The sequence below is a fragment of the Crocodylus siamensis genome, chromosome 11 (assembly GCF_052110815.1).
Source record: "Crocodylus siamensis isolate JL-2025a chromosome 11, ASM5211081v1, whole genome shotgun sequence".
Classification (NCBI taxonomy): domain Eukaryota; kingdom Metazoa; phylum Chordata; order Crocodylia; family Crocodylidae; genus Crocodylus; species Crocodylus siamensis.
The window spans coordinates 8259341-8537876 of record NC_143405.1 but is presented as its reverse complement, the minus strand read 5'-3'; the positions used below and the strand labels follow the sequence as shown (position 1 = coordinate 8537876).

The following is a 278536-nucleotide window of genomic DNA, read 5'->3' as shown; positions in this document are numbered from 1 at the left end:
AAAAAAGCAAGGAAATCCAGACATGAGGCTTAACAGAGCAGCCAGCCCAAACTCTGGATTTCCTCAGTTTTGTTGGTTCAAGTCGGAACCTTTATTCCCTCTTAATGTTCCATGTGTTTTCTCTCTTCCTTGGGAAAACCATGACATAATGTGTCTAATCGGGCTTTGCAGGTAGAGGAGCTAAACTACAAGGATTTTTGTACCAGATGGGTTGGCATTTAAGTCTGCCCCATAGCTTCAGGCTTTAAAGACTATGTAAGTGCCATGCGGCATAGACTGATGCCTTAGTGCTGGAAAAAGGGAGTCCATAAACTCAAGACGTGTGAAGCAAAATAAGTGATTTTAGTAGAGGTGAGCCAAAGAACCCTTACTAGTAAAAGCTGATGTGGAGATTTACCTGTGCCCCCTATTAGAGAAATCATTTCTTCAGACACCAATGAAGTATGAACAACCCAACAAATCTTCCATCCCTTTGTAATGTGTTGCAGGGAGCAAGAGCTGCATGGTTGTTATATTTGTTGAGAATGTCTTGAAGTTCATTCCTCAGGACGGATCTCTGAGATAAGACAGAAGGATAAAGAATCAGTTTTTCCTGATACAAGTTGGTGTGTGTGTGTGCTTGTAGTGATTACACAAACCCAGCCTACTGCCTTCCAGTAGCTATGACTTTGAAAAGCTCGCCTTTGAAAGAGAATTTACAGTGGCTCTATGCATTAGATGAGGGATTGAGCCTGATCCCAAGCTAGGCTCAAAAGGAGGTTGTTGCGGCTCATGGGTACAAGTTGTGCCTTAAGCCACCTGTGTCCATCCCTGGATAATCTTCACTGATCCCTCTGTTCTCTGTTTCAGTAGTGGGAGATCACTGGAGCATAGGGACAACTTGGTCTCTAACTTCCCATCAGCCGCGTGTCCTTGCTGGTCAGGGGCAGAAGGGGTGGCATGTAGCAGCACTGAAGGGGAAGAATCCCGAAGGGGACTGATTAGACACCTGTAGTGTGTATTGTTCCTGCACCGTTGCACAAAGCCAGCCCAGTTCAGCTGAGGGTCTGACTCTTTATGCTCTGTGCTGGCCCTTGAAATTAAATTAAACATTTGGAAGACAATAAATGTACGAGGCACGTCCCTGTCAAACTAATTGTTAAATTTAATAGGCTGTTTTATCCATAGCTGAACTTCTGATGTTTTATAGGGGTTTGGAGTTGGTGATAACAGAGTAAAAACAGTGAGATTGCATTAAGGCAAATGTATGCTGGAGATTAACGGTGTTTGCAGAAATGGTGCATGTTTGCAGTGTGCCGGAACTCCATGTCACTGTCCTAAAAACATAATATGCCTTGGGTTTGGGTCAGAGGGGAAAAAGCTGGATTTATTTATAGAAAAATATCTTCTCTGGAGATCTGTATGGACCCTAGATAAAATCTGTGCAAGTGGGTAGATGGCACTCCTTTTTTTTAACTGATGATCTCTCACAAAGTAGAACTTCTCTCACGTGGCTGGATATTTGTCACTCAGCTCTCTAGGTTTTCAAGACGTTTCCTTCGTCAAGCTCGGGTAGGAGCAAACTGAGTCTCACTCAATGTTAGCTGTAGCTTTTTCCAGCTCAGTTGGGTTCAGGCCTGAACATGCCATAAATATGTAGAGCGCCCCTGAAGGTTGATCAGATGAATCTGAATGCTTGGCCTGTTCACATTGTGATGACTGTCACTATCTTGTGTTTCTTTTGGATTTGTTGGCAAGTTGACGGGTGGGAAAGGGTCACTGAGATGAAGATGTCTATGTGGAAGCTGGCAGCTGCATCTAAATGTCATACTCCCTGCCTCTCCTCGCTGCAGGTAAAAGCCTTTTGCTTTGAAGGCTGATGTTTTTAAGTACCTGAAAACATTTTCAGTGTTTTTGAGTCAAGAAGTGGCTTCTGCCCTGCAGAGAAGGGGAGTCCTGCAGCGTAGTGAACTTTGCTGCATTAACTTTGGAACAAAAGTTTTTTTTTCACAGCAGCTTTCCCTTGTGCCTGCTGCAGCAAGCCCTAGTTTTATTCAGCATTCTCTTTCCTACCCGTTCTCTCCTGCCAAGGGCCACGTACCAAAGAATTAAGAGGGATTTTTCCATCTTTAACTATCGGAGCATCCAGCCATTTTGGATTTTAATGCATTAATTGGGGATTCGTGCTAAAAGATGATTGTCAGCATAGTTAGTACACTTAATTTGTCATTATGGCTAGGGACAGACATTACACACAAACCGGTTTAAGTGATCAGAAGCTGGTTTAAACCTGTAACAGAACTGACGTTCAGCACACATAAACTACTTTGAAAATGGCTGAAACCAGTTTGAGAGATACCTGGTTGAATGTAGTATCAGACTTAACTGATTTGCGTCAAACCGGTTTATGCAATGTCTGTCCCAGACCCCTTTCTGGTTTAAGGTAAACCAAAGTCCCCCAGCATCCCAGATGCTTTGCAGCCCTGCTCCCTGGCTGGAGCTCTGGCAGAGACTGCAAGTACAGCAGTGTCTGCCTGGCTTCCCCTTGCTGCTCGCCCCCCACTCCCTGCTCAAACAGGGATTACCCCCTCCCCTTGCCCACAGCACAGACCGTAGCAAGCACACAGTATGCTAGCTAATGCTGAGAGGTGTCTGTGCAAGTAAGAGAGGACAGTGTCTGCTTGGGGCTTTTTGGAGCTAATCATCAAGTCAGCTGGACCCTCCATTCCTTCCTTGGAAAAGTTGGTTAAGAAGAGTTTGAACTAATGAGACAGGCTTTTGTTTTCTGATGGGGTGCTAAATGCTATCAACTCCCTATGTAACTCCCCACTGTGTAACTAAATGCTCTGTTATCAACTCCCTGCTGGCTCTATCCCTAATCAGAGCATCCTGCCAGGGCCTGGCCATGCCCCGCTCGGCTCAGCACAGTGGAAGGGAAGGGAGGGCTGCTCTAGTGCCCCCTGGCTTCTAGCCTAAGCCACTGCAGGTATGTGTCTACATTTCTTCAGTTCAAAGGGGATGTCTGGACAGCTACAAACTGGTTCAGCCTAGCCAGGTTAGACTAACCTGCAAAAATTGATTCAGTTCAGGCTCAGGGTTTTTGATTATCTGCCCCTAGCTTATAAATTTGGGTTAACACCTCACTATACATAGGAGGAGGACTTTGGTCCCATGTCTTGTTTCTGGTTTGAAGTCATGTCTGCCTCCGGATGTGGGAAGACAATATTATATGTTCATTTATATGAGGCAAATTACCCTTTGAACTTTCTTAAAAAATAGATTCTTAAAGGTTCCCAAAATAGGTGCACCATAGGGGTCCATCATGTGTCTGGCACATGGCAGCAAAGCATTTTAGTTGACTTTTTTTCTAGAAGACTGCAGAACATGCTTCTCTTCTTGGGAACAGCAGGCAACTCCACTAAGGCTAAAATGTGCTGTTCCTTCGTATTTTTTCTTTATTTTCTGTCTGGGATGTGGGCAGAAAGAATCTACCATCTTGATTCAGAGCAGCAGCCATAAACCTCAGACCACATGTAACATATCTGCCCCATGAATGGGCCTGATTAATGATAGATAGGTAGGGGGAGAAAGAGGGAGAATGGAAAGAATCTTGTCTTTCTCATGAGCTGCTGTTGAGCTTTGAATTTCCAGAGTTGGGCAGTATTGATTACCTTTTTAAGTCAATCTTCCCTTTCTTATTTTTCCTTTGTCTTATTTTCTGTATCATTAAGATCTGTTATGGAAGTACTTCTTGGCTTAGTGCAGCTGGGGAATTATAAACATTGACCCTGCACCTACCACCGCAACTCACCCAGAAAAGAAACTAATTAAAAAATGTTGTCTCTGCTTATGCCGACCTCAGGCCTTTGCTTGTTTTAATAGCGCAGCGTACTGAAAACAATGCGAGGCAGGATCATTGTACTTCTGCAAAAGCTTGCAAATTTAAACCCTTATTTTCCTCCAGTGAGGTTTTATGTAGTGGGGTTTAAATGTATTCATTTGATCTTTTTATCTGGCTGAGAAAGTGAACCGGAGCCTGAACTGCATCCCTTATGCTGACAAACTGAATAGTTTGGGGTATGATGGACGACTTTCCTTCCTCATCACCACCCCTACTAAACAAGTGCCAGGTTGTGAATTTTTGACGGTTGCTTCAACTACTAATAGAGGGCCACTGTTTTTCATTAATTTTGCCTTTTTAGCATAGTCGTGGTAATGTTCCTGCTCACAGTGAAATATTAGTTATGCCCCTACTGCACATTCCCGGCATGAATCCTGTAACATTTTATATTGTTCCCAGTCAACAAAATAAAATGCTGAGATGTTTGGAGGAGACCATAGCTGCAGGCAAGTCTATTTAGCTGTATTTATTTAATTTCTCAAACTAGGAATAATGAATAATTAATTCTTCAGGTGAACTGTGACTTTATCCATAAATCTGCAGGGTCTAAAACAGCATAAATACTGAGATTTTAAAAAAAGCAACCCTGCTGTGATAATATTTTGAAGTCAGAATGGTTATAAACTAACCTGTAAACCATACACCATTCAGTTACCATATTTATTTCAATCTAAGATCACCCTGAATGTAAGATGATCCCCGATAATTTAGATTCTATATATGAAAAATGTATGAATTTGTTATAATTTTTCAGGTACAGAACCTAGGTTTTGGAGGGTTGTCTTGAATTCAGCCCCCCACTGCTACAGCAGGAAAAGCAGTGTGTGTGGGAGTGGGTCAGGTGGCCCCTCCTACTTCTTTCCTCTGCAGCCTTCCTGCCCCCCTCACCCCCAAATTCCCTTCTTCCTTCCCCCTCCCCCCCCCCCGCTTAGACTGACTCCAAGTCTCTGCCTCTTCCCTTCTCCCCTTCCTTCCCATCAGACACTGCTGTGGCTGGAGCAGCCGCCTGTTCCCCCCTTCACTTTGTATGTGTATAAAAGATATGGGGCTCTTCCCCCCCCCCCCCGCCCCCATGCTGATTGGGAGGGAACTTTGCCTTATATTTGAGTAAATATGGTAATTACTTATGTCAGCCTTGAATTTCTGATCAGAAAACATTACCTTGCAAAAGAGTTCCCATAAAATATGATTCCCAGTCCCGTGAAACCTTCTGTCCAGTGATGGTGCTACTCTGCATGAACATAACTGTAACTCTTTTGAGAACTGGAGCCCTGAAGAATAACATCCAAGTAGTGTTTTTTTAACCCAGCAAGCCCCAAATCTTGAAGGACAGCCTGTGTTCGCAGTTCATGTGTGGCATTTTTAAAGATCAGGTAGAAAATGGAATGCGCCACCACTAGAAAAATGTGCATTTAATCCTAATTCTTGTTGGTTTCACTAGGAATATAGTGCATTAATGTGGGAGAGCTAGCTTGAAACGTGGGCAAGCAGTGGACTTGCTGTGGAGGCTGCTGTTAACCTACTGGCACTCTCTCTTCACTGCCTGAAATATCCATGAACATGTTGCAGTTACCTATTCCTGTGTGACTTAATTTACCATTAATTTACCAAGGGGAAAGGAGCTGAACTGCTGCTTGGAGTAGTTGATGATTTGAGGAAGAAATGTGGAAATATGGCCTCTACTTTTATTCTTTGCCTGTGTGTTTTGGGACTGTAAGTGGCAAGACCTACAAACTGGTGGTGAGGCAGAAGGAGCACATGAGAAATGTTCAGCTGGAAGCTGTGCCTCTGAGGGCCCATCTACAGGTTCAAATTAAAGTTGGAGAGAAACCAGCTATAGAGTTGTTACACATTTACAAGCACTAACTTTATAGCTGATTGGTTCTTTTTATAGTTGGATAGTCATTTTTATCAAGTGATAATTACTTTGCCAGTGTGACTGGTCTAAATTTATTGTGTGATTAACCAGTTAATTGTGTGATAATTATTTTGCACTTGTGGCTGGTCTTTGTGTGTGTGGCCGGCCTAAATGTATTGTGTGATGAACCAGTTAATTGTATGATAAAGTAGCAGGGGCCTGAGAGTTCATCAGTCATGCACAGCCTTCTTGAATCTCTGCTGTTCGGACAAGCTGTTGTCTTTGGAGATGCCCAAAGGGATAACTAATGAGTGGCTCCTAATGCTTTAACCGGGGTCTTGTTGTATGTCCAGGGTCTTGTTATGCTGTGTAGACATTTAGATCTGGATACGTCATGAATATGTATGTATTCTTGACTGCTCAAGGTGCCCTTCCTTTTGTCTTGGCTCAGATTTTCTGGGCACGTACAGGATAGTAGCACTGTTGAGCGAACAGCCAAGCTCTCAGCTGGACTTGCTCCCCCCCTTGAGTGTAAGGGCGGGGGGGGGGGGGTTTAACCTTAAGGACAAAGTGAATTTCAGTGAAAGGGGTGGGGAAGGGGAGCTGAACTATTTGAGCCATATTTCTCCATTAGTTTTTTGTCCCAAGGTTTTTGGTGCTGGCTTCAGTCAGCAGCCTTACTGTACATCCTGATGTTCCTCTGCATCTGAAAAGACTCGACTAACGAGAGAGCATGCCTGTTTACAGTTCATTTCCACTGCCCTGGAGATAACTTTGGATAAATATTGGCTCTTCCATGTTCCTCCTAATCCCTGCTGGGTCTAATACTGTGCAGAGGTTCAGAATACTTGTTTTCTTTTCTTTTTCTTCTTCTTCTCCCTTTCCACCCCCTCCTCACATGTAATTTGATCACTCAGGCCTGGTCTTCTGCTTTGGCAGATTTTTCAGCTCTTGGAGTGGAAGAAATTAACTACTTCATTACCAAAGTTGGATTTGCTTGACTAGTTTTCCTGGTTTTGTGTGGATGTGATGAAAATTGCACCAGATGTCATTATTCTTCTTCTATGAAGCCATCACCTTTGAACAGTCCAATTTCAAATTAGTCCCTCTTGGGTGTTTGTTTAAACCCTGGTCTTTCCTTTTCATTTCTTCAAAACAAAAAAACAAAACAAAGCAAAAAGGCTGCCATAGTTGCCAGAATCGAAAAGTTACCGGAAACTTATTTTTCATTTTCTGAATTTATCCAAGTATATGCCTGTCTTTTTAGCCTGTCCTTGTTATCTTAATGTGCACGTTCTTTGATCTGGCTGAAAATATTGCAGTATACCCTCTAATAAGATCTCGCGACAAGAGACAATTGTATGTACTGACCACAAACTTTCAAACTCCTTTTCCCTTCCCCAACATTTCATCTTTCTAGACTGACTAGACAAAGCCCAAGTCAGTATAGCACAGTTGTTTTTCTCTGACTAGATAACTGCTATCTTGATATGAGAAATTCCAACGTTTCCCATTTCTTTCCCTTTTCCCCTATGAATGGTTTAAAATCTTTCAATGGAAGAGACTGAGAAGTCTTTTAGCAAGTAAGCAAAGCTTTATCTGATTTTGGATTTAACCTTGCAAGCTTCAGATGTATAGACTAATGTGCCATCTGTTTTCTTGCTGACAGCGCATCCCCTCATTGTAATTCAGATTATCGTGATGAAGAGTCACCAGCAGAGATTAGTGTAACCCCCACCACCTTGAAAACAAGAATTTTGGCTTATTACTTGAAAGGCATTTCAAATAGCCTAACAACCCATGTCTGTAATCTCTACCATTTGTCAACCGAGCCCTTTAGTTCTAAGGACTATGAATAAGTCATCTATGAAATGAGGGAGGAAAAGCAACAACTGCATAGGGAATATTGCAAACTTTTCTTTGTTCAATCAGGCTGTGACGTGGTTTATTAACATATTTTGCAACCCACAGTTCTTTTCTACCTTATCTTTCTTTTTCATCAGAATGGCACTTGTAAAGCCAGAGTGCAGAAATTGCTGCCCTTTGCTATGTGTGTGCCTGTGTTTGTTAGTCTTTTTGTTAGCATTAAAAAAAAAAGGGGGGGGGCTTTTTACTGTTTTGAAGAAAGTGGATTGTCCCCCCAAACTGCTGAATATCATTCACTCATTGCATCAAGGTATGAAGGCAACTGTAGCATATGAAAATAAGGAATCAAATGCCTTTGACATTAAAAATGGAGTAAAACGGAGGGTATATCTTATCCCCCCCGTGCTTTTTAACATCAGCTTTTCATTCCTGCTTCTTCTTGCATTCAAGGACACCTATGATGGCATTTAGCTTTGCACCAGGCTAGATGGAGGCTTGTTCAACATTGCAAAGTTTAGAGTGAAAACCAAGGTGAAATAAGTGGTTTTGAGAGATCTTCTGTTTGTGGATGATGCAGCTTTGGTTGCCCACAGTGAATCTTCCCTGCAAAATCTCTTGGGCAGATTTTCTGAGTCATGCAAGAGCTTTGGGATGGCAATTAGACTGTGATCATCTACCAAGGCAGTGGAAGAAGCAATACCTGACATCACTCTGGTGGGTAAGTGTCTTGGTATCACTGATTTCATAGACATTCGGGCTGAGAGGGACCCTGAAGGATCGAATCCAGCCCCCTGCCCCAAGGGCAAGAAGTCAGCAGGGATCATAGGATCCCAGCAAGATAAACATCCAGACAGACATGTCTTGAAGGTGTTCTAAGAGGGTGCTTGAACCACCTCCGGCAGCAGTCTATTCCAAACCTCGGGGGCTCGGACAATAAAGAAGTTATTTCTTATTGACAATTTTTGTTACTTGGGTTCTGTGATGAGCAGGAATCTCTACCTTCAGACTCAGCTGACTAACAGAATTGGAGAAGCAGCTAAGAATTTCGCTTTGTTATAGAAACGTGTGTGGAATAACAGCAAACTATCACCTGAGGTGAAGATGCGAATCTGAGACTTGTGTGCTGTCCTCCCTGCTTTTGGTTCAGAAATGTGGACTGCATGGATTGAACAGCTTTCACATGAGATGTCTGCATAAGATACTGAAAATAAAGTGGGAAGACAGAATACCAAACACAGAGGTACTGGAGCGCACAAGACTGACACTCTCAGAAACCACTATCAAGATGAGGAGGTTGCGATGGATCATCCATGGCAAAAGAATGGGAGGAAACCATATCCCCAAGAATTTGCTGAATTTTGTATAGTGAGATTTGAGATGGCTCTAGAAAACGGTGTCACCCTCTATGGTGGTACCACAATGTGTGCAAAAATGTTATGAAGTTGTTCAGTAGGAATGTAGAAAGCTGGGAGGAGCGTGCAGATTCCCATCCGATCCAGAGGAAGCATCTGGCACTGGGTGCAACTCCACATGAAGCGGCTTTGATCCTGAGGATGGAAGCAAAGCAAGAAAGAAGTAAGCAGCGTGCTGTAAACTTGGACTCCAGTTCAGACAACATATGGGTCTGTGCAACTTGTAACAAGCTGTGTCGCTCTCAAATTGGGTTTGCCAGCCCCAAGCAGATTCATCAGACATCTGACCAGACTTCTTACATGTACGCCACGATCCAGAGGATTGACAGCTGCCTACTCATTAGCACCCACAATGCGCTATGTGCTTTCCAGTAGAAAAGAAAGCAGAATTGCTGTCTCATGGATCTTTTGAGCTTCTTGGTGGCAAGAAGCTTCACCTGAGCAGGTGAGAAAAGCACCTAATCTAGGCTAGTGTACCCCCTGTTGCTATTAGTGATTTAGTCGTACACTAGCATGACCAATTTGAACGCAAGCTCAACAAAACCATTTAAAGGCTTAATTTTTATCCTCACCAGGAAAGGAGGAAAGCAAGAATTCTGGCTTGTTACCTGATGGGGATTTTTCAGTTAAACAGCCCATGACTTTATTCCCTCTGGAGTTTTGGCTGGTGAATGCCAGCACAAAACCTGTGTCCCAGGGACACTAGGGGTATCTATACATGTGCTCCAGAGTGGGGACAGGTGCTTTAGTTAGAGCAGTTCTGAGAGCTGCTCTAATTAAAGTACCCGCAGCGTCACGTGTATTCAGCATCCTGTGCTTCAAAATGGCGGCAGGGGCACTTTCACTAAAGCTTGTTTGATGAATTAGTTAAAGCACCCCCCTGCCATTTTGAAACACAGGGATGCTGAATATAAGTGGCACAGAGAGTGCTGGACCATGCTAATCGGCACGGTCAAGCAGACTCGATTAATTAGATAATTAGCACCCATTGGAGCAGAGGTATGTCACTGGAATCCTAGACGTGACTTGAAAGGTACAGTATGCTCGCTGCCTAGGATACAAGACTGTCCCTGCTCAGTCGTTAGATGCATGTCAGGCTTGGACCTGTCTTCAGCTGAATTCACTGGAAGCCATCAGCACTCGGCATCATAGAGGGCGAGGCCCAGACCTTGTTCATCACTTGAACAAACCTGAAAAGGCTATTATGTGGTTTGTACGGGAGAACACCAAAAAAGTAATTTCTGCACCCGTAACTGGTAGCAAGTGGCAGATACTAGCAACAAACTACCTTGTCTGCAACCATAATTGGCTCTTTGTATAGAAATGCAATTGTCAGGTGAGCGGGAAATGTCTGAGCGCTCGGTAAAGCTGACTTTCATCTTGTAACAAGGTGTCACAAGCAGTTACTGAGACTAAAAAGCACCCGAGTCAAGAGACCATCATTTAAATTGAAGAAAGCTTTTAGTGTGGGATACACAAGCTTTAGCCCTACTGATCATGCTGAATCTAGTCTCAGATTTTGCAGTGCTTTCTTTGGCAGAGATAGCTAAAGCTCTTGTTACTTCATATATACAGTGCACTGAAGCTTTATTTTATTGCAAACTGGTTTGAAACTTGGCTTCACAAGACAAAGCATTTTGTGCTGCAAGGGATTCATCATGCCCCAAGTCTGAGCCTATCAACCAGAACTCTTCAATTGCTAGTTCCAAGTACCAACAACCTCAGTGTCTGCCAAAATTTTTTTTAAAAAAGAGACAAATGAAGCTCAAGTCATCAGATGGGGCTGGAGATGATAGTCACTGGAATCAAAATTATCCTGGCTAAAACAGAGTGCTTTGGTCCACAAGAGTTTTCATGGTTTCTCTGGTGTGGGCTGCTTGGGGATTCCTTGTTAGGCAGTGATGTTCTACCATACCTGTCTATATTGTGAAAGCTGTTATGTTGGCAGAGGGCTGACTAACATGCAGTCTGGTTGTGTGAGCTAAAATACAAGTTAGTCTTGCTTACGTGTATGAATAATGTTTGTTTAATCATGGCACAGAGTCCTGTGGGAACCCAACATCAAGAGCAGTTTTGCCCCTGGAGGGGTATAGTAAACTGGGCTGCTTAATAATGCTCTTCCCATTCTGTTGCATGCTGCATCTAAGGGTCACAAAGTGCTTTACAACCAGTAACAAGGCATTGCTTTCTAACACTTCCTAAGGCATTGTATTAGCCCCGCTCCAAGCTGGATATAGAACCTGCTTCTTTCTGACTCTACGTTTGTTTGAACTGCTAGTTTCTACCCCTAATATTTCAACAGGTTCCTCTTCAGTCCAAGGAGGAGAAACCCCACTCTGGGGTTTCAAAAGCTGCCTTTTTCATTTTAGAAGGCTTCTGAAAAACCATCACCTACATTTTAAAATCAGTGAAAAACATGCTGCTTTTAACATGGCACAACAAAATTAGTTCTACCTGTTGTTGTGACAGGATCATTCCAAAATCCATGTTGTACCTGTGGACCCAGATCTTTCTGCTGCTACTGTGCGGTCTGAGCATGTGGACTCTGTAAGCTATGGGATCACTTGGAAGAATCAGTGCCCAAACATGGGGGAACCAAAGGAAGCCAGAAATAAACAGCTGTATGTTATAAAAACTTGGGCATTAAGATGTGTATAAAAGTATCAAGCTTTTTATGTAATATAGCAATTGATTTCAAGGTTGAATTGGTCCCTAAGAGTCCAGAAATAAGCATGCTTCTCTTGACCGGGTTTTGTGTATATACTGTATTTACTTGAATACAAGACGAGTTTTTTTTCTTCGCCCCAGTCAGCATGGGAAGGAAAAGCCCCTTGTCTTACATTTACATACAAGTAAACCACATTAAATGCACTGTGTATCTCTGAATTATTGCTAAAAGCAGCATGTGCTCCATAATGGAAACCAACTATGATATTGATTAAATGCAGCCAACACTAAGCATGACTTATAAACGCAGTTTTTAAAAAAAAATTCGTGTCTCAGGCGAAATTAGCTAAATCATTTCCAAATTTCATCACTGAGCAGAGCTCAGTCATTTCAGGTCCGTGTGGTGTTACCACTGGCAAGTATCTTACCTCCCAGACTCCTCAGCTTGGGGCTTCGGATACTCCCAAATCCATGGCGGGCACCTTGTGTGAGCACTCTGTGTGCAAGCCTGGAGGTCTTAGGGTTTAGATGCCCCTGAGTCTTGCTTGTGCTTAGCCAAAAGACCAAAGGAACAAGCTGGGGAGAAATCCCACATCTCCATAAGATACAGTGCATCACTGAGATCCTTCCATTGGGAGGCTATAATAGACTCTTGTATGGGAGCCTGTGTGCAGTGCAGTGGACAGGTCTCCATCCTCAACTACACAAAGTCATTCAAGGTCAGGGAGAAGGGGATCTCCCTGCCAGGTACAGCAAAACCACCCGGACTGATGCTACTACCTCCACTGTGGTGGTGATCATGGCATCTCCCCTGCCAGGTAAACCCACACAAGAAGTGCCATCTTGCTTGCTCCTAGCCAAAAGGCCAATAAACTATAAGCCAATGACTCTAAACACATTTTAAAACATATTATTAAATTTTGTGTCTCAGGTCAAATTAGCCCAATCCATTCCAAATTCCATCAACTGGGTACAGCTCAGTCATTTGAATCTATGACTATGACACTACCATTGGCAAATATCTTGCCTCCCAGTCTTTTCAGACTTCAGATACTCCCAAATGACTATAAGCACATTTTGAATTTTTTTTTAATGTATTAAAATCAACATCCTCCTCCCACATTAAAAACAGCAGTTTACAGCACTTTATGTTTCTAGCACCACTTTACCTAGCACCTACCCTTTTCCAAGTCATTGTAAGCCCCCTACGTTGCATACATTTTGATGACTTCTTCATTAGCTGAGCTGCACCTTTCTTTCTCATTTCCAATGATTGCTGTTTCTTCTGCAACCTTACATATCTGGCAAATGGGGCCCCAAACTGTTCCCCCAGAATCCCTTTGTCAGCCCTATCTCAACCTGTCTCATATGATTAGTGTGGCCCCACTTTCCATGAGATGATGCCAGCCCAAGTTGCCCTGTGCCTCATCTGCACATACATTTTTGGAACATCCCAAGATTTGTGACAGTTGCAGTCATGAGTGGGGGGCTAATTGGCACATGGATCTGGAGTACTGAATAATGCTGAGCTGGGGTCACCATGGCTTGAAATGCTGTTGACTCTGCTGGGGCCCACCCCAAATGAACCATGCAGCAAACTCATGAGCCTTTTGTCTTTGGACTAATATCGTACATAGGTTGTGCTATATGCAAGTAGGTGCTTGAGTGCTAGTGGGGTGTGTTTATGGAATACACGTGCTAAAACTTGTAGAAGTTTCAAAATAGGTAAAATGCTTCAATTCTGGATGAATTAAATCTATGGGTACCCTATGTGCAATAACTACAGCTGTGTTTGTTTCTTTCAAGGTCATTTTTTTTTTTTTACATTTATTCCTCACTTCCATGTGCTTAGAGAGAGCAGGGCCTGATAGTGCGGAGGAGGAGAAAGGGCTGCAGGGAGAAGTTGGGGGAAACGGAGATCAAAGGGGCTAGCTAACCCCCCCCCCCAATTTATTTTCTCTACTGTCATGGTGGGAGGGGGACAAATGCAAGACAAACCTCCAGTAATTAGGTTCTGTAACTGGAAAATAATATCAACTTTATACATTTTCCATATATGGACTCTATTGGAGGGGTCATCTTATAATCAGGGTCATCTTGTATTCAAGTAGATATCCTATATCTAGGTGAATGATGGTATGGAAAGAGCACGTATGTAACAGCACTTTTGGGGGCTATTGTTTCTATGTCATCCATTATATATAAAGCACAGGGAAATAAAGAAGCTTAGGTCTTTGTAAGCACTTGTGGAAAGTCCAGTTTGCTACGGCAGACACTAGGGAGAATGAGATGAGAGGAAAGATGAAGCTTACAGAGATGGGGTTGCATGGGGCTTGTCTGTTTGAATTAACTGAAGGGTTTGTCTATATGCGGGGGGGGCGGTGATTCCAGATAAACTCTGCATAGGCACTCTTATACCAAAATATGAGTGCTTTTGGGTGTGGATCAGTTTAATTTGGAACAAGAGAGACTCATTCTGCATTAAGTATATCCCCAGAAGGCATGACTGTTATGCTTTAATGTGCACCCAGCTTTAATCTGAATAAATTCCCCTGTGCACGCAAGCCCTAAAGGTGCATTAGCTTAAGCGTCAAACCGGTGAGGATGGAATTGCCTTACTGGCTCTACGGTCTTGAGTACTGAATACACAGTAACAGAAGAGCCTGGAAAGCCACTAGACTGGTTGACCCATAGAATATCCAGACAAATTCATAACTACTGGGTAGACCAGGTCCTTTGAGTTAATGTGATATCTTTGACTATTTAGTCGGTCTAATAAAAGAGATCACATTTACCCAAAGGACTTTTTTCTGCCTATGTCCTTGGACCAACACGACTACAACCAGTACCAACTAACTACTGTGGTGGATGTTATGCATGCACATGCCTACCTAGTCTCAGTTTTTGGATTTTCATCAGCCAGTTTCTTTGGAAGCCTCTTAGAGCCAGGCAGTGGCTAAATCGAGGAAGGGAATTGGGAGAATTTGAAAACTGGCATAAAATTGTTGAGCTTGAACAACTTCAAACAATAAACGTAATCCTTGTTAACTCTGTTGGCGTTCATTGTCTTAACCTTAATCATAATGAGCCTGTTGAGCGTTAACGGGGGCGGTGTGGGTAATTCCACTGGAATGTCACTGGAATTCTGCATTCTTGCAACTGCGGTTGAAAAGGGAGAGGGGAGGAGGGAGACGTTTCATGGCATGGAAAAGTAGTGTAATCAAGTCTAACAACTTAAGACTCAGATCCGCTGTTTTGACACTCCTTCATAACAGTTCCCTAAACACGATACTCTGAGCATCAGCATGTGATGGCTGGGGCCCTCCTGCATCTTGCATAACCCTCGTCCTCCTCATCTCCTGGCTTTACCCTTCTTTTTGAAATCCCGCAGTTGAACTTACCGGCTTTGCCTCAGTTTCCTTTGTCAAATGGGAATAATCATGTTCACCCATTCTCTTTTTTGGGAACGGCTGGGAGATTTTTGGAACGTGGGGGCAAAAACTGAGCCGCTTGCTGGGTTGCTAGGCACGTATCAGATGCATTGTGATGGAATTTGCTTGTGTTATTTGTTGACAGCAATGAGGCTTTTTTATCGTTAGAACATGATGTTACATGCATTCAGTTTTAAATTCACTGCCTAGATCAATATAAAAGCTTGCATGCATTTAAACAGAATCATCATGGACCAAGCTTGGCTCTGGACATGGGGGTCATGCAAGGTTGGAGTATACTGGAGATGTAAAATTTGAGGAGCAGCAAGCCAGAGCTAGGTCTGAGCAGTCAGCAGGAGCAGCATTCAGAGGAGGAGAGGCCACTGGGATTCTCCTAGGTGTTGCCTCCCACAGGTACCAAGAGTACTCAAAAAGCAGAATGACTTCCGGTCTTAGGGGAAGAGCTCTGACATAAGGATATTTATCATGGTCTGAAGTGCATGTCCTCGGGGAATGGTACCCGCTCCTTTCCTGCAGCCCATCAAAGCTTGGGGAATAGCTGTGAGCTTTGCTTTTTTGTACCACAAAGAATAGGATTTGAAGTATTCCCAAAGCCCTGGGTACTGTTCTTTAGAGCCCAAACCGCTGTCTGCTCTCTATCAGGCCATGCACTTTTACCACTGCAAAAGCAGCCTGCATGTCTAGAGTAGCCTGTGATTTCTATGACTCCCCGCTCGCCAGAAAGGAAGAGCGTGTCTCCCGTGGCGGGGAAGCCTCGCTGGGGTTTATCGGCTCTCTGGGAGTGCTGGAGGACGTGCTCCGTCCTGCTGCCATCGGAAGGAGGAGGGTTAAGCTGTGCTGTGGGCGTTCACGAGCCTGTCTGATGTCATGAAGTCAGGCAGCCGGAGCCTGAAGGGGGCCCTTTGTTGGCAGTTCAACTTGAGCAGCCCTGCCTGCACGAAGTGCCTAACGGACTCGGAGGATGAGGGGAGGAACAGGAAAGTTTCGGAGCGGCTGCGGGAAGTAACCACTTCCAACTGCGTTGGGTTTTATTCCCACCCCGCTCTCTCCCGCCAAAAGAGTTAATGAGAAGAGAGCAAGACTCAAGCTGAGTTTTGGGACCAGGCATTATGGACCCCACGGACCACCCACCTCTCCAGCTCATTCTTATGGTCTTAAGAGGGCTGGATTTTTAGACCCCTTAACAAGGAGCACTATATTTTTTTTTATTTTTTTTTTTGCGCACGCGTGTGTGTGTACGCGCGTGAAGCTGAAGGGGGAAGGGAGAAAGCGAACGAACCGAGGCCGAGCTCTAACAAATGAAAATGTTGGAGATCTGCTTGAAATTGGTGGGCTGCAAATCCAAAAAAGGACTTTCCTCTTCCTCCAGCTGCTATTTGGAAGGTAAGTTCAGGGCCGGAGCGGATGGTGGGGGCAGGCTTGGCTCCTTGAGGCCTAACAGCTGGATTCGTGAAGTCTGGAATCTCTTCGCTTAGGCCTCTGCGAAGTTGTGCGGCTGCTTTGCATTGCGAGAGGAGCAGCCAGAAGTGGAGCGGAGAACTTCTCCCCCCTCCCCGATCTTAACTGACGGCTAGAACGGCAAGACTTATTTTTGAAGTTAGCCTAATCCTGTTAGCCTGTGCTCTCCCTTCTGGGACGGAGAGGAGTCCCATGGGCTCTGTGGATCCATGTGTGTTCACAACCAGGTGATTTTCATTAACTACAGTGTACCCAAGGCATGTTGCTCTACCATTTATGGTTGTAGAATTGCAAGGGATCTTACTTCTGATCCAATAAACAAAGGCATTTCTGCAGGCCTTGAATTTAGTTTTGCCCGGAGAAGGATCTCCCTTTATTTTGGAAAGGGGAAAGCATACAGTGAGGAGGGAAGGGAGGGAACTCCAGAAATGAAGGCAGCCATGTGAAGGAGCCCAGCTGCTTGGAAAGTGTCTTGCATTTAATTGATTTCCACAAGAATGGGAAGCACCCAGCAGAACACTTTCTGCATCTGTTTAATGGTATTCTTTTATTTGGTTTTGGCGAGGCTCGGACCTCTTTTGTGTTTGCTTTCTGTGCGGATTCACACAACTGAGTTTTACTGGCAGGAATGCTAGGGGAAAGCAAATATCCAAGCTGTGTGCATGAGTGTTTGTGAGGACTATATTGTGAATTTGTATGCTTGAGGAGTTGGGGTGGATGCCCCTTTGTGATCAGCTCACTGGCCAAGGACTCAAGTGTTCTGGGTTCACGTCGTGCATCTGGCAGTCTCCCGCTGTGACCTCGAAGAAGTTGCATAATCGCCATGTGCTCAGTTTTCCCATCTGTTCAGTAGGCATAATGTTTCCTCTTGCCCAACTTTTCAGCCTTATCTGTTTCAATTGTAAGCTTGTCAGAGCAGGGTATGGTCCTTGTTGTGTGTCTGCTTAGTGACCAATGTGGCGTGTTCCTGATCTTTGGCATCTCTAGGTGCAACTAATATACAAATAATACGCATGCCAGTAGTCCCGTGCTTGCTCATCAAATCAGCGAACACAGATGGAACCATGTGACTTGCAGCTAACTTTGCTGAAGTGTCAGTTATTCCCAAGAGATGTTCCTTATCATTTCCTCATTTACTGTCTTGAAAAACATTAATCCCTCTTAACAGATCAGTCTGAGGAAACCATGATTTCCTTGTAAATATTTTCCTTTTCAAGGGTTTAAATTTGTCAGATACTTGTTTGACCTACTGTTCTCCAGGCCAAGTGGCAGAAGTATTTCTTCTCTTCTTTCTTTCACCATTTCCATTCTAACTCCCTTTCTCATTTCTCACCATGCTATTTAAAATTAAGCATGGCTAGACCTACCCATGAAATAATTCTGTTTAGTGCCTCCTACACGGGAAAAACTGTTGTGCAGAACCACTGATTTTATAAAAAGTTTTAGTACAGTTAAAAAGCTGGGTTCCTATGTTTATGGGGAGACTTTAACCATGCTGGACCCCAGTCATGTTTCAGCTGGATTCTTCCATACAGTTTTTAGTGCCTAGGTAGGACATTTGCATCCATGCTGTAAGATTGTGATATGAGACTGTATCTGGCCTTTGTCTTCCCAGGCCAGGAACACATTTCTCTAATAACATTAGAGCCCCATTGTCTCAGTCCATGCTGCCAAGACCAAATTGTTACAATGGCTCTCTAATACAATAAACCTTAGGGTCTTACTTCAGTTTCTCTAAGATTATTTAAATGCTCATTTCTTGTACTGGGCTCAGGGAATGAGTTTTAAAAGTGTTTTAACACTCCTCCAGCAAGGTGATATCTAGAGCAAACTCATTTCTAGGCTCAGCATGGGACAAAGCCTAAGTCAGCATCCAAAGATCTTGATGGAAACTAATAGATATTGCAACCACAACCTTAATCATTTTTGCCCTCCTGCTGAGACCCGCGGGGCAGAATACACACAACTTCATAGTTGCGGGTACTTGTCCATGTCTCTGGAGAGGTGCACGAAGGATGGAAATATATTGGTGTCTTAAGAGAGAGATCATTCCTGAAGTTCAAGCTGTGATTTGGTGTTTTAGATTTGGTTCACATAACAATTACAGTGGATTAAAAAGGCATTTCTTTCAGAGCTGTTGTAGTTTTCTCTGATGGACTCATTAAAGCACCTGGTAGGTTGCTCCAAACCACAACTTCTGGAGAGACAGGTGGAAACTGTATTACCCAGAGGATGAAGACGGCTATATTTCTCATGGAGAATTCTTACTTTTGATGGAAGCAACAGGTCTTCATCTGAGCCAAGGGTCTAATAAAGCACCTGAGAAAAACAGCCAGGAGAAGAGGTAAACCCAGGTCAGGGTCCACAAAGCATGCTCTTGGCTCCAAGTGAGCTATGTGCCAACCTGTTGTTTCCCTGGTACTTTGCCTTACAATGCCACCAAGGCCTGAATAAATGTTAACTGGACTGTTGTGCTACTTCCTTTTCCACCAGGCTTGCATTGTGCTGTCGTAGCAATGCGCAGTTATAGGGGAGAAAAAGGAGAACACGACTATAACTTGGACCTTCCTTAGCTAGCGTGTGTGAGTGCAGCGGCGATTGGTCACGTGACAAAAGGCCCACTGGTCTCGTGGGGAAAATATCACAGGTAGCTGTGCTGGGAAGTGAATGGGGTGTCTTGACCAGCCTGCACTTCAGCAATACAGTTTGCGCATGTAAGGAACTGTCACTATTTAACAGTTGAGTTGCAGATTAACCTGCCAGTTCTTTTCAACTTCATGGTGAGTCTAAATTCTTATCATCTGGAGTTCCACTTCTGCTCTTTTTAGAAGACTCCCTGGTTAATAATTACATCTGTAATGAGAAAAAGGGTAACACATCATCTGTAGTGCTAATATTACCAACCACCTTCCCTTCTCCCCTCTATATCAGATCCTCTGTTTACCATTGACATTTTTCACTGTTTGCCTTTTTCTTAGGTTGAGCAATACAGATAGGCTGCCCCAGTAACTTTAACTTGCAGTTAGTTTAGTTTCTTTTGAAGAGTTTTTTTTTAAATACGTTAGCATACTGTTGCAATGCTTGGCTTGCACATGACTGGGAAGTGCAACACCACCAAACCTGCATCGATGAGAATTTTGCACAAATTTCTGAAGAGGTTTCATGAATGTGAGAATTACATAAAAGAAACCGTTTAGATACAGCAGTGGTTAGGAGCCATATACTTTCTTCTTTTGGGTGTGTGGTGCCTTGAAGACATAAATGCTGGGTCCCAGAGGGCTGGTCCTACAAGACCTGAAGTTATAGGGAAATTATCTGTTGTTACTGTGTTAGTAGCTAGGAATGAAGGTTGTTATGGGTCCTCTTTGTATGTTTGTGGGTAGATGAAAGGGGTTAGGGTATTGGTGCTTTGCTAAGTTGGCTTGATAGTTTAAGCATGCGCTCTACTGAAGTTGGGACCTATAAGAGTTTCCTTGTTTTTTTAATCAACCTGGTGTTTCTTAAACTGGTTTTCATGCTTGAGATTCCCCATTTGCAATGTAAACTGGGCATTTCTGTTTAAAATAATATTTATCTGTGCGAGTCAAGTGGGGAAAGCCCAAACATTTGTCCTCTGTTCTTCTGGTCCCTTTTCCTTCCCTTGTCTTTGGCAGTCAGCACAATCCCTCGCATGCTTTAAACCAAGAAAGGGAAGAGATGCAGCAAATGCCTGTGCCAATCTGATCTGGAAAGTGGAGTGTGTGCCTGCCCCAAATAAGGGCTGAAATAATCTCACTGCCTTTTTGGGGAGGCTGCACGTTTTAATGCTGAGAAGCAGAAGCCTCACTTAAAAACCTGTAAACAGTTGCAGGAAAGCAGAAAACTGTTTTGTGCCCGCTAGTAAAACCCTTTGTTTTCTGAAGGAACCAAAATGATTTCTAACCTCCCAGCCGTCTGAGCCATATAGATTGTGCTTTTTTTTGGTCAAGTGTCTTGTTACAGCTCCGCTAGATCAGCCCAGGCCGAGGAGCCGCCAGTAGCCACGGCCCATTCTTCGAGAGCTTTCCTGTGCACTTTGGCACATACCAGGCTGGGCTGATATCAGTAGCCTTGACTGACAGAAGTGAGTGGCATGGTGCCAGGCTTCTGCTGGGAGAACTGATCAGGATCTACTCTGCAGGGAATCCGTTTGGAACAAAGGAGGCGTACATAGCCACGGCAGCCCAGGGAGTCTCCTTCCATTTGTTTTACCCAAGCAAGTGATTTTTGGTTGCCAGACAACACTGCACATGCCTGCTCTCTCTCTCCTTTTCTATTCCACCCTAGCCCCTGATCACCCACCCTCTTGCTGCCCATTGTGACTCTTTGCTTCCGGCTCTTGTAATGACCTCTTAGCTAATCAGTGATCACTCGCTGCAGTGCTTTTTACCCACCCTTTATTATAGCCTGGGCTTTGGCTTATGCTTGGTAACATTTGCACACTGGGCTGTAATGATGGAGGTGTTATAATTTCACCAGGAAAGTTACAGCCTCTTCCAACCAGGGGAATTCCTGGTAGTCTGGTTTCTTTTCTGTTGCTCCAGTTAAGTTGCTCCAGCTGTAATTCTGCTTCACTTTTTCAAGTGCTTTCCTGCCTCAGAGCTCTGAGATGGATGAAAATCATTACTCCCGGCTTTATAGATAGAGGAAAGTGTAGCTCAAGCCAAGGCAGGCAAAGTCTTTGGGTAGAGATGCTACCCTTTATTAGAACAACTAAATAGTTGTCAAAAAGTTTTATTTGCAAGCCTTCAGACACACGTGGTTCCTCAGGCAAAAAAAAGACCAATGGTGAGATTTTTTCAGAGGTGCCTGTCCTTTGGAAAAGTCAGTAGACTTATGGAGGGGGAACACTTACTTAACTATCTTTAGAAAAAGTCATCTGTCAAGAACCAGGAATGAAACGCAGGTCATTCCTCTGCCACTGTTTCTCTTTGCATGGATTGAAATATTTGATGGGCAGTAGAAACAGAAGTGATTTTTTTTTTAAATGGTACACAAAGGAGCTGTATACCCAGGATTAATGCAGTGAACTGAAGAACACAACTGCAAGGGTAAATCGCAAGTAAAGCTTCCTGGCAGTGAAGCCAATTAGACCCCAAAATCATCTTGCAGAAGGAAATCCCAGAAGCTGCATCTCTGGGGACATCAAAAGCTAGGCTGGACTGAACACTAAAATGCTCCATAGTACTCATTTGTGCCCTGTTGGAGGGAATACCATAGGTCGGGTGGCTAAGCTGCAATATACATACCACATGTGGCACAGGTAGCTTCTGTGTGGCAAACAGCAGATCAGGGAGGGGACAGGCAGCATAGCAGCAGGTAGAGCAGAAAGCAGAGCAGTAGATCAGGCAAGGGAAGGGGATAGGAGTGGCACTTGGGAAGGTGGCAGGGCTGATCTGTGGCACACCTGCCAGACAAGTGGGTCCCTGCTGGAGTAAACAGCCCAGCTGGGCTCTTTTGTCGCACTGAATGTGCTCATGTTGCCTAGAAAAATATAACCACTGGTGGGAATCCCAGCAGGCTGAACCCACCTGTTGATTTGGGGCTATGGATTTCCTTTCCTGGAACTCATTCCTGCTATTACAGACTGCACTAGGAGGGCTGGCATTGGTGTTTGCTTAGTTTTGTTTTGACATCAAGTGTTAATTGAAATTGTTAAGTGTGTGTGTGGGGGGGGGGGGTGTCAGGAGAAGCAAATGTTTAAAGACTGAAGTGCCTCTGCTTTTGTGTTGCCCCCAGTGATTTCTGCATCTCTCTTTCCCTTTGTGAAAAAGGGCACGTTCAGCCAGTGGAGTTGTGATGGAGCAGTTAAGGACGAGTGTGACTGGGTGGAAGGGGAGCAGTTGACATATTGGAGTGGTGTATTTTGCTGTTCCTCTGTAATTAGGTGACACTTCATACCTGGGCATTTGCCATTGCAGTGATGATATTGGACTGGAATAACCAAAAGTTGGGCAGCGACACAACTTCTGTAGCAAAGAGAAAGGACTTTGCTACTGGAGTTAGGTGAGACAGCTGTAGACTGGCTGACAGGATAGCCTGAGCGTGTTGCGCAGTGGAATGGGGTTCGGAATAAACCTGCCTCTTTTTTGGAAGGATCTCTGTGTGTATGCATGAGTGTGCATGTGAGGGCTGTTCAAAAAGCATCGAGATTGATGCTGTAGGAAACAGAATATTTTATTTACAGGGGTTTTGGCTTAATTTCCTTCGAAGCATGCTCCTTCTGCAGCCACGCGCTTCTCCCAATGTTTCTGCCATTGTGGAAGCACCTCCGATAAGCAATTTGTGGAGGTGCTAAAAGCAGCTCAGTTGCATTTTGTTTTATGGTTTCCACATCACAAAATCTTCTTCCTTTCAGGGTGTTCTTTAGTTGAGGGAAGATATTCACCTGATATGGCCCCATGTGACCCTCAACTAAAGAAAACTTTAGGGTCGCATGGGGCCACATCAGGTGAATATGGAAGCTGCGGCACTTGTGGGATACCGTGTGACTTTTTCTCTTCCCTCGACTAAAGAAAACCTTGAAAGGAAGAAGATTTTGTGATGTGGAAACCATAAAACAAAATGGGACTGGGTCGCTTTTAGCGATTCCACAGATTGCTTATCAGAGGTGCTTCCAACAATGGCAGAAACGTTGGGAGAAGCGTGTGGCTGCAGAAGGAGCATGCTTCGAAGGAGATTAAGCCAAAACCCCTGTAAATAAAATATTCTGTTTCCTACAGCATCAGTCCCGATACTTTTTGAACAGCCCTCGTGTGTGTGTGTGTGTGTGTGTGTGTGTGTGTGTGTGTGTGTGTGTGTGTGTGTGTATATATGTGTGTGTGTGTGTGTATATATGTGTGTGTGTGTGTGTGTATGCGCACACACATTTTTTAAAGATGTGTGTGTGTGTGTGTGTATGCGCACACACATTTTTTAAAGGTGTGTGTGTATATATGTATATATGTGTGTGATATATATACACACACACACACATGCACACATACTATTTTTTAAAGATACATATACACATGCATTCATACATGCGCACGCATTATATTATTATTATTTTTAAAGGATATATATACGCACACATATATATATACCCACACACACACACTTTTTTATTATTATTATTATGTTTTTCAAGATTCTGTCAGGTGTAAGAAATCCCTGGGTGACCACTAAGGGAAAATTGTGATTGAGGCAGTACATATCAAAGAGGCACATGGCGGGGGGGAGTATCTCTCATTCAGCCTGGATGTGTATTATTCTTCCATTTTGCTTGCTTGCAGAGGGAGGGGGACGGGAGCAGGGAGGCTTCAGATCTGACTGATTGTTAAACTCCTTGCCTGTGTGATGTAATCAGTCTGCTCTGTATCCTCAAACCGCTCCTTTAACCACAAACTTTCCCAAAAAAAGGGCTCGCTAAGTTTGGGAGTCCACAGGATGTTTGTTTTGTTGGAAGATGCGAGGTCTTTTCCTCCCCGTGGGACAACCCAGCAGTCAGCCTTGGAAGCTTATTATAATGTCGCGCTTCCCCTGCTGTTTTCCAGCCTCACGCTTTAATTATTAAGGAAATCTCCTCTCTTTGGTCTAGACCGGAATCCTTTGCATCCAGGAATCGTTGTAAACGTGGTCCCCAGGAATGATTCACGGCTCTGTGTAAACAGCAATTAGCAAGGCATTGTTATGCTTACTAGACATTTCAGAGCACAAACGAGAACGAATCCCATGAGAAACTTTTATTAGAAGGAGGCAATGTTTGGTGTTGCATCAAATGCCCGATTCAGAAGGACTAAGGCTGATGAGGTTTACCTCAGTCATTGGGTTGGTCATGGTGGAGATAGATTTTACTGTAGATCCTGCTGTACTTAAGAATCAAGACATCTTTTTCCTGGGTATGGAACAGATAAGAGAGCCCAAGCACCAGTGAGTTGCCTCCCAGGCCTGTGAAAGGAAAAAGCAAAAAAGGAAATAGGAGATGAGAAGAGCTGAGGGCAGAGGTACCCAAAGGGATTCTCAATGCCCTGTAGTTCCCGTTTGACGGTTGTCATCACGGCAGAGGTCAAGCCTTACGGAGAGGGGTCTGCTGGCTATATTGCATTGCATGGAGAGGTGTGATTTGCCCGTCCCCCAGTGAGTGCATCTAGCATTTCCAGCACATGGGAATCCAAGTAAAAAGTGGGTTGTAAGGAAAAAAATGAAGCACTGACTTAAGGGATAGAAAGCCCAGAGCCAACGGGAGTGGAAGATAGACGAGTGAAGGGCAGAATAGCAGGAACTAGAGCTACGAAGACTTTTGCTGCAGCAGAAACACAATCCTGAGTGACTGATGGAAAATTTACCGGTACGGACCCTGTGAGAGAGACTCAGGATAAGCTTATGCGGCAGTGAGCAGCAGAGCATGCATCATCTTGAAACTAAGGAGTTTAGGCCATGCCATTAAGAAGCAGCCAGGGGATGGTGGTATGTGGATGGATGTGCTGGGCACAGAGGGGAGGCTCTTAGCATTTCCAGCTTTATGTGTAATCTCCTTGCTTGTATTTCTGCTGGTCCCTGGGCTTAGGGAAAGCAATCAGTGAAGGTTTGAGGTGTGCCCTGCCGTTTCTCAGGGGCAGCGTTTGCCAAAATGTGTCATTGAGGCAAAGCCAGCCTTTGGCATCCCAGCACCAGCACTTGCGGTTGTGTTCAGCATTCAACACAGACTTGTCTCATGGTCAGAAAGGAAGCGAGGAATTTGGCATCCATATGTCATGAGTCAGTTTCGACATCGGCATGAACCGGGTATGAGGAAGGATTCTGCGGAGCGTGGTGGCTGGGCTCCAGCATCCTGATTCAGGGACAGGCATGAGCAATCCACTGCCAGGCCTTGGTCACACTAATTGGAGGGGAGGCTGCCTTGGATTTCCTGCCTTCCTGTTGAATCAGTCCCCAGTGGGAGGCATTTTCCTTCCTCACTGAGGTGCAGGTCCATCCCACGGCATATACGTACAGTGTTTGGGGGCAGCAGCTCACTCATCCCAGCAGCCCTTCTCCTTGGTGACCTCCAGCTGTTTGCTATCTGCTTTTTTCCAGGTGTTGACCAATCTGATGATTGGTGACGCTTAATCATGGCTGCACCCCCCCGGTTTGATATGGCAATTTAATGGGGTTGATGGGATCAAAGTGGGTTTCAGGGCAAAATGATTGTAGGTTAGTTTTTCCGCAGATGGATTTTCTGTTTCTTAATTAAGCATTCAAATGTGACTCAGCACCAGAAAGGGTGGAGAAATAGTGTTGCAGAGGTGTTTTACTTTTCCACATCACTCTCTATTGTTTGAGTTTTGTTAGTGTTTGTATTTTTCTTTTGTCAAGCCTCGTGTAAGGACTCTTCTCATCTGCTACATAATTATAATTCCCAGCATCAAATATTTGCTGATGAAAAGCAAGCCTAATTATGTGTATAGTTATCGTTGAACTCACTCGCTCCCAGTGATTATAGTAATCCTCTTCATAAATACACACTTGCTGGATCTGTAGCAGTTTGGTGACTTACACCTAATGTATTCCGGGTGTTGAATTTTTCTGAGATTCAGAATCTTTCTGCTGCCAAAGCCCCAAAAGTAAGCCAGTCAGACATGGTAGTGCTGTGATTTTAGCCCCTTTCTGATCCAGTAAGACAACAGTTGCTACAGATGCATTAGTATGTCTGGTTCCCTGCACGCAAAGTTTGAAATCTCTGGTTCACAAATATTGGTTCACTCTGTAAATAAGACCTAGTTTGATTAAAAAATCATGTTTTCATATGTTATGAGTAATTCCCACAACGTGCCTGCTTGCATCTGAGCAATCCCAGCAGATGTCAGCCGAGAACTGTTGCTGAGAAGGGAAGGATCTGGGGTGAGGGGAGGTTGTGGAAAACTTAGATCATAGAGAATTAAAGCTGAAAAGGACCTCGGGAGATCATCCAATCCAACCAGGGATTGAATGTGTGATCTTTATGAGATCTGGACTGACAGACAGGTTCTGCAGAAGAAATGTCACGAATCATTGGTTCCAAGGCAGCATCTTTATGCATCTGCTCCTATCTGGTAGGAAGGTAAATGGGGCATCTCACCCAGGGCTGGGTTAACCTTTTAGTCGGCCCTAGTGAAACAAACTCATGGGCCCCTACTTAATACTGTATATATGTTTTTTCCACTCAATAATTATAATATGTAAAATAAGCGCACCTGGGCCTCTTCTTCACTTAGGGCCCTAGGCCTGTCCCTAATTTGCCTATGCATTAATCCAGCCCTGATCTCACCCTCGGGGTAAAAATTACTAATTCACCAAGTTTTACCTTCCATTTACCTCCAAATAGGAGCGGACACATGAAGTGGGGCAGCTTGAGTGCAGCCTGTCCTTCCCATAACACCATATAATTTGTTCATCTCTCCGTGCCCTCGGAGCACCACACACAGCACAAAGTGGAGACGGGGCAGGTTAGCAGAACCAGGACCTGCTTGTAAATGTGTTTTTCCATTTGGGTCAGAGGCCTGGCATTTTCCCATGATTACTGGGCAGGAGGCTTGCAACAGCGAGTTGAGGACGCTCTGTATGCTTGGACTGACTCCGTATTTCGGTTTTACCTTTACCAAATATCATAACCAGAACGTGCCACATCCTTCAAGCGGCTTTTGTATCTCTTTCTCTGGAGGCAGCTTATGACGTAAGCCCCTTACATATGCACAAGGAGTAAACGAATGCTTTCCGTGTTGCTTTATGTGTTACCAGCCTTGGTGGGGGAAACATGGAACCTGGTCCTTTTTAAGTAAAGTAATGAAGAAGGGGAATTGCTTGCAATTGTTTTGCAATGCAGCAATCTGTGTAACGTCAGGCTCTGTAGGCAGGGCATTTGGTAGTGTTTGTCTTGGGCAGTCTTTGCAACTACTTGGAGTCTTCAGGGATTTAATTTGTAGCGAATTTTGAACAGATTTCCCTTTTGTTCTCTGAAAAGAAAAAGAGATGGCTTCTTTGATGCCTGAACCAAGCTACTGGCAAAGCAGCAAACAGGTACGAGAGCAAGTTTAGCAGGGGGGGAGAGAGAGAATGGAGTGGCTTTCCCACTTCACCGTGTCTTTGGGAGGCAGGGAAGGTACCTGCTACAGGAAAAAATGTGGGAGCCCTGCTGGACAAAGCTTTGGTATGAGTGCGCTCTGCGTACAGCATCAGATTTGAATTAAGGAAGTGTCTAGTTGAGCCCCTCCATCCGTGCACATGAGGACCCCAGATGGCAAAAAATGCCATAACTTAAACACCCATCGTGGGTGGAGAAAGCAGATGGCTTTGATCAGCAAGAATGAACCTGTTTCTTTCCCTCTCTCTTACAGAAGCTCTTCAGAGGCCAGTTGTGTCAGATTTTGAACCCCAAGGTCTGAGCGAAGCAGCCCGCTGGAACTCCAAGGAAAACCTCCTGTCTGGTCCCAGTGAAAATGACCCCAACCTTTTTGTTGCACTGTATGATTTTGTAGCGAGTGGGGACAACACTCTTAGCATAACTAAAGGTAAGAGATCTGCAGGGAGTGGTTTGGGGCACGTGGGGGGAGAACAAATGAGAGAATACTCTTGGGAACAGGTGAGTTGTATCAGTCCATGTGCAAAACCAGGCACGGTCTTTTTGGAGTGGAAATTGTCCTAAAGCAAAGAGAAACCTTTCAGGAGGAAAGACCCTTTTCAGAGAAGCAGTCTGTATCAGGTATGTGTTGGGGGAGTGGGGGGAACTGATACCAAAATCAAGCCAAATAGCGGGAGCAAAGACAAACCCTGGTGGAGCTGTCACAAGCTTTAAAGTGCAGCCTTTCACTGTACAACTGGGTTTCATTACGATGTAGCTCTTCCCTGAAAAATAACTGGATAAAAATAGCTCCTTCTTACTTGCTAGCTCTGTTTCTGGGATGTACTTGAGAGCCATATCTGCTTCCTTGGCTAATTGGAACAAGTTTCTGCTATATTTTCCCCCTCTCTTGTTACAGCCTTGTGGAGCCAGCACAGGTACTTTGCTGGATTCTGTTCGAGCTCGAACATTATCAACAGAAATGTTCACTTCAGGTTTCAGTCCACCAAAAGGCTTAACTTTGAAACCATGTCACCTTGAACATGTGACTAATCCCATTGGTTTTAAAGCTGTTCATGCTTGAAGGCACATGCTGAGCATCTTTGTCAAATTAGTGCATTTGGTCCGATTGCAGAATCTCGGAGAATGTGTGGACCAGACCCTGGCTCGACCATATTCCATATGTAATTATTCTGTTGTTGTCATGCTAAGGTGAAAAGCTCCGTGTGTTGGGCTACAATCATAATGGGGAATGGTGCGAGGCCCAAACGAAGAATGGCCAAGGCTGGGTGCCAAGCAACTACATCACCCCCGTGAACAGCTTGGAGAAGCATTCCTGGTACCACGGCCCTGTGTCACGCAACGCTGCTGAATACCTGCTGAGCAGTGGCATCAATGGCAGCTTCCTGGTGCGTGAGAGTGAGAGCAGCCCAGGACAGAGGTCCATATCACTGAGATACGAGGGAAGGGTGTACCACTACCGGATAAACACTGCATCTGATGGAAAGGTAGGAGTTAAACCTCCCCATGTGCTGTAGAAGGGTTCAGTATTGCTCCCATTGAAGTCTTATGGTAGTTTTGCCATTGAGTTCAGTGAAAACAAAATTGGATTCTAAGCACCAGCCTTCAGCAACTAGACAAAGAGCACTCCAGATATCCCACTAGACAGAGCTGTGGGGAAATAAATGCACACCTCTAGCAAGGTCCTTAAATAAAGGTAGGATGGGTTGCGGGGGAGAAAGCATCTTAAGGCAGAAGATGTTGGGCCACTTAAATTCCTGGCATAACTGCACAAGTGTCTTTGGCCAAGAACTGTGTCAAGTTAAAAAGCACAAAGTTGGGTATTTTTTTCAAGTATTCTCTTTATCTACTAGTAACAGCATGGGAGAGCATGAAGACCAGAATAACTAAAACAGGCATGTAGCATCACCCTTTACTGCTTGTTTGATTTTTGGCTTGGATAATGAAAATGGGAAAAATTGTTTCACTTTCATTTATGGCCAGTTTCTGGTCTCTGTTTCCATCAGGTTCTTGTTCATTGGCACAGGGCCACAATGCATAGCTTGTGGACACTGCAGTGAAAAATGGTGGTTGAAAAGTATAGTTTTTTTCTTTGGTTTTTTTATCTGAATTTCATGGATAGGTTTTTATTGGTGGCAGGGTTTGGAAAAATCTTTTTTATGAGGACACTGAATTTTAGGCCAAATCAGAGCAGGTGGTATCTCTTCCTGTCCAGCACAGATGTTGCAGTGTTGTTCTAGGAGAGCATGGTCAGTGCTGATTTTCATGAAGTCCTTTCTTTTGGCAACCTGGTTGCTTAAAGATCCAGTGCTTTCAAAGAAATGTAGCAGGGTGTTAGTGTCCTTCCTGGGATGGCCAATTTCCCTGTGTCCAGTCAGGTCCAGATTCTGCTCCCAGTGGCATCAGAGGCAAAACCACTGTTTGGATTTCAGTATTACAGAATCGGCTCCTCTAAAAGAAGCTCCCGTAGCACAGGCTGGGTAGCCTAGTGTTATGCTCATAATAGCTTCTCAATTTGTCTAACTCAGCACTGTGGAAAACCATTTTCAGTCGTTGTTGCATCTGAAAGGGGTTTCTAGACAATTAAATGTTACTCGGTAAGGAAAAGGCTTTTTAGCTGTTTTAAGGTAAAGATTTGTATTGAGAGAGATCAGAGCATGTTCTTCAAGGCAGTGCATCCTATATCTGAGGGGTATGGGTCTTGCAGCCTCTTCGTTTTCCCTCTGCCACTTCTTGTGACACAGCTAGGCTCGGTGAGGTTGAGATTAGAAATGTCGGTGGTCTGTGCCGCATACCCAGAAGAGAGCTAAAGGCTGGTGTGGAACATTATTATTCCTTCTACATCTGGTAGTTGACACAGCTTCTTTTCAAACTGGTGCCTGGGGTCATGGTGCTCCCTTGGGAAGATGTTAAGCCAGGTCCTCTGCTGGTTTAAATGGGCATCCTCCCATGACCACTTAACTGCATGGGGTCATGCACCTATGTAAAAACTTGCGTCTGAAAGTGCTCTTTATCCCAGGAAGGAGTCATGCAGAGCTAATGTCTGCAGTTCAGAGCTGTGCTAAGGAAGTTAATGGCTGCTTTTCCCCATGGTTGTTTTAATTGGCATTGCTGAGCATAGATACTGCCATGCAGACTTCATTAAAAGTACCTGAAGCTGACAGCGTTTGAAATATCAAATCCAAGCACCATGATGGGGAAAGGGCAGAGGATGCGATGCCTAGAAGAGAGAGAGCTTGTATCCATGTCCAGCCACGTGAAATTCAGGATGGCGCTGGGCCAGGCAACTTCCAGTCTGAACGGCTGGGTGTCAAGTTGTATTAACCACTGGGCAATAAGTCATCAGTTTAGAAAAAGAAAAGCGAATGGTAAAGCTCTTTCCTTCAGCTCCTTGGGCACCCTGGGCCTTCTCAGCCCCAGCATCTCAGTCTCATTAGTTAGCCCATCTGAGGAATTTAATATCTGCGAGCGCTAGTTAGGATGAATAGCTTTGGTGGGCTCATATGCTGTGACTGAGTGAGCACAGCACCAGGAGAAAGAGGCATTACAAAAATGTGCGGAACAACTGCTGCTTGGCACAGAAATATGCCTTGCATAGCACAGCTTTTTTTCCGAGGAAAATGGAAGGGTGTGGGAAGGGGTCACAGGCAAACAGTGACTTTTTAACTGCAGCTCTATTGAAATCAAACCCGCGGTGGCCCAGTTCAACAGTTTAAACAAATAAGAAATCCTCCAGGAGTTTTCTCTTGACCTCCCACTTCAGTCCGACCACCTCTTCTTTATTTTAAGGAAGGCAGTAAAAGTGTCCCTTCTTGGCTGGCTGGCGCAGGGCAACTAGCCTTCTGGTAAACCACTTCCGTGCTCCAGAGAGCTCGGGTTTCCTGAGTTGATAGTACTTGAGGGCAAGCCTCCTATTCAGTAACCAAACCAAATAAACAGTATTGTCCAGCTGGTTTTAAAATCTTGTCATTCTCAGCAGAAAGGGCCACAGGACAGTTTATCTTTATACAGTCTGTGTCTCTTCCCTCTTGGCATTCCCGTGGGTTGAGGCGACGAAAATCCATTCCTGGATCCTGGATGCTATTTGTGGACTTTTTTTTTTTTTTGGCTTGCGGTAGGTTTTATGTATTTTGATTGAGTGTGTGCAGTTGCGGATGATGAACTGGCTTCAGCACAAAGATACATCAGAGGGCAGCAAGGAGTCAGCCGTGGCCTCTGCTGAGATTTATCCACTCCCAACTCTGCTTTTCCCCAGAAGGTCAAAGAGCCTGTAGCAGAAAAGGGGAAACAACCTGGGGACAGGAAGCTTCAGGCAGGCAGCTGATTTCCACATGCAGCATAGACTGGAGACCCTTGAAGCAGGTGGCCTGAGGGTTTGGTTTTTTCCCCCCTCTCGCCAAGCAGTATGTCATTAGAACAGCTAGTTTTGGTCCCCTTCTGTCCTCACCCTCTTCCCCTTTCTCAGTTTGTCGTCTCACACGAACTAAAATCCATTATGTCTCTACAGGCGCAGTTAGCAGCCCCAGATGGTTCCTGGTGGAATTTGTGCGACAGGAAGGCTGGGTTAACATTTTTCTGAAGGAGGCCTGAGGAATGGCAATGAATGCTTGAGCAGACTGTTTGCACAGCTCATTGCATTGCATAGGTAGCATGCCACTCATAGCTCCTGGTAGTTTCATTCTCTTCTGGTGCACACTAGAACTGCCAGATGCAGACTTGCACACATCATTGCGGTTCTGGTTTCCATTAGCGCTGATCGGAAGCAAGGCTGTCGGGATTGACTGTCAGGGTTTAATCATCGGAAGGGCCTTGTTTGCAAAACGGTAATACAGTGGAATCAGCTCAGCAAATCGGAAGTTTTATGCATGTTAAAACGTGAAGAGATATGAGCACGTCTTAATGGAGGGCAGGGCAGTGCAGGATTCTAACACCATGCGGGGCTACGTTAGTAGGAGCCGTGGCAGCAGATTCCTCTGCTCTAGTTGGCACCGGTGAGGCCGCATCTGGAGTCCTGTGTCCAGTTCTGGGCTTCCCCACTACAGAAAGGATGTGGACAAAGTGGAGAAAGTCCAGAGGGGAGGGCCACAAAAATGGTTCAGGGCCTGGGGCACATGACTTAGGAGGAGAGGTTGAGGGAAATGGGCTTATTTAAGGTGCAGAAGAGAGGATTAAGGGAGTATTTAATAGCAGCCTTCAACTACCTGAAGTGTGGTTACAAAGAGGATGGAGCTGGACTGTTTTCAGTGGTGGCATGACAAGGAGTAATGGTTTCAAGTTGCAGTAAGGGAAGCTTAAGTTAGATGTTAGGAAAAACTTTCTCTTGAAGAGGGTAGTGAAGCACTGGAACAGGTTGTGAGGTTGTAGAATTAGAGGTTTTTGAGACCTGGGTAGACAAAGCCTTGGCCAGGATGGTACAGTTGGGTCGTCCCTGCTTTGAACAGAGGGTTGAACTAGATGTGACCTCCTGTGGTCCCTTCCAGCCCATTTTCTGTGATTCTGTACCTGACTTTGCTGTGTAATTGCTGTGAGGTCTTTAACAAGTCATCTGAGCCTCACTTTGCTGATCTGTAAAGTGGACTTTGTAATCTGCCAGACAGGAATATGGGGGGCGGGGGGGCAGTTCTCATATGGTGCTTTATAATCATAAGACAAAAGACACCATGTGAGTCTAGGTGCCCTGATTTGTTTAGTTTTTAATCCCAAGGGTTCCCAGTGCAGTAGTGATCTTGAACTACAATATAATGTTCTGTGCGTGCTCTTTATATTGTGCCCGTCAGTGCAGCGTCCAAACTGTGAGTGATGGCAGAAGCTTGCTTTTACAGATAACCATCTGTGCAACACAGTGGTTGTGCTAGCTTGGACCAGCAGGTCTAAAAGCTCTAGTCGACCCTGAGGATGCTCCACTAGCAGCTCGCAGAAGATAGTTGGCTCATGTTGTGATGCCTTTCATCTTTTCAGTCGGCTTACTTTCCTGTCTTCTGGAACGTTTTTTTGCAAGTGCCTTCATCTTTTGTACCAAAAAGGGTTTTTACATTGCAGTAGTGAAATGAGATGGAGACAGTTACGTTGGTATGGGAGTTCCTTCATGAGCTTTGCCAAGAACAAAGGAAGGTGAGGGAAGTCAAAAAGCAGGGAATGTGGCTCTCTTGCAGTTCGATGCAGGAATTCCCTGACTGGCTGCATGAGTCAGTGTGTTCTCACCAGAGCATATATATTGTTGTGGCTTTTGTTCAGGGCTTGCAGTCATGCTTGCACCAGTGTGCTGCTCCCACCCTCTTGCCCCTTCAAAGGATGTTATCCTCAGAGGAAATGCTGGTTTTAGCCAGGGATGATGGCCCCACACCAGTGGAGGAGGGTGCTCCTACAGCAGTTATCTTCTAGGCTCCAAATACCGGAGGGATGTTGAGTTTCCTAGAGGTTTTACAGAAGACAGCGCTCTTGTTAGTCAGGGTTTCACTTGAAAAGCGGTAGCCACAAAGGACTTGTAACAGCATAATCGACTGTGACTCACACCACTGCAGAGGCGCAGGTGGTGAGCTGGGGACATCGTTGCAGACCACACATTTTGGTTCTCTGCGGCTTCCTCTGTGCTGTCTGACTGAACTGTATACCTTCCCTGCATGGTGACCGCCAGGCAGACCCTGGGAGGCCTGGAACATGCAACGTCTGCCTGCTGAGACAGACTGTAAGATTTAAACTGCGTTTAATCATCTAAGCACTCTCCTTTTCTGGAGGCTTTTTAAGGCAGGTGCGGGGGGGGGACCTCTCTTGCACTATTAGAGTTCCTCAGTTTGGGCAACTGCTGTCTGGTCTCCTCTCCTTTGTTTCCTCCCACCAAACTGACATGGAGACATGCAGTCATTTCCAGTCCTCATCCCTGCCCCCTTCCTGGGTTCACCGCACCAAATACAAATCTTGCACAGTGGGGTTGCCAGGCTTCAGTCGAGAACTTGTGCTATCTGATTCCCGTCATCTTCCTTGCTTCCTCTATGTCCCCTTGTCTAATAGACATGCTGCCGGTGCTTCTCCTGCTAGCTCATCTGTTCTGTGAGTCAGGCCCATGACAAAGCTGTGGCCTCTAGTTGATAAGTGGGGCCATGCAGTTTTGAGCATGGACCAATACACTGGTGCAATGAAACGCTCTCCTTCTTTACCTTAGAGGTTATCAAGATAATGTTGCTGTACTGTTTCCAGAATCCAGCCCAGCTTGTAGAAAGGTTGGGTTTGATTTTAAACATGGGGAATGTAGAGTGTTTCCAGCATCCAGCCCAACTAGCAGAAGGTTGGGTTTGATTTAAAGATGGGGCATGTAGAGTGTTTTATTGTAGGGTCACTTGAGTGGCATTTTTGAAATGGTACGTGAAGCTTCCTACGAGTAGAAAAAGAAAGATGTGTACGGCATTCTGTGTCAGTGTGGCCCAGCTGCCTCCTGGTCAGTGGTCAGGACTTTACATGTATGTAGCACCTTTTAACCAGGCAGATCTTAAAGCAGCTTGTGCCCATTGCTGGGTTGGAATGGCTCAGGCAGTTTGGCCCTCCCTCACAACACTGCATAACTGCTGGGAGAGCAGTGTCCTCCTGAAACTTCAGGAAGAATTGAGGAAGATGAAATGTCATTAGCGAAGTAGAAATCTGGTCAGGACATGGCCACTCTGCTTCTGAAAAGGGGGCACGGGAATCTTAAAGTGATTGCAAATGGCCAGGGTCTCCTTTGAAAGAGAGCACTTTCTGTACCCCTAGGGTGATTCAAGACTCTTGGCAGCTGTTAGTCCCAGTTCTGGCTGAAGGTTTTGCCTGTTCAGTCTTCTCTACTAAAGGTTTCCTCATCTGTATGTTGGTCATTCTTAGGCTCTGGTTAGCTCTTGAGGGCTAACCATAGAGTCATAGAGAAGTAGGGTTGGAAAGGACCTCAAAGCAAAAGGAGCTGACGTGACTGCAGGCTCCCGGGTGAGCAACATGAAACCTAGGAGCCCTAAAACCCTCCCATAAACCTGGGAAACCAAAAAGCAAAGCCTGCAGGTCACTGGGGTTGTATCAGTATCCAGTGTGCTTTGTGCAAATGACCTCTCTCCTGCTTGCTCCTCAGCTGTACGTCTCATCAGAGAGCCGCTTCAACACTTTGGCAGAGCTGGTCCATCACCATTCGACTGTAGCAGATGGGCTTATCACCACTCTACATTATCCTGCCCCCAAACGCAACAAGCCCACTATTTATGGAGTATCTCCAAACTACGACAAGTGGGAAATCGAGCGAACTGACATCACCATGAAGCACAAACTTGGAGGGGGCCAGTACGGAGAAGTGTATGAAGGAGTCTGGAAGAAGTATAACCTCACTGTGGCTGTGAAGACCCTGAAGGTAAGAACAGATGCCTTAAACATTCCTGTTTACCTTACAATGCTTGGAGCACGGATTTGAGACCGTTCTGTTGCTAGAAGCGATGCTTGGGTTGTGCTTCATCTGTCCCTCAGCTGAGGTTAGATGATACCAGTGAATAGAAATCCTTCTTTTGCATATTGCAGCTGGTCTTGTAACATCTGGGCCTGTGGGTTGACTGCGTTTATTGGTCCTTTCCAGTTGTTTTACCCTTGTGTGAAAGCTGGATGATTTTCATTTTAAAGACTTTGTCCATACAACAGCTATAGTGAACTCGGGGTAGCTGCTTACAATGCGATTCTGACTTGTAGCATACCCAGGATCTTATCATCATATCCAGTAACCCAGATGAAATTTTGGATGTGCGTGTTTTAGTTTCAAATATGAGTTGTTCATATGTGAACAGAACTGGCACAAGTTGTTGAGAAATCTTGTGGGTTGTAACATGGGCAACACAAAAATTGGAGATCGGGCTGAGGCATACTCGAACTCGTAACAGCTATGTTAAATGTAGTAACCACAGGTGGTGTTTGTCCCTAAACGCTGTCCCTAAAGCTTGTGTAGGTGGAAAATGAGTATTTTGTGTAGCTATCCACTGTCAAAAGATTTAGGAGAGGAGGAACGGGTCAGAATTCTGTTTGTGGCTCTACCATTTAGTGTCTCTGCTCCCCTTTCCCCATCTGTTGAAGTGGGGACAGTGGGCCCCACGGACATGGTGATGCCTAATTCATTAACACGGTAAAACTACCCCGAAGTGTTGTAACACCTTCTGTCCATGTTATTTGATTGTTTCATTGTTTGCACGTGCTTGATACCATGTCCTCATTGTTTGAGTTTTGGTGTGATCTGGTGATGCAGAAACAGAACAAATGAAAACTTTTCTCAGGTTGGAAAGTCTGAAAAAGAGACTTTAAAAAAGCAGTGGTTCTCAACTTTTTTTAGACTCGAGGCAAGTTTCAGAAAAAACCAGCTTTTAGTTTTCACGTGTCTTTTGACTACCAAAAAACAATAGAACAGATCTTCTGTGGCAAAGACCCCCACAGGTCAGAATGCTTTGAACACTGGATTCCTGTTTGAAATCTCTGGGTTTCCCTTGTGAATCGTGTTTGCACACTTACCAGTGCTAACATTGCCTGGCACCCTACGACACCCTTGTGAGAATCTCGCAGCACCCTGGTTGAGAATCACTGGCAGAGAGGCTTCATGCCTGAGAACAAAGGGCTCAGACAGTGGGTCTCAACCTCTTCAGACTCATGGCACCCCAGCATAACATTTGTGAATGGAGCAGCCCTCCGTTTTAAACATGAACTCATTTAATACAACACTTGCCTCTTTGCAGAGGGATGTGGGAGCAACCAGGCCAGGACACTCTAAGCCTGCATTTGATCTGCTCATCTCCTTGTACCTGGCAGCACCCATCAAAGGATCTCTCATTGCCCTGGTTGAGACTCATCTGTCTAGAGAAAAGCTGCCATCGCTCATTGCTTGAATCCTGGCTGGTGCTGTGTTTCTGTGTGGTTCCGGTCTGTTTTTCATCTGGGCTTTCAGTTGTGCCCGGCAATTGCTTTTTCAAAGAGCTGCTGGTCCCCAGCAGTTTGATCCAGAAGAGTCTAACATTTTGGATTCCCTTTCTGGTTTATGCATGAGGAGGGCGACACCTAGCGTTAAATGGGATCATAGTTCACTGCGCAGGAAAGTGCAGTGCAAATCTCCTCCCTGTCCTTGAACTCTCCGCCTTGCAGAATGGGGATTAAACTAGCTCAATGAACTGCTTATTTAGAGGAAGAATGAGAGGCCGGTTGTTTTGCTGAAACACTGGGCTTATTGCAGCCCTCTCCAACCTGCTGCCATTGTGACACTTGAGAGAGAAGTGGCATTTTCAAAGTGTTTTTCCTCTCATCCCAAAGAGTTATTGTGCTTCTTTCACCTTGGCTTTGAAAGGCCCCTGTCAACAATGGCACTGAACCCTCTTGCCAAAAACCCGTGTTTGTGCATCAGAAGCAGGTGCCTTGATGTGAGCCATGACTGCTTCGAACATGCCAAATAAAAACTTAAAGAAGCATGACTGAAAATGGTTCATAATGTAATGCGGAGCAGCAGGCTCCACTGGGAAATGTCAGAACGCCCTAAAAGAGACTCCAGAAGTGCCTGGATGTGAAATTATGCACACTAACCCATCCTTAAAAGCCACATTGTAATCCACCATCCTTAAATCCATCAATCTACTGTCTGACAGGTGGGATTATGACGCTCTTCAAAGTTTTGGGTAATATTTTAAAACCACATTTATATTCCAACTACGGCTCAGGAAAACAAGTCCTCAGCGGGTTCTTCAGAGAAACCCAGAGGGCTCATTTTATTTTTCTTTGAGAGAATTTTCTGACACTCTCTTGCTTTTCCTCTCTAGTTCAGATCTGTATATGAGACATAATAATGAAGGCAAGGAAAATGAGCGGGGAACATCTCCTTGGTGCTTCTGATAGCCTGAGTACTTAAGACATTCCTTTTTTGCATCTCCCTAGAACCCAGCTCTCACTCGGTTTCCTTTAAGCAGGCTTGAAGTAGCTCGCAGCTGTCTTTGCAAAGCAGTTTCTGCAGAGAGAAACCAAGGGCCAAAATGAGACTTCTGTGCTTCAGTTGCATTTAACTACACAGCGCTACTTAGCCTGGTGTTTGCAAATCTCCCATTAGACTATTCCAGTGGAAAATCAGCGTACCAAGACCAAACGTGTCAGGTGTGTTTGAGGACATTAAGAGCCCTGATTCTCCAAAGCCAGTGGCATTTTGGAACTGAAAGAAGACTTGCTAGTGGGCTGACTTTTCCAATTTGATATCAGCACGAAAGCCATAAGAGGATCATCGAGTCATTTTGGAAAGATCAAGCTTGCATCCCCAAGCTTTGTTCTTTCTAGCTGTTTCTCAAGCAGTAATTGGACTAAATAGTCAGCACTGCTATTCCTCAAGAAGGGGTCTGCTTATAACAGAAAGCTACTACAGGGTAAAAGGAGGTAGTAGCAGTAGCTGTGCATCTTCTTATGCTGTGATGAGTGGCATCCAAACCACAGAAGTGGCTTAGGTGCAAGCACCTACTCTGGACTCCTTTAAGAGACATTTGGACATTTATCTTGCTGAGATCCTTTGCCCCCAGCTGACTTCCTGCCCTCGGGGCAGGGGGCTGGACTCGATTATCTTCGAGGTCCCTTCCAGCCCTAATGTCTATGAAATCTATGAAATTACCCTTCAGTGAAAGAGGGCTGAAGTCCCCCCTGTCCACCCCTCTTTTTACAGTGAGTTAACTGTTTGTGTGCCCACGCCCACAGGTTGTACTTGTGGCACATCCAAGCTAACATGAGAATTTATTGTTAAGGCCAAGTGAACTTCTTTATTTCCTCCAGTTACATTTTGGTGTTGTCTAATATGACACAGATTGGAGAACATAGAAACATGCGGTATTTTTTAGTTGGGTGCTGGATGGCTCGGGGAGGCGATCGGTGACTGAAGACAAAGCCTCCTAACCTTCCACATCATTAGTCTGAATCCAGAATATAATTGCCATGTGAGGGCTTTTTGATAGCTTACGTGAAATGAGCTGATCATCTCAGCCCAGCTCCTAGTCCAGCTCAGATGTCTAGTCTACGTCCGTCAGTCCTGCTGTAATGACGTCCTTGTTCATGCCGGAGAGGCTGGTGGTCTGAAGTGATCACGCAGCTCCCATCCCCTGAGGTGGTCTCTTCAGGTCCAAGTGGAGACGCAGCAGTGTTGCACGAGGAAAGGATGCCTTTTGCTCTACCTGTGGGTTGCTGTTGGAGGAGATTGAGGGTGGATCAGTCCTGGAGCTCTTATGAACATTAGACTTGCAGACGCACCATTCTTATGGTAATTCTCTGCCTTTGTTTCTGTTCCATTAACCTCTTCATTGAGGGGTAAGAGATTTAACACACAGGACTGATCATAATCTTCTGCACAGAATGAGCCTGGCAGAATTTATAAATTGTCCATTAGATAACTAGGTATTTGGGGTCAGTTTTGAAACCCAGATTATTAACCCAATTTCCTTTGCCAACGGAAATGGTTTAAGGGCCTTGCAGCTGTGTAGTATCGACAAAGAGCATTGAGGAAATTACAGCTGCCAATCAAATTTAATTGGCAAGGAACAGCAAACGATGGTGTGAGGCTGTTTGAATAGGACTACCGCCGCTAAGTGCAGAACGCTGCCAGCCGGGTCCGTGGGAGCAGCCCGGCTTGGTGTTATCAGCCTCACCCAGCAGCAGCAAATCTCTTGCAATCCTGCCTTAAAACATGTCTTCCACGTGGCCTTTCAGCATTAATCCACCAACAAGGGGAATGGTGATGTAGAAAGAAGAGTTACCTTTTAAAAATATATCTGTATTTTTGCACCACTTTAAAACAACCTTCTGGCCATCCGGCACCTGCTTGTTCAGGAAGACTTGTTCCTCTGAGCAGGGACGGCATCTTCCTTAGCCTTGTGCAATGCCCTGCAACATTATGGTACTAAATAAATAATTAGTAGGGACATGTCTGCCCAGAGCTTTTACCTTGCATATTAGACTCTAAGGGCACCTATATACGTGCCGGACATCTGCTCTGACACATGGTAATTGGCACATGTCCAAGCAGACTCAATAAATTGTGGTTGCTGGAGCGTGTTAATTAATGCACTCCAGCTGCCTCTGTGTTGCATCTATTCTGCATCCCCACACTTCAAAATGGCAGTGGGGGCACTTTAACTAAAACTCGTTGAACAAGATTTAATTCAAGCACCCCCACCACCATTTTGAAGTGTGGGATGCTGAATTCATGTAATGCTGCAGGCACTCTAGGAGCCACTCTAATTAAAGCACCCACCTTGACCACAGAGCATGCGTATAGATGCCCTAAAAGCCAGGAACAAACATACAAGCCCTAAAACCTTGACTCTTTGGTCATGGAGTACTTGCCATCTGCAATTGAGTAGCCAGCAGTATGAGTGCTCCCTCTTTCAAATGGTGGATGTGGTGGAGCACAGCAGCTTAAGGCAGCCTCAGATGTTTGCACATATGGATGGTCTTAGCATTTTTCCCCCTTGTCACCATAGCACCATTTCTTCTGTCATGAGAGTGCACAGGTGATGTTTCCCCTCTAAATTCTAGATGATTTTGCAGGAGAGGAGCCCAGGACAGAGGGGGAAATACCTTTGTGTATCCAAAGAAATGGATAGGATAGAAGAATGATAGTGGAGCAGAGAAGCAGACCCTGAAGCTTCCTGGCACTGTGGTGTGGCTGCAGCAGGGAGCAGTGATCCTGGAGCAGTCATGACTTATGCTGTCTGGTTGTGATTACTCTTCAGTCCACATGCTGAGATCTGTTTTCCCTTCGTGCAAATTGTGCTTGCTGAAGTTCTCCTGTTTTGCTGCAGGAGGACACCATGGAGGTGGAGGAATTCTTGAAAGAAGCTGCGGTAATGAAGGAGATCAAGCATCCTAACTTGGTGCAATTATTAGGTAAGTGATAAATACCCAGCAGAAGGATTTAAACTAAACCCCTGTGCAGTGATATGGATGTTTAAGGAGCAGTTAAGCTGCTTACCATCCCAAGCCTTTAGATACAGGCACTTATGCTCTGGCAAAATTCACAATTCCTGAAAGTAGTACATGATTTTTAATGATATATTCTTCCTTGCATTTAAGATGCAATAGCCTAAAGCAGGAAATGTAAAAGAGATTACTAACCAGTTTCTAAGAAACAGTCTCTCTTTCCTATCCTTCACCCCTCTGAGCACACACTTATAAGTTGCCCAGAAGGACAAAATCTGAAGACTTAGGCATCCTGGAAGCAAATTATTGTGTTTTTAATGTTTCCCTCAATAGGGGTGTGTACACGAGAGCCTCCATTCTACATCATCACTGAGTTCATGACATATGGGAACCTGCTTGATTATTTGCGTGAGTGTAACCGGCAGGAGGTGAATGCCGTGGTGCTGCTGTATATGGCCACTCAGATCTCCTCAGCCATGGAGTACCTAGAGAAGAAGAACTTCATACACAGGTAGGAAGGATGCAGAGCACCTTCCCACACTCCTTGAGTTATCATAATGCCTTGCAGAGTACCTCAGTATTGTATCCACATGCGTTACATGTCACAGCTCAACTTCTTGGCATGTCTTGTGCTGCTGTTGAATGTCGTGTGTTAGGTAATACTTTACAGGGGCCAGTCTCGGGACTGCTCTTCAGCTAAGGTGTTTTTTTCTTACTTGCACACATTGTGAAGGTAGGTATTGATGTGCATGAAGAGTAGCATTTAAGTTCTGACCTGCTGATTTAAAAGCAAGCCACTAAAATAAACAGGGCTCTTTATCAAATAGGTTGCCTGTTACTCCTCTGGCATTAATGTTCAGCAATAATGATCTCTTCCTTGAAACGGTTGGCATTGTTATATACATACTAGTAATCACGGTAAAGCCCACCTTCTGCTGCCTTTTCATCGTGCTTTCATTTTCTGTCACCCTAGTTTCATCTGCTCTGGGGATTGTTTTCTTTTATTGCTTGAATTGCATGCATCTGTGTGTTAAACATCTTCAGAGCCTTAAAATCTGGAGGATTTTGACCTTTAAATGTGCAGCAATTATGGCTAGTGCTTTGCATTCTTTGTCTGTGGAAATGACCTCCTAGCAATATAATGACACATCCTAGATGAAGACTTGAGAGTTTTTGCTGGGTTTTCTTTTTTAATACAAGAAGTTCTCTGTGCCACTGCCTGACCTTTCCTATCCAATTAGCCGGAGTATGAAATCTGCCCATCTCCTCATAGAGATGAATGAGGCTCATGTGTAAAACGTAGAGGTTCCTTGTTAAAACATGCATTCCCTATGCTGCACACAAACCTGATTTGAGCTCTCCTGTCAGTCAGGAAAGCTAACTGTGGTGCTATAAAATTGAGCTTTCCCAACCTCTGATATGCCCTGTTGTATCTAGTCACCTCTGCTTGTAGCAAGCAAACGTTCTGAAATGTTCTGCTGAATCTCATTTCTCTGCCGCCTTAAGGACTTCATCTCCCATTACTGGTAATGGCCCAGATAACTAACGTAAATAGAAACTTTTTTTCCTTATAATGTGCCACCCCCACATCCACCAGGGCTGTTATTTCACAAGTGATGTCACAGTGCACGTTCACAGATTCAAATGCTGGGCTGTGACTTCATTTAATGAATTGGGCAGGAGGAGGAATGTGATTATGAGAGGAGTTTTATATATAGAGACACACAACGGTGATCAATACTGAGGAGAGGGGATGTCCAGAAACATTACGCAGTGTTTTAATGGGCCTCTAGTGCAATTTTTCTAAAGTTTGAGCTCTGCAGGAATCTTTTTGAAGAGCCGCTATCAGAGGCAGATCTTGCTGAGATATGAGGTAAATGCCTGTTCTTATTTTGTGGAAGAATCCATTTCTAATTTGATGTGATGTAGTCTGGAAGCTTTATACAAAATGTAACATTAGTAGAAATATTTTCATGTGTCTTATCCTCTTACAAGCACGATGCACTTTGAGAGAGATTACCTGTGAGCTAGTGATGTGGCAGCCAGTCTTCACACAGCCCTTTCTTAATGATAAGTTGGTTGTTGCCCCTTCTTCTGCAAATCCAAGTCTATGTGAAGGTGCGTGCGGGAATATTTTGTAACGCGTGTTTCCAGATCATGATTCCAGCGGTGTGGAAGACCAAAGACAGCTGCTAGTCAACCCAACTGTAATGATCATCTGGAGGTTTAGGTTGGAAAGCCAAATGTGGCTGGATATGATGCTGGCCATATCACCCCTTCAGGGGCTTTTGGCTATGCCTCACAGCCTTAATCGTGCTTGCACAGGTTCATCCACAGCAACTGTTGGGTTTCTCTTTGATCATCCAAACTAGTCAGGGGGGATCAGCAGGCACTGGGAGGAGTCCCTGTTCCCCCGAGCACTGCCAGGAGTGACCAGGAATAACGGTCACAAGCTGGCAGAGGGTAGATTCAGACTAGACATCAGGAGGTGCGACTTCACAGTCAGGGCGGCTAGGATCTGGGACCGACTTCCGAGCGAAGTGGTGCTGGCTCCTACCCTGGGGGTGTTTAAGAGGAGGTTAGATGAACACCTTGCTGGGGTCGTTTGACCCCAGTACTCTTTCCTGCCATGGCAGGGGTCGGACTTAATGATCTGCTCAGGTCCCTTCCGACCCTAGAAACTATGAAACTATGAGGTGCCCCATTCATGATCAAAGTCCATAGGAATAGGAAGTTCAGCCTACTGTGGTGGTGGCAGAGTTGATGGACTTCTTGGGCTTATTTTCAAAATAAAGAAGAGATCTGAGTCCTGAGAAGTGAACTAAATATTTTCTCAGAAATGTAATCCCAGGAAACACATTCATTGTTCATATCTAAGTCACTTGTAGAGCTTCTTGCCCCAAGATACCATTGAGACCACGAACTCTAGCAAGATTGAAAAAATAAAATTATGGGGTCTGAGAAGAGCTTGCAGTATGGTAACAGCATAGATGCAGCATGGAAGAGCTTTAGAAAGAAATAACCTTCCCCACCCCGATATGAAGACTTGAACCAGTTTCCAGCTTCTGAAGGGAAAAAGGAGAACAACTCCTCTGTGGCTGGTTATTTCATAACTAGTTTCACATGATTTGTTGAGTCTTCCTCTGTATCAGCTTGTGCTGGCCACTGTCGTAGCCAAACACCTGGGCTAGATGGACTTGGTGGTCCAATCTGGTACAGCAGTTTGTCTTCATCTCCGTATCGCAAGGAGACGTGAGACTTTCAGCTCATGACTGGGCAGAGATTTTCCTGCTCTTTACAAATAATGCTTTGCACTTGGGATAAAACCTCTTGAATGCAGCATGTGGAAGTGCCCGATTGTGGTATTTGTTGCTTGGTCTGATATGTTTGGAAAAACTAGTGCAGCTATCTTTTAAACATGGTAATCCAGGAGGAAAATTGACTAGAAATGGCATGGGAAGTGACTTAGGGCATTTTGATTGCCTGGCTTGAGTGAAATGTAAAAACAAAAAGGGGAAAATGGTAAGGACCTTTAAACGCTTATTGTTTCAGTAAAACAAGACAAGCTCAGACAGTTTGTCGTTTAAAATGATTTTTATCGTGGCAGTGGCAGCTTTTATTGAAAGTGAGCTTTTTTTCAGAAGGTTTTGATTTCTAATTTTTTCTTTTCAAAAAAGGAGGCTGATGACACCTTCACTAAGTAGTAATGACAACTAATCTGTCCCTCTCTTGTTCAATTTCCCCGGAGAAAATATACGCCGAGCCTCGGGGTCCTTTGGTAACAAATAACGGCTTTTGTTCTGCTTAGTGCGAGATGTTGCAGAGACCTTTCCTGATCTGTACTTTTCTTTTTGCCTGCTGTCGTAGGGATCTTGCTGCCAGAAACTGCCTAGTAGGAGAGAACCACTTGGTGAAGGTGGCAGATTTTGGCCTGAGCAGGCTGATGACCGGAGATACGTACACCGCCCATGCTGGAGCCAAGTTCCCAATCAAGTGGACTGCACCGGAGAGTCTTGCTTACAATAAGTTCTCTATCAAGTCTGATGTCTGGGGTAGGTATTCACCCCATCATTGATGGTGATGGTGATAGCTTTCTTCTTCCTCGTCATCTTTGTTTAGGAATCAGTTTCAAGAAAGAGTTGGTGGTTTTACCACTTCAAGGTGGGACTTTGTCCTTATTTGAATGGAAGACATGAAAGCCTGCCCGCCACAATAACATCCAAATATGAAGTGTTTGCAGGGTCATGTGCGCCTGAGCCAGCCCCAGATCAGTAGTGCCCTAGGAATAGTACCATGGGGCACTGTGCGGTGGAAAATGTACTGGCTTCCTAAGCTACTTCTGGGATGAAAGTGGGAGTCAGGGCTCTTTCACGTGTGTGGGTGCAGGTATCACTATGCAGTTGTAAAATTCCCTGGCTGAGATGAGAAATGAAGGCTGTGGGTAGACTGAACTTGGAGCCATTTTAAAAGGGTGAGGAGGTTGCTACCCAGGAGCATGCACCATTTGTTTGGGTGCAACTGTTATATCTGCCTTCTCCTATAGTGGTATCGGTGAGCCAGTGGCCATAACTTTATCTCTCGATGAAGTGGATCTAAAGGTATTAGAGTTTTGCTCCACTTTAAACTACTACAAGAGCAAGCAGATGTACTTGCAAGTGTGGTTGCTTTGTGTGTCCACACCAAAGAGAACTTGACTGATGGCCCCTGCAAAAGAGCCAAATTCTCTCCATTCTGACTCCCTAAGCTCCCCCTCCTCTTTCAGTCCATCGTCAGGTTTTCTGTTCTCCTTTTCCAGGTTATTGAAAGCTCTGCTTGGAGTAGGACTTGATATTTGGGGCAGTGGGAGTTGCTGAGGGATACAGCTGACAGTTACAGTGATGGTGGAAAAAGTCTCGAGTCTGTGGCGGGTAAAATGGTGCAACTTTCTGTGCAATGTATGTGTTGTTGAATAGCTGTCACAAAGCACCAGGGGTGGTGATGTTCTCCAGTGATGGCTGGGGCATTTTCTGTGTAGTTTTAATTTAATGTATTTGGAGAAGCTATATATTAAAGACATAAGGCTATGTTAATATCTAACCGGATTCTGCATAGCGGGACCAGGGCTTAGGGATTCTGGACTGTGACTCGAGATCAAGCGAGCAGGCCTTCCATGGATGCTTGCTGCTGTGGCTAGGGGTTCAGAAGTTTGCATGCACACACCTCATTGCCTGCAGACAGTATTCAAGCAGATCTGTTTGTGGCCATGTCTAGCATAGATTGCCCTCGGTGGTTACCATGTAAATTGATGTGATTTCATTACTTATGCTGGATTGTAATTGCTTTCTCTTCAGGTTAAAACCAGAGTCCAATGACTGAGCTAATTACATGCTGGTTGTTGCTCTGGTGTTGAGTTTGTTCTTTAGACTTGAGTCCTAGTTTAGTGGCTGACATTCATTTCCAACCCCCCTAAACAGTTATGTGACTCAGATGCCCCATCTATATTGAAGACAGTTGCAAGCAGTGATTATACCTTGTGTTACGGTTTCTAGCGAATCCTAATGCCTCAGCTAGTTGGCAGTCATCACTGTGAAGTCCATCCTGATATTGGAACTGCTGCTTTTCCCCCTGCAGATTGTCATGCTCCAGGAATGCAGGCAACCCAAAGCAACTGAACCATTTGGATATGGGAGTCCTAACAGGAAGGAGGCAGGGGAGATATGAGAGGAGCTGTCAGATTTGCAGGGAGGCTGCTGTACTGCAGAGACGTAGTTTCAGCTAATCCACTGTGAAGTCTCTTAATTGTGCCTTTAACAGGACTTGAAGGATCTCAAGGCATTCGGGTTGGAGACAGCAGATATGCTGAAAATTAGTCTAATTCCACTCTGTCATATCACAGGGGACTTGTCTGCACCGATAAAGAGACTTGTTATGCTATGGCAGCATCCTTGCTACTGTGGAGTGCAAGCCTCCCAGAGAAGGGGGCTTGCTAAGTACAAGGGAAGGTTGATTTTAGCCACCCACCAAAAGCCAACTTGCGGCTTGGGGAAGTACCTCAAGACTAAGCTTTGCGTTTTCTTTATTGCAGCCTTTGGTGTCCTACTGTGGGAAATTGCGACATACGGCATGTCCCCATACCCTGGGATTGACCTCTCTCAGGTGTACGAGCTGTTGGAGAAGGACTATCGCATGGAGCGCCCAGAAGGATGCCCTGAGAAAGTCTATGAACTCATGAGAGCATGTGAGTCTTCACAAACACAGAGACAAGCTGCTGGAGCTCTGCAGAGATGTAGTAGAAGGCCCGGGATGTGGTTACAGGCAGAAGGGGCAGCTTTGTGTGAAGGCGCTTGGCTCCCATGTTAAACTTGGCTCTCCCAAGAGGATGTCAAAGGTCTGAAGTAGCCCGTTCTTGTCACAGAGGCGGGCTTATTCCCTGCTAAGAATGGGAGCTGGGTAGTGTTGGGTCACGTGTCCTGGGGATCTAAAGACAGGATTGTGCACCCACCTTTAGCTGTGGGAGGGGACTAAGCATTGCTCTGCCATTCTGGCTTTTACCATTTCTAGTCTGAAGTTGAAGAGCAGCCACAGCCCCTGTTGGCTTTGCTGGGTGCTGTGGCTGCTTCAAACTAGGCGTCTAGCGTCTGTACTGTAGCTGGCCTCTCATTAAAGCAGGAATCATGGCGTGGGGTTGGCTCCCCAGAAGTGCTGTGCAGCTTAACGAAAGTTTGTGAGGCTGGTTTAGAAGGTTTTGATACCGCTGCTCTTCCAGGCTGGCAGTGGAGCCCTTCAGACAGGCCCTCGTTTGCTGAAATTCACCAGGCGTTTGAGACGATGTTTCAAGAATCCAGCATATCAGACGGTAGGTCCACTTCCCTTTCTGCTGGCACCATGTCTGGAAGAGGAAGTGATAGGACAAAAGCATCATAAATTGTGGCTGTGGGTTTTTCACTGCGGTCATGGAAACCAGATGAATGGAGAAACTCTGTGATTCCTGTGTGGATCCCGGCCACTCAAAGAGGGTGGAACACCTACGCTCCTGGGAAATGAAGTTGCCCTGTAGGAATGAACAGGGGCATTGTCCTTCTTCGCTTCCACCCCATTATGGCTGTGGCCTGCAGGTGGGAAATGCAACTAGGAGCTTCTTGTTTAGCAATTTTCATGACTGTTACCTTCTCCCGGGACCCCCTCTCCTTCCCCACAAATACCCTGGCTGTGGAACTTGTTAAGAATTTCCACGATAAGGTAGTAAGCTTACTCTTAATTTGTGGCTATCTCTGAATGGTCCAACAATGTAGCTTTGCAGTGAAACTTTGTGATTTGTACCTCCCAATGTTTTTTTTAAAAAAAAAAAAAAAAAAGGTAAAAAAGTAGAGGAGACCTGTACATGTACGTGTGCGTACTGCCTAGAGGTCTTCTGGTTGAACAATGTTAAGCACCCCCCATGCCATCAGCCTCTCTCTTTCCCCATTATTCCTTAATAGTTTAATAGTTTTATCTTTTGTCTCTATCCTTCCAGTTTCCCTTCTAAACATCCTTCTCTGTGCCTTCCAGAGGTGGAGAAAGAGCTGGGGAAAAAAGGGATGAGAAGTGTCGTGAGTAACTTTCTGCAGGCTCCAGAACTACCGACCAAAACAAGGACATCCAGGAGGGCAGCTGAAAACAAAGAAGCCAACGAGAGCTTGGAGCCAGCACACCCCAGAAGTCAGGGGGAATGTGGTATGTCACATCTTCAGCCACTCTGCCCTGTGCATGAGGCAGCCTGAGACAGAGAGGATGCCTGAATCCAGAGAGAACCTCGAAGACATGATAGAAACAGGACCAACCCTCCCCCGCAACCTTGTGGATATTTCTGCTGCCATGAGGTGTCCTGGTTTCTCTCTTGATTGAGGAATCCATCGTTGTAGCTCCCAACACTTTTGTAGCTGGATACAGATCGGTGTTAGTACTGGGAGTTGCAGCAGCAAGAGATACAGCCCAGAATGGGAGATATCTATTGAACTGTCACCTGGTTCAAGGACTGATATAGCCCTTATCACTCTCAGAAGTCTGAACTGCCCTAGGAGCTGTTGTATATCCACTGCAGTTGGCAACTTCAGAGCAGTGCCAGAGGACAGAGTGCGTATGTCATGCCCTCGTGATCCTCAGCCATCTGTAGAGCAGGACCCATCAGAGAGCTGGGCTGAGTCCCCTATCCCCACCCCCATGCTGTCCCAGTGCAAGAAAAGTCCCAGCAAAGGGGACTTGCCTCGACTTCCAGTCTCTTGGTGCTGCCAGGGTGGCATAAATAAGCCACCCTGCCTTCTGTCTGAAATAAGCTGGGTAGCGTTCAGAATTGTGTGCGCAGTGCAGCGTCTGATAAGGGAAGGTTTTCCGGCCCCAAATCATACTGAGTGTCTGCTTTGAAACGCTGAAGTGTATTACTTCTGGCAGGTACCAAATATAATTTCAGCAAGGGCCACAGAGGTATTTACAAAATCTACCATGAAATTAAACAACCTCTCAGTCAGATTCTCAAAGCGTGTAGTTTCCATTCGGGGGCTGTTGAAAACAATGATAAAACATTGAGCACAGACACTTAATTTGTACCCAGAATGTTTTAAAATGAAATTTGTTTTTTTTTAAAAAAAAATAATATTGCAGATAAGTTGTTTTTGCCAGCTCTGGCTAAAGGTGCTGATTCTGACTGTAGTGGGCAAAACCCTTAGCAGTGCACTTTCAGATTTAACTGATGGAAAACACTATATGAGAGCAGGAATGTTATTAATCTGTTCATTATGTTTTGTGTACTTGAGGTCCCAGAAATCTTTTGTATGTTGGGTGGATGTGTGTGTGGGTGTGTGTGTGTATGGCATGCATGCACAGTACAGAAGGTTATCACCAGCCCTCCTCTTTGGGGCGGTTTTAGTCCACACGTGGTAGTTTTCTCACCGATACTTTGTCATATCCCAGTCTGGTGAGAGATGACAAAGTGTGTGTGTAGGCATAAGTGAGGTGCATGTATCTTAACAACATCCCAGTAGAGACCTAAAACAATCCTTTGTCTTTTATCCACTTCCAGTTGCTCATGGGTATCCAGGGCAGATGGACTTCCTTCTGAATAGAGCGCGCTTGGTGAGGAGCTCTGAGCTTGTGTCTTGACCACTGAGAGAGGCTTGTCCTTGGCAGGAGATACAAGAGACTTGAACTGGTGTCTGATCCCTACCCTGTCCTTTCAGGAAAAATCTCTTTCCAGATTGTAGGAGGTTGAGCAGAGTTGCTCAGAGTGACTTGTGTCTGCTCTCAGGAAAAGTTTCCCCTCTAAAGATTATTTTAACATTTCTTTTTGGTTGGGCACATACAAACGTATTCAGCTGCATGTGAACAGTCTAAATATGTGTTCGCAAAAGGGTCTGATCTGCTTCCTGGCGGATACTGCATTTCTTCCTGAAATATGCATCTCTGTCTTAAAGAAAAAAAAAAAAGATTATCCCCTTCTCTCAGCTGAGACACCAGTATAGATATTTACCTTTACGTGACTAAAAAGGATCCTTTTCTCTTTCTTTAACCCTGCTTCATCTCCTCTTGCTGCCTGCTCAAGCTGTAAATGTATCTACTGCCCTGCAGGCAGCTCTGTCTCAAATTAGAGAGCTGTTTGAGTGCTCCTGTTGCAGTCCCTGACCTGTGAACAAGACCTCCTGTCATTCAAACGTGGAATCCTTCAGGACTCCCTCTAAATTTATCATAAACCACTGTTCATTTTATAATTTCTCTTATAAGTGGTAAAGGGGTCATTCCATCTTCTTCTCCCAGAGCAATTCCACTGGAGCAGTCCATTATCCCTGCTTTCCTCCATTGTCAAAGACTGCCTGTCTTCATCACGGTGCAGCTCTTCATATTCTGCTGCTGGAGTGATCCTGATTTCTTCTTGTGTCCTAGTTATTTTTGCTCCACCAGAGATTGAAGATGGGAGAGGGGGAGGTTTGTAGTTTAACCAAGCAGGGAGATGAGGAAGTAGGTTAGTGGGGAACTTCTTTGTCCCTTCAGTGAGTGGCTGGGAAGGAGCCAGCAGCAAAAGGACTAACCTGCCCTTGATACTCATTCAGTCTGTGAACCAGCAAAGCTAGAGAGACATCCAGATGTATGTCAGGATTGAGCGTACCTCGGGATTCTGGACCAAATCCAGCCCTGGCCTCGGTGGAGCTGTATCCACTTTGCAGCAGGTCTGAGCGTGGGCCTCTGTTTACAGAGCCGGTGCCTATTAGGCGGTGTCAGAGCACGGCAGTCTCAGAGGAGAACAGATTGTTCTGTTTCGTGAAGCGAAGTGAAGCTCAATAGAATCTTCTCTGTTCCTTGCAGACCATCTGGAGCATGAACCGGCCGTGTCTCCGTTGCTTCCACGGAAGGAAAGAGTCGCCCTGGAGAGCAGTTTAAATGAAGACGAGCGGCTGCTTCCAAAGGACAAAAAGACCAACCTCTTCAGCGCTCTTATCAAGAAGAAGAAGAAGACAGCCCCTACCCCTCCAAAGCGCAGCAGCTCCTTCCGGGAGATAGATGGCCACCCGGACCGCAGGGTAGGGGGTGAGGATGAGAGCAGGGATGCCGGCAACGGGGCTTTCACCACGCTGCCTACGGAAGCTGCCGATCCTTCCAAATTCCAGGGCCCGAGCAATGGGGCTGGGGTCATCAACGGGGCAGTCACGGGGAACTCTGGCTTTTTATCGCCCCACCTGTGGAAAAAGTCCAGCACCATGACCAGCAGCCGAGCAGCTGCTGGTGAAGACGAGAGCAGCTCTAATGCCAGCAAGCGCTTCCTGCGGTCCTGCTCTGCCTCATGCGTGCCCCACGGAGCCAAAGACACTGAGTGGAAGTCGGTGACACTACCCCGGGACCCACAATCCACAGGGCGGCAGTTTGATTCATCCACCTTCGGGGGGCACAAAAGTGAGAAGCCTGCCCTGCCACGGAAGCGGGCAAATGAGAGCAAGGCAGATCTTGCCACCAAGGGGACGGCAACACCCCCACCGCGGCTGCTGAAGAAGAACGAGGAGGCGACCGACGATGTGTTCAAAGACGCCGAGTCAAGCCCTGGATCCAGCCCACCCACGCTGACGCCCAAACTCTTGCGCAGGCAGCCTGCCGGTCCTCTGTCCTCCGGTGTGGCTCATAAGGATGACGGTGTCAAATTGAGTGCCTTAGGTACCCCTACAACAACGGACCAAGGGCCTGCTGTGAAAGTCAGCTCTGCCATGTTTGTGGGTGCTAGCAAGGCTTCCACAGAAGAGCCCAGAATGAGGAGGCTCAAACAGACTTCAGAGAAGGACAAGGGGAAGCTATCAAAACTGAAGCCAGCCCCACCACTTCCGCTGTCTTCATCCTCTGTCGGCAGGCCTGGAAAAGCCTCCCACAGCCCTGGGCACGAAGCAACAGTGGATGCAGTGTCGGGTCCTAAATCCAAACCACTGCCTCAGGTTGCAGACGCTGCCGGCAGCGATGCTGCCAAGCCAAACCAGCCAGGGGAAGGGGGCAAAAAGCCAGGACTCCCCTCCATACCAAAGCCACAGTCCTCCAGCAAGATGCTGACCACAGCAGCCCCAGCCCCCTCTTCCGCAGTCCTTTCAGCCTCAGGTGGCGACCAGCCATCATCCACAGCCTTCATCCCTCTCATCTCCACCAGAGTGTCGCTGCGGAAGACCCGCCAGCCTCCAGAGAGGATCGCTAGTGGCACCATCACCAAGGGAGTGGTATTGGAAAGCACGGAGGCCCTGCGCCTCGCCATCAGCAAGAACTCGGAACAAATGGCAAGCCACAGTGCCGTCCTGGAGGCCGGCAAGAACCTCTACACCTTCTGTGTGAGCTACGTGGACTCCATCCAGCAGATGAGGAACAAGTTTGCTTTCCGGGAGGCCATCAATAAGCTGGAGAACAACCTCCGGGAGCTCCAGATCTGCCCGGCCACAGCTGGCAGCGGCCCGGCAGCCACACAGGACTTTAGCAAGCTTCTCAGCTCGGTGAAAGAAATCAGTGACATTGTTCAGAGGTAGCAGAAGTCAGGTGGCTGCTGCTTGTCATGGGCCAAAGCCAGCCGCAGAGAGAACTGGGAGCACACGTGCAGACTGATAGGGGACCAGGGGCCTTGGGGACAGGGATGAACCCAGACTGTTGAACGCTGCCCTGCTGCCTAAGCCAGGGTGTCCATCAAGATGCACTTTTCCTCCCTTTTCACCCAGGCTCCCTGCGACTCACGTACTCACAATCCTCTCATCTGTGGAGTTCTTGCCTTGTGGACGACAAGGCGAAGTGCCGAGGTCACATCATGCCTTTTCCTTAATATTCTGTTGTTCTGGACAGAGCTTTAAGCTTGAAGCTGGACTGATGGACGTTGATGTTCTGCCCCCCTCCGGGAGGGAGTCCTACTGCCGTGTCATTCCCTCCCCCTGCCCCAGCGTTGTGTTTGAATAGCAATATGCCCGCTGCTTTCCAGGGGGGAGTCACAGCGCACGTCCCCTGCCTGAGTCTGACGCTTCTGTGAGTGACATTAATGTGTCAGATTGGGGCTCAGGGGTGGAGTATCTATGTAACTCGTTCGTGAAATAGGACGCTATGAAAGATGTTTACCAAAATCTTCCCAACGGCTCCATCCGCAGCCCTTAGCTGCCAGCCAACAGATCCACGTTTCTCGTGACTTCTTCACGGTGGAGAGTCCAAATGAATCGCTGGAGGTTTGGATTGTTGCGGATGGTCCCTGTTAATGCTGTGATCCCGTTTGTGAATCTCTCTTTGGTAGCAATAAAAGACAGACAGGGTTTGGGGAGAAAAGAGCAGCTCATGCTCTCCTGATAGTCGACACTTGGGGGAATTGCAGAGTAGTTTGGAGCGCTGAGAGCTGCCGCCTGTCACTGAGCGAGGGATAGGAGGGTTGCAATGGGTGGGGAGGTCGATAAACCCATCCAGAAAGATTCCAGTGTGCCTCCAGCAGTTGTTTCAGCCGAGTTGGTGCATCCCAAGTGGTCTTGAGGAGATGCACCGGCAAAGCTGTTATTTGCCTAAAATTTCCAGCTGCTTCAATGACACAGGAGCAGTGAGCACATAAGGGCTGTATCAGACCCGGCCACCACTCCCCCATGCAGTCCCTGTGAGAAGGAGGGAAGCAGCATGTTGCAAACCCTTCCTTTCAGCATCAACACTGAATCCCACTGAAGTGCTTAGGGTCACCCTTGCCGGTTAGCGTAGGTTGTTCTACTTCCATGGGAAAACTTGATTGCCCCAATGATACTCTGACGGTTCTGGTCAGGATTAAAGGACCTGGGGAGCCTGCAGACGGTTCTTCCCCTGGGTGTATGTCCCCAAGGGAGCTGTGAACATGTGCCTCCAAGGAGCACCTTTCCCAGGTTGCTTTGACCTTCCCAACTAATTCAGCCAACTGGGAACTAACTGCAATGTGCCTGTTAGTAAAAGGACAAGGCTTAGGGCTATTAACAGTGCAATTTAACTCCTTGTAACCGTTCCAAACGAGAGAAGAAAGCAAGCTCCCCATCCCAGGTCCCTTCCTTTTGTGTATCTTTAAACACTAATCGCCTTCCATTTGTATTTTATTTTATTTTTTCCACTTAGGAGCTCTCGGTTTTATATATGATTTCCCATAACGCGTTCTGTTGTGTGTTCACGCCACCTTGCGACCTCACAACCAGCCGCGACTTAACGCACGACAGACGTTTAAACAATAAAAACAAACAAGAACCACATGCCACAGGCTGCCTTTAAAGAAAAAAAAAAAACCACAAGCAAAAAAATCAAAAAACCCCATGCCTTGGACTGTTGTTTCTGAGGTACTGTTTTTACGTTGTTGATAACCTCTTGTGCCACTATATTATACACTTGTATCTTGGTATTACACACTTTTGTAGACTCCTTTTGTCCTTTTTTTACTACGTGTAAATAGCTCTGTCCTTCCTCTTCGTGATACCCAAGGGGCTGTTCCCTTTGGTTTTGGTCCAATACAGATGGTTTCTGTACATGGCTTTTCCCCCTTCCCCCTCACTTTCTCTGTTTTTGGTTTTTTCGGGGGTTATTTTTTATTCTGGTCTCTCCTGCATAGTATATTTAAAAATAAATCATTGTTGAGGAAAACCAGAAGCGCATTTGTGTCTTGCTGAGGGGGTTGTTGGCCCCAGGGGCTTGTCTGGCAGGTGATGTGTGCTCCCGAGAGCGGACTAGAAGCACGTTTGCTCTGCGAGGACTCACGGGGGCCTTCAGTACACTGTGCTGATCATGCCTGGGGGACAGCAAGCTCCTGGGACTGGTGGAGCTGGCTCTCAAATGCATCCAAGAAAAGCAAAAGATGTACAAAAGAAAGACCAACACAGGCCTCGTTTGCAGTTGGAGATGTGCTGTTGACATCCATGAGATCCATACGTGGCCCCGGGCTTTCCTCCATCTGTCATCAATGCATGTTCAGGCTCTGTCCTTGGTTCCTTTGGGCTGGCGAGAGGCTGGCATGCCCGTTCTTTAACCAGACAGCTTGGCTTCTCCCTAGCTGGTTCCTCTTTCTGCCTTTCATGAAGCCCATGTTTGCAAGTCAGGAGGGGCTCTGCCTTCCTCCTGGTCAAATCCCACAGGTCTCTGAGCCCACAGGCCTCATTTCTGAGAAATGGAGACAACGCTGCTCCTAGGAGGGTGCCCGCCTAGTGCTAGCTCGTGTCTCCCTTGGTGCGCATGTGGAAACACCCAAGCCCTTAAAGGTACTTTTGACCCTTGGGGATGTTAGCCATACAGCAGAGCATGAACCAGCCCCTCTGTTGGCTGGCGTGTGCCACTTCCAAGCTTACTTACTGCCCTTGGGCCACTCCAGTGGATTCGCTCCCCCATGCATCAGCGTATCATGGATCCAGCCTACCCTGGTGTGCCATTGTGCACAACTGCAGTCCTCGTCCAGATAGCTAAAGAAACAACACGAAGGGCAAGAGGGGCGCAGAGAGGAGATGTGATGACCCAGACTCACACAACGACCCAGGGATAGAGCTGTGGCTAGAAGAGTCCCCTACATCCCCATGCAGCATCCTGACTACTGGAGGTGCCTATACACAGCGTTCCAGCTATGTGAGGTAAAAGCAAAGTTTGCTGAGCTGCAGGAGCTAATTTGCAGGTGGGTTTGTACCATTAAGTGAGAAGAAATGAGAGAGCGCACAATAGGCAATATTACTTTATTCCTGACAATATTGGTGCCACTTCTACCAGGTCATGAACTAGGTTGCCTCACTAGGGTGGCATCATGCAACAGAAATGTGCGTGAAAGCGCAGGAAGGTGACAGTACTTCTGTGACAATGCCCCTTAAATCAGAATATTTCCCATTGACATTGCCAGCATAAAGACAGATGCATGAACAACCCTAGGTGAGGCACTGTAATTAATGCCTTTGGATCTGCAGAGGCAGAGCAATGCAGACCAGGCAGGAGGTGGGGGATTTTGTCCTGTCTGCGAGTGATATCCTTCCTGGAGATCTCTGTGTCACAGGAGAGCGGTGGTCGGCTGACCCGGTTGGGCAAAGTACCGAGAAGTGCAGGGGCAGGAAGGGGGATTCAGGACTAAATTTAGCCATAGCCAAACACAGTGGGAGTTGATTTAGCAGATCGATGCATTTAACAGTATGATGGTGCCAATTTTCAGGGCTATTGAGCCTGAAAGAATGAGTACTCTGGGGGAAAAAAATTGCTTTGTGTTGTGTTGTGTGTGAAATGGTAATGCTCCCTGTCAGGCTGCCTCCAATGCCAGGCTGTCCTTTGAGCTGCAAGCTCAGCTGAGAAAATTGCTTGTCACAAAGACATGAAGCGTGGTCAGTGTTTTCTCAAGGAAGGATCCACCTACATGGGCTGGGGCAGCCTGACCGGCAGAGAAGCTGCCAAACAAAAGGGTCAGGGAAGGGGAACATGGCTGGCTCCTGGGAGAGGTTGGGCACCAGCTGACAGCGCTGGGAAGTCGGGGGCTGTTTGTTGTCTCTGGCACTTTCCCGTTTAGCAGGAGCCCTCTGATCAAATACTGGGGGAACGTGTTCCTGAGCCTGTCCAGACCTTCGGCTGCCTGGAGGGCCGTCTGAGAAGAATGCACGGTCGGATGCTTGGGACCCCCAGGCCTTCCCCTAGACTTCATCCCCTTGGCTTGGAGGATCTGGGTGTTTGTACGAGCAGGTAGGCTGCTAGTGAGTGAGCTTAAATGCCGTTAGAGCCAGCTGGCCGCCAGTCCTGGTAACTTGGTTGAAGACGTCATTTGCCCTCGCGGCTCTGCAGAGAAGCCCAGCCCATGGCTGCAAGGGCAGTGGGGATGGGAGATCCAGGAATCCCCCACACCCCGGACATGACAACAGCCTTGTGACTTGCTGTGTGCAGGCCCCATTGGGGCTTTCGGTTGCAGCTGCACCCTGGGTGTTTGCACGACTGCCCCTCTGCTCAGCACAGAGTTAAGACATGGTTAGATCCACCCTGCTCTGCAGCCTGTTACTGGGTCTCTCCACAGCATAGGTGGCACCCGGGACAAGTCTGCTGCCAACGTGCATCTGGCACATCTTGGCCAAGGCCACATGGTATAGGCCCCTTCTGCTCCTTAGCTGTTCCCCCCAGGGGCAGAGCATCTGAGGACACCCCGGTTCTGACACGGTTTGATGAGCAATCCCCACAGCACGGCCCCGTGTTCCCATCAGAGGTGAAGCATTGCATTGGGGCAGGGAGCAATGGGGGATCCCCCAGTGAATATGGCATGGTAGGAAACACCCAGATCCACTGAGGGACAAGGTGGGGAGGAAACAGCTACCCAGCTTCCTGGGACTCGCTGACGGGAGAGGAACACGCAGTGCTGAGCAATGCAAGCTGTATGGCAGGGGCTCTGCTCTGCTTCACTCCCACCCCCCACTTCAGCCAGGAGCTGGCAGGACCCCTCCTCTGCGGGATGCCCTGATGAGCTCCCCAGTGCTTTTCTTTGCAGCACCCCTCCAAGGAAATGCTGCCTGCCGTGCTGGCCCTGCCACCCAGCGCTCGGCTTCCTGCTGAACCCAGCAAGGTGGCTGTTGCCTTGTGGCATGAAGTTGGCTGAACCAACCCAAATACTCACGCCGATGGGCTGATTCCAGGTGAGCAGAATCAGAGCTTCCAGCTTTTGCCTTCGAGCAAATTGCAAGGGGTGGCTGAGCCTTATAACCTTGCTATACTCAGACACTGGCATCCAGTCCCTTCCTGGCAGTAGGTCTCAGTCCCCTGCTACAGCCGGGAATAAGAGACCCCCTTGCTCCAGCCCGCTTGACCCACTCCCCTCCTAGAGCAGGGACCACAGCTCAGTGCTGACCACTGGACCCCATGTCCTCTCCCAGCATGCAGCCGATGGGCCAGCTCCAAGCTGAGCATTGTTGTAAAGCTCTCTGTTCCTCACCTTCGTGGGTAAAATTGACCAGCGAATATCGATTGATGATTTGGGGAGGGAGAAACACTGCCATAGCAACGTCGATAAGAGCTCCAGGTCGGAGGCCGGTGCCTGCACGTTCCCTGAAGTCTGTGGGGTGGGATTTGAGAGAGACCAAAGCTGCGATATTTAAATGGATCTGATCCCTGCGCCATTGCCCAGAAATAGCTGCCAGAGTCTGTCGGCCGTGTGAGGCCGGCTCTATTTATACTCGTGATGCTGCCGGAGAGGCAGGAACAGAGGGGAAATGGAGCAGGGAGGAAAATCTCCCTGTTTACGTCTACCCTCGGAGGCACTTTCCAAGCAGTCTTGATCTCCAGCGTGTTCAGCATGTGTTGTGCGTGTGGGTCATAAGAGAGCCAAAGGGCGCTCCCGTTCCTGTCCGCGCAGATGAGGAGTTAGGGCTGCTTCATGTCAGTGCAACGGAGCTAAGAATCTGCCCCGGGCGTGTATCTGCAGCTTTTCCTGCTCCCCACGGTCTTGGGGGCCCCCCCATGCTGGCTTTAAGCAGTCAGCCGGCCTGATGTATACAGCGATATGCCTCTTAGAGCCCCGTTCCCCAGTCTAGCTTGGGCAGGCACTGGTTTGGAGGGGTGTCGCCTGGCACCTGCAGGTAACCATGCTTGTGGCCTGCAGCGGATCGTTAGCTGGTCGCTGTTAGGGAGGAAATGCCTAATGGCATCAATTTGGTCACAGGCCCCCATGCAAGCCTGCGGCTCCCCTCGCCGACCTCCCAGCGCTGTGGCCCTGCTGCCCCAGGCCCGGACCGGCGGCCAAGCCCAGCGCTAGGGCAACACGGGTAAAGAACTGCGGACAGACCCGGGATGGTTTGCAGGCATTGTAATGACACTGAACAGCTCGTCAAGCCCAGGGGATGGCACAGGTGATCGAGGCCCATGCCCCACGGCTGGCAGGGGTGGTGGTTCATCGGGCGCTGCGCTGCATCCCAGGTCGCCTGCAGTTTTGGGCATGGCGGCGGGACTCGGGGAGAGCAGCTGGAGCCCGGCAGGACCCGTTCCTCCTCCACCGCCTTCTGTGGGCTGTCAGCTCCTGGCGGTCCCTGCAGAGCGTCTCAGCACTTGGATTATCCCACCGTGATCACTCAGTCTGCCTCCCCTCTGGCTGCTGAGCTAGCTCAGCCTAGTTTCATGCATGGCATAGCATGGCCCCCGGGGCTGCCAGCACAATGCGTGCCAGGGGAAGGGGAGCCGTGGGGCACCATGCTTGGGTTTGGGAGCCTCCTTTTAGGCCCCCCTGCCTGGGCGCGAGGGGCTGCCACATCCAGAGCAGGCAGGGATGGCATGTGGGACAAAGCTGAAAGGAGCAGAGCGAACCTAGTACTATGAAACATCCCGTCCTCCCCCAGGCCCGGTAGCTGAAGGGGCAAGGAAGGAACAGGGTGGCATGATGGGCTGATTTGGGGTGAGTCCCCCCTCCGGGGGCATCCCGGGACCAGGCAGCCGGTCACCTCCTGCCAAAGCGGAAGCTGAACCCCCCTTTCTTGCGGTTGTAGCCGTTGAGCTCCTCGGCCAGGCTGCCCAGCGTGCCGCTGCGCTTCTCCCCGTCGTCCCGCGGCTGGAAGCGGGCGCCCCGGCCTTCCTCGCCTGGCCTCTCTTGCTGCTGCCCGAAGCCGGCCTGCTCCTGGTCGAAGCCCTGCAGCTCCTTGGCCATGCTGAACAGCGAGCTTAGGTCCTCGGTGCTCCTCTTCCAGGCCACCGCGTCCCCCCAGCCGGGCCCCAGCGGCAGGCCTGGGCCTGGGTCTCCTGGCCCTGTTCGGTCGTCCGGAGGGAAGCAGGTGCCCAGGCTGAGCAGCAGCAGGCAGGACAAGGAGTAAGGTGCCTTCATCTGCGGGGTGGGAACGGAGAAGGGTTACGGGTGTGAGCATCTCCCCAGCAGCCATCGCTCCTGGGTTCAGGGTCATGGCTTTTTCTATTACAGGGGTCCCTGGCACTGCCCGGCACCCCCGGGGCTGGCGGTGGGACCCCAGCTCCGCTCCCAGGCACCACCAGCTCAGCCCAGGGGAGCCGGCAGCACCCGTTCAGCCTCCTGCCCCCATGAGACCTGCTCTCTCTAGGAGCTTTGGCGGGGTAAGGCTGGGCATCACGACCTTGCGGCTACTCGGTCTTTTGCAGCCACAAGCAGCCGCGGGCAGGGCAGGGCGGGCTGACAACGGGTCCTCGAGCAGCGGGCTTCTCTGGGACCGGCGGGGAAGGCAGCTTGCGCTCCGGAGCTGTCCCCAGTGCGCGGCGCTGGCTAATGGATGCTGGAGGAAGGTGGCAGGGGGCTGGAGACCGCGTCCTGTGCAACCAGCTCTGTGGGGGCGACCCCGGGGGGTGCGTGGTCTCTGCACCTCTGCCGAGGCGGCAGGCGCTGGAGGCAAACGGAAACATTTTCCCCGAGCCCTTCAGAGCAAGCCTCTGCACCTGCAGCAGGAGGAAGCTGCGGCCGGCTGGCCGTGGGGCTCCCCAGCCGGGCAGGGCCCTCTGCCTCGTCCTTGCTGCAGGCTCCGCTGTGAAGCTGGAGTCGTGGGGCCGCGGAGGCCGCGCTCCCCGTGCTGCCGCTGGCTGCTCTCCCAGCAGGGTGGTGGTGGACCCGCTGTCTGTGAGCCCCCCCGGCCCCAGCAGCGGCTGATCCCTCCTGTGCTGCAACCTCAGACCGAGGCCCGGAGCTGCCAGCAGGACCCGGGCATCGCTCAGTCCAGCCGGCCGGCCGGAAGCTGGCCAGGCTGGGCAGCACCCCATGGTCCATCCTTGGGTCTCTGCAGCAGACCCAAGGTCCCTGCATGAGGCAGGAGCTGGCACGAGCCTCAGGTTGCCTTTGGCTAGGGGAGGACTGGAGGCCTGAGCCAGTCCAGTGCCACCGCCACGCACTGCCCGCAGCTCCCCCACGGGCTGCAGCGAGGGCCAGGGGCGCCCAGTCCCTCGCAGGGGCTGGCAGGTCAGGGAAGGTGCGTCAACTTACCCTGCTCCTCTTCAGGGCTCCCCCACGTGCCCGCGGCTTCAGCAGCTGGTCTGTGCTGCCCAGCTCGCCCTCCTTTAAATAACAGGCTGCGTTCATCACCACGGCGTCCTCGAGGACGCCGCCAGCGCGGCGGGTTTATTGCCGCACATTCCCGAGGCTGGGATCCCATTGGGAGCGAGGTGGAGATGGCGCTCTCACTATGGCAGCGGGGAGCCGGCTCTAATCAGCCCTGCACACGTGCTTCGTTTGCTGCCCCGTTTGCAGCCAGGCGGGTCCCGCGTTGTGCTAATGACCGGCGGTGAGGCACGGGGGCCAGGGCCGGGGGTGCCTCCTGTCTCGCGAGCTGTGGGCTCGAAGCCCTCCCGTCCCTGTGGGTCCTCTGGATGCGTGGCAGGCCTGGGAGGGGCGCGAGCAAAACAAGCCCACGGAGACGTGCGGAGAGCTAGAAGCCGCGTCGGCTCGTGGCAGAGGGGCCCGTGGCTCAGTGGCCTTGGCTTTCCTGGCAACCCAGCTCTGTCGCTGGGATGGGGAAAGGGAATTGCAGCTGCTGGCTCGGAGATCCTGCCCGGGCTGAGCTCCAGGAGGCAGCATGCAGGTACTGGTTGGTCGAGGCCCTCGATGCCCCTGCAGCTCTCGCAGCAATGCCTTCCCCGCCAGCTTTGCTGGGACTTACCCCGGCCCCAGGCCTCGAGGAAACCCCTCCATCCCTGGGCCGCAGGATCTGGTCCCTCCCCCACGACTTGCCTGGCATGAGTGCCCCCCTCCTCCAGGGCGGGTAGGCAGGAGCAGGGGTGTTGGGACCCATCATATGCAGTGGCCTCTGGTTTCGGTGGGGAATTGCCAGCCCCTGGGGCAGCTCCTCTGTGTCTGGTCCAGTGCTCTGAACCTGGGCTCGGGTGCCCGGGAAGCCCCGGTCTCACTCCTGGCACTGCTACTGGCTCTGTGCAACTGTGGGCAAGTCTCTTAGGTGGTCTGTGCCTCGGTTTCCCCACCTGTAGAAAATGGATACTCGTTCTGGCCTGCCTCGCAGAGTGGAGGGGGAGGCAGGGGCGCGTGGTGTGAAGGCCTCGCACAGGGCGCCTGGGAATGATGGTGAAGCCTGGGTGCGGTGTTTGCACTCGGAGCTGAGCTGCAGAAGCCCAGAGCAGCGGATTGCCGCGGAGCTGCTGTTTCCCACCCGCTGAGGCTCTGCCCCCCTGACACCTGCTCGTGCGGGCAGCCCCTGCGCCTCTTCAGAGACACGAGCCTGTTGGCTTCGCCGCATCGGGGGGAGCTCAAGCTCTCGGGGGGATGGAGGGGTGCCCGGCAGGCCCCCCGCGAGCTCTGCAGCACTCGAGCTTTGTTCACGCTCCGGTCTCAAGGGAGGCACGTGAAGAGCTGCTGTGGCGGGGTGAGCACCTGGGGGCTAGCCGGGATCCGCTGCTAGCTCCAGCCACCACGGGACACAGACCTGCGTGCAGCTTTCCCCGGGCCCGTGGGAAAGGGAGACGGGCAGCTTCTGCAAAGCATTTGCCTCCCAAGCCCCCCCTCTCCTCAGCAGGGTTGCTCCCTGCCAGCAGCAAGCAATGAGTCACATCAAGCTGTTCTGCTCTTGAGAGGCATGTTTTGTTCCCATTGCAGAGAACGGGGAGGAACGGGCCTTGGTCCCCGCTTTGTGCACCGGGCGGGCGTCCTTCACCCCGAGACCTCCCTGCGTGGCAGTGGTGCCGCCTGCGTGCACGGCGCTCGGGGACTGCAGTGCGATGCTGCAGCTGTACCACCGCCCGCCCCTGCAGCACGTGTACCTCCTGAAAGGGTGCACAACTGCCCCCTGGGCCATCGGTTCAAGCCTGCCCCTTCTCCCTTGGCAGAAGATGGCTCCTTTCTAAGACCCCCTATTCCTTCTGGCCATGCCGGTGAAGGAGAAGGGCCTTGAGCTCTCCCCTGCAGACAGGGCCCTGGGCGCTTGCTGGTCCCTGACGTGGGCAAAAGGCAGCCCCTCCCGGTTGCAGAGAGGAGATTCACGTTCCCCGTTGGCCCACATGAGCCAGGAGCTCTGTGGCACGTGGCATGCCACGGCTTCCCCCGCAGCCCAGCCCCCAGCATGGGACCGTGATGAAGGCAGAGGGAGGCTGGGACAAGAGGTACATAACGACGAGTTCCTTTTATTCAAGAGTTCGAAAGTCCACGTGTACAGCTGGCCCAGCGATCACACCCAGCCTCGACAGCGATGCCCTGCTATGCTCCGCAACCCGTCCTGGAGCTCGCGCCCGAGCCTGCCTCAGCCGTGGCCCTGCTCTGCTGCTGCCCACGCACCGCCGGGTGCCTGCAGGACCCTGCCTCGGTGTACCCAGCTTGAAACTGGGTGCGCCAGGAGCCCCGAGACCAAGAGGCCTTGTTCGGCTGGAGAAGGGCCCGAAGCTGGCTGCACTGCAGGTCTGGGAGCCACGCGGCAGGAGGCCAGGTGGGTGCAAAGGGGGTGCGCCGCACAACCCCCACCCTCCCAGCATCGGTGTCGCTGGCTGTGCGTGTCTTGCCCTCCCTTCTCGCCAGGGGCAGGTGTCATAGCAGAGAGGCTTTGCTCTAAGGGACTGCAGACTGACATGCACTCAGAGCTAATCCCTGTAAATCCCGCGTCCTCCGGTGGGGTTAGGCAGCCCTTGCGCCACTTGAAACGAACTCGGGAGTCGGGTGATGTGGGGACAGCTGCAGCCACAAGGCCCTGCCGCCGAGCCCTGCGCCTGCAGCTTTCCCCTTGATCAGCGCCCTGGGAAAGCGGGCTGGGGGGGCACCCCGTCTGCTTGTGTGAGGCTTGCTGCACTGACGGTCTGGCTGGCGCCTGCAGCAATGAGTTCCTTCCATCCTGAAGGCAAGGGCTGTAAAAATTATTCACAATTTGTCCCACTGGAATATAAAAGGCCTGTAACTGGGGACAGGGTCACAGAATTCATCCCCTGGGGCCCAGCCTCCCTGGTAGCTTCGGTGGGGGCATTGGTGCGTCACCCCAACAACTCCAGGATGGGTAAGAAACCCCCAGTTTGGGTCCTTTGCCTCCAGGCCCCCAAGCTGCGCTGCTTTGTGATGCTAACTCAGCTGGCATGTGGCTGTAGGAAGAGGGAGAGGGGCTCATGTAGGGCGGTGGGGAGGGACGGAAGGAGTCGCAGGGCTGCCGTTCGGTTGAGGGGATCGGTCTCCCGAGCAGAGCAGTCAGTGACCCCGGCCAGGCCTCGGTGGCTCGGTTCGGATGGTCAGGCTCAACACAGCAGGGTGGACAAAAACCACAGTAATCACCACTGCAGAAGAGGCCCTGTCCTCTCCTCTCTGCATGTGCTATTTAGGGGCAGTCCCTGGGAAGTAAAACGGTCCCATGGCAGACAGCCTGCTAGCTCCCACATGCTGGGATTTTTATTTTTTTTTTTAAAGGAGACTTTTAAAAGAAAAAACCAAGACTGAGCTGGAGAGAAGCACGTTTCTCCTCTTCCACTGTCGCTATGTGGCAAATCGGGGTTGGCTGGGTTCCCGGCTGTATGATGGGGATGGGACCGCCTGCCTTTTCCCTAGTCTCGGTCTGTTGGGGTGTGGGGGGTGTCACACGCTTGGCAGGGCAGGGACAGTCTCTCTTGCCCTGGGTGCTGTGGTATGGAGCAGGCTGGGGTCTGGGGAGCAGGGGGCACAAGCGGCTTGGGCTGTCCCTGCCACATCAGTCGCCCTCCTCTCCCTCATCACCGCAGCACCCGCTCTGGGCCCTTCCTAGCAGCCCGATGTTCAGAGGGGTGAGAGGAGGGGTCCATGGATGGTCTCTCAAATGCACCCCACAGGCTGGGACCTTGGCGAGCTCCCGACATCTAACCCAAAGCTACATCCTTCCCCTCTCCCTCCCGCACCTAGGTAAGATGAGGGTATCTCCCTCCAAGCGCCTGCAAACCTGTGCTAGCAGTGGTGTCCCGCTGTCCTTGGCAGGCCGGTTTACAAAAGCCTTTTCAGCTGCTGTCTTCCTCCCTGCAGTGCCCTGCCATGCGCCATCCCCTCAGCAGGGGCTGGTCTCCATCGCCGACGTCAGAGCCCACGCCCGGCTCCAGGTTCATCTGCCGGCCTGGCGCTCCTCCACCGGCCAGCACCGGGCAGGAGGGAAGGGATGAGCGCAGCCGGCCTGCGTGATGCAGTGGGTAGCCGGGGCCTGTCCAGGAGTGTTTGGGGCACTGCCCAAAGTCCGAGGGATCTGGGTCCCAGTCTGGCCTTGGAGGGGCAGGGTTGGGGTGACAACAGGAGCGGATCGACCCTTTCACACCCCTCCCAGAGGTGCTAAGTTCTGTGCAAGCAATTCCGGCTTAGACCCAACCTGCATCCTCTTCCCCACGAGCAGATGGGGCTGGCGCTTTCCTGCTCTCAGCGCACCATCCTCAGCATCTCAATCAGCAGTGGCATCACTGCCAGGTTCCCCTCCCCGCCCTTTCCTTGCGAGCCCTGGGGGTTGCGTGGGCATCTACCTGCGGCGCGGCTTCCTGCAGAGCTACCTGCCAAACTGACCCTAGATGCCGAGGGGGCCGGGTAGCAGGAAAGCTGGGCAGAGATCCCGCGGAGGAACATCTGGGCTCCGCGCTGAACAGCTTGCTCTGCTGAATGGCTCTTTGGCAAGGGCCCCGCTGCGCTCGCTGTGACTTCCAGGCGCTGCGTCGTGGATGCCCTCCATCCTCCTGCCTCTCTCTCCTCTGCCGCTGAGCTGGCCTCGCAGGACAGCGGTTCTTGGAGAGCCTCCAGGACAAGCCGCCTGGCTTGGCCAGCTCGGGGCCCCGGCTGGCAGGCGGAGGCGGAGGCACGGTTATCAGCGCCCCACAGATATTAAGACCTGCTCCACGGGACTTTTTTTTTTTTTTTTTTGCAGCACCTTAATGATGTGACAGGCTCTGCCTCTTTGCAGGGGGGCAAGCTGGGGGGTGGCTCCTCTCAGTCAGACATGGCTGTGGGGCCACAGCAGGAGCTGGGCAGTGATGGGCAGTGGCTCAGTCATAGCAGGAGCTCAGGGAAGGTGAGAGCCACCGTGCAGTGAAGGTGTTGTCCCCATGAGGATGAGCTGGAGGTCACCCCATGCCCAGGAGGCTTGGTGGCCAGGAGATGTATCCTCGAGGGCTTCCGCGGCAGCTGGACCGGGCAGCGCCAGCTTCCCCTCGCAAGGGCCCAGGCCACAGATCTCACCCAGCTTTGGCATCAGGGAGCTGGCTGCTGGTGCCAATGCAGCCAGCCTGTCGGAGAGGTGCTGTGGGAGCCAGGGGTTGGGCCTCCGCTTGCTTGGGGTCACAGGCGTGCTGCGGCGTGCCGGAGGCTGGCCCCGAGTGCAGGCTGCGGGTGGGTGAAGAGCGGCCAGTAAATGCACAGGTCGGCCCCAGCTGCCACCCAGCAAGCAGGGGGCCGCATGCTGCATCCCTGCCCAGCTCCCACAGGAGACTGTGCCCATGCAGGGCACGGGGGACGGCAGCCCCGGTGCAGCGGGGCCAGGTGCGGAGCACCGTGCGGGCTCTGCACCGCTGCCTTCCCGCGTGGCATCGGCACGTGGCAGGCCAGTCCGCTGCCCCAGGAGAAGCTGTCTGAGGGCGGTCACGCATGCAGGAGGGTGTCCCCCCTCGGGGGAGCGTGCGCATGTGCAGGGAGCAGCAAGGTCGTCCCATGCCGAAACCTGCCTGTCTTCCGCAGGGAGCTGCCACGCGGCCTCTCCTGAGCTGTCTCACGTGGAAGCGGTCACGCAGCTCGAGGGCGAGGCTAGCCGGACGCTGTCCTGACACGCAGCGCACCCCCGCCGCAGGGGGGACCGGAGCGGGAGGTTACCAGGGTGGGGGGGGTGCTCACCTCGGCAGCCCCCGACTCACGGACAAGACGATACCGAGTGGCGGGGTGGGGGGCGCGGGGGCGGGGGCGGGGGCAGGCGTGGGGTCTCGCCGTCGGGGGCCTGCCATCGGGCTAATTCTCGTCTCTGGCAGGGCGGATCTTCATCTCGGTGAACTTGAGGGAGTACTGCCAGCCCGTCCAAGAGGACCACTCGATGCCGTCTGCGTAGGAGCTGTGGTGCCCCTTGAGGTACTGCCCGTTGAGGTTGGAGGTGTGGCAGTTGCGGTACCACCAAGCGCCGTGGTAGAAAGCCGCGCAGTTGTTCTCCGAGTGGTCGTTGTCCAGGTCTTTGGTGGTGAACCTCATCCCGTTGTGCTTCAGGAAGGAGTCTCCTGCAGGGCAGAGATGGCGGCACCGTTCAGGGAAGTGCCCGCGATGGCCACTGCGCTGCAGGCTGGGTCTGCCCCACGGGACGCCCTGGGGCAGCCTCGCCCCATGCCCTTCCCTGGCCAGGGACGTGGGCGCACCCCGTGCCCAGCGCAGTGCTGATGCCAGGGCCTGTGTCAGTGGAGCAGCGAGGGGCACTCGGTGGTGCCCGGGGGCTTGAAAGTGGGGTGAGCAGCACTAGGCAGCTGGGCTGGCGGGCGTGCGGGGGGCCCGGGTGCTTTGCAACGTCCCCTGGCGCTGCAGCCCGACCTGGGTGCCCTGCCCTGGTCTCCCAGGACTAGGGCTCCCCCCAGCCCTGCCGATGCCCCGCACTCCTGATCGCAGCCCAGCTCCTGCCGCCCTAGCGCTAGGAGCTCTGCTAGGGCTGGGGGAGGCCCAGCTCCGATCCCTGATGTCCGAGGAGCTCGACGCGCCTTACTTTGCACCTGGGTGCGTGGGTGCACAAACATCCCAAGACAAAGCCGGTGCTCGAGCACCGTCGGCCACGGGCTGGCTCTGACCGACACGGCTTGTGCCAGCTTCTTGTGCCCTTTCCAGGGGACCTGCCTGGCAGCCTGACCTGCTGTCCCAGAGTAGTCGGAGACGGTGACGGGGTACCCGTCCTCCTCAGGGTCCACGGAGAAGAGGCCCACGCCGAAGGCGCCATAGCGTGCGTAGGCTGTGCCGTTGTCAAAGTCCTCCAGGTCGATGCGCAGCTCGTAGTTGGCCTGCACCGTCAGGACGTGGAGCCTCTTTAGCCCTGCGGGGCAAAGCCAGAGGTAGAGAGATGGTCACCCTGGCTGAGGCCGAGGCCAAAGCCCTGTTTCTGGAAGCAGGTCCCTCTCGCCCTGGGGCAGCCAGGCATTCGGCTTCACCCTTGAGTAGGTGGGAAGGAGCAAGGAAAGCAAATGCAGCATTGCTCTGTCCCTGGGGGATGTGGGGAAGCCCTGGAGGCCAGTGGCTCATTCCTGATGTGCCCTAATCAAGCCAGTTGTGCACATCGTGAAGTCTGGCTCCGTGGAAGGAACTGATGCCCTAAAACGCACGTGCACGCTTCCCTCCCAGCTCTGGGTGCCTCGGCCCCCTGCCCCAGCAGGCTGTCCCACCTCCCAGGTGCCTGCAGCAAAACCCCTGGTACGCTTCAGTTCAAACCTCTGCTAAAGCGGCGCCTGCCGGTGCCCCGGGTGGACCCCGAAGGACAGGACTCTCGCTGCATCGCAATCCCGGCATGGGGACAGGCCCCTCTCCCCCAGCCACGTGCCGGCACAGGGCTCTCTAGGCTGTTTGACTGCCTCCTAATTAAGAGGGCATTTAATTATATGTCTCGAGAGCTGCTGGTGGAAGTAAGCAGCACATTGAGGGGCAGAGGGGTGGGGGGGTGTCCCCGTTTCGCCCTCCTTCCTTCCCCCATTTGTTCCCTGGGGCTCAAAGGTGCCAGCGCCCACACACCGCCCCCCGGGAACCAACCCCCGTGGCCCAGGGTACAGAGCAGGAGATGTGAACCTGCTGCTCCCCTGGTGCACTGGCCTCAGCCATGGGGCACTGCACGACCCGTTCCCTTCTAAGCAGCCTGGGCATTTCTCTCCCCTTGGGCAGCAGTTCCTACTTGCAGCCTCCACGATGAGCCTTAGACACGCACCAGCCCTGGGAGCAGGCAGGTTCACGCTGGGATCAGCAGTGCCTGCTCCCTGGTGCCAGTGCACCTGGCCCTGGGCTCCTCCGCTTGGGAGCTGGCAGCCCTGCTCGGGGACACGCTGATCAGCCGGCACGCGGGACCTTCCCAACCCAACCCTCTCTGCTGTTGGGCAGCTGAAACCATGACCCCTCTCGCGCCTCGCTGGTCCCTGGGCTCACGGCGAGGCCCGTACCTAGCCAGTGCTCTCCTGTCAGCTTCCCAAATCCATCCCGGTACGCTTCCCATCCGCGGAAGAAGTTCACAGAGCCATCCTCGCGTCGCTGGAAGACCTGGGGAGACGCAACCGCAGCAGAGCCACGTTAGAGCAGGTGGCGCCGCGCTAGAGCAGCAGTCTGCTGGCTTCTCCCTGCTCCGTCGCACTCCAGTGCTAGGGCTTGATTAGCCGTGGGCACGCATTAAGCCCTTTAATGGTGCTGATTACATGGGAACTACGGAGTGTGTCGTGCCGGGGAGGAAAGCCATGCAATCGGAGTCGTTTTCTGCTGGCTCCTGGGAACGGGTGACAAGGCTCAGATAAAAGAATTAACTTGATCCCTTGCTCGGGACCTGCAATAAGACCTGAAGTTTTCCGGGCTTTGGGAAAGGCTTTAGTTAATTTAGACAGGGCGTGGGGTTTGGCAGAACAGCGGTGCTGGCTTGGCTTGCACATCACCAGCAGCAGCTCCGCTCTAAGCCAGTGCCCGTCTCGGGGAGGGGTACGTCATCAGTACCTGTGCTACGATCTGTGTTGCAGGTTAGGTGCTGTACATATGGGTCATAAGAGACCATCCCTGCCGTGGAGAATTTAAGATGTACCTACCTGGGGCGGGGTGAGAGAAGGGGAGTATCATTCCTGGCTTTGTACAGATGGAGCATGGAGGCACTGAAGGACAAGAGGCTTGCTCGAGGTCCCCCAGGCCATTTGTGGCCCCTACCCTGAGCACGTGTGCACCAGGTAAAAGCTGCAAAGCTGTTCTGTCCATCATCACTGAGCACTGGAGACTGGGGTGGTGCAGGTGCTAAGACCCACGGTTGACAGCCCGGAGGCTGCAAGTGTGAGACCACATCAGGAGCGTTTATAATGCGGCTGGTCCGATTCCAGCGAATCTGGGTTCTGCTAAATACCTTGTCATGAGGAAGGAAGGCCAACTATGATAACCGCTTGGCCCTTGGATGACTGGTCTGAAAATACTTCCAGCCTCTCTCTCAGGTACTTATGCAGGCCTCACAGGTCCACCCTAATCTTTTGCATCGATCCTGCAACCCCTGGGAGGCAGAAAAGTGCAGTTATCTCCATCTTGCAGCTGGGAGGGGCAGGCAGGCAGCCTGCACCTGAGCAGGGAGAAGCATCCGACTGTGCTTAGTCCCTTGCTGTTTTGGGGTCCAAAACCCCTTGTCTAATGCTGCCGTCTTGCCTTCAGGCTAGAGCCACTGCCTGACGTGGGCCTTCCCGTGACCACAGCGGGGAACTGTGCCCAGCGGCGCTGCCTCGGGCTTGCATTATTTGGCGCGTTGCTCCATCTGTTTTCTCGTTGCCTGCTCCCAGTTTGATTTATTGACAGGGATCCAGAGCAGGCTGCCTTCTGCCCGGCCACTTGGATGTAATTAAGCTTCCAGCCCCTGATTAATTGCATCAGGCTTGGCCATTGCAGCCAGGCTGGAAAAGACGGAGAGCAGGACGGGCCTGCAGCAGCGACGAGGTCTCACAGCGGGATCGCGGGCCACGGGTGCTCAGCACTCCTGCCGAGCCAGCTCTCTGCGCAGCGATGTCTAGTGGCACCGGGGCTGTGGTCGGTGCTGTGTTTGCTGTCAACCGCGTGAGGGTTTGCTGACTCTGGGAACTCCCAGCTCCTGCACAGCCTGGACATCTGCTGCCTTCGTGCCACCCCTGCCAGTCCCCAGCACAGCCCCATCCCCTGGGCACCTCCAGCGGTGCCCTGGATATACCCAGCGTCCAGCTGGGATCAGCAGCAGGGCACCACCTGGCTCGTGCCAGGGCAGGGGGAGAGGCTGGACGTGACCCATGGCTGGTGCCCCTCTGATCCGTGGTGCGCTTACCTCCCATAATTAGAGCCTTAATAGCTATCCCAGCGCTGAGCTGCGGCTAAGCCCTTTGCAAGGGGCTTTCTTCGGACTTGGCTGGAAGGGGTGAAGCTGATTTTCCTGGATGCCAGCTCCCGCGGGCAGTGTGCAGGGGGAAGGAGGGATGGCGAAGGAGCTCCCTCTTAATCGGCTTTTGCCCGGACATGGTAAACAGGCTGCCTGCCAGCGCGCTGCTCATAGAGGCGTGCAGGGCCTGTCTTCATTAGCCCAGGGCCTGAGGAAGGCTTGCTGATGAGAGAGAAGGCCGGCAGCTTAGCCATGTGCGGGGCTCCCTCGACAGACACGGCTGGGGCAAGCGAGAAACCATCCCTGTTCGGGCTGGAGCGGGGCGTCCCTTGGCACCAGGGACTCGGGGCTCCTGGCTTCTCCTGGCTCTGTCCTGAGTTGCGTGGCCCCCGTGCCCCTCTGTGCGGTGCAGGGCAGGGCACCGCGTCCCTGGGGCAGACACTGGAGCGTGTTCCCATCAGCGCTCAGCTTGCAGGCGGGACCCTGCACAGGGTGGCGATTGCATCCCAGTCGCTTCCCGCATGCTCGGAGGAGTTGATGCTGGGCCTTGGGACGCCTGGGATCGAGTCCTGACTGGTGCCGGAGCTGCAGCGAGGTGCTACGTCTCTACCTCCTGCCTTCCAGGCACGTGTGGCTGCAAAGCTTCATTTGCAAAATGTTTGTGAAGTGCTCTGAGGTGACGGAAGGTGTCACACACGTGTGCAATGTGAGGCTGGGGCATGGACAGAGAGAGCTGCCTGAAGGGGGGAAGAGAAGTGGGCAGGAGGCCTGGTGCGGACAGAAAGACGGGGCAGGAGGAGAGCTCGGTCTGAGGGCCTGGGGGAGAAAGACGGCAGGGGTGGGGAGCCGCTGCCTAGACAGGGAGCAGATCTACCTACGGGGCCAGGGAGCGCAGCAGGGGGTGGCAGGGACATGGTTTTGCCATCATCTCAGCAGCTCCATCACAGTGCTTCTCCTCCTCATAAAATATGAATCTTCCCCTCTTAAGCAAAGAGGATTTCTGCTCCCCTTCCCTTCCCTTTTAAGCCAGGCCTGAAATATTTATCTTCCCCCATTTCAGCCTGGCACTGTTCGCACCTTCCACGTGTCGTGGCCGAGTGACTGGGGCACAAAGCCAGTCCCAGCTCCGCCGGCTGCAGCCAGGGCCAGGCTCTCGAGGCCAAGAGGAGCCCAGCGCTGTATCCCTCCTTGCCCATGCCCTTGGCCACTGCTTGAACTTGGTACGGAGGGGCAAGGGCAAGCGCTGGCTTGCCAGAGGGGTCCCGTGGGGATACGCTGGCGTGACGGAAAGGGGTTCAGTATGGGAGCTCAAGCAGCGAGGACCTTCAGGCTGCCCAGGCTTTGCAAGCCCGGCTGTGTGGAAGAGGCTCTGCCCACGCCAGCCTTGGTTTGCTTTGCTGCAGTCCCACGCTGTCCTGTGGAGCCTGGCGGGCACCAGCTGAGCCCTTCACAGGCTCGGGGTCTCAAGTAAGCATGCCTTGGCGGGCAGCTGCTGCTGGCACGGGTGGGTTTCTCTTCTCCAACTGGCCTCCTTTGAACTGAGCTCTGCTGCGCTGGTGGGAGCATTGCTCTGGCACAGAGCTGGGCAAGCTGGATGGGCTTAAGTGGTCATCTTCAGGGTAGGCGTCTGCGGCACTCGGCTCCGAGATGCGTCCGTGATGGGCGTGTTCATGAAGGGAAGGAAGGTGGCCTCAGAGGTGCAGCCCTGGGATGGGATTCCAGAGACCCCGTTTGAGTTTTCATAGAAATACAGAAAACGGGGGCTGGAAGGGACCCCAGGAGGTCACATCTAGTCCAACCCCCTGCTCCAAGCAGGACCAGCCCCAACTCCATCATCCCAGCCAAGGCTTCATCTACCTGGGTCTTAAACACCTCCGAGGACGGAGATTTCACAACCTCTCTGGGGAGCCAGTTTCAGTGCTTTCTCCTAGTGAGAAAGTTTTTCCTAATATCTACCCCGAACGTCCCCCGCTGCAACTTGAGCCCATTGCTCCTTGTCCTGTCGTCTCCCCCACTGAGGACAGTCCAGCCCCATCCTCTTTGCAGCCGCCTGCAGGGAGGTGAAGGCTGCCATTCAATCCCCCTCGGTCTTCTCTTCTGCAGCCTGAATAAGCCCATTTCCCTCAGCCTCTCCTCACCAGTCACGCGCCCCAGCCCCCGAACCAGTCTTGCTGTCCTCCGCCGGACCCTTTCCAAATTGTCCACATACTTTCTATAGTGGGGGGCCCAAAACTGGACACAGGCCTCACCAGTGCCAATGAAAGGGGACGAATCACTTCCCTGGACCTACTGGCACCACTCCTACCCCTGCGGCCCAGGATGCCGTTAGCCGTCTTGGCGACAAGGGCATGCTGCTGGCTCATATTCAGCTTATTGTGCCCTGCAAGCCCCAGGTCTTTTGCAGAGCTGCTGCCCAGCCCGTCGGTCCGCAGCTCCCGGGTGAGCTGGGCACATACCCTAAGCCCCGTGCCTCGGTGTCTCCAGCTGACGAGCGAAGACAGTGGGAAGTCTCCTCTCTTCCCCTCTCCTCTGGCGCCCGTTCAGCTTGTGAGCGCCGCGCGGCAGAGGCATCGTGCTGTGCTCGGTCCTGTACGGAGGCAGTGGGGGTCTGCGCTGGCTTGGCCCTTTTCTGTCCTACGGTAATGGAGCGCCTTTCTTCACCTGAGAGGCCGGCCGAACGTCAGGGCCTGGCGGGGGCTGCCGGAGGGAGCCGGAGCGTGCGGGGGTGCTTGCAAGGCCATCCTAGTTACCCTGCGGAGAGCACTCGACTTCCTGCTCTCCGGAGCGTGGCAGGAATCGGGCGCCTGTGCTCCGAGGCCCTTTCCCAGCCAGCACGTGGCCCCGAGCGCTCTCCGCTGCGTCAGGGCCACGGTCCCGGCGCCCGCCCTGCGTGCGGCCTTGGGCTCTTCTGCTCCTCCTGCTCCGGCGCGTCCTGCTGCGAACGAATCGTCCTTCAGGAAACAATAGGCAGAGAAACCTCGCCACCCACGCGCGCCTTGCTGGCTCGTGGCCACGGCAGAGGCCTGCGCTTCGCACGCTCCCCGGCCGGCTCCACGAGCCGCGGGAGTTTCTGGCGGGTCTGCCGGAGGCAGCAAGGTGAGCTCCAAGAGCTCGGCTGAGATGGGCCCTTGGACTCAGTCGCTAGCATCTCTCCTTGGAGGAGCCCAGCGCAGCCGCGGACAGCCACGCGCTCCGTGATAGGGGTCCCCCTGCCCGAGAGCAGCTCTTCTCTTCCCGCAGCTCCCGCACCCTCAGTACGTGGCATTCGGTGCGCGTCTTTATCCTCGCTGGCCTAAGGCTTTTGCAACCCGAAAAGCTCCAACAGTTTGAACTTGACACCGCTGCAGTTTGGCCTCTTCTGGCTTGTCTGCTCACATGGCTGGGGTCTCTCATCTTTTGAATCCCATGCTCCCGCCGTGTCCAGAAAGTCTGCTGCAGGATTAAGGGGGGCTGCTGCGTTCCAGGATGCCTGGGTTTGCCCCGTGATGTTTCAGCCCTCAGGCCCTCTCTTTGGGAAGCTTAGTGCCCGTCAGTCAGTTCCCACGCCCTGACGCCCGCTGACAGAGGATGGACCGGGAGCACATCTTCTTGAGACAGTCGCCTCTTCCTGAGCTGCCCAGTCCCCGCTCTACGTCCTAGGGCAGTGTTTGCCATTAGCTCCGCTGTCTGGTCAAGGCAGCAGCATCTAGCCAGATGCATGCGTTTGTGCCTGGGATGCCACAGCACCGCCGTTCTTCCCCGCTCCTGGCCAGGTGTCCCTCAGGCCTCCTGCATCGAAGGAGCTGTCACCGGGATACCGGGCCCGTCCTGACCGTGAACCTCCGTCGATGGAAATAGGCTGTAGCTTTAACCACTCCAGTTCTCTCTAGGACAGAGCTACGAGCCGCCCCGAAGGAGCCCGCTGGCAGAAGTGCAGAGTCCACCACCGCCCGCCCCCCGCGTCGCTTCGGTACAGCCGCGCGCGTCTCCTTGCCAGCGGAAGCTCCCCCTCGCTGACGGGCGCCCGCCGGGAATCGCCTCGTCCTCAAACGCCGCTCTCTCCCGGGGGACATGTCGGCGCGTCGGCCTTCGGCGCGTCGCAGCCCATCTGTCAGCGTATCGGTTCTGGCTGCTGGATGTCACCACGGGGTGACAAAGGGGAGGAGAGCGGCAGGCCGCGTGCAAACTCCACTGCCAGCCGCCGGGCCAGGCGAGAGCCGTCGCTTCTCGTTACCGCAGGCCTCCTCCTCCGGAGAGCCTCTCGCCAGCCTCGGCATCTGCTGCCGCTCGCTTAGCGCCTGCTTGTTGCGATGCAGCGCAGACAAGCAGCCCGGACCCGCTGCGACGGCCGGGGGCTCCTCTGTCGGCAGGACGGGATAAGGATCTGGTCCAGGCAAAATCTGGTGCTGCCCTCCTTTCTCTGTCGAGGCCTGAAGGCTGGGCTATGCCTTCCCCATAGGTTTCCTTGGGCCCAGTGAAACCTCTTCCCTCTTTGCTGCTGGCAGGTGCCGAGGGGGGTGTCTAAGGGGTCAGTGCACCCCAGGGCTACACCAGGGCAGGCCCATGCCCCTTCTGCTGATGTCTATCTGAGCCTGGCCCCCCCATTCCCAGGGATTTCACCGTGCCTGTGACGTACCCAACAGGCAAAGTCCTGCTGTGGCTCAGCCGTGGGGGCCTGCCCCTCCAGCTAGCCCCGGCTGGAGTTGGGAAGGGACCGTCACTAGATGCTCGGGTGGCTCCGTCCAGCCGCCCCCTGAGAAGAGCCCTCGTTTCAGCCAATGCTTTCCTCGGCAGCAGCGTTTGATGGCAGTGCTTCCCTTAACATTTGCCTTGCTGCTAATTACAGACCAAGTGTACCAGGCTTGCTAATCCTTCTGCGGTCCCAGGAGCAGATGAGGATCCCTTGCTCCCTCCTGCACCTGAAATGTGGCCCCGGATCTGGAAAACATGGCCGTTACGCTTGGAGAGAGGACTCCCCCGCGCTGCAGAGACTCTCTCGGGGGTCATTCGGCAGGGTGGCCACAGCTCTTGGGCTCCTCGCTAGCGGCTGCTTTCCTCCTGGGGCTGCGCTGTGATGGAGATTCGGGCTCCCAGCCAGCTCCCCGGAGCACCTCCGGCTTCTGTCTGCTGACTGCCACCTGCACGCTCAGCTCCAGCCCCAAACTGGTTGATGGCCAAATCCCCTGGAGGGTCCTAGTTTGGCATCTGGATGTGACAGTATCCCCAGTCACGCGCCGGTTCAGGGGAGGCTCTTCTCCCCTCCTCCTTCTGTCTTCCAGCGGTGCAGCGGGCAGTTCAGACGGACGGCTGTCTCCGAGCTGCCTGTCACAGGCTTGTAATGCAGCCGGATGACTTTCTTCTGAAGCACCAGCAAAGCTGGGTGACTTGAGCAGGCTGCTAGACATCTCCGTCACCTTAGGGCTGTGATGTCAGGCTGAGTCAAACACTGTCTTGTTCCGCTTATAAATCTACCCACTTTTCCTCTAAAAGACCTAGAAAAATCATGCTTGGCTTATGCGCTGGGGCAGCCTGCGCTCGGGTCCCGACAGCCGTGACTCTGCGTCCGCAGGATTTCTGTTCAGACCGTGACTGTCGCAAGGGCGAAGTTTATTTCAGTGCGAGTCTTATTTTGTACTTGTGTGGTATGTTTAACCCTTTGGCAATAGCAGTTCAAGGTCTTTCTCTGGAGTTAGCAACTTATATTCAAGGGAAAAAATCCTGTTTTTTCCTAAAATGAACTGAAACGTGGGGGTGACACATGCAGGGTGGTGCAATCTGGTAAACTGCCCAGGAGTCTCTGTGTTGCGTGAGCTGGGGACAAGCAGCTTGTCCCCTCTGGGTGCTGTAAATACCCTGTTGTCCTGCCCCAGCTCTCTGGCTGGCCCAATTTCTCAGGCAGGCAGCTGGCTTGCACGCTGCCCTGCGACCCTTTAATTTCCTTCTGGAAGGGCTGTTATTTCCCCAAGCTCCTTCAGCCCTCGCTACAAGTCATCCCTGCCAGCAAGCTCCCAGCTGGCTACAGCTTTCCCAGCCTCTGCCCGGTTCCCTACAACATGGTCTCGTTGCTGGAAGCCAAGTGCCTGGTCACCTCGTTGATCTGTCTTGCCGGTCCAGCCGGCAGGTTTGCCTTGAGGCTGTCCGCCGGGATGCTCAGGTGCCTCATGCCCCGGGGAAGCTCCAGATCTTGCCTCCATTCCTGTCGTGAAGCCTCTCGCCCCTTCTCCAGGTCTTGGTTTTGCTTCTGCATCAGCTCAGACTCTCCTAGGAAACAATCCCCTGGCTCACCCCGGTAGTATCCCGTCACCCTGTGCTGTTGGTGGGAATGGGCGTCCTACAAGCTGTCCCAGTGAAGCAAGGGGCGCATTTGAGACAGCCCTGTTTGCTCACAGAGAAGGTACAAAGACAGCCGGCGGCGAACACCAGGAGCTTGTCTTTGCCTGCTGCTCCAAGCCCTGTGCCTTTCAGCACATGGCCCAACAGCCCTCTCCGCCTCCTGAGGGCCACGTCCCTGGTCCTTGTTCTGATTGTGCCGTAGACTGCCCTACCCTTGCTCCTCTGGTGTAGCTGACCGGTTTCTTGCAGCTGTGCACACCTGCTTGCTGCTGCAGTGCTTCTTGCCGGGCGGATGCGACTGTGCCCGCCAGTGGACTGTAGGTGCGAGGGGGCGGAGGGTTGTTGCAGCAAGGCAGCTTCAGGGCACGATCCTAGCAGCTTTGCCCGTTAAGCCCAGTGGGCAGGAAAGCAGACCCGGCGCCGGGAGACTGCAGAGAATTTGCACACTTTTTAAGAAAGCAGAGAGAAACCTAATTTTCTGGAGGCCTCCTTAGGCATCTACATCTCACTTGCACCATTACTGCTCTGATGAAATGACAGGCAGCGTTAATCAAATGTGGGGAAGTCGCTGGCACAGACAGCGGTATTGAGGTCAGGCCGGCAAATTAATTCCTGCACGGTGCGATTCTTAAAAGCAATTTATTCCGGCCCTATATTGTAGTGAGCATTGGCGCAATTCAACTCTGCGCGCGAAGAACGCTCATTTTCCAGGTCCCGCCTGCACGAGTCTGAGAGGAAGAGGCCAGGTCCTGGGATACTCAGAGTGGTTCTTCAGAGATGGTCCTGGGTGATGGACGTCAGACGACAGAGCCTAAAAGGGCCCTCCATGAACCTGGGGTTTTGTGACCCCCATCCATGCTGTTTCTGCTGCAGGCAGCTGATGCTTGGCCGGCTTTCCTCCTTGCAGAATACAGGCCTGGGGAAGAGGCGCAGTGACTTCCCCAGGGACACAGAGATGGTCAGTGGCAGAGTCAGCAGGAGACGCCAGCCCACACTTGGGCCCCAGTACTGCCTGAATGAGACGCAGCCACCGACGCTGTCTTTATGACGCCAGTGCGACCCACTAGGCTACAGGTCGCCGCCACCCCCTGCATCCGGCACCTGACCCGACACCGAGGAAGGCTGGGGAATCTCGCAGTCTCCGCACGGCCTGCAGACAGCCCCTGCGTCAGCAACGCTGACGGTGCTGTGGGGGCTGCAGAGCCCCACGGCGATGGCAGGGAAGCGACAGGCGTTGCCTTGGGCTCGGGAACGGGGGCTGGTTTCCCCTCCGGCCTTGCCGAGGTCTGGCCCAGGCTCCCCTGGGGGAGGGATGGGGAGGAACGAGCGCCGCGTGCGGGTCTGGTCCCTGTCGGCTCGGAGCCTCCCGCACACCCGGGGTGGCGCTCAGCCAGCCTGAGCCTCCATGTCAGCCTGATTCAGCTGCTGCCACCCACCTCCATGCAAATATCCCCAGAGTCTCACAAGTCATAGCTGGAGAGAGGGGGAGAGAGAGCAAGCGAGCACAGATCCTGAGCCCCCAGGCCCCCAAATTGGCTTGCGGCTCCTACGGACAGGAACAGTTGCTCTGCGCTCTCCCCCGCTGCGAGAGACCAGACGTCCTGAGGAGCCCCTGATGCCAGCAGAGCTCGCGCCCCTCTGCCGGGGGGGATCCAAGCTGAGCTGTGAGACAGGCAGGGAAACTGAGGCACAGCGCTACAGCTCAGCAGCGGGGTCTTGTGTTTGATGGGGAAAGGGTCCCAACTCGTGGGCATTTCCTGATTGAGCCCTGCAGGCACGGTGGGAGGGCGGGTGGAAAGGATGATGCCCCGTGGGCTGGCAGGTTACGAGGAGCCTGGCAGTCCCCTGGTTTTTTGGCCAAGCTGAGCATGCCCAGTGCCTGCTGCTTGCTGAGTTCAGGGACAAAACCTGGCACCCCTGAGGGATCCTGTCTTATCTTGTGGCTGGAGGAGTGCATTCGGGGGCACGTGGCTCAGCCTGCTGCCCCATGAGCTGAGCATGTCCAGTAGGGTCACAAGTGCTCTGAAAATCGGTCTCAAGCCCGCTCTGTGCCTCAGTTTCCCCCTCTGACTCCACAGCACGATGACAGGGCTCTGCTAGGTGAGGCCACGTGAGATGGGCCTGGTACGAGCAGCAAAGCGTCTCAGCCTCCTGAAGGCAAAGCAGCTAAGCTGCTGCCCCCCACCCCTCCATGCTGCTCAAAGCTGCTTACGGGAATCAGATTTGGGGGGTTTATTTGCTCAAGTGCCCAGCTGGAAAAGGGGTTTCTATGGCTCGGATCCAAGGGGGCAGCTCAGCAGCAGAGCCGAGACCCAGAGCCCGCCCTTGGCACGGCCGTAGCCCGCTCCTCCGCTCTGAGACCCCCCCGGCTGCTCTTTCCACCCCCAGCACCTGCACAGCTCATCTCAGAGATCACCGGGTCTTGGCTGCCTGTCTTCAATACCCTTAAGGCTGCCCAGGTAATTCGGCTTCCCGGGCAGGTGTCACATCCCACCTAGTGATCACTCCAGCCATCCCGGCATCGCGGGGCGAGGCAGCCAGGCTGGGCTGAGCCTGACACGTCCTCCCAGGACAGGCCTGGGTGCTTGCTGTGCTGGCCTCCTACTTTACCTCGCAGCAGGGACACAGGCATCCTTGCCTTGCCCCTCTCCCCCCCTGTGTCTCTGCACGTCCCCTCCACGGTCACTGCCTCCCCCAGCTGCCATCACCTCTTCTCTCGCAGAGACGGGAGCAAGTTGCCCGACCCGGCGCCACGCGCCAGGCAGAGCCCAGGAGTCCTGGCTCGCAGGCGCTGACTCTGCCCACTCCTGCTGCCCTTCTTATTCATGCCCAGACAGGTCAGCCTCTGTCCCTGAACCCACGTCGTGTCCTCAGCACCGGCCTTCTCTGACCCACCCAGGGCCACGGTATTTTATCTGTGTTACGGTAACACCCAGAGACCCTGGCGGAGCCGAGGGCCCTGCCGCGCTAGGTGCTGTACAAACGGTGTGAGGCAGGTCCAGCTCCGAGAGCTTCCAAGCTGAGCACTGAAGACAAGGGGTGGCAGGGGAGAAAGGTGCCCCCGTCTTACACACGGGGCAGCAGGTCCAGGGGGGCTGTGTGACTTCCCTGTGATGCTTTACTCCTGTTGTGACACCTGGAGCCGTCCTGCAGACACCCAGCGACAGCCTCGTCCTTTCTGCTGCCTGCCACGCAACCGGTGCTAGTGGCCGCCGCGACGCTGGACCGTTCTCCTCGAGCCAAGAGCAGGTCTGCAATTACCGCAGCCTCGTAAAACAGCGACCGCAGCACTCGCTGGCCTCACGTGGCAGCGAGGGTCGGCTGTGCGCCTCCTCCCACCCCCGCCATAAATCTCCCCCCAGCCCTCCCGGGGCTTCAGAGACCTCTTGATTAAGTGGTTTGCTTTCAGACCAAGACCATAGGTTATGATGACGGTGCTCCCACTGCCCTTGTTTTGGGATTATCCTCAGCCCCACTGAGAGCATAACATGGGGGCATGCAGGGCAGCATTCATGAAGTTTTCAGCCCAGCCTGGCTTGTGCAGAGAGCTGGGTGATGGGGAACATCCTCACTTCAGAGCCCTGTCCTTCCCACGAGTGATACCTATCGGCTTTGCTACTAGGAGCAGTGCTGAAGCCACCCCAGTGACCTCCATCGCTGGTCCAACCCATCTACCTGCTGGCCCCACTGTGCGCCAGCTGAGGACAGAAAACAGCTGTCTCCTTTCCCCCTGGCACAGACCTCGGGGTCTGTACCATGCCCTCACTCCCAGCCCATGGGGAGGGCGCTGCTTGTCAGGGCAGCCCGTGAGGCTGCAAAGCTGTTCCTCAAGCAACTGTGGAAGTGAGAGCTGGAAGGTCCCAGGACAAACCCACGGCTGCAAGACAGGATCACCTGTCTCCACCATCCCGGACTAGTGCTCGTCTAATCTGCACTACGGGAGATGCCCAAGCCTCTGCGGGCAGCCTGCCCCCATGCTTGTTCCCCCACCCAGTTAGACTTGTCTTCCAGGCATCTACCCTGAGTCGCCATTGCCGCAGCGCAAGCCCACGATGTCTTGCCCTGCCCCAGGGGGACAAAAGGAGCTTTCCATTGCCCTCCGCTTAACAACAGCCTCCCCTGTATTTGAAGCCTGCTACCACATCTCCCCACAGCCTTAGACTAAACAATCCTAAGTCGTTCAACCTTTCTTCACACGTCGAGCTTTCTCAGCCTCGTTCTTGTTCCTCTCCTTGAGCCGTCTCTCTGAATTGTCCACATCTCTCTTTAAGCCCGGCACCCAAAAGCGGCCCCGGAGCTCCAGGCGAGGCCTCCCCTCCTGTGATTTGCACATAAAGCGCAGGCTAATGCGTCCCAGCATGCTGCCGGCTTCTCTTGCAGCAGGATTGCATCGCTGACTCAGAATCCGCTTGTGTTGTGATCGAGCCCTTTCCCGTGGCACAGCAACCCAGGCAGGCATTCCCCGCCGCGTATTTGCACATTTGATTGTTCCCTTCTCGAGTGCAGCACTTGTTCTGACTCAGTCTGATTGTCTGTCTATTGCAGACCATTTTCCCAACGTACTGAGGTTGCTTTGAATCCCAATTCTGCCCTGAGAAGTGCCTGCAGCTCCACCCTGCTCGGTGTCATCTGTTGGTTTAATAAGTGCATACCCCATCCCAACGTCCCTGTCATTAATGAGGATACTGAACCATCCCAAGCCTATGCCAGCCCCTAAGGGACCTCCCCCGACGGCCCGCTGCGAGCAGCCGGCTTACCGTCCAGCCGCCTCCGTCCGTCGTCATGTCGCAGTAGACCTGGAAGCCCGAGGGGTAATGGGTGGGGAAGACCGAGTAAATGCCGTCCTCTTGCTGTCCGCTCGTGAAGATGTCAAAGCAGTCCCGGGGCCGGGAGCCTGGAGCACCGCATGGGAGGGAGAAGAGCAAAGCCAAGTTAATTAATTGTTTAAATTAGAGCCGTGCTGCTCGGTTCTGGCCCTCGCCTGCGACGCTTGCTCTAATTGCCTGCTCGCCACCCCCTTGCTCTCTGGCTTTCCCTGCTAGGCGCTGCGCTGAGGTCTCGGTGGCTTCTCGGGGACCCGTCGCAGCAGCGATCAGGCAGCGAGCGGGCGTCCCGGGAGCGGGCCCGTTGGCCTCCCGGCTGCCGCTCCTGCCAGGAGACGGGCTGGCTGCCTCCCGAGCTGGTGCGAGGCGCCAGGGTGCACGTGCCTCGAGAGCTGCGAGACGGCTGCAAAGTGGGGAAGGTCGCCACTTGCCTGGCGCGGCCTCAGTCCTGCTCCGGGGAAGGGCACAGACGTGCCAGGCCCCTTCCCTCCCAGCCCTTCTCCCTCCTGCAGGGTCAGCAGGCCGACTCTCACCATTGGAGCACCCCCGGGGCCGGGCTCCCTTGGCCGGAGCTCGCTGCAAGTCAGCCTTGAGCCGAGGCCTGGCCAGGCCACGATCCTTCTGCAGGGTGTCCAGGACGTCGCTGACCGAGCTCACCAGCTGCGCCATGTTGGTCTGGCTCTCCGAGAGCAGCTGGCGGGGGGACACAAGTGGGTCAGGGGGAGATGCTGGTTCTTGGCTTCCCCCCTCCTGGCACCTGGGAGGCAAGAGCGCTGCGGGCCTCTCCCGGGGGCAGGTGCGGAGCCTGGCTGGCTTAGGTGGGTTGAGTGCCTCTTGCAATGGAGACTGGCTGGTGGGCTGGCACGGGAGAGGCAGCACCTTCCGGCGCTTCCCAGCCGGTGTGGTACCTAGCAAACACCCCCAAGGGCATGCATTACCCCTCCCCTACCTAAACCCTTCCCTCCAGGAGCTGTTCTGCCTGCTTCCAGCAGGACACAGAAAGCCCTCGCCTCATCGCACGGGATTCCTGTGTCACTTTAAAAACACCCGTGACCTAAAAAAAACCGCCCATGACCTAAAGCAGCTGCTCGGCATTGGCTCCGGACTTCCGTGAAGTGACCCAAGCGGAGCAAGCGACTTGGGGTAAGTCTACGTCCCCCGGGCCGCAGCTTGCAGAAACCCGCCAGAGCAAGTGTTGAACCAGCAGCAGGTGCCGAGAGCTCGTTGTTTTTTTTCACCTGTCTCTCCAAGGTGTCTGGCAGATCTCACTCAGTCTGTGCTGTGGCCGCACTCCCGCCAGCACCCATGTACTACTCTGACTGCAGTCACAGCCCCGTCTGGCTCCGGGAGGCGGCGGGAACAGTGCTCCAGGGAGGAATAACCCAGAGGAAATGCCTGCACATTACCAGGCAACCCACCAAATAGGGGGCTCCGGCTGGCGAGGCCGCCAACTGCGGGAGATGGGCCATGCCTGGGGGTGGAAAACCTGGGCCTGATGTTTTGTTGCTTGGTGTGTGCTGCCCTGCATCTAAGTTTCACACCCCCTCCTCCACGCGGGTGATTGTGCCAGCTTGTGATGATGATCTCCATCATCAAAGCACGCGCCAGGTGGGCATGTGCCCAGCATGGCAGGGACCGGAGCCAGCAGGTTGCACCGGGGGGAAGGTAAGCCACCACGAAAGCTTTCCAGGTCTAACCCCGTGCTGCTCTGACTGGGGCTGGGCTCTGAGGGAGCGGGGTCACTGCTTGCTTTAGCTATGTTGGGGCGCCAGGCTCCAAACACGCGTGGGACCCCGCGCAGCCCATGGGAGAGCAGTGTCCTCCCTGCAAAGCTCCACCTAGCACTGGGGTACCGTCCCCTCCTTTGGGAGTCTTGGCTGGCACCAAAGACCGAATGGGCCTGGGGGTGTCTTGCAAAGCCTTTCCTGGATGGTTCAGGTCTCCAGCTGGAGGCTGCACACCTGGAAACTGCGACAACCACCCAGTCCTGCTCACCTGTATCAGCCGCCCCTGCTCGTTCTGCAGGGCGCTGAGCTCCTGCCCCATGGCGCTGTGCCCCTTCCTCAGGCTGTCGCTGTCGGTTCTCAGCTGGGTGGTGTGGGTGAGGAGCTTGGCCACCTCGTCTGCCAGAGAGGCCAGCAGAGCCCTCTCCTGCCCCTTGGACGACTTCATCTCGGCGCTGTGGTCCGTCACAGCTCGCAGCATGGAGGACTGGAGGCCTTCCAGGCGCGTGAGGCTGCTCGCCTGGTCCGGGCAGTTGGGGTCGATGAAGATGTTGATGCGGGAGCTGTCGGCCTTCTCGATGGTGACCAGGGCATTGGCCTCATCGGGGTTGGTGCTGATGATGGGCGGGGATTCGGTGACGGGCGTGTGGTAGTGGTTCATGAAGAGGATGGCGCCGGTCACGGTGACAGCCAGGAGGACGGCCACGGACAGAAGGACCGTGCACAGGATGTAACCGCAGCTCATCCTCTGTGGGCACAGACACAGAGCTGGTCATTCGAGCCTGGGCTAAGCTTCAGGGGCAGCACAACAGTGCAGTGCCTCCTGCCACCCCTGTGGCCCCATCGATACCTTCCTTGCCTGCTCGGTCTACGAAGAAGCCTCCCTAGCCCCTTCCCCCCGATCCCCAACGGCAATCTCTCCCCCGGGAGCGCACCGTGTCTCCGCTCTGAGCTCCTTCCCTCCTGCAGCCCTCGGCCCCATTTCTCCCAGCCCCATCTCAGCTGCTGTCCCCGGACAGCGACGCTCTTCAGTCACCTGGCAATACCAGGCACCCCGTCTCCACCCAGGACCGTCCGCACACAGCACTGGCTCGTGGGGCAGCAGGGAAAAAGGGGCCCTGAGCTGGGCCCACTGCTCTACATCTCCCCTTGGGCAGGTGGCTTTTACTGCCTCTGCTAAAATGACAGCAAAAAACCCTAATCACAGCACGGAAGTGGTCATTAGGCTCCAGCGTTAACACCCACTCAGGCGCTGGGGACAGTCAGAGCTCCCCGCGGGCCGTGTGTCCTCGTGCCCTGAACTCACCAGGCAGCGCTGGACCATGCAGAGGGGAGCAAAGAGAAGCTGAGCACACAGGACTTCTTCCCCGGGGCTCCCAGCCCAGCGTGTAGTCCCCCGGCAAAGGCCTCCATCAGGCCCCTCTCCCCACTGCGCTGCGCCGGTTCCCTTGGCAGCTCCCTCCGGTACCTGTTGAATTAGCCTGCAGGACTCGTCGTCTCTGCAAGCCACTCATGCAGAGAGGTAAAGAGCTTTCCTTTATCTCCAAGCCCAACGCGCTGATCCCGTTAGTGCCAGCTCCCTTCACAGAGGGAGCCGCCTGCGCCCCGCTCTGCGCTGCCCGACACGCGGCTGCATTAGCTCCCCGCTTCCTCGCTGGCTGCCTCCCCTTTTCCTTATACCTGCGGGACCGAGGCTATGATTTTCCTCTGACCCCAGCCACGACTGTCACAAGGAATTGAGGGCTGGGGAAGCATTGCATATTCAAAGTGACAAAGACTACTTTCCCCGGGAACGGCGAGGAAAATTGCTGCATCTGCAAAGATTTCCCCAGCCCTGTCCCCTCCTCTGTACATCTCTCTGGAGTGACACCTTCCTTCAAGCACCCTTCATCCACGCTCCTCCAACTATTTGCATTAAGGTGACTCTGGCTGCGGGCTGGATGAGTCCATGGAAAGCTGCCGCCCCCCCAGCCCCGGTACCTCCAGCCAGAAATAAAACTCTCCCTGGTAGAGACACGCAACAAATCAGGACGGATTTATCCACCGATGGGAAAGCCAAGCAGCAGGCGTGAAAGCCACCCCTGGCGCCCGGCTGTGTGGGCAGGCTGTCCACGGGGACTGCCTTGGAGAAGGCAGACTTCGGCTTGGCGTGCATTACAAAGAAAAATGTCTGAGACAATAAGAGAGGCTTTGAGCTGGGAAACGGGTTACCAAGTTTGCTGTGTGTTTATCACGTGGCTCCATACCTAGGCAGAGCGCCTGGCCGGTAGCATCGCTTTCATCAGCCACAGCCTTGGCTTAGTTTGACCAACTGAGGAGTTTTGTGGGTTACGTGGGATCTGGGACCGTGGCCCAAGGACCGAGCAGATCAGGTGCTCGAGGACCTGCAAGGTTGTCGCCACTAGTTGGATCTTCACAAAAGGGCTGCAACGGAGAGCGTGGAGCCCGGGGGGGGAATCCAGGGGACGAAGACCTCGGCATTCATGGCTAGAGAAGGAAGCGTTTGTTCAGCCTGTTCCAACAAAAGTCGCTATTCAAGTCCAGCTGTGGTCACGACGTCGTCTGGCTGCAAGGGGTGGGGGGGAAGTGAAGGCTGGATGTTTCTCATGTTCAAAGGGAAAGACCAAAGTTGGAGGCAACCTAACGCGGCTCACCTTTATCTGTCCAATTACATGTAAAGCAGAAACTTAATCCTTCCCCTTGCTAGGAGATGATTTAACCCTTTGGTGCCCTAAGCCACAAAAGCCGGAGCAAAAAACCCGCCAACCAAACATGTAAGAACATAGGTAATAGCAGCACTGGAAAGGGCTAAAAATATCCAGTTATCGGTGTTAGGTCTGGGCTAATAACCACCTCGTATGGATCAGCCGGGCTGCTTCCTAAGGAACTGCTGGCAGCTCTCAGTACGAGGCCTGCTGGAAACCCGAGGCGAGGGCTGTGTGAGCAATGCCCGGGGTGAAGGGAGCTGCCCAGGCTCTCGCTACCGGAAGGATCTGAGCGCTGCCTCGGCTGACAGATCACATCCCAGAACGAAAGGAGCCGCGAGAAGAAAGCCGCTCTTCCCGCTCGGGGACTGAGTGCAGCGGGAGGAAGAAGCTGTCTCCCCAAAGGGGAAAACGGAGCAGGGTTTGATCCAAGCGCCTCGTCTCAGCCTCCCAGCTTCCCAGGAGCATGAAAGCAAACGGACAAAACCACCGTTCGCTTGAGGCGAATCTCCGGCAGCGTTTGGCGCGGAGGACCGGCGGAGGGAGCGGCCGCGCTGTGCGCAGAGCTGCCGGGGCGGGGTGCCCCACGGCGCCCCCGACTCGCTCGGGCTCTGCGTGGTGGTCGCGGCACCGGGGGCCGGGAGAGAACGGGCGCGAGGCGACACTCCCGCTTCCCGTCTCGCAGCTCCCTGGCCCACCTCGCCCTCGTGGCAAACCGGGGATCGGGCTGGCGACGGCAGAGAGACTAGCGAGGCCCTCCGCCTCCGGGAACGCAGGAGCCAAGCACCGTGTCTGCCAGCCCCAGGCCTACGGCTCTGCCCAGCAGCTGCGCGCGGGTCGTCTTCCAGCCCCCCGCCGAGCCCGCTCCCGAGCGAGGGGCAGGGGCGTGCTCGTGGACAGCGATGAAGGAAGCAGCCAGAACAAAAGAGATCCTGGCTCACGAGAGCTTTCAGAGTCCCGCCGTGTTTCCCTGACCCGCCGCTGTCGGTCCTGGGATCTGAGGGGACGACCCCTTGAGCTGATCATGCAGGCCATCGACCGAAGCCAACGCAGCGCTGTTGTAGCGCTGATGCCCGCACACCGACACAGTCAGGACGCCACAACGGCTGATTCCTCCGCCGCATACCTGACGGCAACTCCCGCATTTCCATTCCCCTATAAGCACGTCTTGCCTTCTGCGGCCGATGGCCACTGCTGCCCTTCTGCGGGCCTAGGAAGGTGACTTCTGCCGCGGACTGCTGTTCCTTCAAACAGCCGAGCTGGCGACGGGTTGCCCGGGACGTGTGGTGCCATTCCTGCTTGCAGAGGACGCAGCCCGCGGGACCTACCGCTGCTGCGCAAGGATCGCACTCTGGGCGAAGCAGGAGCTTGCTTTTCTCTCCCAAAGGTTCGGTGAAGCCACTTTCCCCCGCAGCAGCTGGCACTGACCGCTGCTGGAGGCAGAGGAGGGCAGGCCGGAGCTGGGCTGGCGATTGCGGGCGTGAAGTGCTTTGAGGTCTCCTGATCAAAGCGAGAGAGAAGAGCTCGGTGGGATCACCACAGCCAATACAAGCGAGGCGAGGTCGGGCTCGAGTGGCTGTGATGATTGTGTATAATCCCTCTCCCTCTCTCCAGCTGCTTCTGTCGGCCCTGTGGGTGCTGGGCACTGCACAAACCCCGCCACAGGCTGAGACACTTGGGCAAATCTCTGCTGAAGTAGAGGAAGGCAGAGGCAGCAGGCGGAGGAGGCAGGGAGGGCACAACAGCAAGTACGACGTGCGTGGCAAGCTGGTGACCAGGCTCTGGAAGCCAGACCGGGGCACATGCCCAATTTCCCTAACTGCACCGCAGCCGGGGCCTCCAATCCCACGCCCGGTGGTTCAAGGGCTCGGTCATCGAAGCAGCCCTGGGTCTGGTGCTCAGTGCTCTCCGCCGCTCTGCCTGGCGAGCCCTGGCGGAGAGTGCACGCGGCAGGCAGGAGCAGCAGGGCCCTAAACCCGCTCTCCCCTTCCAGCCCAGAAGGGCAGGGTGCAGCGCTCGGGCGTCGGGCCCCCCTGGGACAAGCTGTGTCAGGGCAGGGGGCTGTGGCACTGGATGAAGAGTCGGCGGGGCGGGGGGGCGTTGCCCACCACCTACCTCGCTGCGTGGCTCCTCATTTGGCTTGCAAAAAGGGCACCACAGCTGGCACAGGGGCAGAGGCAGGCCCAAATTCGCATTCGGGACCCCTGGTTCTGGGGCACGCGGAGCCCCCCTGAAACAGAGCAGCCCCTCGGGCAGTCCGACACATGAACAGCCCTGGCACACACCGACGGAGGGCAGCGGTGCCCTGCAGAGCGTGCACACAGCGTGGGCCCAAGGGTGGCAGCTGCCCGCCAGGAGGGAGATGGGCCTGTCCCGAGGGCACCCACAGCACGGCCGCTTGCTGGCTGCACTGAGGAGCCAGGAGGGAGGCGGCTGCCCCGCTCGGACCTCCGGGGCAGGCGTTTCGGCAGCCCCCGGGCTGGTGCGGAAGATGCCCCGTAGGGGATCGTCCGTCGCAGCGGGCAGAGCCGCTCCCGCGTTGCCCCCTGTCCGCCCCGCACCAGGGGCTGCCGCATCTTCCCCGCGACCACGCTGCAGCGCGCGCCGCTGGGCTCGGAGACCCCCCGAGCACGGCCAGCCTCGCCTCCGCTGCCCGCCCCAGGCGCTGCCCGCCCTGCCCCGCTCTCCGGCACGGCCGCCCGCGAGGCCAGGGCCCTAACGCCAGCTTGCCTTGCTCAGGGCGCCGCGGCTGCCTGCCTGCGCTCCCCACGGGCATCTCCCGCCTCACTCAGCTGGGCAGGGAGTCCGGGCAAAGACCGGCTTCGCAGGACCTGTCCTGCCACTCTCCCCTCTTGTATTCAGTGGCTGCGAGGCCGCGTTGCACCCCCCTTGCCGACTGCTCCACCTGCCTCCCTCTGCCCCAGCCGTGCCACCGCTGGCCCCGAGCCTCCCCCTTACCTGGCATCGCTGCCCGCCCCCGGCTCTGCCAGGGGTCAGTGCACGGCCCCTCCAGGCCGGACAGGACCTCCCCTCGGCCCCTGCCCCCCGGCTCTGCTCCTCCACCTCTCGGGACGCCCCTGCTTCCCTCCCTCGCCCGCAAGCCCCCGCCGCGCCGCGCCGCTCCCCCGGGGCTGGATACCAGATACCCGGCGCGGGTTAAATAAGCCCCGGGCTGCGGGTTTCAGAGGACTGCCGAGCCGCGCTGGCGGAGTTTCAGCGCAAGCGGGCACTTCACCCCCGGGGCTCTCGCCCGCGCCCGCCCCCGGCACCTGCGCCTTGTCCTGCTGGCCGGGCTCGAGCGGCGCCGCGCCCCGCGCCTTCCAGCGCTCCTTGCCCATGGCCGGCGGGTGCCGCCGCCTGCCCGGCCGAGTGCCGCTGCGCGGGCGCGCTGCGAGCGCGGGGGGCGGGGCCGCGCCGCGGGGAGCGCCGCCCCGCCCGGCCCATTTCACAGACGGGCACCACTGAGGCGCGGGGGGGGCGTTCCCCACACATACACGCAGCCGGGGGAGGGCCGGGCGCATGCCGGGTGCAGGTCGCCCACCCGGACGGGGGAGCCGGCTGCCGGGCGGGCAGGCCCGGCGAGGGGCACGAGCCCCCCCCCCGGCGGGGCACCGGGCCGCGGCAGGCACGGGCGGGTTCACCTCGGACCCAACAGCCCCTCTCCCCCGGGGGCTGCCTTCGTCCCCACCCTGGCGTCTGCGAAGGCAGGTCCGTTCAGTGCCCCCCCCGGACGGGCGCCTGCTCCCTGGCGCTTGGCCGCGGCGGATGTCTTGCCGTTCGCTGCAGGCTGTGCCGGCCTGGTCCCGGCGGGCTGGCGCGGGGCAGCGGGCGGAGGAGCATCACCTTGCAGCAAGCGCTTTGAGACGGGCCCGGGTGGCACTCGTCCCCCTCTGCCCTGCCCAGCGCCCAGCAGCGCTGCTGGAGGAGCATCGCCCGGCCGTGACTGCCTGCGATCAAGGCCCGGCGGCTCCTGGCATGGCAGGGGCCTCAGCCCCGCGCGGCAGGAGGAGGAGAAGGTGATGGGCCAGTCCTTGCGCCCGTCCTGCTCCAGCCCCCTGACCCAGCCGAGACACGGAGAATTGTGCTGTGGTCAGTGGTGGAGGCACCGTTTTTGCCCTATGCTAGAGAAGGGCGGGGGGCTCTGCCCCCCACAGCCTACGGTAACAGGGTCTAGGGCCTGCTACTGCAGCCCTGAAGAGATGGGACCAGCTTCTTACACCAGCTTAAAGGCCTCTGTGCTTGGGAGCTGGCTTTGCGACGGGCCTCCGTGCTGGCATCGATGCTCCTGGGTTGAAAACCCAGCAGCGTAAATCGGAGCTGAGCTCTCTCGAAAATCCTGGACCCTGTCCTCAGGCTCAAGCAGCGTTCGTGCGTCCGGCCGCGCATCTCCCGTGGCCAGCTCCGCCTGCCAGCCCCGCACGGCATCGCGCAGGCAGGTCTCTGTGGAGCTCGCCTCACCCGTGGCACGTCCCCCAGCCTGCCAGTCAGTCAGGCCGCTCTGACCCCGCGGCTGCCGTCTCCACGCAGGCAGCCAGGCTCCGCACGGAAAGCTGTTTCGACTTAACTCCGACAATAAAATTTATCATTAAAAATAAATTTATCTTGGCTTCATGTGGCTGGGAAATCTACAGAGGAGTGATTCAATGGGCTTGTCAGGCCCCGGCGTTAGGCACGCTGAGCTGAACAACTGGATATTCTCCAAGTCCGGCAACTCATTTTCTGCATCTGGAGCCCGGGCCGTACAGCGGGCTGACATTTAATTTAGAATCCAACATACCTTGACATAAACCCATAATACAAGCGCAGGGGTGGGGGTGCTGACGGGGGCGGGGGGTGACTCCAATTGACAGCATGGATTTTTTTTTTCCAGATTTGCTTTGTCAACAGTTGCTGAGTATGACAGGCTGAAAGCCGCAATCGAAGGGGGATTGCAAAGGGAAAATGAGAGTGGGTTGTGCGTGCACACGCTTGGCTGCTTGGAGGGGGGCCGTGCCCAGCGTTGCTCGCCACGTGCCGTGCGCGGGGGGAGCAGCGAGGTGCGGTTGTGGCTGTGGGGAAAGGACTCCCTGAGCGCGGCGGTTTGGATACGGAGGGGGCCGCGGGCTCCGAGTGCGAGTGCCCGGCTGGCCGTGTCTCGTGCTGGGCTGGCGGCGCGGGTGCTTGTGGGGGGAGCTGTATTTCTGGAAGTCCTTAGAGTGACTGGCTTTGTCCGGTGGCTTTGTTGGTTGTGGTTCGTAACCGGAGGAAGGGTCTGTCGTGTGCAGCGCTGTCTGTGCCTTGCTGGTACCCCTCTTCTCATGGTAATGCTGGTGTGCGTGTATTCACACCCAGGGTGTTGTGAGTGCGCACAGACGCCGCTGTGTGTGGAAACAAGGAGGGCGGTGAACTTCCCCTCCGGGGTAAGCAAAAGCCCAGCTAGCACCAAGCTGGCTGAGGTGCCCCTTAGCCTTGGATGCCCTGGAGGGGAGTTGTCCCATCCTCTGCCCCCTTATTGTCCCCTTACGAGCCTCAGAAGCATTCAGGGCTGCCAGGCCCAGCTGCCCTTGCTGGGATGTCTACGCCGAGCCCACAGCCCTGGCTGCGTGCTTGCAGCTGGCAGTGAAGCGGGTAAGGCTGTTTGGGTGACCAAATCTCCCCTCTGCCTCCCTACCCTGGTCTGCGGGCTCTGACCACCTTGGACCCTGGCCCTCAAGCCCTCAGCATCACCACTCTGAAATGACTGTAACTAGTAACCCAAACCCACATTTCTAAGAGCCTGGGGCCCTTTCATGGTGCCTCAGCAAAGCCCTGGCTTGTCGCAACCACTTCAGGTGGGCAGTGCCCAGTCAGCTGCTCCTGCCAGGCCAGTGGGCAGCAGTGGTGCAGCCGGGAGCCCCGGCAGCCAAAGCACCTGCCAGGCTGGGGGCAGCTGTGTGGACTTTCAGCCCCAACAGTGCGGAGGCCTTGGCGCCGCCGGGGCACCAGCTGACTTGTCCTCGTTAGTCAGGCTCCTTGGCAGGCCCGCAGAGACGCTGGCATGGCTCTCGCAGCTGACTCATCCCACCTGGCTGGGAGGCGAGCCCGTGCCACATCACGTCGCGTTACACATCACGGGCCCCGCCTGGATGGACCTGCCAGAGGCGGGCGAGGGAGAGACGTGTTGATGATCTCTCACACCTCTGCCTGGGATTTGGTACAAAGCCCTGGCCTGAAGCAGGGGAGGCAGGGCAGGGGGAACGTGTCTCTGGCTGGCCAGGCCCTTCCTTGCACCCAGGGACTTGGTAGCAAGGTGGCCCAAAGCTGTCGTCTGCTTTGCAGAGGTGCTGAGCACCCACGAGCTCCCTGCAGGCAATGGGAGCTGGGTAGGATCCAGCCCAGAACCGCGGGGCAGAACTGAGCTGCTTCGACACCCCGCAGGTGCGCAGCGAGCAGTGGCCCTAGCAGCCGTGACCCCATGGTCTCCCATGAGCTGCTGCTGCGTGCCATGTCCATGCTGCCCGGGGGCTGGCGGGGAGGGCTCTGGAGCAGAGTCCGGCAGGGAGAAAGGCAAGAGACCGGATGTGGGATCTGGAGAGAGGTTCAAGCCCAAAAAGCCAGCCAGCCCGTGCTCCTAGAGGACCTTCACCGAGCTGGAGATTCCCCCACAGCCCGCCCGCGGCTTGGCCCCTGCCCACGTGAGGGGTGCCAAGCGAGGCCATGGGCTGGCCCTGTAGCGGGGAGCTGTACTGCCCCCCTCGCCCTCCCAGGCTTTAAGCCGTGCACAGCCAGCCCTGTTGCACCGCCGTTCCTCGTGGCTGCATCCATCTGGCCGGCGAGCGGCAACAGGTCTGTGCAGGCTGGGAGGAGCTCAGGAGCCGCGGGCATCCAGGGATGCCGCGGCTCCCTCTTACATGAGGCATCTGCAGCTCTGGTGTCCGCTCTCCAGACACGCTTTTACTGAGGCTTTCTATATTTAGCTTTCTCTCCTCTCCGAAAGCCCCCTCTGGCAGGGAAAGCAGCTGGCCCTGGCAATATTATTAGACCCTTGTACAGCATGAGAGATGTGAGCCCCAGGGGCACGCCGCTTGGCTGCGAAGAAACCCGCCCTGAGTTGTGGTCAGGCCTGCTATGGACTGGGGAGTGGGGAGGGGAGCTGGTTCTCTCGGAGGGTGCTCAGCACCTGTTTCGTGTCAGGGCATCCCAGCCAAGCTGGCGACTGGGTGCTGGGTGCACCCAGCCAGGCTCCTCGCATCTCCTGGGGAACGTCTCCGACTTGGTGGAGGAGGACTGAGGCTGCGGTGCCTTGGCGTGGAGCTCTTTGCATTATCCTGGAGCTGTCTCTGCGAGGCTGGGGCGCTCTGCCCTCTTGTCTCCGAAGCAGAGCACGGCGCTTTTAGGGTAGAAGAGCCGTGGCTGCAGGTTTTTTGTCTCCTCCCCGGTCTAGGCAGCTACCCAGGCAAGTGCGCCAGCGCTCTGAGGGCTGTGCCGGGGAGCAGGCTCTGCCCTTCAGTGCCATGTCTGGAGTCCTGATGGCTGGTATCAAAGTGCCATCTTCCTGGCGGGCACGCAGGTGTGAGGGGAGCGATGGCAGGGGCGCAGCACCTCGCTTCACCCTCTGGAGAAGCCCAGGCTCCGGACTGAGCCCGGGGTGACTGGTGACCTGGGAAAGTGCCTGCTCTGGCCTAGGGCCGTGCGGTTCTCTGCACCATGGCGGGGAGAAAGCCAAGCCAGGGCATTAAATCAAGTCCCCTGTCTGACCTGCTGAGTCTGAGTGGTGGCGAGGGGGCTGTGTGCCAGCCAGCTGGCGAGGTGTGTGCAAGGAGCTGTGCCGTCTGGAGACCCCCTACCTTCTCTGTTACACTGGTGTTTGCCTTGGCTTACTTAGCAAGTGCCTGCCTCTGCCCTGCATACCCTCCCAGCATCTGTCTTTTTGCTCCAACATATGCCCAGGGCCAAATCAACCCAGGTGTCACGCCAGGGGAGGGGATTTGGCCCTAACCCTGGCATCATCAGTAGAAGGAGCCCAGTGAGACCCAAGGAGTTTTCTGCCCTGCTGGCACACAGTGGGGTCCCCCGCTGGCAGGAGTCCCTCCACTGCAGCAAGTTGCTAATAGAGATGCCAAGCCAGGGGGAGGAAGGGGAGACAATAGAGTTGTCTGTGCGCGCTCCCTGAGTAGCAGCGCACGCTTCTCTTGGAAGCCCGCCATTAAAGCCAGCGAGCAGTCACTGCACACACACATCATCAGACATCATAATAATATTAATAATGAAAGGGCAGCTCCTTCAAAGCTCTTAGACCCCCGCGCTCCACAGCTGGGGAGAGTGCAGAATGCAAAGGAGCTGCGTGAGCCTCATGCCAAGCAGACTCCAGGGAAAGCACCGAAAACCCCTTCCATCGGTAGTGGAGAAATTGCATCGTACTACTTAAAGAGGAAGGGAGGAAACGAGCCCCGCTGCCTGGGTCTTTTTCTCCCTGCTCTGGGTCAGCTGCCATGGCCCCGCACGCATTGCCCTGCGGAGGGACAGGCAATCGAAGGCAGCTCGGGGAAGGCCGACGCTTCCTGCTCACATTGCGGGAAGGTGCAGAGGAGACCAGCTGGCCTGCAGTCCCGAATCTCTGCCTGTCAGCTCTGTCTCCTGTCATAGTACAGTGATTCGAGCAGGCAGGTCATGCGTGCTCCTGGGGAAGGCAAGGGGCAGGTGTGGGCAGCCTGCGTGCCCGCTGTGCTGAGGTCATCCCTGCCTGCTTCTTGGAGGGTCAGCGGCTGCGTATGGCGCGAAGGCCAAGCCTGCGTCCTCACCTGGTCCGGGCAGAGGGTCCGTGAGCGATCCTCGTTGCCTGGAAAGCTCTTTCCAGCTCCTGGTGCAGCCCCTAGTAAGGCTGCGCTTAGGTGCATGGGAGCTGAATCAGGCCCGTGTTGCTCTGTAGACCCTCTGCAGCCTGAGAGATGAGGCGGTGCCCTTCTGGCTCTGCCCGCTCCCCCTGGGGTGGGCAGCCTTCTTGAGCACCGCAGAGTGAATTCGGGCTTGGACCCAGGTGGAAGGCAGCATGCTGCCGACCCTTGAGCTGCTACCACAGCCCCCCTGAAGGCCACGTGACTTGGGCAGCGCCAGTCCTCTTCAGCCCTCCGCTCCATCCTGCCTCAGCAGTCACCGACTACCTGCTCCCGCACTGCAAGACCGGGGTGCGGCAGGGGCTGCGGGTCTCTGGGCTCCTTGAGCACCAAACGAGAGTGGACCCCAAATCTTAAGGCCCAGCCTTTGCAGTCCGTGGGGATGGTACTGCTCCTGACTCGGTCCGAGGCCTTCCCAGGACAGCACGCCGGCTGTGCCCAAGGTTATCCCGGCTTGGCTGCTCTTGCCCCTGCCTTTTTGCCGCCCCCCTGCCACAGGAGAGGCAGGGCCCAGGGAAGGCAGAGCACTCGGTCACTCCTGTCTGCACCAGTATTTTCTAGGTCGGGGTCCTTCCTCTCCGCAGGAGGAATTGCTGGCCCAGAACACGATGCAGGCTCCCTGCGAATCGCCCACGGAGGGGGCCGGGGTCTTCCCGCCGGCTTCAGCGGCTTCTGGATCAGGCCTTGACGCAGCAGGAAAAGCAGAGCATGCAGTGGACGCAGAGGTGCAAGGCCATGCCCCGGCTTCGAGTGCCCGTGCTCTTTCCCTCCTTGCTGTTTCATGCAGGACACAGGAGGTCCTTCAGCAGGGAAAAGCCGAGGTATTCATGGAAACTGCCGGCCTGGTGCTTGCCCGGCGGCAGAGCACAGTGACGGCAGGAGGGAAGGGGGATCCCAGCTGAGCCAGCAGCACTGTTTGGTCCAGGGGCGCCTTGACAGCATCCTCGCTGCCCGGGGGTCCGGCACGTGACAGGAGCCGCTCCCCAGGCACGTCACTGTGCTGCCACAGGCCCGTATCAACCTGGGGTTGTGTGGGATGGCTTGGTCCCTGCTGCCCTGTATGCAGCTCCTCTTGTCCACCGCAGGCTGCCTCTGCTGCTGCTGGAGTGAGCAAACAGGCGCGCTCAGGGTAGCTCCGGCTGCACGCAGCTCTCAGACGGTGTCAATGGCTCTCAAGTGCCAGCGTGCACAGGGGAGGGGACAGGTGATGCATGGGTCCTGCCACGTTGCACCGCAGGCTTATTCCTTCAGCTTCTGGCTTCCCAGATGCCCTCAGCTGAAATGCACCCGCCCCCCGCTCTTGGTAAAACCCTGATTGTCCCCTTGCTAAACTTTTGAGTCCTTCAAAGAGACCTTAAACTGCTGAAGATGAGACTTGAGGCTGCTGAGCGCTGGCTGGTGAGGGCACTCAGCACCTCTCCCAGTGCAGGGTGGGCAAGGTGGGAATCGCTCTTCTCGCTGAACCTCACCCAGGCTCAGGCATAAACCCCTCCCGTCTCAGCGCTCCACTGGGGCAGGGGTCGGGCGAGGGGGGCTCTCTCTCTCGACCCCTCACCCCAGCTGCCCGAGGGCCCCAGGTGCCCAAGTGAGCCGGGCAGGGAGGGAGAGGTTAAACAAATACCTGCGCCGAGGAGCCCGGGAGCCCGGCGCTCTCCCGGTGTTGCATGTGTTCCCAGGAATTCCAATTAGCAATGGTAGAAATTCGCTCTCGCTTGCTCCGGTGGGGGAAGCAAAACCATCTGTGGAAGATTGAGAGCCTGCTGCGCGCCAGCCACTGGGGCCTTTGTGCACAGCTCTTTCGCGCTTGCTCTTTTTTTTTCCCCACTCCTTCCCCAAACATAACAAAAAACCCAAACCCTCAACAGCCGAGTAAAATAGCTTTTGTTCTTTCTTCCTCTTGCTTTTTTCCTCTCTCTCATTCTTTATCTTTTTCCCCCCAGCTCCCCCTTCCTTTTGCGCTTTCTACCACCGCAGAATATTGATTGAACTGCCTGGTTGTATTCCATTGTTTCTAGGAAAATTTGGCGTCGAAGCGTCCCAGGTGGGAGCAGGGGAAGCTGCATGTGTTTCTGGCTTGCTTGAGCGGCCGTGTTGGTGAGCTGGCTTGGGGGTGGGTGGGCTGGGGGTGAGGGAGGCCCCTGAGCACGGGGGTGGGGGGGTGTTATAATGCACAGTCCCAGGCAGTTGGGTGTGTGTGGCCCGACCCTGTCCTTGCTGGAGCCAGTGGCCGAATTTGGCTGGCGGGTGGAGCCCCCGGCAAGGAGATGGGGGGTTGCCGGGTAGGGAAGGGGGCCGGTTCAGAGAAGAGGACCCTCCGTGTAAGGTTCTGGCTTTTGCTGCAGAATTTGGCTCTCTGGATTTTAGCCGGCCCAGCACTTGAGACCTGGGGAGATTCAGCCCACGATCAAGAGAGGAGCTGTTTGCCCGGGCCTGGATTTCCCACCTCTCCGTGTGTTGTCCCGGAGCTTTGCCTCAGCCCATTTGAGAGCCGCGCGCCCCCCCGTGACTCTTCGGGAGGGTGCTGCTCCGCGGTCCCGGCTGGCTTCGGGCTCAGAGCTGATGACTTGGTTGCCCAAAGCGCTTTGAAGGCCTCTGCCCGGGAGAGAGCACTTCGAGCCACTCCGGCGCCGAGCGGGGAGCTGCAGAAAGGCAGCGTGTTGGCTGGAAGCTGAAAGGGGCTGATTAGGAGGCTGTCCAAAGGGCTTCGCAGGAGGGCAGAGCAGAAAAGAGCACTCTAGCCTCTCTCTAGCCAAGGAGGGAGCCAGAAGAGCAACAGCTGACCCCGGCTTGAAAGGGGCTCATTATCTGGCTGCCTAGAAGTCTCTGCAGGACAATGGCACAAAATAGCCGAGGCAGGCGCACCAGACCCCGGGGGGAGGAGGCCGCGCTGGCACCCTGCTGGAGGAGCTCTCACTTCAACGGCGCTTTCCATTTCCAGCCGCGATCATTATAGGTTGCCACCCCCTGCTCTGCCTCTCCGCCACGCTGCTCCATCTATAGCTAATGACAGCCAACGGGCCATCATTTAACACCCCCCCCCCAAAAAAAAACACAGGGAAGATTTTAATTTAAAACTCTGCTGCATGGAAACCGGCGCCGCCGAGCCATCTGGAGCAGCATATGCAGGTAAAAGGCGGGCAGTGCCAGGGGCAAGGGGGCTTCGGCTGCTGGGGCAATAAGCTGCACGGGCCACGGCGCACCCAGATTGCAGGCGAAAGCCCCGGAGCGTCCAGCTTCCCCGGCGAGGTTGCCAGCTTCCTTGGTTGCATCGTTATGTTTGCAGTAAAAGTAATTACGAGTCCCTGTACAAATTAAAATAACAACCAAGTTTATTGCGAGAGATTAATTCGGCGGCGTAATTGAAACTGCAGGAGCCGGGCGAGACAGGATCCTCTCGGAGCTGGAGAGCCCCGCGTCTAGCAATATCCCACCTGCCCTGGCCCACCGGACTGGGGTCCAGGCCAACACACTCAATCAATGAAAGGCAAATTAGAGGCCTTATGTTGTCAGAGCATGCTCCCATTGGCTGATCACATCCGGAGGGCAGGCCACGGTTACCTAGCAACTTTGGAGAGCTTCTGGCTTCCCCCAATTAACCCCTCCCTGGCTGCCTCCCCCAGGCCGCTAGGCCAGACCCTGCTTTGGGGGAGAAACGTCCCTTCTCTGCTGGCGTGAAGATGGGTGTCAAGCACCCGGGGCCTGCAGCGAAGCTCCTGAGCACGTGCCCCCGGCGGCTGCCGGTGCCCAAGCCCGCCTCGCGGCAGGGCCTCAGCAAGAGGCAAGCGAAGGCGCCTGCCTGGCAGGGCAGCAGGTCCTGGGCTCCCCAAAGCCGTGCTGTTGAACGCCAGGGGCCGCGGGATGGGGAGGCTGCAAGGCTGGGGGGTGGGCTGCCGGGCTCCCGCCTTTGCCCTGGTCTAGAGACACCGGGCAGGTGGCAGGGTTGGCGCGGAGGTGTCAGGTGGATTGCCCCCCCAGCAGCCTGGCCGACTGGACGCAGGGCACCGGGGAAGCCTGGGCATCCTGGAAACAACACGCTCCGAGCCTGGGAAGCCCCAGCCGACGGGTTTCCTGCTGCACCGTCTACCTGATGGTGCAGGTCAGTTCCTGCTCCACCTTGGAGAGGAGAGTCCAGCACGCGGCGATGCCCACAGATGCCCACAAGATGCACTCGAGCGGACGAACTGGAAGAGGCGCGTGCAAGGGCAAATTCCGCGTCGAGGAGCGCTGCCCGTTTGTGGCATTTGCAGCCGAACTCCTCTCAACGCAGGAAGTGAAGACCACGTATCGGAGAGCTAGTTCTGACGTCCAGCACCGCTGCAGCTTCCCACAGGGCCTGGGCCAGGCTTGCAGGTGAGGCCTCGCCGCTGGAGCTCGGCATGGCACAGAGCAGCAAAGCTGGAAGCCCCCGGAGGCATCGTTGACTCCTTGAGTGGGTCACTTCTGTTCCCCTGGCTTGGCAAAGGTCTGCTCTTGGGCATCTCAGAGAGGATGCAGCAGGGTGATTGGAGGCAGGCCTCTCTTCCTAGCAGTCACCTCTCCAGATGTGTCGCATGGGAAGCCTTGTTGACTTGCGCAGGAAGAACCGAGAAATGTTGCCCGATGTTGCTATCTGATTTGTAGAGATACCCAATCAGGTACCTGAAGGGTGTTCATGCCGACACAGCCTGTCTGGGTAATCAAGGCTGGTTGATTACTCCAGGCTTTGCGTTTTCTCTGGGGATGAACAAAAACCTATTCCTCAGGTTTATGTTTCAGTGACAGATGTTTAGTTTCTAAATGCTTCCATAATTTTGAGTCTGTCGAACTCCAGGCACGCGTGGTTTAGAAAGTCAGGGCCACACTGCGGCTCCAACCCGTGTAAAACCATGCGTTGTAGATTTGTCATCCACGACGGCTCCCTTTAGGACCGTCACTTCCTTTGCGGTGGCCCATCCATGCTGCCCTAGAGCACGTTCCAGCCATGGCAAAAACAGGATCAGATTTGCTTCGGTCCCCAAAGACTTTCTGATTCAGTCCATTTGGGCCTGGAAGCTCAGGCTGGGAGAGCTGTCTGGAAAAAACCCACCCTCCTTCTCTGAGCTGAGCGTTCGTCCTTTCTTCTCGGCTCTTTATCTGGCCGTTGACTTTCTCTCTGAGTTCTCCGAGCTCCAGTGCAACAATGAAGATCTTCCTATGACATCGCTTTCCCAGGGAGTAGTGAAAATTAGAGCTCAAGGAGACTTAACGAGACTGTCCTGCCCCCTTGCCTAGCACGGGGTTGGTTCTTCTCTACGTGGCGGTCTAGAGTGCTTTGTCAAGGTATTATAATAACGTCTCAAATTATAGCACTTCCATCGCTCCCCTTGGGAGACTATTCCGCAGTCTAGCAGATCAGGCTGTCAGGGATTTTTCATGATAATCAGCCTAATTTTTGCTTTTGACTGATTTCACGTCATTCCTCCTCGCTTTGTCCCATGGTACCCTCCTCGATCGCTCCCCTCCCACCTTGTATGCACCCCGTTTCTCCAGCACTGGCGACCTTGGGGTGAGGTCCTGGCACCACTCAAGTCAAAGGGAGGTTTTTCAACAACTAAACAACAACAACTAAATCAACGTGCTTGCTGCTCGGCCCAGTACCGTAGAGGCAACAGGACCCAAACCAGCTCCTCTGGACCTCCTCCCCTTGGCTGTAGGGGAAAGTGGACCCAGCCTACATCCCCCACCCCAAAGGTCTGATCTTGAAAAGACAAGAGCGGTAAAACGGAGGCATTCAAGGGCAGTGGCGTGGCCATCGCTGGCTGCCTGGCACTTCAGTGTGGCAGGGGCTCAGCACCGCTGCGTATAAGGCCCTTTAAGCTGGGGGAACCTGTGATCCAGTGGTTCGAGCAAGCGCCCAGGCACCATCTGCCATAAATCCAGCTGTGTCAAGGCTTTGTCCTCTCACCTGTATCCCTTGCTCGCCCTGTTTCTTTCTCCTTCCCCTCCCTATATTAATAATAAATAAAATTACCACCTCCCTCCTTTGCCAGATGGATTAGCAGTGCTCAACTCGCTTCGCTCCTAACCTCCTCTACAAATAAAAATGTCCTTGAACGCGTAAAATTGTGGCAAGAGAAAGTGTGACGTCCTGGCTCCAGCCAGCTTGTTTGTACAGTGCTTTGAAGGCGCAGAGCCGCCCTGTATTGTTAGTGCTGTTGTTAATATGGGCTGTGCCAGCGTCCTCCTTTTCATTTAGAGTTGGGGGAACTAAAAGCGGTTTTTGGGAGGTGGGGGGGGGGAAAAAAGATTTTTGTACCGTTTGATATGAGAACGATCAGAGATGCTTTCTTGTTTGATATTTGCAGGCTGAAAATGCGCCTAAAGATCAGATATCACTTAAAAACCCTGAACACACGCTTTTCAAACGGTTATGCAGTTTTGTTGTGCTTTACATAACAATCTTCCATAAAACGACTGAATTGAAATTTCAAAGTGGGGGGGTGCATATCTCCGGGCTTTTTGCTTCTTTATTTTCTTATTGCTGAATAAACTACCCAACTACAATTAAAGCAACATTTTATGTGCCAGCCAGCATAAATAATATTGGTTTTCTGACAGCACGCGTTGTGCCAGCCAATGAAAATAAACGAGGCAAGATAACTAGCTACCAGCCAGACCCGGCGGCTGGAGGGGTGTTTCAGAGCCGCGATCATTAGAGTGCAAGACGGAGGGATTCGAGTTCTGCTTTCAGTCGAAATCATCATGCAGGCTTTGCGGTGGAAGCACCACCAGCTCCTTCCATAATGATGTTCGGTCTTTATAATGTTTTTTGCACGTTGGAGAAGAGCTCCCATCAGGGCCTATTTGAAAACAGAGGCTCTATGAGCAATAACACTGAGCCTTGCCACGGCACTTTTCAATCAAGGATCTCAAAGCCTTTTGCAAACACTATTTAACTCTGACGGCATCTCTGGAAAGCTGGTGTGCACTCGCATTAGGCGGGGGCTGCAGCTGGGCAAAGTGGATTTGCCGAGAGGTTGAAAGGGGCTTGAATTTCAGAGCAGTGGCGTGGCTGTCGTTGGCTGCCTGGCACATCCGTGCAGCAGGGGCTCAGCACCGCTGCGTATAAGGCCCTTTAAGTGCTGGGGGAACCTGTGGTCCAATGGTTAGAGCAAGTACCCAGGCACCACCTGCTGTTAATCCAGCTGTGTCAAGGGTTTGTCCTGTCCTTTTGCTGGGGGCCAAAGCTGTGGAGTGTCTCAGATCTTTGGCTCCGTTTTTAGGGAGTGCTTAGCGTCCATATTCCCGCTGCAGACCTGACTGGGGATATTAGGAAGGGTTTTAATCTCTCTTTCCCTCCCCTTCTGGCCTTGCTTTCTGGAAGCCAGACGAGGGAGATAAGTCAAAGCTATGGCTAGGCCTTAAAGTCTTATGACTCCCCTTCTCCCATCACGCCAGACTTTTTTTTTGGTTTTAGGAGAGGAAAGATAGCAAAGAAACCCAGGCCCCCTTTCCCCCCACCCAGCCTTCGCCTCAACCCACGCAGCCCTAATTTGCCTTTCTCTGCCTCCTGGAAGTGCAAGAGCATCCTGGCTGGGGATGACAGAAGGAGGAGACTTGTCTCCCAGCTGTCAGGCCAGCTTTTAATGTGAAGCTTTAATCGAAGATGCAGGTTTCAGTGGAGGATTTTGTTCTGAAATCGGCTCCTGGCTTGGAATGCAAAGCAGAGGGTTGGAGACTCCAGGCCTCATCCCCGTGCCGCCCTGGACCCCCCTGTCCCTCCAGGCTGCCGTGATCTGGGGCTTGGGCTGTGCTGCCACATCTCAGAGCCTGGGTCTCGGGTAACTTTTCTGCTCACATGACTGTGGAGGGTGAAACCTCCGCTGCGTTCCACCCCAGAGCTGGTTGCATTTTAGGAACAGATGACCTAGGACAGGGCAGGTGCTGTGTGGGTTGGCTCTGAGTGGCAGCTCCCTTGCGCTCCCCACACCCCTGGGCTCTGTGCAGCCTCTCTGCTGCTTGCCCTTGACGGGCCGCAGGCAAGAGAGAGACATCAGTGAGGCTTGTACCCCCTTTTTCCTGTTGGGCTCGATGGAATCACCCACCCGCCTGTTTGCCCCATCTAGGTCGTGGCTCACGTGTGCCTGCCTTCCAGCTGTGCGGGATCTAAGTGCAGGGGAAAAGGTGGCAAGAGGCCTCTGGCCTGACCTGGCTGGCATCGGTCCCTCCTTGGGGAGCAGAGGTAATTTAGTCTCTGTGCTCGATTTCTCCAGCCAGGGCCACCTCCATCCTGCTTCTTGACTGCTGACTGAACCAAAAGCCCTGTGGTAATTGGATCAGGGCACTATTTTCCATGAGCATATTAAATCAGGCCCTCAGCCCGAGTCCGGAGTGACATACAATAGGATATAAAGACACGGTAGATCACATTATGAGGGCTATTTCTCTTGCTTTAAACTCAGAGAGAGCACAGCAGCTCTTTAGTTGGGACAAAGTCAATTGGGTCCAGTTTTTACCGGCAGGGGAAAGGAAAAAAAAAGCAGCGTGGGGGGGGCTGGTGTTCACGGGACGCAGTTGGTTACCTGTGTGGTCTGAGGCACTGAGAACGGGCAACTCATCACAGCCAACAAGGACCTCAGAGGCCCCTGGAAAGGGACCCCCTGGAGCCTGGTCGGGGGGGGGACTTTGGTCTTCAGGACGTGATCCGCCAGGGAGGGCTGGTTTGGGCAGTCGTGAAATCAGCTGTTATTCAAAAGGGGGAGGAAGGAGCTACAGTGCAGGCATCTCAGCAGGCCAGGGGTAGTGTCCTGCCAGCTCGGACCCCGAGGTGATGGGCGCAGCGCAGGGCCCGCAGAGAGGAGGGTCTGCATCTGCACTGCTTAACCACGGCTCAGCCGCCTTCGCCTCTCGCTCTCAGTAGTCTCTCCTGCTTGACTCCATCGCCTCGGACCATCGCTTCAGCCGCGCCAGGGCCCGAACAGGTGTGCTGGGAGTTATTTAATAGGGGGGAGCAGAGGCTAATTGAAGAAAGGCTGAGATGGCAATTTAACAAATGACCCATAATGAGATATGGAGCCTTTCACCTCCAGGTTATTGGTTTAGCTGCTTCTCAGGTTGGTGGTGACCATCTGCTACCACCTGATGGCTCCTCCGTGGCCTGTCTGGGAAATGAATCGGTCTCAGCCCAGCGCCGCCTGCTTCTGTTGCCAAGTAAGCTGTGCTCAGGGCCCCTTTTTGCCGTGGTCTCAGTGCAGGGTTTTGAGTTGGAGCTCGGCCCTCCAGCTGAGGCCTGCTGCAAGGTGCTCTTGCTGCTGGACTACCCATGCTGGCTCTTTTCCAAGAGCCCGACGGGACTGGTCCCCTGCCGTGAGCGATGGAGGGGTCTGAGAAGAGCTAATCGACTAAAACCAGCATTGGATCTGAGCCCAGGCCCTCCCAGTGCATGGTCCATCAACATCATGCTGCATCAGCCCTCCTGGGATAGGCATGAAATACAAGAAACGCGTGCGATGAGTCCAGGCGGCTCAGTCCAGCAGCCCCTTCTCATTAATGCTACGCATAAAGTCTGTTCACGCTGCGTGGGCTCTGGCCTATGGGTTAGGGGTGGCCACTGGGCATAGACGCTGGACGAGGCTGAGGGCACCGGAGCAGTTTGAGGGTGGGGTGGGAAGAAGGGAAAGGATTAAAGGCTCCTCCAAGCAAGCTAGCACCTAGGAGGAGGGGAACCCAGAGGCACTCCTTGCAGTGGGAAGTATCCAGCCCCCCCAGCAGCGCAGCGGGCAGCCATGGGTGGAGCAGCTCTGTTGACAGCATTGGCAGATCCCTGCCCAGCCTGCCTGGCTCTGAGAAGAGACAGATGAGCCTTGTTAGCAAACGAGGTAGCCTCAGGTTATGCTAACAAGCCTATTAAGGAAGCTTATCAAGAAAGCCTGGTGGGGCTGGGAGCTTGGGTCAGGGAGACAGCTGGGAGGGAGCCCATTGGGGAAGCTGGCTTCTGCCCTGGGAAGGTCTCGGTGGGTGTTTGGCTCTTCGGGGTCCCCTTGCAGGCTGCTCCTGCTATGTGGTCAGTGATTAGGGGCTCTGGAGGCTTTTCAACCTGAATCATTAAGCTGCTGATAAGCCCAAACCGAGGGAAAGGCCCTTTCTGGCACTCGCCAACTCTGGAAGAAATGCATCGGTTCCACCGGGCTGGCCTTGGCTACGGCTGCTCTCTGAGCACCGTGTTTCCTATCTCCCTGCGCCACCTGGGCATACTCTTTGAAGCAGAAAGTGAGCCTGCACCATGGGTGCAGGCGCTGCTGCAGGGAAGGCTCCTCGCAGGGGACCTCACCCCACGGACACTGACATTTCCCGCTGGCCTTGCGCCATCTCCCGTCTCTCAGTCCCTCTTGGTGGCATTTCCTCCCTTCTGCTTCTAGCTGGGGCTGGGGCTGGGTGGCTTTTCAGTTCTGCAGGTTTCAAGACAGCCTGGAGGCACGCTTTCTCCCCAGAACATGTTGTTCGGGGGAGCAAGATGCACCCAGCGGCCGAGGCAGCTGTGTAACAGGTAGGTTGTTCCCTCTAGCCCCGCTGCGAACGTCTCTGCCCTGTCCAGCTAACGCGTTTCTCAGCTCGTTCTCCCTGGCTCAGCTCCCTGCCCCTCCTTGGCAGGGCCTAGTCTGTCATCGCTGGAGTTTTATTTACACCAGCATTAATTAAATACCTTTTCCGTGCAGCGCTGCACGTGATCCCCTCTGCCTAAAGAGGGAATTAGCCATAACACGCCATTAGCGCGGTAGAATATGATCGCTGTTATCTCGGGGAATTCTAATAGAGACTTCGCTATTCCCAGGCCTCGCATAGAGCTATTCCTTGACATTTGTAAAGTTCAGGTTTACAAAATAAACCCACATGAAAAGGGAGAAACTCCAGACATTATTTACACTTCATTTCCCATTTTCTGCTCTGCTGAGCCTTTGTCCTAAATCTGAAAGCGCTGGTAGATCATACGAAAGCCTGAAATGCCTTGGTTTTAATTGCTTTGTACGCACGTGTCGCCCTGATGGGAGGTGCCAGACTCCTAGCCTGGGAGATCGTACAGTGTGGTCAGTAGGGACCACTCCAGCACCAACACAATATGTGGTTGGGCTGTGCCCCCTCTACAGATGACAAGGGGCTGGCATAGCTCTAGCGAGCCTGGCCTGGCTCCTGAGCCGCAGCAGTTAATGCAGGAGGTTTCTGGTTCAGTCCCTGGTCTATCAGCCAACTGGGCTACCTACCACCTAGGTGCCCCTGTGCTGTGATGGGGAGATCAGTGATGCTAGAGAGAGAGGAAATTAGCTTCCAGGGCCTGTTTGATCCCAGTCCCACCTCTGACTAACCAGTTCCCTTCCCGCTGTGACTGCTCCGGCGCCCCAGCATCTCAGAGGCCGTTCAGGCGAGAGAGGCAATGGTCACGGGGGACCTAAATTACCCGGACATCCGCTGGGAGGAGCAGACGGCCCAAACAAACCGTGCAGGTCAGTTCTTACACCGCGTGCAGGACCTCCACCTGACCCAGGAGGTGCCCAGCCCCTCCGGGGGTAACGCCTTGCTCGACCTGGTCTTAGCAACAAGGGATGATCTCATGGGGGCCCTGCGAGTGCGCAGGAGCCTGGGAGATAGTGACCATCGTTTGGTCGAATTTACAATCCAACAAAGGGTGGGAAAAATACCCAGCAAGGCTGAAGTGTTAGATTTCAGAAGGGCCAATTTTAGTGAACTTAGAAGGCTAGTTAGTGAGGTGGCTGAACTCAAAAGCATCGAGCAAATGGGGGTCCAGGAGGGTTGGTGGTTTCTCAAGGCGGTGATCCTCGGGGCACAGAAGGTGACTGTTTCATTACGCTGGAAAGGGGGCAAAGGGACTAAAAAGCCCCCTTGGTTGAACAGGGAACTCCAGAAAAGACTGAGGGCAAAGAAAGAGCTCTATAGGCGGTGGAAGAGCGGGGCAGCCACTAAGGAGGCATACACCTCCCTGGCACGCTATTGCAGGGAGTCAGGCAGGCAGGCCAAGGCAGGGCTGGCTACAACTGTCAAGGACACTAAAAAGTCCTTCTACAGATACAGAGCGAGGAAAAGGAAGGCGCAGCGTAACACAGGGCCCCTGCAGGACAAATCAGGACAGTCGGTGGCCGAGACGGGGAAAAAGGCAGCGCTCTTCAATGAGTTCTTCGCTTCAGTATCCCTAAGTTCTGGCCAAGACAAATCCCCCAATTTGAACATAGATAGATGATCTAGACCGCCAATGGTTAGTGCTGACTTAGTGAAGGAGCACTTGGAGGGGCTGGATGGGTACAAGTCAGCCGGCCCGGATGACCCCCATCCACGGGTGCCGAAGGAATTGGCCAGTGTCATAGCTGACAAGATCTTGACTCCAAGGTGAACATGAGCCGGCAGTGTAATGAGGCCGTCAACAAAGCCAATCGCACCTTATCGTGCATTAGCAGATGCATGGCCAACAGATCGAGGGAGGTGATGCTCTCCCCCTATGCAGCACTGCTCAGGCCGCAGCTGGAGGGCTGTGTCCAGTTTTGGGTGCTGCACTTCAAGAGGGATGCGGAGGATCTGGAGAGGGTTCACCTGCATGGTTAGTGACCTCCGTGCAAGACCCTACGAGGGGAGGTTGAGGGATCTGGATCTCTTCAGCCTTCACAAGAGACGGCTCGGGGAGACCTTGTAGCAGCCTGTAAGTTTATCAAGGGAGGACAGCAGAGAGCTGGAGATGCACTATTTACCAGGGGACCCCTAGGCGTAACTAGGAATAATGGGTAAAAACGAGCAGAGAGTAGATTCAGGTTAGATATTAGGAAGAAATTTTTCACAGGAAGGGTGGCCAGAATTGGAGCGGGCTGCCTACAGAGGTGGTGCTATCACCTAACTCGGCGGTCTTCAAGAGGAGGCTCAACAGTCACCCAGCTGGGGTCGTCTGAACTCGGTCCTTTTTCTGCCTGGGGCAGGGGGTCGGACACAGCGATCCTTCAGGTCCCTTCCGACCCTACAATCTAGGAATCTAGGAATAAAAGCAGATTCTAGTTCAGCTGGGAGGAAAGTATAGGGAAGAGCTGGAAGGAGAGACCTCTGTCGCCTCCTTTGTCAGGGGTCAGTTTTGTGCTGTCACCGAAGGCCTGGTCCAAGGGGCACTGGGATGCTCCTTTCAGGCTGGGAAAGAGGCCGAGTCCCTTCCGGGTCTTCCTCCGTCAACAAGAGGCTGCAGCTGCTGCTCGCTGTGCTGATTTCAGCCTCCGCCGCGGCTGATTTCACCCCTAAAGAGCTGTCTGGGAGACTGAGATGGGGGGAAGCGGAGCAGAGGCTCATACCCCATGTCAGGGGAGCAGGTAGAGAGCTTAAGAGCCGTGCTCTGGAGACCAGGTTTTAGGAGATTCGGGCAGTCTGAGGAGCATCTTGGGGGTGTCTCTGCTCCTGGCGAGGCGTGTCCTGCTGCTGCGCCCTCCCAGACCCCCAGCTTTCAGCCTGTTGCTGAGAGAGGAGGAAGGTGACGCAAGATGCAAGAGACAACCCAAGGCCATGTGCCAGAGAGCTGGTTCCTGCCCCCAACCATCATTGTGGGTCATTGTCCTGGAGGGTCAATGCTGAGCCCCTGGGGCTGATGCTGAAGAAGGTTGAAGCACCTCAAGGTTTTGCTGGAACTGCGGGGGAGTTTCCTTGGGATTTAGGGGCTTCTCCTGCAAGCCCAGGTGAGGTGCAACCCTGCTGTACCCAGGGGTGAGCCACAGGGAGTGACTGCCCACCGTGCCCTGGCTCCAGACAGACCAGGCTGACCACATCAGTGCTCCCAGGACAAGCAGGGGGTAGCTTCCTCTGGCTGCTCCTGCACCTGGGAACAAATTGTGCACCCATGAGGTGACTGGATCAAAATCCAGGTGGCACCGACCCTCGCTCCCATGCTCCATCAATGGTGCCTCTGGGTTTCCTGCTCTCTCCCAGGCCCCGACCACAAGCGTTCCCTTCCTGGAGCGCCTCTGTCACTTTGCACTGTAAAGGTCAGAGCCCTCTCTGCTTCCCCTGTAATTGCTTTTATCCTCAGGGGTAAGACAGCCTGGGAAGCAATGCTTCTTTTCAGCAAAACCTTCCTGCCTCGTCCGCCGTGCAGCCCGGCGCAGGGTGAAGCGAAGCTCCCAGGTGGGCCAGACAACAGCAGACTGCCGGGGACCCAGGCGGTGACCTGGGATAGCATAACTAGGGTGAGTGGCAGGAGATGCAGAGCTAGGAGCACTTCATTGGAGTGAAGTGCCAAGCTGCTTCCCTCCTGCCCTGCCCCAACGCCCTTGGGCAGGGAGCTGTAAGGAGAGGAGGTCTGTGAGAGAGGGTGCCATCCTCAGCTGACCGGGTGCAGGCTGTGCTAAGGGAAGGCCAGAGAAGAGAACGCCGTGCCTTGCCCTCTCGTGGGCTAAGTGACTTGCCCAGGGACATCTGTGGCAGGGATTCCCTGCCCCTAGCTGAAGGAGGAGGAAGCAGGAAAGGAGCCACTTGCCCTCTTGGCCAATGCGAGGGACACGGCTCCCTCAGGGCAAGCGAGGGATGCTTGTGGGGGCTGCTGGGGTGAGGATAGGGCTGCCAGCTCACTTAAAGCTGCTTTCTTTAACTTCCGTGCATGCAAGGAGTGACTCTGAAGGATGGGGCACCCAGCGAGACGCAACAATGCCCAGGGGAGCAGCAGGGAAAGCCCCAGAGATCTGCAGAGTGATGGCACCCAGGAGCAGGTGGGTCTCCCAGCGTCTCATCTTCTCTCTCCTCCTGTTTCCCATCCATAGCGCCTCCAACCCAACCCACCCCGCTGCCAGCATGGCTTCGAAGCCCCTGACTCAGTTTCCCTTATGATAGATGGTGCAGTTTTCCCCGGTACGTCTCTGGGCTGCCCTGAGCACCTGCCTACTGCTGTCACTTCCACCGATGGGTCACAACTCTCCTTCCTTCGAGGTAACTCAGACCTGGGAGGAAGAGGAGTCATGGAGCCCCCCCCTCCCCCCCCAACGTACACACATGCACACGTACACATGCATGCACACACGCACGGCAGAAGCACTCGCTCCTCCCTGGTGTTGCTCTTCCCAGACTGCAGTGTTGCCTCTCGGAGAGCATTACGGGGACGTTTTTCCTGTTTATTGAAATGCACGTGGAGCCCTGTCATTAGAGCTTGTCGCTGATCCCGCTCTCAGGATGTGCTTAGCATCCCGTTGCCGGCTGGGAGGCAGGGAGAGAAGAGAAATATAAATGTGAAACTTCTACCCTCACCCTGGCGTGTGCAGCAGGGAGGATCTGAGGGGTCTCGGGCCGGGGATGCTAGATGCTGCTGAACAAGGAACGAGATGGGGCTGGGGGGTGGGATCCCTCTAGCTACCGCCTGGAATTAAATGCAGGATAAAAGCTGAAGTTACCAGAGCGCTGGTATACAGCGGCTACCTGGCAAGCAGCGGGAGGGAGGGAGGCTGTTAGCAGAGTCCTGTTAGCGCCTGGCAGTCTCTCTGGATCTCGGCTCGGGCAGAAAAGCCCATTTTAATAAGCAGCTTGTGGAGGAAGCAGCTAGCTCCGTGAATAAGAAGGGGAGCGTGTGCACTGAAGTAGCGGTGGGGTGCTGGGAGCCAAGCAGCCACATGGCAGGGCCTCCCCCCACTTCACAGCTGCCCCCGAGGGTGGCAGTGGGATTGAGGAGGGCGGAGGCAGCAGCCCAAGGTACTTGATGAAGGGACTTGCAAGGGGTGGCTTCCCCTAGCCCTGCAAGTGGCTATGCAGACCCTAGGTAAGGCCGTTTCCGAGCTCCCCCCACCCGGGCATCACTAGGGCAGGACAGGGCTGGGGGCAGGCAGCGGAGAGTGCTGCTTCCCACTGAGGTTGCCCAGTCCCGAGCAGCAGGTACATCTCCTTCCCAGGCCAGTCAACCTCTGAGGGAGCCCCCTCCTCACTGTGCACCTCCCGCAGGAGACCCTGCATCCAGCCACGTCTCCACACCGGCCTGGTCTGGATCCGGGTCAAGCTTTCACCTGTCTGGCAACTGATGCCCTCACCTGCCAAGGCTGTTGGCACCTTCTGTCAGTTCTGGGCCAGGAGCTGCCCAGTCGCAGGATGAGCGACAGGGATGGCAGTGGCAGGCCTGGGAAGGGATCCCAGTTCCTCTCTCTTCTGTTCAGCTCATTCCCCACCTTGGCCCTCAGGTGGGAAGGAGACACAGGGTTGTCCCAGCCCTGATTCAAGCCCCCCGGGACATCACAACCTGCCCCGGTTTGCAAGACAGAGGTGTGAGGCGCTGCTGCCCAGCAAGCTCCTGTCCTCCCGGAGCAAGGAAGAGCCACGTTGCCCACTGAAGGATTCCTCCGCCACCCCCTTTGCCCCTTCACGACCCCAGCTAAGCTCCACGCTGGCCCCGCTCCTCGCTTTGAACTGGGGGGGCGGGGGAGGAAGGGAGATTTTCTGCTCCCGCACACACCTCGCTTCTGCATGGGTGCCTGCATTGTCAAGTCTGATCAGAAGGAGGATCAGTCGGCAGCTCGCTCACTCTCTCCCCAGATTTAATTAACGAGCCTTTCATCTCTACCCTGAAGGAATCTGCTATCTTCTGTCTTCTTAATTAACGTTCATTAAGCAAATCAGAAGAACGTTTCCTCCCCGCTGCCTAGAAGGTGGTTAACTCTTGCGAGGGGCCAGGTTGGCATGGCTCTGCGGTGGATGGGGCAGGGGCCTCGCCCCTGAGACCTCCATGACATGGGGGGTGGCAGCACGTCCATCTAGTATGAACCCCAGACCCCCAGGCCTTTGTCCCCCCCAGGCTGGGAGCAGATAAGTGAAGGCTCCTCGGCATGGATGCAAGGGCAAGGAGCTATTTCTGTGCCACTGCAACCCGCTGTGGTGGAAGAAAGCAGGGCAAATCCTGAGGTGGGTGCCCTCCACCGCTCTCATCCCTGAGCTGCTTCTGCTGCAAGCAGGGTGCGGCGCCCCAGCTTCTCCCCAGCGACTTCCCGTCTTCAGGCTTGGGGCTCCATCCACAAGTGAGAGGACTGCCCAGAGCCAGTGGGGCTCCTGTGACTCCCTCCAGGACCTCTTTCCTAGCGAGCGGGCATTGTCTTTCCTGAAAAGAAAGGCAGGAGAGAAGGAAGGGAAGCCCAAGCCCATCAACCCCCCGACCCCGGCCTGAAATCAATGAGGTTTATTGACCTGGAGGGACATGATGACTAGACAGCTGCCTCATGTTTTCCTCCGCTGGACCAAGTCAAAGCCGGAGCGAATTGTGATGATTCTTGAAGGGCAATACCTCTGGAAACGGGACCCGTCACTGCTGGTAACTTAGTCTCTGGCATGACAAAAATGAACCCGAGGAAAGCAGGGGAGCGGTGCTGCTTTGTTCCTTCGGGGCTTTGCTGCAGGAGACCAACACGTGCTTTGCAGGGCTTCACCTGGCAGGAGTTTTTCATAGCGCGGAGCCAGTCACTAAGCCACCTGCCAGCTCCACTGTGACCTCTAGCAATAGCAGGATGCTGGCAGGAGAAGTCTCTGGACGCTGTTTCCCTCTCCCAGTGCCCAGCGGATAGGTGACAAATGGCAGGGCTCTCTCCGGGACAGGGAGGAGATGCTGCCTTGTTCCAGGATGCCAATCAATCGGCGAGTGCCTGACAAAGCCCATTCGGGGAACAGGCTGGCAGTCCTCTGCCAGGTTGCCAACGGGAGCGTGTCTGACAAGCCATGAAGCACGTTCCTGGGCATGGACATGGTGCCGTGCCAGGGTGCCAATCAGAGGTGCCACAACAAATCAGGATGCACCTTTGGGGACATGTCAGCGAGTCCTCGCTCTTGGCTGGCGGTGCTGGAAATCGCACGAACCCGCCAGCGGCGAAACGCAGTCACCGCTGATTCAGTCACGTTTGTCATCCAGCAATGTTCGAGCGGGCCGTTTCATGAAAGGCATCGCCCTCCGCTCCCCTTGGCTCCCACCAGCACTGGCTGCCCCCACGCTGTGCCCGCATTCGGTTGTCATGATGCTGCACAGGATAATGCTTGTGGCACCACCACTGCTGCCAACAGCCCTGGCACCTGCCCACCCACCTCTTGGGGCATCTCATCAGACAAGTGAGCAAGCTGCCACTGGAAAAGGCAGACCTGGGAGGTTAGCTCAAGCCCGGGCTGGCCGGCTGCTTCCCTTCTCGCCTTTAGCACACCACCGCCGTCATGCCCGCTTAGCGAGCTGCCCCCCTAGCTGTTGGTCCACAGTTAGCTGCCTCGCACAGCTACCCCCCTCCTGCTCACGGATTCACACAAGTTCAGGGCTGGAAGGGATCGTTGGGTCCAGCCCCCTGCTCTGGGCAGGAAGACTCTTGGGGTCAAACAGTCCCAGCGAGGGGTGCGTCCAGTCTCCTTTGGAAGATCTCCAGGGTAGGTGCCTGCCCCAGGTCCCAGGCAGCAGGGACCAAAGCGGAGTGAGGAGTGGGGTGTCTGTCCCTTCCTCCAGCTCCACCCCACTCGCTCGCTGCTCTCCGCCCACCCCTGCAGCCTGCCTGCCCCCCTCAATTTTCAGCCCCAATACAGTATGTCTTTTCAGTTCCCTATTCCCTTCTCCCCGACCACATACTTGGAGCAACTTCAGCCCAGAAGGAAGAGGCGCCGCTGCCTCTGGCCTGTGAAGATTCACTCTCCATCAGTCCCCCCTGCTCTTATTTTTTTGGTCACACCCATGGAAATGAATGAGCTGTTATTTAAAGCACAGATAAAACGGGTGAGGCGGGCAGGGGAGCCTCAGCTGCTTTGCTACAGGCCATTTAGCCACAAGCAACTGATGTGAAGTTTGGTAGTGCTGGGAAACTCGCCCTTCCTGGAGGATTCGGTTCCAGCTGTCAGAACGCGGGTCAATATATGCTAATACGGCTTTGAAACTGCAGTGCTGTGGGAACCACTTTTGGACTCCCTAAGACCTTTATAATTCATGGCTATTCTCCAGTGTTTTCCCCCAGCGCTGTGCAGAGAAAGAGAAGCCGTGAGACAAAAATAAGATAAATAATAATAAGGAGGGAGAAGGTGGAGGGGAGCTTAGATTTATCAATAAGGGCTGAGCTGTGAGAGTCTTTCCAGGATGTTTCTAGAGGTGACTTCTTGCTCTCACTGGAGAGCGATTTTTCACTGCGTCTACCACCGGGGCTTGGTGCTGGATGGAGACTGCAGAGACGCAATGAGTGCTTGCCTGCCAGAGGCAGTTCAGTCTCTGTCTTCCTCCATAGGTTTCCTAGACATTAGGGCTGGAAGGTCATCAGGTCCAGCCCCCCGCCTCAGGGCAGGAAGTCAGCTGGGGTCAGACCCCCCCAGCAAGGCGAGCGTCTGAGCGTTTCTTAAAGGTGTCCAGAGTAAGCACTTGCACCGCGTCTGGGGGGAGTCTATTCCAGACTCGGATGGTAAAGAAGTTTTTCTTTGTGTCCAGTCTAAAACAGTCTTCCAGCAGTTTGTGACCATTAGACCTAGCTCTTGGTTTCTCTGGATCTGAGTAAACGGAGGCAGGAATGCCTCACAGTGCAGCGGGGGCTCTAGAGAAGCCAGCAGATGACAAAGGCCACTCACCAGACCTCACCCTGGAGTAGGGGCTTGACGCTGCCCCCTCAAGTCTGTGCCCTTTCATACATCCCAGTACTTCCCTTAGCCACATCCTCATCAGGTCACAGCTGAGATGCGCTGGGTAGGGGCGAGGCCCAGCCTAGCAAGGGGCACCGGGTCCAGGGTTGAGCTGTATGGGGCAAACACTGCTGTTGCTGGCAATGCTGCAGCCTGGAGCAAAGGGTGGTGAGAGTTGGGCAAGCCCAGCAGAGAAGGTGGGTGATGGATGGGCTGAAGTGCATTGGCAGACACCGGCAAGGGCCAAGGACGCGTTTGCATGGGAACACTGCAGAGCATTGGCAGAGCTGGTGTGCTGCAGGGCACACGATATAGCCCTGGTGCTGCTGTAAGTAGGAAACAGGTGTGGGAGGGAAGTTGTTCGGGAATCACAGCTTTCATCTCTCCGCTGCCTGGCTCTGGGGAGCCGTGTGTGTTTGCAGGCTGCAGCTGTGAGGCTGGGGCTGTTGGAAGTGCAGGGCCCTTGCAGGGCAGTGCCGACCTATGCCAAGGCTGAGTCTTACAATGCCTGACTCCAGCTGGGGAGCAAGCGCCAACCAGCGAGGCATCTGCATCCTCTGCCGCTCCCATCCTGGGTCTTGACATCTTTCTCTGCATCAGCATCCTCATGGCTCAGCCCGGTTGTGTTTCACAGCTGCTAAGCTAAAGATTGAGCTAAATGCCCACCGGGAGGCAGGCGGCAAGGCCGCGTCTCTGCAGCGTCCAGGAAACACTTGCTGGAATCCCAGCATGGGCTGGGAAAACTACGGGAAAGCAAATGCTTTCTCTTACACTTCACAGGACTTTCCAGGAGGAGCCTGGGACGCGGAGAAACCTCCTGAGAGCTGCTCTGGTGGGCTGAGCGAGATGCCTGGGATGGGGGAAGCCAGTGTCACTGCCACAGCGTGGTTTGGACACCAAGATGCACTCGCGCCGGCCCACAGGCTCGGTGTCAGGAGATGATGGATCCAGGGCTCCCCAGCACATGCAGCCTTGGGGCCAGGTGAGGCACTTCCCCCCTGCAGACTCGCTGGCCGACGGACACATTGTCACCTCTCGCACCACTGCCAATGCAACTCCTGCACCCCCAGTAAATGCTTTCTGCTGCGGAGAAAGCATTTGCTGGACTCGCCTTCACCCCTGCTTCAGGGCTCTGGGGACAGGATCTTCCCCCCTCAGCTGCCGGTTTGCCTCCTGCTCGATGATCTCCAGGGTGATGAACTCATCAGCCTCCTGAAGCGCTGGGGAAAGTGTGGCGTCTACCCGGCAGCCTGGCTTGGGCTGCTGCACTCCCGCTGCCCAGCGCCGGGGATGCAGACACCCGCGAGCTGCTGCACCCCTGGGCGCGCACCGCTGGAGCTGAAGGACGGTGCCTGGCTGCCATCTACCGGAGGCACTTTGCCCTGCAGGCTTCCCGAGGCCATGAAGATGGTCCCAGCTGAGCGCAGAAAACTGGGCAGCGGGTCTGCAGAGCACTCCAGCATCTCAGGCCTGGGGATCCTGGGGTAGCCAGCCCACAAGCAAGGGGGTGAGGGGGGAGCAGGGCCTTCCCGCACAGCCGTGGGGGATCCCAGGGCTGGTGCATCCAGGTGCTGCGGGTCAGGACTGCGGCGCACGCGCCGGCCTGTGCAGGAGAGAGCCTGGTAGAGCCAGCCCCAGGGCTCGGGGAGCTTGAGGGTCTTCCTGCGTGTCTCAATTCAGTGCTGAGCAACAGGTGGGGAATCTCGGCTGCCCCTCACTAGACACTATATAAAACGCAGAGGTAGCAGGCCCGTTTCTGGGGCAGAGAGGAGCCAGCAGCTTGGGTGGGGAGGAGGCATAGGAGACCCAAGCATCCTTACTCACAAGTCAGCTGGGTGTGGGGTGGCCTTCTGCCACCGACCCTTACAGGCATCCTTTGGCCAGGGCTGGGCAGTGGGCATAGGCTCGCAGCTCTGAGGCAAGGCTGGAGCAGTGACCCTAGGGCTCTGGGGATGACTAGCTTGGCCTGGTCCCACGGGCTTTTGGGATGGCCCGGGGACTCCATAGGTGCCCTGACCGAATGGGGATGAGACCCTCATCCTGGCGGTTCAAGCTGCCGCCTCCAGTGGGGAGACCCCAGCCCCAAGGTGGGTAGTGGGCAAAAACACTGGGGTTTAGGCACGCGGAAGCCGGGCCTTGGCCTTTCCAGCAGCATCCACAAGGTGGAACCCGGAGCGAAAGCATCCAGGCCTGGGGGCTGACCCATCCCCGCGCCGAAGGAGGGACGGCTGCGAGGCTCCAGAGACCGCTTCGGACACTGGGGAGGAAGCCGAGTGCCCTTGCTGGCTCGCCATGCCGCGAGCCCCTTGCCTCTGCCTGCTGGCTGCTGCGCTGAGCCTGGGCCCGCGCCCCGCCGCGGGGGGCATGGACTCCTGCTACGATGCGCAGGGGCGCGCCCGGCGCTGCATGCCCGTCTTCGAGAACGCGGCGTTTGGCCGGGAGGCGCAGGTGACCAACACGTGCGGGTCCCCGCCAGAGGACTACTGCCTGCAGATGGGCGACGGGCGCTCCACCCAGCTGTGCCGGCGCTGTGACATGGGCGACCCCCTGCGCCACCATAATGCCACCTACCTGACCGACTTCCACAGCCAGGAAGAAAGCACCTGGTGGCAGAGCCAGTCCATGGCCTTTGGGGTCCAGCACCCCAACTCTGTCAACATCACCCTCCGCCTGGGTAAGTGCAGCCAGAATCCCCCCATCCGCCCTGTCCCTGGGGACCTGCCCAACCAAGGGGCTGTAGGAGCCCCTCGAGTCTCCTGCTGGCTGCCCCCACCCCTCCAGCAGTCGGGGCTTGGCATGGGGTGCTGGAAAGAGACGGTCCTTGGAGTGAAGAGGGTGGCTGGTGGGTCCGGGCTGAAATGATTCCTTGTGAGCTGGCACAGAGAGATGGGATTAATTTGCTCAACAGCTGGGTGGGGGAAGCGGGACGGTCTAGCCATTGGGCACTAGCTGGAACAGCTGGGCTTCTCTCCCTGGCTCCGGTGCTCCCCTGGGCAAGTCCTTTACCCTTCCCTGTGCCTGCCTTACCCAGCGAATGGCACGGCCCTGCCTCCAGGGCTCTCAGGAGGAGAAACACTGGAGCACTGGGGGTTGCTGGGGTCTTGCAGTGGCAGGGGACCACGAGATGGGGGTGAGATGGGGCAGGGCGCTGGCAGGGAGATTGGGAAGTGGAGCTTGTTTCTTGCTGGGCTCAAAGTGGCCAGGGCAGAGTGAGGATGTGCCAAGGGGCTGATGCGATCCAGGAGGCGTGTGAGCACCAAACAACATCTCTGTCACATTCCCATTTGGCACCAACATGACGCCACTACAGCTGGGGAAGGATGGCCGGCGGGGTGACTCAGCCTTGGCATGGCTGGAGCACTTTCCATCCATCATCTCACAGGGCTTTGCAGAGTGGAGGCCAGAGAGCGTGGTCCAGCACCGGGGGAGTTGCCCATGTCATGGGCGTTGTGTCACAGTCGGAGGGATGCAGAGATTATGTGACTTGTCCGAGGCCGCATGGGAAGACAGTGGCAGAGCTGGGAGGCCCCCATGAGGCTGCTAGCGTAACCTGGATCCCACTAGACCCCAGCTGCCTCTTGTCATCCAGAGGGAAAACATCTGTGTCAAACAATTAAATATTGAACAAAAAGTACTGCGGGACAGGGCAGCCCGGGTGGGGGCCTGCAGGGGCAGCGCCGATGAAGGGTGTCTGAAGGGTGGAGTGAATGGGAATCAGTGTTTGCTGCTCCCCATGACTGCGTGGTAGTGGAGGCCGCTGGGTGTAGGCTAAGCAGCCTGGGCAGGCTGCATCAGCACCTCCCAGGAACTCCATTAACTCCAGTGCAATTACCTGGAGCAACATGACAGGGGGATCCATTTCGATGGGCTGGGTCCTCGGCTGGCTGGAAGAAGCATCATTGTCATTGATCTTGGGCCCCTGAGGCCGGTTCTCACCTGCCGAGGGCCTGGCTCTGTACGTATAAATTATTACCCAACCGGCCTGCCTTGGCTGGAGCCTGACCGTGCGGCGTGGTGCCTGGTGTGTTTAAGAGCTGGATGTGTTTCCCTGCTGTGTGAACGATGCTGGCGATCGCCCAGGCCTGTGATATTTCCATTGTCATTCCTAGCCTGACGGCCACCTTTATGGTGCGAGGAGGAACAGAGGCACCATTGTTCAGAGCTAAACTAATAGTACGTAGGGATGCTGTCCAGGGCTGGAGCTGTGTCGGCTCGTTGTGACTGCTCCTCGGAGACGCACGCTGAGCCTGCCCCGATGGATAAGGTCGGCGGTGCTGCCCTCCACCCCGCTGATGGGGGGAAGCTGATGCTGCAGCCGCTGGTTCCCCAGAGAGGAGGGAGGGAGACGGGAGTAGCTCGTTTCTGCAGAGGTCGCTCCTTTCCCAACCCCCCGTGAATCGACAGACATCTGGTCTGAATCCCGGCAAGGGCGTCCTGCCTGGGATGAAAGATGCCGCCGGGTGAGCCAAACCGCCCTCGCTCCAGATCCCAACACCTCTGCAGAACCAGGATTTGCCTTCGGACAAAGCCAGGAGAGACCACGGGCATCATCTGGCCTGGCCTGTCTCACCCATGCCACGGGGCTTTCCGGAGTCAGGGTCCATCTGCATGAGAGCAGCTCTTTTCCCCAAGCCTCCCTTTGGATGTAAACCATTTCCTGTGACGCCGGCTCCACCACAGCCCTGGGTAAAATGTTCCAGTGGTTAATTACCCCCGCATCCCGTGACAAATGTAATTCTGCTCTGAATGTGTCTCGAGTCCCAGCCATGGGATCGTGCTGTAGCTCTGATAGATGGAAGATTCCTCTGTGGTCTGCTTTCCGTTCCCTGTGGAGATCTTATGCGCCGGGATCTGGTCACCCCCAGCCTTCCCTCGATTAAGCTGAATACATGGGGTTCCTTGTATCCCTCGCTGGAGGGCATGTTTCTCAATGCTTCTTTTAAATTCTCATGACTGTTCTCTGAACCCCTCCACGTTGTCAACATCCTCTTGAACCGTGGGCCCCAGAACTGGGCAGAGTTTTCCAACGGAGTCGCAGCTGTGCCAAATGCAGAGGTACTCCAGCCGCTCTGCTCCTGCTCCATAGTCCCCCGATGACGCATCCCTCTTGGTTAAAAAGTCATGCTGGGAGTTCACAATCAATGGGAGACCCTCCATCACCCCCAAGTCCTTGCCAGAGTTGCTGCTTCCCTGTACGGAGACCCCCTCTCCTGTAAGGTGGCCTCCCTTCTCTTCCTTAGACGTGCAGTGTTACATCTGGCCGTACAAAAACGCCTTCCTATGCCCAGCTTGCAAAGTGGTCCAGGTCACTCTGTCGGCACCCTGCCCTCTTAAAACTCCCCGTCTTTGCATCATCTGCGGGACTTCATTGTGCTGTCTCAGCCTTTCCTTTCAGGTCATTCATAACTAATGTTAAATAGCTTGATCTCTGCAGGACCCCATTAGAAAGAGCACCTCTTTGACTGTCTGTTTAGTTATGCTTTGAACTCTGTCAATTAACCAATTCTTAATCTGTTTAGTGATGCCATTTTGGGCTTGTGTCACCGTAGTTTCTTAATCAGCATGTTGTGTAAAACCAAGTCAAATGCCTTACAGAAGCTGACACTGTCACTTTTACCAATGGAGGCTTGCAATCTCAACCACAAAAACATCAGGTTAATTTGACAAGATCTATTTTCCAGAAACCCATGCTAATTACCATTAATTATAGCATGCTTCTTTCATTCTGTATTCATCGAGTCTCCTATCTGCCATTCCATCATTTCGCCCATTTTGCTTGAAGTCAAGCTGTCAGGCTTATAACAACCTAGATCATCCCATCTACCCTTTTGAGACATAGCATGACATTAGCTTTCTTCCAGCTGACTTTGTCAGCGTTTCGAGGTGATGGACGATCAGGCCGAATGATCCAGCCATCTCGGCCAAATCTTTTAAGACTCCACACATGTGAACTTCTTGGACCTGCCTGCCGTAGACTGCCTGGTCTTAGCGGCGTTCCTAGAATCTGCCAGTCTACGCAACCTCTTCCTTTGCCCCCGGGGGACCAGGATGGACCTGTTGCCTCCTATATCTGAATCCTTGTGCAACTGCTTTCTATTTTGTCCTGGGGGACTACTGCTTGGCTTCTGCATTGGAGACCTTTCAGGCTGACAGTAATACTCCATCTGCCTGTCATGTTTTGCATCAGGAAACCACGGGGAATTTTACATCCTTCGACCCCTTTTGCCTCTTGTGAGATGGGTAAATATTATTCCCCCCGTCTTACATCTAGGCAAACTGATGCACAAACAGAAGAGAACGCAGGAGTCCTCCTTTAACGGTCTGATCGCAGGCCCCATAGTGCTTGTTCTTCCCTCCATCCTGTATGTCAGATCTTCTTCTGACTTGATTTAAAGGCGAAACCATTATGTGCTGGAGTTTCTCCCTTGGTGACAGCCATGTCTGTAGTCATGGGTCAATGGGGAGCATCACTGGAGTAACAGAGAGCGTTGTAACTTGAAGCCACTTTCTGGATCGGGACCTAACTCCAAAAGCTTCCTTGTTGGTCAGTGCTTTGTTCCCGGACGACTTGGATGCCTGAACCTGGGAACCCCAATTTTCCTCTCCTCCCTTCTTGCCCCGAACCGGAGCTTATCCCACAGGGTTCGGTTGCTGGTTGTTTGTTGACACAGTGCACAGACCGACTTCTCTCCCAGAGGAAACTGCTCTGCCCGTTGACTGCTCTGACCTCCCTCTGTTTTCCTAGACACCCCCCAAGGAATTTCCTGTCTGGGAATAAACCCACCCAAGACACTGAGAGTCCCAGAGTCCTCCAAGGTGTGGGGGACGTCCCCAGCACAGAGAGCAGCACACGCTTTGCACCCATGGCCTCTCTGATCCACTCCAGACCCCTGTACCCTGCGGGAATGCCCGTTCATGCCAGCCACCCACAAGGCCTATTTTCTGCCTCCCTGAGAGCCATATCGAGCCCCGCCAGACTCAGCTTTCCCAAAATACTGTATTTCTCTCTGGCTAAATGCACGTATGCATCAGAAAAAGCAACCAAATGGAAACAGGTCAGGGAGCCCAGAGGTCATCGATGCATTCATCCCTCAACGGCATCAATTTAGGCAGCTCCCGGAGGCTGATAGAGAGGAGCAGAGGGCAGTCGGGATGGCTGGAGAAGGTGGATCGAACCACCGCGATGGGCCGGATCCTGGGAGGGGCTGCGTCTCCATGTCACTGAAGCCGTGGGAGCGCAGGGTGCGGGCAGGAGCTTTGGCGCTTGGCTTAGACCCAGCCTTTGTGTGAGGTTGCGTCTTCAGGGAGTTGAGTTGCGTCCAGCTTTCCCCCCAATGCCTGTGTCTCTTGCAGGGCTAGTCTCTGGTAGGCTGTCGGGCCTGGCGGTCCGGGACCGCCCTACTGCCCAGTCCCTTGCAGAGGTCCCCCCCGGGCTTGCAGGAGCCCGAGTTAACTCGGTTCCTTTAGGGGATTCTTGCAAAGTCACAGCCCGTGGCTGACATGGTCCATATGGGCCCAATTAAAGGTTTGTTGTCTTAGTCCCGAAATAACCCCTCTAACATCCCAAACTCATTATCTTTTCAAATAAAGCCAAGGCTTGTAGCTAATTATGGAGGAAACCAGTCTTTGAGCTGGCCCAGCCCTTTGTCTCGTACAATTAAGCAGTTTGATATTCGTATTTAGGCTTTTTCTTTAACGAGGTGGTTTCAGGGTTGGGTTGAAGGCCCCGGAGCCTGGAGTCCTCTGCCGCTCCTCTCTACAGCCAACGCTACAGCAGCGCTGCACAGCCCTGGCTTTGAGGATACCAAGATCTGCTCCCCCCAAACTGCACCTTTCCTCGTGCTGCCCAAAAGAAGCCAGTTAGTGATGCTGGACTTGATGGGCCTCTCCTTTCCACTGGTTTTGCACTGCTCTGGTTCCCCGGGGCCAGCTCAAGAGCTGGCACCAATTGGCATGATGGCATTGGTCTTGCCATTGGTGCAAGTGAGTCGTTGGCTCGCTGGCATTGCTCCTCAGTGGCATAGGTGAGATCTGAACTGGGTCCAATGCGCAGGAAGGGTTTTGTAATGGGGGTATCCGCGCCCCGGACTTGGGCTCAAGACCCAGCAGGCTTGTTGCACCAGCGTATCTGGGCAGTGGTTTGGGCACAGTCGTGCTGGGTCGGATTTCAGCAGGCACCAGGATCTGAGCGCCTGTGTCCCAGCTCTGACCCCAGTGTGGATGGGCTGGCCAGTTCCTAACATCCAGTCTCTTCCTTCCCTTTGTTGGCATGCGGCAGCGTCTGAACAGCAGCCGCGTTGCTTTCTTTGGACTGACATATCTGGTTGTGTATCAAGAGAAACAAAAGAGGCGGAAGTAAACGTGGGGCTTGGAGTGGCAGGCTGCAGGAGCTGGTATGTGCTGCCCGGAGCTGATGCTGTGCTGTGCTGAGCGAGAGGAGCGTGTGACCACTCTGTGAGCAGCCCCTGCCCACCTCGGGTTAACCTGGGCCGTGCACAGAGGAGGGCTCCCTGGCTGCTCTGATCTCCTGTGTTTCTCAGGGCAGCTTGTCTTCCCAACTGGCCCACCTCCCCTCCTCGTTCTAGCCATTAAATCTGGAAGCTGATGTTGTGCTTGTGCAGAAAGCGGCAGTCCGGGGGCTGAAGTCTTCCACCCAAGAGGTACAGCAGGGGCAGCCACGTGTGGCTGGGCATCGGGAGTCCTGCATCAGGACTCCGGGGTCGTTTCAGACCCGTAAAATGAGGTTAATGGTTCTTAAACTCCTTGCAGTTTAGAAGTACATGTCAGGGGTTTCTTATGGGGCATAACATATATAGTGTGTCCTGGTTACCCCATGACCCCATCTTTGGTGCAATATGTCACCAGATTTTGGCAGGCACGTGGAAATCGGAAGTCCTTCACACCCCAGGGAAGCTCTGCAGGCTCTGGGGAGCTCACTCTCCTCCTCGCTGTCTCCTCTTCTCTCCTCTCGCACCAGGGAAGTCGTACGAAATCACCTACGTGCGGCTGAAGTTCCACACCAGCCGGCCGGAGAGCTTTGCCATTTACAAGCGCAGCCGCGCCGGCGGGCCCTGGGTACCGTACCAATACTACAGTGCTTCCTGCAAGAAGACGTACGGGAAACGGGAGAGGCAGTACCTGCGGCCCGGTGAGGACGAGCACGTGGCCTTCTGCACTGAGGAGTTTAGTGACATCTCCCCGCTGAGTGGGGGGAACGTGGCCTTCTCTACCTTGGAAGGCCGCCCCAGCGCCTACAGCTTTGACCAGAGCCCCGTTCTGCAGGTACCGGGGTTGGCTGGGGGTGGGTGCATGGATGGTGGTAGCTCGGGGGAGTTGCCTGTGCTCAGAGATCAGCGCCATTGCCAGTGCTCTGATTATCGTGGTGTGGGTGCTGCAGAGATACCCGCTCGAAGGCAAAGAGAGCGACTCCACTCCTAATGCCTTTAGGAGATGGTGGGAGCCTGTGTGCATCCACATGTGTACGTAGGAAGGCACAGATGAGCCAGGCTTGCATGGGTTGGATTTATGGGGTCCTGCTGGGCTATATCCCATGGTCCAGACTCCCATGGTAGCTATTGCCCCTTCTGCTCCATCTTGTAACAGAGCTGCTGACTCTGTTTCCTAGTCTGGAGGCATTTGCCTGAGCCATTCCTCATATGCTGTGCCCTGGGTTTTGCAGGACTGGGTGACTGTCACCGACCTGCTCATCTCCTTGAATCGGCTCAACACATTTGGAGATGACATCTTCAAGGACCCCAAGGTGCTGCAGTCCTACTACTATGCCATCACGGACTTCTCCGTAGGCGGCAGGTAGGGGGGCTGCCAGGCTGGTGAAAGGAGCAGTGTGGAGCAGGAGGGAACATATCTCTGAGCATAAGACCCAGACTCCTGGGTCCTGCCTCCAGCTCTGCAGCTCAGTGGCTGTGTGACCTTGTCATGTCACTTAAATCTCTCCATGCCTCTGTTTTCCCATCTGTAAAATGGAGCTGATACCACACAGCGGGACCCTCCAGTGAGAATCCTTTACACCTGAGCTGTCCCATGACACAGGGCACCACGTACGTTCATTGGCCATCCTCTGTCTTGGTCCTTCCAAAAAGCCCTCTCAGTGGCATGAATTTAGTGGAGTTCAAGGGTCGTCCTGTCTCTGCCTAAATGTCCCTCATTACAGCCCCTGCTCCCCGGAAAGCTGGAGCTGCAGGAAAGTTCCTGCTGTGGGAGGGATGGGGAACTTCCAGGTGCAGCTGATGGAGACCCCTTTCTGGGAAATGCAGCCGGGCACGAAAGCTGGTTGTGGGAATCTGCTTGTGTGGGACGGGCCTTTGCACAATTAGAAACCTAAAATGCAGCTTCATTGTAGCCGGAAGGAAGGGTGCTTCCCATGCCATCAGCTGAAGCAAAGCCCAGGGACAAGCGTGGCTGGTGGTAGCTGCAGACACCCTCCAGGGCCTTGCAGATTCAATGCCAGCCCGCTTATTCCCATAAGGCATGTGGCCACTTCCTTGCTGCCCCTGGCACTGAAGCCTGGGGGCACACTGTTGGCAGGAGGGAAAGGCTGTGGGTGGAGGGCTGAGGGATCCTGTCTAGCTGAGCTCGTTTTCCTTTCATCTGCCACATCAGCCCAAAATTACCCTTCGGGAGCCTGCAGAGGACACTTGGCATCTTGAGGATGAGCTGGGCAAGGGTTGCGTTCAGTGCTGGTGAGGAACCACCCTGGATATGCCAGCCCTTCCTCCCAGGCTCCCAAGTGGAGCAAGCCTGTGTCTACTCCATCTCGCTGCTCCTGCCACATGTCCCAGCGCCCCTTGAGAGCAGCGCCCCGTGCTCCGGGGCAGAGACACCGCCAAGAAGCAGGGTGGGAGAAGTGCTGCAGGCTGCAGGAGGAGCAGCCTTGACCATCTCGAACACCCCGGGCCCAAACAGCTGGAGTTTGTTAGTGCTAGATTTAGGCCACCCTCAGTCTGAATGACCTCATGGCTGGATCTGCCGGGGAGTGCATCGGGGAAGGGGCAGCAGCTGGCTGGCCTTGAAGCAGCCTGGCCTCTGCTCCTGTCTCTCCCCCTCTGGCGCGGGTGACGTCCATCCTGTCCAAAGCCAGTCACAACAAATGACCTTCCAGGGGGCCCAGAAACTACTACCCCAGGCCCTTTCAGGCTTCTCCGTTCCAGCTGCTACCGTGGACGCGGTCTGTGGGCTCCATCCTCCCTTCTTGGTGCGTGCTGGAGGCAGCTGCCCCATCCAGCAGACCAGAGCTCTCCCCTGCCAAACGGCTGGGAGCTGGTCCCAAACGGGCCTTGCTTTGCATGCTTCTGCTACCGTGGCTTAGAGCAGGGCACCTACAAGAAATAGCCTCCTTTCATCTTCCGGCTGAGATTCTCAACATCTCGCTCACTTCTGCCTCCATCAGTCCTTTACCTTTTTCCAAACCCTTCCTGGATGCACATATGTTGCGAGGGGCCCAGTGTACAGGCCCGAGGGGTAGCTAATCCAGGTTGCTGCTCACTCTGGCTGCCACCTCGAGATAACACCTTAGTGCAACCTCTCTGACTCCATTACGGCTTGGGGCACATCCTCCTAGGGCTTCCCTGCGGGCAGTGCAAGCTGAGTCCAAACTGGGAGGGAATGGCTCTGCTGAGCCAGATGCTCCCTGCAGCTTAAGGTCTGCAGGAGCTGAAGGCAGGTGGAAACCGTGGCTCTCCCCCTCTGGCCCCTTCCAGGTGCAAATGCAATGGCCATGCCAGCGAGTGTGCCCCGAATGAGGCTGGGCAGCTGGCTTGCCTCTGCCAGCACAACACCACCGGCGTGGACTGTGAGCAGTGCCAGGCCTTCTACCAGGACCGGCCGTGGGCGCGCGGCACAGCAGAGTCTGCTAACGAATGCCTCCGTGAGTACCCCGATCCTGTGCCATGTGTCTGTGGGCTCTCTCTTGGCTACAAGGTGCCAAGGGGATTTTTTTTACCCATACTTGTGGCAGGAGTAGGGAAGAAGCGGCAGCATTTGGGGGAAGTCACTGAGCCTGCTGGCTGCACCGCAGGGCAATCTCCTCCCAAGAGCACTGTCCTACTGGGGGTAGGATGGAGGGCCAGCATCTCTGGCCTGAATTCATCTCCCGTAATGCCTCTGGTGCCTCAGGGGCGTCAGGGTGCATCCTTAGGCTCATGACTGCCGGGGAAGGCACAGCTGGGGCCTCCTCTGTGCTCACTCCACACTTACCAGGTCAAGCTGGTGCCCTGCCCTGCTCCAGGAGGGAAGCTCCAGCCCTGCTACCAGCATTGGAAAGCTGTGTCTACTCTCTCAAGGGGGCTTTTCTGCATAGGTTGCAGGGTCCAGTCCCTGCCCAGTGGGTCATGGTTGACCCAGGGGGTTGCAGTAGGCTGTGGGTCATAGCACCTGATGCCCAGCAAAGTCATTTCAGCATCTTTGATTGCCCCTGGGGCAGTCACGTCTCCTATTCCCCTGGCATACGAAAGAGACTGGCTGCCACGTCATACGAATGTGGTGAGAAAATGCCTGCCCTGGCACCTTCTGTGCCCAGAGGGAAACCCCCAGAGCCCTCTGTTGTCAGTGCACGCAGCAGCCAGGCTGAGGACCTGCAGAGCAGAGCACAGCCCTCCACCACCATCTCTCTCCAGCATCCCAGGAGTGTGGGGGGCAGATTTTGGGGGCAGGGACCGTGCATTTTTGTGCCTGAGACTCCTCAGTGTTGCTGCAGCGCAACACAGGGCAATGCGGAGAGGTGATGGAGGGAGAAAACACGAGCCCTTCACTGCCGGGGACCTAGGCTGGACCCAGCTGTGGTCCTTGATGGTGGGTCCATGTCGAGGCCCAGGCCTTCCTCAGCCTCCGACAGCCATGCCGACCCGCCACCTCTGGCTGTCCTCTTCATCCCCTGTGAAGTTCCCGTTCTCTCTCCTTCCCCGGCACAGCGTGCAACTGCAGCGGACACTCAGACGAGTGCTTCTATGACCGGGAGCTGTACCGCAGCACTGGGCACGGCGGGCACTGCCGCCACTGCCGGGACAACACGGACGGGCCGCGCTGCGAGCGCTGTCGGCCCAATTTCTACCGCTGGGATGGGTGGGCAGCCTGCCAGCCCTGCAGCTGCAACGTGGCAGGTAGGCGGGGCAGCGGGGAGCACGCTGGCAGGGGCATGGCTGATGCCACAGCCCCTTCTGCTGCTCCAGCCACCCTCGGGATGGGTCTTGGGGCAAGTTTACTCTAGGAGAGGGTACCGGCAGGGCTCAGGGCTGCTGGAAGCCCAGTGCAGATGGCCAAATGGGCTGTGAAGGGGTTTTGCCAGAACATCTTGTTTCACTCACTGCTCTGGAGTCATCTGAACCTTTGGTTACCCCAGCACACCTCTCTGGGACCCCCAGGCCCAGCCTGTGCACTGCGGAGCTGGAGGGAAGCATGCTCTGGGCTGGGGGCAGGGACAGGAATATGGGTGTCAGTAGCTCTGGGGCAGGCCTACCTAAGCTGTCCCCTTGAATTCCTGGGTGGAACAAGCCTTAAATGTCCACGAGTGTGTCTCCCCCGCTTGCCCTTGCCCTCCTCTAGACTCCCTGGCTTGCCCACTGTCGCAGCCTTGGCACCTCTCGGTCCCCCGCAGGGTCCCTGCAGCTCCAGTGTGACAGCTCCGGAGCTTGCCCCTGCAAGGCCACCGTGACCGGCTGGAAGTGCGAGCGCTGCCAGGACGGCTTCCACTCCCTCAGTGAAGGGGGCTGCAGGTGAGAGGCCTGAGCCCAGATGCCCTGGGCTTTAGGAGTGCAGACCGGCACCCCCGCACCCATCCCACCCCTCTCCTGGGCTGTGGGGAGGGGGGTTCAGTGCTGGGCTCCTCTCTGCATCCCGCCCCAGAGAGCAGCATCTACCTGGCCTGAGCAGCAGGAGGAGGGGAGGCCTCGCAAGTGCCGGTAGGGGATGAGCTGGGGCACGGGGTTTGCTCTCACCTCGCTGGTTCTCGCCCCCGCAGGCCCTGCGACTGTGATCCCGCTGGCAGCGTGGGGACGTGCGACCCCAACTCAGGGCGCTGCGCCTGCAAGGAGAAGGTGGAAGGGCACCTGTGCAACATGTGAGCTGAGCGGCTCCTCAGGCTGTGCCCGGGGCAGTGTAGGATGGGGGCAGAGGCAGGGCTGGGGAAGTGCCTTCCCCTTTGGCAGTGGGGGTGGAAGCCCAGCCTGCCTCCGTGCAGCGCCTCGTGGCTGTAGGGGGAACCAGGAACGTCCTTCTTGCTTCCAGCGGGGCTTGGAGCAGAGATGGGAGAAGGGGAGAGCTCCCCACTTCTTGCTGGAGAGGAAAGGACTGCCCTGGCCTTGCCTTCCCCAGCCACCCGCAGCCGGTGCTGCTGTGATGGTTCATTTCCCCAAACCCCCTGCAGCGGTGCCGGCTTGAGGGGCTGGGATCAGGATTGGCTTGGAGCAACTTTCCTCCTTCGGGCTCAGGCACACACCCGCTTCTCCCCATGCTGCGTGGGGCTGCGAGGGGAGTAGCTGTGAGCTCCCCCTGCCCCGTTCATAACAGTGCATTTCTTCTCCCTGGTGCCAGATGCCAGCCTGGCTCGTTTAACCTTGAGCCCCACAACCCCGCCGGCTGCACCAGCTGCTTCTGTTACGGCCACTCAAACGTGTGCACAGCAGCCACCGGGTACGAGGTGCATCACATCCACTCCGACTTCAGCCAAGGTACCAGCCCGCCGGCCTGGGAGCAGCACAGCTGGCTGCTTTGGAGGAGATGGTCACAGGCAAAGAGGTCTCCCCCCACAGCCCTGGGCCCCCTGCGCTCCTCTGGGGCGTAGTCGCTGTGTTGCCACCCCGGCTCGTAGCAAGGTGCAGCAGGCTCCTGCTCACCCTTTGCAGAAGCGGTGGGAAGGGTCCAAAAGGACTGCTCCCTCCTCTGAGCTCTCGTGTCGGCGTCACAACCTCAGCCGAGTCGCTGTGTGTAGCCGGGCTCATCCCCACTGGGGAAAGGCCCCTGGATGAGCACAGCCTTGAGGGGACAGGAGCAGGGTGGTCTCTGCCAGCTCTGCAGCCGGAGGGGCGTGCACGGGGCTGAACGCCGGTCCCCAGGCTCTATATCCGAGGAGACTGTGCCCTCTGCCGAGGATTCGGGGCAACAGCAACATCAAACCCTGCAGCTGGTCCAGAAGCTGCTCTCCCACCATCCGTCTGAGGGCTCCACCTGGGAGCTTGTCCCCTCTGATGGGACTTGTCCCGTGGCTTCAGGATGTGGGTGTGCGGAGAAAGGCCTGAGAAGCTGAATCAGCCCTTCCTGGCCCAGGGGAAAATATCCTTATGGCTTTGCCAGGTGGTAGCTCAGCTCTGCTTATGAATGCTCCCTGACCTGGGCACTGCTGCCCAGAGACCCGGAGGGTGAAGATACCTCAAGAAGAAGTGTGTCCTGATTGAACTAAAAATGCCATGTCCTTCGTGGTGTGGACATGACGCGTCCCCTAGCTCTGGAACGGAAGTAGGGCCTGATCTAGCCCATGCAGGGGTGGCCCCGGGAGGGACGTGACTCTCAAAAGGGCTGGACGGTCAGTGGCTCGGCACCCGCCACTGTTCTCACTGCTCCATGCTTCCCCCGCTGATTTGGGGTGCCCCCACTGTGCTCCTGGCGAAGCCAGAGAGGGCTCGTGGGATAAATTTGGGCTCATTCGGGTCAGGGGTTCCTTGAATATGGAAAGGCTGGATGTCCACGTAGCCTTCCTTCATGACCCTCTGGCCAGGTCAAGACGTTTTGGGGGCGGATGGTTGTTCCTCATTGAACCCCCCTTGCTGGCTCTCCGGTCAGGCCAGCGGCCCGCTCAGGTGTTGTGTATCCGTCACGCAGGGCCCGAGGGCTGGAAAGCCGAGGCAGCAGGTGGCAAGGAGATTCCTCTGCATTGGGCCAAGGGGAAGATCTACCTTGAGCAGGAGCCAGCGGATTTCATCGCGCCGGGTACGGCCCGGGTATCGGTGAGGGGTGTCGGGACGGTGGTCATTATGCGGCTGCAGCAGAACCCGCGCTGGGGTCGGTTGTTTAAACCATCATCATTAAATCATCTGTGGATGAAATCATGGTGCCTTCAAAGCCAGGCAGAGTGCCCTGATGCTCGGTTTTATCTCCTGCCTTGCCGTTGATTTGCTGGGTGAGCTCAGGCAGCAGTGTCCCTTCCTGTTCAGTACATCCCTGTCTAGGAAATGACTCTCACCTCTATTGGGGGGAGTGTTTGGAGAGCTGCAGGTGAGCAGCACTGTGTAGGAGCTGGGCATTTCCCCTTGTCCATCGGGGCTGTGGGTCTTCTTGCCACGAGGGGGAATTCATGCTGCCAAGAGTGTGGTTATAGGGAGGCCTGGGGGCTGCACACCGCAGGCATGCTGGCTGAAACATGGCATTAGAAGTGGCATCCCGGTCACAGATTCACAGAAGTTCAGGGCTGGAAGGGACCTTGGGAAATCATCGGGTCCTGCCCCCTGCCCTGGGCAGAAAAGACCGCTGGGGTCAAATAACTAGCCCTGGGGTCCATCTAGCCCCGTCCCCGACAGTGGCAGGGGTGGATGCTATAGCGGGAGAGCATTGAAATGGGTATTTCTTGAGTGATCTGTCCCCTATTCAACACCCTCTCTGGCATCCACCATTATTGGCTCTAGAGATGCCAGAGGAAACATCTTGAACCGCCCTGCTCAATAGCCACTAATAGATCTATCATCCACGAATCCATTTTCGACCTGGAGGGACGTGGGCAGTGGGGTCCCCCAGGGCTCGGTCCTCGGGCCCGCACTGTTCAACACCTTCAGCAGTGACTTGGATGAGGGGGTAGAAAGCACCCTGTTCAAATTTGCTGATGACACTAAGATGTGGGGGGACGTGGGCACGCTAGAAGGGAGGAATAGGCTGCAATCGGACCTAGACAGGTTACAGGGGTGGGCGGAGGAGAACAGGATGGGATTCAACACTGACAAATGCAAGATGCTGCACCTGGGAAGGAAGAACTGGCACCATACCTACCGGCTGGGGAACTCCCTTCTCGTCCATGCAGAGGCAGAAAAGGATCTGGGGGTCATCACTGACTCCAAGATGAACATGAGCCGGCAGTGTGAGGATGCGGTCAGGAAGGCCAGCCACACCTTGTCGTGCATCCACAGATGCATCTCGAGCAGGGCCAGGGAGGTGATCCTCCCCCTCTATGTGGCACTGGTCAGGCTGCAGCTGGAGTACTGTGTCCAGTCCTGGGTGCCGCACTTCAAGAGGGATGTGGACAGCATGGAGAGGGTCCAGAGGAGGCCACTCGCATGATCAGGGGACAACAGGGCAGGCCCTATGAGGAGAGGCTGCAGGACCTGAACCTGGCCAGCCTCCACAAGAGAAGGCTGAAGGGGATCTAGTGGCCTGTTACAAACTAGTCAGGGGGACCAGCAGGCACTGGGGGAGTCACTGTTCCCCCGAGCACCGCCAGGAATGACCAGGAATAACGGTCACAAGCTGGCAGAGGGTAGATTCAGGCTAGACATCAGGAGGCGCTGCTTCACGGTCAGGACAGCTAGGATCTGGAACCGACTTCCAAGCGAAGTGGTGCTGGCTCCTACCCTGGGGGGCTTTAAGAGGAGGCTGGACAATCACCTTGCCGGGGTCGTTTGACCCCAGTACTCTTTCCTGCCATGGCAGTGGGTTGGACTCGATGAACTGCTCAGGTCCCTTCCGACCCGACCAACTATGAAACTATGAATTTATCCAGTGCCTTTTTGAACCTGGCTCTGCTACCTGCCTCCACCCTGTCCCGTGGCAATGAACTGCACAAGCTAACGACACATTCATTACAAGTTCTGCCACTGACATCGCTCAGAGCAGGATCGGGCCCAGAGGGTGGGAGAATCTGGTTCATCCCACGTCTTACCGACTCTTCCCCCTTCCTTTTGCTTCCCCAGAGAAGTTCCTTCACGACCAGCACCTCAGCTATGGGCAGCTCCTCTCACTGCACATCCGAGTGGAGGGGAACGAAACTGGACCCTTGGCGTTTCCCATCGGGCTGGTCTTGGAGGGAGACGGCATCGTGGTGTCATCAAGCTCGTCGGCACTGCCAGGCGGGGACAGCCAGTCCCTCCCTGCCGAGCATGAGGCCACTTTCAGGTACAAGTGGTCTGAGTCCCCCGCCCTGATCACGAGCATCCATGTCCCCAAAACCCAGCAGCACAGCTGGCCCCACTGTTGGCAGAAGCCGGCAGAGAGGGTGCAGGCCTTCGAGACCTGCAGAAAGCCGAGGACAGGCCAATAGCTTGAAGTTGCAGCAGAGTAAGTTGATATTGGACCTCAGCAAAAACTTCTCCACTGTTAGAGCAGTGAGTAGACACCTAGGGAAGATGAGGACTCTCCATCAGTGGAGGTGTGCAAGGAGAGCCGCTGGTCCGGGGTAATATCGGTGTAGTGATGCCTATGTTCTGCTGTGGCAATTCCCCAGGTTTCTGGGCTTGGTGGTTGCCACCTGGGTCTGGGAGGAAATTTCTCCCCACGCCTTGCCACTGCATGTCTCAGAGGTTTTTTAAGCCTCCCCAGAGGCACTGGCTGTCGTCTGTCGCCAAAGCTGGGGATTGTGACTGGACTGTGCCTATGCTTCTGCTGGGATTTAAACCCGGAGGGTCCTGGCTAGAGGGTCTTGCCCTTCTGCTCAGGGTCAAACCGATCGCTGTATTTGGGGTCAGGAAGGAATTTTCCTCCGTGGTCAGACTGATACCACCTGGGAGCGGGGGCACAGCCTCTTCCTGGGATCTCTGGAGGGTATACTAACAACTTTACAGAAGCAGGACGTTGGCCACCATGGCTTCACCTGGGGCAGGTTCGGATGTGACGTCTGGTGTTGTGTCAGGGTTGACTGTAGTTTTACCAAGGGGCCAGACAATGGATGTGCTGGGATGGTTTGGGACAGGGAGGATCCTGCCTCAGGCATGGGCTTGGACTCAGTGACCTCTGGAGATCCCTTCCAGCCCCACTTCTGCCAGCACCTTCCCCTGGGGCTAATTTCGCCTTGCTTTTCTCCCCAAGCAGCCTCCTTCTCTGTTGCCCGTGAACACATGTGCATGCATGCACTCACACCCACACCCATATCCGCACACACACCACAGGGAATCGGGGCCTGAGCCTCCTCTGGTAATTCGTAGGCATACCTCCTGCCATTCCCCTGTCTCTGATGCAGCTGGGCCTTTCCCCGGCCAAGGGATTTCCCCAGCCTACCCACCCCAGTGCGCGCAGGGCAGCTGTAGTGGGTGAGGCCACACCGCTCCTTCTGGGCTGGTTCCCCACAGGCTCCATGAGGTGGAGATGGACCCCTCGCTGTCATCCTTCGACTTCCAGCACCTGCTTTCCAACCTGACTGCCCTCCGGATCCAGGCTGGTAGCAGCCAGGCACCACGTAAGTGACCCCTGGCAGCCAGGAGGCAGCTGCTTTGTAGGGAGCCTGTCCCTCCAGGGAAGGGCTGACTGCAGCTTTTTGCAGACAGTGGGTGCTGCAGTGGGTAGCCCTGCAGTGAAAAGGGGATATGGCATCCTGGGAAGTGAGATTTCACCTTATCGGGTCTCCAGGGAAGAGACTGTCTCCACCTTTTTGTGTGTGCAACCCCTGGCACAGGCAAGGCCCTGGCTGGGATTGAGGGCAGCCCTAGATAGGGCATTAAATGAGACAACATTGGGTTCCCCTCCCAAACTGACAGTTCATGGGCGGGTTCCTCTACCCACTTTAACTCCCTTTCCTCCTTCCGCAGGCAGGGTCTCCTTGCACGAGGTCCGGCTCACCTCTGCTCGGCCGGGGCTCTCCTCGCCCGCGTCCTGGGTGGAGGACTGCGTCTGCCCACAGGGCTATGTTGGGCAGTTCTGCGATTCCTGCGCACCTGGTTTCAAGAGAGAGGCTCCCTTTGGTGGGCCCTTCTCCAGCTGCATCCCCTGCACCTGCAACCAGCACGGCAGCTGTGACCCCAACACAGGTCCGCGCTCCCTCCCGGTGACTTGTCTTTGCCACTGCATGATCTTGCCTTCCTTTACAGGAGACCGTCCTGGCCATCTGCTCATTCCCTGGCTTCCCAATTAGCCATATAATTACCTGGCAATTACGCTGCAAATCATAGATAATAGCTCTGCATAATTGCATGTTCCCAAAGAATAGTAGGGAATGATGCCGGGAGCTCTAGCACCCAACCTCTCTAAGTTTTTAATCACTGGGTGAACTACAAGGGGCTACTTTCTGGCAGAAATACCTGACTAACTGCAATGTTACTGGTGATAGTAGGTGATAAGAAGTCACACATCTACCACTGTGAATATATCTGGGGCTGGAGAAGAGAGAGCATAAGGAGGAATGAAATGCATTGAAAGGCAGGAAGTGTTGGTCATAACCATGTTGGTCTAAGGACATAGGCCGACAAGGTTCTTTGGGTAAATGTGATATCTTTTATTAGACCAACTAAATAGTTGGAAAAATTGTTCTTTACAAGCTTACCAGGTAGAACTACCCTTCCTCAGGCATAGGAAGAGTCTGCTGTTGTTTTGTGTTCTCCTTGAAAGGCAGGAAGCACTGATAAAGGGTGGTGGAGCTATTGGAAGGCGAGTGAGCCTAGCAACAATGCTTGGGGTAGGTATGAGGAGCAGAGATAAGCGGCAGAGAGTCTGTGGGTGATGGTTGCTGCAGCAGAGCTGAGAGCAAATCAGCGTGGGCAAGGCAGGGGAGAAAGCGAAGAAGAAATGGATTATGGGGGCTATGGAGGAGGAATGAGGGGTTTAACAAAAGAGCTAGAGAGATCCTGAGACTGTATGGTACCTGCCTTGGGACCGCGTGCTGCAATGCAGCTCTGGTCCTGCTACAGGAGTTTACATGTGTGCACACACATGCATATGGCTGGGATGTGTGGCTGGATGTTTTTCACATGTATATTAGGACTCGAAGGTCCTGTGCAAGGAAATGCACACTGTCTGCATGTCACTGCAGTTGGGAGGCTTGGGATCCTTGTCCTGCTCTGAAGGCTGGTTCAGAGAAGAGGTCAGTGAGGTGGTTAATGAAGCATGTGTGGCTGTGTCCACACTGGGCAGGTGCTAGAACGTGTGGCAACAGAGCCTGAGACCGCCAGCCCTGTGCTGAGCCCTATTGTGCTCTGGTGTGCCCCGTGGCCTTTCGGTGGCTTGCTGGAATGGGATTTGGGATCCTTTGTTTAGCATCACTGGCTGAAAGCCCTCTAGTTAGCTGCATGCAAAGTGGGGCTTAAGTGCTGCACCGCTACTGATGAACGGGCAGAACTTCAGAGGCAGAGGCAGACAGCCATGGAGGAACTGCAGGGAGGCGAGGGGTGATTATCAGGCCTTAATCTGTCCAGACTGCAACCTGAATCCACACTGTAAAATGTGTCGCTGCTCACGTTACAGCAAGTTGTTTGGGTTTTTTTTTTAATATATTTTGGAAATTTTTTCATGTACCGGGTCAAATTAGCCAGGTCGGTTCTGAATTCTTTGAATCGTTCAAAAGTTTTATGTGGCCCCACTACCAGCAAGTGTTCTCCACCTCAGGCTTTTCAGCCTGGGGCTTCAGATACTTCCGAATCCTTTGACAGGCATCCTACTTTTATTTACACACACACACACACACACACACACACACCCCTTTACCTCCAGCACTCCTCCAAGCACCCCAAGTGGTTCATTTGGCAGGTCAAAGCACACTTTGACAGTTAAACCATTAAAAACCCGTTACACAGTTCGCACTACCTATCAGCTCACCCGCATACCCATCTCCATACCAGTACCTATACCCGTACCCACTGCCAGCCTGGCAGGCATCCTACATGCAGGCCCAAGCCCAAGCCCAGAGGCTCAGGGTTTGGATGCCCCCAAGTTTCGCTTGCCCTCAGCTGTATGGCTGCAGGAGCAAGCTACTTACAACGAGTTACACCAGGCTACGGGACAGGTGCTAAGCCCTGCCCCAGCTGGGCCAGCTAGTTTGGGTGCCAAACACCTCTAAACCCCGCTTAGAGAGTTTTGCATGTGGAAGGTAAAGCAATTAGGGGTGAAACATAGGTGAGAACCTGTGTTAACTCTGCACCGAAGACCTTCTGTCCAGTCTTGTAGTTCAAGGGGTAGAGGATCATCTGCATTAGCGCTCTAGGTTCCTAGGGATCAGCCCTGCTGAAATGGGGTCAGTCACGCACACGTGATGGTGCACAGCAGTGCTCTCAGGCAAGAGGCAGCTTTGCACAGGCACAGACTCCATCTGCCACGGGCTCTGCTGCCCACTTTATGCTAGGGGAAGGCAGGCGGGCACATGCCAGGTTGCTGCAAATATGTCATGGAAGCAAACCCGCCTGGCCTGCCAACTCCCAAAGAATTGCAGATGGCAGGGAGCTCCCCCCTGCACTGAGAGATGCTTCTCCAGGAAAAGTGTCTGGTTTTCTTCAGCTCTGTGGCAGGGAGGGGAAGCTGCTGGTTCACACAGACACCCCGGCCTCCTGCCCCCAGTTTGACTGGGATAACCGTGTTCTGCAATTCCCTGCGGTTCCAGCTGGACTCCTTGTGTGCTCTCAGCTATTGGTAATGATTGGCTGTGCCTGGGATAGCAGCCAGCCTGGCTGACATGGCCCTTGGTGTGAATGGGGCTGTGGGACACCCACCCTGCCCTTCCCCTGCTGAACCGGACTTTCCTCGGAGAGTAGCCCCATTGAGTCTAGCGGGGTGCTGTGCTTGGAGCAAGGCAGCATCAGGCCCTTTGCATTGCCTGTTGAGAATGAACAGCAAACCTGTGGCCATCTAGGACTTCATGGCTGTGGCCGTGTGTGATAGTGAGGATTGTACCCGCATCCCAGCAGCCTGGGCTCTGAATTGAAGGAGACTCACCATTCACTCTCCGCAGTGTATGGGCAATGACATGTGGCTGCTCAGGTATAACTTGGCAGGCTGACGCATAATGTTCTCCTTGGGCTCAACACAGCTCCTGCCTGGCATCAGGGTATATATATCCTGTGTGCTGTGCTGCTATCAGCCTGCTAATCCAGGGGCAGGCACAGGCAACTCCCTAGTGCGCTCGGGGAACATCCAAGCTTTGAGAGCAAAGAACTTGGTTGTGCCACCAAGGAAATAAGCTTCGACTTCCTGCTCCTCCACTCCAGCAGTAACATCTGCGGTGCAGGAGCCGGGAGAGCTTGTGGCTGGGCTTCAAAGAGCGGCTGCTTAACAAGTGCCGCAGCCCTGCCCTGCGGAAGCATGGCAGGGCTCGGCCGCGCCTCCGCCTCTTTTCTTGTGGAGCGCCGGGTCTGGTACAACCCCGGGGGCCCTTCCCGGCCTTTGATCTCGCAGCCCGGATGGTGCTACTGCCTCCTGCACGCAGCCTTGCACTGCGGTTCCAGCTCCCCTTGTCTTCCTCCTCTCGCGTCCTCCTCCTCCTCCTCTCCACCTTGGCCCAGCTTAGCTTGCTGTGGTCCAAGCTACTGTGTGCTCCGCTCGGGGAGGCCCGTGTTGCTCTGACCACCCTTGCCGAATCTTCTGCCTTCATCCTGTGTCTCCACGGGGCTGATCTGTCCCCAGGCCTTTGGGAAAGTGCCTGCCTTCAGACCTCATCCTCAGCCCAACCTGCCGTATAGGATGCTCTCTGCCGACCATCAGTGATAGTGCTGGGGTGGTTCCAGCCCCAGGGCAAGAGGCTCATGGTGCCTTTCAGCCTGTGACACTGGGGGTGCATCGCCAAGCATGTTCTGCTCCTCTGCCACGTGCTGGGCTGCAGCTGCGTGATCCATGATGCAGGGCATGCGTGTGGCGGAAGTGGCTTGGACCGTCTCAGAGAAACCTGTTGCCAGTGACTTCTACCTCTGGGCATGGGTGATGCGGACGCAGCCAGTGCTTTTGCCTGGGAGTGATCCTTTTGCCGGGGAGTGCCTGTGTGATCCTGCTGCTTAACTCATAGATTCGTAGAGTCTTAGATTCATAGAAGTCGGCTCGGAAGAGACCTTGTAGATCATCAGGTCTGGCTCCCCGCCTGGGCAGGAGAGAAAACCGGGCTCAAATGACCCCAGCCAGGTAGATGTCAAGCCTCCTCATAAAAGACCCCCAGGGTAGGAGCCAGCACCACTTCCCTTGGCAGTTAGTTCCAGATCCTGGCCGCCCTGGCTGTGACGCAGTGGCTTTGGCTGTCTAGTCTAAACCTCCTCTCTAACAACTGGTGGCCGTTATTCCTTGTTACCCTGGGGGAACAAGGTCTCTCCCAAAGCCTGCTGGTCCCCCCTAGTGAGTTTATAGATGGCCACCAGGTCCCTCCTCAGCCTTCTCTTGCAAAGGCTGAACAAGTTCAGATCCCGCAGCCTCTCCTCATAGGGCCTGCCCTGCTGCCCCCTGATCATACGAATGCCCTCCTCTGGACCCTCTCCATGCTGTCCACATCCCTCCTGAAGTGCAGCGCCCAGAACTGGACGCAGTACTCCAGCTGCGGCCTGACCAGTGCCACGTAGAGGGGGAGGATCACCTCCTTGGACCTGCTTGAGAGTCATCTGTGGATGCACAACAAGGTGCGGTTGGCCCTACTGACCGTGACCTCACATTGTCAGCCCATGTTCATCTTGGAGTCAGTAATGACTCCGAGATCTCTTTCTGCCTCCGTGCTCTTGAGAAGGGAGTTTCACAGCTTAGAAGTGCGCTGCTGGTTCCTACTGCATTTGTCAGTATTGAAACCCATCCTATCTTCATTAGCCCACCTCTATAACCTGTCCAGGTCCTGCTGTAATCTGTCCTTCCCTCCTAGTGTGCCCACCTCACCCCAAATCTTGGTGTCATCAGCAAATTTAAACAGGGTGCTTTTCACCCCATCGTCCAAGTCACTAATAAAGAAATTGAACAGTGCAGGCCCGAGGACCGAGCCCTGGGGGACCCCACTGCCCACATCCCTCCAGGTCGAAAAAGACCACCACCACCCTCTGAGTATGACCCTTCAGCCAATTTGCAATCCATCTGACTGTGTAGGCATCAGTGCCACAGTCACCTAGTTTTTTAATGAGAATGGGGTGGGAGACCATGTCAAAGGCCTTGCTGAGGTCCGGAAAGACTACATCCACCACGACACCTGCGTCCAGTGCTTTTGTGACCTGATCGAAGAAGGCAATCAGGTTGATCTGACAGGACCTGCCCTCGTGGTGCATGACTCGTGGTGCATGACTTCAGGGCTCCAAGCTGGGAGGTCACAGTCCCTCTGCTCTGTCTCCCACAGGGCACTGCCAATGCAGGCACCACACCGAGGGTCCCTCCTGTGAGCGCTGTGCCCCCGGCTTCCATGGCAACCCGTTTGTGGGGCACATCGATGACTGCAAGCCGTGCCCGTGCCCCGGCGGGTCGCCCTGCACGGAGATCCCGGAGAGCGGCGAGGTGGTGTGCACCCACTGCCCATCAGGGCAGAGAGGTCAGGTGCTGCAAGGGAAGGGGGGCAAGTAATGAAGCCTGGGGCAAAGAGAGGTTGGCAGGTGGATGGAGAGACAGAGGCAAAGAGGTGCAAGGGTGTGACAGCATGGAGGGAGGTGGTGAGGCCTGGGTCAAGGATAGATTGGCAGGCAGATGGGTGAAGTGTTGCAATAGCAGGGGGGCATGTGATGATGCCTTGGTTAAGGACATATAGCTGATGGACTGACTGAGTCCCATGCACTGTTGCTCCCCCCTCCCCCCTCCAGGCAGGCGCTGTGAACTCTGTGAGGATGGGTTTTTCGGTGACCCTCTGGGACGGGACGGCCCCATCCACCCTTGCAGCCCCTGCCAATGCAATGGAAATGTGGACTCCAATGCCGTGGGCAACTGTGATCCTGTCTCTGGCCGGTGCTTGAGGTGCCTGTACAACACGACAGGAGAGCACTGCGAGAGGTGCCAGGAAGGCTTCTATGGGAGCCCGCTGGCTAGCAGCCCCACCGGGAAGTGTGCCCGTGAGTACGGCTCCCCCGCCCCATCCTGCCAGGCCTTGCCCTTCCCAGAGCCAGGGTCCTGCTCCTCAGAGCCCACTTAGCTGAGAAAATAGGCTTTTTCTTTTTTTTTTCCTGTTTTTTTTGCACCGGTCCTGGAAGCACTGCAATACCAGGTCAATGCATGGAGTGGATGGAGCACGCTCCGGTTCCACCACCCAATACCAAAAAGAATCTGCTCAATATAGACCTCCTATGAAGGACATATCAGAGACAATCACCTGCCCTGGGGAGCTCGCCTACGTGGTCATGCTGCTTCATGCCACCATCTTAACTGGTGCGAGGGGGAGCAGCAGCCTTGGAGGGGCACATAGGCTGCACCCATTGCCTCCAGGACTGGAGACTGAGCACGGAGGGGAGATATGACACGTTCAAAGGCAGGCAGCGAGTCAGCAGCAGAAGGGAGCTTAGGACCTAGGAGTCCGGATGGCCAATCCCCTGTTCTAGCCTATTGACCATAATCCTCCCAGAGCTGAGATGAGAACCCAGGAGTCCCTCTTCCCAGGCCCCTCTGTAGACACCGAGGCGGGCGGCTGGTTAAGCCTGAAATTGCTGCAAAGCCCTGGGGTCTCCATCACTGAGTGATTGCTGTCTCCCCTAGCTTGCAGATGTGATCCTGGCGGTTCAGCCCAGGGGCTGGAGACCTGTGATCCCACCACTGGCCAGTGCCCTTGCCTCCCGCACGTCACTGGGCGAGACTGCAGCCGCTGCCAGCTCGGATACTACGACCTGCAGCCAGGGACTGGATGCAAGAGGTAGGCTGGATCTGGAGCTGCTGTCAGGTGTCTGAATATCAGTGTCTTGGGCCCAGGAGATCCCCCTTGGACGCAGTGTGATGGAAGTACAGTTCACACGGCTCCCTCCAGGCCTGCACCTCCCACAACAGACAGCTATGGGAGCTGGGTCCTGCCAGCCTTGCAGTGGATCCTTGATCATGGAGCCCCAGAAATGTGCAGGGCAGGGCAAGCAGCAATGGGCTTCATTAGCATGGTTAGGTCAGATGCTCCCACTGAGGGCAAGCAGGCAAGGGGACAATCCCTGGGCAGGTGGTGGGAGCAGCGTGGGGTGCAGGCTAGGCAAGTGTTTGCCTGGGAGGGGTCAGAAAGGGGTGATTCTGTCACAAGCAAGGGTTTGGCCTGGCTGGTGGGCCCTTCTGGCCCTACAGTCCGATGGCTTCCACCGAAGGTCAAGGCAGGGGCATGGGTGTCACCTCCTGTCACCTGGTCACTTTAGGGGTTGCTGCTGTTTTGACCCAAAGCCAGCCCCACCCTACAGGGGTCCATAGGGACTGGCTTTCTTGGAGGGAGCTGGCGCGGGGGGAACCCAGGCCCTGGCGGGGTGGTGGGCATGCAACTGGCATGGCGGCTGTTTCTGCTCATCCTCTTCCATTTCCTCGGTCCCAGCTGCAAGTGCAACCTGGTGGGTTCCCAGGAGAGCCAGTGCCACCTGCTCACGGGGCAGTGCCCCTGCCGCCCAGGTGTGGAGGGGAGGCCGTGTGACCGCTGCCAGCCTGGCTTCTTTGGTTTCTCCATGAAGGGCTGCCGAGGTAATGATGACAACGATGGCCTGCATGGTGCTGATGTCAGAGCGTGGGGGGTGCTGGTGCAGAGGGGTCTGAGGCACTGTGCTGTGGGAGCCCAGGGTCTGGCGTGGTGGGGCTGGCTGCAGCGGGAGAACCCTTCCTGGGTCTTGCCCCTGCCCCACAGGTCTCTCCCTCTGCCCCTGGCAGCTGCCCATAAAAATAGACCAGTCCGAACTTGACTGAGCCCAGTGGGCAGGGGGGAGTCAGGGGAAGGAGACCCTCAGTGCCTCTGGGGTCTTGTTCCACGCCAGGAGTCACATCGCATGGCTCTCTGTGCCCCAGAAGCCCCTCTGGGCAGGGGCTGTAGGAGCCCTGGCCCAGGCACTCGGGCTCGTTTGTGAAGTGCTGGGGAAGAGGCACTAGGAAGGGGCAGAGGCAGCTGTGAGCCTTTGGGCCCGTGCTTACCACGGTTGTGTAAATCTTCTGCTGTGTGTGCCACTGTTTGCTTCACCCTGACCCCAGCAGGGTGGGCAGCAGGGTCTCTCAGGGCAAGCAGTGCCTGCCCCAGCCCTCGTTTGTGGCTCCAGTTCTCCTGGTGACACGGATGTCGGCCAGTCCGACCTTGCTTGAGCACCTGCTGCATGCTCCTGGGATCTCTCTGCCTTGCTTGCAGCCTGCCACTGCTCCCCGCTGGGCTCCGCCACCCCCCAGTGCCACGAAAACAGCACGTGCATCTGCAAGCGGGGTTTCGTGGGCTACAAGTGTGACCAGTGCCAGGTGAACTACTACTACGACCAGGAGCAGGTCCAGTGCCAGGAGTGTCCTGTCTGCTACAGCCTGGTGCAAGACGAGGTACGAGCCCTCCCTCCTTCACCGACCCTGCCCAGCCCCAGCCCCAGCTGCCGTCCTCTCTCAAGCCACCTGCTCCCCTCGTAGGCTGACAAGCTGAGGGCCAAGCTGCAGAAGATGGAGGAGTGGCTGCAGAAACCAGACTGCAGCAGCCCCCAGCCCCATTTCCCAATGCTGGGAGAGGAGCCGCGCGGAGACAGCCTCCCTAGTCGCTACCTGCTGCAAGGTGGGGGCAGAGGAGCAGGGCTGGCATCTGGTGTCCGGGCAGGAGGGGGTGGGATGTGGCATAGGCACAGCCCCAGAGGGATCTGGGTACAGATACACCCCACCCAGGGCATCCCCTGTTGGAGCTCCAGTCTTGCTCTCCCATCAGCGAGGGCCTGGTCTGATGGCCTGTGTGCTGCGTGCAGGTGCCAAGGTGATGTTCCTGGAGCAGGTGGCCCAGCTGGAGGGCTCGGTGAGCGCTGCATGGGGTCGGCTGAGGAACACCAGCGGGGCCGTGGGCTGTGCCAGCAGCGGGAGTGACAAAACCTGCATCTTGCTGTCAGAGATCAGCGCCGTGCTGCAGTCCGCGCAGCAGGAGATCCAGCAGGCTGCCGCCACGCTAGCGACAATGGTGCCCAGCTCCATCCCAGCCCCCTGGGCATCCGTCTCTCTCTCTCCCCTACCCCTGAGTGACTTGAAGTTGCCCTGGCTCCCTTGTGGGACAGGTCCAGTCCTACCTGGGCTCCGGTCCGATCCTCAGGCAGGCAGGGTGCTGGCCATGTGAGCTAGGTCCTGGTGTGGGAGCTGGAAGGCGCACCCTGCACCCCATCCAGGGGCAATGCTCTGCCTTATGGCTTTGTGGGGGTGCCATGGGACAGGTGGGAGCAGCAGCCTGGCGAGATGCCTTTGACTGTGAGTGGCAGGCCCCAGGCTGTGGTGTTGTTCCCAGGGGGAGGTCTGGGCCCTGACTCCTGGGATTTCACTTCTGTTTTCTGTCCGTGTTCCTAGGTTTTCCCTCAAGAGATCTCAAAGGAGCCCACGAGCTGGGGCCGCCTGGCGCTGGAGTCCCGGGCACTAGCGGAGAGGTACATGATGGCTGCATGTCTCCTCCGGCTTGTCTGCGGTCTGCGTGCTCTGATCCTGCCCTGTCCTGAGTCCCTGCCAAGACCCTGGGCCTGTCTACAGCCCCTGCTCCCACTTGTCTCTGCGCCCTCAGTCTCATGCCCCTTCTCACACTGCCCCTACATTTTCAAACCACCCTGGCCTCCAAGGGCTCGGTGCTCCGTCAGGTGTGTGCACCATGTGGCACTACCCCATGTGCCCTGGGCATCGTGTCCTGCTATGGCAGCAAGGTGCTGTGCCCACCTGTCTACCCCGAGCTCTCAGGGATCTCTCGGAGATCCTCTGATGCTGTGGTGGAGACCAGGCCAGGCAGGAAGCCAGCTTAGCTCCCCAAGGCAGGCAGGTAGTTGGTGCCCTGACTTCCTCAAGGAGGAACCTGTGGGCTCATTGCTGAAATCCTCTCTCTCTCTCGCCTCTTGTCCTTGCAGCCACAGGATGACAGCAGCACAGGTGGCATCTGTAGCTAGGAAAGCACTGCTGGCTTCCAATGCCAGCTACATCCTCCTGCAGAGCATCCTGGAGGACAACTCGACCCTGGAGGCCAGCAGTGAATTGGAGGACAGGTGAGAACTTGGCAGTGTCTGCGGGAATTTGGCACAGGATGGTGGGCATGGACAGCACCCTGCCGGTGTGACTCAGCCCTGGCCCGGGGGGAGTGGGGAGCTCTGTCTTCTTGGCCTATTCCTCCCTTGGCTCCTCTACTGAGCCTGCCAGCTGGGAGGGGCCCATTGTGGTGATTTTGGGATCCCAGCACCTGTCTGCATGGAGCTGGACTGAAACCATCCCAACTTGTAGTGTCGGGGGGAGGAACAGGCTGATCAGGGGTGGCATCTCCTGTTGCTGCAAACCCCCAGGATCAGGGAGGGAGGGGAGGAAGAGGAGCTCAGAGAGTGCCCCTAGGGGAAAGCCCAGGGTGGCCCTTGGGTAGTGCTGGCTCCCAACCGCCGTCAGTCTGGAGTACACTCAACACTTGCAGGCTGGAGGCGCTGTCCCACAAGGCAATTCCCAGAGCCCTCCATTGCTGGCCAAGCCCCAAGTCACACTTTGCTCTGGCTACCCCCTTCTTGTTAGGTACCAGGAAATCCAGCAGGCCCAGGAAGAACTGGCTGCCAGTGCACTGGAGGCAGTGACCGAAGCCAAGAAGACCTTTATGTCCGTCCGTCAAGCCAATGCAGACATGGCCAAGAACCTGTCACGGTGGAAAGCCCCAGAGCTGGTGGGCAGCAAGTACAGTGCCTCGCGCTAGTAGGGCTGGCATGTATCGCCCATCTGCTTTCCCCACCCTGCCTGGCAATGGGTCAGTGTGGGCACCTGGGGGGTGGAAGAAGAGCTAGGTGTCTGTGGATGAGATGCTTATGAAACCTGTCAGCATGGCGTGCATGTTTTGGTATCCTTATACTCCAGTGGGGGTCGGGAGGGCAGTTATCAAGGGCCACCAGAGACAGAGGGGCTTGCGCTGTCACCTAGTCCAGTGGTTCTCAACCTTTTTTGTACCAGGACCCATTTGTGAACATTGATGGCCAGTCTTGACCCAGTGCCCCTCAGTCCTGACCCACTGCCCACTGACTCCAGACTCCAGCCCCCCAGTGTGTGCGGCAGGGAGTTGGTGTGTGAAGCATGGGGGGGCTAGGTGCACTCTCTGAGCTCCTCTTCCTCCCTCCTTCCCCGATCCTGGGAGTTCAGAGCAACAGGAGATGCCACCCCTGATCAGCTTGTTCCCACAGACCCCCCTGACTCTACAGGCTGGAGCCCTCAGACAGGAGCTGGAGGAGCTGGAGCAGGCGATGGAGGAGAAGGGGCATCCGGCTGTTGAAGCATCCCATGCTCTGGCAGCTGCCTCGCGCCTGGAGCTGCAGAAGGCTCTGCCGTTTGAGCAGGTGAGTACGCTGGGCGGCTGTCTGGCGGCAGCTGCCTCCCGCGTATCTCTGCATCAGCTGCAAATTTGGGGGTGGGAGAGAACTGCAAAGCACAGCAGCACAAACCAAGGCTGGCAGAGGGAGGAAGGGGTTTCCTCCTGCAGCCAGCCTGGGCAGGCAGAGCCCTGTGCAAGTGCAGCCCCAAGGACTGCCCCGTCCCCTGCCTGGTGCGAGGCCCTGCGTTGCAGCATCAGGAGACCCTCTGGCCATGGAGACTTGGGTGAGCCCCGAGGCACTTGTCGTGTCCCTCTTCCAGTGGGATCACACCTGCAGCTGCATGCACTCAGGGAGCAAGGGGTCAAGGGCAGTGAATATTTCAAAGGGAGATGTTCTTCCCCTGGGAAAGCCAGGGCTGAACTTGGATCTCGGTCTTCTCCCCACCACCTTGCAGAGGCAGAGGGTCACCCTGCCGTGGGTTCTGCCCCCTGCCACCTCTGTATAAGAAGCCCATGCATTCAATAATCAGGTGCACACCCCAGATCTCATGCCTGCCTTGCCTTTCCCCCGCAGCTGCGAGAGCAGGCAGATGCAGCTCTGACCCTGGCAGTCTCCTCCATGTCGCATGGGAAGAACGTGGTTTCAGAAGCCAAATCCCTGCTATCCAACCTGGAAGGTATAAACTGCTGCCTACAGCCTTGCCCTCCATCCCCTCTCACCTGGCCAGTGCTGGAGGTGGGAGGGTAGCTTTGGCTCTGTTGGTTCCTCAGGGATTATTTATAGCTCAATGAAGGGAAGCCCTGTATCCCCAAAGGAGGACGTACAGGCTTGTGTGTGTGTGTGTGTGTGTGTGTGTGTGTGTATAACAGCATCAAGCAAAAGCTTTTCTTCACACACTGTTACAACAAACGCACCTGCAGGCCTGCGCTCCTGCACATCCTTCTGCAGGCCTTTCCCTAACCCAATCGCAGTCTCTTAGTCCCAGCCCCAATTTTGGGGTTTACATTCTCAGTTCATTTGCTGCCGCTGTCGCTGTTGCGGTTGTTTCCACTGCCCAGAGGAGGACATACAGGCTTACTTTGTCTGACAGGGTCCCAGGACAGAGAGAAAGAGGAGGAGAAAGAGAGAGACCGCCTGCCTCTGCCCAAGTGAATCACTTTATGGGAAAGCTAGACAACAAATTAACTAGCCTTGAGCTCGGGCAATGGGAGTGCCCAAACAAATACTCAGCAGAAGGGATTTAGTTGATACCAAAATCTCTGAGCTCTTTCTCAGTTCTTCCAGTCATCAAGCCCTCAGGACCTGAATTCCTCATCCTCCCCCCCACGGCTGTTCCTCCCCTTCACAAGCACAGATGCATAATCATTAATGCTTGGATTGCGCATATGTTAATGAAAGGCCTTGAAGACACCCCCTCCCCTGTTAAGTGAAAAATTTATGGTAAAGCTCCTCATTCACTGATTAATAATGACCCTTTACCTGTGAGAGGTTATCAGTTAAGTTTCAGCTCTTTTAACACTCCTTGTAGTAATGGGTTTCAATTACTTTGTGTGACGGTGGTCAAGAGCTTCTGGTTCTTCCTGTTGGACTCAGTGAAAAATAGAGTCCGGCCTTGGGAGTCTGCCGTTACGCAAGGTTACCCCAGTATTTCTACTAGTTTAGTTATACATTTACAGCCATCTTGTGTGGGTGGAGATGCTTATGCCAAAGCCTGTAGGGCAGTGACTTTCATTTGTAGATCCCTAAAAAATTTCGAATGGAGGTGCAGACTCCTTGGGATTGAAAGTGTGGGTATTCATATACATTGATTGATCATAGTCATCTTACATGGATGCCTTAATTAGTCTGCAGACCCCCAGGGGTCTGGGGACCACAGGTTGAAAACCACTGCTCTAAGGGTGGTTGGAGGACGCTGAGTTCTTGGTCTGGTTCTGCTGGGCTTGGCTCTCTCTTGCTGTGCAGATCAGGATGGCTCCAGGAGGCTCCTGGGGTGTCCTGGGAGGGTGAAGGACAGGGCGTGTATCCTTCTGTGTCTGCAGGGGCAAAGAAAGCGCTGGTGCGTCAGAAGAGCCAGGCCACCCTGAGTAGGAAGATGGCGGTGGTCCGGGACAGGGCCATCACCGATGCCCAGAGGAAAACCAAGCAGGCAGAGAGGATGCTAGGAAACGCTCCATCTGTTTCCGCCATGGCCAAGAAGACAGTCAAAGAAGTGGAGATTGTCACAAGGGAGAGTACCAAGGTCTGAGGGGCTCAACTGGTACAAGACCAAGGGGCAGCAGGGCCTTGGGGCAGGAAGGTGTTTGGGAGTAAAGTGTGAGCTGCAGCTGGGCTTACCGCAGGGAGCTGCAGTGCAGCCGTCCCCAGCCTCCCTTGCCAGTGCCCTGCAGCATAGCCTGTCACCCTCCAGGATCCCCACCTCCAACCTGTTTGCAGCCACCCATTTCAGGCACCTGCCCACAACTCCTGCCTTTCCTCAGAGTAGTTCAGGGCTTTCCCCCTGCTGCAACACAGATCTGCCAGTCTGCCTCAGCCCTGCACCCCTGGCCTCCACCCAGTCCTACCCTCTAGCATGCAGCTAGCCTCCCTTGCTCTTGAGACCCACCATGGGCAGTGGAGATTAATTACGGTTCTCCATGGGGCCTCAAACCCACAGCGCCTCAAGTCTGGTTTGAATCCCCTTTCTTGGAGGGACAGGCCAGCGCACAAACCCTCCAGCTCAGCACCTTCCCCCTCACAAGCCCTTGACTACCTTCATGGGGGAAGCGACCTGTTGGATCACGCTAAGATTTCCTTCCATCCGACCTGCAGGGCTGCACCCTCCTTTTCTCAGAGCCTGAGGCCAGAAGGCACCATTAGGACATCTGCCTGCCTCATATCACCCAGCTGTGTTGGCATCCTCGGTGCCAGGGTGTTTCAGCCACCACGGGGCTGGAGGTGGGGAGGGGAGTCATGCAGGACAAACTGAATACTCCCTTCACCCTCTAACCCATGCAGAGAGCACAGGCACTGCTGAGGGAGGGGAAGCAGGAGCACAGGCATAGCCGCGAGCTTGCCAAGCACGTAAACCGGACCCTGCTGGAACTCTCCAGGCAGGAGCGGGCATCCGAGAAGCTCCGGGGCGAGCTGGAGCAGGCCGGACAGGTGAGCCATGTCCCGTGGTGCTGCAGGTGACAGCCCCTCGTCTGTCACCCACATCCTGTCCCCGCTGCCCACAGAGGTGTTGCAAGGTCAGGCATGAAGCTGGAAACCCCAACAAGGTCTATGTGTTGTCTGCAGCACTGGGGAGAGACCTGAGGGGCATTGTAGCATGCACAGTACCAGGCTCTGAAGTATTCCTGCATGAGGTCTTTCCCTCGCAGAGTGCCAGGCATACCCCTTCAAGGGGTTCACCTGTTGGCATAGGCAGCAAGACCCCCCCATACAGGGGTGTCTTGGGCATGGCTGATGCCCGTTGTCTGTGTTGGAAGGTGCAGCCGGATGGCAGCGATGCAGACAAGAGTCTCAGAGAAGCCCAGCGCTTGCTGGAGACAGACATTCAGACCCTGAACAACCTGCTCAGCAGCCTGGGTAAGACCCTGCCACCGGCAGAGGCTGTAAATGCCTTCACAGCTCTGCCGGCTACCCTCAGGCAGCAAATGCTGCTGCGGGACCCTGATGTCCTTGAGCCCCGAAAGCTTTCTGACTTTCTGATCATGGCACCAGGTCCTAAGGGATCGGTGTCCTCACAGGATCTCAGCAGGAGGGGAACCCTCCTGCAAAGCTGCTCTTACTGGAATGCACTGGCAAGATCCTCCTTCTCTGAGCCAAGGTATCCAAATGTTGCCCTTGACCTCCAGGAGGGCGCCGGCTGATGTGCTGTCCACACCCAGAGCTGCCCTTACTCCCAGCCCCGATACTGGCTTTGCATTGTTTTCCCCTGGGGGATTGCTGTAACTTGGGTGGAGCCTCGGAGAAGGCAGCCAGCAATGAGTCAGGGTCCTGGGAAGCCAGGAATGCAGGGTGGGAAACGCCAGTTGTTCTGTGATGATTTTAATGCAAGCTTGTTCCCTCTCCCCTGCCCTGACTTAAATCTCCCTGGTACCGCTGACCCCCGGCGATCACCGAACCCCACTGCAGGTGCCTGCCCTTTCTGGGGTGTCCCTTCCCCACCACCCCCTGGACCTGTCTTCCCTGTTCAGTGTGCGAGCACTGCCGGGCCAGGGCAACGGGGTCATTCGGCTGGGATCCAGTCTTCCTCCCTGCAGCCTGCCTGCCTGCCCTCTCTAAGTAAGCTGACAGCAAATCCGTGGTGATAAAGGCCTGTGAGCTCTACGGCTGTGCTGTGAAATGTCAATCGTAGTTTGCCGGCCTGCCCTTGGGGTGCTCTTAGTGCTCTGAGCCCCGCTGGAGCAGGGTTGGCTCAGCTGTCTGCTGTGGGTCGCTTCCCGCTGTCTGCCACAGGTAGCACAGCCTAAGGCCATGTGGAAGGAGAGGCAGCATCAGACAAGGAACTGCAACTCCATTTCAGTCTCAGGTTCATTCTGTGCAATGAATGCTCCAACCTCTTTCTCCCCCTCTTGAATCTGTCATCTGATGCATGGGCCCCAGGCAGGTGCAAGGCTGCTTTCACCTGACTCCAACTGGGATGTCCCTGGCTCGCTCCCTTGCTCACTGCTGCCCTCTCCTCCTCCCCCAGACACAGCAGCCCCCATGGAGGCCATGCTCAATGCCAGCCGCCTGCAGCTGGCCCATCTCCGGCTGCGCCTTGCCGAGCCCGGCTCCCTAGCAAAGAAGCTGAGCCACCTGCAGCAGGAGGCAGAGCAGCAGCAGCAGCAGATCGAGGCTTTCGAGAGCGACCTGGCGGAAGTCCTCGCCGACAAGCAGAACTTGGAGGCCATCCTGCAGAGCCTGCCTGAGGGCTGCTCCGGCTGGCAGTGAGCAGAGGGCAGGCCCTGGCCCCGTGCATGCCCCCACCCTCACCAGGAACTTCAGAGCCAAGAGCATCCCGCTGGCGCTCCCAGGGGCACCTTGCACTTCTCCTGTGCTCCTTGCCCCAGCTTCCCATCCAATAACGTGTCACAGTCAAGGTGCCCGGTCCTTCCTTTTGAGGAGCTCGCTGGGACGACGAGCGCAGCCCCACGCTTCTCCCCATGCCCCCTGGAACTGCGACTTGCAAAGTGGAAGCTTCTTTACGCAGGACACGGAGTGTGTGGGGAGCAGAGGACCATCATGTACCTCCCAGCCAGGTGGGACCCGCCTTCCCCCAGCACGCGTGGAACCCGGTGCGTGGAGAGGATTGGATACACCCAAAACTGGGGATAAAAAATGGTGCCCTCCCAGTTTCTCCTGCACACGAGGCCTTCCCGTATGTGCCAGAAGCTGGTCACTATGGGTAGTGTCCTGCACTGGCTTTGGACATGGGGCTATGAGCTGCTCTCAGCAGGGCTCCTTCAAAGGGAAGTCTGCAACCTGTCTGCTCCAGGAAAGGGAAGGTTAATGGGCACTGGGGTGGGGGCAGAACAGGAGTTTTCCCTGGGCCTGGAGCAGCTGCAGCTGGCTAAAGTTGCTGGTTCTCCCCTCACCATGTTCTCCCTTCTCCAAACCAGAGCAAGGCCAATTGCAGAGAAGGCCCCTTTTGTGCTTTCCCTTGGGTTGGTTTAGCATTGGCATCACTCCTGAGTCCCGTTGCTGCCAGGAGCAGCATCGAGCCCTCAGAGGTGCTTAGCTTTTAAGTTCATTCGAATGGGCACTGGTGCCCTTCCCAGTGGGAAGCCATGTACTCGTGTAAACCTACAAGTCCAACTGCTGGAGCGGGCTGCGGGGCCCTGTCTGGCAGTGATGTACTTGGCCTGTTCCCTTCCCTGTTGGCCCTAGGAGAACACCTGGGCATCTCCAATCCATGCACAAGCTCTCCTTTGTTGATCTAAATGTCAAGCTATTGCCACACGCCCAGCACAGAAGACGATGTCATTCTTGCTCCTTCCCTGCCTCTCTGCAGACCTGTTGTCTCAGCCGATGCCACGTGTAGCTGTATCCATTTTAAAAATCTTAATATAACACATAGATCACAATCAGCTTTCTAGTAGTGGATGGGTTGTGCAGTGGGGAGGAGGACAGGTCACCCCGACTGCGGCTGTCCCAAGGAAGGCTCCCAAAGCTCTGCCTGACTCGGGTGACGGTACCCTACTCTGTGGCCTGGAGTCCCAGCTCTAGCTAGGGGTGAGGCCGGCCTCTTCCCTTTCTCACCCCCCGCTTCTTGCAAGTCACCAGCAGGAGCTCGACCTTCCTGAGCTCCACCTAACAGGGGCACAGGAGGCCTACAGGCCAGGCTGGTGGCTTGGGACCCTGGAGACCTGGGTCCAGTGTGGGGGCATGTGAGGATAAATGCTTAGTGGCAGGTGCATGGTAGAGGGCTTGGTAGCAGCACTGCAGCAGTGAGGGTCTCCTGACCCCCAGGCTCGGGCTTCAGAGCATCAGGGCCCTACCTACAATACTATTAAACCCTGGGGTGCTGGGATGAGCAGAAGCAGCTGTCAGCATCTAGCTCAGGTTTGAAAGGCAGAGCAGGGTCTCTGGTAGGTCTCCAGGAGTACTGGGGATCATAGGTGCCGACTTCTATTTTTGCTGGGGAGGGGGCTAAGATGATGGACATGTGGAAAGTGTTATGCGTTTTAGGTGACAGCCCTCTTCCCGAGGGGGGCCAGGGCCCTCGGGCCCCCGCATACTCAGCATCTTCGCTGGGGGTAGGGGTGGCGCAGGGAAAAGGGGCTTGGAGCAGGGATGTAGGAGCACGTGCCCCCCCAGCCCTGCCTGCATGGGCAAGTTGCACCTCCTGCCAGGGGTTGGGCTCCCAGCTGGTGACTCAGAGCCTTGGCTTCTCCCACCAGGGGCCAGGCCAGAGGCCTCACCCAGCTCTATTGTTCTGCTGCCTTTCTTTGCTTTTTTAAAAGAAAATACTGGGATGGGAGGGGACTGGAGTGCACAGCCCAGGCCCGGGCCAGCCTTGGAGACTGACCAGAGAGCTGCCGGACAAGATCCACCTTATGTCCCCCCATTTCCTCAGCTCTCCTGGGGTACCTCTGTGCCCTCAGGCTGCCCCACTCCTGCCGTGACAATGCACCCGCCACCCTGGCCCAGGCACACTGCGTAGCTCAGTGCTGGCCTCTCCTTCCCATCTTAGGTTTCAGTTCTCAGCAAGTGAAGTAGAAATCTTGCTGCGGGGCTAAGAGGCAGCCCTCCCTGAGTTCACCTCCCAGCCAGCACCCTCATGCTCTGGGGCACCCACCCTGGAGGTTCCCCGGGCTGGACTCCAGATGGGGAGGCTGGTCCTCAGGCCTGTTCATAAGAGCTCAGGGGGCCTGAATCATTCATGGCCCACGCTAGCCTTCTCTTTGCTGTTCCCTGGGGCCCAGTACGTTATCCCGCTGGGCCATGAGAGCTCCCACTAGCATGGCTGTGGCTGGACACACGTAAGGGATCCCTGCAGACTAGGGGCACAGGAGCTGAGCGGGTCCTGTGGCCAACAGAGAAAGAGCCAAAAAGGGAACAACATAACCCTCGTGGGTCTCTGGTCCTCAGTCAGCGTCAAGCTGGATGATGCCCCCCACCAGCCTGGCTAGCAGCTCCACATCCCTGTATGCTGGTCAGAGGATGTGTAGAGACTGGTGGGTACTTTTGGCTCTAGGGCACTGCTTTGAGGCTAACACTGATCACACTGACCTCCTCCCCGACAGCCGATCTGTGGAGGTGGAGGTGAGCTGACCTGCTCGTTCTCAGCCTTGTGCTTAGAAAGCCGGTGCCTGCATGAGCGAGCTCCCCTGCAGACAGCTCTTGTCTTTGCACTTAGCGGACACCTTAGCAGATGCATCTCAGAGCAGGTCGCAGGGGCCTCTGGGCTGCGGCCTTCGGTCTGCCCCCTTCCACCGGTGCCAGGTGTATCATCTCCAGGAATCCTAGTTTTCTCTGCTCTAAAAAAAATCCCCATTTTTTGATGAAAAAAAAAGCTAACCTCAAATCCACATTTTTCCGTGATTAAAATGTAACATCACTATGTACGTCTGTCTGTGTATCTATGTAGTGATGTTACGGGTCAGCGTGAGGTACAATGTGCGTACGCGCGGGCTGGGCGGGAGTGAGGTCGGACGCTCCCCCCAGCCCGTTGCTCTCCGAGGGGACGAGGCCAAGGGGGAAACGCAGCGAGCGGCCGGTCCGGAGCCGCCTGCCAGGGCCTGTGGCGCGGCCGCGGCGGCCCCGGCCGACCCCTGCAGACGCGGGCTGGAGGCGGCCGCCGCCCCCGCGCGGCTCGGCGCCGCCCTGCCTGCCCGCGGCCGGGGCGGGACAGCGGCCGGCTCGCCCGGCAGAGGGGCCCGCGAGCCGCGGCCGGCGTGCGCTCCGCTCCCGCGCCCGCAGCATGGCGCTGGCGATCAACAGCGGCGCGCAGGGTAGGGCCGGGGCCGGGGCCGGGGCCGGGGCCGGGGCGCGGGCCGGGGTAGGGGCCGGGGCCGGGGCCGGGGCGCCCCCCGCGCTAACGTGTGTCCGCTCCGTGCAGGGGGGAAAGCCTTCGGGCTGCTCCGGGCGCGGCAGCAGGGCCGGCTGGAGGAGATCAACAAGGTAGGAGCCGCTGGGGAAACTGAGGCACGGGGGGGCGGGGGTAGGCAGGGCTGGTGACCTGGCTGCAGGGGCGCCGGGGCAGGGCTGAGCTGGCCCGGGGCGGCTGAGGAAACTGAGGCACGGAGGTGGCAGAGCCACTCGTCCAAGGGCGGAGTGGGGGCGCTCTTCCTTTAGCTGCAGAAAGCCTGGAGCCCTGGCTGGGAGCGGGAAGCCATCGCCTCCCCCTCCCACTCGGCTGCCAGGCTCCAGTTTGGGGGGCCGCGGCTCCGCTGGGCTGCTCACGCGGGGCGGGGGTGGAGGGTCCCCGGAGCAGAGGGGCTGGTGGAAAGAGCCGCCCTAGCGCTCACTGCATGGCTGCATGGAGCGGCTGCCCCTTGGGGGCCCACGGAGCCGCAGGGCCCCTCGTGCAGCCCGGGCAGGGCTCGGCGGCTAACTGGACGGGCCCGGGATGGGCTGGCAGGACACTAGGAACAAGCAGCCAGGCCTGTCCTAACTCTTGGCTCTTGGGGCCGTTGGCCGGAGTCCTAGTGCTAGCGCAGCAGCTTGCAAGCGCTGGCAGGGTCGCAGGGCTGGGTCCAAGGCTGTGTGGAAACGAGCCGCCCCCATCCGACAGGACCCGTGGAGATAAGCCGGATATCGCTCTCTGCCCCCCCCGCCAGCTCCCCCCCCGCCAGCAGGTGCAGCATCCCCTGGGGCATGCAGGGTGCTCCCCATGCCTGTCATGCCAGGGAGGGCTGGGCTGGCAAAGGGCCACAAGCAAAAGGAGCTGGCAGGGGATGGGGCAGCTGGTCGGGTGCTGGGGGGAGCCGGTGGGGCAGATCTGTTTTGTACCCCCAAGGTGTTGGCCCTGCCCTGTGCCCCTCTGGGCACAGGAGACTCTCCTGGGTGCTGGCCTTTCAGGTGGCTGAAAGATCAGGCCTGTCTTGTTAAGGGGCATTCAATAGCCAGGTGTGAGAGTGAGAAGAGACCAAGGGTCTTTCTGCCCTTGATCTAACCAGCGCAGAGTCTGTGGCCAGTGCTAGTAGCACAGCGATGCTCCCCGAGGCTCTGCCTTGAAAGAGCGATGGGGTGGGCTCCATGCCTACACCTGCCTCCAGGTCCCCCGCAGGGGCAGGGTGGCAGCCCAGGGGGCAGGTGGAGCCACCCTCCAGTGGAGGGTGTTGGATCTTCCCTGGGCAGGGAGCTCTTCCTTCGCGCCCGGGGCCCCGGAGCTTGGAAATCAGCGGGGAGTGGGATTTACTTGCGCTCGTGAGAGGGAGCATTGTGCACCGGTGGTTGCTGAGTGGCCAGCTGCCACAACAGTCCCCTCGGGAGCGCGCCGGGGGAAGAATGGGGGCTATTGTTCTGTGGGAAGGGCTTTCAGCTCTCGCTCTGATCTGTGTGGAGCTGCTTTGATTTCCTCTCCCTGGAGCGCGGAGTTTCTGCCCATCGCAAGGGCTGACTTCGTGTCTTCGTCCTTCTGACCGGTGGGGCGGGGTGGGGCGGGGAGGGCCGGGTGCAGGGCTTGTTGGACGGCCTACGGAGCTTGGCAGGGGGCCGGAGGGAAAGACGGCACACCCAGGATTAGAGAGCAAAGGTGCGGTGGGGTTAAACACTCCTTATGCAGGGCAAATGAGGTCCCTTTTGCTGGGGTATTAGCAAGCAGGCTTCTGGCTGGATGGGGAATCCTTCTCATGTCCTGGAGATTAGGTGTAAGATCCCCCAAGCTGTGATCAGGAGAGGGGCGGGAGAGAGGGAGGGTGGAAAAATCCTATGCTCTCTGTAGCAGGGACGGCAGGGGTCCTTGCCTAGGCATTGGAAGGGTGAGTTGTGCCACGTGGCTTTGGACCGCCCCAGCAGGTGCATTACAAAGTCTCTTTAGGCTGTGAGTGGAGAAAGTGAGGCACAGAGGGTGAGCGAGTTACCCAAGCCCAGTGCCCCAGGGCAGCCTTTGCCCCACCCGCTGTGTCCATGGTCTGCATCCAACCCACTCTTTTTTGTGGGCTTGAGTGAGATCAGTCAAGACCTTTGTCCTGGGATGGATTGACCTGGGACTTCTCAGTTCAAGTCCTCCCCTTCTGGTCTGCAGATGACAGAGCTTAGTGGGAGCCCTTTGCTGAGGACAGATGGGGACAGTGCGTGACATGAGGGCAGTGTGGGTGTGATGCTAAGAGGTCTCTGCCTGCAGGGACTGAGGGGTTGGAGTGGGGGAACAGCCCTGAGCAACAAACCCTCTGCTGCTTGCTCTCCCCACTCGCCTGCTTGCCCCGTCTCTGGGTTTCCCCTCTCTTCTCCGTGTGGGTGACTTCTTTTTGCTTTCTAATCTGTGCAGCTGTGCAACTGCAGAGACTTGAACCTGCCCCAAACCTCCCAAGGGCAGCATAGCTGACATACCAGGACACAGATGACATGGCTGGGAGCGGGTCGGGGCCTTATATGGGAAAGAGGCTTTCTCACACTTTCCAAAGGGACTTTGCAAAATCCCAAAGCGGCCAAAAATCCACGAGGCGGTTTCTTGGGAGGACCTATTGCCACTCCGTTCCTGCAGGCTTGCCTGCCTTCCCCTGTGCCCTTGACCGCTCGGTACGCTTGGTCCCCTCTGGATGGACTCGGCTCTACCTGGCTGGTGTCCCGTGCAGAGATCTCTCCCTGTGGTGATTAGGATCTCTGGCTCAAAGCCGCTCTCTGCCTCTGAAGGGCATTTGGGACTCTCCCCTTTCCAATGCATGTCTCAGGATGAAAGGACTTCTTTCTGCCATCTACTCCCATTACAGGCTGGTAATGGGGTGCTGAACTTTTTGCCTTGGGTCTAGTCCAGTGCAGATGGGGTAGCAGCCAGGATTTTACCTCTGGCCTGTGGAAAAGAAATTCTCGACCCCTCTTCCAGGGGTTGGCTGTTTTCCAAATGCCCGCAGGTGAATTCAGTTCCCTTCCCACGGGCAGTCTTATCTGGAGGCTCAAGAAGTCAGGATAACTGAGCCTCCTGCTGAAACAGCTCTCTGCAGAGCAAAGGATCTGAATGGGCTGGGGTGGAGGCGAGGCTGGCTGAAGCAGTTCAGGTTGTGTTAGAGGTAGGGGGGGCTTGTGGGACTTACAGGCCATAGGTAGCTCTGCATAGACCGCGTGCACATGCAGCTCCACTGGGGAGGGAACCAGCAGTGCTAGACAAGCCGCTGTGCCCCAGAGCTAGTGCTGCAGCCAAGGGCTGCCGGAGTGAGCTGCCCGCTGGAGCAGGGCTGGGAGTCCTCTGGGATGTTGCAAACCCAGTCTCGTGAACCCAGCATTCATTCCTGCCTGTGGCAGGGGGTCAGGCTAGATGATCTGTTCAGGTTCCTCCTGACCCTAGCTACTACGAACGGTCGGTTATGGAGCAACGTGAGTGTCCTGGAGCAGCCCAGGAGTCGCAGGCTGCAGCACATGCCTCCACTGTCCCTGCCTTGCATCGGGAAAGCTCTCATCCCCCCAACCCTCCCTCCAGCAGTGCTTCCTCTTGTACGCAGTTCATGTTCCCCCTGGGTTGGGGCAGGAAGGGATGTGTTGTCCCTCCTGGCTGCCACCTTTACTGGGTGAAACCTCCACCCCCTGTTCCTGCTCAGTGTGGGAGCCTGAGGTCTCTTCTGCTCCCTCCTTGTGGGTGACTGCAGGCAGGTCACGGCTGCCAGGGTTGCTTATGCCAGTGACAACCCTCCTGAGCTGCCTCGCAGCACAGGATCACTTGGCAGACTTCAGGTCTGCCATTGTATACCACAAGCCCATCAGATCACCGCCAGGCGGTACCTTGCCCTCTGCTACTCCATGTTGTTGTTGTGCTGCTGGAGCCTCTGGAGAGATGCAAAGCCAAGGGCATGACAGCTTGTGGACTTGGAAGTCCCCTTGCCCCCTACGTAAGAGGAGGATGTCAGCCTTCGCATCGTGGCTGCTTTGCCCAAGGTTAATGGCTTTCAGCCTCCCAGGAGCCCTACTGCTGGGCTCCAGCACTCGGCCCGGTTGGACTGGGAAAGTGCTTGCCCATTGTGTTGGACTGGAAAGCGATACCCTTGGGGAGAGATAAGGATCAAGGTCTGTGGAGCTGCCTTGGCTCACTGGGAGCTGCTGTGTTGTTTGCACCAGGTATTCCAGTCGTTCTCCAGCCTGCAGCAGTGCAAACAGATACCCGGGAAACACTGATTGGTATCGGGCAGTGTGCGTTGAACACGGGCGTTGCTCTCGCTCCCCGTGAAGCAGTTGTCTGATTCGGTCGCCCTGTCTAGATGGAGAGGGGACGGAGTATGGGTTTTACTATGCTGCCTCTGTCTGAACTGCGTTCACGTTATAGTCGTATCGCCTGCCTCGGTTTCCCTAGCTAACTTGTACAAGGGGAAAGAAGGGGTTAAGGGACACTGAAGCCAGAGCTGTGACTTGAAGGCCTCTCCTAGAGCAGAGATTCCCAAACTTTTTTCTTATTGCATGCCCTCTTCCAGATTTGCCAGCTGCCCGTGTACCCCTACCAGCACGTTTTATATTTTAACCCCTTACATGCAAATTATTATAATGAAAATGAAGTCCACCTTTACACAGTTTCTCTTGCGTACCCCCCCAGAGATGTCTTGCATACCCCCAGAGGTACACATACCATAGTTTAGATACCCCGGTACTAGAGCATTTGAATAGCCATGTACTGGGGAGGTGCTACCCAGGGGAGATAAGCAGCAGGGAGAAGAAGGGTCAGTGAGGGGGTGGGGGGCTTAGTAACAAAACTGGGAGCCTGTTATTCTGAAGGGCTCTGGGGGCTGCTCTGCAGTAGGGGGAAGGGATCAGGAGCTCAGTTGAGGCCTTTAGGAGGTGCTTGACTTTCCCTTGGCCCTTTCCCCAGCCAGCCTGGCTGCAACATGGGGCAGGGTTGTATTTGTAGGGGTCTAGGACGTGTAGAACATCTCCAGGCTAGAGATGACCTGCCGCACCAGACAGCCCCAGCGCTGCGGGCTGAGACTTGGAGCCAGGATATCCAAACCCCATGTGCCTGTCTGAGTGCTGCTCATGCAGCTGGCAGTGTTGCAGTGCTTGGGGAGAAAAAAAGCTCTTCCCCCAGTAGCCGTGCCTGGGCACTCTGCTCCCAGAGACAAGCCTGTGTTTGCAACATGTGCGTGCCACGTGCAGCCACTGCTGGTCCGAATCCCTCGGAGGGCCCTTATCCGGTACTAGCAAAACATGAGCACAGCAGATGTCAGTGACTTCTTCGGGGAAAAATGTGGCGTTCACTGCCCAAGATGCACCAAAGCCATCTGATTCCTTTGAGTTCCTCGGAGCTGGATGGGTGCGGGGGGCTGGAAGGAAAAGAAAACCCCTGTGGTGTACAGCTGCAGGGCGTGGGCTGTCAGCGGCATGTGATGGACAATGCTGCATGGGTTCAGCTCTGTCCTTGCCTTGGGTTTCTTGGGCACAGAAAACCACCCCCAAAAATCCAAAAACAAAAAAACCCCAACAAAACAACAAAGCAGTCTAGCTTGGATCCAGCCCTGTGGTAGCAGTGGGGGCTAGAGATGGCTGTACTGCCTGAGCATGGTAGACACGGGGCCTCTACAGTGTGAGAGGTAGTGGGGGAAGGGAGCTGTCTCCTGCATCTGATGCCTAATCTTTCTCTTGGCCTGGGCACAAACTGCGGTAGTGTGAACTCTCAGAGTGGAGTGCACGCCATCTGCACCCCATCCTGCATCCGGGGGTTTAAAAACTGGGAGACCACTATGTTCGTCACAAGGGAGCCAAAGCCATCCCTATGCAGAGCGTGTATATCGAAGTCTCCTAGACTTCAGAACCAAGATGAGGGCTTGAGACCCCTTGCATTTACCTCCCCAGACCCCACTGGGCTATTGGCAGAGTATTATCTTCTATATCACTGTCCAGCACCCCCTACCCCCAGACCTGGCCCTGTTGCAGTTCACGAGAGGAAGGTCGTTGCCAGAAGGAAATCCCCAGCCCCTGTGAAGCATTTCTGCTCGCATCGAGATCCTAGCTGCTGGGTGTATTTGGCGGGTGGGTGGGAGGTTGACCCTGTGTAGGACTCTGGGATAATAAAAAACAAGCGTGGCTTTTTGGCAGTCTGGTGGAGGCGCGTGAATGCATGCACACCCCTCTCTGCCTTCTTGGAGATTGGATGAGTTTTGTCTCGTGGGCCTTAACCTTTGGGAACTGTTTGTCCTCCACCCCCCTCAGGAATTCCTGTGCGACCCAAAGTTCAGCGATGAAGAGGATCTGGAGGAGAAGCTTGCCGTGTTTAAAGGTGAGACTTTCCCCCCTTGCAGCTGTATTCCCTGTGCCAAGTACAGCTTCTCTCCCAGCAGCTGGATCCAGCCAGACCGTGCAACTTGCTACCAGAGGAGATAAGTGACTGAGCCGAGATTAAAAGCAACCTCCTCTCATTCAGCGCTAAACAAAACTCCTCTGTGGCACTTAGTTTTCCCACAATAAGACTTCAGACGCCCCCTCAAGCGTTCCCTCCCTCCCACACGACCAGAGAACAATAGCGCTTCTCTGAAGGTATGTCGGCATGCAGCCGCAGCCCCGTCTTCTGTCCCCGAGGCAGCTTCAATGCTAGCGATGGCTGTATCCTTTGTGGGAAGGGGTGCAAAACCCTTCCCCAGGAAGGGGAGGAAAGGGTATTGCGTGTTAGGTGCTTGGGAGACGCTGTGCAGGGGCTTCCACTACAGCATCAGCAAGTTTCTCTCTTCAGGATCACTGAGTCTGTGGCACACAGCTGGGATCCCAGCTCCCCTAAATTACCGGACCTTTGGGTCAGCCCCGCTGTCCTGGTTTTTCCCTAATGCACAAATCACGCCTCTCCATTGCTCCAGAGCCCACCTCTGCTTGGCCAGCCTGGGGCGGATGTGGGAGATGTGCCTTGTTTGTCCTCATCAGCACATTCCTGGCTTATCAGCAGCTCTGGGGGTTTGATTTGGGCCCAGCGAAGTGCTGGGAGGGGATGAAGAGAGAAGCAGGCACAAGGCTGGCACCTGGGGCGGGGAGATGTCTGCCAGGCTCGGGCCCAGCCAGCGCCTCCAGTTCCCATTATGCCTTTATCAGCCGACACCGCCTCTGCCCTTGGGAGCTCCAGGAAATGGTGCCCTCTGTGTCATGCTCCTCCTAGGCATCCAGCCCTCGCCGGCTCCTAACCAAATAAAGCCTGGCTGACTGCAGCCCCAGAGACAGCTGCCTGACCCTGCTTCCATTCCAGGCACCGGCTGCTCCTTCCACCTCTTCCTTCGGCTTTGAAACAGGCCCTGAGGATGCTGGCTGGGACTTTTTTTCTGAGGGAACTGGATGCGGATGTCCTCAGGGGCTCCCTCTCCCTTCCCTGTGGCCTGCCTGTTTTTTCTCATGTCATTGCTGAACCCCTGGATAACATTGCCTTTGACCTGGGCACCCTTCAGACATTGCATTTTGGAGCCCCCTGTAACAAGAGCCTTCGGCATCTTCCCCGCCCCCCTCTCCTGCATCGGGCTGGCTGGCTCGCCCGCCTGCCTTGCTGGTGTCCCGCTCTGCACTGCCAGCACCTCCTCTGGCTCTGCCAACAATCAGGCCATTGTGCCTCTTGCCCCCCCTCTCTGCTCCCCCCAAACCAGAGCGTGCAGAACCGGCATTTGTGTAAATGCATCAGAGGCACAAGGGCAGGATTTCGCCTCATTGAATCTCCACAGCATGGGATGAAAGGGGAACGTGGTCGTGTGAGCTCCAGCTCGGAGAGCAGTGGGATAAAGCCACCTCTGTTTTCTGCACTCCTGTTCAACAGCATCCAAGGAGAAAGGAGAGTGTGAGCACACAGCGTGTGACACACATGCAGGGGGGTGGGATGCATGGCCCCGATGCTGCAGCTGGGACCAGTCGCTCTAGCCTTTACTGGCTCCCCAGAAGCTGCTGCTGTGTTCCCCTTCCCTGGGAGCCCACATGCCAGTGGCCAGCTGTTGCCTTGGGGGTACAGGTGCTGCAGCCAGGGACTGACAAACGGCTTGTTGAATCAAAGCATGAATCAAGGAGGAAACATGGCTCTAGCACCTTAACCTTGGTTACTTAGGTTTGGGCAGCAGGCTACTATCTCTCTGTTGCTAGCGGTGCTAGGAGTTATCCTAAAGAGAAGTTATCCTGCAACAGTTCTGCAGAAGGGATTCCCGGAGGCCCGTTCCTAACGCTTTATAACACGGATGGAGGAAGAGAAGTGGTCTCTTCACTATAGTGCCCCTCACCTTGGCTTCTGGGCATTTCACAGAGCTGAAGGGCAGAGGAATCAGGCTTTGTCCAGGTCATAAGGTTCTGCTCTGTCCCTGTTGGCAAAGGACAACGATCCCCAGAAATGGCTCTTCAGTTCAGAGCAAGTTGAGGCATAGCAGTGACCCAGATGTTCTGGGACTTGTGCTTTGCTTTGCAATGGCAAGGTGTGATAACAAGTAGGCCAATGCCATCCTGCACACCACAGCAGGTTGAAATACGCTGGCCAAAAGTCCAGATCCTTGTGTCCAGAACGTTTTCTCTCCAAAAGACTCTTTTAGAAATTGGCCAGACAGGGTCTTGGATACGTGTGGCTACAGTGCGCATTCACAAGAGCCAGCTCATTGTAGAGTATTAAACAGTATCTGTGGTGTGTTTAATACCCAGCTCCAGCTGCAACCCAGGCCAGGACTGTCCTGATGCCTTAGAGATGTGAAAGGCTGCAGTTTCTTCCTTCTTCTTGGCTCCCCAGCCAGTCCTGGCACATGGTCTTGCCTTGCTGTTGAAACAGTTCCTAGCTAGAAAGCATCACTGAAGTGACTGGTGACTAGTTAGCTGGCAACTTTGTTCTGAATCTCCAAGTTTGTGGCCCAGTAAAACTGCCCTGAATGATATAACCTCCTGCATTCCCTGTATTACCAAACCCAGCTTCCAAAGGCTATTGTGGAAACCAGAGCAACCAAATAAAGCCCTAAGAGGGTCCTTGAACACAGTGGCAAAGGCAACCCAGTTCATGCTTGCATTTGATTGCTAATGAGGGGGTTGGGTTCCCTGGGCTGTATGGCATGTACGTGGCTCCTGCTAGCACTAATGAGCCTTCTGCCATCCCATCAGGTGACCCTCTCAGCTCTGAATGGGAGCCTAGGGCACTAATTGGAACCTCTGACCTGGCATTTGGCCTAATTGGTTTTTGGCCCATTGAAGGGGCTTTGGTAGCTGCAGAGCCCCTTTGAGACCCTGGGTCCTGGTTTAATTGAGGAACCACTTGCCCAGTTCTCCATTGTGTCCTACGTGATCGTCGGGATAGTCGCTGGCCTGGCGAATGATGTGACTGCACTAGTAATATGGAGAAAGCTTTAGGAGGTCCATGCCAAAGCTCCGCTTTCAAAATGATGTTAGTGTGGAACCATTTGAGGATCTAATAATGGAGCTGTGTAATGGCTGCTAACCCTCTGCGTCCGCTCTAAGCACTAGGGCGAATGGTCCTCCGAAGAGAGAGTACTATCCCTTTAAGAGCCACTGAGCCTCAAAGAGGTGATGAATTATTCATGGCATGCCCTCTTGCATATCCCTTTGAATTCCTGGAGGATGCACAATAGAGAAGTGCCCATTCTGGATTATAGCTCCTCAGAAACTGGAACTAGCCCACAGGGAAAACCCAGCCTTGTTACTTGTGTAATTGGCTGTCTACCTACGTCTGTTGGTCTCCTACCCGTAACCTTTACATGTCCTCATAGTTTCATAGTTTCTAGGGTCAGAAGGGACCTGAGCAGATCATCAAGTTCGACCCCCTGCAAACGACCCCAGCAAGGTGCACATCTAGCCTCATCTATATCCCTAACTTGATCTGCTCCACCACTGTGCTGCGTCTGTCTGCCTCTCCGTCTCCCACACAGAGGGGCACCCCAGCAAAGGATTTCTCAAGTCAGCAACAGCCCATGGATGCTGGGCTTTTTTCAAAAGGCTGGACATTTCCAGGGTTTGAGAACTCTGCCCTGTGAATGCTACAGGTGGTGGTGGTGCTGGGCACGTCTGCTGTTTGGGCTCAGTACCTCGACTGAGGTCATAGCCCCTTGTGCTAGGTGCTGGACCTAGACTTGCTAAGGCAGTCCTTCCCCAGGGCACTTGCAGCTTCAATGGAGGGCATGGCCAGCAGCTTGAGAGGAGAGGGAAGTGGTCCTGACCCAAATGCAAAACCCAGGTCTGAGCCAAGAGGAGAACCGGTATCCCCCCATCCACTAGACCATACTACCTCTCACTTTCTCCCTATGGGCACAGTGCAGCAATTGGCTGGACACCCATGGCCAAGCGTTTTGTCTTCTGAGAAGGCATCTGTGTTTCTCCCTTCAAAGGAGGTGTGTGGGATTGGACTAGATGGGCAGGTGCCTTGTTACAGCCTGACTTATATACACTCTTTGGCGTATCCTCTTGGTGATCTGGTCCCTGTGCCCAGCCATGAAGCGGCATCCCCGTTGCAGCTCCATGGTGGCACTTTGTCCTGTCCAGCTGATCTCAGTATTGCCCTCTTTCCCCTTCCTGCTGTTCCCCCAGGCAGTGCCGTCCTACCGGGCTAAGCAAGCCAAGCTTTCTCCATCCCTGTGAGCGTCCTAGTAGCTGTTCTCTTGAAGCTGCTGTGACCTGCTAACTTGCTTCTGTGTGTCTCTCTTCCAGAGAAGTACATGGAGTTTGACCTGAATAACCAAGGCGAGATTGGTGAGTGACTCCTGGAGGGACACTCTGCTGGTAGGCTAGAAGGGGGCGGCCATCTAGGGCTCACCAGGACTGAAAATCCCTTACCTGGGCTCTTCAGGTTCCCTTCTCAGCTGTGGTTCCCAGTCCTGGTCTCTGGCACAATGTTAGAGAGCCTTTCCTCTGCTTTTTGGCCCTAGAGCATGCTGTCCCTGCACATCCACTGTCTGTCTTTGGTGTCTTTGCTGCCTCAAGCTCTAGACATCTCTTAAGATCTTGGTTTCAAACTTCATTTCTCTTTCTCCTGGGTCTCTGCTTTACTCCTGCTCTTCCTCTCTGTTCTGGGATCTGCTCTCTTCCGCCTTGCCCCCTCTTTGTCCCAAAGGCCCTCTCTTGCCCAGCAGTATGGAGAAGAGCCAGCAGCCAGGTTTGCTGCTCAGATTAACCTGCAGCCTCAGGGTACAAAGCTGTACAAAACCCCAAGGCTTTGTGATGGTTATTGAAAATCCAAGCTGGTGCATTGGGCAGTAGGACAGGGCTCCCTTCTGAGGGGCAGAATGAGCCCCCAGACCTGGAAGGAGAAGGTCAGAGGATGAATTGGTCCCTGGTTCAGTTGGTAGTAGGTGGCTTCGGGCTTTGCGAGGAAGAATATGACCCAGTTCTGGTACAGGTACCATGGCTTTTACTGAGTGGTAGCCTCACAGCTAGTCTTCCCACAAAAAGAGAAGAGTCTGGCCCACGGGGTCGGGATCCAGGCTTTCCCACGCTCCAGTGTTGGTGTGCTGCGCTCTGCTTTGGGTAGCCAGCCCCACCAAGGCAGAGGGGTGGTCGTCCTGCATTTCCTGTGAGCCAGAGCCCCTGTTGTCTGACCCAACATGTACTTGGGAAGCTGGAGAAGGGGACCTGGCTTTGAACCCTGCTGCTGTTTACGGGGAGGGAAGGAGGCTGCGGCTCATTGTTCTCACTTGAACAATCCTAAGGAAATGACCTCAGGCCCTGCCAATGCAGGAGGGGTTCAGGGCTGGCTCCAAGGGGCCTGTTTGCTTCTTGTTTGGCCTCTAAAATATTGGTGCTGCTTTCCCCGTCCCCACCCCTTTCCTACACTGTGATTTTTGGCAGCACTGGACTAGCTAGACAGGGGGAAGCTTTTCTAAGAGGCCCTGTTGCCCGTTGCTGCAGGAACCAACCTTGAGCATGTCTGTGACACTCTTCATCCCCAGATCTCAAACCTGATGCTTAAATTTGACCATACAGAACCAAGTGCTCTGGGTTCCCATGTCCCTAGGCCCGCGGCTCCCTTTGCCATCACATTCACGAGGCAGAAGCATAGCCTGATATTAGATTTCCCGGCTGGAGACAAGGAGCCACGGCCCTCACGGTTTCCCCTCTGTGAGGCAGCAAGCCCCGATGGAGTTGGAAATCGGCTCTTGGGGGGTGGCTGGTCCCCTGCTTTGCATCTGGGTTACAGCACAAGCTGCAGCCCAGGAAGAGGGGGCTGCGACAGTGCCTTCATCACCTGCACTGCCCAAGTGGGGTTTCTGCATGGGCCAGTCTCTCCCCCTACCTCTTTCCCCCACATAACTAATTGTCCTAATTCTCAGATGCCCAGCCTGGGCTGCCTGACGGACTCCGGCATGGCACAGTCTGTGTAATGGCATTTACAGTGCACCTGCTTCCACTCTGCAGCGGCTTACATTGTATTTGCCAGGAGATCCTCTTCGTCCTCCACCTAGGCCAATTATACCTCTCTTGCCTTTTAGAACAGTGTCTGAGGGCTAGGACAAGGGCAAGCATCCATGGCCTCTTTGTCTAGCTGCTAATGACCATGCTGTTGATTGCCAGGAGGAGCAGCTAGGGTTCATGGGCTCCCACTCCATGTGTGCTGCACCCCAGGAGGCTGTCAGCAGAGCCCTCAGTGTGGTGCTGGGGGTCAGATGCTCCGTCTCTGGCAGGCTTATTGCTTATTGACACATGACCTCCTTTCTGGGGTGTAGCCCACTCCCTAGCATGGCCCTTGAATGGTGCCCGCATGTCCAGAAAGGCCCTGTCTCCCAGGGGTTGACCCCTGTTGAGCACTGCTGCCCTCTTCCCCGCAGCACTGACCCTCTGGCTCTCCCTCTCTCAGACCTGATGTCGGTCAAAAGGATGATGGAGAAGCTGGGGGCGCCGAAGACGCACTTGGAGCTGAAGAAGATGATCTCGGAAGTGACGGGCGGGGTGAGCGAAACCATCTCCTACCAGGACTTCGTCAACGTGATGCTGGGCAAGCGCTCTGCTGTCCTCAAACTGTAAGTGTGCCGCGGGGTGAGGGAGGACGCACGGGTCGCTGGGAGCTGAGCTTCGGGCATCGAGCCTGGTGCAGGCACCAGCTGCTCTGCCTGGGAGAGTGGGGAGGGAGAGGCAAAGATGGAGTGAGAACCTGGCTGCCCTGGACGGGCTGGCATGGGGACAAGACCCTCGAGGGCACTTCACAAAGGGAGCTGGTACCCATTTGGGGCCAGGGCTCACTCCATGGGGTGCTTGGAGGATGGGGTCTGAGGCTGAAGTATTCTGGCTTTGAGGTCCCTGCTCCGTTCAAGCCACCTTCCCAAGCTGACCGTGGCTGGCTTCAGGAAGAGGGCCATCCTTGGTCTGATGTTCCCTCACGCTGCTGGACAGGCATGGCAGAGATGCCTCCTGTGTTGGGAGAGGTCTGCTCCCACGTGGTCATGGCAGGGTTAAAGCATGCAGCGTACCTGCATGTGTAGGACACCGAGCAGCCCATCCTTGCTATGGGTTGTCTTCCCAGAGCCCAAGCAGGCTGGGCATGAAGCGGGCTCCCTTGCTGTGGCTACTGTATGTGCAAGATACGGACGGCGTTGCCAAGGAGCTAGCTGTTTCCTTTCCGGCTCCTACCTCCAGCTGCTCTCAACCCAAACTGTTTTGGGGGCTAAAGGGTTAGTGTTGCATCTCCGTCCCCCCAGACCCTCTGTGTGAATGACTCTTGGCATCAGAATTCCTTTCCATTTTCTCCCTCCTCCTGGGTATTTCTGGGGTTGGGGGAGAGCAGGGTTTCCCCTCCCGCAATAACCCACTCCTCTTCTCACTCCTTGGGCCGTGTCCAGAATCCCACCTCGCTTCATCCCTGCCTTGTGCTGCGGTTTCCTCTTCCCTTGGCATCCCAGGGGCTGGCAGGGGAATGTGAGAGTGGGTGAGGGGCAGGGGAGGCACTTCTACTGCGGTATGAGCCCTTGGTACCAGCCTCCCACGGCTCCTCGTGCCCTCCTGACAGGGCTATGAAAGCCCTGCTCTAACAAATGGCTGCTGGGCCCCAGCTTGGCTGCTGAGTGCAGTGGGATGGGTCTGCTGGCTCCTTCCCAGCCCTGCTAATGTCTCTTTTTTTCATGCATTTCACGGCCACCAACTAAGCTTAGTCCCCTTCTTGTCTTTCAGTGCAATGGGTACGTGGGTCCTTTCCTTTGCCCCCCCTTGCCTGCTCCCTGGGGGTACAGCCCGTGTAACTGGCCACCCCTGGGCCTGTAGAAACATTGTCCCTTAACCTGCTGGGTATTTCAAGGCAGTGAAAACCTTTCCAAGTCTTCTTCAATGCCTTTGTGTGAATGGGTCAGTGCGTGGTGTTTCCAGATGTCCTTGTCCCAGGGTTCCTGTGTATCTTCCCTAAACCCTTGGGGGCTTGTCCTTGGCCATCTATTTTCTCTGTGGAAGCAAGCCGGCCTCAGGCCTGTTCGACACCTCCCATCTTTGGCCCCACTGCTGAATAGTTCGAGAGGATGGGTCCCTTTTCAGCACATGCACAAACAGGCACACCATTGTCCTCCAGCTGGGTTTAAGTTTCCACCAAGCCCCAGCTGAAACAAAAGCTGCAGAGCTAAGGTGGCAGCTGGCTGTAGTGGTGCCGCTCCAGTTCTTGGGAAGAAAGTGGCAATGGTGGCAAAACATGCTGGAGTCATTCAGTCACTGCCCCGTGCCACCGGCTGCTTTCCTCCTCTGGGCCTGGCGCACGGCTACAGTGGCTGCTCATTCTTGCTTTCAAATCTACGGGTGCACAATTTGCAGCAGTGGCCATTTTGGTTCAACAAACCAGATGCCAATGGTTTGTCTCTGCCCACGCAAAGTGCTCTAGATATGTGGTGTATTTGCACAGAATTTCAGAAGCAGCCCCCTGAAATGAACCTGCAGAGGAGGAGCACATGAGTAACTCTTGCAAACTTTGCCTTGAAGTGAAGATTTTGGAGGTTCCTTTAGAAACTGCAGAGCTGGATGTGGTGGCAGTACTGCCCTCTGGCGCTGATTTGAGGAAGTAGCATATATAATAATTTTTTTTTTCAAAATGCTAAATGCATCACTGGTGATGAGGCTATAACATACTGTTCTGCCCTCCTACAGAGCCTGACATCTGAGGATCTCCAAATACTTGGCTAAGTTTAATACACAGTGGTCACGTCTATGCATGAATATTAACATGAAGCAAATTAACTCCGGAGTTTATTGCTCTTATGGTCTGCTGTCTGCCCATGTGCCTGGGACCACAGCGTGTTGAGCAGCCCTGGCTGGCAAGGGGCCCCAAGGGTCAGCCTGCCAGCCCGGGGCAGCTTCCCTCAGCTGGGCGTGCTGCAGAGGGGACTGGGTGGGGCACAAAGGTGCTCCAGAGCAGGGCTAGCTGGCAGGCAGCCCCTGCACTGAAGCAACCTTGTGCCCCAGCCAGCCCGGGTAGCATCTGCATGTGCGCTGCTGCAGAGTGAAAAACTCTGCAGCAGGATAGTACCTGTATTTACAAGTATTGTCATTGTGGAGTAAATTAGTTTACTCCAGCCTAATAAGGGTACATGTGTAGATGCACAACATTTACTGCACAGCTAATTAGCGTACTGCACAGTAAGTGTCCCATGTTGACGCGCGCAGCAATAGCATGTGTATGCTGTATGGAACCTCCCTATTTTACAGGTAGGGAAACAGATGCATGGAAAAGTTAATTGAGTTTTTTAGCAGCCAAGCTGAAGATATGACCCAGGAGCCCTGACTCGGTGGTTTTGGATTCCCAGATTTTCTCACATAAGAGGAAGGCGTTGTTATGGTTTTTTGGGGGTTGTTTTTTTCAGCTGAAGCTGTAGACTTTGGCCTTGAGGCAAAGACAACCCAATTTTCTTACTTCCCACTCTTGCTTATCTCTTTCAGAGTCATGATGTTTGAAGGAAAAGCCAATGAAAACAATCCAAAGCCTTCTGGCCCACCTCCAGAGAGGGATATTGCCAGCCTTCCCTGACAGCGATCAGCTGGAAAAGCAAAACGTGTCAGCACCACGCTGCTTGGCTGGGCTGTCACGAAGGTTACCTGTCTGTTACTCTTACTTTGGACAGTCTTAGGTGTAAACTAATCTGCCTTAGAGGAACAACAAGGGAAGCCCAGGGACCCCCTCCAGTCTGCACATAGCCACCTCTCCGCTGCATCCTCAGCCAGTCTCTTCTGCTAGAGAAGCTGTAGTAAAGGCATAACATGAAACCAAAAAAACCCCAACCTCACTTATCGGTTGAGAAACTGCTGATCACTTCCCAGGGTCATTGGCCTGGATCTCTCAGCTGGGAGGAGGGGCTACCCTCTTTCTATCAGGTGGGTCCTTCACTGGGGTGAATTGAATGCTGAATCTCTGCCCGCTCCTCACATGGCTTTGCTGCCAGAGACTGCTAGGGCACCCCCAGCAGCAGCTGCCGCATGGGACACAGGGAGCTAAGTGCCTTCTGAAGTTCACCCTGCAGCTCCCATCTTCAGGTGGGTTCCTGCCCCCTTCCCCTAAACCAGCAGTTTGCCAGCCAAAATGTCTCTCACATCTCCCACAGCCTGTACCAAGTCTCCAAGAGGAAGGCTGGGAAGGGGGAGGGCTGCATGAGACATGCTGGGGGACAGCTCCTGGAGGCTAGGTGCTGGGAGAAGGGCGGGTAGGTGAGGATTATCACAGCTTGGAGGGCTGGGAAGGAAGCGGTGCAAGTCCCCTGCATATTGAGCGATAGTTCTTTAGTGTCTGCTCCTGGGACTCATCCCAGAGGGTCCCAGCCACGGGTACACTGAATCAGGAGTGCTCCTCTCTGTCCCTATTCAGTCATGCTTGCTCTTCCCTAACCAACACAGACCCCAATTTTGACATCCAGCCTCCCTGCGTCTCTTGGCATCCACTCTTAGGGAGTTCCTGTTGATAAATGATCCCCAACCTTGGTGCTGACTGCCATGGTCAGGCTATGAAGGCTACGGCAGGGCTTGGTGAGAAACGAGGGGGTCTGACTGGATACTTTTGTCTTTCTGTCTGTATAGAAGTAGCTATGGTAAGACTAGGAAGGAGAAGCCAGAGAACCCTGCGAGCCTCTAAGGCACAGGCCTCTTGTGCGCGTTAGAGCAATTGATTGCAAATTAGGAAATGCATGGTGGTGGGTACTGGGGAGCTTGTAATCTTAATGTATTATGTAGGATTGCTTATTGGAAGTGAAGCACTGGCTTTAATCAATGCCCCCCATCAAGCTAGCTGTCCCCATGAAACAGAGAAACTCTCCAAACCACGTGTTCCAGGATGCATTGGCTCTGGGATTGAGCTGGGTTAGATGCTTGGGTGTTTAGGAGCCTGGAGAAGCCTTTCCTGCTGGCTGAATCAAGGTGCAAACCCATAAGTTTCTAGATCTGCTAAAATGTCTGGCTGAAATTGGGGCATGATAGAAGCTTAAAACCTGCAGGACAGGGGAAATCCTCCCTACATTAAGGCAAGCTAAAGTCTCAGTGACTTCCACCTATATAAAGCCTGCTGAATGTGTAGGATTAAGCCTGGAGTGTGCTCTGCAAGCTGCTGGCAGGAATTTGCCACTGCTGATTTTTCATACGGAAACTACAAAAGGAGCTACTTGACATGTCAAGGCATTTCTGGGTGGCTATAAGCTGAAGCTCATGCCAGAAATGAGACAATGGGCAAGAGTTGCCCCTGGATAGCAATTTTGCTGGCTGCTGACTGAAGGATGCAGACACGAATGTTGAATCTGTGAAGAAGCCGCAGAGCCAAACAACTATCTTGGTGGGCCCCTCTTTGCCCGGGGTGGATGCCTGATGTCCCTGGAGATGATTCTACTAAGTCAACAGTTGGTTGCAAAAGCTGTTGCTGCTTCTGTCTATTGAGTTTTTAAAGGTAGACTTCCTAATATATTGGGTTTTCTAGGAGGCTCCTTGTAATGTGAATAAGCAGCTGGCCTCTGAAGTTTGGTCGTTTCCCTCACTGCCAGTGGCCAGTTAGTTCAGTTCCATAAAATCAAATCTAAATTGGCTGTTTTCTCTCACCTGGTGGGAAAACCAGCCCAGCTAGTCTTACTTTGGACGTTCACAGGAAACGCTGGGGATGTCCTACAGCTGGAGGAGAAAGTGAGATCAGAGAAGTCCAGTCTGAGCCCCTTGAATCCATCCAGCCTTGCTCTGGGGGAGTTTACTTTCTTTATATAGCTGGCCTCTGAACTTCTGGGATCTTACAAACAAATGCTTTTGTTTAAATGTATTACAATGGGACCGTGCTCATGAGTGAAATTCAGCACATTGGAAAGGTTGTCTTTGCAGAGCTGAGACCTTTTGAGGGCAGGGAAGGACTTGCCTGATGCCAGTGTAGCTGGGACCATGCGCTGATCATTCGGGACACTGATGCGATCATTGCCTTCTACTTAAAACTCTTGGAATCTGGTTGTTTGCTGCTGGGGTTTCATTGCTTACTCTGTTTCTTCTTTTATGTTCTTGGCAGCTTTTAACTTTTGTGGTTTTTTTAAATCCTTGTATAAATAAAAAGTCCAAATAATTGTAACTTGACTAGACATCTTGCTCCTTCCAAGGGCTATAATTTTTTTTTTATGTCTTGCTGTCATCTTTGTATGAAAACTTTGGAATTGTGAGAGAGGGAGAGACTGCAGATGAGGGTGGCACAGCTCGGCTTGTCCAGGTGGAAAAATAAACCTTCTGAAACAACTTGAAGCTTTGGCATGTCCTGGTTTTGTTTGGACTAGGGGAAAACCTAGTTCTTACCCTGCCCCCCCGGAGGGTTTTGCCTACCTTCTGCCAACTCATTTTGGCCCATGCTTTTGTCCTGGGATACAAACAGGAGGTGGAAATCCTAAATCAAAGCACATCTGTCTGAAATGCTTCTGTTACCACTGCTTGTTTTCCACCGCAGAAACAACAAAACTTCTCTTCAGGTACGACCCCTGCCTCCATCCCATCCCTGAAGAATAAGGGCAAAAGACAAGTCCTTCCATCCTAATGCAAATCACCAAAGCAGGGCCCAGGACATGTGGGGCAGATTCCTCAGCTGGCATTGCAGAGGGCTGCACAGCTGCCCATGTGCCCCAGCATGGGCAGGAGAAACAAGTAGAGGACTTCTGCTACAGTCTTTCTAAAGCGCGTGTGTACTTCCCTGGGGCCAGCACTCACTTCAAGTCTTGGAGATTGGAACCAGGAGGGCAACTGATTTACCAGTGGGAGATTTTTGTCCCCTTTGCTTCAGTTGGTTATTGAACGTAATCCGGACATCCTGGCACTATTGTAACAAGGACTCTTATCCTTGAGCTAGAGCAAAACTAGCTTAGCTGGTACTAGCAGGTCTTTTGTACTGTCTGGACTACCTGCTATGGGCTGAAATGACTGCACACTTATGCTGTGTTACAGCTGCCTCCAAATCCTCTAGTGCAAGCAGGTGGACCGAGTGAAGAGAATTTCCCCCGCTGTAAAGCCTCCTCTGGATAAAGCAATTGGCTGCAAATCGCACTGGGCTCTGCTTTGAGCAGTTAGTTTTCTGCATCCTGAGCCCAAGGTGGTCAGAGACTTAACTCTGTGGCCATTTACGCTGCAAGCCTAAGCGTAAGAGGCTGTCACGCCACTAAGGTCGCACTAATGCAATTGTATTTGCTTACAGCAGGGGTGACGTTGGCCTCAGGTGTGGAAAAAGGCAAGTAGGATCTAACAGCTGGTGTCCTGGGGCAAGGCGGGCTAATGAGATTGCACAGGCAGCGTTCCTGCGTTTGCCCTTCACATGCTCTTGCATGTGCTTCTCTGCTCCATTTAAACACTACAGCACATCAGAGCAGGGCGCTGACTGACTTTAAAGAACTACGATAAAACCACAGCAGGCTACAAATGATGCCTGGTGCCAATAACGGAAATGCCTTGGGCCAGGAGAGCACAAATTGGACTGAAATAATTCAGCTAAAAACAGCATGTGGGTAGTGGCTGTCAGAGCTGGATCACCAGCCTTCTCAGTAGTAGCAGTGGGGATGGGTACACAGCACTGCCAAGCCCCCATTGCACCATTAAAAGGGTAGTGTCCTCCCTTCTACTTGTGCTGGGAGCTGGAAGGGGGTGGCTGGGACACTCTCCCCTGAATGGGCACAGCCAGGTCCTGGAGAGCTGCTGAGTGCGTAACAGGACTCCAGGAGCTGACGCCTGCAGATTGTCCCCCAGCACATTCATTCTGAAACTTCGACCATTGCTCCTGGCCCTGTTTTGGCTTTGAGTTGTCCCAAACAATCAGTGATATGCCCTTAGTGGCCCCCATCGCCAGGCAGGGCTCATAGTTCTACGTGTTGAGCTTTGGCCCATGCTCCCAAATGGTACATCAAAAGGCCTGTGTCACACACAGGGCCCCCAGGGACTGCGGGGTTGTATTCCTGTCCCTGCTCCATTCACGTCTCACCGGGCAGCTTCCACTGGCTCCTTGAACACGTTCAAGAGCCAGCGGGCAAAATCCGCTGTGCTTTGCTCGGTGTCCCGTCTTGGCGCACTCTTTTTGGACCTTTGACCATTGTTCCCATCCCTGTTTTGCCTTTCTTTTGTCCCAAAAAATTAGTTGTTACTTTCTCAGCGGCCTCCTGTCCTAAGGAAGTCTTCTAGTTCTTGGTGGGGGAGAGCCCACGATCCCTGGGAAGTAACAAATAAGCCTGTTTCACGTAGTGGCAAAGAGTGAATGCTGAAAGGAAGCGGGAACTGGGTCTGACCAGGAGTTATTTCCTATTGTCCCTCTCTCTCTGGCGGCCTCCAGCATTTCAGGTCTTAGGAAGCTCCTTCAGAGGCCACGGCCCACACTCCCAGGCTCAACAGCGACCCTCCAAGAACGGGTCCAGGCCCTTGGCTGAATCTGGCTGGACGGTCAGCTCCCTGCACTAGTGACCCTCTGTGTGCAAAACAACATCTTGGCGTTCATTTTACACTGACGACCTGCTTGTTTCGTGCTCTGGGCTGGTGAGAGAGACTGAGCGCTCAATCCTGGATGACTTCTCTCTGCCATTTAGGGCGGTGTGGACCCCTCCCGTCCCTCGTCCCCCCCCACGAGTGTTTCTCTTCCCAACCGATGAGGCCGGGCTTTCGCCTCTCCTTGCGTGGGAGCCCCTAATCCCCCTGGTTGCCCTTGTGGGGCCATCTCTAGTTCCTCTCTGCCCTAGTGGGGCAACTGGGCACAGCAGCCCAGGGCTGGGGGCACCAGGGGCTTGTCAATGGGGCTCATAAGCAGGGTTCCCGGTTTTCTTGGATTTAAAAAAATCCCCAATTTTCGGTTTAAAAAAAACGAACCCCAAATGCACATTTTTCTGTGTTTAAACTGAAACGCCGTGTGTGTGTGTTTATATATCTATCTATAGATAAATCTATCTATCTAGAGCTGTATAGATAGATCTATATCTATAGATAGATAAATAGATAAATCGATCCGTATGTATAGACAGATTAATAGGTATAGTGGTGTTTCATTTTAGTCATGGAAAAATGTGCATTTAGGGTTACATTTTCTTAAACCGAAAATTGGGGATTTTTTAATCCGAGAAAACCAGCACCCCAGCTCGTAAAACCCATTGATGTTTGCCGCAGGGGCAGGCCCCGCCCCCTACCCTAAAGCCCCGCCCCTTCTCGCAGCCCCGCTCCCCTCCCCACCCCGTTCTCTAGTCCTCCCGCCCGCAGCTACCATCGAGTAGCGTGGCTAGAGCGGCCTCCGGCTGGGACGGAAGCGGAAGTGGCCGGATAGTGCGTAGCGCGCGGCGGCGGCGGCGGCTCGGCCGGGCCTGGTCACCATGGGCGACGACATGGACGTGATTCCCGAGCGCGACATGAAGGTGCGGGAGGGGGGAAGACCCTCGAGGGCCCCTCCGGGGTGCGCGGCGCTGCACTGCACAGCCTGAGCCCCAGGAGCCTGTTGCGTGGGGGAGGGGCAGGTGGGGGGTCAGGGCCCTCCCCGGGGTGCTGGTGGGGTCAAGGCCCTCCTCGGGGGTGCCGGGGGGATTAAAGCTTTCCTCGGGGGTGCCGGCTGCTGCAAGTCTGAAGGGGAGGGTGGCCCTCTCCAGCAGCACGGTACCAGGGGCTTGCGTCCACATCAGGGACGTGAAATGTGTCGTCAGACCAATTCCTGGAGCCAGTGAGGTGTCTTCGTGTCACAAGGACGCCAGGGGCTGGACGGGGGGCGTTCCTGAGGTCCTTTTTAGTCCCACTTCTCTGTGAGTTGGCGGTGACCAGGCTGTGCCAGCGCTCCCACAGGGACCCCAAGGGAGGGTCTTGCCCCTCTGCTTGGTCAGACCCACAGCAGGTTTGGGTTCAGGAAGGAGTTTTACGCCCTGTTCAAATTGGTCCCCAGGGTGGGGGTGGGGGGTTATCTTCCTCTGTAGCAGGGGGCTAAACAGCTTTCATATCAGATGCCTGCCTCAAATTTTTTGAATAAGATGGCAGGACAGGGTAGCAAACGTGGAAGTGTTAAATGGTGCTGGTCTGTCATTCATGGGAATGTTGATAAGTAAGATGAAACTCAGGTGGCTTGGTCATGTCAAGAGAATACCAGGTCACAGGATCCTGACGAATGCGCTGTACTCGGAAGCTTGCACAGGGTCTACAAAGAGAGGAGGCAGGCGCTGCACAGGTTTCGGGATGCTTGCAAAGGAGACTCGGCATCTTTTGGCACCTCTGTGGCTGATTGGGAAAGCAGTGCAGAGTGCTGCTCTGGTTGGTGGAGTCAGCTTGCAGATTAGCAAGGCGCTGCAGGGTTGACCGGATCGAGTTTTGTGATGACCAGCATCAGAGGAGGAAAGAATCTGCTGCTCGGATTCAGCGCATAGCCTGTGTGTGGATGGTGTGCCCGGTCTGCGGGCAGGACCCTCACATGTGCATTGGACTCAGCAGCCGTCAAAGAACTCACCAACTCATACACCATGCTCTGTAAAGAGCAACGGTGCTAACTGATTGATTGTAGCTGGGTGTGTGGCCTCCACCCTGGATCCCTTGGGCATATATTGGCAATCTTTTGTAGAAACGGGACGTTAGCTGCCTTGGTTTCCTTGCTTTATCTGTGCCCAGTTTGGGTGCTAGGGCTGTGTTGGCTCAGAATTAATGGTCTTGCATAGAGTTTGGGTCATGGATGATATAGGATGGTTTGGATAGGGGTTGGGCCTGCCTCAGGTAGAGGTTGGACTTGATGAGCTCTGGAGGACCCTCCTAGCCTGACTCCTCTATGATTCTATGACATTTGCAAGCCCCCACCCAGCCAGGTGATATTGGCCCCCTGTGTGGGACATGACCCAGGGCTTGGCCCCCAGCCCCACATACCCTGGATCCAGCCCACAGACTAGGGATGAAAGGTTGGGTACAGCTGCTGCAGAGAAAAAGCCTTGCCTCACCTGAACCACCCTCAAGAGGGATTTTGGCACCAAGCAGAAAGGCCTCTCTTGAACTCTGGTCATGCCATTTCATAGGAGAGGAATTATGCCTCCTTTCCATCGCTTATGTCCTGTGTGAAGCGTGCAGCCCTTATCCTTGTAGGTGATTCCTGGGAAAGTCTGTGGGTCTTTCCATGCCTGTTGGAACCTCTGGAGCAGATTGTTACAAAGGGTTTGGCCTTGGCTCTCTTGGAAATTCAAGTATTTTGTGGTGTTTGAGCTATTTGCGATGTATTCTGGTGGTTCTTAATTTGAAAGAAAGTGAGGAACAGCAGTTCTGTTGGCGTAAAATGAAAATGGTCAAAGCTCAGGCTGAGAGCACCTTTACAAAGGATGTTAAAGAACAGAAGATTAATTTTAGCTTCCTAAAAATAGGAACAAGGTAGGAACAGGAGCTGCTTTACAATAAGGCTGGGGTAGAGATTAAAGGTAACTTAGATGTGGCATAATAATTAAATGAGTATTTCAGTATTCATGTAAGATGTTGGTACAGAGCATATTATGTTCCAGTTGTATTATGTGGGTCAGAGACTTTGGGTTTTAATAAAGAGGGATTTCTGCAGGCTGTAGCAATAAATAAAGGTATGTATTGGGAACTTGAGATCAGACTGAGTGAGTGCTAAGGAGCATGTTAAATCAGCAGAGTTGAAGACATGGGTAGAAAGACAAGAGCTGGTGTAGTTGGAGCATACAAAAGAGAATGCAGGAGGACAAGATACTTTGTGAAATGACAAAGGTGCATACTGAGGGCTGGAAGGGCATTTTTTGGCTAGATGGTGTCAGGGAAGAAAGTATGTCTATAAAATGGCAGGCAGGGGAGAAGAAGTGGAAGGAAATATATTACCAGACCAAGGGAATATTTCATGCACTCAACAGAAATTTGTGTGTATTTTGTCCTCATACAATGGGAGCTCATCTTTTGGAGATGACAGAGGAGGAGTGTCTGCATATACTAGCGAGTTGTAGGTTGACTGAGGCTTCTTCAGTGTGATGCAGCCATAAAAAAGGCAGTACAGTCCTAGGAAATATCAGGAGAATTTCCAATAGGAGGAGGTACTGGCATTAATGCTGTATTGCAAAGCCCTGGTACCTCATTGGAAATACTGTGTTTTTTCTGGTTGTTCAGATTAAAGAAATCAAGGTTTTAAACTTGGACAGTTACAGAGAAGAGCTACTAGGTCGACTAGAGAACAGGGAGTCTGTGTTGAGGGGAGACAAAAAAAGCTTGGTTTGTTCAGCTTAGTGAAGCAAAGGCTGAGTAGGAAATATGATCTTTTTTTTTTTTAAATACATCCAGGGAGGGAAAAAGAGTTGTTTAAGCTAAAGGGCAAGATTAGCATGAAATCAAATGGGTATAAAGTAACTGTGATTATATTTAGTTTAGAAATTAGGCTTGTGACTATTGGAACAGTTAGCTTTTGGAACAGCCATCCTGTAGGTGTGGGGGGGGAAATATTTCTAAAAAAAAAAAGTTTAACATGAAGCCAGGTGTATTTATGGAAGGGATGCTATGATGCAGTTGTTCGTAATAGCAGTAGACTGGATTCAGTGATGCTCTTGTAAATCCCACGTTTCTAATTGAAAGACTGTGTTTGGATAAATTTATGTTTTAATCTGATTGGTTTCTCCCTTCTCCGCGTCACTTTGAGTCACTGTTTAATTCTTTTGCACAACAGGATTTTCAGTTCAGAGCGCTGAAGAAAGTCCGAATTTTTGATGCTCCCGATGAGCTCCCCAAAGAGCGTTCCAGCCTCCTTGTTGTGTCTAACAAATACGGGCTGGTCTTTGCTGGTGGAGCAACAGGCCTGCAGGTCTTCCACACCAAAAATCTTCTTATGCAGAATCAAGCAGGAGAAGATCCCAATAAAATCGGTGAGCTTTGTCTGATTACAGTGGATGTGTAGGGAGCCCCAGTAAGAGTGATGTGGCATAGCTGATCAGTCTAGGTTTGCCTCTTCCTACTTGTCACAAGGTGGCTATAATGATCCAGGCCTTTGAAGCTGCCAGGCTTCCTTATTGGATGTCATTTAAAAGTGAAGTAACGTATTGTGGCACAAATCAAACCAATAATCCACCTAACCTAGTCAGGATTAGGGGCAGGATTCAGTGCCTTGTGGAAAATTGTCATCTCATTTTTGTGATTCTGTTTTTGTATCTTGACTTCCAAAGTAATGGTAGCTTCTGGTATATTGTCCATCAAATTAAAAAAAGAAGTCATGTTGAGAACTCTGTTCTCAACAGAAGTCCTTCCAGTTTTTGTATTAAAATTGCAATCAAACTGGGTTAAGTCTTGGGTTCTCCAGTTTTTGAGCAAACCACATGTCAAAGTCAGATATAAGAAAATTCTTCCAAACTCCTTATTATAATCATTTCACTTGAAGATAGTCAAGGCATTTAAAAGATGCTTCCAGAAACTAATGGGCAGCCTGTCTACAGTTTTTAGCAGTAGGGTCTTATTTACGGTGCTGGGTGTATGTGCTTATGGTAAAAATTCTGCTTTAAGTGCACATGATGAGTGTCTAAAACTGACCACTCCATTCTGCTCTCCTTTCTTCTCTCTTTGTTTTGAAGTTGAGAATGTTCAAGGCATACTGGTTTCTATGAAATTTCCCGTGCATCACCTGGCTCTAAGCTGTGATAACCTCACACTGTCTGTGTGCATGACCTCCAGTGAGATTGGTTCCTTTGTTGGCTTTTTTGATGTCCGAACGTTTTTAAATCAGGTAAAGCATGTGTTATGGCAGGGTGATTAAATCTGGATGTGAAAGGAAGGATTTGACAGTAGAAAGGGCCTGTCTAGAAATGTTTGGGGGGTTTTTTTGGAGGCAGGGGTGAGTGTGCACAAGAAAGCACACTTTGTAGGGAAAGAACTAAGGGCTATATTTAATGAGTCTTCAGTTATTATCTGCCTTAATTTTCCTACCTGTTAAACAAGACTATTAACTGACCTGACAGATGCTTGTGAAGATGAATTAATGTTTAAATGGCACAGTGAAGAAAGTACTAAGTATTAAGGTCACTATTCGCAACCTGGAACATGTTAGACAGGAACTAGAAGCCTTCAGTTAGAGCTATAGTATTTCTGCAGCACGTTGCTCACCTTTTAAAGGGACGTTGTTAGGTTGTTCAAGCCCAAACTATCAAATGTAATGTGTATTAATACTGGATCCTAGAAAAAGGGACTGTATTTTGCTTTGTGTCTATTTAAATAATCATGCAAGAGTACTGGTATCTTGTAGTATTCTCATAGAGATCCTTTGCTCGTCTATTTAAACATTCCCATAGGTCTTTGTGGCCCTCCCATTACAGCACTGTGAAACTGGGATCTTCGTACGCTAGTGGTAAATGGTGAAAAATGAATTCAATTTTTAAAGTTCCTTCAGTGATTTTGAAGAAACTTGCATTGTACTAGGAAGGTGTGTTCCAATGAACACAAAACTTTTAGCTTTTCCTAAGTTTCCTAAGTACACATTGGAGCAGTTAATGCCTATAAACAACCATTGCAGATGAGCAGGTTCAAATACCCAGGGATTGTGACTTTGGAAAGATTTGCCTAGCACATGGAATTTGCATCCTGTGACCTTATTTTCTCTTAAAAAGGCTAAACAGCAGAAACGCCCATTTGCTTATCATAAGTTAGCCAGAGACACGGGCAGCATGGCAACTGTCAGCGACCTGAAATGGAACCCTACTATCCCCTCCATGGTGGCCATCTGTCTGTCCGATGGCAGCATCTCTGTCCTGCAGGTCACAGACTCTGTGAAGGTCTATGCTACTCTTCCTTCCTCGGTGGCTGTTACATCAGGTGGGTAAAACAGCTGTGGCTCAGTGGGAATTCTTAAGGATGCATGATGCCTAAAGAATCTGAAAGGGTTTGGCTGGCCACAAACACAGTGTAGTCATCTTTCAGGAAAAAAACTAACATCTTCATGGAAGCAGAGGGATTTAAATTTCCTCAGATTTTTGAAAGCTTTCATTAGGGTATTATTTCTCCTTGGTTTTTCTTGAGCAATGTACCCTTACAGTAATAGCTAATGATTTCTGCCCAAGTGGTAAAATGTAACAGGCTTTTGTGGCTGCATGCAGGAAATATGCAGGGGTCTGTTGTACATATAAAACAGAATTGCATTTTTTATTGAATCAGTCAGTAGATTCTTAAGTTCTCTATGACCAGGGGGTATCTGAGCCCTTTGGTATGTCACATGCATTCTTTATACATAACCCAAACGAGGTCTGGTCTAAAGATGGTTACATTGGTTTAATAGGCATGCATTTTTTTCTTTTCCAACCAGATATGATTAAATCAGTATTATGTTGCGTCTTTCCTCCTCTAAGGAATTTTAAATTTGGCTGTATCTGTCCAGCATGCCCCTGTTCAGTTAGGGCAAGCACTCAACTATGTGCCTCCAAGCAGGGGTTTGCCTCAGCTCAAATTAATGTACAAGTGTGCGTAGGGTAGTTGTAAAGCACACGTAAAGAGAATTGGAAGGTTGCTGCAGTTTTATTTGGACTGAATTATAAAGTTTCTTCACAGTCATCTTTTTGCCAGAATGAGCCATATGGTAATAAACGTTATGGCTCCTATTGAAACAAAACAGCTTTATTAGAATTGGCTGTTTGCTTAACTGAGGAGGCACCTGAGTGGTGTTTAGTTTAGCGATGCTGCCCAGAGGTGTATGAGAACTGCATGAATCTTCCCTGCTATTGTGACTTGCTGATGAAGTCTTCTTGTTTTTGTCCAGTATGCTGGAGCCCCAAGGGAAAGCAGCTGGCTGTCGGGAAACAGAATGGCACTGTGGTTCAATATCTGCCTGTAAGTCTTGTTCACACTATTTCTTTGTTTCCTTTCACTGGCTTCCAACCAGCTTTAATTTTGTCTTCCATTAACATTCAACTGCCGCTGAAGTGGAGCATACTGCAGTTACTGCATTGTCTTTCCTGGAAGTTGTCGAAGCCATTTCATAAACAGTTAAGCATTTACCTTTGTATGTATTATATATAAGAAGCTCACCTGCTACTGAAATGCAGCTTTCCCTGGGGTGGAAGGTGGCAGGTATAAAGGGAAAGAAAGAAAAAAAGTAACATTTTGAAACAGCTTTTCCAAATGTCTGCCCAACTGAATGTATGGGGTCTTTTTCTTTGTTGTGAAACCTTTTTTTTTCTTTTCTTTTCTCCCCAGAGTCTTCAGGAGAAAAAAATAATTCCTTGCCCTCCGTTTTATGAGTCAGATAATCCTGTCAAAGGTACAGCTTTTCTTTGCTTCAGTTTTGTTTCTTCCATTGAATCATCGCACCCACTGTCTTCTCTTTGTGCCTGTTCTCCTAAATGTTGCTGTACATGTAGGACATGTCAGTGTGGTGGACACCTGTTTAAGGGTTTATAATATGGTCATAAAAACTGCCTCCAGGCTAAAACTTAGTGCATTAGGTTGAACATGGTTATGTTGAAATAAGGCATTAACTTGTAACAGCGAAGGTCCTCAGCCCCTGAAACAGCTTACCAAAAGATGTGGTGGATGTTTCATCAGCAGAAATTTTCAAATCAAGATAGGATACTTTTCTAAAAAAGCTATAACACAAGCACACAGTAATTCAAGGAAGCCCTATTGCTTGCCCTACACAGGAGGTCAGAGACAAGGGTCACAGGATCCTCTTTGGCTTGAGGATGTGAATACACTAGGCTTTTTTTAGAAAAATAATTGCTTGTTGTTTTTACATGCACATGCCATGTATGAAAGAAAAGCTTCAGCTATTTAAAGAGGAGCAAGGATTTTTGCAGGTGATAACTCTATTGAACCAACTCCATGTTAAAGCTATTTAAAGAGAAATTTGAGTTGAATTAATCCTCAGGAGTGGAGGGAAGAGTTGCAGAGTCCAAGTTCTTACACACTTTGAGGGTTTTTTAAAATACACATCATAAAAGTAATCGTTACTTGCTGGCCTTTCGAAAAGTGCAGTTTTCAGTTACTCAGTTACAGATTAGTCTCTCTGTCTTTATGGCTCTTTGATTATTAAAAAAATGAAATCATCTTCATTCAAAACTGAACTGCTGACATAAATGACATAAACTTGGAGTAAAAGCTGAAATATCTTTTATATATGCAAAGCATCAGGAAATGTTGGGGTTGCCTTTCTCCAGTGTCCCAAAATGGGTTGGATTAGGTGTGTACTTCAGTCTTGCCTCCTGAATTTTGTAGGATCAGATTGGTTCTCTCATGTCATGTGTGGTATGCTGTTTGTCATGTGGCTGGCTAGATGGTCTGTCAGAACTGTTGTCCATGCTATTGCAGAGGTAAACAATTTCCCCAAAAAAGTCTTTATTCTGGTGGCATTTGTTTTATTTTTTTTTCACTGCAAGCATAATAACCAGCCTGCAAGGAAGGGCTCTCTCAAGAAGACTTGGGCTGTTGATATTCTTGTTTCTTCTTTGTCTTCCAGTCCTGGATGTACTGTGGGTCGGCACGTATGTCTTCACTATAGTGTATGCAGCTGCTGATGGGACCCTGGAAACAGCTCCCGAAGTGGTGATGGTCACGTTGCCAGTATGTGCCAAGAAGATATAATTTCTTTTTTCTCACTGTCTGAGTTTTCTGTTTCTGAAGTCAGTGCTGGTGCTGTTTGTTCTTTTGACCTGCTTTTTACAGTAGTCTGTTCCTTTTATTCTCCTGAGCGTCAACTAGAAGGTCAGTTTGATGTTCTGAATTCAGGAGATAATTCTTTTATGGCTAGAAAGGAAAGTAGGATCAGATTTTGAGTGCATCCTTTGTGCTGGATGCTGTAAGGAGGCCTCCATCAAAAGACCTTTGGTTTGTCACAGATGTGTTGGCTACTCAAAAACTGATTTTTCTTGAAACTTGCCACTGGGCTGTGATGCTGCATACAACACCAGCTGCTCACTCTGGGGCTATTTATGCATCAGGACTCCATCCCCCTCATATTATCTCTTGTGGTTCCTGTGGACTCAACATATTTGGATCCGGTTGGCTTTGTAAGGTGCATTAATTGCCTCCTAATGTGTATAGTATCATTATTATTGCACCCACATAGGTTTGTTTTTATGCAAGCTGAGTTGAGTGGTTTTAATGGACAGTAGATCACATGTTAATTCCTGTTTCTCTTGTCTGTGCAGAAAAAGGAAGAGAAACGACCAGAGAAGTTTGTGAATTTCATGGAGCCTTGCTATGGTAGTTGCACTGAGAGACAACATCATTATTTTCTCAACTATGTTGAGGATTGGTGAGTGTAAGGTCCCATGATTGAGATTATCTGCCTGAAAATATTGTTTAGAGCAGTCTACCCCAACCTATTCTTATTGTTTAGCCTGTAGTGGAGAGGGATATGACATCTGCTTGTTGAGCACATGATGTTGGGCTGCACTCTTTAACCTTTGCAAATGGACCCATTCATATGTTGTGAATGTACAGCATAGCACAGATATACTAAAGATTTTTTCAAAACTCTTTCTACTGAGAATTAAAGCAATTAGAGTATGGGTTTAGATTTACCTCCTCGTGTGTCTGTGTGAGGTTGCTAGGTCCTGTTTGTTAATCTGCTGGATTCTTTTCTATTGCAAATAGTTTAGGATAACAATGGTGTGTGACTTGGCTACATTGCTAACAGATAAAGGAAATGATTTCCCCGGTGGGTAATAAATTGTCTTTCTGAAATGGTATAGACGTAGTTATACTGCTCTGTTTTAGATCAGTTGACAGCTCAGTTTCCTATTTAATACCTGTAGCCTGGCTATGAATTTGGGCTGAGGAATTCCATAGGGATAATTATCACTTTTGGATTTAACCCTGTTTTGATTCTTTACTTGAAGGGATCTAGTCCTAGCAGCTTCAGCAGCTTCCACAGAAGTCAGCATCCTTGCCAGACAAGGAGACCAGGTAACCTTTCCTTCTGTGGCACTTGTACAATTGTATCTTTTTTAGGAAAGAGATCTGGATCTCAGCATCCGAGGCATGAGGAACACTTTGCTTCAGCGTTTGAGATGCCGCAGCATCATGAGATAAAAGGGATGCTTTGTTACCTCTCTATGTTGCCTGCGGGCAGGAGAATTCTTAGCGACTAAAACTTCACATGACTGGAGTGGAACAAAACATAAAGTGAACAATGTGCAAAAGGAATAGTTTTGCATCGTTGGCTTGCTGCCAGCTTAACAAACAGAGTTGCTTTTCGCCATGGTGCCCTGTTTGCTGGGTCCACCAGTTTAAACCAAACCTTAAAGACAAGTCATCTCAGCAAATATAGATGTTCCACGTGAAAGCCGTTCAGCAATTTGTGACAGTTTCAAATATTGGTGCTAGTTTTGTAAACTGACAGTTTTTGACAGAGAATGTGTCTTGTTGCAATCTGTTCTTTCACCACATTGTACTGGCGCTCCAAAGCCAGGATCACAGCTGTTTGTGAAATATGAGGAGTTTTTGCTTCTTGTTACTATGAGTGAGTTGTGCTAAGAATGCTGAAAACCAAAAAAAATTGCTAAATTTTATTCTTTCTTTCCAGAGCAATTGGGAATTATGGGTTCTGGAAGACTCCAGCAGAGCAGAACTTCCTGTGACAGATAAGAGTGATGACACCTTACCAGTAGGTGTGGCCATTGATTATACCAGTAACATGCCTATACCAATCAGTAAGTCTGACCCAGGTGCTTTGCTAATAGGGAATACTGCACAGATAGCAGGTCAGGCACCTTTTGGGGAGGGGCAGAGTAATTAGTGTCTGGGAGGCTGAGTCTTAAGACATCTGAAAAGAGGCCACTACAAGGAATCTGTCCTGGGCTTTTATGCTGAGCCCAGTGCACTGTGACTGATCAGTGAACAGTTAACACTTGAATACATGTCCAAAAGCTTATTGTCCAATGTATAAGTTGTCTAATAAAGGAATCTATGTGTAGTCAGAAACTAAAATGTATGCCTTATGCTTTGTTTTCCATCATTTCCTTGATTATTGGACTTAATATTATAGTGGCTTTAAAAGCTGGATTCAGATTAACACCCTGGACCTCAAACTAGCTGTAGAATTTCACTTAGGTATTTGTCCATGAAAATGCTTTGCATGCTCTTGTAGCACGCCCATTCCTGTGGGGCTGTTTTGTATTATAAGCACCCCCATTGATCTACAGGAGAAGCAGGTTAATTTCATTGCCAGAAGAAACATGGCTCACTGATGTATATGCTTAGGATTTAGCTCTTTATTAAAGCCTGAACTGACTTCATCCCCTGCTGTGCTCAACATGCAGCCAGTGGCGTTATTGCTGTACCTTGTGCTCTGCTTGAAGGGTTCCCACCTTCAGTCTCTGACAAGGTCTTTGAAGTTGCAGCTGAGCTATTTTACCATACCTGGATAAACTGTGAGAACTCTCCCTCGAAGCCCAGAGATAGTTAGAAACGGAGGTGCCTTTGGGCAGAATAGAACATAGAGCAGTGACAAGCTATGTATGAAGCACTGTGGGGTGCTGATTTAACTGATAACCATGGTAGCTTTTGTTATAGCAGTAGGTTTCAGTAGGAAATTCAAGCCAGAATTGGTGCAGAATTGAAGCTGAGGCATTTTCTCTGTTAATCCGTCCACCGCTTTTATTGGATTAAGGAATTTGCTGGAACCAGCTTAAGTCCACACATTACCTCATTCAAGTCTTTTCAGAGCCCATTTTCACACAGCCCATACCTTCCTCACTTACCCCTCAGGCCCTGTTTGTTTGCACTTATTCTTGTTTTACCCACTTGCTACAGTTTCTTATATAAAACACAAGGATTTGCTGGACATGATTAAAAAATAAAGCATCCTTTCCCAGCACTGTCTCAACATGGTGTTAATGGGAGAAGGGATAGAGTCGTGGGGTGTTTGAGTGACCTGAAGCTATAAAAAGAAAACCAGAAAAATTATGTTTAGATTCCTTTCTGTGTCCTCCATCTTAAGCATTCAGTGCAAGTAGGGTGCAAAGGAAAATGTATCAATCTCAGCAGTTTCCTATTAGCAGCCTCAAGCTGAGTTGTTAACCCTGCTAAAAATGTTCTAATTACTGCAGATCCACATCACACATCTTTTAAAATTAAGGTAGCATTTTGTTCAGACTCTTTACAAAAGCAAGCAAGATGTGTCCCTTTCCAGAAGAGTTTATAGTCTCAGGCAAGATGCAGGACATGTGGGGACAGTGGAAGGAAGTGGAGGATTGGAGAGATGGGCTTGCAAGAAGAGAAACTAGGCTGTTAGATACAGAGACAGGTTGCTTCTGACATCTCAAGTGCATAATAGTAGGTTTGGTGCAAGAATTATTGGGTGAAATGTGCTCTGTGGTGTTCAGCAGGCCGTGCAGGATGATAATTGTCTTTCCTGTCCTTCAGGGTCTATGAATCTGTGAAAGGCTTAAAGTCAAGAATAGGAAAGAGGAAGTGAAGTGAAAGGGTGCATTTTGGGGGCAAATGGAGCAGACATGTACAGGGAGGGAGGCAGAAGTATATGCAGCCTGTGGGTAGAAAAAAGTGGCCAGTGTTTGAGATGTAAGAGAGGAAGTTGTGGTGGTGACATCAGTGGCAACACAAACTGATGAGTGTAGAAGTGTCATTATCGTGTGTGATCTTCTGCAGGTGATGAGAAGACGCTTGCGCCAGCTCCTGTTCTGATCTTGCTGTCCACGGATGGAGTGCTCTGTCCATTCTATATGATTAATCAAAACCCAGGTATCAGATCACTCATCGTGACCCCAGAGCCTTTGTCAGTAGAAGGGGAGAGAGCATCAAAGTCGGCAGGTGGGTACCCATGTTTTGGGGAGAGCTTTTTGTTTTCATTTGTGGGTCTATGACATACCTGGGCATGAAGCTCACTTGGCTTCCACTGGCAATGTGAGCTTATGTAACATCATTTGTTGTGAATGTCCCCCAGAGGGTTTCATGGCATGTACACTTGAAGTGTGATATACCTTCTAAATGCAGGACAACAGGCCTGCTGGCACGTAGCAAACCAGCTCCTTGTACCGCTATCCGTCAAGAATGCACCTTGTGGTACTTCCAGGGGTCCAAGGCACTATTGGATTAGGTGACATACAAAGACTCGTTTCCCAATTTGTGTGAGCTTTTCCCTGTGTGTTATATCTACCTGGGGCCACAGCACAGGCAGTAATATTTAGCTTGTGATCCAAGGACTTGTTTAAGCAACAGTTTTCTATTAAACTGCAGCAATAACTGTAGAAAGCAGGTGAGAAGTAAATGGTTTTAATAGGCATGTGAGTATGTCTCACCATATCAGATGTAAACTCAGTGACTCCCTTTGCTGCTATGGGCAAAGTAATGAGTTGTTTGTTTTGCTTCCCAGCATATGTGGAGTGCTGCTCCACTACAAAGCTGTACTTTCTTCAGGTCTACAGTTCTGCTTCACCCTCTCATTGGGCACTGTGTCTTGCTCCAGTCCTGGCTGACCTGTGCACTTGACAGGCTGCTTTATTGAAGATGGTCTGGACCACATCACAATTGATAGAAAAATGGGGAAGCCTTTTCACTAGAAATTCCCAAGCCCTTAAGTCAGATTTGACTCAGGGAAATTGTAGCATTGATTGAGTCTCAAACTTCTTGAGCTTCAGGAGTGGGTTAGACGGACACTTAATTGGGATGGTTTAGTCAGGGATGATCCTGCCTTTGGCTGGGGTTGGACTCAATAGCCTTGTGAGGTCCCTTCCAGCCCTACTTTCCTGTAATCCTGTTATTCTTGCATTTAGTATCTCAGTTAGTTGGATTTGTGGATTGTAAAACCCCACTTCCTCTTCCCCCTTCTTTCACACGTTGACAGTATTCAGAGTGCCAGGGCATTTTATTATCTGCATGGAACAATATTTGGGCAGGAAGCATTGCAAGCCCTGTGAGAGAGAACATTAACTGTGTTTCTCCCTGCCCCGATTTATGTTTCTCCAGGAAGCGCTGCCACCACCCCGACCACCTCTCCTACTTCAAAGCTGGAAGCCACTCCGGCTATTGCTTCTGCTTCCTTGGGCTCGACTCTGCCTCCTGCAGGGGGTGCAGCTGCCACCTTTTCCTTCACCCCTTCCGCAGTAAAGGCATCTGGCTCAACATCAGGGGATCCCCCACCATATCCCTTTGCATCAGATGGGTCCAAGCAAGCCCCGGGTTCCAGTTTTACTGGAACAGCTGTATTCTCTTTCTCGTCCGCTTCTTCCAAAGCTTCCACAACTCCTTCCCTCTCTGCAGGCCCCATGGCCACTTCTGCCGCCTCCTTCTCTTTTGGTTCTACAAATTTTAAACCGACTACAGAGAGCTCACCTGTGCCACCACTGTCTGCTGCACCCATTGGACAGAAGCCATGTTTTACCCCTTCAGCTTCTACTGTTAAAGTAAACCTCAATGAGAAGTAAGTATAGTCTGAACATATCGCATGCTGGCCAGGCATTTTTCGATCAGTGTGAGAAATGGTGGTTGATGATAAATGGCAGTTCCTGTTGTCTTGCAGCATTTGGCCTTTAAAAGAGACAGCTGTTACACATTTCAGTATCCACTGTAGTGTTTCACTTAATATGTACCTGTAGCTATGATAGGACTGGTTGTATTGCAGCACCCCTAATAATTAGAGGCAAGGAATGATTCTGAGAGCTGAACAGTTTCTTGATGAAGTGCTGACCTCTTCTCGTGACTCTGGCAGTTCTGATGGGAAATATTTCCATATAGGTCTGTTCTGGCAACTGGTACAGGGACAGCCAGGTGCTGGATATGATCAGTGTGCTACAAGAAGCAAGATGTTCCTCCTTCATGACATTCTTGGGTGGTTCCCATTATTATAGGAGCCGTGAGACACCCTATGGGCAAAAGCCCTTAACTTCCAACAGTCCCAGCATACTAGTGCAGAGTTCCTGTCCTCTGAAAACTACTCCTTGCTTGTTCTGCTGTGGAGTCCCATCCATATTCCCTTAAGGTTTCTATCTAACTTTACCTTAATAACTAGGAATGTACCCGCTATCTGGACATGGAGTTCCATTACTTATCCAAAAGATAGGTAACCGTTTCCTCTAGATATTGGCACTTCCTCTTGGGTGTAGAAAAAGAAATTGGGGCCAATTGCAAGTGCTAAAATATTCTGTGTTCTCTTCTAGGTTCACTGCTGTAGACATGTCTACTCCTACTAGCAGCAGCAGTCACAACAGCTCTGCAATGTTTTCATTCTCCACCTCAAAGCCTATTTCTTCAGGAGGCCCTGGAAGCCAGACTGCACCCCTGCCAGCCTGCACCCCTGCCCCTCCACTGAAGGCTTCAACCCCTGCATCTACAACAAGTATGACCTAACATGCAGTTTAAGGGCCTAAAGCTGTCCCCACTTTCAGCAGATTTCTACCTTGCTAGGTGTAAAGTGAACCCATTAGGTTTTCTCTGTGCTGCCTTAAGCTGATGAAACTGTGCTGCAGAGCTTGGATTTCCATGACAATCAGCCTCTGCTGACAGTCCACAGTCATTGGAAAAATTTCCCCTCTGCGCCTTTTGTTTGGCACAGTACAAACTCTCCATTGTTTTGTGTAATAGTTAGCTTCACAGAGAAATTGTTGCACATCACACTTTCCCAAAATACTTCTGATCTTGTCAGTGAGTTGATTTATGACCTTTTCTCTCTAGTGATAAAAACGAAGCAAATCTAATCTTATTTATAAGTGAACATTACCCCATTTTTCAGATCAGTTTGTGACCAGTTGGTTTTGGTCATGAGCATCCCAGGTTTGAAATGAGAGTGGTAGGTCAGGCTTGGGAGATGGCCTATTCTAATGGTGTCCCAGAACTGGAATGAGGAATGTTGCATGCCAATATTGAGTAGTATTAAGGGCAGAGAAGTGGGGAGAAGAAGAGTACTAGGACAGCATCTGTTTGCCTTGGGGCCAGTTCAGGCATTCCTGTCAGTCGCACTTTCATAAGGGTCAAAATTCACTTAAACTCCCCACAAAGAAAAGTTATTATGGAAATTGGGGAATAGGCTTTCAGGAACCAGCTGGCTGAAGTCCAAGAGCAGGTGTACTGAATGAGGGCTGCAAAATCTCACTGACTTGATGTGGCCACTGTTGAATGCATGTGGGGGCACACTCTAAACCCTCTATTCAACTTCTTTCTTTTATCCCCAAAAATGGTCTTGTCTCACTCCACTTTGAGCCCTGTATGTGTTTGTTTATAGCTGATGTTTCTTCCCTTAAACTCTAGTGGCACGCCCTGCTCAGAACACACCTCCAGCTTCTATGCTACAGAAGGCTGCTAAGATCGCTCCTTTTGCAACAAAATCAAGCTCCAATCAGGTAAAGAGAACTCGAGCAGATTTTACAGGAGCTGAAAACTGTCGCTAACTTCTGACCTGTTGTAGTCTTAAACTGAACTAGTGCTGTTAAATCAGAAAATGTTCAAAGATGAAAACAACAAGTTGCAAGGGCTAGGGTTGTTTCATGTATTTTTGGAAAGTTGGAAACCTGATACGGGTTTGGTGCCTGCTGTCATGAACAGAGGTAGAAAATTATGCATAGTTCTGTGTGAGCTTGTAATCAGAGCTTTCTCATATGAATGGATCCTTGAAGCCACTGAACTGCCTGAATTATTTAAGGTCTTAAAAATATATTGAATTAAAGGGGTAATGCAGGGGGGTGCATTAGGATTGTTCCTGATTTTGAAAGGCCTGCTCAAAAGTCTTGAGAGTTAAATCTTGGCAGCGCTGCTTTGAACTAAGTAATGAATACTTGCATTTGACAGAATAATCCCATAGGGCAGTTTGTGTCTGATTGCTAGCAGCAAGCATTTGTTGGCATTAAGGGTTTCCATTTTAATAAGTCTTCATTCTCAGCACTTTGCTTTCAGGGCAAGTCAGTTCTGCCCAGCACTGGGTTGGAGAAACAGGTTCACCAATGGAAGGAATCAGATCTGGTCATTGCAGGAATCAGAGAGGAGGTGAGATGTTTAAGGAGTGTTTTCTGCTTTCTAAAAAGATGGATTTATTGTCATATGGGAATCGCACTTCAATATATCCATTTCCCAATGGTGTCCTTCAATAAATTAGAAATCTTACCATTATACTCTGAACCAATTCTGTACATATTGTCTATCTGCCCATTATGGTTGCTTTAACAAAGCATTATTTATATTGTGAGCCCAGAATTGTCTTTCCCTCTGATTGTAAAGGAAATGGAGGCGGCCTACTTCCATTGTCTGCAAAGTGCCATGAACTTAGGACTGCATAGGAATATTAGTTGGCAACAGAGCATTTGTTTCACATCACATTATGTCACAATGACTGAACATTCTTTACCCTGTGATTCTGTAGATTGCACATTTCCAGAAGGAGTTAGATGAGCTGAAAGCGCGAACCTCCAAAGCCTGTTTTCAGGTGGGTACGGAGGAGGAGAAGAAGATGCTGAGGATAGAGTCTGATGATCTTCACACCTTTCTCCTAGAGATCAGAGAGACAACAGAGGTAACTTCTAGTATGTGTGAATGTAGTGTGTCCGGGTGCCTAGGAGGGTAGGCAGCCATTGGAGATGTCGTCTGTACTTGTGGCAATGAAGGCATTAAGAGATGAACCAGATTTCAACCAAAAAACTTCACTATTCACAGTCCCTTCATGGAGATGTCAGTATGCTGAAGACAAGCCTGTTGGAGGGATTTGCAGGAACAGAAGAGGCTAAAGAACAGAATGAGCGCAATCATAGTTCTGGATATTTACATTTGCTCTATAAGAAACCCTTGGACCCTAAGAGTGAAGCACAACTTCAGGTATAAAGCATGTTTGCTGGAGTTTAAAATGAAATGAGACTGTTGAGACTTGTGTAGTACCCAAAGCTTGGTTCTGCTACACTAATGTTGCCTCAGCCTAGTACAGCGAATAAAAATGTTAACGGTGTCTGTTGAACCCTTGGAAAATATGACACTCCTGAAATTCCCATGTAGTTCCTATTTTGCATGGAGAAACCAAGGAGCTATAGAAGTTGAAGTGCCTTACCAAAGATCAGAGACAAGAATAAACTTCCTGCCTCCCCAGGACCCTCCTCTAAACACTGATGTTTGCTCAGGGGGTTGAAGGTACAGGTATATTCTTTGGCAAGCGTGGATTCATTGTTCCGATACTCTGTAAAAGGGTCTCCTTAGAATTATTTTAATCGGTAGCAAGTGCTTTGCCGAACAGTTTGATGATTGATTGTGCCTTACAAAATAGTGGTTAATTTCATGGCTGGCAGAGCAGAACACTAAATGGTGTTCTGAAATAAGATTACAATGGAAAATTCCCAAGAATTCACAGATGCTGTAAAGAGAAGAAAGAATCCAGGGTCAAATACTCTGCCCATGTGTGCGCGCTGTCTCTACAGAAGCAGTATTTAGGGGTGTGTGGTATTGTATTCCCTCAGGCAACATAAAATAAGCATGCCCCTAAAACTGAAATGTGTAAGTGGTGCTTGGTTTCTTGGACATGATAGGGTTCGTGTAGAGAGTCCTTTGAAGACGCAAGTGAAGATGGTTGTTTTTATTACAGAACTAATTGCAGGTTTGTGCTACTAAAAATGAATACTGTAAGCACTGCTGACACAGCGCTTCAGAGTTCAACACCCTGTCCTGTTTCAGATTTCTCTTAAAGGGAAGATGTCCATCTTCCTCACTCATGTTACTGCATATCTGTATAGAGTCTTTGTACCAAGTGCCCCATTTTTACCTGGTGTTCATTGGCAGTTTTGGACCTGTTGGAATCCTCCTTAGTACCGAGAAATAAATACCTATTCTGAGTATATTAATTCACATGCTAGTTTAGTGGCACATCCTTCTTCCGATGTTGTGTATTAATTCACTGCCCAACTTGTGTAGTAAGCGTTTCTCTCTCATAAAGCTTTATTTCTCTGTTGCTTCTCAGAACAGTGTGCATGACTTAAACCCAGGTTATTCCTCCCTTTGAAGAGCCTAAGGCACTGACGTTAAAAGAGGAACATGGTGGGGCGGGCATGGTGGAGGGGAAGAGAAACACGAAGACTGGGACCAAGTCAGGAATTTTCTGGAAGGCAAATGAGGGGCAGGGCTGATGACTGAAGTAAATTATCATTATATTAGGTTCTGCCCCTGTAGAGAGAAGTGGCTAGATGAGGTTATGTGCTCCGTGGCTTTATTTTAGTTAGCTTAAAGGGTCCTCACTTGGCTTCATGGAGGCTGAGCCTCCAAAGAGAAATGGAAACATGACTTTGCTTTGCTCAATAGGAAATTCGGCGCCTACACCAATATGTAAAGTTCGCGGTTCAGGATGTGAATGACGTTCTGGATTTTGAGTGGGACCGGCATCTGGAAGAGAAGAGGAAGCAAAAGTGAGTGACTGAAGTTAGGATAGAATATGAGTCTGTCTCTAAGGAGTGCCTGAATGAGTTGAGCATCTGACACTAACTGGACAGAGGGGACCTTATTCTCAGTGCTCCAGAGCCTTTTTGAAGGGTTTGCTAACACTCAAATGCGATGCATTCATAATGAAACTAGCATGAGTCAAAGTCCACGTTTGGATTAGTCAGTGTTGGCTTTGAGATGCCTTTCAGCAAATCCCTGCAAGTTCCACTAACAGGAATGCCTGTAAAACAAGCTTTGTAGATACTGAACAAAGCCTTGGTAGTTGGTAATGAAGCCCTTTTCTTAAATACATGTGCAGTGAAGGAGCAGATTGAGTAAGATTGACAGATACCACAAAGATTACATCGCTAATCTGCTCTGCCTTGGTGTGTGTACCAAAGTATCCTTTTGGGTGGTCAGGTCCACCTAAGTTTATAGGTGAAGTCAATGATTTGGGGGTTGGGGAAGTGCTTGCAGCCAGGCTAAGTATCCAGTGGCCTCCCACTCTAATCTGTGTTTTTGTTCTTATGTTTCAAGGCGCCTAGTAGTTCCTGAGCGTGAGACTTTGTTTAACACTCTTGCAAACCATCGTGAAATAATCAACCAGCAGAGGAAGAGGCTCAATCACCTGGTGGACAGTCTGCAGCAGCTCCGCCTGTACAATCAGACATCTCAGTGGCATGTCCCCAGTGACACTTCTCATAGTAGTGCTCAAAGGTGTGTGTCAAAAAAAAAATTAGGGCAGTGTTTTGAGTTGAGGCTCTTCCCATAGTGCTGCAGAAAGGTATTTGTCCAAGGGAGACTGCCCTTTAAAGCCATAGCATCTGAGGATAGAGATGTCATGTGTTGGGAGTTGGGAACAACCACAAGAATGGACTGTGGCTGTAAACATTCTTGTTCGGTTCCTAAGTAATACAGGTGTTCTTCATAATGGCTTGAAAATTATTCTTCCTTAATTGGCGACAACCTAATTATTGTATATTGGATTCTCTGAAAGATATGTGCTTGCTATGGTGTAAATGTTGCAAAGGCATGGACCCCCACATGATTTACCATTGTCCCTGAAGACAGCAGTTGTATTTTCCTTGGGGTTGGAGGTGATGTTCTTTGTGAGTAACTTTAAGGTTTTGTTGCTTGCATTTAAATAGTACATGGCATCTGGAGAATGTCTCTTCAGATGAGTTGGTCAGTTACGGTCTTCTACATAACCCCATAGTCTCTTTTCTTCCTATACAGCTATTTGGGTAGAGCAGCATATGGCTCCTCTTCCTGCCATGCATGTTTGTTTCACTGTTCTGCCTTATTCCAGTTCTGACAGTGACCTTGAGAGTCTGCGAAATGCCTTGATGAAAACGACCTTGGAATCGCATGTCAAACCCCTTCCCAAAGTACCTGGTAATTGTTCTGCCCCTTCCCCCTATGCTTGTGTTAAACATGATTTGTGACTGGCATTCCCATGGTACTCTGGAGGATAGTGACTTTGTCCCCGCCCCCCCTTGTTTTTCTAGCTAAATTGTCCCCAGTGAAACAGGCGCAGCTGAGGAATTTTCTAGCCAAAAGGAAGACTCCTCCCGTGAGATCTACTGCTCCAGGTAAATATGTGATGCAGTAGGTATCTGAAATACTTGCATCTTTCCAGGAACTGTTAGGATCATGCTGTGTCTACAACAAAAATAGATTCCTAAACATAGTTCTTTTAGTCTTCGCGCTCTCTCCTAGTCCCTACCTTTTTCAAAGATGTGGGGGGGCTTCTGTCAAACTAGTTTCTGACTGGAAGCTTCCTTTTCCTGCACAGATGGGACAAATAGCACTATTTCAGTCGGCCCACCTTATTGTCATTCACAGGTGTGCTGCGTGCTTAAAAACCTAACTTTCAAATGGAGGAGAAGTAGGACGCCTAGAAGTTTCTGTCATAGGCTCCTGCCCCTCATCATGCTACACACTATATGGCTCAAGCTCCCCAGAAATATGATCCCCATTGCATGTTGCTTACAGTGTTGTAGGAAGGTCATCATTGTGCAGTGCATCAAAATGCAGCTCTGTCTCCTCTCTCATCCTCTGACTACATTTGTCGGTAAGATGCATTCAAGCTGAATGTCGAGTTTCTTACTGACTGAGCTTTCCAGCTTGAAATCCAGGTTCAAAATAACTTTTTAATAGATACGTTAAACCAAGTTCCTCTTTTATTTGTGTTACCTGACGTCATCCCAGAGTATCTGGTATAAACATTTCTGATTCAAGCACTACTTGTTACGTGCTCTGAAGTAATAAGTCACCATACATCTTGCAGATTAAATGGTAGCAGACCTTTCTGTATAATAGCAGCAAAGCAGGTGACTACAGGCACAGCACTTTCTCTGCTTTTGTGATCCTCCTGCCACAGCCTCCCTATCTGCACTGCGGCTCTGCAGCCTGAACAGTCTCATGGCACAAACACACAGCAGGGAAGGTGTCATTTGGACAAAAGCCTGCAAGTGAGAATTGCTGTCACCTTCATTTTAAACCTGAGAAACTGGATCTTTTTCTCCTTCCTTTCTAACTAATAGGCATTTTGTTTGTCTCAGAATACACCCTAAAAAAGGTTTGCTGGATGACATGTACTAACAGTTTATCCTAGGACATCACAAAGTGCATCTGAATGGTTATCTCAGGACTGCATCCTTGAATCAGCAGCAGAAAAGCAGCAGTACATTCAGCCGCTTACTAACTCCTGATTAGAAGGGTGATATGAGTACATGGCAATCCTAGGATATTTCTATTCTGCAACGAACGTAGGCATAACTTGTCCAGGGACAAATGTAACTTCTGTACCTACCTATAGAGATTTTCCAGGATCTCTTGGCCCAATCCCTATTCGGTTACTAGTCAAGTCAAGTAGTATGCATCTGGTGTCACTCACCACTGTAAAGAAAAATTTTGCCCGCTGCACGTTGGCAGGGAAGGAATAGTAGAGATGTGGGGCCCTAATTTGCATGCTAGTAAACCATTTCAAATGAAGTAAGCTGAATTTCAAGGCAGTAGGGGCAGCTGGTAAAACAGTTGTCTATCAGGTAGAGCTGCAGAGGTTGGCTATGCAACATCTGTGGGTCAGAACAGTGGCTCTTGTAGCACTGGAATGCCTTGGAATATCACCAGCTCAGATCTTGAGGCCAGTTCAAGAACTACATCACGTTATTTGGTCATCTTTGACATCCAGGCTTCTAAGGGTGGAATCCCAAAGGCCCTAAACATCTTGGAAGCTGAGTGGTTTGTATTATACTGTTAGCTTCCTCCATTTATAGGAGGTGTGAGGATTCTTCCTCATGCCATAACTAATGTCTTTCTGCTTATTTACACTTTGGACCCTCTCTTAGTTTTATCCCTACATCCCAAAATACCTACTAACCTTTCCCTTGATGGTGCATCGTCCAACGTCATGCTTGTACTTGTCCTTTTCGTGATCAATGTCCATCTAGGTGTTTGAGTATAATGATCAAACACGTCTTTATTTTTGAAAGTGAACGGGCTGAGAAATTGCAGATTAGCTCCATGTGGCATCTGGCACCCTAGTTGGGAAGCCAAATCCTTTGAACTTAAAGCGGGCTTTTACTTTCATAATCTATGTTCATTCAGTATAAACAGAGTGACTCTTTCCTAGCCACTGAGAGTAGGTTGTGCCTCTTTTGGCTTTGACTGACAAAATAATGTTGCTCTTCCAACACTGCAGCTAGTCTCTCCCGGTCAGCCTTCCTGTCGATGAGGTTCTACGAAGATTTAGATGAAATCAGCTCAACGTCCTCCATTTCCCAGTCACTGGAGAATGAGGATTCACCAGTTCTGGAGCAGGAAGAGGAAGTTGCTCCACTCCAGGTTTCACGGCACGCGCCTGTGGTCCGTACCGCCTCCATCCAGCCTGGCCTGCTGACACAGTCTCCACCCTTGGGTAAACCACAACTCTCCATGGGCACTTTAAGTGAGTAGTTTGCAGTGGTTTTGCCTTTCTTATTTGATCTTTCTGATGCATTTAACCTCTGTAGTGTCTGTCACAACTTCAGGTTGTGACTAAAAGGGTATGTAGTGTCATAGTTCACATTGCCAAGCCTCCAAGGGCAGTTACAAATGCAGAAAGGTCAATCTTCGGAACTTGGGCTTAATATTATTGAAGTAATGTGAACATTTGATTGTGCTTTACCTACCACAGGATCCTTTAAATCAAGATTGAGAAACATTACCTTAATTTCTATGCATTGGTTGAACAATAGGAGGATTTTGGTGAACTCTTAATTTTTTTTTTTTTTTTTTTTAGTGCCCATGTCTTCAACCAAAATCATTCCACCAGGGGCAGATAGTACAATGCTTGCAACAAAGACTGTGAAACATGGGGCCCCCACTCCTACCGTTACTGTTCCTGCACCACAAGCAGCTGCTGCTGCAGCACTAAGAAGGCAGATGGAAAACCAGAATCCAGGTACAAATGCAGCTTGGTTGACTCAAGTCTGTGTTCTGTGTTATACACATGCAGTTTAGTGAATGTGTATTTAGTAGTAACATAATGCTGTGAAGGGTCAGAAACCATCGACCCTGCCTTGAGCCAGGTCTGGCGCAGATGGGATCTACGTGTGCCTCTTCACCCAGTGCTACTGTATCATTTTTCCTTCTCTGTTTAATGACTTACCAGAACAAAATGCAAGAAGAATTCCCACCCAAAACTACCCATTTTTCATCTGTAAAGGTATAAGAGTTGCTGACCGCATGTCTTCATGTCTTCAAAGAATGTTATGTACATATGATGTATATATAGGTCTCAGGAGTTCCTGACATTTAAAGCTGCACAGCTAAGAAGTCAAATGAGTTATATATTTAAAAAAAAAAAATCCCAAGGATTGATATAGAGTAAAAGCAGAGATGCAGTTTGCCAGCTCTGCACTCTAAGTTACATAATAAATATGACTGCTTGATGGGTAGGTTAGTCCTTGGATGGGCTACTAAGATTTTGGAATTTTTTTAAAGAGAAACTCCCTGGTTTTTTGTTCGCAAGGGAGAAGCTGACTAAGTTGTTCTTCTAAGTTAATGGGAGCATGTAAAGGAGATGGAGAGGTGCACATGCTAGAGAAGTGCATTAGAAATGTCAGTTTTTGTGTTACCTATGTATCTCTCATCATAGGCTAAGGGAAGTTATATTAAATATGACTGTCTCTAAATCTAACAAGGAAAAACATGAACTCCCAGTTTACTGGATTGTATTATCTGAAGAGTTGTATAATTTAAAGTACTGTATTGCTGTATTTTTATAGAACAGTTTTCTTAAGTACAATACAGTAGGATATGTGATAGTACCTGCCAAAAGTACCAGTTTAATCCATAGAACTAAGAGTATAGATGCTACAATTTTGCACACAAATAAACAGAATACAAGTTTCCCAGGCCAAAATGGTAGTCATTCATAACCAACAGGTACGTCTGTATATACTATTTTGGTGGATAATTTTGGTTACCTACAGTTGCTTTTTGTATAGACTGTTTTTCTGCTCTGAAAACTTTGAGGGGAAGGTTCAAACAGGAAGAATGGTTATTGGACTTCCAGGGGTGAAACAGCCAAACTTCTGAACTGGAGTAAGGAGATCTGTCAAGTACTGATGACCGTTATTCATACTACTTCATCATCAGTGTCTTCCCTATGTAGCCATTCAAATCTTTCTACATATCATAGCTGTGCCAGCTGTAAATCTCTATTTTGTATTAAATTATTCAGAATAACACTGGTGCTCTAGCCCCAGGTTTCCTGGTGCTTATGTCTAAGTTGGCAGTTCCGTTGTAGCTAGTGCAGTACAAGCTGCTTTCCTGTTCTTCTAGGTGTGTTCACAGTTAAACTGTTTGTTCTAGATGGAGCTTAGTTGAGAAGCTGCTTCTCTCCTTACCTGTACACACCATGCACAAAGTGAAGACTTCACCTCATGTGTGGGATTCATCTTTGTTCTTTCTTAAAGCTGTGAGCACTTCCCTGACTGAATCGACGCTGAAGAATGTCCCTCAGGTGGTAAATGTGCGGGAACTAAAGAACAGCGCCTCAACACCCGCTGTTTCGGCAGTAATCGGGTACGTGAATGCTTCTCCTTCTTTACATTTTTTAAATCTCTTCCCTTAAATAGCCCTTGCAACAAGGCACATCTGTCCGTAGGGGGCAGTAGTACTGTTCTCTGTGATCTGATGAACCTGTTACTGCAGTTGTCTTTGGGGGAGTTAAGAAGAAATGAGTAGCTGCATGGTATTAGCAGTCCTCCCTTTGTAGGGGAGAGGTGGCAGGTATCATCTTCCCCAAGTTATTTAGGGATATTCTACAGGATTTATCTAACCAAAGGAAAGCCCTAGGTTCTGGTTTAGAGTCTAATCATCTGTGCTGCTCTTGACTTCATTCTTCATTGCTATGTTTTGGTGTAAATAAAATCTATGCTAGTCCAGCCCTGTTCTTCTGGGGTTCCAGGTCTTATCCTTTAATTGCTACTGCACTTTCTGTATCTTAATGTCTAACTGGCAAACTTTAAATTTCGGCATGTGGGCTCCTTTTCCCATTTACTCATATTTGTGTACACGTCCACTTCTGTGTAGGGACAACACCTCTTTGCTAATGAACTATGGGTCTGTGTGAGCTGTCCAGCTGTTCTGTTTATACCCTCTTTTGTGACTAAAACCATCTGCTCTTTAGCATACCTCTCCAGGCTTAGTCCCCTGAGTTGCTGTCCTTCAGGATTAATTTTGCTTTCCAGTTTCTCTGGCAACTTGTTTCATTGGAATATGTTAACAGTAGACTCGCTCTCCATTTACCTGGGGTTAAATATTCTCTAGAGGCAGACCTCCCCAGAAACGTTAGCTGCCTTCCTCAACAGAAGCCCCCAAACGTGTGCTGCCTGTATTTAATTTACAGTGTCAAGCAGCCCTAACGTTCCTGTGCATTTCAGTGAAACTGTTGGCCTTCCTATATTTCATATCCCCCAGACAGCAGCCGACTCAGCTCATTCCATAGATTTCTGTCTTATCGTTAGGCTCTGTCACCAGCTGCAAACCTGATTCTTCCTTTTGTCGTGGTAATGACCTTGAAGCCCTCATGTGCTGATCACTTAAACAAGAGAATGTGGGTTTTAAAAAATAAATAAATAAAGAGGTGGGGAGGAGAGAATGACTGGCACTGGGGATCATAGGATATTTGTGTCATGGAAAAAGGCAGTATGGGGGAGGAGAAGCTCACCAAATGCATCCAGTTAAGTCCTGTGGAATTGCAGGTGTTTCATCTCAGTTAACAGCATGGCTGGGACATGGACATCTTCGAACTGTTTCTTTTTACTGCATTGATTGTGTCTTCCCTTCACTGCTAAGGAGCAGGAAGCAGGATTCCATGGAAACAGTTCATCATCATGCTAGGGTGAAAGGAATCTGAAAATGATGTTGGACATCAGCTGTTGCTGAACTTCCTCAAGGAGTTAAACCACAGAATTTGCTTAGTAGTCTGGAGAGGATTCAGAAGTTCTTTAGCATTTTGCTTCCCCAAAAGCGCAAGTGCCTCTGAAGCTCTGCTTTTGAGACTCTGTAGGCCACCAAATAGCAGTGCCAAAAACTTCTGCCAGCAGTCTTCTTGGGAGAGGTTGGAGAAGTGACCTTTTCTATGTTCTTAACTTTGTAACATATGAAATTGATTTAACTAAATCTCTCGCCTCGGTGACCGTCTCCCTCATCATTCTTCAGCCACGATGGGAGGCCTCTATTTGCGCTGAAAAAGTGAAACTTACCTTACATGAGCATTACCTTGAACTCGAACGATATAACTACCTTAGCCTTAAATAGTTTTACTTCTGTAGTATCGATTTTTATCTATAATTCATGAGGTGCCCTATTGTCTTGTGTATCAACAGCTTTTACAGCTTTATCGTATAACTGACCTTATAAAAATGTACCAGCTGAAAATTCTATCAAATATGCCAGCCTGTCAGGCTGATCACTAAATAAAAAGCATTCATGCAGCAAAGTCAACTCATCAGTTTTCACTACTTCAGGCATCCTGCTTTGTGCCACGGCGGCACACTCTCCGGGTTGTTAAGCAGTAATACTTTCCAGTCCTTATCAGCTGTTAAATTGCCTGTGGTTAAATAAGCTGGTGATCTCAATACAGTTCTTGGAACCGTGTTTTACTAGAGGAGGGGAGGGGAGGGGAAACCTCTCTCCACATTTGGAACCTAATTGCCTTTAATTAGTCTTGAATTAGCTTGAGGACTGTATTCTCTAGTTATAGGGGTGGACCAGGCATGAAGCACTATTGCAGGACAATGTTGTGGGGTGTACAACTACTGCTGCTTTTAATTTACTTGCTCTTTGCTTTGTCTTCTGCGGGCACCTTTATTTGTTGCACTAATACATATAAGACCAGAAACTACACCATTGTAATAAAATATCACTCCTTTTTATGATATTAAGATATTTTTTGTGGGAATATTGACACAAATGTGGATGACATATTTACAACTTTCACTGTCCTGTCAAAGTAACTGAAAGCCTCATTGCAGAAGAGTCAGTATCTTCCATGATACCTGGAGGTAATGTGGCAGATTGGCAAAATAGAGAATCGAGATCTTCCAGGTGTAGACATCCTCTGGCTGAAACTGGGTACGAAAAGCTTCTGGTGTAGAGAAAGTAATAGCTGTTCCTTGTGAGTTCCCTGTTTTTAATTTGAAACACGACAGCAACTTTCCACTTTGTGCTGGCATTCAGTGCAGCTCCAGCAGAATCAGGAAGACTCAATTATCCTCTTAATTGATACATATCAGAACAAAGAACATTCAGCGGCACACAGAGAGGCTCTACCTTTATCACTAGGTTCTAGTCTCTTCCCAGAGTACTTGAAGAAGTTCTTGAAACCAATGCCTTACAGAAAGTATGCCTTACACTTGATAGCGGCTATTAAGTATAACCCGAGTGCCTTCAGAAGATTGGTGGGCTTTAAGGCAGGAGTTTTTTTGTGTGTGTCCTGGTATGACCCCTACTTACTAGCTTCTCTGTAACTAAGTTTGGAGACCTCGGGGCAAAGGTGGTCTGTTTGTTTCTGTTGGCTTAAATGTTTTAATTGAAAGCCTCCAAAAAGCTTGTTTTAAAATTGTCAGTGCCTTTGTTAACATATTCACTTGTAGTAGCAGGGTAAGCATAATACAGGGGTCAGCAATATTTTGGGTGGAGTGCCAAAAACACCCACAGCTTTAACCTGTAAGGTGCTGGTGTGCCAAGGGTGGATGACGGGAGAGCCACAAGGGGCCCAATCCTTGCTGTTGCTGTGTAGCCCAGCCCCTTCTCTGCCATCTACCCAGAGGCACGTGTGCCAAGAAAATGCCTTCAAGTGCCATACTCTGGTACCCATACTGGGAGTTTTCTACCCCTGGCATAATACATTCAATACTCTGTGTTCATATGGAAGCAGGAGGAGAGAATCAGAAATAGCCTTCAGGGTAGCAGTGAGAGAAGAGAGGAGTTTATAAACTGGAGTGGGTAGCAATCAGCAGTTCCTCTTCTGTAAGCATATATGTATATTTATTAAATTGGTGTGAACCAAAGAAGGTTGACATAAAAGTTCTGTGCTTGCAGTTGCAGCATTTGAATAGGTTAAAATCATCCAAATAACAGAAATAACTGTGCTTCACCGGTGAGATCTTGCTTCTGCTCTGAGAGTTATCTGCGTCCACACTAAGTTGGAAAAGTTTCATTCATCAGGGAAATGTTTCATTCACCAGTTTCATTCCCTGATTACAGGGAAATGTTTTCTGTAATGCTTCCTGCATAGGCCTCAAAAATCTTTGCTGAACTTTGTGTTGTGTTGGTAACAATAAGTTAGCAAGGCTACGGTGCTGACTAAGTTTAAAAAAAAAAAAAGATTCAACCTTGGATTCTGCAGACATGACATTGGAAAAGTCCCAGGAAGCTGAGAGCTCTTCTTTGTCACTGGTATCTAAGAAATAACCCTCAGATCAGTTCCTAGAACTTGGGCACATGTGTATTAGTCCTTTTTTTCCTAACAGGTTTTATGTAGGAAGGTCCCAGCAGCTGTATGTTTTGAGCCATGCAATTGTTTGCCAGGATCATGGCAAACAAGTCTCTCCTGTTCTTCCCTTTGATGCTTCTCCAGTTAAACACCCTCTGAGTTGAATGTAAGCTACTGCTCTAACCCTGCGCCTGGCTTTCTTGTAGCATAACTGCCATATGCTCCTAGTATACAGTAATCCCAGGCACTCCAGTGTTGGAAATGCCACAGGAGCTATTACTTGTCAGGACAAGCAATAATTCAGCTGGCAAAATACATGCCTGATGGTGTAGAACTGAGGTCAGCCAAGCCCTAGGTATCTCTGAGTAGACTGCAGTGGACAGCAGACTTCAAAAGCATATCAGGCTGTCATATGACAGTTGGCCCTTCTATAGAGTCACTGCTTTTATTGTAGAGCATCAAACCCACTGAAAATGGGGCTGCTACAATTTGGTTTGGGGAAGTAAGTGCAGGGGAGAAGACTAGGAGCATTTCCTCAAGCTCTTCTTCCATAGAAAAGCTTATTTGGAAAGGGGAACTTTCAGTGAACTTACCCACGTAGTAACAAAATTCATGAGGTCTAGGTGGGATCTAGCTGATTAAATTCTAGCTTGGTGACCACAACATATTTAGAAATCGGGTATTTCTGCAGTGTTTGAAACAGCTATAGCACAGTTATCTGGTTATAATGTATTTGTCTGATTTCCTTTGTAATGGGAGTGCATTTGTCTTGCAACTCCTGTGAGCCAGCTTTGTGTCCCTAGGCAAGTCTTTAGTTCCCCCATCTCACCTCAGCAATCAGCAGACCCTGACAGTCCCTGAACTTTACTTATTTATTTTTTCTTGTGAGGCTGGTTCTCCATGCTGCATGCAGAACATCCCAAGAGGAGAAGAGATTCCTATTTCGCAAGGTAGCAGTTAGGTCTCCTGCACTTCAAGCAAATAGTGGAATCAGTTCCTGGGGCTGGCTCATCTTTCTGACTTGTGTTAGAGACCTGATGCACTTAATTCTCCAGCTGCTGCTCTTTATTGGCCTACTTATGATGCGGTGAAGAGTTCTTGCGAGGATTTGTGGCTTAGAACTGGCAACAGAATCTAAGAGTCTACAACAGAAGTCATCTGACCGTGCACTAGGTTATTAACCTACGTGTATTTGTTGTGAAATAGTTGCCTAGCTCCAAGGTTGTCTTCAGCCTTAATTTTCACAAGTGTCTGCAGATCTTAGACAAGCGCCAGCAGTTCATACTGTCATGACTAAGAGGAGGGGGAAGGGGATTTCAGGCACCGTCCTTTGTCTCCGTGCAAGCTTACATAACAGCTGAGTTTGTGATAGAAATTAAATGGACCTGATGAATATATCATCCAGAGCTGGTGCTGTACGTGTCAGTCAGGTGGACATTACTGGAGTGCTTTTGTCAGGTAAATTGATTGCCCAAGAGCTTTAAAATCATTGCTGTCAGGAAGAAGCGTTCAGTTTCTGCTTGGGATCTTGCACATTGTGTTAACGAAAGGCTAATGGATTCTGTTCTTGATGCACCGTTTCCAACGAGGAGAACTCTGTGCTCAATCCATGTGTCACCTGTAGCATGAGTTTCACCAAATATAGCCTTCCCTTCATCAATAGAATCTGAAACCCAAGTAATACTTAGCACAGACTTGGTGGTGTCAGGAGCTGAAGGTGAATCACATGAGACCCTGGGCACAGTGAGTCCTCTGCAGGATGATTCCAATTCCTTCCTTGTCTAGTTCTGGTGCAGCCTGGGGATGCCGAACACCTTAACATGAAGCTGCAGCAGTTCTCTGCTTCATATTGCATCCATGGATGTGTGGGCAGTGGGCCCGAGAGGCCCTGCACACACTCATTTATGTTGCAATCAAGCCAGTATTAGAAATGTATGACACCAGCATGGTTTGGGATAAAAGAGCTTCCTATCTGACAGGCAAGCAGACGAGAGCTGAATCTTAAGACTGGTAAGCGCCCTGAGGATTGGAGGAGACAGGCTAGTATTCGGGATATGAGGCCTTGTTGTAGCAGTGCAGTGTGACAGTATACAAAAATATGGATCTAGTGTCCAGAGCATCTCAAAAAGCTGCACAGGTATGTCTGCTTACCCCATTCCTCTTACCCCAGATGGCCCTCAGGCATGGACAGGTTCTTGGAGTAGCATGAGCATATTACACATGATGTTAGCCACACCACAGTGCTGCTTCACTAATATTTGTACAGCATTTTGAAGACCTAAAGCACAAAGGACTTCTGTTTTGTTTTCTTTGTCTCCTTGTCTAGCACTTGGGACAGAAATGTGTGCATCCATTTCTAGACTCTGGAGTACGTAAAGCTGCTTATACACGAAGCATAAAAATGTAATCCCCTTACCTGGTGATTCATCAGTTCCCTGTTTAAAAAAAGAAGGTTAACTTCATTCCTTTCTCTTCAGGAACATAAATGAGTGTGAAGGAGACTTTATCATTTAAGCCATGGGGTTTTAAACACCTTTGCAGCCCTCCTTTATTAAATGAAGCTGATTCATGTAAGAGGTTTATACCATGATCAGATTTGTTCATTTTGGCTTTGCTGGATTTATAGTTTTGCAAACTTGGCAATCAGTATTATACTGGACTTCTCAAAGTTGGTTTTCTGGGAAGAGATCTATTTTGTATTAGCCAATCATTAAATCTGTTCCTTGCTCCTTATTTTTTCAGATCGTCTGTACCTCACTCTGCAGCCCAAGCAGTTCACCAGGTTTTGGCCACGGTTGCTACAAATCAAGCCAAGCAGGTATCTCCAATACGTACTTTTTTCCTTGTTAAATGCTATGGCCTGGCAAATACCATCCTGCTTTTTGTTTCAGCTGCTGTTGAATAGTTTGCCATATATTCCCTTTCCATACCCTCTGCCCTGCACACATTGCAAACCATATCTTAATCGCTGACCTTGGCTGAGTGATGCCAGGCATATCTTTGTTGTGTCTTAATGTCTTTGGTTTCATTTTGCTTTTTGAAATGTCTCACAGGCCATGGCCTTACTGCAGATTCAGGGCTATAAGCAAAGATCATGTTAACTTAAGGAAAATCAAGGATGGAGAGTTAAACCTTTCCTAATGGGGGATTAGCTGCTACACAAAGGTAGTGGCCCACATCCCAAAACCACTTAGTTGTTAGTCTTTGTTCAAGAGAATTAGAATGGAAGGAAGAGGCTTGTATTGGGCTGTGTGAGGGGTTCATTGGGTGAGTTGAATATCCAAGTTTGTAGTTATTTATGGGTTCATGGCTGGAATTGGAAAGAAGCTGCTGCTTGTTAAGAGAAGGTGAATAGGCATGTTGACAGGTGCTTTGTTCCACTTTCTTCATTAATATGTACTCTACCCCAAAATGCAATAAATTAACTTGAAAACTTTTCCATTCTGCACAGGGATAACAATATGTTTGCCTGGTGTTTGTGTTCTGCGTTTTTAGGGGCCTCTAACAGCTTCACTTAAAGCACAGTCTCCACCTGTGTCTGCCTCCATACCATGCGCCACCCCTGTCACAGCGGGTCAGACACCTAGCAGCAAAATTTCAGGTCAGTGTTTTTTTCTGTTGAAATAAAATTGAGGGTCGGGTGTTCTGCCAGCCTTAGTAGTGCATTGTCCACAGATGGAAGAAATGATGCTGATTCCTCTTCTGTCAATTGGCTCCTTACTGTTCCAACCTAGCGAGACTTTGAAAAGCCACGGTACAGAAACTAAATAAGATTGTCACACAAAGCTAACCATATGCTTTTATGTGCTTTGTGTCATGGACACATCTAAAATTCTGCCTTGTGGCAGTTCCTCTTTCAGTCTAGAACTGGATTGTGCACATGCTTAATGTCTGACTTCTGCATTTCTCAGAGCTGTAACTGTTGGAAGCATCTAAAGTGAAGATGGGTGTGTTCTTAAATCAACTTCAATGGGAACCTCTTTTTTTAAATGTATTTATTTATTTTGACATACTGAGTTACTGGACTTTCATTGGAAAAAGGCCTATAGATGTGATGCCACCTACAAGTTTATCAGGGGTGACCACCAGGATGTGGGGGAACATCTGTTCACCAGAGCGCCCCATGGGATGACGAGGTCGAACGGTCACAAACTCCTGCAAGACCATTTCAGGCTGGACATAAGGAAGAATTTCTTTACTGTCTGAGCCCCCAAGGTCTGGAACACTCTGCCAGCGGAGGTGGTTCAAGCGCCTACATTGAACACCTTCAAGAGTAAATTGGATGCTTATCTTGCTGGGATCCTATGACCCCAGCTGACTTCCTGCCCTTTGGGCAGGGGGCTGGACTCGATGAGGTCCCTTCCAGCCCTAATGTCTATGAAATCTATGAACTAGAGTTCGTTGTGAAGGATTAATAGTAACATTATCTGGTGTTAGTTTCTAACTTGGGGTGTGCCCGTGTTGCAGAGCAGTGTAGCCTGGAAACACCCCTTCCTAGCTTTAAGCAAGCAAGCTTGGGTTTTGGCCCCAGCCTGTCTACTGCTGAGGTCCATGACACCAGGACCGAACTGCAACTAGTATTTAGCTAGCTCAGTTACCTCCACCCTATATCCTAGTTTGCATTGTAGGTGTGCACAGGTATCAACCTGAGTACCTCATATCAGGCAGTTGATGAAATGGCAACCAATTTTCAGTGTGACCACAGGCCTCCTTAAAGCAGTACTGTTTCAGACCATTTTGACAGCTGATTAGTGATGCAAAACATTTCAGCAGTCACTCTAGCTCCTACAGCCATATGGAGTTTGCAACTGCCAGTAAACCATTGATGTACAGTAGACGTTATCTCTTTCAGAATAAAGATAAGTGGCCATATATGAATTGGTGTCATCGTTATGTGTTTAAAAGAGTGACGAGGTTGTTGGTAATGGACAGGTTGACATTTATCTCCCATAGAGGTTTCTCTTTCCCATAGGGTATCTAGGCTGAAAGAGGAACCTGGCAAATCACATGCATGTAATCTTCTGACTCCTAGAACCCAGTGTATATTGTTACAAAGGGAGAGGTGGCTGTCTCTTTGCAAATGGCTTTAAAAGGTGTTGAATACACTTCAACATGAATTAATCGCTGATCCAGTTGTCTGCACCATTGTTTTTCTGTGACTTCTGAGGTCTGCTCTCAGCTGTGATCAAAGGGATTATCAAATGTTTTCCCTCCAGGCTCTTTTGGCTTTTGTGTATTGGTTTAGAGATGCTCTGGATACTGTTAATCACTCTTGTTTTTCAGTGCACAGCAAACTGGTATCTAGAAATCTGTATTAACAGACTGGTGGAAGAATGTTGAAACGTGGTATTTATAGAAAGGGGCAGATGCTGTAGAAGGAAGAAATTACTATTGAAAAGATCCAATATGTAACTTGTCCCATTCCCCTCCTGAACCCGTATTGATTTCTGATATTTTCCATGGTAAATAACTGGGTGAAAGTGCAGTGTCTAGTTGCTGAAATGAGGCTGCAGTGGAGCTTTCTGTGGGAAGTGAGAGTTATGTCTCGTGTTGTGCCAGACTAAAATATTGCTATCCACCCTGCGTTGTTTCCAGGTGACTTCTTAGTAGTGACTAACCTCTCCCCTGCTTTGGTGTAGAAAGGATTCAAAATGACGGCCTACCCTATTAAAAGAGCAGTTAAGATTGGTCGGATGAAGGAAAGGGAGTTGAATCTAGGGTAATCAAATGGCAAGAGTAAACGGTCTCTAAAAAATCAGTGTTAATTAGCCTCTTTGCCAGAGGGAGAGCACCTAATGCTCATCCCTTACTGCCATGGCCCAACGTAAATAACCTTACAGTATCAGTCAAGGCTCGTCAGTGTCACTTCCAGCCTAATTTATGAATTGTGGCTCATTTTCTCTGCAGAAAAATGTGAACAGGGCAGAACCATGATTATGTTTAAGGAAAGCAGAGTTGTTTTACTTTGTGCAGTGAAACAAGAGAAAGAGAAAAAGGTTGGAGTTATCCTCGTCATATGCGGGTTAGATAACAGCTTTTGAACTGTGTGGGGGTCTTGGAAACTTTTCACGCGAGCGTCTGAAATCCATCACTCCGTTAATACTCATGAAATATTCCCTTTAATCCATAGACGTGTGTTGCCTCTTAGAGAACAGTTTCAATGCACGTAGGCAAGAATCCTATCTGACATAACAATGAAAGGAAAAGCCATCTCTTAAATTTTAGTTGGCTGAAAATGTCAGGGTTTGAATTTGAATGTTGGTTGTTATGGTGATGGTTTCAGGAGGGAGCACTGTCATGGATCTCGTGGTAGATGGCTTACCATCTTATGTTTATTACCTTATAAGAAAATGTGCCATTTAGCTGTGCTTTTTAATCAAACATGCATCATTGCCTTAATTTGGGGGGGATAATTCAAGTCATCTTCAGCCTTAAACTCGTAACAGCAACACTTCCGCACTGCACACAGCTATCAAGCCACACACAAGTGAAAAACAAAAACAGAAATGTGCTTCCTGAGGAAGTGACTTGAGAAAGCATTTTTCTTTTCTGCTCTGTTTGCAGTTTGGGAAATAAGCCATTGTGCGTGCTGTGGGGGAGTGGGGAGCAGGGATATTTGAACTTCTCTTCTTTTTGACACTGCGCCTGATCAATCAAATAAAATATGTAAGAACTCCACTAAGCTCAGCCCGTGGCACAGAAAGGCTGTGCTGGGGCATCTATAAGGGAAATGATAAGGAACTGCTTTTGCATCTGCTGCTGTTTTTTTCCCTGCAACAGGGGCAGGGACTGTAAAACCAGCTGCGACTGTGACCACTTCTGCAGTGACATCCACTCCAGCCACGGCTGCGCAGTTTAACAAGACATTCTCATTCCCATCTCTGGGGTTTGTATGAACTTTCTTGAGACACAATACCTTTTCTTTTTTTCAGTATTATCGAACTATTGCAACACACATTTTCAGTGAACTGGGGAGCATTGAAAAACAGCTGTTGCTGTTAGTTAACTAAAATATTTTCAGTTGGTATGTGTTTAACTGACCCTAATGGCTCCAGTCAAGGCTTATGTGATTTGTAGAGGCTGCATAAGCTAGTCCTGAAGGGTAGCAGGAATCTGGCACAACTTAGTGTTGCTTTGAACATTTTCCATTCTAAAATTCTCCAGGGAAAGCAGGTGAAGATTGTGGGTGCACCTCTCTGAGGCCGTGGGTTGAGGGTACAGGAACTGTAGAGACTGGAAAGCATGTGCTATATTTTTAGGAAGTCCTTTAGGTCACAGTCCAATGGTTTAAATCAAGACTAGATGTATTAATGCAGTTAAATGTTTAAATTGCCCTGCTGGTGCTCACAGAGTCTAGATTCACTCTGCCTAATAAATGTGGAACGGGCTGCTTTCCACCGTCTACCTGTGTGCTCCTCCTTGGAGAGGTGCAGGACAATGCATACATTTCATCTTGCATGATAGGAGGTACCTGCTTGGGCTTTTCTGGGAAGATGATAGGGGAACAGAGTGAAGATGGCCTTCTCCATAGCCCTCTACCCAGCCAGATCAGAGAGGTGACCATGGAGCCTTTCCTAGCTACTAAGGCAAGAGCATAAGAGAAGGAGCCCCTCATTTCCTTACAGCTAAGAGCTAAAAAGTAGAGGTCAGAGTTGAGGGCAAAGGGAGCTGGGCTAGCCCTTAGCTAGGTTTTTGTAGCCTTGTAGATTTAATTCTCCAGCAAGAGTTGGGTTAATTTGTCTAACCCTGGATATATAGCATGTTTGTGATGAGAGCTCTGCACAGTGGTAGTCTGATGCACAGAAGCACCAATATTCCTAGCTAGGATTGGAAATATGGGCTGGCAATCCAGCCTAAACTCTGAAATTTTAAAAAAACCTGTGCACAACAGCATGAGTACCATATTGTGACTTGAAAAGTAATCCACTCATGGAGGTGACTAAAGAGTCCCAGTGCCATCTGGTGATGTCTGTTACATAAGCACTAACACAGAGAGAGGCATGGGTTATAATGAGATAAGAGCACATAGTCATGTTGTAACCTCTTCTCTGGAGTGTTTCAAGGGATGAGATAAAAAAACCTCTTTAAAACTTCCCCTTTAAAAAAAAATTCCTTGTTTTAGGTAGCTACACTACAAACAAATTTGTTTATGAAGCAGGAAACCGTAATGAAACCCAAAACTGCTCTCCAGTTGGTTTCAGCAACTTGAGGTGAAAGGCCAGAATTTCAGGAGTCTCCATTATGACAGCTTCATTCAGCATCTAAATAAAATGAGATTAAACTGTACTCCAAGAATTGATGTCATAAAATAATATTACTGTGGAAATGGGCTGTGAAAAATAGACTGTTAATTTATAAAAACGTCATGGATCATGAACTCCTGGAACATTGGAGAGAATATATAATTCTTGTGATTCATATATGCCTACCTTTTCCTTGATTTTTAAATGAAATGCCCTCACTTTTAAAGGTGTAACTGTTGCTGCCACCACTGGGCCAAGTGGGGCTTGAAGTACAGAGCTCTCCCTCTGTGGCTGAATGGAAGAGAGGAGTAGAAACTGGAGAGGAGATGTGCACAGGTGGAGCGTGGTCAGAAGGGTTTTGAACAGTCTCTGTGCACCTTTACAATAGGCAGGGTAACAAATTGAAGCCATTGTCCCTGCATGTCTCAGTTACTGCACAGAGGTACTTCCAGATTTAGCTGAGATAGGTATATGTGCATAGACACAGAGCTTTGATTTTTACACAACCCTGTCTCAGAGCCATTGTCTGTATTAATCATGTGGAAGGAAGTTTTGACATTATGAACTAAAGTGCTTTTTCTTCCTTTTTTATCTCCTCTTTGTCCCTAGGGCTGGGTTTAATTTTGGTGCATCAACTGCAGCAGCATCAGCACCACCCATCTTAGCTGCCTCTCAGGGTGAGTTCTTTGAAGTGTGCAAATCACAACGTATTTTCTGCTTCTCCAGTATGTGAACACCTTACTCCTTTTCATGCCTATAGTTCTTCTGTTTTTATGTTGCTTCTCTTCTATTATTAAAACTGCAGTAGCTGCAAGAATATTGTATTTCCATAGAATTGCTGGATTATACTATGTAATGCTTCAGAATCCAGGCCACCTGTCATTCAGTTAAGAAAAAGTGAAATATTTGGTGCCAAGAACATCAAGTGAAGTATTAGCATATGAAAAGGACAGTATCTGAAATGATTCCTCCACTACCACTAATCTGCAGACTTTAAAATAGCATAGGTTAAGGTGGCCAGCTGCCGAGTGCCATCAGCTTAAAGTAGTGTGACCACAAAATAAAATGATGGAGAGGGGTAGGAATAGATTCTAGCTGTGCACTTCTTAAAAGCTGTTGTTCGAAAGGCTGCTTTCCCTACTTCACTCATTGTTTTGTGGCTTTGTAACTCCCTGGAGCAAAGAGTCCCTGCCATTTGCGTGTGTTTCATTCCCCATTTGTTACAGGGGCAAGAACAGGTTCCTCTTACTCTTCAAGTTTCAGATCAAGATCATACAAATTTAGGAAAATAAGTAATAAAGGGGAACAGGAGGCACAGCAGGCTCAGCAGGCAATTTGTAATGCTCTGAATTGTTTTTGGGTAGCTCTCAATTCCTTACATTGCTCCGCAAGTCAGCAAAAGCACCCTTGCCTCTGGTAGCTGTTGATGGTAGATCTGGAAGTTCAAAATGAAGAAATACAGAAGACTTCTTCAATCGTAGTCAGGAAATAAAAGTGAGAGAGGGGTGTTGTACCTTCCATCGCCCCAAAACTCAATGGCTTGCCCCAGCCCCAAATCTCTAGTGCTCCGTCCATCCAAAAAACCCAAAACAAGTTGAAGCATATTGCCCCATATGTTCTCAACTATGTACTTGCATTCCAGGCACAGAAATGTGATTAAAAATAATCGAATGTAATTAATGCACTCTTACTGCAGACTTCCTAAATTACCCTTTCCTTGGTAGTTCTATAGTAATAAATATAGTAATACTGTGACAATTACATTCAAGTGCTTTTTTCCCAGTATTTCAAAGATTACAATAAACTAAGTAAAACAATGGTTAATGCTAGAAATACCTTGGGTTTATATAGGGAGATTTACTTCTGTAGAAAATTCTGCAGCTACCTTATGCCTTAACCACAGCTAAGAGCCATTGCTTAAATGAACAGATCTCCAGTACATAGCAGGGCTTTTTGCAAATCTGAAATACTTAAGTGTCAAAAGTGGTAGTAGCAGCTACTGGGGCTGTAATAGAGATGGCTTTCAAGTTATATCCATTAGAAAATGGGTATTAATAAAGGTGGCACTTTCACTGTGTTCAAGGCATAGTATCTTAAGTAGAGGCTACAAAAATACAAGCCCATCAAATCATTGTTGCCATCTCTATAAAGATATAGGCTTCATGTATAGCTGTTGTGGTCTCTGGAAAGCAGAAGTTAAAGTGGAGTGGATAGTTAATTATTTTGTCAGGAGATTTTAAGGTCTTTGGGGTCAGAGCAGTGCCTTCGTTCCTGTCTGTGGCGTGCTTGGCATGCCAGCACTGTGAAGATGATAAATGAGCCCTGCATCCTGTAACTCATTTTTTCTAATTCTTTTTATGTCTCTGAATCAGTGACAGCGCCTGCTAAAGAGTTGAGCCAGCCTGATTCATTTTCCACTGCTGGGCGGTCTAAATTTGGAACCGTCCCCGAGAGCTCCTTTACGTTTGGGTCCATCAAACCAGCTGGTGTTTCAGGAGCCTCCACTTCTGTAGATGCTGCACAGGCCAACAGCAAACCTGCCTCAACGGCTACTTCAGTTCCCCCCATGACCTCTGGCAAAATGGAAACCCCTCCATCAAAGCCTGGAGATCACTTGTTTCAGAGTAATCCAGCTGGAGAAACTCTTGGGAGCTTTTCAGGTCTAAGGGTTGGTCAGGCAGATGATAATGCCAAAGTCAGCTCTAAAGCTCCATCTACCAGTGTTGTTGGTGCACAGCCTCCTAAGGCCTCCACAGTGCCTTCGGGATTTACCTTTGGCAGCTCTCTTCAGCTAGGGAAATCTGTTGAGGCTGCTGCTTCCACATCTGTCCCAACCACTAGTCCAGCATCCACATCAGTCAGCACGAACACCACAGGCAACATATTCGGCAATGTCCAGTTAACCAATGCAGGCGCATCTGGGGTGCTTAGTCTTGGAGGAGCTTCGAATAGCAGTAAGCCCAGTTTTTCATTTGGTATTCAACAACCCACCAGTACGAGCACGTCCGCCCCTGCACAAGCAACCCTCTCGGCTTCGACATCCCTGTTGTTTGGAGCTCTTTTGAGTTCAACACCAGCTGCTGTCCCTTCTGCTGCTTCTGGTAAAAGTACAGGGGAAAACAAGTTACCACCCGTGTCTGAAAAGCCACCTGAAAGTGAAGTGCTGCCACCTGGGCCTGCACCTTTAGGTTCTCAATCACAGCCACCCCAACCACAGGCTCAGCTGCCTGATTCTGTTAAAGAAACTGCCATATCTTTAGCTGCTGCAGGAGACACGAACATTACAGGTTTAAGCACTGTTTTGGTGACGCCTTCCACAGAAGCAGCTTCTACAGTTGCCTCTGTTAGTGACCCCAAGGTGGTGACATCAGTGGTTCCTCTGGTCTCTAGCTCTGCCCCATTGGATCAAAATGCCTCGGTCACCACGTCTACAGCAAATGTTGCTCCTGCAGAGACAACAGGTTCTTTGACTTCTGCCTCTGACGTTGGTACATCTCTCCCGAGTCCAGCTGTAGGTACCTCTGCATTTGTGGCTGCCTCTTCAGGTTCCTCAGTTTTCTCTCAGCCTCCCAACTCCAGTTCGTCTGGTTCTGCATTTAGTCAACCTGCTAGCGAAACGGCAACCACCCCTTCCACTCCTGCTTTTGGGCAGCTGTCAGCAACAACCACAGCATCATCTCTGTTCGGTCAGCCCGCAGGCGGCACACTCTCCACCACTGCAGCCACTACCCAGGCGGCTAGCTCAGGTTTCAGTACGTCCACATTTGGCTCTGCAGCAGCTGGTGGTTTTGGGCAGCCAGCATTTGGACAGGCACCGACCTTTGGGCAGCCAGCAAGCAGTTCTTCAAGTGGTTTCACTTTCAGTCAGACTGGGTTTGGAACAATGCCTGCCTTTGGCCAGCCGGCTTCATCCACTGCAGTGTCAATCAGTGGAAATGTTTTTGGAGCCCCCTCTAGTACCAACAGTGCCAGTTCCTTCTCCTTTGGTCCCAGTAGCGGGCTGTTTGGACAAAGCAGCGCACCTGTTTTTGGGCAAAGTACTGGGTTTGGACAGGGTGGATCAGTCTTCGGTAACACTGCCACTGCCACCACCGCTACGTCATCGGCTGGATTCAGCTTCTGTCAAGCGTCAGGTAAGAAAAGATGGTAGTAGTGAGATGATAGAGTTTAGAGCATGGCTGTCAAGCTGATGGTAGGTGAGCAATGTTTCTTAGAGAAAAGTAGGATTAATTTTGGATACGTCTGTCGGTCTGTCAGCAGAGGATGTAGCAACCTTGCCCCACGCACTGTGCCATTCGCTAAAGGGGGTTCTCCAGCTGATTTAATACCTTGTGGTGTGTTCTGGTCTTATCTTACTGCTTTATTCCAATGATCTAAAGTCCTTCAAAATTGCCTCTTAATTCTGTCTAATATTTGAGGCTACAGTGAATCCAAAGTACTTGTGCTATTGGACCGTGAGACGCACAGGATCTGGGCTTCTCAAGGTAGGCCTCAGATCCTTGTAAATGAGTACAACTCAGATGCCTCTAGCCGCGGTGAAGCAGTGGGTGAATTAGGAATTCATCTTCTAGTTAAGTAGGATTTTGCTTAAAAACAGGTTTTGTAATTAAATAAAGAGGTAATATGTCTGTTGGGTTCTTGCCTGTCTGTACTGGTACACCATTATTTACAGAGGCTGGAATCCTTGTTCACCCATCTTCTCCTTTTGTTATCCATGTTGCAAAAACTTTTTTCTGTATCCATCTGCAGAACCTTCAGTGGAAGGTGTTCAAGCCAAAGGAATCACAGTTAAAATCTATTTTCTAGAAAAAACACCCAATTAGGCTCATTTAATTATAAAAGACAGGATTGCAGGAAAGCATTACTTTGTGTTAACTACAGTACCAAAGAATATTTAAGCCAGGGGGAAGTGAGTCTGCAAAAAGGAAGGTGTTCCTAATTGCGGAAGCTGCAAATTTTATTACAAAATGAGTGTTTAAGTGAATTGGGAGATGGAATCAGAAGTTCTTTTTAATCAAAACATTTCATTATCTTTAATGGGAATCCTTAGGTAACAGCTCAGATCCTCTGTACACGAGGGAAATCAAAATGCTACAATACTTGTTCGTAGCTTGTAGCATTACAGTGATGTTGGCAGAATGCAAGTTCATTTGGATTGTTAGCAACAGCTTCAGATGCTAAAGGGTATTTTAGTTTAAAATTTCAGTTTAAAATGTGGTGTGAAGAGGCTTTTAAAGAAGGGCAAATATAATTTCAGGTTTTATACTAACCATACATTGGGATGAATCTGAGCCTCTTTAAACCTGGTGGCCCCAGTGCTAGTGGGTGATAACTTCAGCAGTGTTACTAAGTCAAACCCAAAGCATCATGAAGTGCTCTTTGTGTGTGTGTGGGAGCTGCTACATTGCTTATGATTTATCCTTTTTATTCTCTGATACCACAGAAAAGTGCCGGGTGGGATTATATTGGAGCATTGTTTCTCTTTTTCCTCTCCGCAGGTTTTGGTTCCAGCAACACAGGTTCTGTGTTTGGACAGGCAGCCAGCCCTGGAGGCACCGTCTTTGGCCAGGTAAAGATCATGTGTGTCTCGGCATATGTGGTAGAAGACTGTGGTCAGAAACACACTAGTTTAGAGTGCTCTGCCTGATTCTAGCAGACCAGATCCTGTTTTGCATGCAGCCCTGGACAGTTTTCAGTTATCGTGTTGGTGATACTTGCTTAAGCAGGATGAACTTTGCCTAGCATCTGAATAAAAGGCATCCTAATGCGCGCCTGGATTCTTCTTGTGCCAGACTGGGCCATTTGAAGCAGACGACACCACAATCCAAAGTATAAATAGGCACAACACTTAGTAATGAGGACTCCTTACTCATTAGCTCCAGGGAAGGGTGCATGAGATCTAAATAAAATCGTTGGCTAAGTGCAAAAATGTACAGCCTCAGCAGCGTTTGGAGGGAGTACAGTGGATGGCAGACCAGATGATCAGGTTGTATACATACGATACCACTACGAGTCTGAAAGAGCCATTCACTTATTTAGGATTGGCATGAGGTGGGGAGTCTGTGAGATCCTCTTCCCCTTACATGCCTATTACCAATGGGACTAGGCCAGCCAAAAAGCAACCACAAGTATATGTGTTTGTTGACCTGTGCTGCTTTCTTGTCTCACGTCCTTTCTTTTTCTTAGCAGCCATCCTCTTCCAGTGGAGCCTTGTTTGGGTCTGGCAGTGGTGGGAGAAGTGGAGAGCTCTTCAGTGGCTTGGGAGGAAAACCAAGCCAGGATGCAGCCAATAAGAACCCGTTTGGTTCCTCTGGTGCAGGATTTGGATCTACAACTTCTCAGAGTAAGTAAAGAAAAGAAGAATTTAAGATGTACTGCGTTTGCTTTTGGCTCACTTTTTGGCTTTGTCCTTGAGTAATTTATGCATTAGTATGAAATGCTCACCCAGGCAACAGAGGTGGATGTGGATGGTGAATACTTCTCTGAACATCTACTTTGCGTTTCCAGTTTAGGCAAAATAACAGGGCAAGAGTACGGATAGAGATGCATAGAAGGGAGAAATGTAAGGAATGTGTGTATTTTGAAGGAATTTCCTATAGCAAAATGCAGTTGTTCTTAGAACTCAATCTCTAACTTAGAAGCCTTCATTATTTTTCATTTGCTGTGTTAATGTGGAGCCCCACAAGATACCATTGTCTTCTCCTGTCATTTTGATTCCTTTCGTTCTTTGAGCTGCCAGTTTGTAGGTAGACGTGACAACTTACAAAACTGGTTGTGGTTAAATGTCCTGCTGTTAATGGCAGGAGAACCAAAACCTGTTTCACTCATGGTATCTTAGCACAGAGAGAGACGCACAATATATATGAGCCAGACATCAGCACTGTGCTTAAAAACAACAGATGTACTCAACATATGAATCTACTGACTAGTCAGGGCCCAAACACTTCTGTACAACCTTCCTTTCTCTTTTCTCTGAATTCAGAGACCCAGATTGTCTGATTTCAGAACATGTGAGTTGGGCTTCACAGTCCTTCAGACCCTGTAGAAAACTCTGGCATCTCTACCACTTGTTCAGGAAGCTGCATCTCTTTTTATTAAGATGCTACATCTAAGTGCATATTTTGGGTTACTCCAAATAAGGAACGTCGAGAACCAGGACAACTGCATAAGCTCTGGGCAGATCTTGGGACTGCCTCTGCAGTCCATTTTAGACCAATGGCCTAGTTTAAAGCATTGCACCTCTAATGTAGATGTAACTTCTGGCAGTTCCACCCTTTCCATCTAGCAAGGTTTTGAGTTTAAAGTATAGAGAGATTGTATCTGAGATTTATATATATGCAGGTTAGTGTCTGAGCACAACAGTGAAAGGTGATTTAAAGGAGTGAGAAGAAGCGAGGCATGCTGTACCGTCTGGCCCTCTGGAGAGGTTTGATATGGACCTCTTGAGTGCAGCCTATTCTTCAGCAACTCAGGTAGGTGTCCTACACTGACATAGCTGGTGCTTTTGATTTTGGAAATGATTGGTGTAATGACCTGCTCTTGACTGGTATGGAGGACAGGATTGGGAATCTTCCTTTGCAGAGCTGCTGTGTTTGTAGGGATGAAGTACAGCGGCCATTTAAAGACTAATTCTGCCACAGGTGTAACAATATCCAAATAGAGTTGCTTGCCATACAGGCTTGAAGCTGTTTTCAAGGACAAAGAGCATTTGTCTGGCAAGTGAGATTGGTGAGTCCTTGAAGTTGTATGGATAACTTGATCCTTGCCACTAGTCAGCAGGAACAAAATTTTCAGTAACACTTCAGTGTTGAGAGAGTCAAAAGAATGAAGACTCCAAAGTGTGCTGAATCCAGTTGCCTTTCAGGAAAGAGCAGGAGGAAAAGAGGGAACTATTCTTTTTTTCACTCTTCGTACCCAGAACTGTGCTCAGATACTATATGGTATAGACGCAGTACAGGCCGTCCTCAGACTTACAACACAATTGGTTCCTGAAAACCATATCTTAAGTCAAAATGTTGTAACTCGGAACCAGTTTTCTTATGAGAAACAATGTTATAAATGGGGGATTGGTTCCTGAATCAAGGCCCGATACCCTATTTTCACTAAAAATACCCCAGAATTTTGTACTCGATCAATTATAGATGACCAACATAGCATTTATATTGTAAATAGCAATCATATTGATTATATTATATTGAACATATTATATTTATATTGTAAATAGCGATCATGTTGATTTGGAAGGACTTGTTTGAGATGACTTTGCTGGACTTTTTGAAAGGCTTTTAGTTGGACTTTTTGAAGGGTTCTTGGCTGGAGTCTTCTGAGGAATCTTGGCTGCAGGTTTTCGTGGAGTCTTGTCTAGTTTTTTAAAGAAAGCGGGCAAGGAAGTTTGGATAGATGCTCTCCAGGGAGATGGGCGACACAGCGAACTTGTTCGCTGTCGTGGCATCACATCAGATCAAGCGTTGTAAAGTCGAAACTCACATCATAAAGTTGCAACAGGGTGTCGATCTCTAAATGTTGCAAGTTGAGGACTCCCTGTATAAGCCTGTAGGTCAGTATTTACAACAGTTTGTAATTGGTCCTGTCTAACTGCATCCCTCAGCTGCACCTGTCTAAGCAGGATCCTTTCCCTACTTAGAGGCTTTAACATTTGTGATGTGAACTTAGGTTCATGAAAGCTTGCACTTTCTCTTGCTCACTCCGTCTCTTATTTAGTTAGACTGTAAAGGAGCAATATCTACCCTGGCTTCTGACTGACTTCAGACTAATGTGGTTAACTACCTCTCTCTGTTAGGAGACAGTTGTACATTCTTCACCTGCAAAGGCAAGTCTATTTCGAACAGAACCAGTTAATACCACATTTACCTCTCCACTGAGTGAAGTTAAATGCCGTTTTTCTCTTTAATGCCAAAGCTGAAATGTATTGCCTCCAGAGACCAAGATCACCAAATGATTCTCATAGGATACAAACATTTAGGTTAGATTGGCAATGTTTTATACTGACAAATACAACTGTCGACTAATCGAGCAGCCTGTGAGAGAGCAGACTAGAGAAAACGGAGAGGATAGAGATGATGTATCCTCCCTGCAGGAGAATTTAGATCCATATCACCAGCTATACAAATCCCAGCTATACAAAGAGCCAAGTACCCAACTAAGTCCACAGAAATGAGTGCAGAACCGTTTTTTTCTAGTTTTCCTCCTTTAAAGAATGTCTACATAAAGGGTATAAAACATTCAAAATAATTGGCCTTCTAAATAATCTCATATTCCTTTAAGTCACTTTTCACATTCAAGTGGTGATATCAAAGAAGCAGTAAGATTTAAATGCACTGAATCTACAGAGATGCTGTCAAGGATGTGAAATGCATTTAACAGCATATATAGCATGGCTTGGATTTTTATTTATTTATTTACAACCGTAAGAGTGTTAACCCCGTAGAGAGGTGGTTAGGCTTGTTAGTCTGCCGTGTTATCCCCATATAGGCTGTTCTGACCTGGGGACTTACCTTTCATCTTGTTTGGGGGCCCATCTTTGTTTTGATGGCCCGTGTTATACGTGGTCCTTATGCTGGCCCCTTCTGTGCCAAAGTGACTTTTCATCCTTGAGGAATTTGTTAATAATAAAACCTTAAAAGAAGAAATAGAATAAGGATAGCTGGGGGCTAGGAGGGATTTAAGAGAGAAAATGTGAGAGTAAGGGCAGGGAGAGGTCATCAGTACTTTAAACTGGACCTTCTGTTGGTAGAACTGGAGAAAGTTTGGCCTGGGATTTTGTTATTAATGTGAAGTTGAGGCAATACAGAACTATCAGACTAAAAATTTGTTAGTCTGAATATGTACTAGCAAGTCTTGGTTATACCCTAGGAAACCGCTTGCCCATGCAGATATCAGTAGGAACAGTGGGAGGACTACCATTAATTTTATATGTGACTCCATTGCAGACTACTCCAGAGAAGCATGTAATAGGTACATCTGTATTTAACAGAGTTGGAAGGCTTAATAATTTATCAGTTGTATTCTTCCTTTAATGAGATGCCTTGGGTGCTTTATTCTTTTTCCTTTGCAAATTGGGAGGTAGTAGAGAGGTAGCAGGAGATGATTCTCATGCATAGGGAGCCCTGAATGGCTGGCAGAAAGGAAGGTAAGTAATAGCCAAGGGGTGGAAGGTAGGGGAGGAGAAGAGAAGCTTCAGAATTTACTAAAAGGATCACTTAAACACTTGGAAGAAGCAGTCTGTTCCCTTTGTTATCTTAATCATCATAGTCCACCAAGACTAAAGACCAACTTTATTTTTATCCTTGCTAGTTCATCTCTCCATAACTTTAATATTAGGCTTGACGCCAAGGGAAGAGAAATGTTTTACCAGGGAAGTACTTTGCCCCTACAGGGCCATCAGGTTGCAGAAGACACAAACGGTGCAGCCTGGTAGAGGGCAGAACTTCAGGTCCTGCAGATTAGACCATATAACAATAAAAAAAACTCCTACGTCTTCTTGCCCAAAGTATTAAAAATTTGTAGTTGAAATGCATGGCATCTAGCTAGTAGGCTTGTGTGAGGAAGGACCATTTTACAGTGACCATAATTTCCAATTTGAAAGCCTGACTTCTAATTACTGCAGTGGAGAATGATGCAAAGCAAATCATGCACTGTCTTCTTCAAAATGGATATAACAGTAATTGCTCTAGATTTATTGTCACTGAAAAATAAGACGACAAAGAGGCTACTGTTGAATCCAGCTCTGTTGGAACAGGAAAGGCTTGGTCTTCTTCAATAGGATGCACTTTTGAATAGGGCATTTGTGATGTGCTGAGAGGTAGAAAGGAGGCTTGCTTTCACATGTGGTGTGCTGAGATCTTCACAAGTGTTCTTCATCTCTCCAGATACCTCTAGCTTATTTGGAAACAGTGGAGCCAAAACCTTTGGATTTGGTACCTCAACTTTTGGAGAGCAGAAACCTACAGGCACTTTCAGCTCTGGAGGCGGGAGTGTGGCATCTCAAGGTTTTGGGTTCTCTAGTCCAACCAAAGCAGGTATCGTATTAACAAACCTATTGTGAACACCCACATTGACTTGTAAGGTTTAGAAATGTCCCAGCAGTCAGAAATCTACCGTCCCACCCCTAAATATATGTATAAGTATTGGCTCTGAATAATAATCCAACCTGTGGTGCCAGCTATTTTAAAAAGGGCTTCAGAAGGTAGAATTTCAGCTTCTAGATTCAAGACTTAGTATTTTATAATTTATGTAATCTTTGTCTTTTAATCGATCACAGGCTCATGTGTAGCAGTGCTATGATGGGGAAAGCTTCCCCAGAACATCTACGTCATGACTTCCTCAGATCTGTTCTTTTAAAAGCAGTTTGACCTAACTAGCATGTGGCCCTTTCTCTCTTTCCTCAGGTTGAGCTGTAGTGAATACTAAATCTATAATCCCTCGTGCTGCTCTATTGATTGTTATGCTCTTTAAGAAAAGTATTGGGGATCTTGCATATATATTCCTTGTTTGTTTTCCCAGTGAAAACAATGAATGAATGATGACTGATGTGATTCGATGTCACTTAAAACCAAACAGCACAGTGCTTGTCTTCTTAATTGCAAAAAAAAAAAAAAAAAAGAGGCAAAAGTGTTAGATAAAGGGAAGCTTCCTTCTGTGATTATTGGAATATTCTCACGATGCATACCCATGCTGCTTGGGGTTGTGCTACGGCAAATGTGTCCATGACCCTCCCCTCCCCAGAAAAAGCCTTTACCAAGTCAGAGTTGGAGACGGGGATCTTTCAAGGTCTCATTACAGAAGTGTTACTGCGTGATTAGTATTGAATGGGGGCGGCCTCAGAGCTGTTGCTGACTGTGCTCTTGTATTACCCAGGAGGCTGAGCATAACGCTTGTGGTGCTGCTAGCCCCAATAGCCGTTTTGGTGTTTCTCTTAAGTGCTTCCCGTGGGTGAATGTTGTACTTGTCAAGACAGCCTCATTCATTCATTTAACATCTATTGGAGGAGGCTGGCATCAGTGGATGACTCTTTTCATCTACTACCTGAGATGTTCTCCTTTCCGTTGCTAGCTCCAATTTTAAAGACAATCTTAAGATGGAACTTGCTGACAAGTTGCAGCAGGAGGCATTTTTGCTGCTGCGGGACCTCCTTAAACTCTTTCCTGCTCCATTCAAGGGGTTCAGCACCATAAAAAGATGATGTGGCTGCTGCTTCTGCCTAGTGCAATAAGAAGAATGGTCCTTAGCAAATCAAGCTCTCTTGTTCTGTTTTAATTCTAGATATTGCCCAGCCTTCTCATTTTTCATGTTTGTTAGCATCCAGTACGTAAGAGAGCCCTTCCAGGTCTGAGCTCCAGCGTATTAGGTACAGACCTGTGTCTCTAGGAAGAAAATGTAACAGGATAGCTGATCTGTGTGTAAATAATTCAGCCCTAGCTTTTATTTTTTCCAGACCTTTGTGTTTACAACCAAACAGTATCCATTACCTTGGCATGCACTGGAATTTCACCCAGGGTATTAAAATGCATTGTGTTATCCCAAACGTCAGTCCTAGTCAAACAGAAGCAAGTGTCCTTCAAATTTCACAAAGCCAATTATAAACCAGCAGCTGGCGTTGGTAGAGTGAATGCAGAATAGATAAATCCGAGAGAAAGAGTCAGAAGCTATAAGAGGAGAAGGTGGTCAAAGCGCTGGACAGGAATGCAGAAGGCTTGCATTCAGTTTGACTTGGTCATGCAGATTTCTGTGACAAATCCTGATCTTTGTGTCTTGGCTTCTGATCACTAAAACAAGCCCTTTGAAGGTATCTTAATTGAGGTGATCAAATACCCCTATCAACACAGAGCTTAAGATCATACATAGAGCAGAGCAAATCTTATTTATTGCACTGGGAATTCTTCCACATTTTTAATCCTCTGTGGACAACACAACATGCACCTGATCTGAAAGATCTGTGTATAACCCCTCTCTCCTGTCAGATATTTAGCCACACTAAAATGTTTCCTGGTGCAGTGTTGGGGTGACAGTATCAGTGGAACCAGCCTTTGCAGGGAATTTTTTTCAGCTGCTGTTTTTCCATGTAGATTTCCTCAAATGTTTGTAGCTTGTATAATTCATGTTAACAGGGCTTTTTTGATGGGGGGGGAGTTAACTCTGCATAAGCTAAGCTTTCACTGTCGGGGGAACAAGTTCACTAATGAAGGATACATGAACTTTTGTTTAAATAAATGAAAAGCATCAGGCTGCAATCTATTGCCGCGTGTTTTATGTCAGTATAATCCAGTTAACGTGGATACATGCTAACTCTCAGTTCAAATATCTAGCTTTTATATGAGACAAATAAACTAGTAATGCATCATGCAAGCCTGAATATTTATTTGCGGACTTTGAGTGTTGCGTGTGGATATCGTATTGGGTGCCTGCTGGAACCTAGTTCAGCTGAAAAATGATGCTGTCTAAGGAATGCTCTCAAGAAACATGTGGATGCTTATCTTGCTGGGGTGATCCTGACCCCAGCTGACTTCCTGCCCCTTGAGCAAGGAGCTGGACCCAATGATCTTGTGAGGTCCCTTCCAGCCGTAATGTCTACGAAATCTGTGAATGATTGCCTGTATCGGGCTGAATTTGTGCTCACCTGTTCATGCAGCCCAAACTATACCCATCCCTTGAGTGGTCTCTACTCCTTTGGGTTGGTCTTTGCACGCAGTGGGGAGCTTTTCTGACCCCGCCTTTCATAACAAAACTTTGGAAGCTTTGCAACCACCACTTCCATAGCCTAATGCCATGCACTTGTCAGGAGATGTATCAACCCTGTTTAGAGCCTATCTGGTTGGAAATCTAATATTTCTTTTTTTTTCTTTCTCTGTTACCATTTGCTTAATGTTCTTGTCCCTTTTTTTGCCTCTGTTTTGCTCAGGTGGCTTCGGTGCTGCTCCAGTGTTTGGCAGCCCTCCCACTTTCGGGGGGTCCCCTGGGTTTGGAGGGGTGCCAGCATTCGGTGCAGCCCCAACCTTTTCAAGCCCTCTGGGCTCGACGGGAGGCAAAGTGTTCGGCGAGGGTACAGCAGCAGCCAGCGCTGGAGGTTTCGGGTAAGTGGACCAGAGGCTAGGGATTTGCAAACCAGCATCCTTATTTGCTTGATACTGTGTTCAGGAGGTTTGGAAAGTTGAGCAACTGTAGTAGGATGGATTGCAGAGCCACAGACCACCTCATCAGAAAAACTTTTCATAAAGGGAAACAGTAAAAACCAGGACTTGCGATTCTTTATGTGCTCCTCCCCCCCAGTTCCAAGAATTGCAGAGGTTTTATTTTGACTGAGGGCAGACAGCTGAATCCTGGTACCTTGCAATATGAATGATGTAGGCTGTATAGCCCAGAGGCCTGAGTGCAGAATTGTTTCTTGTTTGCAAACGTACTTGTGTGTGTTCCAGTTGAGTCCTGAATGCCCCTGGCAAGGAGGTTTGTTCCCCATCTCAGCCAGAGATGGCTTACAGAGTCCTTTCACCTGCCCTGGCCTTTCAGAGCCTGTTTGTGGCACCAGGATCTTTTCCAGAACAAACAGCACTTTATTCCATCTTCTGCCCAATGAGTGTATAGCTTCAAACCTTGGGAAGCAGCCATTATGCTAGGCAGCAACTCCTCTGCCCTGCAACTTAGGGCTGCTACTGGTAGAAGACAGGGCAGTTCTGTGCCTTATGGACCAACTAAATCAGAGATGCATAAGCTTTGTACCCTTGTTGCAAAGAAGGCTAGCAGCATGCTGGGCTGCATTACCAGGAGCGTTGCCAGCAGTTTGAGGGATGTGTTTATTCCCTTCTATGCAGCACTGGTGAGGCCACATCTGGAGTACTGTGTCCAGTTTTGGGGCCCCCAGGACAGAAAGGATGTGGACGAATAGGAGGGAGTCCCACAGAGGATATTAAAAATGGTTTGGCAGCTGGGGCACATGACTGATGAGGAGGGGCTGAGGGAACTGGGCTTTTTAGCCTAGAGAAGGGAAGACCGAGGTGGGATTTAATAGCAGCCTTCAGCTCCCTGCAGGGTGGTTACATAGAAGATGGAGCTGGACTGTTCTCAGTGGTGGCAGATAACAGAACAAGGAGCAATGGGCTCCAGTTGCAGCAAGGGAGGTTTAGGTTAGATATCAGGAAAAACTTTATCACTAGAAGAGGGTAGTAAAGCACTGGAACAAGGTTACCCAGAGAGCCGGTGGCCTCTCCATCCTTGAAGGTTTTTAAGACCCAGCTAGACAAAGCCTTGGCTGACTTGATCTAGTTGGGGCTGGTCCTGCTTTGAACAGCGGGTTGGGCTAGATGTGACCTCCTGGGATCCCTGCCAACCCGCATCTTCTATGATTCTGTGATTTTCAGAAACAGCAGTTTGTCTCATTAGATGCTTCTCTGATTTAATCTGCTTAGCATCTGATGAAGTAAACTGCTGCTTATGAAAGCTTATGCATCTCTGATTTTACTTGGTCTGTAAGGTGCAAAACTGTCTTGCCTTCAGCCTGGCATGGCTTTCAAAGCTACCTAAGTGTCTTCATGCCCTGCTTATACATTGCGCAGTAATTGTGAAGGATAGATAAAAAGGCCTCATGGAAAAGCTGCCCCATCTGCACATGGGTGTTTTGCAAGCATCTCTCTTGTTTTCAGAGTGGGGCTGTCATTCCTGATGCCCCTTAAGAGCTTCCCACACATGAACTAGATGGTTCTCACTGCTCTGGCCCCAAAGTGGGGATGGGCAGGCTGCCAGCGCCCCATGCTCTTTGTGGCAATTCTCTACCCTAGATGCTTCAACAGGGCCCCTGCATTGTGTGGCAGGGCAGGGCTGTGAAGCAGCCAGGAAAACCTCTTCAGAAAAGCTAAAAATACCAAAAAGAGGAGGAATATTGTACGAATAGCATTTCATTTGATGTTAAACTCAATTTATACTGTTCAGCCCTAACTTGTAATTGCCATTGTGCCGCAGAGTTCTGTATTGAAAACACGCACAGATAATAGCTAATGTCATCCCCTCTGAAGCTTAACACCTCATCCTTAAGTTTTGGAGTAAACAACTTGTGGAGCAATTTGTACCTCAATGAGATTCATTGTTTAAGGAGTCTGCAGACTGGGGAAGCAGGCATTTGTTTAAGCTCTGCACCTCTTCAGATTTTTCTTCACTATTATAGGGCGCCTATAGCAAGGCTGCTCCGACTCGCTGTAATTACAGCACGTTGGAGCAGACTCGATTAATCTAGTCTGCTGAAGTGTGGTATTACTTCACTTCAGCAGACCCCAGTGTCATGTGTATCAGCATCCCCACGCTGAAAAATGGTGGCTTGTGCGACAAGCTTTAGTTAAAGTGCCCCATCACTGTTTTTCGGCACAAGGATGCCAATGCACGTGGCGCTTTGGGTGCTCTAATTAAAGCTCCCCCTCCCCCCCACAACTCCCAGAGCATGTGTATAAATGCCCATTAGTCCAGACTAGAGCTTTAGGCTGGTTCCAAATTGGCTTATGGATTTATTGTTCCCAAAAAAAAGGAAAGGGTGGCAGTAGAGAAGAAAGAACATCTAGCTTTTCTAGCTGGCTGTATGAATCTCACCTTTAAAGTCCTAAGGAAGCGTAGTCTCTGGAGCACAGTTGAGTACTATTGGGTCCCTTCTCCTCAACAGCTGAACTGCGCAGCATGGGGGGCTTAGGGGGACATCCCTTTTTAAGAGATGGGACAGAAAACTGAAGTCCCCACTAAGTACTCACCCAAAGTGTTTAGAGCCAGGATTAGCTCTGAAATTCTTTCATTGTTGGAGCATTCTGCAAACTCTGACACATTAGTGCCACCCTTTTTGAAGCGGTTACATCACTTTGAAGTGTGGCAAAAGCCAATTTCTCACTTTGAAGCCTGCTAACTTTTCCACTGAGCCTTAATTTCTAGAGGAAGCAGGCCTTTGCTGTCACAGCTTCATTGTCAGGTCTCTCCAAGTACTCACTTTCCCATTGGAAATGCGTGAGAGGAGTCTGGAGGTGGGGCAGGGGGCTTGGCCAGAACCTGAGCAATGGGTGAAAGTGTGAAGGGGCAGTGGCCTCACTTCTAGAACTGGAATGCATGATTAAAATGCAGAAGTCTGTGTCAGCAGCTTAAAAGCAGTTTTGTTTTTAGCTTCTACGTTCTTTCAAAAGGCACTTGCCTGTAGTAGGAGCTGAAAGGTTGAGTCAGTTTAACCGCAAGTTCCTCATCACTAAATTTAAACTCCAGTTCCTTTCATAGCTAACAAAGTGACAAGTTTTTTGCTAGAGATGCAGGTCCAGGGAAGATGAAGAATAATCATTAGAAAAAAACTGCTGTTTGCAACCACCCCTGCCTTTTCCACCCCTACCTGAAACAAAAATGCTCTTCTGCCATTACCAGGAAAAGCAGAATAGACCATGTTTCACTTGCAGTCCTGAGGCAAAGCCATCTGCAAACTACACAGGTCTCTAATCAAAGTCGAGGTGCACTGAAGTGGCTACTGGAGCATAAGTGTTAATGCAAAGACACTGAAAGGCCCGTCTGTAGTTAGTACCATATATAGAAACAGCCTGCAGAGTCCATCGTCTGTCTCTAGCAAGGCAGAGATTTATTTCCTTCGCCAGGTGACTTGTACGTTGCAGTTCTGCAAGACCTGTCTCTTCTGTCTCTCTGAAACCAATGTTTTGATGCTTCAGAAAAACATACCCTAGGTGGATATGGATGGAGAAGGGTTTTAACTTTGTCGATTCACATTGCAAGTCAAAACTGAAAGGGGTATGCAGTTGGCTCGGCCTGTTCTCGCTCGATATTTTGTCAGCCTTCCGAAACCAGCACGCCATTTAATTTGACTGGCAGTCTGCTGAAGAGCGGACACTGGCTGGAGTAGCTGGTGGTGTTACTCATCGGTGTGCGTGTGCATTGGCAGTGCGGGCGATGAGAAACTTGAACAGCTCATGCCTGCTCTGTGCTCGGTTCAAGATATAGAAGCACTATATAAGCCCCTTGTTTTTGAGTATAAATATAGCATACAAAATTGGGAGAAGGACGTTGGGTGGAGGGGAGGGAGTTGCGTTGAGAGAATTATCTTGGTATTTCATTAATGTGTCGTGCTGGCGGTGGGTTATTTTTAAAAAGGAAATATTTGCCTCCACAATGCTAGTTTTGGATGGGGTGGGTGGGGAAGGGAGGATCCAATTTCCATATATATAGCTTGAGTTGATTACTGGGGGGGTTGTTTTTTGTTGTTTTTTTGTTTTGTTTTTTTTTAAATACCAACTACATTGCCAAAATCCATAGAGGCAGTGCTTCCCCTCCCTGCCACCCTTTTGTTCTGTTTAAGTGTCTCAGGTAAAGAGACCAGTGTTGATTAAATGAAGAGGCTCAGGAAGGAAGCAGAATGATGCATGCTTTAAAATAAAGGGAGAAGAGGAAGGAAGGAAGGTTGGAGGAGATTTTGAGAGCCGACTTGCACAGTCCTGGAACTTGAGAGCCTGGGTCCTGAATGCCAGCTCCGCTGTGCACCTTGCTATGTGACCTTGGGCACACCATACAACCTCTCTGTTTTCCCCATCAGTGAAATGAGATAATGATGCAGCGTTTCTGAGCTTGATGGATGAAAAGTACTGTGTGGTGGTGATGGTAATTTAGTATCTTCCACTTAGTGGCTGGAGTTGGGATTTCCTGGCACTAAAAATGCACCGCAGTTGCTCGTCATGTGTTAAGCTCAACATTTTTTCCCCTTTATGCCGACTGAGCCTTTGCTTTAGGTCTTGGAAAGAAGCTGAGCAAAGAGACAGTTGTTCTGTGCAGGCTTTTCTTTCCAAAGCCAGTCGCTCAGAATTAATGCTATATATATAATAAAGGGGATGCCCTGGGCTAGCGTGGGCACTGTTGTCATTGGAGCATCGTTCTTCCTGTACCCAGTGACGGCATGCATTCACTAATACATGTTTTTTCTTTGCAATGCAGTTTTGTCGGCACCCCTAACAACACGGCAACCTTTGGCACTCTGGCAAATCAAAACACTCCTACGTTCGGGTCGCTGTCCCAACAGAACACTGGTTTTGGCGCACAGAGTAGTGGATTCTCTGGCTTCGGGTCAGGCGGAGGAGGTATGAGGAGCTAAACTGCAGTCCCTGTCGTAGAATGAAGCGAGGGGAAATGTAGACCCCTGTTGTGTGTTCTCAGCAGAACTCCGCTGTGACCCTTATTCCAGTCCTTAACCAAGAGGAAGGGCCCAGGATCAGAACCTGAGTGTTGTGCTGTTTGCAACCTGTCTGGGGATCACAAAGCTGGGCACAGGTGGAAAATGGGTGAGGGGCTTTTTTGTCTTGTCAAAGCATAGACAATGCCTGGTGCCTTGCCCTGTCAGCTGGGACAACTCAGTTGCTCTTGCCTCAGATTTGAGAGGATGGAGGCTCAGGTGTGGATCTGGGTCCAGAAATCTTAATAGGGAGTTCACCAGTCCAAGGAGACGAGGCAGTTCGTAATGCAGCGCACTGAGCACTCTCAGCGCCCCTTGCTCTGGCTTGCCTTATGGAGTTTGTGTGTTCTGCCAGAGAGAGCAGAACCCATGGCTAGAACCCATTTTTAGATGTGTCCCGGCTGATGTTTGTCCAAACCGTGACAAAAGGCACCTTGGCTTGGGGAAGTGAGCCACAGGGTTGAAATTCGGAAGACTTATCACCAAATCACTGCATGTGGCGTTTGGGCAAGTCAGGTTTTTTCACCGCGTGCCTCAATTCTGAGCTTTTACTCTGTGGAATAGATTTTTATCCACTTTCCTTAGCAGAAGATAGAATAATTAACCTCTTTACAGTACTGCACAGCTTATCCTCAAAGGGATCCACATTGCAGAGTTGAACCACAGCCCTAAAGCCAGGTCCTTAGCTGGCATAAATTGTTGTAGTTCCATTGCTCTCAGTAGAGCTACAGTGGTTTACATCAAGCTGAGGATACAGCTGTTAAGAAAGCACATAGACCCATTTGGCCAGCTGCTCTTCCCCTCCTGGGTAAGCCAGCACCACCATTTAAAAAATGCTATGCATTATTTTTGTGGAAATATGAGCAAGCTGTGAGCTCCTTGTGTGTAATGGCTGCTAACGAGAGAGGGCAGCTGATTAGCACTAAGAGCCTTTTCTTGCAAACTGAGACAAGCCACTTTCCTTCTCAGTGAAAACTCAACTCTCATTGTTTGCTTGTCATCCTTTCTCCAGCCTTACAGTGGTAAATGGGAAGGGAACTGTAATACGTGTCATGCGTGGTCTTTCTACCTCTAACAATGCTTTTTTAATCTTACATTTCTTTCAGGGTTTGGCTTTGGATCATCTAACACGTAAGTACCCATTACTGCTTTGTGTCTGATTTTCATTAAAATAAAAAAGGAACAAGAATGGAAATGTTGCATGATATTTGAAGGGAAGCTTTGGAAATTTCAATAAAATGTGAATTTGAACAGAATATTTAAAGCAGAAGAGGAGGCTTCTAACTTCATTCATTCACTCTCTCTCCTTTTAATAGCATTATGCAGACTAACTTCTCTGATTGTGTGGTTAATCCTCCATAAGACCGTTTTCAGTAATACAGTACTTGATATTAGAGCACAGTATATAAGCATGGGTAAATAATGAACTTGTTGTACTGATGATGAGACCAGATCACTTGCCTGATCTAATTGAGTTATTGCTTTGTAATGACTCCCTGAACAGTGCTGTAATCAAGACTCATAGTTGTTGACTTGCTGGGTTGTCTAAAGCAGGGCACTTAAAACTTTGTACCAACTTAACTTTATATGTTGAGTGAAAGTTGGAACGCTCATTCAGAGCTTGTCAGAAGGGCTAGAAGTGCCAATGCATGCTCTGAAAAGTTTTCACTGGCAGTGTTTGATGGATGGGAAAGTTCCAAGAAGCTTTCAATATCTGCTAGCTTGATGAAGAGACGCCCTCACTTTCACTGCTGTTTTCCTTTTGCTTTCACAGATCCTCCTCTGGGTTTAGCGGCTGGAGAAGCTGAGAAGATGTTGAGTCACACTTCCTCCATTGATCCTTGCCACAGCCCCTCTGTTCGCAGATACTCCTTGTGTACAAACCTCGGAACAGCTTTCTTTTTAAGTGCAGATTCTCTGGCATCTTTTTTTTAAAAAAAAAACACCTAATAATGCTTATTTTATAAGAATGTCTATCTGTTGTTATAATGATGTCTGTTCATTAAAACTGTTTTATCTGCCTCCCTTTGGATTGTGTGGGGGAGTTTTTCCAGCACATACTCAGTAAAGCCAAGCTTGCACTATATCATTCTCAGCCTGAGTAGAGCTGCTATTAAAGACCTGTCTCTCTTCCATGCCTGTATGAGAGAGAAGACAGATTGGCCAGATTCAGTTTGGATAAAAATCAGCATATCTGCTGTTGAAGTCTAGGAGTCACCAACTGAGGATGGGTTTGGTCTGGGGGCCCGTTAATTGTGAACGCAGAGGAAACAGTCACCCCACTGAAGGGCTGTCATTGGTCTTGCACAGGACATAGCAGAGAAGTAGGAAGTTCTTACAGAGGAGAAACTAGGACAGTGCAGCCCTGTAGCAGCAACATGCAACAAAGCAGTAGGGCACCTTTCCTCTCTGTATTTTAGTAAAGCTCACTCTAAGAATAGGGAAAACGCAGTTGAGTCTATACAGAAATCTTTTGGCCCTTTGTATTAAAAATCTGACCTCCATCCAGGCACATTAGCACTTTTCAACTCCTGGCTCAGTGCATTGGATCATACTGTCGGCTACATTTTCGCTAACGTACGTGACATGGTTCTTTTTTCCCCTGAAGCATTTGGTTCCAGTCAGTCACATTTATGAGACCTGCTTTGTGTTTACAGTTGAACGTATTTAGCAAATGTTTTTAAAGCGTGCCTCGAAGGCATCCTAAAGAGCACTTTCTCTCTAATAATGCATCTGACCACCACAAAATCTCCAAATATGTAATGGATTTTCCTTGCGCCATGAAAGATGCATCTTGAAGTGCCAGCTTGATAACTGGATGTGGTGTGTGCAGTTGTGTTGCTGTCAATAGAACATATCGATCCTTATTGGATGCTTCAGAATAAGAAATGTAAAGATGTTTCATACAGAGACTTGAACTCTATTAAAATGAAACAAAAAGTACAACAGTGTGATAAGAAATGGTCCTTTGGCTGAGACAGCTGGGAGCAGAGTTGTTGGCTGGACCTGTGCATAGGTATCGGCTTGACAGTCATTCAGTTTAATGCATCCCATTTACGACACCATAGCTGAGGCTGTGTCTTCTGTTGTCAGCTGGGAGAACTCCCTGCGTCCCCACGTTCGTAACTCGAGTGGTCCTGAAGGTCCTAGCAGTTGATCCTACTCCCACCCCAGCTATGGAAGGTGACCCTCACATCTCTCTCCTGCAACAGCTAGGAGTTGATACTAGGTAAGTTCTGTTTAAAAGGTGGGTGGTAGAAATGCAAGGCATGTGCTGTGTACAAGGAACTGTTCTGGGATGTGGGAAGGCTTTTGCAAAGTTCCAGTTGCTACGTCCCTGCTGGGGTCTGCGTGAGCCAAGCAAGCTGCCCAGTGCTATTTGACGGCACCATTTCTTTCTCCTTTCAGTAGTAGGGACAGTAGCTGGGATTCACCTGACATCAAGGCACTGGGATCAACACTGGATCCAACTGTAAAAAACTTGGTGCCAAGTCAACCAACTGGTAGGGAACTTGGGGCAGGGAAGGGTGCTGTCGAAGACATGGCATCCTTGTACATTCCCCTTGAATGTACCCAGTCTCACCAGGCCTGGAAGTGCTGCCACTGCCCTGTAGTTTCCTTTTTTATAAATAGCTGTTGGCCCAAGCTATTGACCTTAAATTCTTAGCATTAATCTGCCATTGCTGTGGCATGTGACACCTCCTAGCAAGGCATATCAGCTGTGCTCCCCCAGATAGTTAACAAACCACTTGCTATAGAGCAGAGTGGCATGTTAAGCCATTACAGATTTCTTTTTTGGGATGATGGGAGCAGTTGCTGTTCAGTCCCTGTTTAACTTCTCCCCCTGGACATTGAGGGGTGTAAGAATTGCTTCAGTTGCTGCCAGAGCACAGGCATCTCAGCAGCCCAACTGGAGCAGCCCTGCCGTCTTAGTAGTGTAGTAGAAACGGGCCTCTAAATTAGGTGTAAAGGAAGCTGAGTAACAGGAGAAGGCTGTGGGGGGGCCACATAATATATTGGGTGTTAGCATGCAAAAACCTGGATTTCTATGAGGTGTCTCAGGTTGGGCAAGAGTATGTGTGGAGCCTTTCACTAGCAGCTCAGTTCTTCACATCCAAGCCAGCTTGGCAGTCGCCAACAGTTGTCCTCGGACAGCTTTGAGGTGGCCAGCCTGGAAGCGGATGTCCCACATCAAGCTTTTAGTGGATGGATGTCCACTAAAGACATCCGAGAGCAAAGCTGCTGGCACGGTTGTCCCTTGTTTGGAGTCCTCATCGAGAAGTGGCCCTGAATCCTGAGCTTCATCAATCGACCAGCCCGAGGTGGGCTAACCCTTAAACAAGTTGCTCTACAGGTGACTTGCAAAGGGGACATGCAGTTGTGGAGTTTGTCAAAGGTGTGGAGGTTTGTTTTTTCCTTTTTTCTTTTTTCTTCCTTCTAATACCAGATAATCCAGGTTTTTTTTTCCCCTTCCACTATGTTGTGCATTGCATGGCATTGGAAAATCAGGCCATTGATGGTTTTCAGATATTGTGATGCCACCTGCAACCAGCTGCGTTACTTGTGGAAAATAACTGCCCTGTCTCATATGCTGGACTAAAATGCTGTTCCTGTTGTCATCCTTGAAGAGGGTATGCAGCCGGAGCAGAAGGGAGACCTGGCATTCCTGATATCATAAGGGGTAAAAAAAAAAAAAAAAAAAAGGGAAGGGAGAAGCCCTCCTGCTTGAGGCACGTCCTAAGTGATCTTGCTGAATCACAAGGCTGCAAAAACAAATGTCCCCCATAGGAGAGGCTCATCTCCCCCTTGCAGGCATGTCCCATAGTGTGTGGACTGGTTCCCTGCCTGGATTTGAAGCCCCCTGGGCTGCATTTCTTCATGGTGGCATCAAAGGGACATTGACTTGAGCCAGATACAGGAGGAAGGGGGAAATATTGCCCCGTGGCTCTTGGCATGAGGAGGAGCTGTACTACCTGGCCGGGATTAGGATTTCACAGGAGGGTGAAGTAGATGACAGGCCTCTGGGGGCAAGTGGCTTTTCAGTCTCTGCTTTGCCCGGTGCCCTGGTGTTTGCGAGCTAAGCAGGAGCCGGTTCTGGCTGGCGGCTGGCAGCGAGAGCTGGGAGGAGGTGTGACATATTATTGCTCCAATTGCCTGCTGTTGTGTTTGTGCCTCCCCCGGGTATAAATAGAAGTCGGTCCAGACAAGGGACCTTGACCAGAGATTCCCAACATTGTTGTCAAACCTTGGAGAGACTTGGGAAGCCCAAAGCAAAATAGAGAAAAGATTTCCAGGCTGAACTCCTCCGAAGTGGTGGGTGGGGGGACAGTGAGAAGTGTGGAAGCCTCCCTTAGCCCTGTGCTAATATGCTGGCACTGCTCATCTTCCTCCTCCTCTGACAGCTCTCCTCCTGCGCTATCTGTTTCTGGAGAGCTGGAGCTTGAGATTTTGGCACCATGCCGCCTCTTAGCACAACTCCTGGGAGGCAGAGAGCTGCTGCCCCCTTGTCCCTGCTCCCAAGGGCCTCGACAGCATCGAGCCCAGCGTGGTTCATTGGGTGGGTTGCTGCGCTTGTGCCAGGCAACCGGCTGATACAACTGTGTGGCTTTAGCAAAGCCCCTGGATGCTGTTCAGCTTCCTTAGTCTTCCCTTGCCCTCGGACGCGTGGCTGGGAGCTCCTGCCCTGGGGTTTTCAGCTCCTCATAGCAGCAAGGGCTGGGGGCCTTCACCTGTGTCCTCAAATCAGGGCCTGGTGGCAACACTGCTTTGTACAGGGTGATGAAGCAGCAGTGCTGGGGGCATGGAGGCAAACTATGTCCCTCCTGGTACGTGGTTCCAGCTAGCCTGTTCCTGGCTGTGGTTGAAAGGCTCGGGGCTAGGTTCATCAGGTCGGGGCTAGGTTCATCAGGCTGTGTCTGGTGTGTGTTCTTGACGAGGTTTTTTTAATTCAGGTCCTTCCCCCACCGTCCTCGCACATCCTGCCCAGTTCCTTATCCCCAGCAATATGTGCAATCCCACGTGAGCTTGGGGTGCTCTCCTGGCTAGATACGTGTCAAGTGGTGCATGGGAGGGTGCAGCAGCTCAGAGTAGTATAAGCAGCTGTGATTGAGCATTACAAGGGCCCCCTTTGCCACCCCAAGATGTGGCAAGGTTTGGTTTCAGGCGGATGTTGCTCCCGGTGGGATGCGGGCTTCTGCATAGGGTGGTGGGAACGGGCACGGTCGTTAGCAGGAACCTCCGTGCAGTCTCCCTGGGATTGCAGCTGCTCGGCTCTACGCCGAGCTCTGCGGTAGGAGCCGGAAAGGGGCAGCCGCAGACTCGCCAGCTCCCCCGAGGTGGAAGAGGCTTTTCCTCCCCCCACCTCAGGGCCAGGTTCCTCTCTGTTTTAATTGCAGTAAATTACAGGGTCCTGGACGGGGGACTCAAGAGGCTGTGGTGAGTCTGCTCCTCTGGGAGTGGGGGACAGGAGCTTGAGGAGTGGGGAGGCGAAGAGTGCCTGGAGGAGCATGGTAGTATCACCCCAGGGGAAACCCCAAGCCCTGCCAGGATGTGGGGAGAAATTCCCCTTCTGAACTATGTCTCACCAGTGTCCCAGCTCCTGTGAGTCCAGACAAGCGGGGAGGGCCACTCATGGGTCTTGCAATCCCCCCAGGTGTGGAAGGGCCTCTTCTGTCACTGCTGGGCCCCCCCGTGCTTGCACTGGGCCACAAGAGCTCCGCTGGCCTCCAGTTCCTTCTCCCTGTAATGGAGAGTCTGGGGGCAGGATACATATTGCCTTCCTGTAGTGGAGCCCTGGGGCATGTTGGCAGCTCTGTGAGGTCTTAAATCTCTGCCTTTGCCTTGCAGCCAGAAGTCCTTGCCGGAGCTGGAGTGGTGATGCTACAGGTGCTGCACAGACCTTTCTTTCCCCCGTCGTGGACAGCAGGCACTTACTTTTGGGAAGGAAATTCCCGCCAGAGCTCTCTGTCTCTGTGCCCGTCTCTCCAGGGTTTGCAGTACAGCAAAAGAGACTAACCCTGCCACAAGGGCAGGTAAGTGGGCAGTGGTAGTCTGTCCGCACTGGGTATCTGGGGTTCTGCCCGCTACCCTTTAAGGACTTGGACATGCCCAAAGGGTTGCATTCAAACAAGGTTAAGAAAACCTCCCCAAGTCAAACACTGGCATTAAACCCCTCATTGCCCTGGCTATTGGGAGGAGCAAGGATGTTAACAAGGTACTCACTGGCTATGAATTACCTGGAATTCAAACCTGCCTCGTCAGCGAACCTGAGCTGGTCGGGGACTCCTAAGGGAGCTGGTGCGCTCTGCTACCTTGGGGTTTTTCAGGAGGAGACTGTATAGATATTTGGCTGGGGTATTGTGACCCCGGCACTCATTCCTGCCCGGGGCAGGGGGTCGGACCTGATGATCTGTTTAGGTCCCTTCTGACCCTAAGCACCATGAAACTATGAAACTTCATGTCATCATCGCAAGGCCTAGTGGGTTTTTCATGGTTGCTGAAAGTGGCACGACTCGAGACCAAGCTCTGTGCCGGCTTCGGTGGGCAAGTTGCAAGCGGTGTGACATGGGCTTGCTGTGGAAACTGGGGTCTGAGCTGTTGATGCAGCTGTGTTCTCATTCTGTGTGCAGAGCATTGCACATCTGGAGCAGGCTGCCTTTAAAAAAGGAGAAACAAAGCGATGCTTCTGCGTTTCACGCCCTGTGTCTGGGCCGTTTGCTTTAGACCTGAAGAACTGCAGGGAATTGGAGCAACCTCTGCAGGAAGACAAGCAGCGACACCTGCGCTGTGACAGCAGATGGAAATCCCCCCAAAACAGGCCCGTAGAACATTTCTGCAAGGAACTGAACGTGATGCATTTCTCTCCACTGAATAACCAGGCTGTGAAATGATGAGCCAGAGACACGCAAACCTCTGCGGATCTGAAGCGAAGCTCCCTGCTTCCACACTTGCTGTATGGGCTGGGGAGAGGGCTAGTGTCTGTCGCTGCGACCGGAGGCGCCTGCAGAAAGTCTGTAGTGGATCCAGCTTTGTCTACAGGCTCCTGGTTGGGGGCGGTTGAAGTTCCCCTTTCTCCATCACTGTGCCTGGCCACATGATGAGGCATAAGAGCCTCTCTGGTAGCATGGTTGTTTTTCGGCAGTGACCTCAGCAGAAATTCGTGAGATGTTGAAAGATCAGGGTGACAGTAGGCCCCTGATCTGGGTGGGACTGACTCAGTCCTCCGGCATCTGCAGTGGTGCCCTTGCAGGATCTGCTGATCTTTGCATCAGTTGTTGAAAGGGGGCCCACCAGCTTGGCACAAACAGGTCCTCCTCAAAGCCTTTGCTTCTCCAAGGTCATGGGCCAGACTGGCCTTGTTGACCTGCATTTTCATCTAGCCCGGCAGCAAGACGAGCTCTGGCCCAGCCATTGGCATGTCCCTCCTAGTCACAGTGGTCACCAGTGGATGGTGGCTGGCTCTTGGGGACCTCCAGTTGTCTTACAATGAGGCTTTCCACCCTCAGCAAAGAGAGAGTGGGGATGGGGGATGGAGAATGGGGCTTAAGGGATGAGCAGTGCGTTCCCCAGTGTTTTCTGCTTCTCCTTTCTGATCCGTGGAGGGAAGCACCTGGACTCTTCCAGGCAGGCGGTAAGTGCCCAGAGACCTTGAGCAGCTTGCGTGTGTGTCGCCCCAAACAGCTAGAAATTGACTGCTGTCTCTTTTCCTCCCTTTCCTCTTCTCCTCCACCCAAATCTGAGATACCTGCCCTGACACTTTTGGTGAGGCAGAGGCACTTTGGAAATAGAAGAAGCGAAAACTGGAGGAGAAAGTGCATTTCTGGTGGGCAAAACCAGTGAGGCAGGAGGATGGGGGGAGGCCCCTGCACAACAAGCGGGGTGCCGAAAGGAAGCATCTGCACCCACGGAGGTGCCACCAAGAGCCCCACTCATAACTCTGCCCCGGGGGGCAGGGTTGGCCTATTCCCCAGCCCCCTCCTTGACATGTCTTTGGACGCTGACTTTCTTCTTGGCAAGCAACGTGAAGCGTGCCCGAAGGGGAGAAATCAGAGAGCCGGGGCAGGACGAAGCAGCTGAATGTTACTCCTGTGGTTTGAGGTGATGCCCTTCAAAGCCCTGGGGTTGTTCTCCAAATGAGATGGTTTAAGGTGCACAAGGGAGGGACTGGTGGCTGAGTAAGGGGAGAGTCTCTCACGTCGTGGTGCAGTATTTATGGGCAGAAAGTCTGGCAAGCCTTTTGCCCAGTCGGGAAACCGTGTCAGAAAACCAGATCATGGGGAAGCTCAGCTGGTGTCTACCCGTCTCCTGACTAGATGAGCCTGGCAGCTCTTCTGTTGCAAGGCACAGATCGGCCTGATAATCCGTAGCAGAGAGCAGGAGGCTGACCTATATATTTTGGTTGGAGCAGCCGCTCCCCACAATGTGTCTGGCGCTTTGTCGAGGGCTGGAAACACAGACGCAAACAGCGCGTAGGCTGTAAGCGGGGCGCACAGTTTGTGGAGAGGCCGGGAGCCCCAAGGCAAACCCCCCTCTCACTGGTAGGCCATAAAAGAAATCCAGCCCACTCCAGGCAGACCTGTATGAAAACTCTGCTTTATTTCTCTCCATTATAAAAGCAGGGTTTGTGTTTCCACCGCTCGGTACATATCCGGACTTGGTACCTCTTGGGTTGGTTTTCACAGTGTCTCTGCAAGCCCGAGGACAGTTCTTATTGCTGCGGCCGAGTTGCTAAAAGACGACCAGCGCAGGGTCTCGGGTAACTCCCCTGTCCCCAGGAGCACTCAGACTTTTCTCTCTGTCCTTCCCTACTGTTGCTTGGTGGCTTTGGAGGCTTTGTTGGGCTGCCCATGCCTCTAGCCATGCTGGTTGGTGCATTGAATGGTGGTGGGAAGTGAGGACTGGAATCGGGGTTTCGCTGACCGCACAGGACGCTCGTTCACTCGCCCATGTGAAGCCCTGCCTCCCTTGGGCATGTTGGAGAAGGAAGGTTATTGTGAAGGTCATCACCTGGCCAAGGCAGCGCCCTCCTGCCCTGCGGCAGAGACCACTTGCAGCACAGGACGTCAGCCTGCGCGGTGGCTGAGGGAGGTAAGTTGCCCACACGTGACAAGTCGGGGCACGCGACTGCCAGCCCCGCTGCTCTCATGAGCCTGCTTTGAACCCAGGACTGCATGAAACCACGTAGCCAGCAACAGGCGGCTGGTGCCTCCCTCGCACCTTCCCAGACGTGGCTTGACTACAGTGTGGCCTAATGGAGAGGGAGCGCGTTCACCTCTGTCGACTATAACAGCCTGGATCCCCAGGCACTTGAGTCCCAGCTGGGTTGCTAAATGGTATTAATCCCCACTCTGATTATACCACTATTTAGTTATTAACCAGCCATACAAATAGTGGAGTCTATAGCACTTGTCATTTCCAGCCGCCGTCCCCTTTGTGTTCGATCAATCTGTCCTCAGCACTTTCTGTAATGAAACAGCCTTAGAAAACCACCGCTTTTAATTGCAAAGCATGAAGCCTTTGCCAGGCCGTGTCCTGGCTCTACCCCGGAGCTCAGCAGCACCAAGGGAGGAGGGGGGCACGTTTCCAAGAAGGAAAGGGGATGGAGGACGTGGTTAGGGGAGGTCATAGCAGCCCCGGCCCTGATGTAAAATGTGATGCTCGTATTTACTGCTCAGCCAGATCTCAGTGCAACAAGGTGATTTAGCAAAGAAGGCTTCCATCAAGTGACATGGGTGCCTCCAATCCTGCAAGCTGGGGATGGGCTGTGGGAGTGAGGAATGAGGCTTATCTGATGCACCCGGAGATCACATCCAGTGTTACGAAATGAGACCGGGCTCCCCCACCCCCTCTCCGAATGTGACTTGTGCTGAGTAGGGAGAAGTTGTTGCTTAGACAGCTCATTAAGACAATTGGGTCTGACTTGTTTATAGAAGCGCTGAAAACCTGCAATCCATACTGATGCCAGAGGCATTGGCCAACACTTAGCGCCTCCAAGACAGGCTCAGAATAAATGCCAGAGCAGCCCACCGCTGCCACCCAACGGGAGGCTCTTTGAAGCGGACCAGACCTGTGCTGCATGACTGTCGGCAGCTAGGCCCCCGCAGGGACGGGTGTAAAACGTTCCCTGATATCTAGCTGCACGTTGTCTGCCACCCGCGTAGCATGGGAGCGGCTGCAGTCTGGACTTAGGGGTCTGTATAGGCTAAGCTATAGGTAGGAGCCAACTGGGCATAAGAAATGGGAGCTTAATGGGAGAGATGGTTACTGTTGAAAACGAGGACTGTCTCGTGAGATTGGGTCATCATCACTCTCCATAGACCTCGAGCCTAGACCTGAGCCTTCCTTGGCCATTGGGCTAGATCCACCCGTATCATCTGCAAATGGCTTCTAAGGACCAGCTCTGTGCCTCAAAGGAGCATTTCCCTGGGCGAATGGCCAGCAACCCCTTGACTACTAGGAGCAAAGGGTCCCTCTGTGCTGGCAAATGCTTCCCTGTGCCATTTTCGAGCGTGAGGCTCAGTCTTGGAAGCAGCCTTTGGAGGTTTTGGACTCGAGGTGCAGGGGGAGGAGGGGGTGTCCCAAGCATGTTGCCCAAGTCAGTTGTCTGAGTGCAAAGATGGGAGCAACCTGGCAGGCTGCAAGGGGCTGTGCTGTTCAGCTCTAAGGATCGTGCATGGAGAACGGGAGTAGCGAAGCCAGAAGGGAAATGTCAGTTCGGGAGCGGAGGAATGGGAAGACTTGTATGGACCAGCTGAGCAGGGACCTGGCAGGTGTACGGCACGGCTGTGCCCCTCGTCCCTGGCTGTCCAGGCCATCCACAAATGAAAGGAAGAGTTGTCACCTTCTGAGTATGGGCACAGGGGCAGAGGAGAGGGGAAGCGCCTTGCCTGGCTCCAGACTGTAAGAGCTGGAACCAGAAAGCAGGTCTCTTGCTCCCTGTCCTCTGGACCATGCTATGGGTTTCCCTGCTTATGAACTTGCCTTCATCTCCCAGCCCTTTCCTTTCAATGCTCTTTGAAGGCCTTCTCCTTTTTGAGACGTCGCTGTGGTTATCTCTGTGGCTGTCTAAACACCCCCGCCCTCCCGCCCTCACAATTTAAGGCCCAGACGTCTGCTCTAAGCAGACCGTCCTTCCTTTCGCATCCTCCCCTCCGACGCTCGCATTTTCGGCACCTTCTTGCATGCAGTCTCCTGGCACGTGGGTGCTCCCACCCTAACCAGACAGCCTCAGCACCATCTTGCACCCCATTTATAACCTGATGGGGAAGCCGATCCTGAGCCCGTTCTGGAGGCTGGTTGTCTCTGAGCCTAGCTGAGGTCTGAAGTGACAGTCAGAAGTGACTCTCTTCAGTGCATAGGACAGGTGTTTTCTGAATGGTTTTTTGTTTGTTCGGGGTTTTGGGTTTTTTGTTTTTTGTTTTTTTTTTTTAGAGGTAAGGCTCTTCCTGAATTATGGACATTGCCAGATAGATGCTAATAGGTAAAATCTGCCCTTGTTTATAGCCATGCAGCTCCAATGACTTCAGCAGGATCCTTCCACCCCTGCTCCTTTTACTGCCCTTTTGCCAGGAGTAAATGACGGCAGAAAGGGACCCCGCATCCCCTGCAGCATGTGTGTGACCCCTCCGCTGCTCTGCCATGGAAGAGGCAGCCCGCGGGCTCGCGAGGGAGCCTGACGTTTTCATCCACTCGAGGCAGACCAGGCCGAACAACCCCGTCTTCCCCGTCGAGTGTCCCGTCTCCCGTTGTCCCCACCCGTTCGATGGCTCCCTCTTCTAATGCTGAGAGGTGCTGACTGGATGGCGTAAGGAGTATAAGGCCTGGACTAACTTTCTACCAAGCAGGGAGAAACCCAGCACCTCGCACCCATAGCCATGTCTATACAAGCTTTGGTACTTGCATTGCAACCCTGTGCAAAACATAAGCTCCCTTTCTGCTACCGGAGGAAAACAATGGCTTTTGAGCAGGGTTTATTTCCAGGTTTCCTTGATCCATACATAAAATCAGGAAAGTTTTCATCTGAATCATGTGTCTGCCACGATCGTACCCTTTCCCCCTCTCCCTTTGACCTATGGACCATCTACCCCTTGTTCCAACGTGTCTCCCTGCCCCTCCCTGAAATTCTGTAGACAAGAGATTCTGCCTGGGGGGGTTGGTTGGGGTTTTTTTGTTGTTGCTTGTCTGTTTTGTTGGTTTTCTTTCAAACATAGCTTTAAGGCAAAAGTTTGGCAATGCAAAGCAAAGTCTACATAAGGCCGCATGACTTGGGTATGCAACTCAGAACCTTTTATAACTTTAAAAAATAATCCTCCTCATAAATAAATAGTCGGCTTTTTGCTCCAGGAGCTTGCTTCATTCTCCACAAAAGAGGGCGGGGTGTGGGGGGGCAAAAAAAAAAGCTCTTTCCACCAAATGAACTAAAATAAAAATCTTCCTTTGTTCTGGACAATCTGGGTGAGCTAATGACACTGAAGTTCAAACGGTAATGAAAAGAGGGAAGAAAAGAAAGCTACGGGCCTGGAAATCAAGTCCAGTTGGTTTCTTCCTGTAGGAATCCAGTGATGAGACAGACCCTTCAGCAGGGGTCTCCTCTCTAGCTTTAGCACAGTGAGATCCGTCCCAATGGGAGAAGGTAGAATGGTTGCATTTCTGTTGAATGAATACAAAGTGCATCTTGGTTTTGCTTAGGTTATATGCGTACACGTTTAAAATAGAAGTGGTTCTGTTCTCCCTTCTGGTGCCACGACGCCAGGCTGCTAGGACCGATGTTTTGGAGGTATCACCACCAGTGGTGGTCCGTCCTTTGGCCTCCACATGAGTACCTGAGCATCATTGGCATTGGGTTTGACAAGGGCACTGGGTGGTATTGGCTCATTCCTGCTAAGGACCTGGGGCTGCTCTTGAGCAGAGGGCTCCTGCAGCTTGGCACGCTGCCCCAGAGGTCTGCTGGGATTCACCTCGATGCCCAGCTTCATGCGCCACTTGATCGTCTGCAGGGTGACCGTCTCGTTGGTGGTCGTGTTCATGGCCACCAGCCAGGTGGTGAAGCTCTGATCCCGGTAGATGCTCGTGAGTTTTGTCACATTGCTCTCGCTCACGGGCACGGCCCATGTGACGCTCGGGTAGAAGTTGTCGTTCATGCTGATGTTGAACTTGGACTCCTTCCTTGTCGGACCCACAATGGTACAGGTCTCTGTGGTGTTTCCGTACCAGGGGTAGTTCACACCGTCTGAGTCGCTTATGGCCTGGATCTTGCCATCTAGCAGGTCCGGGAGCTCCCAGCTCGACCTGTCAGAGCCAACAAAGAATTGTGGATAATGAATTAATTAATTAGTGCAGACAGTCACAGGGCTGGATTTTTAAGGGATGGCTTAGGGGCAGGGCAGCTCTGACTGCAGTTCCCTGCATCTTCTGTCTATACCGTGTGTCGTCGCATACAACGTGCCCCTTTCCTCTGAATTCAGCTGCTACACGCTGGGGTGAGCATTTTAGTGGAGACAGTATGGTAACAATGGTTTCTGGAGCAACACAAGGCACTGTGAGTTTTCACGACCTCTCTAAGTGGCAAGTGTTGGGGAAGAGGAGTCAAACATCCAATGAACAGGGCATTCAATGAACAGCCATGTTTCCCAAAGTTTAAATGCATCTGCTTTGTTGGACCGCAAGCTCCAACGGGGCTTTGAATTTGAAGTGGGTTGTAGAGTCATTTGTATCAAAATGGGGCCAACTAGGCTGAAGCTGCTTTGTACGCTGCACGCTTGCTGATATAATACTGTCTGTGTGTTCCTTGTCACTAGGCACATGTCCTGCCTCGCACTGTTTAAAAAAAAAAAACCCCTTGAGTTAAATCTGAGAAGCCGAGGCAGCCGGGAGTCAACTTTCTAAGCCACGCTCTGACACTGACTGGGCAAGTCATCAACACTCTCCTTAGCTCAGTCCTCCCTCCCCCTTAAATTAGGAGTAATGTATCTACGCGCATACCATACCGCCTCCCGAGATAAAATAAGCACCTCATTTTGGGACAGAAGGAAACCTGGAGGGGGAGGGTAATTTTGCTTTTAATTAAATTGTTCCATCGTTTAAGACATACACCCCAGTTTTCGATAGCTATTTGTTGGGGGGTGGGAAACGTGAATGTGGTATGCGAACAAATAAGATAATGCAAGTTCCCTTCCTTGACTGGACTGAGGGTGACTTAGTGTGTGCATGGACCTGCACAGGTTCTTTCATTATTTTGCATTAGATTTTTTTTTTTTACTCTGATATCTTACAGGATTTTCTCTATTGTATTATAAGCTTCTCCTGGTTTCCTTGGCTAACATCCCACCCGCCCTCCCAGGGCTGCAGCAGGCCTTGTACTGGGTGGCTGCTGGTCAGGGGAGAGAGAGAGAAGTCAAATTTGTGGGGGGCTTGCAGAATGGCCAATGCAACAAAAGTAAACCCAATTAAGTATTAATTGAGGATACCAATCTTGACCGTCAGGGCCTTCACAAGTGGCTCCGCCATGCCGCGTGCTCTACTGGGTGCTAATTTCAAGGGAGTGGGTGCTCTGGAAATCAGACAATGTCCCAGCTGGGTACTTAAAAACTGCACATTGCTTCTAAAGATGAAGGCCTAAATGATTTTGGAAGTCTGCAGAGCCTCAGGACTGGCTGGATTTGATCACAGCTGGCTTTTCCTGGCTGCAAAAATGCCGCGGCGTCTGCAGGTCTTCTCCTCCTGAGCCTAGAGGCAGCAGGCAGAGGGAGTCCTTTCCCTGAGAGAGGATTTTTCCCTGAGGCCATGAGAAGGAAAGCCCCTAAACAGCCTCCAGTCATAACCCCCTCATCTACAGGGGAGATGGATTCATATTGTATCATCTCAAACAGACAGCAGCCAGGAGTTATTTCTCTCCTTCACCCCCGTGCTCCTGCACCAGGGCTGAGAGGAGAGAAAAGCTCTGGGGATTTTGAATGAACTCAGCCCTCCAAGGAGAGATGAATCAGAGGTCACACTAGACAGCAGCAGTTTTAGTCCTCGCTGCTTGGGCTCATCTCTGAAATGGCATATGGGCACCCTTTCCTGCCCTTCAGCAGATGGTTTAGGATTACTTTCCATTCAGATAACTGCCGATGCTCAGCCTGGCTGAGGCCGGGGGCCGAGGCATGATGGTCTCCTGGGGGGGTCCTATCCGTGATGGACATGCTCACTGCACTGAGCCGGCCGCTGTGTCACCACAGGGCTGGGACGTGAGCTACTGTGGGAGCTGGGAACCCAATGCAAAGCTGCCTCGGTCTACCCTGGCCACAGGGTGCGGGGACACAGTCAAGCTGATGCTGCCATGGAAATGGTAGTCGGGGGGGGGATACCTACTTAATGCCAGATGGATAATTTGCAAGCATCTCAAAGCCACTGAATCGCTGTGGCAGGTTCCAGGTTGTAGCTGTATTGGTCTAGAGCAGAGGTGGGCAAAATGTGGCCTGCCAGGCTGTTCTGGGCCCCTAAAAAATTTTAAAAATTAATATTTATCTCTCGCTGGCTGCCTGTCATGCAGCCCTCAATGGCTTGCCAAAACTCAATAAGTGGTCCTCTGCCCAAAAGAATTGCCCGCCCCTGGTCTAGAGGAAAAGGCAATCAGGGCTCGTAGTGGAGATGATACCTTTTAGTAGACCATCAAGATTTTTGCAAAAAAAATTCTTTCATTGGAAGCTTTCAGGCACAAACACCCTTCATCAGGCATTGGAGAAAAGATTGTAAAAGCTCTCCTGGGTAGAAATGCAAATTCATATTTCATAGGACTTCACGGAGGAGTCAATACATGGAAAACTCCTCCGGGCAGTCGGTTCATAGCTGGTATGAAGTCTCTCACCTCCTGCAAGGATCTGTAACGATGCAAATAACCTGATGCCTGCTGAAGAGTGTTTGTGCCCAAAAGCTTGCAATTAAAGAATTTTTTTTGCAAAAGCCTTCTTGGTCTAATAAAAGACATCATCTCTACTACAATCCTGATTTACTTAAATCATTGCAGCATCTTGTGAGGAGTGGTCCTACCAGGATGGAGTTGCTGTGCAGGGCCTGAGTTAGCACGTTGTGGGCAGGGAAGAGATGAATCAGCAGAGGTCTGCAGGGAAACTGAGGCATGGCAGGGCAAGGGGTCTGGCAGGGCAGTGCTGCAGAGCAGGACTCTGAACTGGATGCCGCAGAGCAGGAGAGACAGATCGGTGGGAAGGAGATGACTGCAACCCCCACTGCAAGATGCCTCATGCCTCAAGCCTGGCCAGCCCTATGCGGGCATACACATCACACCTGGTCACAGGGGTTAGTGACAGGGAAACATAGGCTGTTGCTCCCCGGATCCTTCTGCTGCTAGGAGAGGGCTTTGCAACCTCATCTCTTATGGCAACAATGTCCAGGCTGGCAGCCCCTCGCACCTCCCTAATCTGGGCTCTGGCCTTCCACATTTCCCTTTCAGGCTTTTCCTCCTGTTCCCTAGCAAGAGGACCCAGAGCCCAGCTTGTCCCGGTTCCCCTGGACAGCCACCCCCAAACTCAGCAGGAAGCTGTCAGATTAGCATATCAAGTGCAGTGGCAGCAAATCCAAGCGATGCAGGCGGCAGCCTTTTCCAGCCAGCAGGATGGCATGTGTGCTTGAAGCTAACCTTTCAGACAGGCCTGTGAATCTGACCGCTGTCAGCACCAAAGGGATCCAGTTTGGGTGCCATATAAAGCCAGCCTGGGCTTCCCACAGGACTGGTCCTGACCAGCATCTCCAGCTAGTCAGATCTGCGGGGTGAGTGAGGCCAACCAAGGCTGCGTTCCCCACTGGCAAAGGAGGGACGTAATTGTGATTGGGATTTCTATGGATTTACTCTCCATATCCCAAACGTCTTCCATTTCAACTGACCTTGACCATGAACCTCTTGTCCACTTGAGTCTCACAAAGCAATTCCATCCAGGCTCCTGGTAAAGGAGCAAGACGTGCAGGAGGGAGAGGTTTGGAGAAGACTTCGTGGAAGGGCAGCAGCACTATCCCCACTCTTACGGTTTGGAGGAAACCATCATGAATGTGTAAGGAAGCCACTGTTGGCTTGATTCCCAGTGAAAATGGTGCTGTCTCTCCAGCAGACTGGTTTCCAAACATGTTTCTCCTCCTGGGGTCTTGGGCATTTATTCTCCCTAATAATGAGGTTCTTAGTAGAAACGAGCTGCATCGTATTCCTGCTGTAGGACTTGGAAGGTGCAATCTTTTGAAAGAAAGCTGTCCTGCCGCCTAAAGAGACATTGCAGTAACGCCTAGCTCTTATGCAGAGCTTTCCCTCAGTGGGTCTCGGAGAGAAAACTTCTCCTGATTCCTAACGGAGGATTTGAGAAGCCTAATTTAATTTACACTCTCTGCTTTATTCCTGTCGGCACTGCTTCTTGCACTTTGCCCTGGGAAGAGTGGGACACTGTTAGTGCATTGTCCATCTCTAGAGGAATGGTCCCATCACTGTTCAAACAGCGCAGAGACTGTCCCCGTCCTAAGGAGCCTGCATGCTAACTAAACCCCAGGCTTTGCACAGGCCAGACTTCCACAGCCTGTTCCTGATCCCTACCGTTGAGTAGTATTGCTCTTCACTGCAGTCAGTGGGGGCATCTGAGGGATGAAGGACTGGGCACCGGGAGCAATAATACCCGAGCTGGGCCCTGCAGGAGTCCTACCCACAAAGGTGTCACAGGACGGGGCCAGGTCTCGCGCACTGTGGCTTTTTCTTCGGGTTCTGGTTCTGCAGGGAGACGCCAAAGCAAAAGCAGCTTTGTGCCTAAGGTTTTTTCCAAATCTTTTTTTTTTTTGTATAGGGGTTGGGGGTAAAACCTTTGGCATGTAACCCTACCCCCCAGCAACTGGGGGGTTGTCCCTTTGTGTGTGTGTGTGTGTGTGTGTGTGTGTGTGTGTGTGTGTGTGTGTGTGTGTGTGTGTGTGTGTGTGTGTGTGTGTGTGTGTTGTGTGTGTGTGTGTGTGTGTGTGTGTGTGTGTGTGTGTGTGTGTGTGTGTGTGTGTGTGTGTGTGGAGCAATTCCCTATGCATCGCACATCCATCTATTCCTGACGGTACGTAGGGATCCATCTGCTCCCGAGTTTCTGGCCTCGGCACAATGGGCAGCTTGGATGTAACAACCCATTTCAGAACAGCGAAGCAGTTTAAAAGCAGAAATCCCTCAGGGCCTGGGGGAAGTCGACTGCTCCAGCTGATGGCCACTTTTTTCTTTTTTTTAATGCCGTGTTATCACAACCTGTTTTAATGGTCTGTTGCAACACCTTATTCCTGCTGTCCTTCTCCAGCAGGCAGAATTACTCAGGCCAGAGAGTCAGCTGGTGTAAATCAATGCAACTCCGTAGCAGTCAATGGGAAGACGTTCATTTACCCCACCCAAGGATCTGGCCTGTCTCTCATTCAGATGTCTGTGCCACCTCCCTCTCTGTATATAGGGGTGTGTACCCCCCAAAAAGCTCTCCCAGTCTAATAATGTATTTAATGTATGACATAATAGTCTAATGTGTTAGAAGATATCTATTTTTTACTCCCCTGAAGAACAGAGAGAACTGATTTGCAAATTGTGTTTCAATGGTTTTAAAAAAGAATCCGTTAACTGTGGCTGACCCCACCAGACAGACTCTTGAGGCGCTTCTGAATATCCGTTTCATCGCTAAACAGACGTGGCGTCCGGATTGACAGTGCATTGTTCCTCAGAAGTGCCCCAAGCTTAATCCAGGTGGCTCTGATGATAACCCTCAGCTCTTATGGAGAACCGTTCCTCTAGCTCTCCAAGTGCTTTCACAGGAAGGGGGAAACTGAGGCATGGGGCAGCTGCGTGACTTGCCCAAGCTCGCGTGGTGAGTTGACGGGGGAATTGGGAGCAGAACTCTTCTGCCCAGTCTCCTCTGCTTTCCTGAGTGAGTACCCAATGGCACGTGCGCGCACCGGTGGGTTTTCCTGCTTCTGGGATTTTTCACGCTTAGCCTAAGGAAGTTGGGTGCCCCTGGGCACCTAAGGCTCCTGAGTATCTCCCCCTGCCTTGTTCTCTTGCTGCTGGGCCCTCCTCTGCTGTCTCTGCCCAGGCAAAACCCCATGCAACAGCATGCATCCTGACCAAACCGGCTCTGCGCCCATTCTGGGTGCTCTGAAAATTAATCCGTGGTATCCATTCCCCCTCCTCCCCCGGCCTGATCTGGCTCTGGCTCTGGCTGTGGCTCAGCTGAGAGGTGCTAAAGTTTTCACTCCCGCGGCACTTTCTGCTGCAAGTGAGGAAGCGAGGCAGGAGCTGGGAACAGTCTGTCACTTGTGCTAGCTCCTTGGCATTTGCCTGCCCCATGGCACCAGCCTGCAGACATGTGCTCGCTCTGTCTGAGATGTCAGGTTGTGGCACCTGTGTGAGCAAAGCCTGTGTGCAGCTTGCTAGAAGGGGCTGGGGGGGAGGTTACTGGGAGGCTGAGTGTAGCAGAGGGACGCTCAGACCTAGCAGGAAGGCTCTCTGTTAAGTCACAGCATTTATTTCCTCCCTAGCTCTATGCTATGTTTCCGTCTCCCCCACCCCCCTTGCCACGGGGCTGCATTCCTTGCCCACAGCTGGGCAATGAGCAAGCCAGTCTTGCTCCAACGTGACCTTTTCATCCTTTCTCACCCGGGGCCCGGGCAGCCCCAGTGTGTCCAGCTACCAGCCCATCTGCTGCTCTGCAGCCTAATGCCACCTCCCAAAGCAGCCGGCTCTTGGGCGGAAAGACTTCCGCTGCCCCACGAGGCTGCTACTAGTCACGATCGGGTGCCGCGAGCCACGCATCAGCTGAGCGAGCTGTGTGATCAGATGCTGGAGCCTCAGTCGACCGCTGAGCTTAGGCCTGGAACAGCATCCTTTGCTCAGGGGAGGGGTGCAAAAATGCCCTTCCCGCCAGGTGGTGGCATTTGAATGGGACTTTTTGTTTCGGGCGAGCTCTCTGTCTACCGACACCATGGCATGGGGGTGACCTGTTTTCTTCCCCTCTGCCCTCCTTCTCCAGCCCGTCTCATTTCCTGGTCTTAGAGGGAGCACAAGCGGGGAGGATGTCAGCGTTTAACCTCGGCCCAAGGTTACAGAAAGGTTAAACACCCCCCCCACCCCAGGAAGGGCTAGGGGGCTGGATCCTGCTGCTCTCGACCCTGCAAGCAGGCCACTGCAGCAAGGCAAAGCCAGCAGGATCCAGCACATCACGCTAGATCGCATTTGCTGCCGGAGTAACAGCGAGCCCTCCTTCCTGCTGACAGCACACTGCAGCAGCAATGCACCCGGCTTCCCACAGCCGCACGCTACAAGTGTCTGCATTCGCTGGCATGCTGATTTCTCAAAAAGCAACCCCCCTTCAGCCTTTAACAGAAAGCATGCCCCCCCTCCCACTCAGAGCATGGAAAGCGAGCACGGACCGGGGAGGGAGCGGGCAGGGAGGACTCCTGCTGTCGGGGGTTACCGTGGGGCGGGAAGCCCCGTGTCGCCTTGATCGGCTTGGCGTGGCCTTTGCCTGGCTCGCCAGCCCGATGCCAGGGCCTGCCTTCATTCCCGCTGCGGACAGCGGCCTTCCTCGGCAGGCCCTTCTCGTTCTCTCTCTCTAAAGGGAACAAGTGCTGTTTTCATTTCAGAAGTGCCCAAACTAATCCTGCATGGGTTAAATGTGGCTTCCTCCTCACCCCCCACTGCCATGCACGCGCTCTCTCTGCCACTGGCAATACTCACATGCCCTGCTCTCCATAATGATTGTAAAACTCCATGTGGCCGCACGCCTGAATCCAGCCTACAATCCAGGTCTCTTTCTTGGGGATGGGAGGTATCAGCACCTGGGCAGAGGCTCGGAAGTGGGGCGTCCGGTACCGCAGAACCACGCTGGACGACTCGTCGATGTTGGTGGGGACGGGGTCGATGGAGGCTTTGACTTCGATCACCGCAATGCTTTCCCGGAAAACTTTGGATTTGCAGCTAATGCTCTGAATGCAGCCCATGGCATACGACTCGAGCGCGATACCTAGGATGCTCCGGCAGCCCTGGGCAAGATGAGGCATTGAAATGATCTGGGGCCGGGGCCGGTACAGCTCTCTTCCCGCCGGGGCAGCCTCTCAGCGCCGACATCCATAGGAGAGGCGAGGCGTCGGGGCAAGCCCGCTGTTAATCCCGGCCGCCCCGGGGCTGCCTTCCCGAGGCAAAAGGGCGTCCTTTCGCTTCTCCTTCGCAAGCGCCACATGAAAGGGCGCGCTGCTCTGCTGGGCTGGGGGTGCCGGGCGGGGGCGGGGGCGTCTTGACTTGACGAGATAGCCGCGCTCCTTTCCCCCGCGGATATATTTAGTCCTTTTCCTCAGCCGCTCTGTCACTCAGCGGCCCGCCGGGCGCGGAGGCTCAGCCCCGGCCCGGCGGCGGCGGCCGGGGCGCCCTCCCCCGGCGGGGCGGCCGCCCGCAACTTGCGCCAAGTTTGCCCGGCTGCGGCGCGCCGAGCCCCGCCGCGGGCTGCCGGCCGGCTCGGGCTCCGGCTCGGGCTCGGGCTCGGGCTCGGCGCGCGGGGGCGGCCCCGCCCCGCCCCGCCCCGCCCCGCTCCGGCGCTGCGGCAGGCGCGGCGCGGCAGCGGCCGGCCGGGGCCGGGGCCGGGGCCGGGGCCGGCGCCCCCGCTCCGCTCCGCTCCGCTCCGCCGCAGCGCCGGAGCGAAACCTCCTGGCAGGCGGGCGTTTCCTCCGCGCCTCGAGGCATGCCGGGCCCTGTAGTCCGGCGGCGGGGGGCTCCGGCCAGAAGCAGCCGGAGGCCGGAGCGGCTCGCGGCTCGCGGCTCGCGGCGCCGCCTGGCTCGGCGGGGCGCCGCTCTGCGGTGGCCTGGGGCGGGGCCAGACCCGCGGCCCGCGGCGGGCTTCGTTAGCTCGGAGGGGTCTTCCTGGCGGGCTGCGGGGGGCGTCAGGAGACCTGGAGCTGGGCCGACCTGCCTGTGTGCAGGGAACCCCTCAGGGCCGTTTCGGGGCCACGCGCTCCCCGCCCGCTTCTGCCTCAGCCCGGCCCGCGCGTGCCCGCCGAGGCCGCGGCGGCCTGAGGGAAGCTTGCCCGTTCGGCTCCCCTCGTCTGACGGCCAGCGCTCCCACCGCTCGCCCGGGGTTGTCCCAAGGCTGCCAGGACCACCGGGCTTGCTGCAAGACCCCCGCTCTGACGCGCTTCGCTGAGTCGCTCTGCATCGTTGGGCAAAGCGAAGTGGCAGTGCCCATCTTCCCCTCCTGGTACGGATGGCCGCTGGCTCGCAGGCGGCTCGCCTGCGCGTTGCCAGGGTTGGCGTGCAGTCCACGCGCCCTGCTCGCGCGGGCAAGCCCGGGCGGGCACCGGTCTGGCTGCTGAGAGCCCCACCGTGGAACAGGCTGTGCTGGTTTACGCGGTACCAGACTAGAGGCCTGGCCTGCCAGAGCACTTGCTTGAGCCAAGATTTTTTCCCCCACGTAGCCCCAGCGGCCTTCGCTCCGGTCTGCAGCCAGCACTGCTGGGGGTGAGCTAACCCAGGGTGTGCATGTGTGGGTGCCGCTCACCTGCTCTCAGCACCCAGCTCCCACGCACCCAGCTTCTCAGCCTTGGGTCTTGTGGTGCTTTGTGAAAGATCGCTGTACCACTAGACCCACTACAGCTGGGGAAACGGAGGCACAGAGCAGTGAAGGCCCTTGCTCCAGGCCTCACCCCAGCACAATGTCTCTGTATCAGTGAACGCATCTCATTCGCATGCTGCGTATAACGTGCTATGGCTTGGACGCGGCGGCTCGGCACCGCACAGAGCCGGTGAAAAGTATCCCTGCTGCTGAGTCTCATGTCCAAGAGACGTGCCAGGGGACAGGGAGGCACTGGGAAATCCAATCTGAAAAAAACTTGGAGTCATTGGAAGGGTTGATAAGGCCTAAGAGCCCCTGGGAGGGAGGGTTTTCCTCCCCCTCAGCATCAGGCAGGCCGATGGCAGAGAGGCTGGAGCGCTGCTGAGTAATCATGAACCCAAGGAGAAATAATCACGGGGGTGTGAGGAGCAGAGCCCAAGCCCAGATAGAGCAGGAACGAGTCCCTTCCTTCCTGCCTCTTCTCCCAGCTGCTGTGACCAGGCAGAAGCACAGACACAGGCTCCCTGGTCTTGCAGCGCTGGACCCGAGGCTCCCTGTCGAGTCTGGTGGGATGCAGGGTAGAGATCAGGCGCTGGAGGCTTCTGGGAAGCAGTTTCCTCCTGATTCAGCGCCGTGCCAAGGCTCCTGGGCAGGACGCTACCGGAGGTGGCATCGGCAAGCGAGACCCAAACCGGGTAAAGGCGCGTTCCAGCAGAACCAGCTAGGCAGAGGGAGGGGGTCTCCATTGTGCGATGGACCTTGAGATTTTGACACCTGGCTTTGTTCCGAATGGGACTGGAAAGGGAAAATATCTGAAGACCCCCCATTAAGGCCACATTTAAACGTATTTTGGGTCAATCCAAATATCTCCTTTCAGCGCAGACTCTCTTGGGCGGCCGTGTCGTTTCCAGTGTCAGACAAAGTCTTTAAAATTGAGACCAAAGGGCTTCTCGAAATGAAATCCCATTCTGCAAAGGCCAGAGCCTGACCCTGTGACCTTGTCAGACTTTTTACTCTTCCCCTCCCCGGGTTCTCTCCCGAAGCCAAGCCAGCGCCAGTAAGATCCGCCTGGCTTCCCCGAGCGAGTGGAGTCTGACACAGCTACTTGCTCTGATGAAATAGAGTTGAATTTTTTCCTAGCTCGCGCCACGCTCCAGCCCGTTTGACCTTGTTCTCCTGGTCAATATCTAATTTGGGGCATTACATCCTGAGCGTGATTCAAATCCTCGAGGCAGCTTCCGCTGGCTGCTGCTTCACTTCTCACCCTGCCGGGTGGCGGAGCATCCTTGCACCGCGGCGACGGCCGCGCTCGGGCAGGGAGATGACACCCGGAGCTCCGGCGTGTGAAGGTCTCGGAGACGAAGCCGGGGCTCAGAGGCCCAGTGGAAACAAGTGGCAGGAAGCCTGGTCGACCCCATCGGTTTGAGCCCTGGCTGCTTTCCCGTCCCTCCCTCTTCGGTGCACAGGTGCCCCCGAACCGCATCCTAATGCACCCAGGCCCCACTCCTGCCATGATTTCCACCTGGCAGCAGGGCGATGTGCTGTGCCCGCCTTCCCGGTACTCCAAGCAGCTTTCTCTGCTGATCAGCTTGAATCCTGAAGCTGAAATTAGCCTCTCCGTGGGGCTGGGAGTTGGTGTCCAGAGCACTGTGGGGCGGTTGCTAGCGGGGAAGATGCTGGGGTATCCTGTTAAGCCTCTTGGTGATGCCGGCTGGGGTTCTGGGTGTCCGTGAGTCACGGGGAGGGAGGACTTTGCTGTCCCGCATTGTCGCAGGCAGTGATCCGACGCGCAGCAGCCAGGCAGCAGACCCCCATCCAGGGGAGCGTGTTGTCGTGGCAGGGGGTGCAGGGTCATGTGCAGCTGGGGGAAGGGCTGGAGAGGAGTGGGAGAGACCAGCTGGGCCCAGGATGAAAAGGGATCTGTGGCGGGAGCAGGAATCCGTCAGCCTGGGAGTTCTCCAAGGTGCTAAAATAAACTTGGAGCGGATCAGATTGCCAGACCAAAATAACCCCACAGCAGCAGCGGGAGGCTGAGCAAGGAGCAGAGCACCCAGCAGAGGGAGAAGGCAGGGACTGGAGCGGGGGTTGTTAGAGGTTTGTTCATTATATTTTTATATTTTCAGGCCCCGTGTCTCTGGCTGGGCTCCAGAGCACAGCATGTCTCTGCAAAGCCTGCTTCAGCTCTTCCCCGGGGCCTGCAGCATTCCCCGGCGACGCTGCTCTGCTCTGTGCCAGCCGAGGATGCGGCCCCCCGCTCCTGCCCTCGGACGCCCGCGGCTGCCGTGGGCCTCGCAGCCTTCCTGAGCGTGGGGCTGAAGGTGGCGCAGCTTCAGGGCTGCTAAAAGCAAAGCCAGTCTTGCCTCCTCCTCCCAGCTCCCTGTAAGAAACACCGGGCAGCCTGCCTCGCCCTCCATCCTCCTCCTCCAACTCCGTGCTGTGCCCCCACCTCCTCACTTGGACTTAGGTGTGCAGGCGCATCCCTGAGTGCAGCTCGTGTGCAAGGGGAAGAAGCTCCCCCCTGTGTTGGGAAAGGGGCTGGCAGGAGAGGGAGAGTGAACTCCCAGTATTTGCTTTCAACGAGCTGCTTTGTCCCCCCGCCCCTGTGACAAAGCTACCTGGTAGCCAGCACCCCCTTCCTCCCAGCACAGCCCCGAGAGGTGCCTCTCAGCCTCCTCCTGCAGCTGCCAAGGCATTGCACAGGCCTCCAAGGAGCACAGGGTGCCATGGGGTAGCAGCAGGACCCTCATCCCTCTCCGCCTTCTCCAAAGTTTGCGTGGCAGGGCCTGCCTGGAGGCCCAAGCTGTACACGAGGGTTTGACGTGGCATTTCTGGGGAAACCCTTGGGCAAATGCTGCCTGCAAGTGCCAGGAGCTGGACTCAGTGGCCCGAGAGGCCCCTGCCAGTCCCGTGTTCCTGGCAGCGGGGTCCCTGCCACGGGCGGTGGAGCGGCCGGTCCGTGCAGAGCATAAGTGGCAGCTGCAGTACAGCTCAAGCGGTGACTCTCGTTATCCGTCTGGCCAATGTCACGTGGGCTGAAATTCTTCCCATGCCACCAAACCTCAGTGCTGGACAATGGCAGGCGGGGAGCAAGGGGAGTGCTGACTGGTCCGACACGGCAAGAATGCCGTGAGCAGATGGAAGCTGATCCCTGTCAGCAGCGGGCTGGTCTCTGCCCTCCTCTGCTGCCCTTCCCCCATCCATTGTAATCGTCCTCCCAAGCCACACGGTCGGACGGGATGAGCATTTGGGGAGGGAAGAAGCAGTTTGCTGCAGCCCAACGGGAACCCTCTCTCCTCCCAGCTTGGATGCCAGTACAGCACAATGGTAGATCCTCAGGGCAAGAGATGCAGAGAAGCTGCATGATCCCAACGTGTGCTTTACCTTTGGCTGAGCAGGTGGAGTGAGTGGTTTGAGCACAAGGATCTTCTAAGCATCCATTAACTAACTGCTTTCCTTTTGCGGCTGGGGCAGGATCCTCCTCTCCTGGGCTTTCACCCAGGGCAGGTTAGAGGGTGGCCTTGGTGCTTTGGATATCATGCATCATCACTGAGGTGAGGGTTCAAAGTGGAGACATGGCAGAGGCCTTGGGAAGCGGGCGCCTGTGAATACAGGGGCCAGACACGGTGGAGCAGGAGGCCCTTCCCAGTGCTGTGCTCCTCCGACCAGGAGGCAGCCATCCTCAGCTCTTAGCTCCATCGCTGATTTGTTTGAGTAAGTCATGGGTTAACGGCTCCATGTCAGCTTGTCTATAACTGGGTCTGCAACTCCTCCCTCCATGGGGCTCTTTGGCTCCTTAATTAATTCTTATTAAGCACTTGGAGAGCCTCAGGGAGAAAAGGTGCAAAAGAAGTGTGAAGTTGTGTTGTCACTGAGGCGGCCCCAGATGCTTTAAGCCCCCCTGCGCACTTGGGCAAGACTGTTCAAGGTAGACGCGCGCCGGGCTCCCCTGGATGTCTGTGGGAGCAGAGCACCTATGTGCCTCTACAAGCCTGTGCCTTCACGTCTTAGCTTTTGCTTGGATAAACGTCATCCGCACCCACAAACGTGGATGCACGAGAAGTGCCTGGCACCCGTTATCTATGCTCTGAGAGAGTCAAAACCTTTTACAAACACAAGCGATTCACACCGTCCAGATATGGGGAAAGTGAGGCAGAGAAAACCTGCTTGTGTTACCCTCAGTAGTGGGCCTGGTGAAAAGGAGTCCTCTCCAGCAGGCTCAGCCTGGCTTGGTGGCAGTCGAGGGAGGGATAGGGGAACATCCATGCAGGAACCCCTGTCCCTTTCCTCTCCAAGCAGTGCCAGGCTCCGGGCAGAGCCAGCAAGCGGTCTCTCACAGGCTGAATGACCAGGGCTCTGGTCCCAAGAGGCCTGAGGTCCATAGAGATGCGGCCCAGGCACCACTGGAGAAGGAGGGAGCTACGAAGTGCAGCAGTGGGGTGCATGGCCTCCCTGACAACCCAGTGAGAAGCATGTCTGTGGGAAGCCATGGACCAAGGTCTTGTTGCAAGCCGTGGATTGGGGGCCCCTCCTCTGGAGGCAGCCGCTGAAGTTAGGTGAACACCAAACTGGTATGAGAATAGAAGCGGCTTCGTACATCAGTCCACGCTTGCTCCTCGGACAACCTCAGGATCCCTTTCCCGATGGCACACTGCTTCCCTGGCAGTGGTTTACCAAACCCTGTTGCTGCACTGGTCAGTCCCCGCTGGCTCTTTGGAGCCCATGCACGATAGGTCCTCACCGTGCCCTGATCTGCACTTGGTGCAGCCTGTCTTGTAGCCGGCACGGGTGACGGGTTCGTAGGCCCAGGCTGTCACGGGCTGTGAACAGCTCGGATAATTCTGGTTGACACAGTACAGATGCGTGCTGCATTTAGGCTGGGCTCAGCGCTGGGGCAGGGGAGGGGAACTCATCCCCAATCCCATGTCTCCCTTACTCAGAAGGCAGGTGCTGCTGCTGGCAGGGCCCAGGGGCTGGAGGGCGAGCCAAATGGTGCTGCGGCAGCATGTGCGCGAGGATGGGGGCAGGGACTTTTAACCCAAGGAGGGAGAGAGGTCCTGGGGGCACCCAAACGGCAGCACCAAAGGAGAGCTCCTGGCATAAAAGGGAAACCTGCCCTGGGGTCCTGATCACTTGAGACCTTGCAAACCAGGCTACACAGAGACCACAGGGAACAACCTTTCCCTGGCAAAAAGAGGAGGGGAATGGGTACTTCCCTAGCTCCAATTCCTGCCTTAAACTGGTTTGAAGCATCCCAGCGAAGAACTACATTTCCCAGCCGTCCCTGCAGCCCTGGGGAATAAGCAATTGGAGATTTAAATAGACTAGGCCAGAAGCAACCAACCTTTGGCACATCGCGTTCCCCTCCTCTCCGCGTTATCCATTGGCTGTTTAACCTTCATTTCTGGTGCTGGAGTGGCTGCTCAGCCTGGCATTAATTTTCTCTCCAAGCTTGCTAGGCCCATGAAGTAAACAGCCATGTGCATTCCTTACTCTATATTTAACAGCTGCAGTCTGCGCTGGGGGAGACGGCATGAGAAGGGGCTTTTTGTAGCTGCCCAAATTCATCTTTCGTGAGGGAAGGGGGGGGGAGCGGATTGGGAGGGGAAAGAGGGATTTCTCTCCCCCGTTCGGTTTTTGAGAGCAGGCTTCGGCTCCAGAGACTGCGATGCCAGCCTCCCAAAGCCGGTCCAGAGCCAGAGACAGGAACAATGTCCTCAACAGGGCCGAGTTCCTCTCGCTGAACCAGCCCCTGAAAGGCAACCAGGAGGCCCGGGGCTCCAGCCGAAAGCCGAACAGCCAGCCTGGCCCGGCTCCCTCCCAGAACAACGGCACCAAGGAGCGGAGGCAGTCGCAGCAGCTGCCCGAGGAGGACTGCATTCAGCTCAACCCCTCCTTCAAGGGGATCGCCTTCAACTCCCTGCTGGCCATCGACATCTGCATGTCCAAGCGCCTGGGCGTGTGCGCCAGCAAAGCCTCGGCCTGGGGCAGCGCCCGCTCCATGGTCAACCTCATCGGGATCACGGGGCACGGGATCCCCTGGATCGGGGGCACGCTCATCTGCCTGGTGAAGAGCAGCACGCTGGCTGGCCAGGAGGTGCTCATGAACCTGCTGCTAGGTGAGTCGAGCTTTCCACCCCCAGCCGCCAAGCCCAGCCCCTTCCCTCCTCCTCCTCCGCTTCCTCCCCTCCGCTTGTCTCGTTCCAGGGCTTGTGGCATGTCTCGGCTATCCAGGGCCCCCACGGAGCACGAGGCTGGCTCTGCCACCCTCCCTTGCTCGGAGGCACGCCTTGCCGTACAAGGGGTCCTGCTGGCTTCTGCAGGCACGTGTGTGGGTGAGGCACGGTTCGGTCCAGCCTCGATCGTGCTCGTGACCACGCTCTGGGTACAAAGACCGTGGTGCTCGTGAGATCCTTGTATTTAGTCTCCGTCCATCTTGCTCAGGTTGAAGGGAGGGAAATAAAAGAAGCTGGAGGGGGAGGTCGGTCAAGGGGGGCCTGGGGCCATTCAGGTTCAGTGCTGTCTTGGCAAATGTTGTCGTGCCCCCTGCTCCCCTCCTGGAACAGCGTCTGGATCCTCTTCCCAGAGGCCGTCCCCTCCTGCACGGCTCTGCCCCGTAGCATCACCCACTGCCCTGTCTCACAGAGGGGTCAGGGCCCTGGGGTCCCCGCTGCCACGTTTGGTGTCCCAACCTGACCGAGGGATGCTTATTGAGGGACAGGCCTTAAAGATGGCTAGCTCTTCACCTCGTGCCTTCGGCAGGTGCCCGTCACCAGGTGCCTGAGTGCTCGGCCTGGGCAAAGAGCTCTCTCCATCCTTGTCGCTATGCTGTCAAACCCATTCACAGGGACCACAGTAGCTGGCCTGATGTTTAAAGCTTAGGCCAAACAAGACGTGAGACCCACGACAACCAGGTGGCTCCTACTCTGAGACCGGGGGCTCATGTGCTCGCTCCTCCATATTCCCCCTTCCCCTAGGACTTGGCTCTGAGAGGCGTCACCCTTGAGCTCTCCCTTGGTCAGAGATGTCGGCAAGCCCAGTTCTGGCCCCTGCTCTTTGACCCCAACCCTAGGATGCTGTTTTGTGCTCTTATAAGCACAAGCTGGCCAGCTTTTCAAGTAAAGACGACCAGCAGGGAAGGGCTGGAAGAGGGACAGTGAGCTTTATGAACTCTGGAGCGTCCCACACCCTCGCCAGGGGCCCACCCATGCGAAGGAGAGGATGGCGTGGGGTGAGGTTTAAAGGGGCAGCCCAGCTGCTTTTCCTTCCCAGGTGGGAACACCAGCTAGAGACGAAAGCTGGGGAGAGGCAAGGATGGCAGGGGTTGATCCAAAGCTAATCGGTCATTGATTCTTGGCATCTCTAGCTCAGGTCACACCTTGGCTTTTAAAAGAGTATGAAGACCGCACAGCAAGTGCCTCAAGTCAAGGGGCAGAACAGCTGGCCATCTCCTGACCCGGGCTGGTCCTGGGAACCTGAAGATTTGTGATGCTGTGGAGAGCTACAAAAAACTTCACCTGTCACTTAAAAAAAGTGTGGTTGGGGGCTAAGTTTCTCCCTTTTTTGTTACAAAACTGCAATTCCAAATGGGCAGCGGCCCTTGGGTTTGCCAGGCAGCTGCTGGGAGCTGGCCCTCGGGGGTCTCTGCTACGGTGCTATTTTGTGAGGGTTCCCTAAAACCTTTACCTCCCTCCTGGTGACCCACAGAAAAATCATATTTCATCTTCTTTCTCACTGGCAAACCAAAAGCTGGCTGGCAAAACCCACAGAATGGCTCCGCCGTATCTTTCCGTCTGCTAAAAGACTGCGTAGAGAAGCTGTCACCAGCTGGGTGGCTCGGTGATCACGAGAGGTCAGTGACAGGAGGCATGGCGCTTGCCGTTCAGAGTTGGTGTTCACCACTGCCCGATCTCGCCGGGCTGCTCCCGGCTTGTCACGACACCAGCATTTCCCTGGTAGACCTGCCACTGTCACGTGCCATGGGATCCCTGATCCAGGAGGTTTGGCCAGTTAGAAACCCAAGAGTGGAAAAGCTGAGCTCTATTTATAGCGTGCTCAGGGCCCTCACGTCACAGCGGTGCCAGGCTACAAGGTCTGAGAGGGCAGGGAGGCTGGCGGACCCGTCCGGTGCCACAAGAGCGCTGGTTGGGGAGGGAGGAGGCGGGTTGACTGGATCCAGCGGGGCTCTGTCCACTTGTTCCCCTGCTTCAGGTGTTGTTTCTGGTGGCTTTGCTAGTCCCGTAGGACGTCCCTTTGTAGTCCAGTGGCCTTTCCACTTTCACGGTTCTCCTTTTGAAGGGGATGAGCTCAGCGCGCAGGCTGCCCCGCTCTGCAATCAGCTGTGTTGGATAATGCAGCCTGACATCCTCTCTCACTCACTCGGTTTTTTTCTCAGCCCATATGCGGTTTCAGTCTGACCGGATGTGGGGCAGAGCCCTTGGGGGGATGGGGCTGAACAGAACGGGCTCGTCCTGGCCTTGCCCTGACCTTTGGTGGGCAAGAGAAGTGGGGAAAGGTGCGTCTGCCGTGCCCCTCCACCTTTCCCTCTGTCCCTCCCCCCGTCCCCTTGGAGTTTGAGCCATCTAGCAGAATTTCTGATGCAGTCTCTGGGCAGTGAGCCAGCCCGTCACCGAGCACTGGTTGAGGATTTGCAATCAGGCTTTCCAAAGCGAAGGAGCTGGGCGGCTGCTGAAACGGGACCAGGGAACTGGCAGAGCCGTGGCTGCAGATGGAGAGAAGGCTGCAGCCTTCTGGGGTGCCCGGGCTGGGAGGCTCCCCAAGGCACGGTGGAGCACTCAGCACCGGGGTGCTGGGATGTGCACCCCTTGCCCCTGAGAGCAGGTCCCTATTGTGGGGTGAGAGTCCCCTCCACTGGCCCATGCTGTCCTACATGCTTGCCCTCTCTGCTGGGATTTCCAGGCTCCCTTGCACGTTATCCCCTCTGACTAATGCCAGAGAGCCAAAGCAGCGGGGTCACCGCCTGCATCAGAAGAGGGAAGGAGCCATCCCCATGCTAAGGACTGTCCCCAGCCAGCGTGTGCCTCCAGAGAGCCTGTGCCAATATTAGCAATCCCACCATCTCCAGAGTCACGAAGCAGAGCCCCAGAGTCCTGACACAGGCTTCCTCTGATCGCTGCAGGTCTGGTAATCACCAGACTCCAGCACAAGGCTTTAAGTGGGGAAAACTAGGTTAGGACTTGCAGTAAAGTAGACTTTCCAGCCCAGATCCATATTCAAGCCTCCCCGAAGCCTGACGGGGATGGGGTCAGGGGGGTTGGTTCTGATCCACCTCACAGAGAGGGCTCCGTATTTATTGCTTTGGAGATTATAAAGCCAGAAGGGAACATTGTGATCACCTTGTTTGACCTCCATGATGGCAGAAGCTATAGGACATTGCCAAGCGAACCCCGTTTGATCCTTACCAAATCTGTGAGAAATGGGGAGCCCGCCATCGTCGTGGGCGAAGAATTCCAGTAGTGGGCTACCCGCACTGTTATACAGAAATTGTCCCTTCTCTCTAGTCTGTTTGTCTGGCTTCAAATTCAAGCCCCAGGACCTTGTTCTGCCTTGGTCTGATGGGTTGAAAAGCCTGTCATTGCAAGGCTAACTGCAAGATTGCTGTCCTTTACCTCCTGGTAGTATTTGGTTCCCTCTCCACTGCCTTCTCCCTCCATTCAAATACCCTCCTAATGTGGGGGGCTCCAGCTCCCCGGCTCTTTATGCTATTTCTCCAGTCCTGGCTCCAGAAGGCTGTGCTCCTGGGGACAGCGCTATGATGGGAACAGCACACTTTGCTACGGTGCCTTTGAAAGCAAGGGTTTCCAGGGGCTGCAGCAGTTTAGTTAAGTCCTACAACCCTGCTGGAGGGAAGGAAGTGATTGATGCATCCTCCTTGCATTATGGATGGGGAAACAGCCAAGGAGAAAGGAGGTGTCTTGTTGAAGGCCGTGCTGAGCCAGGCTGGGAATAGCAGTGGGATGGGATCCTGTCCTGCGTCTGTCTCCACATGGGTTAGCACAGAGTGCTTGGCGCAGGAACTGCCTGGGGCTTCACCCGTGAGGGGCATTTGGTGGCTGTAAGTAAATGGAAGCAGAGGCTGGAGGTGCATGGGTACTGGAGGTTCATCCCTGCTGGGGCCAAGGACACAAATATCCTCCCTCTTGCGAAGGACTCAGGCAGTGCTGCACGCAGCCCTTCATGTGTACGCGGTTGTTTCGGCAGCCAGCTCGCAAGGACCCTTGCAAACCTCAGTTAAAACTCCGCCTGAGGGAGGCCTTGTTGGTGATGCTGGGCTCTGTCCCATCAGTTTGTGGGTTGTCCAGGGCCTGGCTCTCTGTGGGCATGCTCTTGGGGCAGGTGAAGTGAGTATGCAGTCCTCCCGCATTTCACACCCAGTTTGCACAGATACAGTTGCTTGCACAAGGAGCAAGTTAGCGGGGGGCCTGGGCTCTGGGGCACGGCATGCTAGACTGATCACAAAAGCCCCCATGCCCAGTGCCCCTGCTCTGTGCATTAGCCTCAACCGCTGGTTCTTAACCTTCTTAGACTTCTGCAGAAAATGCCAGCTTTTAGTTTTCTCTGGCTTTTTTGGCTGCAGAAAAACAGTAAAGCAATTCTTCTCTGGCAAAGAGCTCAGGCCACAGAAGGTCAGAATGGTTTTAACACTGGGGATTCTTCTCCAAAATCTCCGGGTTTGTCTTGTGACTCATGCTGGCACACCTCGCAGTGCTAACGTTGCGTGATACCCCGCAGCACCCATGAAAGGATCTCAAGGCACCCCAGGCTGCTGAGGCTCCCTGGTTGAGAATCACTGGCCTAGACCTTCCCCATCCTCCCCTTCTCCTCTTCTCCCTGCCTCCCGACTCAGATCTTGCTGGATCTTCTCTCTCCTGCATGGAGGGAGGCAGTGGTGGGGAGAAGCTGGCCAGCAGTTGGGCTGCTGAGAGAGAAGATGGTGGGTTAGAGGCAATCCAATCGTTTCTTTTATTTGGAGCCAAATTTTCAGCTCTTCCGGCTGCCAGAGTGCCGCTGGCTCCCGAGGCGCTCTGCTGCTCTGCACCAGCCAGGGACGTGGCTCTGGGGTGCTGGAGAAGTTGAACCCAAATGCTGCCATGAATAAGGCTGTATCCAGCTGCCTGCCTTGAGCTGGTAACGTCGGGTCTTCGAACCAGACGTGGGGAAGCACCCTGCCTGGCTCCTTGCAGACCTGGGTGAGTTTGGGCCAGGTCAGATTATTCATTCTGCTCCCCACTGCTCTGAGGCTGTCTTGCCAGCACAAAGCTGATCCGTGACCAGCCCCGCATCCAGCCTTGCAGGTCAGCTCTCTGGCACTGTCACAAGGTGTTTATCGCTGTCAGGTGGCACAGTGCTGAATAGTGCAGATGTAGCTGCAGCTTCTTTGCGTCAAGCTGGGGGTTGGTAGTCTGCCAGCCCGAGAGGATGGGGCAGGGGGGTGCCTCCCCCCTTCCTGAAGGTCTGTGAAAGGTCAGGCAGTGCATTGCTCAGGCTGCTCCCCGCATGCAGAGCCGCTGTTCAGATCCCGGGAGGCCGGGCAGGCAGGAGAGGGAGGGAACCGGGGGGTGATGCTCTGGGATGGTCCCCTCTAGACTCCTGACTAGGATTTGGGAACTGTCCCTGGGAATCTCGCCTTGGTTTTATTCTGAGCCCAGGGTATGGGGGGTGAGGAGGCGGGGGGCTGGGAGAGCTCTGGGTGGATCCCCAGGCAATGCAGAGAGAGCTCATGGTTCGGGTCTCTGGGCTCAGTAACCATCTCACTTCCATGTTTGCTTCCAGCATGAGACCCCTTTACTCCCTGCTTGGTACCCTGGCAGGTGAGAAGACCCTTTGGGTTACTGCTGGAGAAGAAACTAGGGGGGGTTTCCAAGCAGCTATAGCAGGACCCTACCAGACTGCTGCTCCACCTACCCTGGCAAGGGGTTTTTGCTGCATGCAACCTTGCACCCCCTCCTTGTCCATAGTAACTGTAGAGCCCTTGCAAGGCAGAGGAATCTGGGGAGCAGCCGTGCTAAATAATTGGCTCTAAGATACAAGCTGCCCAGCTCCCAAGGGCATGGGATTTTCTAGGCCTCTGGCGTTTTCACCCAGGGCTGTCCCTAATCACCTGTGACCGGGCGAGTCCGATGTCCCAAACACCAGTTCCTTCCATAAATTTTTTCCCCCTTTCATGACCCCCATTTTCCAGAGTCCTTTCCTGCCATTTCAGCTGAACGAGGGGAAAAACCCCACCCCTAACCGCCCGTGCTGTTGAATAACGAGTTGGTTCTGTCAGTTCCTCGCACCTTGCATGGCTGTTGGCAGCATTCGCACTGGGGTCAGACAAACCCTAGTCCTTCTGTGTTTAGAAAAGGAAGTCCAGACATGGAGGGCTTGGCCTCCAGAGCTGCCGTGCTCCTCCATCCCCCACTGACCTCACCCGGAGCTGGCAGCAATTGGGGCCTATCATGTCGTCTAGTCTTGGTTGAAAATATGGAAAATCCCACGTTCCCTGGAGTGCCAGGGACAGGGAGCCACCTTTCTCTGGCCGGTTATATGTGGGGAGATTTCTTCACAGGCTGGGGGCCAGAGACAGCATGGTTTTAAAAACTGGGGAGGGGGGAATTAAATAAAAGCAGGAGCTCGGGTTCTGTTAAACCATCCTGAAACCCAGGAAGGCATCGTCACGGCCCCCCTGGGGGTCACAGCCACCAGGATGAGAGCAGCAGAGCTAGAAGCAAGCACGCCCAAGGCTGGCGGTGTGTTATCACAGCAGTGGTGACTGCAAGCCGTCCTGGGGAGGGACTGTCTTCAACTCCGTGTTGATACAGCACCTCCGGCTGGAGATGCTGTGTTTTGTTATGAATTACGGATAATGCACAGTACTTGTCTGGGCTGCCCGGGCCCTAAAAGGCCATTGGGATGGGGCAGGGGACAGGGCTTTGTCCGGCGGGTCCCGGATCACTGGCTCCTGCAGTGTTGTCTCCCCTGCGCATTACCTGTGGCACGTTGTAGGGGAGGTTTGTGTGGTGCTCCCTGGCTGTGGCATGAAAGAGGGGCTGGAGCAGATCTTGTTGTGGACCCTTTCTCATAAATGGTTTCCTGTGAATGCAGAGGCCTGGATTTGATGGCCCGGGAGGTCCGTCCCACGTCCCTACATGTCTCAAGCTGTTTCCTGAGCTCATTGTCAGCTTTTCCTGTTTGGACAAGTTCCTTTTTGGCCTTTTATCTTCCTTTTCCCTCTCCCCAGATGGCTGGCAGATGGGTTGGGGTTGGGGGGGTTGCAAACTGAGCCACGAGTCCCGGCGTGGGCCTTTTCCTCAGTTCTACACTATCATTCATCCTCGTTTGCAAGGTCTCGTGTGAATCATGCATGCCACAAGGGGCCCAGCAGAAAGCTTCCTCCCCTCACTCCCGCACCCCGGCAGTTTCTCAGCCTGGATCACTTGATGACTCGTTTGCAGGAGCAGCTCTGCTGATTCCCTTGAGACATTCATCTGGCCCGACGGGTGGGAGTGAACGCTGCTCTTCCTTTAAGTCTGCCCTCCTCCATCCATTTCAGAACCCATCCAGAAAGGGACAGCAGCATGCCTTGCACCTCAAGGCATCCAAAAAAGGGAAGGTCCTTCAGAGGAGGAAATCCATTGATTCAAACTTCCTTTAAGAGCATTGTTCTCGATGCAGGAATCAGAACTCGTGGTAGAGGTGTGACATCTTTTATTAGACCAACTAGATAGTTGCAAAAAAGCCCCCATTTTCTTTAGTTGCAAGCTTTCGGGCATAGGGGAACGCAAAGATTGTCAAAGTGCCCCAGCTCCTGCTCAGGCAGGAGGCCTCCTTGCTGATGTTCACATGCTGCAAGTTTTAAGTGGTTGAAGTTGCCGGATCAAGATGTTTATTTTTCGTTTCCTTCTTAGCAGCACTCGCGTTTACCCGCATGGCTCCTATTCATTTTGCCACAAACCCTGCAGGTGAGCATCTGAGCCCAGCTTATAGCTGTTGAGAACCCAAGGTGAGGTGTGATGCCAGAACCACTGTGGACAGGCAGGTCTGGGCTTGGATTTGATATTTTGGGCAATCTTTCAAAGCAGAGTAGAGCGGCGGAGCACGCACTGCGGGGGATCTGGGCACAAGACATTTGAGGGTTTCACTTTGGAGCAAATCTGGGTCATGGGAGAAATTGTGCATGTGTCTGTCGGTAGGAAAACAGGTGAGAGGCATGGGGGAAAACAGGGACCGTTCCTTGAAAGGTTTACCGTGCATTTGCAATGGTCTGACGCTGCCCAGGCGCTACAGGGACAGGCGCCATGAAGACGGTGGAAGCAAAACTCCGTCCTGGCTGCCAGTCACGCTGCTGCTGCTGCAGGTGACATCTTGTCATTCTTGCAAATCTGAGAAACTTTGCCTCTGGGTCCCCGGGGAGCCGCGCTCGTGTGAGCGCAGCCCGGCAGAGCAGTTTCAAACCCTTCAGAGACCTCTCTAGGGGCTCTTAGGAGATTTTCTCTGTTATCTAGGCCTGAAGGATTTGCCTGCATCTCCATTTTAGGGGTGTGTGGGGGTGGAACAGATGTGCAGGTACCAATTTGCGGATCGGGGTTTGCCCACACAAAACGGATGCACTTGCACCGTCTGCAGGTGGGATGGGGCAGCCGGCTGGGGTGCTAACCCTTTGTTTTTGCACTTCCCTGGCCTGTGGTTGGGCAGCTTGGAGAACAGAGCTCGCACTGAGCTGCAGGAGTGAAGCCATGAAGGAGGGAAAGCAATTCAGCCTAGGCCCAAGCGGGCATGTAGGTCAGGGAGGTGCAGGGGACTGGAGCCTGGCCCGCATGATCCCTGAGTGATGGCACCATGTGTATCTATTTCTGAAGGGTGGGCGCTTTGCTGACACCGTCAGAGCCGACCTGCTGCTGAGTCAGTCTGGCGTAGTGTTTCCGCCGGGCAGGCAGGGCACGGCGAGAGTGCGAGCGAAGCCCAAGGGAGGACCTGGGCTGGCACCAAAGTGCTCTGAGTTGACGTGTGCTCCGGAGTTGGGGTTAGCATCCAGTGCTGCTCCCCGCTCCCTTGTGCCATGCTTGAGAGCAAGGGCGCTGCTCATGCTGCATCCCTGAACAAGGCCCACAATAGAGGCAAAGAGGGTGCCCGGGATGGAGGCTGCAGAAGCTGGCGGCGGGGGGGTCTTGGTTGGAGCTGCTGGGAAGGGCTCTCAGACTGACTCACAGGCCCAGCTTTCGTGAATCGCATGAGAGATGCAGGGAAGACCAGCTTCCAAACCTGTCAAAACGACCCTAGTTCAGCATAGACTTCAAATGCATTGCTGAATCCGGGCTACAAGGGGCCGAGGAGCTGGCCTCCAGCGGAGGTGTGAAGCTGGGTGGCAGGCCGAGCATGCGGGGAGCCCTGCGGCGCTGGCTGGGTGGAGCAGGACGTGCCCGTGCTGCCCAGCCAGGCCGAACGGACGCCGTCCGCAGCCGGAGCTTTTGCTGACAGCGTTCGGTTTCTAACAAGAGGCGATCGCGAGTGGCTGGTTCCAAGCTCGCTGGCCTATTTTTGACATTCCTCCCCACCTCCATCAGCAAAAATCAGCCTCAGCAAAATCTGGAAACACAAAGGGAGTAAATGAAAAAGCAGCCCGCTGCTCTGATCCTCGTATGGAGCCCCGGCAATAGGCGGGAGGCGCTTCTCCCCACCCCCATCGCTGCATCTCACCTCTGACGCAGGAGCTCCCTAATCCCAGGTTCTCCTCCCAAGCTCACGTCGTCGGTGTGAATGCTGCCGCCTCTGTGTCTCCCGCTGTCCTGAGCAGCCTCCTTGCAGCCCTCTGACTCAATGAATCTTTCCATCGCTTTTGAAGCCTCCTCTGCAAACCTTTCTCTTCCTTGTCTCTGCCCCTTGCGCTCTGCCCTTGTCCTTGAGACAGAATAGCTGGAAAGTGGCTTTTCCAGCAATGTTTCCTTTCATTCCTGCTAGAGATGAGGCAGCCTCCGAACCGTTTATCCCTGCTCGCTACACTCTGATGGCTCTCCAAACATGGGCCATGGCCCCCACTCACCCACGGTCTTGGCTTTGCCAAAATCAAGCCCCTTCCTCCAAATGCCACCTCCATTTATCTGCTTGTCTTGGCTTATTTAACTCAGTCCAGCGTGCAGTTTAGGTGGAAGGTAATGCTCAGGCTGAACTGAAACGTGCTGGGAAGAGAACAGGGGCACATAGGCATAACAGGAGCCACAAGAGGAAGAACCCAGTTTGGGGGTGTTATCTAGGCCTGGAGTGGTTTACCCGTGCAGTTGGGTGGTGGCACAGAAGGTAAACCACTTCAGGCCTAGATAACATCCCCCAAACTGGGTTCTGTGTGGTTATGCCAGGTAACTTGTGTGGTTACCTGGCATAACCCCTGGGTGAGGAGGATTCACTGGCCAGGGGCTACAAGATCATTTCACAGCAGGAAGAGAGCATGCAGGTCTTCTCATCCCCAACCTTCTTGCTCTCTCGCGCCTGAAGGTATTTGGGATCCCTGCTGTCTCAGTGCACCAAGGAACGGATGACCCCTTTTTTGGAGCACTTTTGCTTAGGCAAGTAACCCCCCTGCCCAAGCAGAGAGTGCCCAGAAGATGAATGCGCTTAAGAGGCTGACCCTGTGAGGCCTTGCTTGGTAGCTATTGCTTCTTCCTCATCCCTTCTGCATAGCTGAGCAGCTTGCTTGATATCGATGGGCTACTGGCCTGAATAAGGGGATGCAGGATCTGGCCTGTGCTTTCTTCCTCCTTCTTGAGGTGGGTAGAAAGTTGCTCACCTTGTTTGCTGGGGCTCTTTTGCAGAGAACCTCCACACACAGCAGCCACCCATCTGAAAGCTTGACAGCTGCAAATGAACAGTCTCAGTCAATCCCTGGGAAAGCAAACACAACTGACTTGGCTGCCGATGGCTGTGGTATATATCTCCGGTCACCGAGGCTTCTTGCCTGCAAATTGCTGCAATCAGCACTCTGGCTAATTACAAACACGGGGGGGGGGGAAATCAATGCCTGAAAATAGCATCAACAGCACCCGCCTGGGGCAGATGGGCGAGGGGGTTGAAGATGCGTGCCCCTGGGAATTGCCCCTGGGCAGTAGTAATGAGGGCACAGGGGCCGGGGGTGACACAGAAGCCAGCCCGTGGAGCAGTGGGAAAGCAAGGGCCACTCTGTGTTTGTGTGTGCGCGCGTGTGCGCGTGTGTGTGCACACGCATTAGGCACGAGTTTGCCTCTCCGGGCCTCTCCTCGTGCAGATGTCTGTGTCCTGCTTATGGCCGAGCAGTGGTTCTCGAGTGCTGTAGACTCACGGCTCCCCTGGATAGACTTGAGGCACGCTTCAGAAAATGCCAGCTTTTAGTATTTACTCTTTTTTTTAACTACAGAGCAGTTCTTCTCTTGCAAAGAACAGACCCGAATGTTTTTAATGCCACCGATTCCTACTTGAAATCTCTGGGTTTATCTTGTGAATCACATTTGCGCACCTCTCGGCGCTGGTATTGCACGGGGCCCTGGGGCACCCTTGAAAGGATCTCGAGGCCATCTAGGATGCCGCGACACCCTGTCGTAGAGCCTTGGTCTGACCTCGAGACCACTGGCCTGCCCGCTGTCCTAGAGCCTTGATCGAGCTCCCACTCATGAGGAGCTTCCTCTGAACTCAAGAGAGGAACGATTGCCTGGCCAAAACCTTTTTACTCCAGTAGACAGTTTTCTAAGTGCTGGACGAATCTTCCTCTGCAGACTCTTTGGCAGGGGCTAAGGTGTGAGGGGGCCGAGCATGGAAACGTATCAGAAACTGTTGTGAAACCACTGAGCCAGTTTCCCTTCCTGCAGCGGAGAGCATGCAAAGGAGTGAAAGCTCCCAGAGAAAGCCAGCCAGCCACCCCTCCTGCTGCATGGACCGAGGTGTGGTTGGAAACAGATGGGACCATTTGCTTAATTACATGATTTTTGCCCTGGCAGCACTCTGCCTTTTAACATTATCTCGTTAGCGAGATTTGTCCGTGCCATAGCACTCTGTGGGGGGCGGGTGTGAGCAGGAAATGGCTGTTGCATTGCAAGTGGCTTTTTTTTTTTTTTAAGAGATCATAGTAAGGCAGGATTAAGCTGTGTTGGCCGGAGCAAGTTTCCTGCAGCGAGCTCTGGAACTGTGACCGTCTGCACCATGGGGCAGGCCATCGTGGGATGATTTCATGGGAAGCTTGAGTAGGAACTCAGATGAGACAAATGTTGTCTCTTGGGCTGGATCGACCTTGGGTAGCTCTTTGGTTTCCTCTGGCTCGAGTGCCCCTCCCGTGAGAAGCGGGTAGACGTATTTGCCCATTCCCTTGAGTATTTGGAGGGGTTGTTCGTGTCCGGAGATGGAGAGGGGTGATAGGACCCAGGCTCAGTTTCCTCTGTCACCAAGGCTAAGATTTGAACTCAGGGCTTCAGTGCCAAGACAGGTGTTGCCTTCCTCTCCCCAGTGCTGCTCCAAGAACCTCCCTTCCATTTTCTGTTTGCTTTCCTCCCTGACCTTCTTTGCTTTGATTTCCCTTGATTTACAGCCTTGCTCCTGGACGTCATGATTGTGGCCGGCCTGCAGAAGCTGGCCAAGCGGAAAGGCCCGTACGACATCAGTCCCGGCTTCTTGGACTACCTGACCATGGACGTCTACGCGTTCCCTGCCGGCCATGCCAGTCGCGCCGCCATGGTGTCCAAGTTCTTCCTCAACCACCTGGTCTTGGCCGTCCCCCTCCGGATCCTGCTGGTTATCTGGGCCTTCTGTGTGGGGCTTTCCCGTGTCATGATCGGACGGCACCACATCACGGACGTCCTGTGTGGCTTTGTCTTCGGGTACTTGCAGTTCAGGCTGGTGGAGTTGATATGGATGTCTTCCAACACATGTCAGATGTTGATATCCATCTGGTGAGCACGGCAGGCCTGATGCTTCGATGCTGGAAACAAGTGGACACGTTACCTTTCTCTCTCATTATTTTTTATATGTTACTCTCCGTGTTGGGTTAGAAACAAATGCACTTCCATGAGTAGTGGTATTTTTTAATGTTACTTCCCTGCCTGAAAAAAACCCAGCACTGTTTCTTGCAACTGTTTGGGTGTCAGTAGTCCAGGGCCATCGCCAAGTTCTGGCCATCTCCTGAAGTCCTATTTGAATGGCAACCAAATTAAGCTTTAAAGGTAGCACAAGCGAGCGTTATTTGGACAGTGCACTTCTGATGCCTTGGTGTGTCCCTAGGGTGCACAACACCTGTTATCCCCTCAAGGATGCTTAATTAGCTTCTTGGAGGCTAAGTGTTTTTGGCAAGAGCATCACAGTGCTTTCTCTTCCCATAAGCCCAGCCATTGTGTCTTGTACAGAGCCAGAGATGCTGCTGGACCTTCCCAGATAATAACACTTCTGCCATGTTTGTTCCTTATCATAAACAGGGAGTCTCCCCAGGGGTGATGGAAGCCCCGTTGCTCGGGACATTTAAGTACAGACTGGACAGTGCCATGCAGGGATCAATCCTGCACAGGCTCTTGGGAAATGGGACTTGTGGACCCAATACCGTTGAGCACTTAAGCTCATGCTTTATTTTGAGCATGTGTTTAAATCCTATTGACTCTGGTAAGACGTAGGGATGGGCTGAAGTGATGCACATAATAGGGATGAAGGACTTACGCGTATGCTTAAAGGTAAGCAGCTGCTAGATGGTTTGTTGAATTAGCTGTTGAAAATCCTGCTCAGCCAGGGCGACTGTCGTTTTGCTTTTGTTTCTTGGAAGGAGAAATAAAATACTCACATTTCCCTCCTGGCAAGCGGCACGGGCTGAGGTGATTCTGTGATTGCTCATGGCGGTCGGACTAGGCTGAGGTCGATGGGTCCCTAAGAGTAATTTCCATTTCCTGAACCGATTCCTGTCATTTCACACTTCTGCAGATTTAATGTGATGTTGCAAAGTGTCGTTTTCCCAGCAGCTCGAATGCAACACGACGGAGGCCAGGCATGTTCCACAAGCTGGTGGGGGGACACGGTCCTCAGCTCTGCTCCCTGCTCTGCTTTCTTCCTTTGCATCCTCGGGCAAGTAACTGAATGTCTCTGGGCCTCAGTTACCGTATCTGGGAGATGGGGGCACTGATATTGTCCTGCCAGGGCTGTGAGGCTGAGTTCACGTAGGTCTGTGATCCGGTTTGAGATTGGGATAGGTTAAGCACCGCACAGGCACCGTGCATGGCTCTTCTGTGTGTTCCTGAGCTATCCCCTTAACACCCCGTTTTTACTACAACAGGGACTATGTGCAAACACACTGTGCCTCTGAGAGGGATCTCCCCAGCATGAGTGTCTCAAGACGCTGTAGAAATGGCCCCCAGATTTTTGCAATTGTCCTCTTCTGCAAAATAATCTTGGCGTCCCCTTGGGAGCTCACTGCACCAGCTCTCTGGGGTCTCCCACGGCCGGATGCTTCGTCTCAGCTCCATCAGAGGGTCCCACCTTTCTCTTCTCCCAGTCAGTGGTGGAAGGTAGTCACTCTTAGTTCACCTGGCTGGAGCCGCCAGGCACCACGTTCCCACCTGCTGCCATGCTTCATTGCTATCTCGGGTCGGCTGCGGGGTCTGGATTCCACCTCTCCCTACCTGACACCAAAGGAGGGACCACGGGTGTCCCAGGAGAAAGCTGAGAGAGACTCCAGGCCGCCCGGCTCCTCTGGAAGGGAAGGAAGGGGGGTTTGAGTTAGCAGAGGCTGCAGGTGTGTGTGGTGGTGGTGGTTGCTTGGTAATGCATATGAAGAGAAGATAAATTGGAAATCTATGCTTGGCACGCAGCTCCAGCTGGGGGAGTCAGCCCAGAGCCCTGGGAGCCATCGACGGCTCTCCCCGTGCAGAGGAGTGTAGAGGGGAGGGAGCTGGCAGGATCCGGTTGCGTTTCGAGACAAGAAAAATGGATCAAGCTCCCGCTGAGCTCGCTTGTGGGCAGTCGGGCTGCAGCTGGGGGGCAGCTCTCGTGGGTGCACTGTGTCCGGTCCCCATCCCCAGGAGAGGAGCACCCTTGTTCTTGGAGAGCACCCAGCAGCGGGGAGTCGTGGGCGATAGGGAGCTA

General features: G+C 52.3%; 8 protein-coding genes across 15 annotated transcripts in view; 5 read left to right on the top strand and 3 right to left on the bottom strand.

Annotated features, from left to right (window-relative positions):
* The window catches only part of ABL1 (ABL proto-oncogene 1, non-receptor tyrosine kinase), a 97537-nt gene extending 41856 nt beyond the window's left edge, over positions 1-55681 (top strand). Inside the window, exons 1-11 of one of the 2 annotated variants that reach the window (XM_090021324.1) lie at positions 16040-16518; positions 27945-28118; positions 28880-29175; positions 35775-36047; positions 41482-41566; positions 41933-42110; positions 45467-45651; positions 47664-47816; positions 48345-48434; positions 49127-49291; positions 51911-55681. In XM_090021324.1, coding sequence (XP_089877450.1) covers positions 16434-16518; positions 27945-28118; positions 28880-29175; positions 35775-36047; positions 41482-41566; positions 41933-42110; positions 45467-45651; positions 47664-47816; positions 48345-48434; positions 49127-49291; positions 51911-53595 — 3369 coding nt within the window. In that variant the 5' untranslated portion in view covers positions 16040-16433 and the 3' untranslated portion in view covers positions 53596-55681. Of the gene's footprint in view, positions 1-16039; positions 16519-27944; positions 28119-28879; positions 29176-35774; positions 36048-41481; positions 41567-41932; positions 42111-45466; positions 45652-47663; positions 47817-48344; positions 48435-49126; positions 49292-51910 lie in introns of those variants that run through there. The other variant, XM_090021323.1, reaches the window with a different exon arrangement.
* Positions 55682-60461: 4780 nt separating this feature from the next.
* On the bottom strand, positions 60462-60842 carry QRFP (pyroglutamylated RFamide peptide). The gene has a single exon (XM_090022810.1). It carries the CDS (start codon positions 60840-60842, stop codon positions 60462-60464), a length of 381 nt encoding a protein of 126 aa, XP_089878936.1.
* Positions 60843-64076: 3234 nt separating this feature from the next.
* Positions 64077-92079, bottom strand: FIBCD1 (fibrinogen C domain containing 1). Of its 4 annotated transcripts, XR_016438523.1 has the most exons (8): positions 90801-92079; positions 85098-85574; positions 83636-83795; positions 83037-83173; positions 70052-70148; positions 68764-68943; positions 65863-68149; positions 64077-64813 (listed from the first exon to the last, which is right to left on the bottom strand). XR_016438523.1 is itself a non-coding variant. In XM_090022374.1 (7 exons), the coding sequence occupies exons 1-7, from the start codon at positions 91050-91052 to the stop codon at positions 67890-67892; spliced, it is 1563 nt and encodes a 520-aa protein (XP_089878500.1). In that variant the 5' UTR covers positions 91053-92079; the 3' UTR covers positions 64077-67889. The 4 variants fall into 4 exon arrangements, 3 of the variants coding, with proteins under 3 accessions (XP_089878500.1, XP_089878503.1, XP_089878501.1); XM_090022374.1 differs by having other exon boundaries at positions 64077-68149; XM_090022377.1 differs by lacking the exon at positions 90801-92079 and adding an exon at positions 90671-90767 and having other exon boundaries at positions 64077-68149.
* A 26142-nt stretch (positions 92080-118221) lies between these two features.
* LAMC3 (laminin subunit gamma 3) lies at positions 118222-155215 on the top strand. The gene is made up of 28 exons (XM_090022501.1): positions 118222-118635; positions 124939-125243; positions 125641-125771; positions 127679-127845; positions 128888-129076; positions 129571-129688; positions 129934-130032; positions 130506-130642; positions 131790-131897; positions 133865-134066; positions 135236-135342; positions 135692-135910; positions 141157-141345; positions 141611-141856; positions 142494-142647; positions 143296-143438; positions 144088-144266; positions 144351-144489; positions 144674-144879; positions 145257-145333; positions 145799-145933; positions 146442-146586; positions 147095-147247; positions 147797-147899; positions 149263-149462; positions 150218-150364; positions 150691-150790; positions 151899-155215. Exons 1-28 carry the CDS (start codon positions 118254-118256, stop codon positions 152138-152140), a joined length of 4722 nt encoding a protein of 1573 aa, XP_089878627.1. The 5' UTR covers positions 118222-118253; the 3' UTR covers positions 152141-155215.
* A 148-nt stretch (positions 155216-155363) lies between these two features.
* Positions 155364-174418, top strand: AIF1L (allograft inflammatory factor 1 like). 2 transcript variants are annotated; one of them, XM_090022286.1, is made up of 6 exons: positions 155478-155643; positions 155751-155812; positions 161981-162047; positions 166418-166459; positions 168561-168723; positions 171611-174418. In XM_090022286.1, exons 1-6 carry the CDS (start codon positions 155613-155615, stop codon positions 171696-171698), a joined length of 453 nt encoding a protein of 150 aa, XP_089878412.1. In that variant the 5' UTR covers positions 155478-155612; the 3' UTR covers positions 171699-174418. The 2 variants fall into 2 exon arrangements, with proteins under 2 accessions (XP_089878413.1, XP_089878412.1); XM_090022287.1 differs by lacking the exon at positions 155751-155812 and having other exon boundaries at positions 155364-155643.
* Positions 174419-177402: 2984 nt separating this feature from the next.
* NUP214 (nucleoporin 214) lies at positions 177403-235901 on the top strand. 3 transcript variants are annotated; one of them, XM_090021595.1, is made up of 36 exons: positions 177403-177540; positions 180804-180999; positions 181699-181850; positions 182728-182932; positions 183870-183940; positions 184307-184370; positions 185565-185668; positions 186256-186362; positions 186949-187015; positions 187635-187761; positions 189719-189880; positions 191036-191489; positions 192226-192404; positions 193313-193404; positions 193955-194044; positions 194418-194567; positions 194708-194866; positions 196331-196434; positions 196985-197164; positions 197757-197842; positions 197956-198039; positions 200154-200399; positions 200733-200894; positions 202414-202522; positions 209184-209259; positions 209937-210042; positions 213222-213327; positions 215294-215361; positions 217057-218817; positions 220183-220253; positions 220874-221027; positions 225574-225723; positions 228603-228774; positions 233645-233787; positions 234986-235010; positions 235654-235901. In XM_090021595.1, the coding sequence occupies exons 1-36, from the start codon at positions 177499-177501 to the stop codon at positions 235685-235687; spliced, it is 6258 nt and encodes a 2085-aa protein (XP_089877721.1). In that variant the 5' UTR covers positions 177403-177498; the 3' UTR covers positions 235688-235901. The 3 variants fall into 3 exon arrangements, with proteins under 3 accessions (XP_089877721.1, XP_089877720.1, XP_089877722.1); XM_090021594.1 differs by having other exon boundaries at positions 220871-221027; XM_090021596.1 differs by lacking the exon at positions 225574-225723 and having other exon boundaries at positions 220871-221027.
* Positions 235902-243450: 7549 nt separating this feature from the next.
* Positions 243451-256232, bottom strand: FAM78A (family with sequence similarity 78 member A). Its single transcript, XM_090022452.1, has 2 exons — positions 255598-256232; positions 243451-248165 (listed from the first exon to the last, which is right to left on the bottom strand). Exons 1-2 carry the CDS (start codon positions 255918-255920, stop codon positions 247634-247636), a joined length of 855 nt encoding a protein of 284 aa, XP_089878578.1. The 5' UTR covers positions 255921-256232; the 3' UTR covers positions 243451-247633.
* A 6715-nt stretch (positions 256233-262947) lies between these two features.
* Positions 262948-277257, top strand: PLPP7 (phospholipid phosphatase 7 (inactive)). The gene is made up of 2 exons (XM_090021808.1): positions 262948-263577; positions 276006-277257. The coding sequence occupies exons 1-2, from the start codon at positions 263127-263129 to the stop codon at positions 276368-276370; spliced, it is 816 nt and encodes a 271-aa protein (XP_089877934.1). The 5' UTR covers positions 262948-263126; the 3' UTR covers positions 276371-277257.
* Positions 277258-278536: the final 1279 nt, after the last annotated feature.

Coding starts and splice junctions, on each gene's coding strand:
- PLPP7 (XM_090021808.1), top strand. CDS start 263,127: ATGCCAGCCTCCCAAAGCCGGTCCAGAGCCAGAGACAGGAACAATGTC. Junction 263,578..276,005: donor GCTCATGAACCTGCTGCTAG/GTGAGTCGAGCT, acceptor CTTGATTTACAG/CCTTGCTCCTGGACGTCATG.
- NUP214 (XM_090021594.1), top strand. CDS start 177,499: ATGGGCGACGACATGGACGTGATTCCCGAGCGCGACATGAAG. Junction 209,260..209,936: donor CTACAAATCAAGCCAAGCAG/GTATCTCCAATA, acceptor CTGCGTTTTTAG/GGGCCTCTAACAGCTTCACT. Junction 218,818..220,182: donor CAGCTTCTGTCAAGCGTCAG/GTAAGAAAAGAT, acceptor TCCTCTCCGCAG/GTTTTGGTTCCAGCAACACA.
- LAMC3 (XM_090022501.1), top strand. CDS start 118,254: ATGCCGCGAGCCCCTTGCCTCTGCCTGCTGGCTGCTGCGCTGAGCCTG. Junction 145,334..145,798: donor TCCCGGGCACTAGCGGAGAG/GTACATGATGGC, acceptor TTGTCCTTGCAG/CCACAGGATGACAGCAGCAC. Junction 149,463..150,217: donor TCACAAGGGAGAGTACCAAG/GTCTGAGGGGCT, acceptor TAACCCATGCAG/AGAGCACAGGCACTGCTGAG.
- FIBCD1 (XM_090022374.1), bottom strand. CDS start 91,052: ATGCGCCCGGCCCTCCCCCGGCTGCGTGTATGTGTGGGGAACGCCCCC. Junction 83,174..83,635: donor GCCCCGGGGGTGCTCCAATG/GTGAGAGTCGGC, acceptor GCGGTGCTCCAG/GCTCCCGGCCCCGGGACTGC. Junction 68,150..68,763: donor CGACTACTCTGGGACAGCAG/GTCAGGCTGCCA, acceptor TCTGCCCTGCAG/GAGACTCCTTCCTGAAGCAC.
- QRFP (XM_090022810.1), bottom strand. CDS start 60,842: ATGAAGGCACCTTACTCCTTGTCCTGCCTGCTGCTGCTCAGCCTGGGC.
- FAM78A (XM_090022452.1), bottom strand. CDS start 255,920: ATGCCTCATCTTGCCCAGGGCTGCCGGAGCATCCTAGGTATCGCGCTC. Junction 248,166..255,597: donor CATTATGGAGAGCAGGGCAT/GTGAGTATTGCC, acceptor TGGCTCTGACAG/GTCGAGCTGGGAGCTCCCGG.
- AIF1L (XM_090022286.1), top strand. CDS start 155,613: ATGGCGCTGGCGATCAACAGCGGCGCGCAGG. Junction 155,644..155,750: donor GATCAACAGCGGCGCGCAGG/GTAGGGCCGGGG, acceptor CGCTCCGTGCAG/GGGGGAAAGCCTTCGGGCTG. Junction 155,813..161,980: donor GGCTGGAGGAGATCAACAAG/GTAGGAGCCGCT, acceptor CACCCCCCTCAG/GAATTCCTGTGCGACCCAAA.